Raw genomic sequence first — 243,793 nt, forward strand, 5'->3', positions numbered from 1 at the left:
CCGAAACCTGGGGACCCTCCGAGACCTCTCATCGCCTGTGTCTTTAATTATAGAGACAGAGATATTATACTGCAGACAGCAAGGTCCAGCCCGCATCCAAAGATTGATAACAACAAATTCACGTTCTTCCTGGATTTCACGGCCAAAGTTCAAGCCCAGTGACGCAGCTTCCAGGCAGAGAAAAAAGAGCTCTGCGAAGTAAAATACGCCATGCTCTTTCCGGCGAAGCTCAGAGTGGAGTCTGACGGCAGGACATGGTTCTTCGCCTCGCTGGAGGAAGCTTGAGATTGGCTGGAGGGGTGGCGCAGGGTGGGTGGCCAGGGAAGGGATCGCAATGGAGCACCCAGGCAGCAGAAAATGAACTCAGACAATCCATCTGTAGATGGCTCTGCTGCCATGAACGCGAAGGAGACGGAGCCCGGGTAGACCTTAGGAATGAGGAATGACCACCGTTCTACCAACGTGCAAGTATCCCAGAAGTGGTGAGACTGTTTTTAAGACTTATATACAAATGTGGTTGCATGGGGACTTGATTGTTGCATAATTAGTCTTAATCACACCCCACTGAGGGAGATACTCCCAGGTCACTTTACTAGTGCGAACAACAGATAGACTGCAACAGGCAAGATGTAACGTGCAACTAGCCTAGATGGGGGCGGACTAAGCCCGCACCTTTTCAGTATTTCGGGGGGAGAGGCACTCTGCCTAGTTGGGGAGTGGGTAGTTTTAAATCCACGGGCAGGGGGGCAGGGAGGAGGTGGCTGAAGGTAGAAGGGATGGGTATCACTCTTTCAATGTTTGGTTGACTTACAACATAACAATTGTATATTGATATGTACCGATGTCCTAACTGGTTTCAGCAGCGGGGTAAATAAGCAGAGTAGAGTTACACTGGTTCAGCTAGTATCGAACACAACTTGTTTATTATCATTGATCTACTGTATTGCAATTTTCGCCATTGGTACAAGATGGGGGATGAAAGAGATCAGTCCCTCTCTGTTCTATGCTGGAATGTGAACAGGATGGGGGATGAAATCAAAAGGGGATTTGTCCCACAGTACTTGAAGAGACAGTCTCCGTACCTCGTACTACTGCAAGAGACGCACTTGGGCATAAAAGCAAAGCGCTTACTAGGTGGGGGTACAAACTCCTAGTACATGCAGACTACACCACAGGCTCCAGGGGAACGGGAATTCTCGTTAAAAAAAGTACACCTCTTATTGTGCACCGCACGTGGGCAGACCGTGGGTGACGATTTGCTGTTTTAAAGGCCCAGTGGGAGGGGGGAGGCTCAACGTGATTTCACTGTACCTGCCGCCAGCATTGGGTAAGGAAGACCGGGTAGACATTGGTAACATACTGATCGATCTTCCCGTGGGCACCTTAGTCCTGGGAGGTGACTATAATATGATGATGGAAGACACAATTGATAGGCACCCACAGCGGCCGGGAGCGAGATCTGAAGGGCTCATGGCAGAATTTACCACAGCTATGGTTCTGACCGATGTGGGGCGAGCATTACAACTGACAGACACACAGTATACTTATTTCTCCAATGCACACAAGAGCTTATCTCGTATAGATTATTTTCTAACACATACAGCCTCACTAGGTAACTTTAGGCACCCCCAAGCCTTGCTGTGAGGCCTTTCAGATCACTACCCGGTCAGGATCGCATTCACGCACTGGGAACGACAGCCACGTACCACTATTGTCCCCAACCCGTGGCTGCTGAAAATTCCTGACATAAAAGAAGAACTATGCCCGCAAACTGGTAACTATTTCAAAGAAAATCTGGGCTCGGTTGATTCGGCGCAAACCATATGGGAGGCATATAAAGTGGTTTTGAAGGGGCAAGCCTTGTCCTTAAAAACTGGGTAGATTCAAAAGAAGCGCCTTTTATTAGTTCAGATGGAAGAAGAACTCCAACAACTGGAGTCAGACCACGCAAATAATCCATCGGAAGACACTCAACATCACTTTACACTTAAACAAGAAGAGTACATAATTAAAACTAGAGAACCTATGATGGCCAAACACTACGGTATCCAACACAGACTGTACAAATTGAGTGACAGGGCCGGTAAAACCCTGGCATGGTTGGAGAAGCAAGAACAGGGAAATAAATGGGTGCCCAGGCTAACACTGCTCAGTGGCGAGACACTTATCCACCCGAGGGACATAGCGGAGGCATTCGCAGATCACTTAGAGAAAATATACTCCCCCTCTACCACATACACAGCAGAAGACTCTTGTCAACTCCTCTCAGACAGTGACTTGCCAACACTCTCAGAATCAGATAGAGACACCCTTGATGATGACCTGATGGATGAAGAGATCCAAAGGGCCATCGGTCAAATACACTCTGGAAAAGCGATGGGGCCGAATGGCACTCCCATCGAGCTTCTAAACGGCCTCTCAAGTAGCCCCATACCTGTGAGCCATGTACAATGAAAGCTACGAGAGGGGACAGCTGCCTAAGAACCAGCGTCTGGCTGCCATAGTAGTTATTCGTAAGCCAGGGAAGCCTGGGGACAGTTGTGGCTCGTACAGGCCCATCTCGCTGATTTCCGTAGAGGCTAAAATCCTAGCGAAAGTCCTGGCCATATAACTAGTTGCAGTTATCTCCTCCCTAGTCAACCCTGATCAATCTGGCTTTATGCCAGGGAGAAATACAGCACTCAATATCCGTCGTCTCCATAACATGCTGGAGCGCAGAGAATTCCTGGAGGAAGTCGCAGTGGTGCTGTCGTTAGATGCCTCCATGGCATTAAATTCTATAGAATGGCCATACCTATTTGAAGTTCTAGGCAGGGTGGGATTCGGACCCAAGTTTCTGGGTTGGGTGAAATTGCTGTATACCGATATACAGGGGCAAGTGAGAGTCAACAACTACACATCCCGTGCATTCACGCTACAGAGAGGTACCCGACAGGGATGTCTTTTGTCTCCACTGATATTTTCTCTCATATTAGAACCCCTAGCTGCATGGATACGTCGTGACGTAATGGTAAGAGGGCTGAGATGGGCAGAGGAACAGGAAGACCGAATAGCCTTGTATGCCGACGACATACTATTGTAACTTGCCTCCCCCTATAAATCCATACACGCTGTTTTAAACATACTCACGAATTTCAGAAAGTATTGTGGATATGCAATCAATTGGAACAAGTCGGTATTGTTTGTGCTTCGGGGGCAGGTCCCTCGTCTTCCAGTGAATTGTATGATAGAAGTGGCTGGCGAGGGAGTGCGGTATTTGGGAATATTTCAGACCCGGCTCTTTTTCACAACCATACCTTAGCGCCCCCGCTAGCTAGGCTACGAACGGATATAAAGCACTGGCTGTCCATGCCCTTGTCCCTAGTAGGCCGCGCCACTCTCTTCTAGATGCTGGCCCTTCTGCGCATTCCATATATATTCTTCAGAACTGCCCAAACCGTGTCCCAGATGCATATTTCACAGCAGTGGAAATTCAGGTCCGAACACTGCTGTGGGATGGCAAGAAAAAACTCCTAAAGTCATTTTTTCTATGCTGTACGGCTACCTCTCCCGTAAACTAACACTGGGTTATCTTATTACACTTAAAAAGTATTACCTTCAGTTTGGTACCATATAGAGAAATGCTGTTTTCACCCAAATTAATTGTAATTTAAAATCCCCTTTAATGGTAAAGTTGGATTTCAAGGTACTATTCCGAAAATGCCATATTTAAAAGGTTGGATTTTTTCTGTCTAAATCAAATGTGCTTTTCTGTCAGTGTCCTGGGTCACATGACTGTGAGTAGCTCTCCTACCGTGGGTTGTGTAGTTTTTCCAGACACTGAAACAAATGTTGCATAGGTGTGGAGGGAGTGGCTGGAGATTAGCTGTGTCCTGCCTTGATTGCACTTCAAACACCCCTGCCTGCTGCACACAGAAACTTGACATAAGGTCTGCTCTTTTGTTTTTTCATCCTTGTCAGTATAGAGTAAATCCCAGGGAAAGAGGAAGAATTGTTCAGAACCAGTTTGTGGAGTAGCCTAGGGAATTTCCCCACACAAATGATGGCACCAAGTATAAAAGTGTCACCTTTAGAACCTCTCAAAAGAACACTCCAGGACATGTGGTAGTTTCAGAAGAAGGAATGCCCTGCTGTCTTTAGAAGGGAGATTGCCTTGACCCCAGGCTTCCTAGAACTGACTTCACGGGTCAGTTGGCTGAATTCCATTTTTAACTACAGGGACTCAACAAGCTTACTGTGGCATACCAGCAAATGCCCAGCTGACCAGCACCAAGTGGCTTCCCTGAATGCTTGGCTGGCCTCTGCTGGAGTGAGTCCTGATCGCCAGGAAGTGTACTCCTACTGAAGGAAGGTAAAGATACAGAGGTTTTGGGTTACTCATGATCGCAAAGTGACCTCTTCATGCTGAGAATTAACCGCCCCCGACGACAGCCAATGCGAAGCTCCAGCAGGATCTGCTCTTCATGCAGACAGTGACCATCTGTAGCGACCACCAACATGAAGTTCCAGCAAGATGTGATCTTCGCTCTGACAGCGACTGACCATGTCAACAGCCAGCACGCATCTCCTGCGATGACCAACTGTTCTCGCTAATACAGACACCATCCATGATGCCCAACCTGCTCCGTCTGCCAACAGTAACTTTCTCATGGCCCCCATCAATGTAAACAGCAGCTTGTCGCTCAGACTTGGGAAGGTAGTTCTTCAGCGGGATGAACCTGGTCACTGTATTCGACTGCCACTCCATTGTGGTCAGCCTGAACTTCTGACTTTCTTCTGCTACAGCACGATTAGGTAACTGTGAGTGGAGATTTGTGCTTTTTGGCACTATTTTTACCAAAAACTTAAAAACTCATATCTCTGAATCTACTAATTAGATTTTTGTCGTTGGGGTGTCATTTTTTTTACTTAAATGTACTCTATTTGTTTTTAATTGGTTTGGGATTTTCTTGTGTTGCGTTTTCACTTTACTACTGCTTGAGTGCTGCATACAAACTTTATGCATTGCCTTTAAATTAAGCCTGACTGCTTCTGTACCATGCTACCAGAGGGTTAAGCACAGATTAATTTAGTGAGTTTTACGATTCACCCTGATAAGATTTGTGTTTATTATTTGAGTGGGACTGCCACCTCTCAACTGATAACCCAATTTCTCACTTTACCAATTTTGAACTATTTACAGTGTGCCAATGTTATTAATTCTTCACAAATAGATCAGTACCAAACAAAAATTATGAGTGAAGATTGATGCCTTGGAGACAAATAACAGTGCCTTAAATATGAAAGTCAATAATATTTAAAATGCAAGCAAAAGCCATAGGGATGCAGGTCACATGGCCTAAGGTGACAATACAATTTACTACCTGAGACATTGAACTGATCGATGAAAGTCTTTGTCAATCACTGTCAAATGCAATTCATATCCAATGCATTGTCTACTGATTAAGCCAAAATAGCAAATGCACTTGGTTAGCTCATGGGATGTATTAGCTTACGAACTCTGGGGCATATTCTGAAGCCCCTATCGCCACGGGACTGTCACTTTTTTGACGTTCCTGTGGCGATAGGGCCAGCGCCGTATTCTTAAGGCAGCGTTAAACCACTTAACATCGCTTAAAGCCATGTTAAGTGGCTTAACGCTGCCTTGAGAATAGGGCCAGTTTCACGCTAAACTTAGCGTGAAAGGGGCGTGCAGTGGGTGTTGCGGTGGGCGTACCACCGCAACACCCATTGAATTCGACGCTGCCACCTATTATCAAGGGCGACAATAATAGGTGGCGGCGCCGAACTTAAGACCCGAAAAATACTGGTCTTAAGGTGGCGAAACAAGGAGAAATGCTTAATTTCTCCTCGTTTTCGCTATTTCCATGTGTGCTCACACATGGAAATAGCAAAATGCCATGGTTTATTTATGTACAGGAAGATGTCCCTTCCTGTACATACACAAACCTTTTTTTAAATGCCGTTTTGTAACTTACATGTGTCCTGCATGAAGCAGCACACATATAAGTTACTAAACAGCATTTTAGGTTTCTTTATGTGCAGGAAGGGACTCCTCTCTGTACATAAACAAACCTCCCTGCTTGCAGATACCCTTGCACTCTGGTGCAAGGGTGCATGCGTTGGCGTTAATTCGTGAGACTTAGTGACATCGCAGGGGGAAACGCCAGGCTGCACCACATTCTTTAGAATAGGGTGCAGCCTGGCGTTTCCGAAGTGACGCCTCTCACCGCCACTTCCACAAAAATATGCCCCTATGTCTTTAAGTGTTAGCTTATGAACTATGCCTTTAACTGCAAATGATCAATTCACCATATTTTCTTCTTTTCTTGCTTTCATCAACGAAATCCATTTGGCCTTTTGGGGATGCCTCATGGAACATGTGTCCTAAGAAGAACTCTTGGACCTAGATCAATGGAAACAAAGACTTGATATACATCACAAGGCTCAAACATCTAGCCATGACTTCAACTGGAATTACTATCCATTTGCAGTTGATTTTCAATGAGGACTGTGCTACTATGTTAAAGAAAATTTGCTTAATGTACTCTCCCTCATAAATGTGTACTCATGATCGATTTAGCCTTTCAAATCGAAAAGTGCATAAAAGAATGAAGATAAGAGTAAAAGACATACGAGTGAACAATACATTTGCATCTATTCATATGCCTTCTGGAGTCATGAACACAACCTTACAAATACACAGAACCTGAGCCCATGCAAATTGAAGGAAGTTCTTGGGGTCCATTATCTTGCGGAGAATATGAACTATGATTAACAGACGAAATATGTCGGTGTTGTGCAAGGCATAATCATATTATGCGTACCTATTCAACCAGTTTCAAGTTGGGGAATATGAAAATTTAACCCTAAAAGCAGTACCTAGGTCAAACGTGTCTCCTTTACACTGGAGAATGGAACAAAATAAGTAGCTAAGGTGGGAGCGGATAATGTAAGTGTAGTGAATGGTTAACCACTCCTCCCAGGTAGATGTCTTGTTCTAGTCATTAATAAACCATCGCCTTTGACAACATTCAAGTACCAGAATATGGTATTATATAGGGTATTCTACTCTATTGACAAAATCCTGTCAATGATTGGCAAAACATATTGATACTGTTGAGGATTTGTGTGTGTTCATATTTTTGTGCATCATTAAAATGTGCAGGATGTATTTTCAGACATGATTACACATGTACACACTCATATAGTACTGTTGTCTTTGAGAACAATTGTCTATAATATGTAGAAGTTCATGTTTCTGACCCTTGCTAACTAGGCCTCAACTTTGGCCCAATGCTCATCTTTGTCAGATGGATCTCACCTTTGGTACTCTTCTCTTCCCCTTGCGCATCCCATTGCCTGTCGTTTCCACACCACAGAGTCAAGTAAACTATAATTTATTTATATCCATTGTCATTGTTCATGCTGTTTCGAATACATTTCCCCGGCTCAGTCACAAACTGCAACTATGTCTTGATGGTCTTTCTGCCCTATGCATTCATTTAACCTACTGTTGTTTGTGTATCTAGCTTGTTCTAGTAACGCTGGATGACATTAGCATAGGGTGAGTGTAGGAAGCTGGCTCTCTAAATAGTGTACTAAAACGAAGTACACTGTGTGAGAGACCAGTGGGTCCCCATTTGGTTTACAGAGACTAAAGTAGATAGTACTAATGATCTTTTTTGTGGTAGTGTGGGTGAGCTGTGCAATTACGCACTATACAGTTCTATTGGAAGAAAAAACAGGTAGGTAAAGTACACAGTAAAGGCAGTTGTAGGGGTTCACCTCAAGGGTTTAGAGTAGCAGGGTTCCAAGGTTCAATGTTTTACCAACATATCGTTAGGTACATCCCGAATTTCGCTGGGATTAGGGAATTTAAAGCTGGAGAAGGGGGGGGCTCTAAAGGCAGGCTGCACAAGGGGACTTGTGTGCAATTGAGGACTGGGGTCGAAAGGGCCTTAGGGACAAGGGAGGAGGCCAGTTCGTCGTTACACAGGCTGGGCGGCCGAGGAGCAGAGTAGGTAGGCTGGCCGGCCACAGTGTGTAAAGGTGCTTCCCGCGGTCAGGGGCCAACAGCTGGCAAGGGAAATTCAGGACTGGTGGGTGCCTCTCGAAATGGGTCTCAGGAATCTTGATGGCCCTCTGCGGCTGCTGAGCTCTGGTACAGTGGGAGTCCTGATTGGACTCTTCGATGCCGGTCTTGGGTGCAGGGAGTCCGGTACCCCAGGGTTTGGTACTGCACATCTCCGGCCCGAACTTCTGCCTCCACAGTGGGAAGGGTATGCCCAGATGTGGGTCCTTTGCCCGCTACACCACAAGATTCAAGCTAGCCTGGCTAATGAGGGATGAAACCCCAAAACCCGTCTTAGGATGCTTGTTTCTGGTCCAGAGAGGACCTGGCCTGGCAATTCGGGATTGACTGTTCCCATGAGGAACAGGGTCAACAGGGTCAAGACTGATTTGCATTTGGCTGGGTCTAAACTTGAACGGCGTGCAAAACAAAGATGGATCAAACCCAGATCTGTGATTGGGGGTGAATATTTGATTGGTTCAGCATCCAGTCCATCATCTGTTCTTTTTGCAAAGCACTACACAGGCACTCAGTTCACGAGTTCAGCAGCAGGTCTTCTTTGTGCTCATTTTCTTTAGGCCAGTCGAATCCAAAGTTCAGGGTTGAGGGGTGCCACCTAAATACTCAATTTAGGGGCATTAAGGGGAGTGCCGGGTAGTTATTTTTAGGGCCACTACACCCTCAATATGACCACTTCCTGTGGGAATTGGCCATATCCCTGGCCCTAATAGGCTAAATCTATTCAACACAAGATAGAGGATTCTAAAAAGTAGGGTCCACATCAGCTACCCCACTTTATGGGTGGTGCTAGAGTGTGTGACATTGATCCACATTCAGTCCATCACTTGTTGTTTTTGCAATTGCCGCCCTAAGTGCGCTGGGGATGCCCAGACGTGGGTCCCAGGCACTCCACACCACTTGGAGTCAAGCTAGCCGGGCTGAAGAGAGGTGTTACCTCGAAACCGGCCCGGTCCTCGGATGCTTGATTCCGTTCTGGGAAGGACATGGCTTTTGTAGTTCGGACTGGACTGTTCCCATGGGGCAACAGGGTCAGTGCTGATTTGCATATCGCCATTGTCTAACCCAGGGTGGTGTGGAGTGCAAAAAAATGATGGATTTGGGCCCAGATCTTTTGACTGGGGGAGTGTGTGACATTGATCCACATTCAGTCCATCACTTGTTGTTTTTGCAATTGCCGCCCTAAGTGCGCTGGGGATGCCCAGACGTGGGTCCCAGGCACTCCACACCACTTGGAGTCAAGCTAGCCGGGCTGAAGAGAGGTGTTACCTCGAAACCGGCCCGGTCCTCGGATGCTTGATTCCGTTCTGGGAAGGACATGGCTTTTGTAGTTCGGACTGGACTGTTCCCATGGGGCAACAGGGTCAGTGCTGATTTGCATATCGCCATTGTCTAACCCAGGGTGGTGTGGAGTGCAAAAAAATGATGGATTTGGGCCCAGATCTTTTGACTGGGGGAGTGTGTGACATTGATCCACATTCAGTCCATCACTTGTTGTTTTTGCAATTGCCGCCCTAAGTGCGCTGGGGATGCCCAGACGTGGGTCCCAGGCACTCCACACCACTTGGAGTCAAGCTAGCCGGGCTGAAGAGAGGTGTTACCTCGAAACCGGCCCGGTCCTCGGATGCTTGATTCCGTTCTGGGAAGGACATGGCTTTTGTAGTTCGGACTGGACTGTTCCCATGGGGCAACAGGGTCAGTGCTGATTTGCATATCGCCATTGTCTAACCCAGGGTGGTGTGGAGTGCAAAAAAATGATGGATTTGGGCCCAGATCTTTTGACTGGGGGAGTGTGTGACATTGATCCACATTCAGTCCATCACTTGTTGTTTTTGCAATTGCCGCCCTAGGTGCGCTGGGGATGCCCAGACGTGGGTCCCAGGCACTCCACACCACTTGGAGTCAAGCTAGCCGGGCTGAAGAGAGGTGTTACCTCGAAACCGGCCCGGTCCTCGGATGCTTGATTCCGTTCTGGGAAGGACATGGCTTTTGTAGTTCGGACTGGACTGTTCCCATGGGGCAACAGGGTCAGTGCTGATTTGCATATCGCCATTGTCTAACCCAGGGTGGTGTGGAGTGCAAAAAAATGATGGATTTGGGCCCAGATCTTTTGACTGGGGGAGTGTGTGACATTGATCCACATTCAGTCCATCACTTGTTGTTTTTGCAATTGCCGCCCTAAGTGCGCTGGGGATGCCCAGACGTGGGTCCCAGGCACTCCACACCACTTGGAGTCAAGCTAGCCGGGCTGAAGAGAGGTGTTACCTCGAAACCGGCCCGGTCCTCGGATGCTTGATTCCGTTCTGGGAAGGACATGGCTTTTGTAGTTCGGACTGGACTGTTCCCATGGGGCAACAGGGTCAGTGCTGATTTGCATATCGCCATTGTCTAACCCAGGGTGGTGTGGAGTGCAAAAAAATGATGGATTTGGGCCCAGATCTTTTGACTGGGGGAGTGTGTGACATTGATCCACATTCAGTCCATCACTTGTTGTTTTTGCAATTGCCGCCCTAAGTGCGCTGGGGATGCCCAGACGTGGGTCCCAGGCACTCCACACCACTTGGAGTCAAGCTAGCCGGGCTGAAGAGAGGTGTTACCTCGAAACCGGCCCGGTCCTCGGATGCTTGATTCCGTTCTGGGAAGGACATGGCTTTTGTAGTTCGGACTGGACTGTTCCCATGGGGCAACAGGGTCAGTGCTGATTTGCATATCGCCATTGTCTAACCCAGGGTGGTGTGGAGTGCAAAAAAAATAAATAAAAAATGATGGATTTGGGCCCAGATCTTTTGACTGGGGGAGTGTGTGACATTGATCCACATTCAGTCCATCACTTGTTGTTTTTGCAATTGCCGCCCTAAGTGCGCTGGGGATGCCCAGACGTGGGTCCCAGGCACTCCACACCACTTGGAGTCAAGCTAGCCGGGCTGAAGAGAGGTGTTACCTCGAAACCGGCCCGGTCCTCGGATGCTTGATTCCGTTCTGGGAAGGACATGGCTTTTGTAGTTCGGACTGGACTGTTCCCATGGGGCAACAGGGTCAGTGCTGATTTGCATATCGCCATTGTCTAACCCAGGGTGGTGTGGAGTGCAAAAAAATGATGGATTTGGGCCCAGATCTTTTGACTGGGGGAGTGTGTGACATTGATCCACATTCAGTCCATCACTTGTTGTTTTTGCAATTGCCGCCCTAAGTGCGCTGGGGATGCCCAGACGTGGGTCCCAGGCACTCCACACCACTTGGAGTCAAGCTAGCCGGGCTGAAGAGAGGTGTTACCTCGAAACCGGCCCGGTCCTCGGATGCTTGATTCCGTTCTGGGAAGGACATGGCTTTTGTAGTTCGGGCTGGACTGTTCCCATGGGGCAACAGGGTCAGTGCTGATTTGCATATCGCCATTGTCTAACCCAGGGTGGTGTGGAGTGCAAAAAAATGATGGATTTGGGCCCAGATCTTTTGACTGGGGGAGTGTGTGACATTGATCCACATTCAGTCCATCACTTGTTGTTTTTGCAATTGCCGCCCTAAGTGCGCTGGGGATGCCCAGACGTGGGTCCCAGGCACTCCACACCACTTGGAGTCAAGCTAGCCGGGCTGAAGACAGGTGTTACCTCGAAACCGGCCCGGTCCTCGGATGCTTGATTCCGTTCTGGGAAGGACATGGCTTTTGTAGTTCGGACTGGACTGTTCCCATGGGGCAACAGGGTCAGTGCTGATTTGCATATCGCCATTGTCTAACCCAGGGTGGTGTGGAGTGCAAAAAAATGATGGATTTGGGCCCAGATCTTTTGACTGGGGGAGTGTGTGACATTGTTCCACATTCAGTCCATCACTTGTTGTTTTTGCAATTGCCGCCCTAAGTGCGCTGGGGATGCCCAGACGTGGGTCCCAGGCACTCCACACCACTTGGAGTCAAGCTAGCCGGGCTGAAGAGAGGTGTTACCTCGAAACCGGCCCGGTCCTCGGATGCTTGATTCCGTTCTGGGAAGGACATGGCTTTTGTAGTTCAGACTGGACTGTTCCCATGGGGCAACAGGGTCAGTGCTGATTTGCATATCGCCATTGTCTAACCCAGGGTGGTGTGGAGTGCAAAAAAATGATGGATTTGGGCCCAGATCTTTTGACTGGGGGAGTGTGTGACATTGATCCACATTCAGTCCATCACTTGTTGTTTTTGCAATTGCCGCCCTAAGTGCGCTGGGGATGCCCAGACGTGGGTCCCAGGCACTCCACACCACTTGGAGTCAAGCTAGCCGGGCTGAAGAGAGGTGTTACCTCGAAACCGGCCCGGTCCTCGGATGCTTGATTCCGTTCTGGGAAGGACATGGCTTTTGTAGTTCGGACTGGACTGTTCCCATGGGGCAACAGGGTCAGTGCTGATTTGCATATCGCCATTGTCTAACCCAGGGTGGTGTGGAGTGCAAAAACATGATGGATTTGGGCCCAGATCTTTTGACTGGGGGAGTGTGTGACATTGATCCACATTCAGTCCATCACTTGTTGTTTTTGCAATTGCCGCCCTAAGTGCGCTGGGGATGCCCAGACGTGGGTCCCAGGCACTCCACACCACTTGGAGTCAAGCTAGCCGGGCTGAAGAGAGGTGTTACCTCGAAACCGGCCCGGTCCTCGGATGCTTGATTCCGTCTGGGAAGGACATGGCTTTTGTAGTTCGGACTGGACTGTTCCCATGGGGCAACAGGGTCAGTGCTGATTTGCATATCGCCATTGTCTAACCCAGGGTGGTGTGGAGTGCAAAAAAATGATGGATTTGGGCCCAGATCTTTTGACTGGGGGAGTGTGTGACATTGATCCACATTCAGTCCATCACTTGTTGTTTTTGCAATCGCCGCCCTAAGTGCGCTGGGGATGCCCAGACGTGGGTCCCAGGCACTCCACACCACTTGGAGTCAAGCTAGCCGGGCTGAAGAGAGGTGTTACCTCGAAACCGGCCCGGTCCTCGGATGCTTGATTCCGTTCTGGGAAGGACATGGCTTTTGTAGTTCGGACTGGACTGTTCCCATGGGGCAACAGGGTCAGTGCTGATTTGCATATCGCCATTGTCTAACCCAGGGTGGTGTGGAGTGCAAAAAAATGATGGATTTGGGCCCAGATCTTTTGACTGGGGGAGTGTGTGACATTGATCCACATTCAGTCCATCACTTGTTGTTTTTGCTGGTGCTAGCTGGAGGCAGGACCATCTCTTAATGTAACTAGTTTTCCCACCAGTCCTCCCACCAAAAAGTGGGGACAGGGGGGTTTGCATCTTACACTTGCTGGAGAGGCCTGTGTTGCATTCAAAGGTGGCATGGCCTTTGAATCTTCCTGCCCTGGAAGTCAGTTCCTGCTTGGACGAGGTATGAACACCTCTGCCAAGAGCTGGCTTTGTTCCTTGTCTATGAGAGCAAAGGCTATCACCCCTGCAGGCCAGAAACATGTCTAGTGGTGGCATGCTGGTCGAGATCAGTGAGTCAACACACTAGTAGTCAGTAGGTTTTCAGGGGGCACCTCTAAGGTGCCCTATGTAAGTATTTATTAATAAATCATGCAGTGGCATGAGTGTGAATTTATTGTGATCAGGTGTTAGGGTACAGTCGAGCCATCATTTAGCTGGGGAACTCGTAATGACTAGGGTCCATCCCTTGTACTCGTTATGGTTTCCCTGTGCACTGGTAAAATCTACGGGTGAACTTAGATATCACCGAGGCATATCCAGACTCGCAGCTATGCCCTAACAGGATCATAGTGCACCCTGTCTTCGAGCTGAAAGGCCTGTCATAGGGGTGTCTTACCAATGGCACATATAGTGCTGGAAGGCATGGCACACAGGGATGTGTAAGGAGAAAGCAAAAGGAGCAATTGATGGACATAATGCTGAACAATGCAAACGTGGTCAGTCACCATTGTTCTTTTGCTCGCCACGCCACACCAGTTTGGACCCAGTCATATGCAAATCAGTCTTGGCCCTTTTCCTCATGGAAACAGTGCCTGGACTGCCAGGCCAGTTCCTCCCTGGACCGGAAACAAGCATCCTGGAACCAGTTTCAGGGTATTACGCCTCATCAGCCAGGCTACCTTGAAAGCAGTGGCACAGCAAGCAAGGGACCCACGTTGGGGCATACCCTTGGCAACTTAGGGCGAATACAGCAAACACAACAGAAGATGACCGGAGTGCTGAAACTTTTCAACCACTCACCCCAGTCACAGATCAAGATTGATATGCATATGCCTCTGGTCCAAACTGGGGTGGTCTAGTGAGCAAAAGAACAATGGATTAAACCAGACTGGGTGTGAGTGGTTGAAAAGTTTCAGCACTCCGTCCATCATTTTGTTGTATTTGCACAAGAAAGTGTGCCATGTTGACTCTTCAATATTCTGTGCTTGAACCAGTGCCTGTAGTAGATCAAGGGGTACCAAGCTTATTAACAGAAGGCGGTATCTGTACAAATGTTGGTCCCATTAGTGTCATAGAAAAGGGGGGCAACTTGGTGGAGGAACTATTAACGGCAATGAGGGAAGAGATCAAAAACGGATTTGACGAATCTAAGCTGAATCAAACCGAGATCAGGGCGGCGTGTGAGACTCTAGAAAAAAAAAGTGGACGCCCTCTTTGAGAGAACTGAGTGCTTGGAAGGGTCAGTGGAGGTGTTAAAAGCTAGGTTGGAGTCCGTAGAAATTAAAATCCAAGGCCTTAGGAGAGAAGGGGACGCGATGAAGGAAAGGGTTGAGTCCTTGGAAAATTATTCACGAAGGAACAACCTTAGGCTCTTAAAGATCCCAGAACGGAAAGAAGGGGGAGATATCAAGGCATATGTGGTTTCTCAGCTGAAGAACATCCTTAACCTGGAAGAAGAATCAGAGGAGTTGGAAAAGGACATTCAGAGGATTCACAGAGACCCCTTCCGCCTTAACCTGGGTAGAGTGAAGCCGGGGAAGATCCTAGTGAACTTTCTCACCTATACCACAAAAGAAAAGATTTTGAACCTGGCTTTAAAAGCAAAGTCGCTAAAGGCCCCTGATTTCACATTTGAAGTCCGCTCAGATCTGTCAAAAACTACACTAGATAAACAGTGGGAGCTGGGTCACAAAATGGAAAATTTTAGGGCCTTAGGGGCAACAGTGCAAATGAGATTTGCCGCCTTCTTAAGGGTGATGTACAACAACAAAATGCATAACATCCGTTCCCCTTTAGAGGCTGACGAGTTACTAACATCCATTAGCGATCACTCAAGGGGGGGTCACTAAGGTCATAATGGTCATTAAGGTCCGTTTCTACCCTAGTTCAAATTTCTATATAAAGGGCTTGGAATTGTCATATCTAGTGTTATGCTTAAAAGGAAAAAACACATTTTTTTAAGAGTAGTGCATTTAGGTTAAAAAAAAAAGCAGGAATACTTTAAAATACCATTAAAAAAAAGAAATAAAAAAATATATACAAAGAAAGAGGAAAATAATAAATATATTTAACTAATTTAACGACTTGATAGTCCCTACATGTCGGTTACACAAGGTTTTGAATATTGTCAAAAATGTCACAAGTAAGGATGGGTGGTGGGATACCCCACCTCGATAAACCAAACGCCTGCTTAACAACCGCCCAGTAAATGAATGCCGGTGTCTAGCCGTATCTTAATTAGACATAGGGTTGGCGGGAAGGAGGAGAGGGTCTGTCTACAGGCGCAAAGCTGGCTATCAGTCTGGTGTGATGCGGGTCGGCCCCGGACCCCTCCCGGGCCGCCCGTTTTTGGACACACCCCCTTCCCGGACAACAAGCCTGAGGCGTCCGTGGACATCCCTATGACAACCCGCACCCCTCCCCTCTTTTCCTTGCAGGTCCAATCAGGAACAGACGCGGACCGGAACCACACCCCCATGACCCCGGAAGTCCCGCCCACACGACCGAGCCGGAACACGGAAAAGACAGAAGCCGGGACAGAGACGCCGTCGGAGCAGCGAACTCGTGGCAGGAGGCTCGGACCGGAGAAGGCGCAGACCAGACGAAGTCAGAGGAAGAAGATTGGAGCGAGGACTGGTGGAATCCAGAGGAGGAGGCTGAAGAGCGGCCGCAACTCACCAGGGAGTTGCGGCGGAGCGTGTGAGTACCAACAATCCACCTCTGTAAGCACACTAGGTGCCTTGTAAATATCGATCTCTCTTTAGTCACACCTGGCCTGGCCATCACTGTTGCATACTTGTATAGCACGTCACCACTTGTACAGCACGTAGAGTATAGGACACCCCTCACATCCCCACACCGAGCACTCTTTTCTCTAACCCTTTCCTCCCGAGTCCAACCCGCCCCCTTTCCTCACTGTCGTTTTCCGTCGAATCCCTCCACAAACCCCTTGGTGCTGGTTAAGGATCAAACCATAGTAAGAGCAGCTGGACTAACCGCTCCTTTGCTTTGTCCCTTTACCTCCGAGGATCTCCCCAGCATCAGACCTCCCCGTGGGATCATCCGACTCTGAAGACACCGGAGAAGACGATCGAGGCATCCTCTAGAAGACCTTCGCCTTTGTTCAGAGACTTTCCAGCGTTGTACTAACTCTGCTCTGCTGCATAATAAAAGACACGTAATTGCACACTACATCCGCCCTCCGTGCCTGATATGTCGGCCCGCCATCGTCCCACGATCACATCTGGTCAGCGTAAGTAGGGGTGGGTTTTCCGAGGGGGGGGGTGGGAAAAAGCTAAAAAGTCCTTATATGCCGGTCCTCATTTCTAACATCTTGATTTGTAAGTTTATTAAGTGCCCCATCAATAGGGCAAGCCAGGATAATACTCGGCACATGGATGATTTAAGTAATGATGTTTCTACAGGTGGGTGGGAAAAACTGAGAGGAAAAAGGAAATGATGGGGTTGCAGTTCCTATCCTGGAATGTTAATGGCATGCGTGTCAGGAGTAGAATCTTACAGTACCTAAGAGACTCTCCCGCACACGTCATCATTATCCAGGAGACACATCTACTCAAAGATGAAGTCAACGAGATGTTGAAGAAGTTGAAGTGGGTGGACAAATATTTATGTACGGATCACAACGCAAACATACGGGGGATCCTAATTATTTTTAAAAAACAGGCAAAAGTTCAAATCATAGATTATAAGGAGGACCACACTGGCAGATGGCTTCTTTCAAGTATTAGATTAGATGGCTGTCCTCTCACACTAATAGGGTACTATGGCCCACACCTCGACGACCCCTCATATTTGAATAACATCGAGAATCATTTGATCTCTTCCTTAGACCCAATAATATGGGTGGGAGACTTTAATATTGTTTTAAATCCAAAATTGGATAAGACACCTAACTCCCGTGCGACGAAGCACTCAAAATTTAGGCAAACCTTACTAGCAACAATGTCAACTCTAGGTCTAGCGGATATTTGGAGGGAGAGAGCGGGGAACACTTTAGGAGTCTCCTTCCACAACTATAAATATAAACATAAATCAAGAATTGATTATGCCCTCCTCAGTTACTGTCTTAAAGACGTATTGAAGGAGTTAGTTTACCTTCCCTCGCATTTGTCGGACCATTCTGCCATCCTTTTTACCTTAAATCTTCTTCAGCAATCAAAATACCCTTCCTGGTCTTTTGACCGATCAATCTTGCTGGAAGAAGAAGAGACACATTTTCTCAAGGCTGAGTCAGCTTCTTTTTTGGAAATTAATGTGAACTCGGCTAAGATTGTGACTGTATGGGAAACTTTTAAAGCCTATTTAAGAGGTTGCATAACAAACTGCGCCTCTTACAGAGCAAAGGTCTATAGAGAAGCAATCTCAAGTATAGAAAGGGAACTAGCTCTTTTGGATCGGGGGAGCGATATCGTCACAGGAGTTTTAGTCGACCAAGAGAGACGAGTGGAATTAAAACTAAAATTGGAAAATTTACTTCAGGAAAGGGGGGCTAAGAAGTGGGAGGCAAGCAAACTCTCACATTTCGAGTATGGGGAAGCAGCAGGTAAGGTTCTGGCATGGAAAATCAAATCAGATCAGGCCAGAAAATATATTAGAGAAATAAAAGTGGAAGGGGAAAATACATCTAGAACCTCAAACCCAGAAATTGGCAGTCCCTTTCATGAATTCTTCCGGAATATCTATAAGGAGGAGATCGTAGAGAATCAAATGGCTAGGGACCTGTAGTTAGACACAGTTAGTTTACCCACCCTCTCACTAGAGCAGAGTAACAGTTTGGAGGAGGCAATAACTGAAGCTGAAGTCAACACAGTTATCAGTAAATTGAAGCGGGGGAAGGCTGCGGGACCAGATGGCCTCCCTGGGGAGCTTTATCGAGTAATTGGTCCAGTTGTCATCCCAGCTTTGACTGCCCTTTTTAATGACATCTTTGTAAACGGAGGGGCAATTTCTGAGACATGGAACGAGGCAACTATCGTTCTGATCCCAAAATCTGGTAAGGATCCGACTGATTGCAGATCCTATCGGCCTATCTCTCTCCTAAACGTCGACTATAGGATCTTCGCTGCCATTTTGTTGGCACGGCTTGGGAGAGAGATAGGCTCAATAATCCATCAAGACCAAAAGGGATTTATTAAGGGGCGCCAGATGGCAGAACTCACACATGACCTGATAGGTGCAATAGATATCGCCTCAGCGTTTGGTCTCCCTCTGGCTACCCTGACCTTGGATGCTACAAAAGCATTTGATAGGGTCAATTGGCCCTATCTGGCTGCGGTGATGAGGAAATTTGGAAGTAGGGTTTGCCGAACCATAAAACTTTTATATCCGGACCCTAGAGCCAGAATGTTGGTCAATGGTGAACTTACTGAGTCTTTTCAAATTATATGGGGTATGAGGCAGGGCTGCCCTCTTTCCCCGCTATTATTCAACCTATATATTGAACCCTTCATGCAAATATTGAGAGAGGAACATACCATCCCCCCATTTAAATTCGGAGGTTAGGAAAAACGGGTAGGACTATATGCGGAATATATCCTGGTGTATACAATCGACCCAGTTCAAGCTTTTCCTGTAGTAGTAAAAAGGGCGGAGGAGTTCGGGCGTATCTCGGGGTACGAAATCAATGTGGGAAAAACCGGGATTATGGCCTGGAACATTGATAATCCCCAGTTTGTAGTGACTCCATCCATGCGCTACTTGGGAATAAGGATCACTCAGGACATCAATACTCTGGCACAGACCAATTTGGATAAGGTCTTTAGAGAATGCAGGGCGTTGCTAAAATCTTGGTCCTTCCTCCCTTTGACTGTTCTCAGGAGAATAAGCTTGGTGAAAATGTCTATTCTTCCCAAGTTTACGTTTCTCTTTAACTCCATTCCATTAGCCTTCGACTCAAAACAACTATACAAATGTCAGCAGGAAATAAACTCCTTTATTTGGAGCTATAAGGCATCCAGGCTGGCATGGAAGAAATTAAGGAGGAGAAGGGAAAAGGGAGGACTTGCCCTGCCAGACCTTGAATACTATGCTTGGGCATTCCTGCTGTCCCACTCAAGGATGTTGTTAAAAACTCCATCAGCCTCAGCAAAAGGAGTTATGCTTAAGGCTATGTTAACTGGGGCGCATTTAATGCTAGATGGATTCCTATTTAAATTTGGAGATCAGAAGTACTTCAAGAAGGTGAGGCTGAAGACTCTGCAATCCTTGGCAAAGGCATGGGCACAAATTAAAAGTAAAGTAGGTTTAGCCTATTATTCAGCCCTTGCACCAATCTGGGATTTCCCAGGGCTTCCTTTGTGCTTAAGGGATAGGCTTGCGGTCCCCATAAACGAGGCATGAATTCTAACATGGGGGGAGTTACTAGTAGAAGGCATACTGGTCAAGTGGGAGGACTTATATGGGAAGATTGGTCCTGCCTTATCCGAATTCAAATATAAACAACTTGTTAGTTGGTCCCGGGAGTTGATCAGGAAAAAGGCCCCAGTTGGGAGGAGTAGCCCCTTAGCACAACAATTGGTAGAGAGGCAAGTGCGGGGTAAAGCGGTAGCCTTCTGGTACTGGACTATTTTGGATGAGGTAGATGGGGATTCACTCTCCCGAAAGAACTATGGGGAGAAGCACTGGGTGTCCAGTGCGAAGATTTATGGATAAGATCATTTACTCTCTTGTTTAAAACAGTTAAGCCTGCGTGGTTGAGGTGTAACCATTTGTTTACGTTACATCGCGCGTACCTCTCCCCACTTAGGCTATCCAAGTTTCAATCCGGGAAGTGTTGTAACAAGTGTCTCCTTCCCGCGGCCTCTGACATCCACATGTTCTTGGATTGTCCGCCTATCAAAGTTTTTGGGGAAGAAGTAAAGGGCACTCTGGACTTGATCCTTAAAACATCAATGCATATTACCCTGTCCCTTATAATATTTGGTTTGGATGAAAATATCACCGGGACTGCAAGGACCTTCTTGTTTTATGCAATTCTCCTCGCGAGACGACAAATCTGCAAATTTTGGGTTGAATCAAATGCACCATCACATGCATGCTGGTTAACATCTCTTTATGAAACATCAAGGGTGGATCTGGCCAGGTCCTGTAGCAAGCGTAACCTCACCTTCTGGAACCTGCTGGTCCAGCGGAGTTAGACTAATCGTTGGGCTCAGCGGGGTTTTTTTTTTGGGGGGGGGGTGTCCCCCGGGTCCAATGATTAAACTGACATACTGCTCAATCCTGCTAATGGCTTCGCTCAGCAAAGTGGGTCCAATAGGCTGTAAGATGCCTTGACAGAGCAAAGATTCCTGAAAGCTTCTCCCGCCACTCTGATACTGTCAATTTGGCCAGCAATTATGGTTTCTACATTGTGCCAAATGTTACTCAAGGTGGTTGGCGCTTTCTATGGAACGAGAGTTCGGCAAATGAGGACACAACAAAAATATATATATTCTGTGCACTAAGACATGCAGGCTGCAATAAACGTTTGCATGATCTTGGTGAGGGATCTCTGTGCCTTATGTACCAGGGGTACCATTTACTAAGGATTTACATTAAGGCTGAAGTTGTGCCACTTGTGGAACTATCCTAGAGTTTAGGGAAAGAACACTGGTGATGGGGGCCTGTTTAGCAGGAACCCAGCATACTCTCTGTTAAAACTGCACCAGATACCAGGCAAAAAGTGAGGGGTAACCATGTCAAAAAGGGCACTTTCATACTAGGAGGAGAATAATTATTCATGTAGAGGGATAAAGCTTAGGTGGTAACATAATATGACGCTTTATAAGACTGAGCTCTCATTTGCAGATAAAATGATATATTTGCAAGAGTTTGGGGTCCCAGCGGCCACGATACCTTATGTTCTGAATATTGTGACCAAAATGGTGTTGTACACACTGAAATAGAAAAAGCATCCACCCCCATTAACATCACAACTTCTACATAAAGTAAGTATGTTAACTATCACAGTAATCATAATTTCCAGAATATACGGACATGAGGAATGATTTTGAAAAAATTTAGCTGAAGTTCTACAACACAATGATCCTTACAGTAGCTCCATAGATCTTATTTGGGGAGCTATCATTCCACATGGTAATGCTCGTGCTCTCTCAAGTCCAGATAAGGATGTCCTAAAGTTTTACATAGAAAGCAGCTTACAGTAGGGTGTGATATCTGTGTCACAGTCACCTGCAATGCCTCTTTTATACCTTATCAAGAATTAATAGGTAGATCTATGTCAATGTACATATTTCCAGTAATTTGATGAGATTATGATCAAGTACCGATACCCATTGGCTTTAGTTTTCACGTTATTGAACCAGTTACATTGAGCCAAGTGGTATATGAAGGTAAATCGTAGGGAGGCCTACAGGTAGAAACTAGCACAGAATGAAATACTTAACATTCTGATTCCATTTAATTTAAATATATACAAGATACAAACACAATACATCCCCTTTCTTACAAATATTAATTAAATTAAAAATCCAATTAATATATCCATTAACAAAGTCTAACATTCTAAAATGTAACATTCTATTATATCATATTTCACCCTAACACAAAAATATCAAACATGTAATCCTAACACCTACCTCCCCAAATAAAATTAACAAAAAATAAAGATAAACACAATATGTTATCCTACTACAAAATCTTTTAACCACATTGGTAAAACAAAAAATCTTCCACAACCTCTCTCTAAACTATTCCCTCTCGACACAACCTCATCCTCATTAAGTTCATTATCCACATTGCAATTACAGCTAGGTAATGGTTCCTGAAGGAATTAATATCTTCAGACCAAAGGGGATCAATAAGAACATCATGCTTGATTCTTTCTCTTGAATTTTCCTTACATAACACCACTTTTTTCAAATTCCAAACTTTACCACTCTCTACACGAATTGCATTGTTTAGAATTTCAATAACCTTTATAGGCTGATAAAATTTACTCAACCCTTTTGTAACTTTTTGGGTTTTCTAATTCTCACCCAATTCCCTAAATTGATTTTGGGATTAGAAACATTTTTGCGTAAATTATAAAATTCTTTTGTTTTGTTCTTCTCCACAGAAATTCTTTCGTTAACCTTCTGTGGTGACCACTCTGAAACCAAACAGTCTTTTAGCCAAGAAGGAGTAAACTTACATCGAGGAGATCTTCCCCGCATCATTAAAAAGGGTGACAATTTTGCCATTTTTAGTAATTCTGTATGCCCATACAGCCTTCTTAACAGCAATTTTCCAGTCAATATTATTATTAAAAGCACCTTGAATGACACCTTTAAGTACTTTATTGAACCTTTCTACGGTTCCGTTTCCGCTACGATTGTACAGAGCAGTAGTTTTATGTTTTACGCCTACTCTGTCAAAATATTCTCTAGCAGCAAGAGAAGTAAATTGTACGCCGTTATCTCTTAGAAGTGTAATAGGTATACCTTCTGCGATAATAGCGTCATCTAAAAATTCTAACACAGTGTTAGTATCAGCCTTGTTTACAATCTCAATAACAGGTCACTTGGTAAACAAATCCATCAAAACAAGAATATATTCTTGAAATTCACCAATTGGTCTCATTATGTCGATGGCAATATTATCCCAAGGTTGATTAGGAATACTCACATTTGGCATAGGAGGATTGAGAGTCCGTACTGTTTTATCAGCAGTAGAACAAAATGCAGTCATTTACGAATTTTTCAATTTGTTTGTCAATACATGGCCACCAAAATGATTCCTTCACTACATTTTTGTCCTTACCACACCAAAATGACTCTCATGACATAGAATTAAAATAGTATTTCTCATACCAATGGTAGGAATGATTTTGCAACCACTTAAAATAATGTAATTCTCAATAGACAGTTCAGATCTCAAATCCGGGAAGGCTCTGCGTTCTTTAGATAATGACTCCTTTCTTAGCCACCCCTCAGACAAATGTTTCATAACATTCAGAAGGTCATTGTCTTTGGATTGTTCTACTACCCAATCCTCATGCTTAATGACAGATAATCCAGAATCATGTACTAAAGCAACTTTAAGGTCTCATCATGGGTCATCTTCACATGTTTTTAAAGGGTTAGGTAAACGAGACAAGAAATCTGCAATCAAATTGTCTTTTCCTGGCACATATACCATTTTATATGTGTAATCTTTCATTCTCATTGAAAGACGTGCCAGACTTGCAGAGGCAGAGGAAATTCCTTCAGTGGAGAGCAATTTAACTAATGGTTTATGGTCAGTTCGCAAAACAATTGGTATGCCCCAAATGAAAGCTCTAAAATGATCAAGAGCCCAAGCACAGGCAAGTGCTTCACGTTCAATTATAGGGTATTTTTCTTCTGAAGGTGAAATTAACCTTGATGCAAATAATATGAGCCTTTCCTTACCATCACCATTTGCTTGGGTAAGCACTACTCCTATGCCCACATGCATCAAGCTTTTTTGCATTCGCAAACGGTGCGAATCGCAAAATTCGGCCGTTTGCGAATGCAAAAACCTTTTTTGGGATGCATCATTTTTTTTCATGTTTCGCAATTTAAGAAATCGCAATTTTTTGTGATTTATTAAATTGCTATAGCATTTAAGAAATCGCAAATTTTGCGATTTCGTAAATGCTATGCATGATTTTTTTAAAATTTCGAATTCGCAATTAGGAAGGGGAAAATTACCATGAAGTAAACCTTCGTGGTAATTTGCGAAAAGTTTTAAAAATGCACAAAAGTGCATTTTTGAAACTTATATTTTACACACACACATGCCCTTGGGACATGTGTGTGAGTAAAATATACCTACGTGACATTTCAGGGGTGCAGGGGGGGTCCAAAGGGTCCTTTGGACCCCCCTGCACCCTTGAAATTGCATTCTCATTTTGCGATTCCTTAATTGCGAATTAGCAAAATAAGAATGCCTTCCCATTGCTTCCTATGGGCATCTAGGCCCATAGGAATCAATGTAATGCGATTCCTTAATTGCGATTCGCAATGAAGGAATCGCAAATAAAGAAAATTAAGGAAACGCAAAAACATTTGCAATTTCTTGATGCATAGGATTTTGCAATTCCTAAATTGCGATTCCTTAATTTTCGCAATTTAGGAATCGCAAATTCCTACAATGATGCATGTGGGTGCTAGTCCTTTATTACTTGCATCCACTGTAATAAATGTATCAGAACATGGCTTAAAACTCGAAAGATGTGGTACTATATCTAAGTACTCCTTAATATATTGAAACTCCTCTTCGCTTAAAGAATCCCAATTGAACTTCACATGTTTCTTTAAAAGTTGTCTGATGTTGAACACTTTCCCTGCAAAGTTTGGTACAAACTTTGCACAATACTCTGCCATCCCCAGAAAAGACCTTAGCTCATCCTTGTTTCTTGGGGATGGAACATGCATTATAGCATTAATTAGTTCTGGTTTAGGTTCAACACCATCGGCAGAGAATATATGACCTAAATATGAAACATTTCTTTCGGCAAACTTACACTTACTCAACTCAATAGTTAGTCCTTTACGCTCTAAAATTCTCAAAACTTTTCCAAGTACTTCGTCATGTTGGTTCTTATGATCACCATGATCTAAAATATCATCTTGAAATAATTATACTCCGTTTTCCTTTCCAAGCAAATTTTACATTAGTCTGTGGAAAACGTCAGCTGCTGATGCCAGTCTGAATGGCATGCGCTTGTACTGAAAACACCCAAAAGTTGTAATAAAAGCTGTTATCTTCCTCGATTTCTCTGATTACAACATTTGATGATATGCCTTTGAAAGATCAATAGTTGAAAACCATGATGATCCATTAAGGTATGACACCATCTCTGTAATTTTTGGCAGTGGAAATCTGTCAATAATAATATTATTATTTACGTGGCAGGAGTCCATACACAAACACATTTTTCCATTACTGCGACATGCCACCACAATCGGAGAAATCCAGTCTGAGGATTCTACAGGTTCAATTACATCTAACTCAACCAGTTTTTTTAGTTCTTTTTCCACCTCATCTCGTAATACGATGGGTACCATTCTCATTTTGTGGATTTTCGAAACAGCATCATCCCTAAGAATAATCTCATGTTCAAACCCTTTGAGAGTGCCTAACGTTTCTTTAAAAACACCTGGGAATTTTACTTGCATTTCTTTCCCAATTGATGTCACTTCATCGATCATCAAAACTTTTTCTACACTATTTGGATCAAGTATGATATGCAGGTTCCCTTGATCCTTCCAACCAAGTACTGGTGGGCCATTCTTAGCCACATAAAGCTGCCCACGAGCACTCCTGCTTTTAAATTCGAATGACAACCATCTGTATCCAATTATGTCGATACTTTCACCAGGAAAACTTTCAGGGTTAATATCAAGTGGGGACTCACCAATTTTACCCTTAAACTTACTATTCCAAACATCTTGGTTTACTATAGTAAAAGGTGAGCCTGAATCAGCATACATTCTAATGTTGACTCCACCAATACACATGTCGCACTCTGGTTTGCCTTCTGTGTTTTTATCATCGATATTCAACACTAATCTCCTTTCCTGAAGATTCAAAACTGAAAATGTATCATTCTCCTCATTATCATCATTCTCACTGCTGCTAGTACTGGCTTCATGTACACATTTTATTTTCATTTTTTCCTGCGACAACTTTTCACAAAGTGCCCAATTATCCCACAGTTCATACACCTTTGCTTAAGTGCAGAACATAATTTGCTATGTGCCAGGTGTTCTTTGCTACCACAACAATAGCATTTCGATTCAGAGTTGTTTGGTCTCCATTCTGAGTTATTTGGTTTCCACACTGGATCATACTTTTTGTTTTTGTCACTCTTTTTATGGTTGACTTTACAAACTTCAGCTCTTTCTTTGTTGAGTTGTTCTATTTCATTTGCGCACCTCCTTGACATTTCTGCTTTGCGCACTAAATTCACAACATCTACTAAAGGATTATCTCCATTAATCCATAACCGGTCTTGTATTGAGCCATTATTGCTGTGCATTACTACCTGGTCTCTTATAAAGTCATCGTGATTATCGCCAAATTTACAGTCAATGGCTAGCTTTTTAAGTTCTGCTACAAAATCATCAACAGATTCTCCCTTAAGTTGTTTACGTTGAAAGAATTTGTATCTTGTAACTCCAATGCAGACCTTTGTAGTAAAATATTTGTCTAAATCACTCATCGCAGCTAGATACACATTTACATCACGACTGACTGTACCTTTTGCCATTCTAATATAAGTTTTCAATCCTTTTGGACCAGGAAACAGTAATAATATTCTTTTCTTTTGCTCTGCTGACATCTTTTTATTCTCATCAATTACAGCAATATAACTATCAAAGTACTCATTCCACTCTGTCCATACCATTGCCGGTTCACTTCCTGAAACCCAAAAGCTGTGAGGCGAATTGATTATAAAGTTTTGTTAAGCCATTTTGTTTTGATTTCTTCACTGTACTCTAAATAGAATCTACTTTTATAATGGTAACATTTCAAAAGTATATGTTTCCTTTTCTTCCTTTTATTTTTAAAACAACTCGAAATGAACAATTAGTTACTAAAAATCGGATTCCCACCTGTTTCCTGTGTTTCATGGTGATCGATTACAAGGCTGTAATCATGCGATGCTCAACTCATCCTCTTGACGATAGAATTAACCAAAGACAAAAATAAAATCCATAATGGCCTCCAAGTCGGGTCATGTTGCGTTACTGACTATTTCCTCTTCCTGCGCGTTGACGTATGACAATTTATCGCGCTCCCTTTGAATAACGCCGGTGACCTAGCGGTGAGTGTTCCAAGCTCGCTCGATCTTGAAAAATGCTGAAGACTTAACGATGCATACAGTAGTAGCGGACCGATTGTCCCACACTAAACTGTTGTAGCAACTTGATTTATACTGCATCCGATCATCCCAAGGCAAAATGATGCGCACATTAAAGGATTAAAACTCTTTTGCTTAAGTTAATTATGCTCTTATTTTCTCCAGGCTATCTTTAAAAAAATGCCAAAAGAACATAATTTCACAGCACCTTGATATCTAATGTCTTACGCTTAATCTCTTCTTCCGTTCTTTATCCTTGTTTCCATTCCTCGAATTTCCATTTCACAAATCATAACAAAATACATCCAGGATAATAGTAGGTAATTTATCCTCCAACCCGTCGCCAATAAATTGTTGTATTAATCATCCAAGAAACAGAAATAGTAAATTATGAAGTTTAATCCATAACACAGAAAACAGGTCCGTCCTCATCAGCAGCAGTAGAAGTACTGACTAAGGTAGAACCTAGTGCAGAATGGAATACTTAACATTCTGATTCCATTTACTTTAAATATATACAAGATACAAACACAACACCTACCTAGCACTGTGTGTCAAACTAGAAAGACAGTATTCCATAACCTAGCATTTTGAAAAGCAAATGATGTCTTTTAGGCTTTTTAATGCCAATGTTTCTTTAATGAACTTTTATAAGTTGTAGATCAGACAAAAATGTGGTATATTTGGACATAATAGTTCTCAGTCTCCTTTTCTGTTCAAACACCAGTATCCCGTCTCACATGTTCGTCTTGTAATAAGGGAGAACCACCTCTTCCTAAGATGGAAATACGTTATTTCTATTAGCAGTAGATTGAATGCATAATGTGTGTACTCAGCTGAAAAGGAACCGTCATGTCAGGACAAAATGTACAGGCAATAGTAATATGTTCTTCTCCTAAAAATATGAAAGAACTGCAAAAATTTTTAGGGTTTGTGAATTTTATTGTAATATATATTCAAAGATTCTCATATAGATGGAAACCTCTGACTCAAGTGATAAGAAAAGAAGACCGTTGTGAATGGATGGTCAGAAGTAACAAGGTTTTCACGCACGGCCCTGTTCCTTTTGTGTGTACATGAACATGGATAATATTTACACAGTCAAAGTCATTTATAACATTCTGGGAAATTAACTCTCAGTATGTTCCACTTTCATTATAACCAATGATTTATTAGGTAAAAAGACCTAAGAGATACCTATAGACCTGTCCAACCTAAGACATTTCTATGCCAAAAAAGTGGTGTCTACTGTTACCTAATTTCTTAACATTCAATTATAAAAAGATGAACAAATTCAAAAGCTCAGGAAGCTTTATCCCAAGCAATTTGTATTGGTACAAGGATTTATGTGGCAATTGTGAATTTTTTGTAATGCCCATTGGTAATCTAAAAGAACACAATACAGTGGCATAGGGGGGGCGGGTGGCAGATGAGTTTTGAGGGCAGTGCCCACCCTCTTACCTGTGGCTGCGGTAGGGCGGCAAAGGCAGGGGCCACCACGGGCGGCCAAAGGTCTGGCTACGTGACTGACACTATAATGCTATTGTTGGGAGTTTTAGCCAACACAAAAATATTTCTTTGGCTAAGAGACATTTTTGCTGATCAAATCTGGAAGGTAGTCATGACTTTGTTGACAGGTGTGACACTTGCCATGTCCAAGAATGCCAAAAAGAGCAATTTTCTTTCTTTTAAATATATTGATTGAGATTTTAATAACCAACCAAATAAATTGCAGTCAATACAGAAATAGCAATACAGACACACGGAATATAGAAACACCTTGAGCAGGGCCAAAACTATTTAACAACGGCAGAATAAGGAAATATCGCTGAAATAAATGGTGAGCAGCTGCGCTTAGTGTCAGAACGATGGGGGAGAAGTGCTCCTAAAGGGTGAGTGAGAGGGGGAGATCCCTGAGGTACACCATAGATATCATCAGAATGGAGCCCAGATATCAGAAGTGTGGGAGGGCAGAAGAGCTAATTTGGATTATTGGTCAATCATGTCCTGGTAGGATGCTGCATCTTGGAGCCAGCGCAAGACTGACAGAGTTATTTTTAACATCCAAACTATAGCGACACAGGGCCTCATTTATGAGGTCCCTTGCGCCACCAAAACGTCACTTTTTGTGACGTTCTGAGGTGCAGGACCCTTCTCCATATTTACGAGGCAGAACTAAGCCAATTCTTTTGGCTCAATGCTGCCTCGTAAATATAGTTCCCTTTAATGCAGTTTTCTGCAATAAAGGGGCACGCACTGGGTGTTGCTGGGAGCATTCTTCACAACATCCATTTTTTTTGTCTCTCTCCCAGATTTACGATAAATCGTAACTCTGAAGCAGCGCCAAAAACTTAGGAGGATAAATATCTTCATTTCTTATCGTTTTTCCTTTTTCTATGTGTGCTGGAAAGAGCCTCTTGTGATTGTATTTTGTGCAGGAATGTTTCCCTTCCTGCAAATAAATAATCATTCCTCCCTTGCACCATGTTTCAAAGATGCCTGCACTGGCACACGGCAGCCCATTGTGCACGGGCGCAGGGGAAAAGGACAGGAATGCGCCATATCTGATAGATGTACAAGGAGATGATGAACAGAGCACTGAAACTTTTCAGACACTCACCCCAGTCACAGATCTGGGTTGAATCCATCATTGTTCTTTAGCTCACTTCGCCACCTCAGTTTAGACCCAGCTAAATAGAAATCAGTCTTGACGCTGTGCCTCTGGGAACAGTCCAGCCCGAAATGCCAAGCCAGGTCTTCCCCAAATCGGAAACAAGCATCCTGGGCCTGGTTTCAGATCTCAGTACAGGGGTGAATGTATGACATTGTTCTGCATTCTGTCCATCAATTGTTTTTGCATTTATCACCCTAAGTGGGACGGGTATGCCCAGACGTGGGTCTGTGTTCTCCATGCCACTATAGTCAAGCTATCCTGGCTGATGAGGGGTGAAACCCCAAAACTAGTCCTAGGAAGCTTGTTTCCAGTCCAGGGAGGACCTGGCCTGGCAGTTTGGGCAGGACTGTTCCCTTTGGGAGCAGGGCGAATACTGATTTGCATATGGCTGGGTTCAAACTGGAATGGCATGGGGAGCAAAATAAATATGGATTTAGGCCCAGATCTCAGTACAGGGGTGAATGTATGACATTGTTCTGCATTCTGTCCATCAATTGTTTTTGCATTTATCACCCTAAGTGGGACGGGTATTGTTCTTTTTGTATCTGATAGATGCGGTCCATTCCTGCCCTTTACTTTTGCCTTAGGACAGCTCCGCAGGAAGTCTCGCAGCGCTACCCTATGATAAAACCTCATAAAAGAGGCCTATCGTGTTTAGCAAACAAGAGGTGAGGAGCCAGCAAGAGAGCAGGAGCCCAACAGAGCTACCTGGGGGGATAGTGAAAGTTGAGTGTCTATGAAAGCAGACAGGGCCTGAAATACATTGCGCCAAAAAGAAACTATGCCCGGGCAATGCCGAGACATATGTTTAAATTCCGCCTTAATGAGGCCACATCTACGGCATACACTGTCATTATGCCCAGCAAAATGGGAGATTTTAGCAGGTCAGTAATAGTATTGGTGCAGGTACTTGAACTGTATTACCTGATGTTTATAATTGAAAGGGGTGATTTTACCTCGTGAACAGCAATATGCTCATGTCTTATCAGTGTGTTGGTAACCAAAGGAGGACTACCATTTATGCTGTGCTCAGACAGCATGTCCAACATGGAGATTAGATAACTGATGTATAGATATCAGATGGAGATGGAGTGTCCCATGCCTGTCCGTCTAATGGAAGCAGTGAGAACTGGGGCTTCTAGTGGAGCGACAGCAAATGAGGATACAGCTGCCTGGAATGCAGACTTCAGCCAAAGGTAGCCATTCAGCGCCAGGGAAGTCGCACCTTGATGAGAGCAAAAGGCTTGCTGTGTGAATTAAGGGCAAGGAAATTTACATTGCATTGTGCAATTAGTAGTGCTAAGCAGAGCTTCCCAAGCAGCAAGTGAGTTCAGGCTATTGCCCATTCCACCCTGGTGTGCACAGGTGCAGTTGGAATTGAGATCTAGTATTTTAAATAGAGGACCTGTTCTGCAAGGTAATCCGTGTGGAAATCATGCTGTGCTAAAATGCCAGATTGCAGGGGTTGTATGAGAATTTCATAGCATATTCTAGGTTTGCCACTCCTCCAATTTAATCAAGATAAAGTTCTCTTCAGCTAATCGAAAAAATAGGGCAGGAGGTGTACTTGCATATTAGGAAATAGGTGTAAAAATTTAAGAAACACAATCATCTTTATTAAGGAGATTCTCCCCAGAAGGGACAGAGGAAGATGCACCCTCCACTCCACCCTGGCATTTAACGTTTCGAGGGCAGTGCCAAAGTTAGCATGGATCAGATTATCATGGTTCACAGGAAACCCATGTTCAAAGGTAATGTACACCATCAGGACTCCATGTTAGAGGATAATCCAAGGTCAGCCATGGAAGTCATCTGTGAATGAACAAAATCTCCGACTTAGCTCATTTGAAGGAAAGGCCGAAGAATTCCCCGAAGTGGATGAACTCGCGAATAACAGGTTCAAGGTTAGTATCTGGGTGTTGAATATATAGTATGATGTAGTCCGCATACAAGGAAAAGATTAAGGACTGACTGCCAAGGGACAACCCCCTGTGTGAGTGACATTCCCGTATGTAGAAAGCCAGAGGTACTATAGTTAAAGTGAAGATCAATGGGGACAGAGGAGAACCTTGACACGTGTCTTGACCAACATCAAATATGGCTGAGTTTATTCACCTGAAATCTAGCCTTGGGAGCTGTTTACAGTAAGGGAATACAAAAGTTTTCGACTCATTTTGTTTCAAATCTACCTCCGTCTTTGATCGGGAAAGTAATATCGTGAATACCAAAATAAGAAATGGCACAAGCTAAGCAAATTCAATGCAATGCAAAAATGCATAATAATTAAATATATGAGTATAATATTAAATGAAACTGAAAATTTCTAAAAGGTGGCCAAATTAGGTTTAGGATAGGGCACCCAAGAGTTCTTCCATAAGATCAATGTTTAGTGAATCCAGAACAGATTCAGTCTGCAGAAGATGATTCCCGAAGAGTCTAATTCAAAAGCTCCAAAGAACAGACATGATCCTCATCATCAGCCGATGCTGAGAAAGTAGTCTGCAGAAGCACCTGTCTCCCCAGTTGGGAGCAGCTCATGCCATGCATCATGAAGCAGCTGCAAGTTCATGGGACAACTCCGAAAATTGGTTGGTGTCAGATGCATCAATAGGCTCAGGTCATTAGGAACAGGCTACTGCAGAGCACGTCAGACATCAGTGCCCACTTGAAGGCACACCATAGGCAATAAAACATGGGTTGTACACAGGTATGTGAGCCAGGCAGGTCGGAATGATAATGCCTAGTCAGCGTTCAGTTCCTGGAACAGTTGGACTCCAAAGGGTCGTATCATGCGCTTGTCACACAGCTGGGCCGATGGTAGTTCCATTGCCAGTGAGCTTTGAAATGGAATATCCATTGCAGAGTAGCAAAAATAGAACCAAAATGCTGCAAAGGAGGAATAGCACCATGGGTACACCCCCCAAAACACTGGAAAACAGGAAATGTATAAAGGTGGGTATTACTTCAAAGACTGTCAGAAAGGTACTAATGAAACCACCTCCAGTTATATTTTTTTAAAGTACACAATACTGGCAGTGTTGGAACATTAAAGATGAGATGTAAAAGTTCACTAAAATGCTGTGGGAGATTTGAGCTTAAAATTGACTGTATTTCACTTGATGTCCTTGAAACCTGAAGTTCAAAAGTTTCTCAGGCAGATTTCAATCCCACATCTTTTGAAACAATAAGGCTTGGAGTCAGCTTAGCTTAATAATGTTTGCCTTCAAAGTTGGAATTGAAGGCCACAACGAACTATCAGAAACCATATGCATAGGTGGAAAAAGGAAATGATTGCATCAGGTCATTATCTGGGAAACAGACAGGACATATGGGATTCTGACCCTCATTCCACAACAGTCTTGATCACTTAACATTAAATAACTTTCATTGGAAGGGACAGTTCTGAGGGGAAAAATTAAAGGGACTGGTATTCCTTTTAGAAAACAGGCCAAACTCGCTACCAAAGTTTCCCATGCCCCATGGACTGTAAAATGCTTACGAACAAGTGAGCAGACAACAAATGAGTCTCATCCCTTTCCAGTAAGGAATACTATCCTGTCCACCCATTCACATTGGTAGTCAAAAGGGAGTGACCACAATTTGTGACTAAAGCTTCATCCCAGGTTTTCGTATCTACCTACCGGCAAACATTTCATGCAAGATGTGAATTAGAATGTGGAATTCAGCAAAGCTATTACGCAGTGAATTCACCATAAAGGGGATGGAGTTGCAGCTACAGTAAGGGGCAACTGTTCTAACTTTTCAATGTGTAACATTGTGTATGTGGCATTTTTTTTGGCCCTGAGTCGCTGTTTACATGTCAGGTTGAAAGGCAAGAATAGCTGCGTTGAAGTAAGGTAATACCATGGCACATGACCATTTTTGAGGACAAGAAGTCTCCAACTAAACTGCAAAATGATCTAAGCTTACTTTGCCTATGGTATAATAAAGGCATGTCATTTTGTATTATATCAATAACGGATGACACAATGTTATTCCGACTGTAAATGAAAGTAGACAACATATCAATGCTATTATCAACAACAACAAGTACTTTGTCCAAATGGTCTCACTCAATTTGCCTTAAACGGGCAGCTTCTTCCATTTGTGACAATTTCCAAATGTCATTGTAAGTTGTATAAACAAATCTTTTAAAACATGGAGACTTAGGTACCAAGAAGAAATCTTGTAGGTCCATGTCTTCGGAGAGGAGGGAAAGATGTTGTTTTACTGCAGAAAGAGTGGAATGTTCCAACCATTGTTGGGACAATTTCCCTACCGAATAGGTGGTGACTATCCCTGAGTGCTGTGAATGGGAATAACGAGAATATAGTCCGCTTGACTGAAACTGCAGTGTGGAATTAAAAAAAACAAGCAATACAAATTATCTGTATCTTTTGGCCACAATAACCACCAGTTTGGATCTGAAAGTGTGTAGTTAAATGTACCATTCTGCATCTTATTATTGAGCTGTTCTTCAGTAGAATTTGTTAAATGTTGCCAATGATCAAATCGGGCTATAAGAAGGAATGTTGGGAGAATTCATGTCTTTAATTTTAGCAAATCCTAGATAAGTAGTCTGTTGAACTTATTTATTTGGAAAAATCCTTTATGTTGGAATTAAGCAGGCTCTAAATAAAGTGTCTGTTCCTTGAGCTTGCAAATGTGTAGTACCCAAAACTGATTTCAAGTCTTTGGCAAACTTCCAATGCTTAAATCCTTCTATGGATAACTGTTTGACAAACAATTCTGTACATATTAGCTTGGTTTGTGTAAGCATGAGTTTCTTTGCGAGTGTAAGGATACGTTTAAAATAAAAGGATTTTGGGTTAACTGCCTCATGTCCAGAATATATGTCCGTATATATTTTTAGCTCCCCTGTGCGGGAGTTAGAGAGTGATTTCATTGTGTGTAATTAAAAATCATGCCTTGAACACTAGCTCAGTGTAAGTAATGATGTCCATTATGATGATAACAGACTCCTTCGCCATACTTAGACAAATTTAGATACAGGTCCTCACTTTCAAAAACAGTGAAGGCGTGGAATTTACAGTATCAACATCCCAAACCTATAGAGACCTTAAAAACGTAAGAAATCGATACGATTTCTGTAGGGCCGAAGATATCATAAGTGACCTTATTCTAAATAATTCTATCAGTTACTGGGACAGATGAAATGTTCACAAGAGACAGGTCTCTTTTCTGGTTCTCTGGAAGATGAGTGAGGCATCACCACCTCATCTACCAGTTGTGTGGCAGAGTGTTCTGGAAGGAAATGGCCAAAGATTAGCAAGAAGTAAACAGTCACAGATCAAATCTAAAGAAATAGAAAAACTAAGGAAAGTGATAGCCAAACAAATATCCAAGGAGAGACCAGATAACTGTGTTTCAGCCGCAAAATGAAAACACAGGCCCATGTAGGCAGAGAGTAGATGGAACTGTCAAAGGAGACAGATGAAACAGAAAATACCCAGAAGCAGTTTGTTAAAAAACAGGAGTGTCAGGTGAAGTAAGAAAACTGGCAGAGCCCACTAGTGGTGGATCAGTATAAACAACACCATCTGCAGGACTCATATTCGTCGTATAGCTGGCATTTGTAGCAGTATTAAGAGGTAACCGAAGTTCATTCTCCGCCCCCAGCTGGGGCGTAACAGCTTTGATGTTGCTCACAAGCTGTAAGGAAAGTTCCTGTATGGTAGCAAGAGGAGTTGGAAACTACAAAGGACTCCCCCGTGGCTTACTGTTAAGAACTGGGCACATACTGTAACTTGATGTGATTAGAGCCAGCTAACATTAGCAATATTACAGTTCATGTACCTTGAATGAGAATGACTAGCTTGATTGAGCAAATTCCCAAATTCCTTCATTACCACAACCTCTTCTTGAACGAGATCCACAATTCGTGGAATACAGCCGGAAGGTACTGGTTGCTCCTTGATTCCCAGTAGAGTCAGACATCTTCAAGTGCTTGTTGGATTAGACAGTGCAGAAGTTTTATAAATCCTGTAAGACAGAACAATGATCATTTAGGTCGAAGGGTTAGGCTACCACCACATTGTCTAGACTGGCAAGGTCTGGAACATACATTTTGATGCCAAAAAGGACCTTGCATGGCGTTTTGCCACTCAGAGATCATTAAGGGAGAATATGAAGTGCCCTTTGCAGCCCATACAGTTGATGGATCCAACTACTCCCTGTACCTAATACTGTAGCTGTTAATGATTGCTTTAAGTCACATTTCATCCTTTCCAACACCTAATTTCCCTTGGGATCGTATGGAGAAGAGTAACTCACCTCTACACCCAGGGAAGCAATAATATCCCTAAACGCTTTCAAGGTAAAAGCAGTGCTCTGGCCCTAGTGGAATGTAATGCATGCATGTGCTCCAATAAAGGCTTGCAAGTCTTTAAATAACAGTGTGAGCATCAGCGAACATTGTGGCTTGATTCAGAGGAATCTTGAGTAGGAATCAACTGCACGTGGGATACATTTAGACACTCGATCCGAATTAAGAGGACCACAGTAGTCTAAACACATGCAGCCAGAAGGTTTGTTGGATATTAACAGGTGTGTCTGTGGTGGGGCTGCCACGGCAGAACTTTTAATTTGTTGGTGTTTGTATAAGCCATGCCCCCAAAAACGTTGCTATAGCAACTAAATGGTTTCCGCCACACTGGCATGAGCAGAAGCAACACCTTCATGTGCTGTTATGATTAAGACTATCCTACGGTCTTGGTTGGGAACCAAACAATCACCAACTTCTGGAATAGTAACAAAAGGAACCTTTTTTATTCACTTAAATTGTATGCATATACAACTTGAAAGCTTTTGGCAGAGGGGTACCATCATGTGTAGCAACTATGGCAGCTAATGTATTATCGCTAACCTCGGATGAGAACCAGTAATCACAAAAACTATTGTAGTCGCAACTGCAGATTTGGCTTCTTCATTAGCCAAGGAAGTCCATACAACGTGTGGTCCCACGCGCTGATGACTCAATGTATTAATCACATGAGCTTGTGGCAACCTCTCTTTCAGGTCTGCCACTTTCAACAAAAGCATTTTATGCTTTGTAGTGTTGTCTTAAGCATACTTGAATCTATTTTGCACCAATAATGTAAATTGTCTTTAAAAGACTGGACACAGTAATACGAAATAACCACTATAAGAGTGGGGAATTCAGGATCCATATGTAAGTAAAGCTTTTAGTTCAGCCAACTGTGCATTGCGGTCCCCTAAAGAACGCATGCATGTTTTTTATGGCTGGAGTTTTCCATTCAACATCACATTAGGAACGGTGGCACAGGCCGTCCAATATTGGTGTTTGGTCCCTACAGCAGGTTGAGCTGAACCCTCAGTATAAATGATATATTTATACTGCTCAAGAGGCAGAACATTGCTGCGCACGGGATAAAAACACGCATATTGAAGAAATTCTTGTGTCTGCAAAGACGGGTCAAAGACGAAGTCTACATAAACACCTGTCAAGGATATTAACCACTCTATCCATATAGGATGAAGAGCTTTAGCATTAGGAAAGCTTGTTTTTGTGACAGACTCTGAGGCTGGAATGAGAGTAACAACCATGATGTGCTTCCCTTGTGCAAGTGCAAAAACAACAGTTGATGGACAGAATGCAGAACAATGTCATATATTCACCCCAGTACAGAGATCTAGGCCTAAATCCATCGTTTTTTTGCTCACCAAGCCACCCCAGTTCAGACATGGCCATATGCAAATCAGCCTTGACCCTGTGCCTCATGGGAACAGTCCAGCCCGAACTGCCAAGCCATGTCTTCCCTGGAATGGAATCAAGCATCCTAGGACCGGTTTCTGGCTATCAGTCATTATCAGCCAGGATAGCTTGACTCCAGTGGCGTGGAGAGCACAGGACTCACGTCTGAGCATACCCGTCCCACTCAGGATGACAAATGCAAAAACAATAGTTGATGAAAAGAATGCGGAACAATGTCATACATTCACCCCAATACAGAGATCTGGGCCTAAATCCATCGTTTTTTTGCTCACCAAGCCACCCCAGTTCAGACATGGCCATATGCAAATCAGCCTTGACCCTGTGCCTCATGGGAACAGTCCAACCCGAACTGCCAAGCCATGTCTTCTCTGGACCGGATTCAAGCATCCTAGGACCGCTTTCTGGCTATCAGCCATCATCAGCCAGGATAGCCTGACTCCAGTGGCGTGGAGGACACGGGACTCACGTCTGAGCATACCCGTCCCACTCGAGGTGACAAGTGCAAAAACAACAGTTGATGGACAGAATGCAGAACAATGTCATACATTCACCCAAGTACAGAGATCTGGGCCTAAATCCATCGTTGTTTTGCTCACCAAGACATCCCAGTTCAGACATGGCCATATGCAAATCAGCCTTGACCCTGTGCCTCATAGGAACAGTCCAGCCCGAACTGCCAAGCCATGTCTTCCCTGGACAGGAATTAAGCATCCTAGGACCTGTTTCTGGCTATCAGCCGTCATCAGCTAGGATAGCTTGACTCCAGTGGCGTGTAGAGCATGGGACTCACGTCTGAACATACCCGTCCCACTCGGGGTGACAAATGCAAAAACAACAGTTGATGGACAGAATGCAGAACAATGTCATACATTCACCCCAGTACATAGATCTGGGCCTAAATCCATCGTTTTTATGCTCACCAAGCCACCCCAGTTCAGACATGGCCATATGCAAATCAGCCTTGAACTTGTGCCTCATGGGAACAGTCCAGCCCGAACTGCCAAGCCATGTCTTCCCTGGACCGGAATCAAGCATCCTAGGACCGTTTTCTGGCTCTCAGCCGTATGAAAAATGTTAACATATTATCTTGGAATGTAAATGGGCTAAGACTCCCAGGTAGAAGGCAAAGAATTTTGGAACATCTGAGGGTGGCAGACTGCGAGATCATAATTCTACAAGAAACACACTTGTTAAAGATGGAATGGGAAGATATCATGAAAAAATTGAATTGGGTGGATTGCTATGCATGCACAGATCAGGAATGTGTGGTAAAGGGAATAGCGATACTCTTTAAGAAATCCATAAAAGTAAAAATTGAAAAAACTGAACTTGATAAAAAGGGTAGATGGGCTATCACTAGGGTAAGAATTCACAATACACCATACACTATAGCGGGTTATTATGGACCTAACTCCAATGACCCCTCTCCCCTACAGAGCTTGTATACCCATCTCTTATCGTGTGCATCCCCCTGTGATCTTAGGGGGGGGATTTTAATCTGATTCCAGACCATAAGGTGGACCGCCTGCCTGGGGAGCAAATTAGCGCACTGTTATATATACATTTGCAATGTTGACTGTAAAACCATTGAAATGATTTGATTTTATTGGTTTTTCTGATTCTCCTCCTATCTAAAATGTGTCTACAAAACTGTACCAGGAATGTCATATAACTTTGGATAAGCGACATAGGGTATGCCTCTAATGAATAAGTAGAAATGTAAACCTCGGTAAATTATGGTTATTGGGGCCGCTATGTGCACATTGTGACTGTAGCTGGTGATATGCCGATACACGGCTATATAATATGTCACACCAGCTTGAGCGGCCGATTTGCCGATAAACGGCAAGATTGTTCGGAATCGATTATTTACATCGGAGTTATGTTCAATATTGAACACTAAAAGATGGCCGCCACACTCACTAGTGCGCCCATGCGATCTCAAAACCATTGTCACTGTTGCTGGCACGCCATGAAGACGTATCTAAACGTAGTTAAAAGTAGCCAACTCACGATGTGTAGAGTAAACACTGACGAAGGACTTGCGTCCGAAACACGTTTGTTTGAACTGCTAACGGCGGAATAAAGAAAACCCTGCCCTTACCCCCGGAGTGCTGTACTTTGTTTACGAAAAAACGGAGTTTGAGCCTGGATATTAACGCGAGTACCATCGCGTATTAAGCACCCGCCTATGAGTGACCCGAGAATTGTGGTTCTAGAGTTGGGTCCCACCTTCTGTCCAACTACAGGATATGATTTCACCAGCGTCCGCATAGACCTCTTCAAATTCATTCGCAAATTGAAATTTCAAAAGATCTTTCTTACCAACCCGAGAGTTGAAACATCTATACCCAGTTCCGCTTATGTTAATGAAGAAATATCGGAGATACCATTAACAGTAAACACTTTTCGAACAATGTCAACCTTGCAAGCATTGGAGAGCTTAGGTGCTGGTGAACCTACAGCACCCAATACACAGGAACATCTGGAACTTGCAGGTATCAAACAAGTAAGCGGGAACAGTGAATATAAAAGGAAGTCTAGAAAGATCCCACATACATCCTTTGATGCCATAGACGTTTTTAACGAAGCTGTCATCACTGACTTGAAAAATCTTGCCAAAAAATGCCACAAAGGAATTGAACAGTACACTATTCCACGGAAATATTGGGAAGCATTGCAATCTTTGAAAAGTGATAAGTCTATAGAGATAAAACCTTCAGACAAAGGTGGAAATATGGTGATTTTCAATAAAAAACATTACCAGAGAGAAGCAATGAGGCAATTGGAAAATACTGACTGTTATACGAAAATCAATCGGGCCATCTATGTGGAGAGTATCACTAGATACCATCAACTGCTGGGACTTTGGAAAGAGGAAGGCATGCTGAATAATGATGAGTATCTCTTCCTGCTCTGTGAAAAACCCACTTTACCCACATTCTACCACTTGCCAAAAATTCATAAACATCTAAAAAATCCACCAGGAAGACCTATTGTGGCCTCCAATAATAGTCTTTTGGAGAACACTGCAATATATGTGGACTCTTTCCTATCTCCCTTTGTAAAGAACCTGGCATCATACATACAGGACACTCAGGACTTTCTGAGACATATAGAAGGGATTAGATGGGAAGAGAATTTGTTGCTTATAACTCTAGACATCACAAGTCTATACACCTGTATTTGTCACTCGGATGGATTGAATGCAATAAGATGGTTCCTAGGCAAGAAGCACCCTAAATTTACCCAACATAATGATATGCTGATCCAAATGGTAACATATTGTCTACAAAATAACATCTTTGTATTTGATGGGCAACTGTACCTACAAAATCGAGGTACAGCGATGGGTACGTGCTTCGCCCCCAGCTACGCGAACCTTTTCGTCGGCTGGTGGGAGAAGCACGTAGCCTGGGGGGACTCCAACGAACAATGGCTGGATAGGATTGTGCACTGGTCGCGATATATCGACGATTTGTTTATTATTTGGAGAGGCGATCGCTCCTCTGCTGAGGGGTATATCGCATCTCTAAATGATAATGATTTTAATCTCATATTTACTGGAAATATCAGTGATCAAACTGTCGATTATCTAGACCTACAGGTCTATATAGAAAATAATGTCTTAGCAACCCGTCTTTTTAGAAAACCCACTGCGGGCAATGCAGTTCTGCATGCGGGCAGTTACCATCCAACTAGCCTTATTAAAAGCATACCCTACGGGGAACTCTTGCGCTTGAAGCGCAACTGTTCCACTGAGGCAAGCTATACAAGTGCCAAAAATTACGCTTTGATACGCTTTACAGACAGAGGTTACAAGAAAGGACATTTAAAAACTGCTGAGTCTAAGGTGCAGAAGATTGAGAGGAAAGTGTTACTTTCTTCGAATAATACAAAATCCATACAATCTAAGACCGAAAAAAATGTGGTACGAATGATAACCACATATAATGAGCAATCTGCACAAATCGTCCAAATTTTCAAGAAGAACTGGCACATCCTCCAAACAGATCATGTTCTTAAAACTAACATTCCAGAACGCCCGCCCATCACTTACAAAAGGTGTCCGTCATTAGGAGACCATCTCATACATAGTCACTTTACTAAATTTAACACCGTGCAGAAAAAATTGGGGATCAATGGTTTTTTCCCATGTAGAAAATGTAAAGCCTGCAAATTTAGTAAGAAAGTGACCACTTTTGAAGGTGGACCAGGAGGTCCGAAGTCAATTAGGACCATCAAGAATTTCTATAATTGTAATTCTGAGTATACCATTTATTGTTTAGTCTGTCCGTGCAACAAAAGATACATAGGCAGCACCAAGAACCCCACCAAAAAACGAATTTTAGAACATATGAGGGCAATTACCAACAAGGACCCAGCATACCCCGTCGCTAGACATTTTGAAATTTACCATCAAAGCAACAGGGATCTGCTGCAATACTATTGCATCGACGGGGTAGAGAAGCATGAAAGGGGTGGTGACAGACTAAAAAAACTCAGAGCCAAGGAATCCCGGTATATTATAGAACTTCAAAGTATGAGTCCGGCTGGACTCAACAATGATGAGGAACTTTGGACACACCTTGAATAAAGAGTGGCAGTATGATGACATATATAAGAGACAGCTACATTGTTGGGTAATTGGTTTAATATGTGTAACAGAACTGTAAGAATACTGAAAATTAATGTCATGCTTGAGAAGACACATTTATTCCATGAATATCGCGCATTCCTTATTTTCCACATGGGAACTGTATTTGGTAGGAATACCCTATAGCAGTAACTTTTGCTAGACATGTCTAAATGAGATGCAGCCCATACAGGGCACAATTATGCTAACGCAGTAGGTTTAGTAACATGGGAATTAGATCTAATGTTTACTTAATAGGTGGATATTATATGATCTCCCTTTTCACCTACTGTGATCAAGATTCGAGACAAGCGAAGTATAATGCAGATATTGTAATTGTTCTGCTTACAAAAATATAATTGTCTCATGATATATCTTGTTTTTAATCAAAATATTTTGGTTTATTCATTTTGTTACACTTTGTAACACTTGCACTTTATAAAATGAAATTGTTAATGCATTTTTTAACCTCCTACAAGATGGCTCCCATACAAGATGTTATTGCTGGTTTTGGGTTTAGAGTCCATCTTCTGTTTTCATGGCTATGATAACGTTTTTGGAGGGTTCAAAATGGTTGATTCACTAAAGGATAATCGACATTGAGAAAGCCGCGAGGCGAAACGCGTCTGTCGAAGGGGATTCGGGGGAGAGGACCTATGCACCAAATAAAGCATTTTTAGCTTTACAACGAGCTCCGTGTGTGCTTTTCAATTGCAGCAAACTTTTAACTGTTTTTGCTTTGTGAAGCGAATATATATATATATATATATATATAACCTACTGGTGGTCGCCAGTAGGTAGTTATAGTTAGGACCTACTTTCCATAGGAAATCCCCAACATTCTATTTGGAATAACTTTGGCGTCGGTGGACGAATCTTTGTGAATTGCTCCAAGAAAATGGCCTGCTTGGTTCCGCTCCTTCCCTAAAAGTTTGAGGTTGATTCGTCAAGTGGGGGCCGAGAAAAAACGGGGTCCCAAAATGTGTTTTCCCCATGCAATTTTCCATAGGGACCTTTAGCCAGGGCTACAGCCCGAACGGCTGAACGGAATTACACCAAATTTGGCAGAGAGGTAGAGTTCGGTTCGCAGATTGTGCTTTTTGTTAAATGGTGTAAATCCGTTCAGTAGTTTCTGAGAAAATTACAAGTAAAATCATAGCGATATCTAGAGACAGAGTTCTACACGCGGACGGAGATCCGTTCAATTACGAGCGCGAGCTGCATGCTGGTTGGCTGTGAACTGTCTGTCTATACTGGAAACCAGGAAGTGTTGGCGGCCATGTTGTGCCTCGGTAGAACCGAGTCACAAGAAAACAGTAAAACAAAGTTGATAAATAAGGGAAGGGGGCAGGCTAGAAACATTCTGACCCTTTACGCTTGCTCAGGGGGTCGTACATGGATGTTTAGGCTCTTTTTTAATTTATTTTCAAAAAAAAGAAAATCTTGGCGTACGCATACTGAAATACGTACAATTACGAGCAGAAGCTGCATGCTGATTGGTTGTCAATACTCCAAAACAGGAAATGTTGGCAGCCATCTTGTTTGTCGCGAGAGCCGAGTCACAAGAAAACAGTAAAACAAAGTTGAGAAATAAGGAAAGGGGGCAGGGTAGAAACATTCTGACCCTATAGTCTTGGTCAGGGGGGTGGTACATGGATCTTTAGACTCAATTTTTATTTTATGTTTTAAATAAAAAATGGCGGGGTACTCATGCAGTACTTGTACACGGTGGAAAAGGTGAAAAAAAAACTAGAAGTCCGTTTTATTCATTAGGTGCCGGGGGTGCAAATTACGGGGGCAATTTTTAGAGCTATATTTCTATGACAGTATGTAAAACTTTCCTTTTTTTCTGCATCAGTTGTACTCTCTACGCATGCGCAGCCTTGTTTGCAAAGGCACTTTTTTTTCTTTTTCTTCAAGTTCGCCAAGCAAACCTCACCTGATTTTAGGTATTAAATTTGCCGCTTTTTTTTCCCGGGTGGTGTGTGTCATCCGGTGCTATACTTTTGTAATATATTAATAAACATATTGTATATTACGAGCACGAGCTGCATGCTGATTGGATGTCAACTGTCTGTGAACACTGCAAACCAGGAAGTGTTGGCAGCCATTTTGTTCGTCGCTAGAAGCGAGTCACAAGAAAAGTATAAAACAAAGTTGAGAAATAAGGAAAGGGGGCAGGGTAGAAATATCCTGACTCTCTAGGCATTTTTAGGGTCCATTTTGTTTTTTTAAATAAAAAATGACGGTGTACGCGTATGGTACTCGTACGCGGTGGAAAAGGGAAAAGAAACTAGAAGTCCGTTTTATTCATTAGGTCTCGGGGGGCAAATTCCGGGGGCAATTCTTAGAGCTATATTTCCATGACAGTATGTAAAACTTTCCGTTTTTTCCCTGCATCGGTTGTACTCTCTACGCATGTGCAGCCTTGTTTGCAAGTGCACTTTTTTTTTTCTTTTTCTTCAAGTTCACCAAGCAAACCTCTCCTGATTTTAGGTATTAAATTTGCCGCTTTCTTTTCCCGGGTCATGTGTGTCATCCGGTGGTATACTTTTGTAATATATTAATAAACATATTGTATGTATATTTATTTGAAATGTAGTGTCGAGGCGCCAAACGTTGATTACATAATCCGTCCAACCACCATTTTAGTAGTTTTCCTCCGTTATTTTTATTATACCTGTTACTTTCATTTTACCCTGCGCATATTTTCTCTGTGATCGATAAGATTTCGTGCCACAGAAACCACGGTGTTTGTCCTTGGCCTCCGATCTTATCAGACTTGGTCACACGTATACCTAGAAATTAATTTGAAGGACGTAAGGCACAGCCATTACAACACGTGTTGGTCAACAAAAAAACATTATTAAGATTATGCGTTTATCATGTGTGGTAAATGCATACTAGTTGTAAAAGCATGTGTGGAAAAGCGATATGCGTGCTAATGGTTTTGTGGTGACGATCACGCGTCCTTATGAACCGGGTCTGGGCGTAGTGGAGTCTAGGGTACCAGGCAGAGGGGCACGCAGCTGCACTCATACAATATAGAAGTAATATAGGATTTTTAAACCTTAAAAAAAAATATTCCATAATTATCCTAGATTAAGTCTTCTATTATGTTCATTAAATACATGAATATATGTTTTTAAACAATTAAAAACATTTGCATCTTTTTTGTACAGGCGCCGTACATGACGTCACACAGAAGCTTTGATGCGACGTGTAACGTCAAAGGGTATTCTTAGCGTATGCTGAGAATGATTAGCAGTACAAACTATAGTGCGATCACTCTCTCACTGTCAAATCAGAGCACAGGGCGCGCTATGAGAATGGTTAGAAGTGGTCACTCATTGGAGATCCAATTCAGGTGTGTGGCTTATCCACAGTATCATAACATTATTTTTTATCCTGTTTAAGGTTTGCATGAAATACTATGCTATAGGCAGATATGGATGTTTAGGGAGCGCTCATCTGCATGAAGCTTGGTTATTACCATTTACATATAGGTGTCTGAGGGAGGGAAAAGAAGTCTATGTGAATGGCGAGGATTGCACAATAGTACCAGATCACTCCTTAAATTGTAGACACATACAATTGCATGGCTCTTGTATACAAGATGCGCCTAATTTGGACTGAGTTTTGAAAGGTAGTCCGACACCTGCTATCATAACAACGTTCAGTTTACTGGAAACGGGAGTTATTTACTTTGAAATAATGGAGGTTGTTGTGCAATGTTAGCAGGCATCGCTTACATGATTACGGTAACTGAGCGTGTGTTTTGATTAAAAAAAAGTTGTGTTAACTCCTCTGCATTGGAAGCTGGATGTTTCCATCTGGCTGTCGATTTCGACCTTGAAAGCAGAGCCAACCAAATGAGTCGTATAAGAGCGCTATTGTCTTAAAAAGAGGTCGCTCTTATATCTGGTACAGAAACATTTGTCCTTCATGTAGCAAACACCCGCACAGAAGTGCATGATTTATTAAATACAGACGTGCTCTTGAATTTTGGGGAGTTAATTTAGAGTATCTTTAATGTGTCCTTGACTACGGGGTTACCTTACTTTTTTAAAGTTAGAAGCAGTGGCCTTGTAACTGCTGTAGAAAGTATATTTGTGTCTTTTTGGGATTTTTTCATTCGTTTTTTTCCAGCATCTTTGGTGGATTGCGCTTAATGCTCGGATTAGGTGCCGGTGTGCTTTTATTAATTTGTTTACATAAATATGGATGCACATCTTGCAGCAGACGACAATATGTCCCGGCTGTTGATGGTTCGCAACCAAATGATTAGTTATTATGGAGCGCTGCCTTTGGCTACATTGAGTGCAGCTTATGGATTATCGTTTCGATTTTCCTTTTTCACATGCGTTCAACCTGTATTCCATTGCCTGAGCTGCGATATCTACTGGGCCCTGGATTTGTGTCTCTGCAGTACGGTGTCTCCCAACGCGGATTATGACCAGCTGATAAGCCCCTTAGTGGTTCATGACGTGCTCTGTTCTGGCGGCGGTATTATGGCCTTAGCAGCGACACATGGAATAATGGGACGTTGGAATGTTTTTGCAGCGGCGCTTGAGTTCTTGGCACGCAGTTACATTGAAGATGACCCGAGTTTTCCTCCGATGGTGATAGAGTTTCCAGTCGTTGAGGAACATGTATGTTCATTCCCACTATTGAATTGGATGGCTGGAATGTTTTCAGATGAGAACAATAACTTCCTGTTGGAGGCTGTTGCTACATACTGTGCTTACACGCTGTTGGATTAGGACTCTTTGATTTTTCTACGTATTCTTTAGCTCTGCCACTCTTTCACAAGGATGATGTCATCAGTGATGTCATCAGTGATGTAATTTGAGATATCATCAGTGATGTCATCAGTGATGTCACTGACCATGTGATGACTGATGTAATATGATGTAATATGTGACGTCATCAGCAGTGCATTGCGAACTAACTATAATGGGGGAATTTCAATGGTTTTGTATGAGAGAAATGTCCAGCTAAATATAACATGGGTGAAACCTATGGTTTTTTCAGTGAATTTCTAAGGTTTTTTAAATGCTAATTCCTAACTATAACGTGGCTGAAACCTATGGTTTTTTCAGTGAATATATGTATATATCGAGTGAGAAAGCGGCTGTGTACTGCGAAACGCGTCTTGGCATCGGGAAAATAAAATCATCTTAAGCACTTACTCTGGGTCTGTGTCCAGTGTTGCGGTGAGTGGCGCTCGATACAGCGCGAGCCAGCGATTTGGATTTGTTGTTATATATTTATATATATATATATATATATGTTTCCCAATGTGCCTGAAGCTATTTCGGGAGGCACAGGACAGTCCTCCTCCCCTCCGGGCTTCACGTGCAGTGCGCCTCCCCACCTGGCATTTCTGTAGCCCAACGCGTTTCTGGGAATTTCACCCGTCGTCAGGGGCTTTACAACCAAGAAGCACTCGTATTTACACCATATTTACGGATGAACCAATTAATACAGGTCCCTTGGTGGGCGTGTGTAGTCCAACTTTGTACCAAGATTCTTGGGACTTGTAGTCCGTTTTAGTGCAATATCCAATTAAGTCGAGTGTCTTTAGGAATTGGATGTATCCTTCAACTGCCTATAGTAGGCTGCGGGTGGTTTGGCACACTGAAAATCATCACGGGAGTCCTGTGCTCACGTTTCCAACTTGTTTGGAAACGCTGCCTCGGCCGCAGTAAGGCTGCTGATCACTGCGGTGGATGGTGCTCTCCCACGACCGGGCGGCCGCCAGTAATATGTTTCCCAATGTGCCTGAAGCTATTTCGGGAGGCACACGACAGTCCTCCCCTCCGGGCTTCACGTGCAGTGCGCCTCCCCACCTGGCATTTCTGTAGCCCAACGCGTTTCTGGGAATTTCACCTGTCGTCAGGGGCTTTACAACCAAGAAGCACTCGTATTTACACCATATTTACGGATGAACCAATTAATACAGGTCCTTGGTGGGCGTGTGTAGTCCAACTTTGTACCAAGATTCTTGGGACTTGTAGTCCGTTTTAGTGCAATATCCAATTAAGTCGAGTGTCTTTAGGAATTGGATGTATCCTTCAACTGCCTATAGTAGGCTGCGGGTGGTGTGGCACACTGAAAATCATCACGGGAGTCCTGTCCAGCCTACTATAGGCATGAACAATGGCATTAATTCTCAAGGTATCCCCAATGTGACTCTCATGCACCTAACGGACTACATATCCCAGAAAACTTGGTATGACGATGCACTTAGCATACGCCTACCATGGGTGTGGTTGTAAATAAATGTCTGGCGAATAATGATGCGTGAACAGTATTCCTTGATGTCAGGCCCTGATGAAGGGAAAAGGTTCCCAGAAATGCGTCGGGCACATTTTAAATCGTGGAGCGGGGAAGTGTGCTGAGCGAGAAGCCCGGAGGGCGGAGAAATGTCGTGTGCCTTCCCGAAAGCTCAGGCAAATTGGACAAATATATATATATATATATATATATATATATATATATATATATATATATATATATATATATATATATATATATATATATATATATATATATCAATCACAAATTGCCCTAAGCATTCGCCAAAGCACTCGACAATGCTCTGGACCATCCGGCCTTCCTTCAATGCATGCCTTCCTGCTTCACTGTGTTAAAATGCCTGACGCGTTTCAGGGTCGAGGACCCCTCTTCAGAGGCTGCTAAAAATACACCACAGAGTCGCTTCACTTCATTTCCGGCTGTATTTAATTGACAAGCCCCCCAGTGGGCGTTAATTCATTGCATCATTAACTGGAGTTGCTGGGACTTGTAGTCCGTGAGGCGAAAGTCATTGTTGCCTTTAGTAGGTCTGCGTGTAAATTTTGAAATCATGCTTTTCATTAAATTACCTTGGTAGGTCGTGTCACATTTCAGCATGCTGCGTTGTATGCAGAACATTGTGCCCATGAGTCAAAAAGGTAAATGACTCGAGCCTCTTCCTGCTGGATGTCGCTTTTCTGCCAACAGGCGATGGTGCAGTGGCCACGGACGGGCCGCCGTGCAAAGTTACCAATCACAAATTGCCCTAAGCATTCGCCAAAGCACTCGACAATGCTCTGGACCATCTGGCCTTCCTTCAATGCATGCCTTCCTGCTTCACTGTGTTAAAATTCCTGACGCGTTTCAGGGTCGAGGACCCCTCTTCAGAGGCTGCTAAAAATACACCACAGAGTCGCTTCACTTCATTTCTGGCTGTATTTAATTGACAAGCCCCCCAGTGGGCGTTAATTCATTGCATCATTAACTGGAGTTGCTGGGACTTGTAGTCCGTGAGGCGAAAGTCATTGTTGCCTTTAGTAGGTCTGCGTGTAAATTTTGAAATCATGCTTTTCATTAAATTACCTTGGTAGGTCGTGTCACATTTCAGCATGCTGCGTTGTATGCAGAACATTGTGCCCATGAGTCAAAAAGGTAAATGACTCGAGCCTCTTCCTGCTGGATGTCGCTTTTCTGCCAACAGGCGATGGTGCAGTGGCCACGGACGGGCCGCCGTGCAAAGTTACCAATCACAAATTGCCCTAAGCATTCGCCAAAGCACTCGACAATGCTCTGGACCATCCGGCCTTCCTTCAATGCATGCCTTCCTGCTTCACTGTGTTAAAATGCCTGACGCGTTTCAGGGTCGAGGACCCCTCTTCAGAGGCTGCTAAAAATACACCACAGAGTTGCTTCACTTCATTTCCGGCTGTATTTAATTGACAAGCCCCCCAGTGGGCGTTAATTCATTGCATCATTAACTGGAGTTGCTGGGACTTGTAGTCCGTGAGGCGAAAGTCATTGTTGCCTTTAGTAGGTCTGCGTGTACATTTTGAAATCATGCTTTTCATTAAATTACCTTGGTAGGTCGTGTCACATTTCAGCATGCTGCGTTGTATGCAGAACATTGTGCCCATGAGTCAAAAAGGTAAATGACTCGAGCCTCTTCCTGCTGGATGTCGCTTTTCTGCCAACAGGCGATGGTGCAGTGGCCACGGACGGGCCGCCGTGCAAAGTTACCAATCATAAATTGCCCTAAGCATTCGCCAAAGCACTCGACAATGCTCTGGACCATCCGGCCTTCCTTCAATGCATGCCTTCCTGCTTCACTGTGTTAAAATGCCTGACGCGTTTCAGGGTCGAGGACCCCTCTTCAGAGGCTGCTAAAAATACACCACAGAGTCGCTTCACTTCATTTCCGGCTGTATTTAATTGACAAGCCCCCCAGTGGGCGTTAATTCATTGCATCATTAACTGGAGTTGCTAGGACTTGTAGTCCGTGAGGCGAAAGTCATTGTTGCCTTTAGTAGGTCTGCGTGTAAATTTTGAAATCATGCTTTTCATTAAATTACCTTGGTAGGTCGTGTCACATTTCAGCATGCTGCGTTGTATGCAGAACATTGTGCCCATGAGTCAAAAAGGTAAATGACTCGAGCCTCTTCCTGCTGGATGTCGCTTTTCTGCCAACAGGCGATGGTGCAGTGGCCACGGACGGGCCGCCGTTTAAAGTTACCAATCACAAATTGCCCTAAGCATTCGCCAAAGCACTCGACAATGCTCTGGACCATCCTGCCTTCCTTCAATGCATGCCTTCCTGCTTCACTGTGTTAAAATGCCTGACGCGTTTCAGGGTCGAGGACCCCTCTTCAGAGGCTGCTAAAAATACACCACAGAGTTGCTTCACTTCATTTCCGGCTGTATTTAATTGACAAGCCCCCCAGTGGGCGTTAATTCATTGCATCATTAACTGGAGTTGCTGAGACTTGTAGTCCGTGAGGCGAAAGTCATTGTTGCCTTTAGTAGGTCTGCGTGTAAATTTTGAAATCATGCTTTTCATTAAATTACCTTGGTAGGTCGTGTCACATTTCAGCATGCTGCGTTGTATGCAGAACATTGTGCCCATGAGTCAAAAAGGTAAATGACTCGAGCCTCTTCCTGCTGGATGTCGCTTTTCTGCCAACAGGCGATGGTGCAGTGGCCACGGACGGGCCGCCGTGCAAAGTTACCAATCACAAATTGCCCTAAGCATTCGCCAAAGCACTCGACAATGCTCTGGACCATCCGGCCTTCCTTCAATGCATGCCTTCCTGCTTCACTGTGTTAAAATGCCTGACGCGTTTCAGGGTCGAGGACCCCTCTTCAGAGGCTGCTAAAAATACACCACAGAGTCGCTTCACTTCATTTCCGGCTGTATTTAATTGACAAGCCCCCCAGTGGGCGTTAATTCATTGCATCATTAACTGGAGTTGCTGGGACTTGTAGTCCGTGAGGCGAAAGTCATTGTTGCCTTTAGTAGGTCTGCGTGTAAATTTTGAAATCATGCTTTTCATTAAATTACCTTGGTAGGTCGTGTCACATTTCAGCATGCTGCGTTGTATGCAGAACATTGTGCCCATGAGTCAAAAAGGTAAATGACTCGAGCCTCTTCCTGCTGGATGTCGCTTTTCTGCCAACAGGCGATGGTGCAGTGGCCACGGACGGGCCGCCGTGCAAAGTTACCAATCACAAATTGCCCTAAGCATTCGCCAAAGCACTCGACAATGCTCTGGACCATCCGGCCTTCCTTCAATGCATGCCTTCCTGCTTCACTGTGTTAAAATGCCTGACTCGTTTCAGGGTCGAGGACCCCTCTTCAGAGGCTGCTAAAAATACACCACAGAGTCGCTTCACTTCATTTCCGGCTGTATTTAATTGACAAGCCCCCCAGTGGGCGTTAATTCATTGCATCATTAACTGGAGTTGCTAGGACTTGTAGTCCGTGAGGCGAAAGTCATTGTTGCCTTTAGTAGGTCTGCGTGTAAATTTTGAAATCATGCTTTTCATTAAATTACCTTGGTAGGTCGTGTCACATTTCAGCATGCTGCGTTGTATGCAGAACATTGTGCCCATGAGTCAAAAAGGTAAATGACTCGAGCCTCTTCCTGCTGGATGTCGCTTTTCTGCCAACAGGCGATGGTGCAGTGGCCACGGACGGGCCGCCGTTTAAAGTTACCAATCACAAATTGCCCTAAGCATTCGCCAAAGCACTCGACAATGCTCTGGACCATCCGGCCTTCCTTCAATGCATGCCTTCCTGCTTCACTGTGTTAAAATGCCTGACGCGTTTCAGGGTCGAGGACCCCTCTTCAGAGGCTGCTAAAAATACACCACAGAGTCGCTTCACTTCATTTCCGGCTGTATTTAATTGACAAGCCCCCCAGTGGGCGTTAATTCATTGCATCATTAACTGGAGTTGCTGGGACTTGTAGTCCGTGAGGCGAAAGTCATTGTTGCCTTTATTAGGTCTGCGTGTAAATTTTGAAATCCTGCTTTTCAATTAAATTACCTTGGTAGGTCGTGTCACATTTCAGCATGCTGCGTTGTATGCAGAACATTGTGCCCATGAGTCAAAAAGGTAAATGACTCGAGCCTCTTCCTGCTGGATGTCGCTTTTCTGCCAACAGGCGATGGTGCAGTGGCCACGGACGGGCCGCCGTGCAAAGTTACCAATCACAAATTGCCCTAATTTTCTGTTGGCAGAAAAGCGACATCCAGCAGGAAGAGGCTCGAGTCATTTACCTTTTTGACTCATGGGCACAATGTTCTGCATACAACGCAGCATGCTGAAATGTGACACGACCTACCAAGGTAATTTAATGAAAAGCATGATTTCAAAATTTACACGCAGACCTACTAAAGGCAACAATGACTTTCGCCTCACGGACTACAAGTCCCAGCAACTCCAGTTAATGATGCAATGAATTAACGCCCACTGGGGGGCTTGTCAATTAAATACAGCCGGAAATGAAGTGAAGCGACTCTGTGGTGTATTTTTAGCAGCCTCTGAAGAGGGGTCCTCGACCCTGAAACGCGTCAGGCATTTTAACACAGTGACGCAGGAAGGCATGCATTGAAGGAAGGCCGGATGGTCCAGAGCATTGTCGAGTGCTTTGGCGAATGCTTAGGGCAATTTGTGATTGGTAACTTTGCACGGCGGCCCGTCCGTGGCCACTGCGCCATCGCCTGTTGGCAGAAAAGCGACATCCAGCAGGAAGAGGCTCGAGTCATTTACCTTTTTGACTCATGGGCACAATGTTCTGCATACAACGCAGCATGCTGAAATGTGACACGACCTACCAAGGTAATTTAATGAAAAGCATGATTTCAAAATTTACCCGCAGACCTACTAAAGGCAACAATGACTTTCGCCTCACGGACTACAAGTCCCAGCAACTCCAGTTAATGATGCAATGAATTAACGCCCACTGGGGGGCTTGTCAATTAAATACAGCCGGAAATGAAGTGAAGCAACTCTGTGGTGTATTTTTAGCAGCCTCTGAAGAGGGGTCCTCGACCCTGAAACGCGTCAGGCATTTTAACACAGTGAAGCAGGAAGGCATGCATTGAAGGAAGGCCGGATGGTCCAGAGCATTGTCGAGTGCTTTGGCGAATGCTTAGGGCAATTTGTGATTGGTAACTTTGCACGGCGGCCCGTCCGTGGCCACTGCACCATCGCCTGTTGGCAGAAAAGCGACATCCAGCAGGAAGAGGCTCGAGTCATTTACCTTTTTGACTCATGGGCACAATGTTCTGCATACAACGCAGCATGCTGAAATGTGACACGACCTACCAAGGTAATTTAATGAAAAGCATGATTTCAAAATTTACACGCAGACCTACTAAAGGCAACAATGACTTTCGCCTCACGGACTACAAGTCCCAGCAACTCCAGTTAATGATGCAATGAATTAACGCCCACTGGGGGGCTTGTCAATTAAATACAGCCGGAAATGAAGTGAAGCGACTCTGTGGTGTATTTTTAGCAGCCTCTGAAGAGGGGTCCTCGACCCTGAAACGCGTCAGGAATTTTAACACAGTGAAGCAGGAAGGCATGCATTGAAGGAAGGCCGGATGGTCCAGAGCATTGTCGAGTGCTTTGGCGAATGCTTAGGGCAATTTGTGATTGGTAACTTTGCACGGCGGCCCGTCCGTGGCCACTACACCATCGCCTGTTGGCAGAAAAGCGACATCCAGCAGGAAGAGGCTCGAGTCATTTACCTTTTTGACTCATGGGCACAATGTTCTGCATACAACGCAGCATGCTGAAATGTGACACGACCTACCAAGGTAATTTAATGAAAAGCATGATTTCAAAATTTACACGCAGACCTACTAAAGGCAACAATGACTTTCGCCTCACGGACTACAAGTCCCAGCAACTCCAGTTAATGATGCAATGAATTAACGCCCACTGGGGGGCTTGTCAATTAAATACAGCCGGAAATGAAGTGAAGCGACTCTGTGGTGTATTTTTAGCAGCCTCTGAAGAGGGGTCCTCGACCCTGAAACGCGTCAGGCATTTTAACACAGTGAAGCAGGAAGGCATGCATTGAAGGAAGGCCGGATGGTCCAGAGCATTGTCGAGTGCTTTGGCGAATGCTTAGGGCAATTTGTGATTGATATATATATATATATATATATATATATATATATATATATATATATATATATATATATATATATATATATATATATATATATTCAAACCAGTGCAACCTCCCAGGCTCCAACCGTAGCGACCAGGAAAATCACGCAGTTCCAAACAGCTTTGTAGTAGGCACTAGTTTATTCACGAGCTGAACCAAACAATCTGACGCGTTTCGGGCATCCGCCCTTGCTCACAGACAGTCAGTGTTGGGAATGGCCACATTTAAATATACTTAGCCCCACAGTGAAAGTGCATTTTTTTCTCTATTCAGTACCACGTGATAACTGACATAGAGGACAAACTATCAATACTGCTTTGTGTGGTCTGTTTTCCAAACATTTTGCAAATTATTCAACCTAATTTAAAGGTAAAATACAGGGATAAAATCCATACAAATTGTGACTTTAAAAAAGATATATACATATATAAATATATACATATATACAATTCAAAGGAATGATGGAAAAAAATGTAAAGCCTAAAATGCATACATTCCATCATAACCAATACTAGCAGATAATGCCCTAGCAAATATCAATGTGCAAACTACGCAATAGAAAACTTGATGCATAATTTAAAATATCCATATAAAGACAATACAATAACAGATATATGTGCAACAATATGCATGTGCAAAATACGCAATTTTTGTAAACATTACTCATAGCATTCCGTCATAGTATGTGCAAATAATGCAATATGTAAACATATGACTCATAGCAGCATAATGATAGGGCAAGGACTGCATGGTATAGAAAGTCACAATTCATGATCATTGCAAATTTAGAATATATTGTGGATAAACCAAACAGCCTATTGTCTAAGTCCTCAAAAATAGAAAGTGCTAATCCCAAAGACAAATAAAAATGCAAAAAATAATACAATTATATAATGATCAATCACCATGAAACACACTAAAAAATGAAAAAAGATTTAAGTGCAGAACCCAACTAAGGAGATTTAACATACTGTGTGGGGGTGGGCGGCAGCCCAATGCAGCTCCAATGTAAAATACGTATACGGACAGAAAAAAATACAGAATTAAATTACAGAAACACATGTAGATCGTCTGTATTATTCAGTCCATTGGGGGATCTGCTATCTAACTCCAGAATATATTGGGATTCCAACCTCCTCAACATCTTATCCCTATCTCCGCCCCTTCTTGGTTTCGCTATTGCAGAGATAACAAAGTAGAACAGGCACTCCAAATTGTTGTTATGAACGGCCTTGAAGTGCCTGGCCACCGGGTAGGCTGGGTCATTATTTACGATCGCTCGTAAATGCTGGAGGATTCTCACATGTACAGGTTGCCGAGTACTCCCGACATATCTCAATGAGCATGTACAAGTGAGAACATAGATAGCAAATTCTGTTTTACAATTGTATTGACCCTTGATCTGAATTGGGTCAGGACTGAAAGGCGTGTAATACTGCCGTGTACTTTTGCCAAATTTGCAAGCCCTGCAGGAGGTACAACGTGTAAAGCCTGATCTTAATTTCATCCATTCCTGTTTTTTCCTAAGTTCAGGAAATTCATGGCAAATATGGGACTTCAGTGAAGGGCCCTTCCTGAAGGTCACCAAAGGGACATCTGCAAGTTGAGGTTTGAGAACAGGATCAGTTTTGAGGACTGGCCATCTCTTGGTTACAATAGATCTAATCTGTCTGGCCTGCCTACTGTATGAGGTTATGAACCTGGGCGTAGTGGCATTGTCGTCCAATATTTCTGAAAGTTTCCCAGTGTTGGTTGTCTCCAATAAAGAGACACGGGATCTACATTTGGTCTTATCCACTGCTGCTTTTAACACAGATTCACGATAACCCCTGTCTCGAAACCTATGTAGTGCTTCATCAGTGCAGACTTTGAAATCAGAATCTGTACTGCAGATTCTCTTAATTCTTAAAAGCTCACCCAAAGGAATGTTGTCAACTACATGTCGAGGATGTGCACTGCTGGCATGTAGAATACTGTTCCCAGCAGTGCTTTTCCGATGTAGTTTAGTAGCTAGCTGGCCATTATTAATGAAGACTTTAACATCTAAGAAGTCTGCCTCGCTATTGCTAATAGAACTCGTGAACTTAAGATTTTCCTTGTTGATGTTGATCAAATTAATGAACATTTCTGCACTGTCACGATCACCCTGCCATAACACAAAAACGTCATCAATATAACGCAACCAAAGCAAAACATGATCAGAAAAAACTCCAGCGTGTTGTCCCCTGAGGACCTGCTCCTCCCACCAGCCCACGTGTAAACACGCGTAGCTGGGAGAGAAGCAGGCCCCCATAGCAACTCCACGCTTCTGCAAATATAGATCACTGCCAAATAAAAAGAAATTGTTATTTAAACACCAAGATGTCAGTTCAATGAGGACTTTGTTGTGTTGATAACAGTTCATGGGCCTTTTGCCGAGGAAAAACTCCAGTGCCTTCAGCCCAGAGCTGTGCTCTATGCTCGTGTAGAGCGACTCAATGTCAAGTGTAATCATGAGCATATCATTATTCCATGTGGTATCTTGTATTTTAGCAAGAAAATCGCCTGTGTCTCTCACATATGTTGGCAGGTCCTGGACTAAGGCTTGCAGGAAATAGTCTATGTATTCAGTGACGTGTTCAGCCACCCCTGCGATAGCCGAAATAATTGGTCGACCCGGGACCGGTCTTGTCAACTTGTGAATTTTAGGAAGTAAATACAGTTTAGGTAACACAGGAAATTCAACATGGAGGAATTCGAATTCCTGTAATGAAATCATGCCCTCCCTTTTGTACTTGAACAGCAATTTTTTCAAAACATCTTTGGAGGTTTCAAAATGTTTGGCATTGGCAATGGAGTAGCAGGTATTATCACTCAATTGTCTCTTTGCTTCCTTAATATAAGCCTCCTGGGGCCAAATGACCACATTGCCACCTTTGTCGGCAGTGGTTACAATAATGTTGTGGTCAGTCCCCAGTTTTTTGACCAATGAGTAGTAATTGATTTCTTGTTTGCTTTTGTGCCGTTTTTTATTTTCAGTCTGATGATGTAAAAGCTTCAAATCTTCCACCACCACGTCCTGGAAGACGTCAATAGAGTCTCTGGTCATGGTGGGATTAAATTTTGACTTAGGTTTAAAGGGGCTGATCTTGGCCCCTATCTGGGAAATGGATGCTGCTCTTAGTTCCTCTTGTGTGGATGCACAGTCACTGGTTGCTACATCATCAGATGCCAGATTATGTAATGTTAATAACATTCTCGTGTCTCTTGCCGGAAGTGTGGGGGCATTTGGAATAGCGCTGATTGCGCTATCCACTACTTGTATTGGTTTGCTACTCAGACCCTCCTTGATCTCCAAAAACTTTTTTAGTTTCAGTTTTCTAATATACATATATACATCCACGCGTGTCTTGGTATAGTTAAAGTCAGTAGTTGGACAGAATGAAAGTCCAAGACTTAACAGTTGTTTCTCAGCCACGGTTAAATCAATAGTGGACAGGTTGATTATGGTGTTATCACTTACTTGTTTTTGCGCCAGTATTGCCGCTTTGGTTTTTTGGGCGACTTTATGTTTTTGCCGGCGCTGCCCACGCCTTTTGTTGTTTCTGATGCGTTTGGCTGCTGCTGTTGTCCCTTTGTTTGTTGCTTGTTCCGAGGCCTTAGTGTTTTTATCCGCTCCAGGGATAAAAAATCGACCTCCTCCCCAAGATCCAAAATCACTGACCTGGTTTCACAAGCACTACTGACATCGTCATCAGAGGTGGGTCCGCTGGTAAGTGATTCATTGTCACTAATTTCATAATTGATGTTTCCAATTGTGGATGTATGTGCCAAGCCTGAAGTTGATGCTTGGCTGGCAGGTTTGCCTTGTTTGGCCTGCTGAGCTTGTTGGGCAAATTTAGAACGCTTGGCACTATCAAACTTGCGCGCAAAGGTAAATATTCTGCCCTGGGCATAATCCTCTTTATCACGCGCAAATTTATACACCTTCCGTGCCTTTATCTTTTCTTCTTGTTTTAATAAGCGTTCGTCGATTTCTTTCCGAGTTTTCAAAATGAGGTCATGTGGTTCGAATTTTGATAACTCTGCATTGATGTCAGCAATCTCTTCCATCAACAGCTCACGGTCAATAACCGCATATTTTACCAAAATCTGTATCAGCTTCACAAGACCATGCAAACAAGCATTTGTAATGCAATATGTCTCGCACTTGAGTTTAAGCTATTGGTAGTGTAAATGACAATTACTTTTATTTATCTGTTTTGATAATTAACACATAAATGAAAGGCTTTGTCATTTACAATGCCAATAGCTCAAACTCTTGGAAATGCAGGCCTATTTCATTTCAAAGAAGCAGCCGCCATTGTCCCGGGCCGCTTGGAAAGTGAAAGCGTGCAGGGCGCACTGAATATTGTAGGAATCATGTTGTGCTTGCAGTAGGAGAAACCCATTCAAGAAAATGGTGCTTACAGACTAAATAAGACATACAGTGTAACAACAGAACTAAAAGGGCCAGTCCTAATGGGAGGTTACAAATGAACACAAAGAGGTACTAAGGAGCGACTAAAAAGTTTATTAAGGAATCAGAAACCAGCATTTACAAAGGACAATGACACAAGCCAATGAAAAATATGGGCGGGGAGTGGCCGGAGCTTAAAGTCCATACTCGAATACAGCATGCCTTGCAGAGCAGCACATGCGCTGGCCACGCACAACCTTAACAAACATTTGCAATGCAATAGGTCTCACATTTACGAGAGTTTTAGCTATTGGCATTGTGAATGACAATGCCTTTTATTTATATGTTGTTTTTAAAACAGTTAAATGAAAGGCATTGTCATTTACAATGCTAATTGCTTAAACTCTCGCAAATGCAAGACCTATTGCATTGCAAATGTGTTCGGCGCTCGTGCTATAACATTTTTTTTTAAGTGTTAGGAGAGAGCGTGCCATGTCTGCACAACAGGCAGGACATAGCGTTTTGGGAAAATAGGCTCAGAGGCTGTAATTAAAGCCTGCTGAGTAACAACACAGGTGACGGGGTGTCAGTCATGGGAGGTTACAAATGAGACAAGGCAGTACTGAGGAGGGACTACTAAACCTATTGCCCAATGCACAGCCGCTGATTCGTCGGTTCTTCCCGGAGAATGACCTAAAAACCTTGGTCCAATCGCTAGTTCTCTCTAGATTGGACTATTGTAATTCTCTTCTGACTGGCCTTCCCAAATCTCACCTCTCTCCCCTCAAATCCGTCCTCCATTCAGCAGCTCGCTTTATTTCAGGGTCCAAACGGAGTGACCACATCACTCCTATCCTGTCTTCTCTCCAATGGCTTCCCATCTAAGCTAGAGCTATCTACAAAACGGCGTGCATCACCCACAAAGCTTTGCACTGTTCCTCCCCTCGCTACCTGGCAAATAAATTGAAATTGTCTGGAGGCTCAAGACCGTCTCAAAATACGGAAAAGTTCCTTCTTGAGCCCACCTCCTTCAAAAGGGAAAAATGTATGGCACAATCGTTCTCAGGTAATGCAGTGAGAATCTGGAACTCGCCTCCTCCTTCGCTCTGGGCCATCACCTCCATCCAGATCTTCAAAGCAGACCTCAAATCTCTTTTATTCCAAAGACACTTTCAGAACTAATTCCCCCCTTCTCAGACCCCGCCAGGAAGTTCTTTAGTAATGTGTCACATATATTAATATTTTTGTTTGTATATCCTGTGCTTCCTGCGTTTGATTTTGTGTTCTGATTGCCTGCGTTGTTTTGATTCTATGGCCTGCCATTTTTCGCCAGGAAGTTCTTTAGTCGCTGTAAAATTTGTCATTTATATTCATATTTTTGCTTGCACAGTCTGTGCTTGCTGTCCTTGAGATTGTGCGCCTTTTGCCTGCGTCGCTTTGATTCTATGGCATGCTATTTTTGTTTGTTCCATTCCTGTAACAGTTCGCTCATGTAACGTAACTGGTTCTATTGTACAGTGCTCTGACACCTTCGGGTAGAGTCCGCGCTTTATAAAAATGCATTAAATAAATAAATAAATAAACAGTGGGTTAAAAATTTGCAAACATACGTGACAAGAATTTTCAATTCTATTAAGGACACGGAGGCGAGGTTTATGCTTTCTCATTTCTTTACTAGAAATGCTCAGCAGCCAATCACAAAACAGTAAAGAAAAACACAACTACAATACCCATGAATACTCTGGGTATCACCTAGTAAACCATAGAGTAACCACACTATGTGTGGTCCCATAGAGAACACCATATCCTCTTTCTTTGTCCATAGTAAAACAGTTCAATTGAAGAAGTCGCAGTCCAAAACGAAACCAAGGATGAAGGAAAAACACCACGAAGCAACAGTCCACTGGAAAGGAAGACTCGATGCTTGCAGCAATGGAAGAAATACTGGAACTTGAGACAGCCATCAGTCAGATGAAAAGATCGTACAGGAATAACCTCATTTAGGATCAGAACCTGAAAAGAAATATAGAGTTGTAATACATCATTCCATCATAGTAGAAAAGCGTAAGAACCAGAAGGGGGGGAAAATAACAAGGAGTATAAGTAAATAATACACAATACACATTTGCATGAAAAAAGACAACAATATCATCACATTTGAAAATGCAATCAGACAAATTGGGTGGGATAATCCTCGCCTCCATGTCCTTAATAGAATTGAAAATTCTTGTCACGTATGTTTGCAAATTTTTTATTCTATGGCAGGACCGGAGTCTCCGATTATGCTTGTTTAAAGCTGCGCCCCCACTACAGATGCAATATCAACGATAGGTTTAAAATAGAAAGATTTAAACATAGAGTCAGATGACCAATCAGCGGCCTTCATTATGTCAAGCAAACTCACTCCCATAGAAAAAGCTTTAGAAGCCATAGCCCCTCGTGCGAAATGTGCACCGAATGTGGACACATCAGTGCCTGCTTCATGCATGAGCCATCGTACCCATCTCGCTAAAGTAGCTGGAGTCACAAGCCGAAATGGCTTCTGCAGAGAAATTAACAATTGACCATGCTGATCCTGTCGAAAAGGAGCAGTACTCACCTCATAATCCTTAATACACTGAACCACACAAAGCTGCAGATTATTTGGAAAAGAAGGATATGTAACGGAAGACGTATTACATTTGGTGCGTCTGGAGATAGTAAAAGTAACACCTTCAGGTGAAAAGGTACGACCAGCAAGATCCAGAGCCCGAACATCAGAAACATGTTTGCACGAAACCAAACACAGGAGTGATCAGAATGAGCTCCGACTGGAAATGCTTCGTGCGAGCCAAGACCCTGGGAATCACCACAAATGGGGGAAATGCATAAAACAGGAGAGGAGGCCAGACCAGGAGAAAAGCATCTGTGGCCAGGGATTCCGGATCCGGATGCCAACTGAAAAACCGGGGAAGCTGAGTATTGAGGCGAGATGCAAACAGATCTATCTGACACCGACCCCAAACCCGGGACAGAGACCGGAATACACGAGGATGAAGTCTAGAATCGCTGAAATCCCTCAGATAACGAGAGTTCCAATCGGCTATCAGATTGTCGCGACCCGGGAGGTATTCTGCAATAACAGTGATCTGCCGCTGAAGACAAAGGTGCCAAAAATCCTTCGCAATCTCTGCCAGAATCTTGGACCTCGTCCCCCCTAATTTGTTGACATACCGAACCGCTGAAACATTGTCCATGCGGAGGAGTATGCAACAATTCGTCATTTGCGGGACCAGACAACGAATCGCAAAAGACCCTGCCAGAAGCTCCAAGCAATTTATATGGAGAGACAATTCCTTCTGGGACCACCGGCCTCCCGTCGAGATCTGACCGCAACGGGCTCCCCAACCCCACTGACTGGCATCGGATTCCATCACCACATCTGGGGATGTCCCGAACAGGGCTCGCCCGTTCCAAGATTCCATGTGCTCCAACCACCATAACATCTCCCACCTCGTGTCCTCCGACAGAGGAATCTGATCCGAATAGCGTAGGCCTTTCTGGAGATGCCTGATCTTTAGATGCTGAAGCGCCCGGTAATACAAAGGACCCGGGAAAATCGCCTGAATCGAAGAAGCCAGCAGACCGACAATCCGAGCTACTGATCTCAATGACACACTCTGTTTGGACAAAACCAACCTCAACTCCCTCTTGATGGATCTGATCTTCTGATTGGGCAAGAGGAGTTGACAAGAGCCCGAATTGACCAGAAAACCCAGGAATTCTATCGACTGAGATGGACTGAAAACAGACTTCTGAGGATTCACCAGAAACCCTAGTGATTGTAACAGATCTGTTGACCAATTCAAATGAGTCTGCAACAGGAGAGGACACTGTGCCAAAATGAGAATATCGTCGAGATATATGATTAGGCGAACACCGCGGGCTCACAAAGACTCCACAACGGGCCTCAGAAGCTTTGTGAAGCACCACGGTGCCGACGAGAGGCCGAAAGGGAGAACTTTGTATTCGAACCAAATCCCGAGCCACTGGAATTGGAGGAATCGCCGATGAGTAAATTGGAATCGACAAGTAAGCATCCTTCAGCTCGAGGCGGACCATCCAGTCCCCTTCCCGAAGAGGATCCCTCAGAAGATGGATACCCTCCATCTTGAAGTGGCGGTAAACAACCCCTTCGTTGAAGTCCTTGAGATTGAGAACCAATCTGGAACCGCCCCCTTTTTTCTGGACCAGAAAGACATTGCTGACGAAACCCTGAGGATGACGGGAAGTCCGAACTATGGCCCCCTTGGCTAAAAGAGACTCGATTTCCACGGAAATTACCTCTTGATCTGGTTGGGAAAAAACTAGGGGCGAAGGAGGATGGGGTTGATGCGGACAACTGTAGAACTCTATTTTGTAACCCTGTACTGTTTCCAACACCCAAGCATCGCTCGAGATCAATTGCCAATTTGGAAGAAAAAATTGTATCCTGCCCCCAATACAACCTCTGAGGCTAGGATCAAACTCACCTGAATTGGAGGAGTCGTGACGTCCTCCCTGGTTACCACCGTAGTGACCTTTTTTGAATTGCCCTCTCCCCTTGCGGGAGGGATAGAAGGAGGACTTAGTATTGGTGGAAGAGGAATCCTGACCACCTCCTCTCTGGGACTGATAAGCACGCTGGTTATATTGGTTGGATCCCCGGCCGAACGAACGTCCCCTACGTCCGGCCCTTCCAACAACCGGGTGAAACGCCCGTCGAAGAGAGGATTGAGCCTTGTCGAGCCCACTAAAAAGTCACAACAAACTTGGTTAATTCCTTGAGGAATGGCTGCCCAAACAACAAGCCCTGAGCTAAAAAGCCTGATTCAGACAAAGCTAATTCAGCCAGTTTAGGATCCAGTTTCAACAAAATGGAGCGACGACGCTCACAGGATATCGCACAGTTAGCATTCCCTAACTGACAAATGGCCCTCCTGGACCAACCAATTAACTCGTCAGGATCAACGACCGTGGCAGACTCCTTGGCCAGAAAGCCTAAGTCTAGAATCTTCGTCAGGGGACCCAGAAGATCTAACATTTTATCCTGACATGAACGCCATGCCCTGTCTATGCCCTTTTTCGGATCATTAGCATACTTCTTGAGGTACGTCACCATCATCGGATTCACTTCTGGGGTATCCGCCAGTTTGTCTGCAAAATCAGGGCGCGGGCACTCCGACCTAAGGCGGGTCCGCACGTCCCTTTCGAATGGCTGGCGAATATGGGCCTGTACACACTCTGCCACCTCCGGAGACGGAAGCCAAGAAGTGGAGTTTGGATGCACAATGTCTGCAGGATCGAACATAAGCAGTTGGGGATGAGAGGGCACATCCACAAAAGGCTCCTTACGAGCCTTTTTAGATGGAGGAGGAACATCCTGATCAGAGGACGAAGAAGAAGAAGTAGTATCGCCATCATCGGTCTCGAGAGTTGGAAACGTTCGAGCATCCTTGGACGACTTCCCAGAAGCCTGTTCAGAAGATAGCGCCTTGGCTAGTTTAGCAAAATCTGAACGGTGTGGATTATTGGGAGATTTAGAAGTGCGCCCTGAAGAAGGCAACCAGCCTTGCTGCTGTGCATAAGTGGAAAGATGACGCTTCAAGGGTGCGATGGCGCGGATCAGCGCCTTATTAACAGAGTGCTGGACACCCTGATCCAGGGCCTCCACCAAATCCTGTTCCATAGAACCAAAGGCCTCCTCATCATAATAATAACCCTCTTCCTCGTAATAATCTCCCAGAATTACACAAAGTGTAACAATACACGCCCACTAGAGGAAGGAGAAAAACAAAATGCAGAAGGCAAAATATCAGGGGGAGTGGTAACCCCAAAGCAAGCCAAAGTAAGGCAGGCAACCACCTGACTGAATTAAATTTTGAGTGCGGAGGGAGGGCTTGCTGTCAAGCAGGCCACTCTAGGCAATGCCTATGAAAATTATGCAGCCCTAAATCAATAAAATACAATTAGGGACAAGAAGTGCAGGCTGTGGGCATGAGCAGTCAAAACGCTACTCCGGCGTGTAATCCTCCGTGACAACACGGAGATAAACAAAGGAAATGGCCGCCGTGCATGCGCGGTAACGGCCGCCTGCTCAGACACTATCGGGAGGACCGCCCGAGCAGCCTCCCAGTCCCCTTGTCTCCAGCTCCACAAGGAAGAGATGCAGCGCCAGGCCCCAGAACTGGGGAGGCGAACACAGGCTCCCTGCAACGGCGGTCGCACAAAAACGACCGCACAGCACAGCGCGATGCGCAGAAACGCTGCCGCAAAGCCGGACACCACAGCGGCAAACCCCGAAACACAGCGCAAGGATAGGCAGCAAACAAGTAAGCAAAATCACCAATACAAAGAAGCAGTATGAAATTATTGAATATATAAAGGAGATAATGCACTTAACTGGCTGCGAAGCAGCAAAGAAATAGGATATGGTATTCTCTATGGGACCTTATATAGTGTGGTTACTCTATGGTTTACCAGGTGATACCCAGAGTATTCATGGGTATTGTAGTTGTGTTTTTCTTTACTGTTTTGTGATTATCTGCTGAGCATCTTTAGTAAAAAAATGGGAAAGCATAATCGGAGCCTCCGGTCCTGGAATAGAATTCAAATCCCTACCAGAATACAATACAGCCTGCCTAGCAGAGCAGGGCATGCCTACCCAGGCTCCTCCTAACAAGCATTTGCAATGCAATAGGTCTCGCAGCATTAAAGTTTGAGTTATTGGCATTGTATATGACAATGTGTTGCATTACATTTTTAGCAAAGTCTGTATTGGTGTATAAAGATGATTTGCAAGATGATAGCTGTTGCAAAATATTAAGCAATGTTGGCAATAATATTATAATAATATTGTAAGTTACTGTTGTACTTATAAGCATTTTGGTAGCGCATAGTGATGTTGTGGTGGCCCTGAGTGATGCTGTGGTGGTGCAGAGTGATGCTGTGGTGATAGGATAGATAGTGAGGGCGATAGATAGATAGAGGGAGGGCGAAAGATAGATAGAGGGAGGGCGAAAGATAGATAGAGGGAGGCACGAAAGATAGACAGAGGGAGGGCGAGGGAGAGATAGAGGGAGGGCGAGAGAGAGATAGAGGGAGGGCGAGAGAGAGATAGAGGGTGTGCGAGGGATGGAGTGTGGGCGATGGAAGGAGTGTGGGGCAAGGGATGGAGTGTGGGGCGAGGGATGGTGTGTGGGGCGAGGGATGGAGTATGGGGCGAGGGATGGAGTGTGGGGCGAGACTGTCCCATTCTTCGGGTGCTCGAGGCGAGTTTGGGGATAGGGAGCAAGATTCTGCCCTGCCAGAGAAGACGGCACCTGACTCCGACCGAGGTTGTCCCGGCCTCGGACTGAGATCGACGGGTGTACTGAGGCCCCCCTGTTGACAGCCTCTCCACACTGTGCTTTCAGATAGCAGGGTGGCCAGACAGCATCTGGAGCCTGAGTTCTACTGCCTAGTGCCGCCTGCAGACCACCCGGCGCTGCACAGGGTCTGCAGCTGGATTCCTCTTGCTAAGCGACCTGGATAACAGGCGGAGTGGCGCCTGTGACGATCACCTTACTCAGCTCACTGAGCAGTCTTTGGTTGTAAAAGTCTCTGCCTCGGATTGCACAGGCGGATCTCTGCAGCAGGAGCACGAACCCCCAGAGCATTGTTATATTGCAGGATTCCGGATCTATGTAGCGGGCATATTGTTCATTGAGCTGTCTCACTGGGAATCTCACGCTCTGCAGAAGCTGCACTAACACACTGAGCTATCCCACTTGCATTGCACCTAGTGGCTAGGTCTCTGGGGAGGGAGCGTAGACCAGTTGAGCTGCCTTCCTGGGACTGGAACCTGTACACTGCACGCTCTGCAGCAGGTGCACGACTCATCTGAGCTGTCTCACTAGATTAGGGACCCGAGCACTGACTGTCGCATCTACATCTCTGCACACAGGTCTTTAAAATATTGAGCTGTGTGACTGGGGTGGGAACTGGCGCCCTGCTTCATGCACACAAGCTCCGCTGAAGCATTTACCCACCAAGCTATCTTACCTGGACTCCCTGCTGCACGTGCACACAAACCTTAGAGGGTGCATCCGAGCTGTTTTCATTGGTTTGCAACCTTTCATGGTAGTTGCACTGAGATCTGTGCAAGGGGTGCATTAACCCCTCGAGCTGCATGCCAGCAAAAGTTAATAGCTGAATTGTAACGAAGAAAATAGAATAATAGAACGTTGCAAAGTGTTCCAGGGCAGCGCGTGACTGACAGTCCTCAAATGAATAACTTTCATTAACTGCAGTTCTCTTTGCCGGGTGCCGGCTGAAATCACACCCAGCCTTCACTGTATGTACCCTGTCTTGAAAAACAAAATAAAAGGGTTTGAAATACCTCTTCTCCCATTGAAAGGCGGCAGCTGCCTTCCCAGCGTTGAGGCGACCAGCATAAGAACCAAAAACATGCGTTGGGGTGTGTGAGGCCAGAACACCGCGGGAGCACGACGTAACAGTAACACACACACACACAGAAACACAGACGCACAGACACACAAACACCCACACACAGACACAGAGGCACACACAGAAGCACACACAGGTATACACACAGAGACACACCCAACACAGACACACACACACACACACAGAGCGCCAACACAGACAGCCAGACTGTAACTCTGTACCCAGGAACAGCATTTCATGGGAAGTTCATCGCCTGTTACTAGAACCCTATGTATACCAATACAACTAAATACATATTAAAAAGAACATTCGAATGAAAACAGGAGCTAAAGAAAACACAGGCACATGTTACACCTATGTCACACCTTCTGGTAAAACTCCCTGTGATGAAATGCAGTGACAGGAAGCAGGTGCTCGCAGCCTCTGCTCATCACTCATCTCAATTAGGGCCTGGCAGAGACGCAGTCCCCGGGTCCAATTCTAGAGAGGCTGGAAAGAAACAGAGGCCCGGTGCCGTCAGCCCCTTTGAGACAGTAAATTGCATTTGTGACCCAGATAATGATTCTTGCAGGGAGTGAGACGGCACGGCCCGGGCGCCGGGAGACCTCGAGTTCTCTCTTAGGAAAGGAGAGCTCTGGTGAAAGGCGGAGCACCCTCGAACCTGCCGCAGTCTGTGAGATCATGGGGAGAGCTGTGATGTCATACACATGGCTCAGTGAGCAAAGAGTCGGCGGTGACGTCTGGTATCTTCAAAAGATCCCAACTGGAAACATGCGAGGCGGACTCAGACTTCCATCCTCCCCAGGTCGGTAAATTGACTGCGGTAATTGTAACACCTGTTCATAAAAACACTTAGAAAGGCACAAGAAGGTATTAAATGCTAAAAAAAAAACATGTTTTTAATATTAAAAGGGGGTTCTTATTAAAAATAGCAAATTTGTGATCTAGACGAGAAATGGCACCGATGCCTTCTAGTCTAAAATGTGCTGCTAGCGGGAAATAATAAAACAGAAGAGTTAGTGGAGTTGCACACTGCAATATAGGGAAAGTGTGATTCTGGTTACCATCACAAAAAACTTTAAACTGCTTATGTCCCTCTAAAGCAGCAGAGTTCTCAATGCAAATTAAACTATGTTATAGGTTGAGCTTGATTCTGAAATTACACCCACATTTTCAGGGTATCTGTTGGGAACTCGGGCAGTAGTAGGGAGGACTGTTGTCAGAGCATTATCGAAGATTTAATCTGTTTCAATGCATCTACGCTTCAAGGTTTCGGACTGTTGTATCAGGCACAATGTGAGAACAGTGGCAATAAAAAGTAGTGGGTTAATTAAGCACATGCAACGAACAGAGAAACTGCCGGTAACATGCTCTAAACCCAATGAGATGGCTTAGTTGGGTGTCTGCAACAGCAATCTGTGTGTATACTCAATATCACAGATTCCATTCTAACGCCAGTAAAATAGGGGAAACACCCATTACAACGACGGTGTTTTCACGCGCTGCCATCGCAACGCGACTTTCACATCGCATGAGGCTTTACATTGCATGCTTTTGGAACGCATGCTACTAATGCGCATTGACACTAACATCGCTTTGACAATAACAACGCACACGAACCGGAAGATGACAGCACGATAAGCAACTGAAATAAATTACATAACTTTGACAATAACAACGGACACCAACACGGAAGATGATAGCACAATATGCAACTGAAATAAAAGCAGAATATGTCATGAGGGCCAACTAATTGTTAACTGCAGATAACATGCACTTGCTCACAATAAAAACATTTTTGATATCGAGGCTGAAAGATGACCGCACGGCTGAAAGATGACAGCTCACAAAAACCTTTTTGCTATTGAGGCTGAAAGATGACAGCACGAGATTACAGCATGATATGCAACTGAAATGAAAACGAATTAGGATTATGACATGATCGCCTTGACAATAACCACGGACACGAACATGGAAAATAACAGCACGATATGCAACTGAAATAAAAGCGGATTATTACGTATTAGGACATGATGCATATGCAATACAAAAGGCAAAACACGGAAAATGACAGCACGGGGCTCGTAATAAAAGCGAAAAGAAAAAGAAAAGAAAAGCGCCACGGCTACTACAGATAACATGCACTTGCTCACAATAAAAACGTTTTTGGTATCGAGGCTGAAAGATGATAGCTCACAGCACTGGTACAAACTTAAAACTACAGGATTATAATAGAACATGCCCCATATACTGAATAAACACAGTGAGAACAAGGCAACTGACAACAAGTGTAGTGAGGAAACCGAAACCTTCCGTGGGGCGGGACTTCCATCTTCGGAAGCCCACGCACGCGCCCACGGAGTGCCTGAGAGCGGGGCTCCCATGCCCGAGGGAGAGCCCCGCGGAGGCTGCAGAAGTCCAGAATGGCGGTAAGTGGGGCTTAGTTGTAGGGGGGAGGGGGTGCGCTTGTGTGTGTGTGTGTGTATATGTGCGGCGGCGGCGGGGGGGCAGGGGTCTCTGTATGTGTGTGTGCGTGCGTGTGTGTAGGTGCGCTGGTGTGTGTGTGTGTGCGGCGGGGGGGCTGTGTGTGTGTGAGTGCGTGCGTGTAGGTGCACTGGTGTGTGTGTGTGAGCGGCGGGGGGTTGGGGCTCTGTATGTCTGTGTACCTGTCTGTTTAAACAGCCTGCCGGAATCGGAGCGCGTGTTGATGCGCGCGACCTGATCCGATTCCGGCAGGCTGCGTTCGTGCGCGTTCCAGTCTGTTGTCCCAAACCTCGTTAGTCCTTGAAAGCAAAACTGACTACAATAGGACTCCACTGCGACAATCGCTTTCGCGATTGCGTCGCAGTGCGAGCCCTAAAAACGGGACAGGCCAGCAATAGAAGTAAGGCTAAAAGGCTTAAGTCCTACTTTTATGTCGTACCCTTGTCCCAGTTTTTGCTTCTATAAATCTGGTCATCCTAAACCAGCGTTACTATCAACATAGCTTTTCAATAGGGTTTGTATATCAGTCACTATTGAAACAGAACGCGGAAAATCCGGATGTTTGAGAAACAATGTTCAACTTGTTCGAGGATACGTACACAAAACATTTTTTAGATCTATAAAAACATCAAGTCGTCCTTCTTCTGTTTCTTCAAAGAGCAACATCCTCGTCCAAATTCGAGAAAAATGCCGGCCATCTTGGAATATCACACTTTAGCGGAGTATGTGTAAGGTGCGTTTGGCAAAGAGGAAGTTTTAACGTCGATAAAAGGCTAACTTTTTCTTTATTTAAAAATCCAGGTAAGGTTCTTAATTTATACGGAATTATAAGAACGTACTGAAATATTGGATTTACACACGCAATTACAAACATGTGGAGTTTTCTGAATAGATTCATCAGAAACATTACAAAAGATTTATAAATCATAGGTTTTATTTATTTAGTATTGATAATACAAAATACAGTAAAGCGGTTTCGTTTTGAAGATGACGGCTCCTGTTATGAGCCGCTTCAGTCCTTCCTCTATGCAGATGGCGTTACTGTGCCAAGTCGAGTTTGAAAGGTTCTGCAGGGGCGGAGGAGATAGTGCAGACGCGGGAGTCTGGAGATTCTGCAGCTGACATGGCTTCTTTCGTTACCGAGGTGTTAGCACACTCTGGAAAGCTAGAAAAGGAGGACTTAAGTACCAAGCTCAGTAAGCTGTGCACGAGGGTGGAGAAGATCAAGGTAAAGGGGCTGTCATTTCATTGTAGGCTAGAAAAGAGACAGGGGGCAATCGGGGCTTTAAATGGGATGAAAAACTATAGGGTCTCTAAAGGGGCGTGGGCGATGCAATTAAGGACATGGCTTAAAAACACGTAAGCTTAAATCTGTGCTTAACATAATGTGCCGCACGACTGGTATTCTACTGTTTCAGTCATTGTATCTAGATATTTAATGCAACAAGTAACATACCTACAAGCCAGAACTATTGGCTTTGTCAATGGTTATTAGTTGCAGAAGTAAAATAAAAAAAGAACAACTATGGCTTCATTGTAGATGATATTGAAAATGTTTACGTTCTGATATGATGAGACTGTGAAAGAACTATACCGAGTCTCTTTGAAGTTACTTTAAAGGCAGTAAAGAGTGGTGCTGCTGCTGAACTTAAAACAAAATCTACCCTGAGGGTGAGGGCAAGAATGGAGAGCCCGACAGGAACCTGCCTCAGCAGCTGCTTTTTCGAATTACCTGCGGCCCACTTCAAGCCCTCAGGAAAGTGATTGAAACTAACAGCTGTACAGAAGTGTGGTGGAGGGCAAGTTAGGAATGAAAGTTTGGGATTGAGGAGAGGGACGATCGCCAAGATCATAAGTTGTGTTGGACTGCGTTAGCTGTCTAATGAGTGTGACAGCTTTTTTGGTGGTAGGGCGGGCGGATGTCCCAAGACCATTAACTGCAAAGCATAACGTCACAGTAAAGGGGGTGAAAACCCAGGATGGAGATGTGCACACAGACTAGTAATTGGTTATGGTGCTGTGAGACGGGTGGGGTTCTAATGGTAAAGGAGATAAATAAGACAGGTATCAAGATTGCCAGCCCTGCAGTGGGAGGGGATCGGCGGGGGGGGGGGGGGGGGGGGGGGGGGAGGGTGGCGGGGGGGTAGAGTTAAGGTAAGCAGAATGGGAGATTATGGGTGGAGGAGGGGTATACATGTTAGATCATCACCTTGCAGGTTGTTGGAAGAAAGCAAGATAAGGTGTTACGTCTTGATTATAGAGAACAGGGAACAGACACCTAGGTCAGCAATTGTGCAGGGATGAGGAGGAGGAGTGACCTAGGATGGATGAGTGTAGGTAGGAAGTAAGACAAGCGTTTTTGCAAGGCAACCGGTCTCACATTTGTTAAAAGTTAGAGCTGTTGGCGTTGAAAATAACCTTTTTTACTTTAATTGTTTTATTAGCAGTGGAGTTAGTATATTTGCATAGCACTATTGCCAATAGTATAAAAAAAATCAAAGGTAAGAAACATTGTCATTTTCAACGCCAACAGCTCTAACTTCAACAAATGCGAGACCTACTGCATTGGAAATGCAGTCGGTCTCGTATTTGTTGGAGTTATTTGATTTTTACCTAGTAATGTTGCAGGGTACATTACCATATGTGGCCAAAAGAGGTCTCATGGAACCTCTTGGTTACATATGGTACGGCACACTGCAGTAAATAAGGTAAATCCTCCCTACCCATAATGCATTATATGCAAGACAGTACCTCGAATACATTCAAATAGCGAAGTCCATATATACAGTTATAGCTTTGAAATGTGACAAAATAATTATATTAATTCCGGATTAGGTTTTACTCTGTGTGGAGCTGATGAAGGGAAATTTATAGAAGGTCTTGTAAGATTGTGAGATGTGCTAGTGAGTGAAATAACCACTGCCAGCCTAGCTTGGGCCCAAACATGTGTCCTGCCTGGAGCCCTGTAAGAAAATAGTGCTCTGATGCTTTAATTAAAACAAGGGGATCTCAAACACATTTAAAGGGGTGTCCTAATGGGAGGTTGCATGAAGAGACAAGGGGGTACTAAGCGGGGGCTACTAAGCCTATAGACCTATGAAAAGCCACCATTTACAAAGGACAGGGACAGCAGCCAATTAAAAAGATGGGCAGAAGAATACAGCATGTCTCGAAGAGACCGCGCAAGCGCTGCCTAGGTGAGACCTACAAAACCGCTCCATAGGAGGGTGAAGCAGTTTAGGGTATTGTCTGAGATCTTCGTGGTAGAGTAGAGGGGACTGCCCCAGAGATGAATAGCTGTGTAGGACTATTACTTTTTGCTGATACAATACAGAGAGCAGGAGTTGCATTTACTTTGTTTGAGGTGGGACTCTGTAGTATTTAATCACTCTGAAAGCTGTAGTACACTGCTCCCACTGGTTAAAAAAGTAGGGAGTATTGTATACAAAAAAACTTGAATGCTTCCTCCCACAGTACACTAGTAAAATGTTCTGATCAACGATATCAGCTATAACTTGATACAAGAAGCTACTTTAATTTTACTCTCTCTGAAGAGAGGTGTTAAAGTAAAAATAGTGCTTGTCATGTAGGAAAATTTCCAACTACCAATACTTTATCCTGCATCCCAGTCAAAGCTCTATCTTGCACCCCCATAGTTAAAAACACCTGAAAAATCTCTGATCTTAACCGTGACAAAAGAAGATTCCATCTTGAAGGATTCAAAATAAATCTATCAGGCTATACTTGCCAATAGCCCATATACCAATAGAACGTTATAATAATTCAGTCGGCAATGGAGAAGGTTCAATCGTTTATTCTTCAAATGCAAGCCCTGACAGGGGAGCCTCAGTCTACACGACCCTCGGAGGTGCGCAGAGGAGACTGATTACATGTTCAAAATACAAAGCATATATACGTTTCATGTGTTCAAGATGACACCCTACAAGGAAAAATACAACTTGTCAGTGAGCCAAGAGGAATACCCATATAAGGCACAATTGATTTGCTAGAAGCCTAGGCCTAAGCTATTCCGGGGGCGGGTCAGTAAGGTGCATCCCTGTCTATCTGGAGCCCGGGAAGTACAGGAACGGACTCTGCTAGAATGTGCGCATCCCACAAGAAGGGCAGGTGTGACCTTGAGCTACCAGCTAACAACTATCGTAGGCAGTTTGGCTGCCACAGTGGTTTCGAGCAGAAGGCATAATCACGTGACTTCTGGGCAACAGCATTTGCACATAGAGAAACTAAACAAAATGGCTCCGGTTATACCAATAGGAGCAAACAAATAAAAAGTGAATCGTCGGTCGATAAGCGACCATAATGACCTCTAAATACCTGATTCTATAACTACAAGTTTATATTGAATATATTAGGCCAATAATACATGTTATCAAAATTCGATCCCAACAGACGGCCCTTTTGGCCTACTATAGCCAATATAACTAGATTTATTCTACGAAAACTCCTTCATCGATCTGCATGAGATCTGACACCTCCTTTTGGATCATCTGCTTTTCGGCCTTTGCTTGACGAGAAAAATTCAGAGCAGATGTTATCCTTGCTGCACAGAATGAGCAGCAGGCCGGGCCACATTGAAGACACAGGCAACAGGTAAATATTACTCCAAAAGCTCCAGCAAGCACCATAAATATCTTCCAACCCCAAGTAGCTAAAAGACCCCAAAACCAACCGCTAAGGGTCCAGGTGCCGTTATCTACGTGTGCTTCGCTGGCTCGTCTATGTAGTTTTTGTATAGCAAGGTGAATGGTAGGGGCTGAATCAGGAATATACACGCAGCAAGATCTGCCGTTCACACGACAGGCTCCTCCTCTATCTGCGAGGATGACGTCAAGAACCATCCGGTTCTGAAGCGAAACAAGCCTAGTCGCCTGAAGCTCTATGGTAATGTTAGTTAAGATCCCAGTGGTGGTCTGGACCACGTTCTCAACTATACGGGACAAGCGTCGTATACTGTGGCTATTGAACATAGGTCCCCAAAAGGGGGTGAGACCTTTGGCAAAATCCTCGAATTGCTGCAGGGAAGTGTCTGTCTCATCAGTACTATCAGTGTCAAAGCTCCTAATATTTCGGCTAACCACTACCCCTTTTTCAACTAACTGGTGAGTGCAATGATAATCAGGTGGAGCAATATAAACAGGAGGGTACAGAAACGAGAGATAACAGCTTCCTGCCCATCCTCGTGGGAGCCATGTATATGCATTCTCACCACAGACGAAATATACATCTGGTGGAGTAATCATAGGTGGGGTACTATATACCTGTAAAGTGTAGGTATAATAACGTCTGCTCTTTCCTACCTTAACATGGCCTCGTCCCTGTATGCAGAAGGGAGAGATAGTATTGATAATGGGGATTGGCAATGCTTTGTCATTCGTAACGTTCCGTTCTTTAAAATACTGAAAATACATAGTGTCATTGAAAATTTCAAAATCCTGCATTTCCTCCATTAACCACGTAATATTTTTATAATCAGTGTATACATTCATGCAAGCATTGGGGTCCAAAGAGCCCTCTCCACCATTTCCTTCTGCGTCAAATCCTTGATGGTGTTCTATATACTTCAGAATGGCCTCATAATCCTTCTCAGTATACATTTTTGGTTCGGCTACATAATGTGAATACATCAGAGTCAATAATTGGAACCAGGCTTCACAGCTAGCTAAATAAGACATTGGCAAGAAAATGAATAGTTCATGCTGATGCATGACTGAGAGAAGTAACCCACATACCCAACAATTTGTTTTGTTTGTGGTGCTGTGAGTCTGATGCAACATTTCAATAAAAACATTTTTCATATACGTTTCCCTATGTCTTGCCTTGTGAGGGGGTAAAGAATAGAAGATATGTTCTTCCGGGGCAACAGTAGTTCCTAACAGCTTCTGTAAAGGATGCTGAAACTCTAAGTATACAAATACACTCATCATAATTATTGTAATGATAACGATAAATGCAACGAATGCCACCTTCACTCTGGTGGACCATCCGGAAAATAAATGCATATTATCCACATATCGCCGAGGGGCTAGTGGCCTTTCATCCTCCATTGCAAATCAAGCAAAAGGAAACATGCTCTCTATAAGTCCAGATCTAACTCGGTCCCTCTCTATAAGTCCCAAAAAACTATCTTTGTATCCACAAAGCACGCACGCCACCAGAGGGGTTCTTCTTCCCTGTGTCCGTTTAGAGCCTCACAGGCAGACTCTTGTCATCCATCAAAGAGCAAACAACTTCCTTCGTCCCGTAGAACAACCGCAGCCCCCAACTCAGTCTTTCTTTCTGAACAGAGCTATTTAGCACAGCGTTCCAAGCTCTCAACGAGTTCAGTCCAGTGTCTCGCTCAGTACCCCAGTGCGTCTATCCGATGCTTCTCAACTCAAGTCTTTCCCTGACTCCTACCATGAGAATCTGGGGTACCGCGCTGTTTTCGGTGCCGCAGGTCGTAGTTACAGCGACCAGGTCGCTCTTGATCAGAAAATAACTCAGTTGCACAGGCATCAGATGCATTCGAACCCTGTGATGTACCAGAAACACTGGCCTCTGCTGATTGAGCCGATGCCCTGTCAACTGGGGGCACCGCTTCACTTGTCTGCCCCTCTTCTCGGGCTTCTGAAAAAGGCACAAGGCTCTGAAGCGACTCTCCTTCTTGGCTTGGGATTCCTTCGCGGTTTTGCAAATCAAAGGGAACGGGAGGCGCTTCAGATGGCTCGCATGGATCCAATGTTTGCGCCCATGCACCTTCACGGCCGACCTTGTGACTAGTATGATCTGGTAGGGTTCAGACCACTTCGGTTCCAAACTCGATTTCCGTTGATAGTTCTTCACCAGAACCCACCTGCCTGGTTCCAACCGATGTCCCGGACCCTCTGGTAGCGGCCGCAATGTCTCGGATACCTGTTGATGAATAGAACGCAGATCTTTAGTCAAGGCATACATTGAAAATTACCTCATAAGGCGATAACCCCGTTCTTGTGTGTGTGGTGTCGTTCCTAGAGACAATAATGCTAAAGGGAGGGCATCGGGCCATTTTAATCCAGTACTAGCACAAATCTTGGCCATCTTTAGTTTTAATATACCATTATATATTTCAACTAGACCAGCTGACTGGGGATGCCTGGCTGCATGAAATTTCTGCCTAATTTGTAAACCATCACAAACACTCTGAACCAGTGAGGTATTAAAATGCGTCCCGTTATCAGACCAGATAATCCGGGGCACGCAATATCTAGGGAAATATTCTTTCACCAGGGCTTTGGCAGTTGCAACTGCAGTGGCTTCCTTGGGGTAGGCGTCAACCCATTTACTGAAAGCACAAACCACCACCAAGACATATTTCAAGTTGTTCACTCTCTCCATTTGTATGTAATCTATTTGTATAACTTCAAATGGCAAAGATGGTGGTGCAAAATTTCCACTCAGGACAGATTCTCTACCCCCTGAGTTATAACGCAAACACACAGGACAATACTTAACCACATGTACTGCAGTTTTGGGAATATTTGGGTTATTCCAGACTGGGTCTAACACTGCACAAATACCCTTTGCTCCTATGTGTGCTGGACCATGAACCATAGTCACTACAGCATATACCAATGCATTAGGAAGTAACCAACGCTGCTTCTCAGTTCTATCTATCCAACATTCATTTTTATCCAATTGCTTCATCTATGGTAGCTTCTTTCTGTAACTCACTTTCAATGGTATTGTCAAACACAGATGTTTCCGCCACCCACCGAGCTGAAGCACTAGGAAACATGGGAGTCATCTTAGTTTGCGCTGTTTCCTTGGCTACTGAGTCAGCATACGCATTTCCCTTTCCTGTGGAATCAATGACTTTCTTGTGAGCACTGCATTTAATGATGGCAACTTTATCTGGTAGTGTCAGGGCAAGTAACAATCGATCAATTAAAGGACCATGTTGAATTTTGTGGCCATTTGTGGTAAAGAAACCCCTTTCCCTCCACAGCCTCCCAAAACTATGGGCAACGCCGAAGGCGTACTGGCTGTCTGTATAAATATTTACTCTCAGGCCTTTACTGATTTCACATGCTCGTAACAAAGCTATTAGTTCAGCTGCCTGGGCTGAGTGATGTGAAATCCTAGTGGTTTTCACCACCGTTGTCAGGGTCGTAATAGCATACGCAGCTGTTGCAGTACCATCTGGTAATTTAAAACAAGAACCATCAACATACAACTCTCCTTGGGGTTCTGGTAAAGGGGTGTCGGTAAGATCTACACGCCCTTTTGTTTCCTCTTCAGTTCTAAATATACAATCATGGATATCGTCCTTTTTATCATTGGATGGGAGAGGCAATAAAGTTGCTGGATTCAATGTAGCACATCTTTTAATTGTAATGTGGGGTGCAAACAATGTCAGTTCGTATCCTGTTAAACGAGCACTCGTAAGGTGCTAGGTCTTAGTTCTATTTAACAGAATATCCACAGCATGCGGTACGATGACTGTGAGATCTGTATTCAAAACTATACCTTCTGATTGTCGGATGACCACCGCTACCACCGCAGTGGCCCTCAGACAACTGGGAAGGGCTTGTGCGACCATGTCTAGTACTGATGAAAAGAAGGCACAGGGTCTCTGTTTTCCCCCAAAACCCTGTGTTAACACTGAAAGGGAACAACCGTCCACCTCGTGCACATAAAGTGAAAAAGGCTTCCGGTAATCCGGGGTACCCAAGACAGGTGCAGAACACAAAGCAGATTTCAAAGAATCAAAGGCTTCTTGACAATCATCCGTCCAGGGTAGGGGTTCATGCACATCTTTGGTAGTCAAATACAACAAGGGTTTAGAGAGGAGTGAATAGTTAGGAATCCATTGGCGACAGTAAGAGGTTATGCCAAGAAAAGCACGGACATCACGTTGAGTACGAGGTACAGACATGTTAGTAATTACAGATATTCGTTCCGGTGTTAGTCGTCTCCCCGCTTTCGACAGTAAGTGGCCAAGATAGGTCACTTCCTGTCGACAATATTGAAATTTGGAGAGGGAGACTTTATTTCCTTAAATTGGCCAAATGATGTAACAATTTCACAGTCTCTTCCTTGCAGCCTTCCTCTGTATCGGAGGCCACCAAAATATCATCCACATATTGAATGATCGCATTACCGGCAGGCAAAATTAATTCATCCAGGACTGCTTTGAAAGCCTGGCTATATATGCTGGGACTTTCTGTATAGCCTTGAGGAGCACGCGTAAATCTAAAGCTTCGGCCTCCTAATGAGAATCCGAAGATATGTCTGCTATCAGGGTGAATTGGGATGCTAAAGAAAGCGTTTTTTAAATCTATTACAGAAAAATATTGTGCGGTAGGGGGAATCATTGTAAAATTGCTGTAATATCTGGTACCACCGGGTATTGAGGGACTACTATTTTATTGACCGCTCGAACGTCAATCACAAAACGATATGCGGACTTATAATCAGGGGCACCATCAATTGGAGTCTTTTTCAGAATCGGCAAAATTGGACTATTGCAAACATTCGCAGCTGTTTCTCCCACTACTCCCTTGTCAATGAGGTCACGAATGATATGCAACAAGGCTTGTTCACCTTCTGGTGAAATCTTATACTCTGTTTCACTGTTATTGACTCAGGGGCTATTCTTAACAGACCAACATCGGTGTCCCCTGTTGCCCATAATGTCTGAGGAATGGTAGAGAATTCCGGAGGCAAAGTCTCATTCTTAGCAAAGTATTGGGTCATTTCCACAGGCGGCTTCTGCATTGTCAGAAAAACACCATCAGGGGAACAATAAATACGTGCATGCAATCTTTTCAAGATATCCAACCCTAAAAGGTTTTCACCACAATTAGAAGTGAGAAGAAAGGGCGTGTGCATGGAGATGGGACCGATCATAAAAGGCAGAGGTTTTGAAACGGGGCTCACTACCGGTATTCCAGAGAATCCTACTGATACATTATTTTGGCCAGACAGAGCTGCCCCTGGGACCAGTGTATGGGCGACTGAACTACTCATTGCCCAGTATCCACTAAAAACTTTCCCGATGTACACAACAGTTCTCCTTTTACAGTTGACCTCTTGGTCAACTGGTACTGTAATATGGCCCCTGCTCTGTCCTTGGCTGTCTCATGCATAATCTCGTTCATCATACCTGTCATCCTTATAAGTCTCGTTGTAGTATTGTCTATTCTGAGGATCATCAAAATGATTTTTACGAGAACCCTCATGCTGTGACTCCTTCCTTCTCATACTATTTCGATCTATGTTCCCTCGACCTCTTCCTCGTCCTCTACTAGGTCCGTTCCTTGCCAACAACAGAGGGCAATCCACCCTCCAATGTCCTTCCTCCTTGCAGTAGGAACATTGGTTTATCCCCACATTCGGAGGGCCTCCTCTGCCTCTTCCTGTCGCCTGGCCTCTTTGGAACGAGCCTTGCACTCCTCGTCCTGAATTTTGCCCTCTACTGACTTGCTGCAATAGTACTCTAGTTTTTAGATCCTTAGTCTTTTTCTCTGATCTTTCCTTACTCTCATTCTCACGATGTTCATAATATTGGGCCATACTAAGGATAACAGATGGTGCAGCCGTGGTCCATGTGCTCTCAGCCGATTGGAGATGGGACATAACCTCCGGGAGCAAATTTGTGACAAACCTATTTACAAATAATCTAATTCCTCCCTCTGTAGAGAGGTTCTGGCCACTAAAATCAATGAAAACGTTCTCAAACCGAGTGAAGAAATCGGACACACTTTCGTCCTTTTTCTGTTTACACGCTGTTAATTTATGAATGAATGAATGAATAAGGTATTTATTGAGCGTACGGTGGCCAAGCGGCTTCCTGGCGCTGAGAGCTCTACTGGACAGAACAGAACAGGGCCGAGGAGGTTAACAGGAGTATGCCTGGGCAAACAAGAAGGTCTTGAGCGCTTTACGGAAGTGTGAGAAAATAGGAATTGAGCGCATAGATAGGGGGAGGGAGTTCCAGAACCGGGGGGCAAGAACAGAGAATCTGGTACCACCAGTGCGGGTTTTGCGGAAGCGGGGAACAGTGAGGAGGGCAGAAGTAGAAGAACGGAGGGTACGGGCAGGGGTGTGAGTGGAGATCAGGGTATTGATGAACGCCGGAGCAGAGCGATCAACAGCCCGGAAGACTAGGCACCCTAGTTTAAATAGGGATCTCTGAAAAACAGGTAGCCAGTGAAGTGATTTAAGGACAGGAGTGATGTGGTGAGTTTTGGGAAGATGAAAAATAAGACGGGCAGCCTGATTTTGGATTACTTGGAGACGGCGAGTTTCGTAGGCAGGGATGCCCACGAACAAGCTGTTTCCATAATCAAGGCGGGAGGTGATAAGGGCCGAAATGATGATTTTGAGGGAATCCAGGGTAAAAAAACGGGAATTTTTCGAATCAGACGGAGGGAGAGAAAGCAAGAGGACACTACAGAGCTGACCTGGCCGTGCATTGACAGGTCCTGGCTGACCTTGATGCCCAGCGTTTTAACAGAGGAAACCGGGGTAAGAGGGGGACAAAAGATAGGGGGCCAGAAAGCAGAGGACCAAGGACTGGATGAGCCACCAGTCAAGACAAGCTCAGTCTTGTCTGGATTGAGCTTGAGATGATTGGCGCTCATCCATCCAGAAATAAAAACCAGAGTGGAGCGAAAAAATGATAAGGAGTGAGAAGAAGAGGAAAGATCAAAGACAAGCTGGAGGTCATCTGCGTAATTATACACAGAGACCCCCAGATCAAGAAGACAAACAATAAGGGGACGAATATAAAGATTGAAAAGAAGAGGAGAGAGGGAGGAGCCTTATCCCAATCTACTTTCCTCGGAGGGAGAAGGGTCTTCGTGTAAGTAACAATTTTATCCGGTACTGCTAATATTTCATCCCGGGGTTTTTCACCTGGCTTTCGTTCCTTATCCCAATTCTTTAATTGGTCCCATGTTCCTCCTAATTCAGGGGCATGGTCCGTATCATGTATCTGTCCCCAGATATCCACCGGAATCAGGAGACCAAAAAATAGCTCGATATCAGCTATAGTCATAATGGCAGAATTGGCGGCTTCGGTCAATTCTTTGTAATAAGCTGTGGGATTTTTACGGGGGTCTGGGAGCTGGGCTTTTAGCGTAAGGACCTCGCTTCGTTTCCAAGGGGTGTAAACCCATTGTTCCTGAAGCCTAGCGTCCACACGTGCTCTGGTGATATTTCCCCCATTGTCCTTTATCTCGGGCACTTCCGGGAAAAAGAGAGGATGCACCTCTCTCATGGGGTGCTGAGCTCCCCATTCGGCACTCTTTCGGTGCATCCGTTCCCGATAATTCGAAAGCGATGTCACATTCTGATAGACTTCCTCAATCTGGAGATGGAATTTATGAGCGTGATCCCTTATATCAGGCAATATTTGAGGCGAAAGTCCTTCCTCAAAATGCTGTTCCCATAAGGAAATCAATCGAATCGCCATGCTTTCTAAAGCCAGCTGTTGTGCAACGGGTTCAAAATCCTTCATAGTGCTCCAAATATCCTCCAAAGTATAAATAGGATTCCGCATCCACTGGGATGCCTGAATTATAATAGCTCTCCTCTCCTCCTGTCCCAACAGCGACCGAGTGAAAGCTCGTTGATCACTCAAGTCAGACAACGGTCGTTTGGCCGTGGCCCCCGGACTAAGTGTATTCCGGAGATCTGAGGTAGTCTGAGTCGGAGGGGAGAGAAACACAGGGTGCAAGGGAGAAGGGACAGCCGCGTCCGGCCGAAGCGATATTAGGGGTGAGGTAGTTAATCGAAGAGAAGGAGGGGAAAACTGGGCATCCTGTCCCGATCCGCCAGCGGGGGCCGTGGCGACCACCCCTATCTGTGGCTTGGCCTTGGCGGCCGGAACGGCTCTCGCTTGGTCAGCTCGTAACACAGGCACGGCTGGATACAAGCCTTGTGGGGCGTAAGGGGGAGGTGGACGGGCCTCCAGTAATTCCTCTAATTCATCTCCTGTCTCTGGTCGAGCCACATAGCTTTTATTCGTCTCTAATCGAAACTGTCTATCCATTCTTTCAATATTCTCTTCCATCTTTCCCTTATCGTATGCCACTGCTTTCTGAGTAATCGTCTGCCCACTCTTCAGCCTTCCCAACTTCTCTTCTCTGATCCGTCGTCTCTTCGCCTCCTTCAACATTAGGTTCAAGGAATCAAACATTGACTGATGGCTTTTCTTCATAAATAATTTATTCTGTATATAATTAATCTTTTTCTCATCAAAAGACCCCGTAAGAGGCCATTGCAATTCCAAATTATCCTTCGTGTATTTGTTCCAAAGGGTATTAAACAAAATCGGTTGTAGACCATGTTTAACATGCATATCAAAACTGGGACTGCCCTCCGGAGGGGCCGGCTGTCTTTCTTCAAGCAGTGTACCTCGTCGACAGCAGCACCCAAAACATATTTTACTAAAACAAGACATTATGCTTATTTTACTCGTTCTCTCGATACAAAATCACAAAACACACACCCATTCGGACGCGTCCCTTCTCACCAGTCACTCATACATTCTTCATTCAATTGTCACAGTAAAGGGCTGTAAAACAGTGCAAGGCAAATACTTCTCAGAACCTATTCAATGCAAATGACGTCTTCAAATACGAACAGAGCCCGTTGACTCCTGTTCGGGTAATCGATTCAAAAGAATTCCAGACCAACAAAAAGTTTCCCACAAAGGAACAGTCGTCAAACTGTTCTGAGAACACCTGATAGGCGAACCACGAACTCTCTCACAGGCCATCCCACAGTCCTGTTCTGGTTGGGCCGAGTATCTGGGCACGTCTCCAGAACCCTAGCTTACCCAGTTGCTCCCAGGGCTTTCCCGGAGAGAATTCGGCCGAGCGAGCAACGCCGTACTCTGCTAGGGCATCAGATGTAGTCTCAATTATTCACCAAACAAGTTCGTGGGGTCTCTACCCGTGCAGCCCCTTCGCCGCAACGGCAGATCCCCAGATTCCCTTGTGGTCTGGCTTCTCCGGCCACCTTCCAACAAAGACAGTTAACTGCTCTTCAAAAAGGAAACACTCCCTCTGAGTGATCCTTATCCAATTTAATCACAAATATCACTCACCTGGTGCACTCAGGTCGATTGCGAGTTCTCCACTGCCGACACCTAGACAGACAGGCACAGTCTGTTCTTCTCTCGGGTTAAGCCCGTAGGACTCCGGCGTAGGGTCTTCAGTAGCTGGGAGGGATACTGGGCTCGAGAGTGGAACGACTTGTTTTCATACCACAAACGGTTGTCTCAAATCAGGATCCTCTTTCTGTCCACCCACTCGGCCAGAACGCCTCCTTGTCCCGTTACCCCTGTTTACAGGAGGGGACGACCCTATCGCGGAGTCCCGGTTGAGTTGCCAACTGAAGGATTCAAAATAAATCTATCAGGCTAAACTTACCAATAGCTCATATACCAATAGAACGTTATGATAATTCAGTCTGCAATGGAGAAGGTTCAATCGTTTATTCTTCAAATGCAAGCCCTGACAGGGGAGCCTCAGTCTACACGACCCTCGGAGGTGCGCAGAGGAGACTGATTACATGTTCAAAATACAAAGCATATATACGTTTCATGTGTTCAAGATGACACCCTACAAGGAAAAATACAACTTGTCAGTGAGCCAAGAGGAATACCCATATAAGGCACTATTGATTTGCTAGTAGCCTAGGCCTAAGCTATTCCGGGGGCAGGTCAGTAAGGTGCATCCCTGTCTATCTGGATCCCGGGGAGTACAGGAACGGGCTCTGCTAGAATGTGCGCATCCCACAAGAAGGGCAGGTGTGACCTTGAGCTACCAGCTAACAACTATCGTAGGCAGTTTGGCTGCCACAGTGGTTTCGAGCAGAAGGCATAATCACGTGATTTCTGGGCAACAGCATTTGTACATAGAGAAACGAAACAAAATGGCTCCGGTTATACCAATAGGAGCAAACAAATAAAAAGTGAATCGTTGGTCGATAAGCGGCCATAATGAACTCTAAATACCTGATTCTATAACTACGAGTTTATATTGAATATATTAGGCCAATAATACATGTTATCAAAATTCGATCCCAACAATCTGCTGACCACCATCGAGACTTGGTTTACTACTTCCTCAATGATGGACTCAACAAATCTTCTCCCCCTAATTATATAATTCTATTTAAAAATAGAGAAGGAGTGGTGGGGTCACCATGCAGTATTTTTATGAGTCTTTTGAATATCTCTTTTCCAGGCAAATAACTAGTCCAACCTCCTCTTTGTTTGTGCTGTGATTTACAATCTTTCCAAGAAATTCCACCCTTCCTTCCACACAATCTATTTGATCTTGCTCTTCACATTCTAACAATCACTTCCCTGATCTCATCTTCAATGAGCAGAAGATCTGGGTGGAAGGCTCACTAGACGTTTTATTGAGGTCATGGATTCCCTAGACTTTACCCTGTTGGTTAATGAATCCACTGATCTACCTATTACGTCACCAGTTCCATTGCACTTATAATCTTCAGAAAAAACAAAGTGCACACTTAACTATAGAAATGTTACTATCGTTCTTTCTTCTGTATTTAACAAAGCTGGTCAGTTTTCCTAAGTCTGTATAGGAAAAACACACTGTTTTGCTAAAATAACCCTCACCCACCAAAAGGACCCTTGGTGCCATGCTTCACCATCTGGTTCTTCCGGCCCCGCTGACGGGATGGGGCGTGCTACGACCGACGATGATGTTGGAGCACTTATTAGTCAAGTGATATTATGTGTGATGTGAGAGTGGAAAGGTCTGAGTGAACATAGTGGGATTAAAAAATACCTGGCTGTGTGGAAACTAAATTTTAATACTCCCTATAGCTGGTATTATTATAAATGGGGAGTAGGGGTTTGTATACTATGATGGGTTACTACCTCTCTAGTCTACATGTTTTGAAGCCATCCCCCTGGCCAAAATGTGATCCCTGTACCACTCTATGTTAGAAAAGAACCTTATGGTTTGCCTGCTCAATTTAGCAGATTTTAGTGCATATAGAAAAACATCCAGTGATACAATACCCAATTGGTATGATCATATGAGTTTTAGTTACTAATGTTACCAAACTATAGCCCCATGAGCTTTTGCACGGGAGAGGAGGAGCGCTTGTAGTGACGCCGTTATCAAAGCTGCTCTCTCACCTTAGCAATGCCTCTCCGTGGCTCCGATGAACTTCTAATCTTCCTTCAACCATCCTCTTCCTAGTTGGTTCTGTATTAAGAATGAGCTAGAGTGGTAATCCAAATCTGCTCCCCATTTTGGCCAGCCTACTCGGTCAAGAATTCATAGCAAAATTTTGTTCATAATTTTCACAACCCCCTTCCGTGAAACTCCTGGCCCTCACCTGGAATCCCTTGCTGGTATCTTAGATTATCTGGAAAGCAAACCAACAAAGGCTGTATACTCTTGCTTTCTTGTCCTCCTGCAAACTATACCATATAAAGGCTAGTAACCTGTACTCTGACCACCTTGCCAACTGAAACAACACAGCAGAATCCTTGAGAGATGCTGAAATATTTCTAAATCTCCTTCGGAGCCCATGGCCTTCCTTGCAAAGACCAAAGGCTAAAATCTTCTTATTTCAGAGCAAGAAAGGAATACTTTCAATGACACATTAATGACTCTGCTAACTCAACCAAAGAATTGTTGCTCAAATATAAGTTGTCTCCCGGTTCAGTGTCTAGCTTGTCAGTCACTTCCGTTTTAGTGTATGTACATGCGTCTTTCTTCACTGACCGAATTGGCACCCTGGTGGCGCCCATTACACCTATCCCAACTCCAATTTTTCCAGCTCTACAATCTGCAACAGCGTAACCCCTTTCAGTGACTTAATGCCAGTCTCTCAGTCCGTCATGAGCTTTATCCTGCCCTCCTTCAAGAAATTTGCACCCTGCTGTGACATTTGTATTTCTAGATAAATCAACCTCCGCCTCCCAACTACTAATACCTATCTATCATCATTAGCTAGTCAACTCCTCCCTCACTACTGGAGTCCTCTTGCAGGCCATTAAACTTGAAGTAAGCAATTATTATCAGGTCCTAAAAAAAGATTTGCTGATCCAGACATTTTCAACAGTTACAGACATATCTCAAGCCTACTGTGCATCATGAGGAACTCAAAATAATTGTATCACGCCAGTTGTCACCACACATGGAGGCGTCTGCTTCCCAAGTGATTTGGATCAGGTTTTAGACCTTGCCAGGGTTAAGAGATCAAATCTCTTAATATTATAAAAGCGATTCTTCATGCACATGCCCAAGACCTTGGCTGCATTTCTCCACCACAGTCCTTGTAACTGACACAGCACTGTCATGCTTTGAGTTCTTATTGCTAACAATTTCCACCAAATATAATTATGACCATTCCTCTCCAGGACCACAAATACCCACCGTGCCATCACACAAGCTTCTGCCTTGTCACCATTTGTATTTTGTATTTGTAGAGTGCATCATTTGTCCCAAGGGACATCATGGCGCTAGGACGGAAATAGAGTATACTGAAAGGAGCAGGTTGGGATCCGTGTCTAGGAAACAGGATGGTTTTCAGTTTTTTCCTGAACAGAAGATAGTCGCTAGTTAGTCGGAGGTCGAGTGACAAGCCATTCCAGAGGACCGCGGCTGATTTGGAAAACGACCGGTCGCCCATTCTGACCTTGTTTGTGCGTTTGACAGAGGCAAGGGCTTGGTGACCAGATCTCAGGTTTCGCTAGGGGATATAGAAAAGTAGTTTATCTTGAAGGATATGTGGGCCTGTTTTGTATAGGGTTCTGTGTGCAAAACAGAGGAGCTTGAATTTTGCTCTCTGATGGACCGGTAGCCAATGTAATTCCTTCAGGCAGTATGATGCTGAACTGTATGTTCTTTTGTTGCATATTAGTTTGGCCGCGACACTCTGGACTACCTGAAGTCTAGAAAATAGTCAGCCATGCCAAAGTAAAGGGCATTGCCGTAATCCAGCCTGCTCATAAGCAGAGCCTGTGTGACCGTTTGTCTGCAATTCTGTGGAATCCAGGGGAAGAGTCGTCTAAAAGGTTTTTGTGTGGAATAGGCTTTTCCGCACATTGGGCGTATTTGGTCCTGCATAGATAGGCTGTCATCGAAGATAATGCCTAAGTTCTTCGCCAATTGTTTGGGTTCTGGGGTGGTGCCCAGTGCCTGGGGCCACCAACTATTGTCCCAAATACCATGGGCACCCCTGAAAACTAGGACTTCCGATTTCCTGGCGTTCAGTTTTAGACAGTGTTGGGACATCCAGCCTGCAAGTTCAGTGAGGCAGTTAATTAGGTGGTCCTAATTGAGTGTCATCAGCCTATGAGCATACATCAAATCCCCATTTTCTGCTGATATCGGCCAGAGACGAAACTTATGCATTAAACAGCGTAGGGCTTAGTGAAGCTCCCTGCGGGACTCCGTATTTGATACTCTTTGATGTGGAAGTGCAGGTTCCCATGTGAATTGTTTGGGTCCGATCCGTTCAAAAAGAGGCGCACCATGCCAAGGCTTTGTAACTGATCCCTTTTTGATGTAGGATTTGTAGAAGTTTAGTGTGGGATACAGTGTTGAAGGCCCCCCATTAACATCTTGAGTGCCTTTAGGTTAGGCTTATACATGTATGCAGACAATATAGGCCCCCATTACCATCTTGAGTGCCTTTAAGATAGGTTTTTACATGTATGCAGACAATATACAGTTCCACCTCAAGCCGGAGGACGAACTGATGAAACTTATTAATTTTCTTTAGTGCTTCACCCATTTCCAGTTGTGGATGGAAAGCAACTGGTTATTCCTTAACAGAGAAAAAACAATAATTTCCCCTTTTGAGGCTAGTCAACCCCTTCCCCTTCTCTCTACCCTTGCCTTCCGAAAAGGATCCTTCTCCATTGCCGGAGGAAAAACCTTGTAACTAAGCAGTATTCTTTGACACTGACTGCTAATACATCCCCAAAAAGAAGACTCCAAAACCACTTTCCACCAGCTTTGCTTTTTAAAGTGGGGTTTGCCTCTGCTACATTGATCCCCAAAAATCTGTTAATCTTCACAGTGGTGATGCCCTGTTTAGACAATTTTATTAGTCTGTACGCTAAATTTCTACAACAACCATACCGACGCGTCAAACTGTTATTAACTATGCCGCCCCCTGTTATTTGGTCTGAGTAGTTAAGACCACATACCCTGAAATTTCTCTACTGGCCAGCAGTAAAGAGGAGGTCGACCTTTGATACTTCCTGGCAGATGATGATGTCAAGTTCTGAAAATACATTTAAGACCCACCTGTTTGTTACAGAATTGTTTTAATGATTAATCTCCTTCTCTGAAACATGTATAACTGTTTGCTAGTTGCCTAAGACTGCAGGGCCCATCTTGGCTATAACCTAGAACATGTGCCTTCAAGGACTTTGCTATCATATTTCTTCCACTTGAATACCGCCTACAGTGCACTGCCAAAGTTTATGTAAATGTGTTCTGGCCACCTGCCACACTTCAGTGCTCTGAGAATACTAGTGCTGTGAGGCCAGTGTTGGCAGTGCTGTATATTAAAACCTAAATAATGGTGCAGCAAAGACATTGGCAAAATAACTCCAGCATCAAAATGAAATTGATAAGGAGAGGAAAGTTGTTGGAGATGGAAGAGGCAGAACCACATTGACGTAGGATGTGGACTGTTGAGACCACCAGTCACTGGTACAGTGAAATGTATACTGTGGACGAGGAGTAAGGCAAAAAGGGCGACCTTGGGGCTAGAAGGGACCTCAAGCAAGTGATGAATCAGATGAAAGGGGAGCTCAAAAGATGGAACCAACCATACCTTCAACAGTGAGCAAGGCTAGTTCTTATGACTTTTGAAAGGATGCGAGAGGAAAGGACCTCCTCAAGATGTCTTGCACAGCAGTTAATATAAATCTGGGGATATAGAGGAGGCCAGAGAGTGTTTCAAAAGTGTGCAAGAGTGGTGAAGTAAAGCCTGAAAAATGACATGGGGAACAATAGGACATGCAGTTTGTGAAAGGAGGTAAAGTTTAGGACTAGTAGAACCAAAAGGTTAGTATAGGGAGCGGATAAGGACCATGAACTTTGAGTTAGGTAATCAGAGTTTGGCAACTTCGTCATTTTTGAGATGGGATTGGCAACGTCCTCAATTGGGATTGAAGATTATGGGAGGCATAGAGTGGCAGCTGTATGTAAATTATATTACACCCTCTTTGAAATAAACCTAACGGGACATTTTTCCTTTGTTTTTATCAGGGAGAAGTATCCGAATTTATCACTAACAAATACGATGAGTTTCTACCCAGCATGCAAAGCACCGAGGATTTGGTCTTTCAAGTTGATGGCTTGTCCACTGATGTAGACCAGCTAAAATCACGAATTGAGAACGAGGTATGATATTGCGCATTGCGGGATGTAGTGTCTCCTTGATTTTGGTAGACAAGGTTCATGTAAAATGCATATTACGTCTCGGACTAAATAGTTGTGGTATTCTGGTGACCTGTATGGATGAAGCATGAGTTGCGTGATTATGATTCGAGTCAAGTGAATGACAGTGAGTGGAATGATTGCTTCTGCAATGTGCAGTGATTTGCATGAGATGTTTGAAACTCCCTAGGATCAGCCATATTTCTGAGGCCAGCATATTGCATACATTTGAAACACCTGTTGTTTACAACAATTAGAAGTTACAGAAGTGAAATATAAAACACTATATATAAGCAAGTTATTACCATCTTCCTGTGTTTGTCTAGTTCGAATGTAGCTGCGGAGCACGTTTGGAGTTCGAAGGGTTGTCTGCTTAGCAGTGGGAGATCTATGCTATGTTTGGGTTTCTTTTTATGTTGTAATATAACATATGAATGCAATGAAGTTCCTTTATAGTTTAGAATGAGGGCCGTAGAATGATCTGATGTGGTCAGTTGCTGTTGGGAGGGTTGAATTTGCTTTCAACCTCTGTTTCTGACCGATGGAGCACTCGTCATTGTGTATGAACCTTATGGAAAATGCTAGTATGATCGACGATTCCAGATAAAAAGTAAAGTCAAGATATTGAAAAACAGTTATTTAAAATTGCTTCCTTGGCATCTTTTAATCCAGTCCAAGCATAATTTAGTTATTGCGTTTCCTGCCATTGTCAGTGGTTTCATTTTGAAAGAGAAGAACGTTCCACTGCATGCAGCATCAGCATCATCCACCCCCCCCCCCCCAAGCTGTGAAGATACTGGAACAATCTGATGCAGCAGATAGATCACATCTTCTTGACTGGAAGGCAAGTACGCTTAATAGTGATGATGGACTCCCTGGGTTCGCACTATGCAGCATGAACCAATGCAGGGAGGCCATCTTCAGTGTACAGGGAGATAAGTGTTCGCTCATGGGGGTTATTATTCCTGTCACGAAGAGGACCATAGGAAAAAAATATCTCCAAGGAAATACTGCTATGATTTAGGGGTTTCACCACCTGCTATTCAAGTCAAGCTGCAACGTACAGGTACTGTGGAAAAAAGGCCTATTTGAATTACCACAGGATCCTACTTTGCTTAATAGATTGACACTACCTAAGTAAATAAACACTTAATTATTTGAATTGCTTTTCATAACGTATATTACGTTATTGTTTCGCATTGTTTTATTAATCAAGTATTTCAGTTCATTATTTTACCATGACATGCATAAGTAAATGGATGGAAGGAGTTGGGATTATAATTTTCAAGTGGAATAGTTAGCCGGAATGAAGAATAGTGCAGTGCAGTTGATTGACTATCAATGTCATCCTTTGAGAGAAATGCAGGAAGTATCAGTTTTGTAGTTAAAAAAGAATCTGTTAGAGAAGACTGAATGATGTGAGGCATTGGTTCTCAAATGTTTGACTTCTGTGGACCCCCGCCCCTATAATTACTGCAAAATACAGATCCCACTAAATCATTATTGGAATCTTGGAACCCCATTGACTCATTGCTGGAGGCTGGGGGCACCAATCTAAGCACTTTCAATTATTTGAACTGCAAAACAATAAACAATAAACACAAATACAGAAACAGGCCTCCATCAAGCAAATACGCAAATTATTAAATATAATATTTAATTAAAAACAAATATAAACAAAATCAACATTTTAATTTAAATGGGAAGTGTGTATTCCTAACTGACATTTAGCTTAGCCGTTGTCCATACTATAGTGTCTTTTATGCTCCTGTAGATCAATCTGAGGGCACCAACTTAATTATTAACCTTTAATTTCAAATTCATTCGCATTTACAGAGAGAGTTTTAACATTTTCAACTTGCATTTTGCTTTTTTATTTCACACAGTTTATTAATCACTTAATACAATTTAATTTTGTGAGCTGTCGCAAATTCTCGGAGTAGACATTGCAGACCCCAAAGGTCCCTGGCCCATGGTGTAAGAACCGCTGTCTGGCATTGAAGGAGTACGGCGTTTTAGATTTAATCAATCAGTATATAGTCCAGGGTTATCCTGCACTGGGATCTTTACGAGATGAAGTGAAAGCCTTTTAGGTAGTGCAGGATTCATTTAGTATATTTGAAGGATGTATTTTCAGGGGACAATGTTGAGAGTCTTTGGATCAAATTGACGAATTTAGCACAAGGGACATTTGAGTGACAAAAAGACTAAAGTCAGAAAGTTGTACAGATAGCTGTAAGAAATTGGATTATAATGTGGGGTGGGTGACTGCACACCTTATGAAGTAATACAACTTCTTTTCATGGTGAACGCCAAAAGTTGCTATGTTCACCTGAGCTCAATTCCCTGGTACCTGTGGCACAGGGCAGTCAGGTTTAATCTAGGACAAAGTGTAAATTATTTATGAAGTACCAAAACAGTAATAGTCAAAACACCAGACAATACAAATTCCAAACCAAGTTAGTTAATTATAGTAAATTAAATAAGCAAAATACCACCAAATCAGCACAAAAATAAGGGGACCGGAGGGATGAATGTTTAAAAAAGTTTATGTTGAAATAGCATCAATAAGGATAAAATGGCAATTATAGTCTACAGATATGGTAGACTGGGACCTAGGTATGATTTGAGACCAAGATGGCGCTCTGGTCAGATACCATACGTGGACTGGCCCCAAAGCAGAATTGGAATAAGTTGTTTTATTGGAGGTGCTGAAAGCCTAGACTGGGACAAACCTGAAATTCAATCCTATGTTGTGGAACTGCCGGTTGGATATTTTTCATCACCCTGAAGCTCTAGAGGAAAAGTTTTCAAACTTTCTTTCGGTGCCCAAACAACCATAATAGTACATTTCAAAGAGCCCAAGGACATCAGGGAAGGCACTTGGACTCTCTAGGAGCCAGGCAGAGGCCAACAGCAAAGTCTTGTCCAGGTTCAGTAGCACTTGGTTAACTAGGGAATTAAAACATAAACAGGCCTGTGCATCTTGTTGTGTGCCTGTAGCCACACAAGAGGTCTGCCACCTCACCTCACTTGGAGTTCACGTCTTTGTCCTAGATACAAGGAGGAGCATGTCGATCCATCTGGGCTTCTCTCTGGTCACATCCATCTGGGCTTCTCTCTGGTCACAGACTGGAGGACTTTCTGATCTTCTGCTGTTCCAGAAGGTGTTCTAGGGATGGTGCCTTGAGATGCCACGTTTATGCCTGACAACAGCTAGTGGATGGGGTTGGGTGACTCCTGAGCACCCCCTAACCAATGGAGTAAACATTCCTAGGGGCATCCCTACCCACCTTTTCAGCAGTTCATGTATTCCTGACTGCAGAATATATCACTGTAACCTTCACTCTCAAAACAAAGATGTGGAAACCCTTCCCTACTTAATGCGGAGCCTGTGTGCCTACCCAGAGGTGTGGCCATGGTAATGAGCAGTCCCATCCTATGTGGTCACTGAAAACTGGTCTTGAGATCGCTTTCTATCCATGGGGTTTGGTACTAGCCTGCTTATGGGGAAAAAGTCTGGGCCTTTTCAAGTTTTCTCCTAATTTTTGCCTGTGACAGGACCGGCCTCTTTGAAGAAAAGTAAGTTCCTATGCCCACTGCAGCTGGTCTTACTACCAGTTGAAGAAAAAAGCTCCCCACTTTTGCCTGTGCAGTTGCTGGAATCTAAATCATATCAGCTTCCAGCAGGTTTCTAAAAGTTAAATTTCCCAAACATTTAATAAAAATCCAACTTTACTGTCCGATTTGGAATTTTATTAAATATAAAAATAAGTCTTTGAATGGCATCTGTAGCTGGTATAGGTCAAAATCTATAGATTAAAGAATATAATCTGTAGTTTAACTTTTCCTATGTACCAGTGACCATGTCATTTTGGGCCTTGTCATTGGGGGAACATGCCATTTCTAATGTTACACATGTTCCACTTCTAAATATTATGTACCTTAGCTTATGGACAGCGCGGTGTGCTGAGGGGTGACTTATTTAATGAGGGTTTCTTTTATCTGTCATGAGGGTCATTTTGACAGGTCTGAGCAGCAGAGTACACATTGCTGCTGTCAGGCTACAGTGATATCCCTGAAGCCTTGATTGCACTGCCATTTTAGTGGATGGCACAATAGTTGCTGCAGTCCACAGATGACATTTACCTCTCCACACTGCATATTAAGGCCTTATAGGAAAGTTACTAGCCCCAATCAAGTTTAGGTACATTTCGACATGATTAACGGGGTAACAAAGGCACTTTACTTCTAGTTAGCTGGGATAAAGCATACAGAGTCCCAATGGCAGCAAAATATGGTTATTTCCTATTGTGGCCAAGAATGGACAGCATGAAGGAGAGTGTAGTTAAGGATTGCTTACATTGTGCTTGCTGTGATAAACGTAAAACAGTGAGAAATGCTCCTTTAGAGCCAGTTGAGAAAACAAGGGACCCTTGGCAGAAGATTGGGCTGGATATTGTCTGGCTTTTAAATCATTTGCCACGCTTTGAGCAAAATGGGGTTCAGACAGTTGTTTGAGTGAAATTAGCACACATATGGCTACAGAATGTTTAATAGACGGCTTCTGTGGAGAAAGTATTTCAAAAGTAATTGTTTGGACAACAGAGTGCAGTTTTGATTGGAGGAGATGCTCTGGTTCCTCAGAGATGTGAGTGGTAGATTATTGCATAGCTTTATATCGGCCTCTAGCAAACGGTCTAGTACAGATCATGAGCAGGTTGATAAGAGAGTGTGCTCAAAGGGCAATACAATTATGGGAAAACCTCCAATAGATTTTGAAAGAGCCACAGTGGGTCCATAGGATAACACCTGTCATAGTAACTGGCATTTCACCATTTAAGGGCTTTAAGGGATACACGGCTGAGATTGAACTGTGTCCAGTTGGTTGAGAACAAATTATTCTGAGAACAGGGAGCATTATAGCAACTTTGTGAAATAACAAGAAAGGTACAAAAAGAGGGTAAAGAAGCAAGTATTGAGTGTCTGCCAGATGGTTCTTGTGAAAAAGCCCAAGTTGCACACTAAGAAGTAATACAAAAGGGTATGGCTTCTATTAGTTTAGATGTCTAGGCAGATTATATAACTCAACAGAAATGACATCTGTCAAACTCAGTTTTTGGGTCCCCTGAAACTTCAGAATAAATGTTGCTATAAAAAACTTTATGTACATTCTTATTCATCATAATATTGCATCATAATTCATTATATTCCAGATACATCATACATATAAAACATTGTAGACAAACCTACCAAGCATATCAAGCAAAATCGTCTATATTAAAAACTTAGGCGAGGGAGTTTCTTGAATTATAACATCCATATCACATTGAACATCTATTTGTCTTCACTCTCTTCTACCCTTCTCTTTTCTCTTATAGACTATGAATCTATAATTTCGGCTTTGACACTTTCAGCCTTCATCAGGATAGTGGGCGATTCTGTTATGTTTTCGTTACATCATCGTACATAGAGCTATCTGCAACATATAAACATATTTATCTTTTTTTATGAAAAATATTATCAATTCGGCAACATTTAATGATCCAATTTGGGGCCCTCCAACATTCTAAGTACAATATCAATGTTAATATACCACTCATTTGTGCATTGCACTATGTGCAATAGATCAATTGGTGTATATAGTGGGATTTTTCCATATTAGTACACACGTATTTTCTACTCTCTTGTAACTTAAAACTACTTGGGACAATTATTCTACATATTTCTACCACAGTACTCTGGTATTTATTTTTTTATCCAAATGTGACAAAAAGTGTTGGTCATTGTTCATAATTCAAACCCCTACAATCAGCAACGTTTGTGTTTGGCTCACTTATCTTCGATACTGTTACTCAGTTCAGAACCTTTTCTAAGATTTATTTATTTTCTGCATTTGCTCATCTAATTTCATTATAGTGCTGTCTTTGATAGTAACCATTGGTGTTTTAAATTCAATGCCGATTTATTTCACTAACCATTTATGACAAGTTATTTATGTCATATGGATTTATTATTCAAACTCTTTCAATAAGTAGTAATCATCATGTTGGGCTCACATATTTTTTATACCATTACCCAGTTTAGAATCTATTTCAAATTTTCAATTTCCTTTCTGCATTTTTATTCACCTTCTTCGTATTTAATTCTGGAACCATCTGTGATGTTACCAGGTGGCATTTTAATTCAATGCCTAATATCATAATCGCAGGGTTTCTTATGCTTTCTTGTCTCTGAGGGTTAAAAATAGGGGACATCTTTAGCTTTTTTCAAAAGTTTGGAGACCTCGTGTTTGTGCCCATGTTTCCCATCTTTTTATTAAACTACTCGAGGGTTGCTCCAGATTTTTAATTCTATCAAACTCTTCAATGGAAATATGTGTTTCAGGGTCATGATGACGTTTGTTTTTGTTATTTAATGAATACCTAACGTAAGAAAAATTATTAGTATAACACATCTATCTTGAGATTGTTATTCTCACAATTCTCTGCATGTGTGTGTCTCACACCTTTTTAGCTACTCACAGTACACTTCCATTTGTAATTCTATTGATTCTTGCAGTGGCTCAATTGGTCCCTTGGTCACGAGATAGTCTGACCCTGTTCCTCATGGGAACAGTCCAGCCCCAACTGCCAAGCCATGCCTTCCCTGGGCCGGATTAAAGCTTCCTAGGCAGGCAGGCAGGGTATGCTCAGACATGAGTCCCTTGCTCACTTTGCCACTGGATTCAAGCAAGCCTGGCTGAAGACGGCTGTAATGCCAGAAACCGGTCCTAGGAAGCTTGAATCCGGTCCAGGGAAGGCATCGCTTGGCAGTTCGGTACTGGACTGTTCCCATGAGGCACAGGGTCAGACTGATTTGCGTATGGCCATGTCTGAACTGGGGTGGCAGAGTGGGCTAAAGAACGGTGATGGATTAAACCCAGATCTGTTGACTGGGTGTGAGTGTTTGATTGGTTCAAATGCTCCGTCTATTACCACCCCCTTTTGTAACCGTATAGTATGATCTGGCCATGGATGTTGTATGTTTAATTCATATTTCATTATTTTCTAATTGTATGGATTATTAATGTTCTAATTATATGGTGATTTCATGCACATGTTTATGATGATGTGATTACGTATGGCTGATGATTTTCCTTTTTCTATCACGGCTACCCCTGACGAAGGGCTCTCAGCCCAAATTCATTGGGTGAATCGTTGCAAGGTTAACCTAGAGTAAAAGTGAACTTTAACCCTTTCCGTGCTCAGGACAGCCGGGAGCCGTCCTGAGACACAGGGGGCGTGTGTGCAGGATGAATCCTGGCCGTCCTCGCAGATGCCTATTAAAATCCCTCTAGTGCGGGCACCAGAGGGAGTTCTCACCCCTTCCCCAACAGCCTTGGAAGCTGGGAAAGAGCTTCCCTAGCTCCTGAGGCTGTTTTTTGGTTTCCCTGAAAAGACGACCAGCGGGCACGACAAGCTGACGTCCTTTCAGTGAAACCGAAACTGAAATGAACGTGATGGGCTCAATTCAGTTTCGCTTTCTACATGCCCTAGTGGATCCCTGCTCGGGGATCGCCCCAAGAGGGTGATCCCCAAGCAGAGATCCAGGCACTAGGGAGGGGGGAGCGGCCCCTTGGGCATGGGCCTTTGCCCCCCTCAAATGTAATTGGGTAAATTCAGTTCTTTCTGTCCCCCCTGGGGGGCAGATGGGGAAGTAGCCCAGTATTGGATGTAGGGGTGGGCATGCCAATGCTTCACCCCCCCCCCTCCCAACCCCCCCCCCCCCCCAAAAAAAAACTTGCCAGAGCCTTTCTGCGGGAAGCGGAGGAGGGCATTAGGGGGGGCGCGGGGGCGCAGAGAGCCCACGAATGAACTAGGGATTTTGTTCTTTTAATTATACCTAGGGAGGGTGGGGGCTGCAGAGAATGGGCATGCTAATGCCACCACTGCCTAAAAAAGCATGCCCCCCCCCCCCCCGGAAGGCAGATCGGGGCAATATTCCCTTATCTGCTCCACGTGGGGGGCGCAGAAAGCCTAGGCCCAGGGATGTGTTTATGGGCATGCCAGAGAAAAGCCCCATAGGCAAGGGGGGGGGGTAGGGGGGGTGGGGTGTGTGTGTGTGTGTGTGTGTGTGTGTGTGTGTGTTTGTGTGTGTGTGCGTGCGCGTACTAGAGTTTGGCTGATTGTCTGCATGTACTTACCTTTGGCATTTTGCTGGTGGTGTGTGTTGACCTGCACTTGGCTAGATGTGGGTGGACTTGCGCTTGATCACGGTGTATATAGATTGCCGGGTGGTGTATGTATAGCGGCGCTTGGCATTTCCCCGGTGGTGTGGGAACTGTTTTCTGCCTGTGAGGGATGGTTTTGTCAATGGGGGACGGTTTTGCAGTAGTGCTGCAATAACGGGCCCCAGTAACAAAAGTGGGAGAAATGCTTTTAAGTACAATCCACCCCCCCGGCGGTCAAACAGCAATCTGCCAGACCTGGGTGCTGTTCCAAGTCAGGCCCTGCTTGGATGGAGGTGTGCGGGGATGGTGCCTGGCTGGCAAAGTGCGTGGGTGGTGCTTGCCTGGCGGTGTATGGATGGCACTTGGCTGGTGGCTTGTGCGGGGATGGTGCTTCGCAGGTGGTGTGCGTGGCGGATGCTTGGCTGGTGGTGTGTGTGAATGGTTGTGTGCGTGTACTGACTCTTGGCTGGTGCTGTTGCTTGCATGCATCCCCCAGCGTTTTCTTATCCGGGATCCCCCTCATACCTCAAATTTACTTACAAAGGCCAATTTTCCTCACATTTCTATCTGAGTAAGGTGTAGGATCACCGTGCAGGCACAAATTTCCTACTACCCAGCATTCTTCTTGGTCTCCTGAGAAAAAGGATACCTCACTTGGGTGGATGCCCAAAGTAGCGTCAGCCTAAAAACGTATAAACAAACTGCCCTTTCAGACCAGCTTTGGATTCTTCTCAATTTCTCCATGTTTTGGCACTTCAATGTCATAGGCACTTGGCTCATCCACACAAGTAAGGTATCATTTGTATAGGGAGACTTAGGGGAATGATGGGTAGTAGGAAATTTGTGCTGTGGGTTGATCCCACAACTTTCCCACAGATATTAATAGAAAAGGTGACTTTTTAGCTAAATTTGAGGTTTGCAGCAAATTTTTGGATTAGAAATGTTGGGGGATAAACACAAGCCACACCTCCTTGGACACCCATGGGTGTCTAGTTTTCAGAAATGTCTGGGTTTTTTAGATTTCCATAGATGTCTGCAAACCCGGGACCAAAAACACATGTGCCCACCTACCTGTCACAAAACGACCTGGTTTCGCAAAGGGTGGAGGTCACCTGGGTTTTTGGCCCGGGCTCAGTGGCCATCTAGGGAAACCTTCCAAACTCACACTTTTCTGAAAACTAGACATGCAGGGAAGTCCAACGACATGGACATTTGTGCCAGCACAGTGATCTCACACAAAAATATTTGGAAAATGTTTTTTGTTTCAGCAAAGTTTGAGATTTCCAGGGGATTCTGGGGAGGAAAACGTAGGGGAATCCACGCAAGCCATACCTCTCTGGACTCCACCGGGTGTCTAGTGTTAAAAAATGTGTGGGTTAGGTAGGTTTCCCAAGATGGACGCTGAGCCCGGGGCCAAAAACCCAGGTGGCCCACTTGCAAACCAGGTTGTTTTGTGATGGGTAATTTTGAAGTCTCCTCAATACGTTTTGGGACCTTGCCTGTTGCGGTTACTTGGATCCGATCACCCACATAAGTGAGGTACCATTTTTATTGGGAGACCAGTGGGTGGTAGGAAATTTGTGTCAGCCCAGTGATCCCACAACTTTACCACACAGAAATGTGAGAAGAAAGTGACTTTTTTATAGCTAAATTTGAGGTTTGCAAGGGATTCTGGGTAGGAAAACCTTGGAGGTCCATGCAAGCCATATCTCCCTGGACTCCTCCTGGTGTCTTGTTTTCGAGAATGTTGGTGTTGTAGGTTTCCCAAGATGGCCGCCTAGCCTGAGATCAAAAACCCAGGTGACCCCCTTGTGATAGGTCATTTTGATGTCCCCTCAATAAGTTTTAGGCCCTTCCCTGCTGTGGGCACTTGGCCCACCCACACGAGTGAGGTACCATTTTTATCAGGAGACTTTGAGGAATGCGCGGTGGGTGGAATTTTGTGGACCCACGTAGATTCTAGAACTTTCCATCACAGAAATGTGAGGAAAATGTGTTTTTTAAGGCAAAGTTTGAGGATTGCAAGGGATTCTGGGTAACAGAACCTGGTGAGAGCCTGACTAGTCACCCATCCTGGATTCCCCTGGGTGTCTAGTTTTCAAAAATGTATACGTTTGCTAGGTTTCCCTAGGTGCAGGCAGAGCTAGGGTTCAAAATCTACAGCTAGGCACTTTGCAAAAAAAGGGTCTCAGTTTTCAGTGTGAAAATGTGGTGTGTCCAGGTTGATTTTTGGGCCGGTTCCTGTCGTGGGCACTAGGCCTACCCACACAAGTGAGGTACCATTTTTATCGCGAGACTTAGGGGAACACTGAATTGTAGAGCAACTGTTATTACCTATTGACTTTCGAAGCATTTCTGCCTTCCAACTGTAAGACAATGTGTAAAAAAAAAAAGTCACTTTGAAAAATGTCCTCTAATTCACATGCTTGTATGGGTACCCACAATTTCAGAGATGTGCAAATAGCTACTGTTTCAATCTCTATATCTTGTTCCCATTTCAGAAATACAAAGGGGTCTTTCATACCGATTTTTCACTGTTTATATTTTCCTAAATGAATTGCTTTATACCCTGTACACAATAAAAAATCATTGCAAGATGCTGCTCAGTTAATGGCTCTGGGTTCGTCGGGTACTTGGTAAACCTAAAAGTCCTATATATCCCCACAACCAGAAGGGTCCAATGGATGTAACTGTATATTTCTTTAAAAAATCTGTCATACTTAGAAGAAGTTACAGGTGAAAACTTTGGCACAAATGGCTGTTTTTTTCAACTCATTTTCAATTTTCCTATTTTCAACTGTTAGTTTCTATAAAAATACCTTGAAAAACCTTGAAGGATCTACACAAACGACCCCTTGCTGAATTGAGAATTGTCTACTTTTCTGAAATGTATAGCTTTCCAGGATCCGTTATTGCTTTCATACCCATTTCTACCACTAACTGGAAGTAGGTTGAAAGCACAAAAAATAGCAAAAATAGTCTATGTCCCGGTAAAGTGCCAAACTGTATAAAACAATGTTGGTTTTCCAACAAAAGTCTCAATCCCTGAAAGCTGGGAAGATGGTGATTTCAGCACCACAATCCCTTTGTTGATAGCATGTGCAGGGAATAAAACAGATGCTTTTTAATCAGCAGCACTTTTTACCCATTTCCCCCCCAAAAAACACAATTTAGGTGTATTTTGACTAATTTCTGAGTCCCCTCCAGGGGAATCAACAAACCCTGGGTACCTTTAAAATCCCCATGATGTTGGAAGAAAAGACCAAAATATGGCGTGGTTACCTTATGTGGTCAAAAAGTTACAGGGGCCTAAGCATGAACTACCCCAAATAGCCCCAAAAAAGTCTTAGCACAGGGGCGGAAAAGGCCCTAGCAGCGAAGAGGTTAACGTGTTTAAAAAAAAAACATAACTGGAATGGCATTTCTTCAATTTTAAAGTTTGAAATCACTTCGCCTCTGTTAAAATTGGTTTAACTTGGATTACTGTATGCTTATTGGATTTATTGTTTGATATCACCGGCTTTTGCCCAAACCGGCAGTGCAGCTCGAACCTGGGGCTCGGCTGCGCACCAGCATATTACAGTGGGCCAGTAATTGCCATTTGCTACTGCATGTAATAACATCTCTCAATAAATCATTGTCCAGTCTGTGCTTTAAAAAAATAAATAATTGAAAATACCTTTATTACACACAGACTTACCACTAAATACTATGCACCAATTTACAAACATATACATAGTGGTAGGTAAAAATACCTTTAGGGACAATCTGGAATCGCATTTAACCCCTAGTGGGTCACAACCTCTAATATCAGAACACCCCCCTCCCATACCAGATAGAACATCCCAATATAAGGGATGTCACTTTCAATACAATAGGCCTATTGCCTTTGTCAGGGGGGCCAGCTCATCAAAATATCAGGCACACCTATTGGCTGTGCCAAACGGTCATCGCATCAATATATAAGGTGAGCCTAATTGTCTTGTCAGAGGGTCACCATATCAATTTGTAAAGCAAGCCTATTTTCTTTTCCAGGGGTCACCACATCAAAAGAACAATAACCACATATTAAAAATAACCATCTTCTCACTGGAATCTATATACACATTTAAATGGTATCATTATCATCAATACATGCACTGTAATGTTTTATTTAAAAGTATTTTCAACAGCATACAATGCAATTGAAACCAACATAACATGTGACTGCATCTTTCTTGTATCTCTTTAAACCACATAAAATGCAGCCATCAGAGTGTCCTTTAGAGGTCCTTGTACTCCCAAGCTGTATATCAAAAGCCCTACCCCATTGTGCTCGAAAACTGTTCAAAGTCACCCTAGGTCATGCTTTCTGGGACCTGGAAGATGTAGGGTTCATCCATAAAACCAACTCGGGGCGCTGCTCCTGCAACCCACAACAACCTTAGGTGCATTGACCGCGCCCCTGCAATTTTGGCATGAGCAGCAGCACACATGGGAAATACCCTATGTGGGGCGCGTACGCCCCATGTGTACGCGCAGCGGACGCCTAGACCCAGTGGCAGTGGGTTCGAGGCAGCTGTTGCTCGCGCTGGGGATTACGGCCAAACTAGAAATTTTTTAAAACATTTTAATCTTGTTGTATGGTTTCTGAAGATTGCATTTAGATAACCACTTTTCGTTTTTTGCCTAAACTTTGTTTTCTCTTACCTGTTCCTCAGCCTCCACCTCACTCGCCTCACTTGCCCCCCCCGCTCCCCTAGCCCCGGTCCGGCACGGCTTGTGCCGATTGTCCCGGAGGGCTGACGGGGTAGCGGGCGCCATCTTAGGTGAGGCGACAGGGCTGATTGCTTGGTCGGCCGGCGCTCTAGCCACCGCGCCCAAGGCCCATAAAACACCGCCCCATGCGTACGCGCAGCGGACGCCTAGACCCAGTGGCAGTGGGTTCGAGGCAGCTGTTGCTCGCGCTGGGGATTATGGCCAAACTAGAAATTTTTTAAAACATTTTAATCTTGTTGTATGGTTTCTGAACATTGCATTTAGATAACCATTTAGATAACCACTTTTCGTTTTTTGCCTAAAATTTGTTTTCTCTTACCTGTTCCTCAGCCTCCACCTCACTCGCCTCACTTGCCCCCCCCGCTCCCCTAGCCCCGGTCCGGCACGGCTTGTGCCGATTGTCCCGGAGGGCTGACGGGGTAGCGGGCGCCATCTTAGGTGAGGCGACAGGGCTGATTGCTTGGTCGGCCGGCGCTCTAGCCACCGCGCCCAAGGCCCATAAAACACCGCCCCATGCGAACGCGCAGCGTACGCGCCGAAGGCGCGCCTAAGGCAAGCCCGTCTGCGCCCGTCCGCGGCCGACCGGGGCTAGGGGCACCACACTCTGCCCTTTTCCTCTCATATACTCCTGGCCAACTTCGAGCGTTACAGGTCCGGTGTCTCCCTACACCTGCCACACGTGTACGTATCAGCAAATTAGGCATTGCCCGTCCGCATCCCTCTGTACCGTCTCCCACTCACATCCCTTCCCTTCCATTCCCCCCGGCAGCTCCTGTTGACTCTTCTCCCTTTTCCCCTCAGTCCCTGGCAACCCCCCAATTTTCTGCCTTTCTACTCAATACCAGATCGGCCGTCAAACACCATCTGGAATTATTTGACTTTTTAGACTCTGTCAAACCAGATCTTCTTTTTCTAACTGAGACGTGGTTCTGCTCTGACTCTCTTCCAAGTGTGCTCTCCGCCCTTCCCTCCCCTTATGTCATCTTTAGGGCTGACCGACCTGACGGTCGATCTGGTGGCGGAGTTGCCCTGGTTGCCCGTGCAGACTTCCACTTTCAGCCCCTTCCTTCTCCCTCCCTACCCATGGCAGACTGCCTGGTTATCCGTTCCATCTTCTCTCCGACTCCACTGACATGTGTCCTTGTTTATCGCCCCCCGCAACCCTCTCCCCGCTTCCTCCCAGCCATTTCCGATCTATTGGGAACCTTAGCTATTAACAACTCCTCGGTTCTGCTCCTTGGAGATTTCAATTTCTGGCCCAATGCCCCTACTGAAGATGTAGTTTCCCGCAACTTTACCGAACTCCTTACTAGTTTGAATTTTATTTCCCGGGTCCTCTCCCCTACACATATCCATGGCCATACGTTGGATCAAATTTGGTCCCTTAACATCTCGATCCCGGCCCTTTCCGTCTATCCCTGCCCCTGGTCGGACCACTTTTTCATTTCTTTTTTGCTTGACCTCAGTTCATCTTTTTATCACTCCTCTTCCCAAGCGCATCTGGGCTAGAAATTGGAGCAGAGTGGATATTCCTGCCCTTTGTTCCTCTCTTTCCGCTTCAGATCCTACCTTGGCAGATCTTACACCGTCCAGGCAGCTGGATGCCCTTGGTAGCTGGCTCTTGAAAGCCTGTGACCAGGCGGCTCCCTTGAAACTTGTAACAGTCAAACGCGCCCATGACGCAAACAAATGGTTTTCTCCCGCACTCAAGTTAAAAAAACTTGAGACGCGTCAAGCGGAGAGAGCATGGAGACGTGCCTACTGCCCTCTCCTAAAAACTCGCTACTTGCTTATTTTAAAAGAATACAAAAAGGACATTCTCCAGGCCAAGACAGTGTATTTTTCTGGAAGAGTTCTTGATGCCGAAAGCCACTCCAGGGAGATATTCTCTATTGTTCGAGAGCTGTCCTCTTCCGATAGGGCCTCCCCGAAGGTTCTCCCTTCCCAGCAGCTATGTAACTCTCTCAACGATTTCTTCGTTGAGAAGGTTGCTCTTATCAAGGCTGGGATTCCCTCCCCTTCCTCTACCTTCTGTGATCCCCAGCCCCCCCCCTTCTGTTTCCCGACTGACCCACCTACCCTTTCTTACCAGAGACTCCTTTCTTTCCCTTTTGACTCGTGTTAAATCTGGTTCACCGGCTGACGTTGCCCCTGCCCACATTCTTCGCAGTCTCTTCTCGAGCTGTTATCTTCCCCCCCTTACCTTTCTTAATAACTCCTTGGACCAGGGGATTGTCCCAGTTCTTCACAAAACGGCAGTTGTTATCCCTTTGTTAAAAAAACCTGGGGCTGACCTCACTTCCCCTTCTAACTATCGCCCTATCTCCCTTCTTCCCTTCCTGGCTAAGGTCCTGGAGGCCCATGTCACTCAGGCCCTAGGTGCCTTCATTGAGGAAGCCGGAGGACTTGCCTCTCGACAGGCCGGCTTCCGCCCTCGCCATTCCACCGAGAAGGTGGTTATTTCGGTGATGGACGATCTCAGGGAGGGGCTGGACACCAACTCTCCCCAGGCCCTGGTCCTTCTGGACCTCTCCGCCGCTTTTGACACGGTTGAGCACTCCATTCTTCTCACCCGTGTCAGGGCGGCGGGCATCGAGGGCCCAGCCTTGGCCTGGATCGCCTCCTTCCTGAGAGACCGCTCCCAGGCCGTCCACCTGGCCGATTTCACTTCCCCAACTCACCAAGTTCGGTGTGGTGTTCCCCAGGGTTCCTCCCTTTCCCCGTTATTATTTAATCTGTATATTTACCCTCTCATCTCTGCACTCCAAAATATGGAGGTCACCGTATATACCTATGCGGATGACCTCCAGCTTATTTTCCAGCTTTCACATTCCCCTACCAGTATACTCACCTTCCAGTCGGTCATGCTGTTCATCAGCGATTGGATGAACGGTAATCATCTGAAATTAAATCCGGACAAGACGGAACTTGTTGTTACTGGTTGCACTCCCAGTCCCTGGTCTACCAGCTTTTGGCCCCCCTCCTTGGGTGCTCCCCCTACCCCTTCGCTTACTGTAAAAACTCTGGGGATTTCACTTAACCGCCACCTTACCCCTCACACCCAGATAAATGCTGTTGTTTCCTCCTGTTTTTTTGCCCTTCGCACTATACGAAAAATTTCCCGTTTTTTTTCTGTTCCAGCCCTCAAACTCATTCTGATGGCCATGGTTCTGTCCCGGCTGGATTATGGGAACATTGTTTACAACGGAGCTCCCGCTTACGCACTCCACCGCCTCCAGCTGGTTCAGAACCAGGCTGCCCGTCTGATTCATGGTTTACCCAGATTTCATCATGTTACTCCTCTTCTCCAATCCCTTCACTGGCTCCCTATCAAAGAGCGGGCCCTTTTTGAACTGGGGTGCACAACTTTTCAGGCCTTGGCGGGGACTGCTCCTGACTTTATATCCTCCGCCATCAGTGCCTACCGCCCCAGCAGAGAACTTCGTTCTTCCACCAAATTTTTGCTCTCTGTTCCCCGCTTTAAGAAAAAGAAAGCTGGGGGCATGAAATTTAGGGTCCTTGCACCCACCCTTTGGAACTCTCTCCCTTTGCACATTAGATCTATCTCTACGTATTCTGAGTTCCGTAGAGCACTTAAGACTATTCTTTTTTCCCGTGCTTTCCCACCTTTCCCTGCCCCCTCCTTTACACTCACCCCCTGGTCTAAGCGTCCTCTCAGCGCCATGAAGCCGTACGGTATAAGTGCGCTATACAAATCCCTGTAAATTCAAAAATGTAAATTCAAAATTCAAATTATGTGTCAGTCCGTCCCTTGGCATCGCGCCACATGTCTTCTTTATTCTCGGAGAGGGGTGCCCCAGCTCTACCTGCAACACCCGTGCACCACTTCACATTGGGGCAGTGCGGGTAGATCAGTCCTGCCCTACTGTTCCCTGCCTGGCTGACAAGGAGATGTGTGGTCCTGGAGCAGGTATCCGTTCTCCCGCCTGCGGTCCATGAGGGGGGGAAGATAACAGCAGGTGGCAGCTATCTGGTCTCTGGTATGGGGTCCCGTGACCCTTCCTTTGTCTTCGTGGCCAGGGTTCAGAGCCCTATTCATGAACATTTGGCCCAGGGGATGGGGTCTCCGGACCGAGTAGTACTCAGAGGGGGGGGGGGGGGCAGTATACATCCCATCAATAGACCTGCGCTATTTATGAATCTGCACCGGACATTCGCCCACCCTGGAGGTTTTTTGGAACTTGTGCCAGAGTCCCTCTATTGCTGGAGCAAGGGTCAAATCCTTTCCCTGTGAATATCTCAGGTCCTGTTGGGCTGATTTGGTGATCTTAGGCTCAGAAAGTGCACACTTTGTGGGAAGCTGATTTCACCAGCTCCTTCCACCAGCTTTTCTCCTTTGCCTGGCTGATGTTGCTCCTCTCCTCCCTCTACTGCACAGAAGCCCTCTGGGTGTAAGGCCCTGGAGCGATCCATTAGTCTTGCGGGTCAGCTGCAGACCTTAGTCTATCAGAGGGCTTGTCCTTTCAGCTGCCCATGGAGTTGATGGTCTTGCTTTTCCTCTCTCACTTGTGCAGGAGATTTTAAGTGTGGGTGGAAAGTTTAAAAAAATAAAATTCATTATTTATAGTTTTGGCGTTCATGTACATTACTACATAGGGTTTATTAAACAATGCAATTTCACACTTGGCATTTCGTGTATTGACAACACCTTATACAACTTGAATTCAGAGACAAGGGGCATCCATTTTGATCATGTATCTAAGGGGGGGTCTTGTTGGTTACTGGTCGGTTCCTATTGGCGCATGTAACTGAGAAAGGGTTCCCAAATGTCACGGGATCGAGATCTCAGAGGCTTTAAGTCCCAGTAGTTGGATAACTGTTCGTGACAGTAAGAAATGTCTTTTATCCAGTCTCTTGTTTTTGGGTGCCGGGTGCCGCCCCAGCACATTGCGACCCTGCGTTTGGCGAGGAGTAATAGCAAAGCGGTGAGTTTGCAAGAGCTTTTGGATATCTCTGCCACGTGCCCCAAGTCTAATTAGGGGAGAGGGAGACAGCTGTAATTGTATGACTTCCCCTTCCACCCGGAAGATCTCCACCCAATACGCTGCAACTGCTGGGCATTGCCAGGTAAGATGAATTAAATCTGCTGCATGGCATTGTGTGCATTGAGAGTCTAGTTATATGCCCATTTTGTGCAATAATACTGGGGTGCGATAGGTGCGGTGTAAAAAGTTAAAATGAATGAGACGGAGCCTGTAGTTCGGGGACAGTAATTGGAGCAGGCCGCAACAAAACGACCATTGTGCGTCTGTTAGTGGAAGAGCGAGGTCTTCCCCCCCCCCCACCCCCCCCAGGCCTCTCGACCTGGTGGTTTGTGTTACAGGTGAGGAACGTTGCCTACTATGTTACAGTGATGTGATAAGTTTCCGCGATGAGGTGGCGGTACAGGTGTATTCTAATGCGGGAAGGGTTGCCGGGGGCGCAGGGAATGTTGGCACGTCGCTCGCAAAATTGGTAGTATAGAAATGTGTCCAGCGGTGCATGAGGTGCTGTCGGTAGGCCGCAAAAAAGAATCCCTGGAAAGAGATCAGCAAAGGTGTGCATGTTGAGCCTGTCCGCTCGGCTGCATGCATCATCATCCTGTAGAGGGGGTATTGAGGGGTGTTTCCTTATCAGGACTGAAGGGGCATAAAGGAGAGGAACACCGCCGCGCCAGCCCAATCCATACCCATCTCATGCACTGTGGGGTGTCTATTTCAGAAACGGGCCTTCTGTATGGGGCAAATAGGGCTGTGGCGAGAGGCCAGGGTGACACTGTGTCTATTTCCACTGCGGCGTGTGGCTGAAATGTCGTGGGATGTGTCCAGTAATGTGGGAAGTGTTCCTGGGCGCAGAGCGCATACAGCTGCAAATCTGGTGCGCCCAGCCCTCCCTGAAGCTGTGGCAGGGTCAGCAGTTCATACTTAACCCGGGGCTGTTTTCCTGCCCACACCAGTGCGATGAGGTTTGACCTAAGTCATTTGAAAAAGGCCTGTGTGATTGAGGTGGGAATGTTTATGAATAGATAGACATTTTGGCAGAACCACCATCTTTGCAATAGCAATTTGGCCTGCCAGAGATAAAGGTAGCTTCGCCCATATGGGGATGCGCACCTCAAACCAAGTCATCGCTTTGCCGAAATTTGCCTGCCACAGCTCGGTCAAGTCTGGGCTGGCGTGTATTCCTAAATATTTAACTGGTCATGTTGCCCAGTGAAGAGGGTACTCTACCGGAAATGGGATTGTGGCTTCCGTTAGTGAAAAGAGTATTGATTTACTCCAGTTAATCTGGACTCCAGATAAGCCACCGAAGCGAATGAGTTCACGGATTAGAGGGGATAAGTTGTGTTCTGGTTGAATTACGTAAAGTGTAATGTCATCCGCATATAGAGACACAGTGAGACTTCATGTTGTGAATCCCACCCCATGGTTCGCGTGATGTTGTTGAATGTGTGCAGCAAGAGGCTCCATTGCAATGGCGAAAAGTAGGGGTGAGCGGGGGCACCCCTGTTGTGTGCCCCTGCTCACCGGAAAAGGTTCTGATATCTGCCCATTTAGCCCTATTCGGGCGATGGGCAGTGTATATAGGAGATGCATTTGTGCAAGGAAGATGGAACTGAGGCACATTCTAGCCAGGAGGGGGAACAGGAATCCCCATTCCAATGTATCAAACGCTTTAGTTGCGCCCAGTAAGGCTGTCAGCACTGTTGTGTAGGGGTGCAGGTAATGCATTACCGCGAACATGGTCCGAAGGTTGTTTGCTGTAGAGCGGCCGGTATAAACCCGGACTGGTCTGTCCTGATCATTACCGGCAGTAGCGGCTGAAATCTGTTTGCTTGTACCTTCGCAAATATTGTATTATCGATGTTGATAAGCGCTAGGGCCCGGTAAGAATTGCACTGATCAGCAGGCTTGTCGGTCTTGAGGAGCATGACAATTGCAGCCTCCTGCATGGAAGGTGGTAGCGAGCCTACTTCTAGCGCATCACAGTATACCTCCAGCAACTGGCGAACTAAAATGTCATAGTATTCTTTGTAGAAGGATGCAGGCAGTCCGTCCATGCTAGGGGCCTTGTCCGGGGAGAGGCCGGCAATGGCCTGCTGCACCTCCTCAGTGGTGATAAGGGAGTCCAGAAATTCTCTGTGGGAGTTGGATACCCACACTAGTTCGATGGCATCAAAGTATGTTTGTAAATCCGAGGGGGGAGCTTCCCGGGAAGCAGAGTATAATTGAGTAAAGATTTCCACCATGATGTGCATGAGATCAGGGGTGTGGGCGTGGCGTTGGCCTTCTGAGTCTACCAGGCCTGTAATGTAAGAAGACACCAGTGGTTTCTGGAGCAACCTGGCGAGTGTCCTGCCCGGGCAGTTGCCCTCACCAGATCTGTGCGCTTGTGTTTCTTTACCTAGGTATTTACCTAGGTATTCGACTTCCCTAGCTGTTTCCTCCTGATATTCCGCCAATTTTCTACGGATGTCAGCTAATGTCTTATTGTTGTTAGATTGATGAAATTGGGTCTCGAGTGTGGAAATTTCAGATTCAAGAGTTGAGTGTTCCTCAGATGGCTCTGAGCACCCGTGTTGCTTGGCTATGCACACACAGCGGATAACCACCTATAAGGCATCCCAAAGTGTTCCGGGGGAACTTACGGATCCAGTGTTTTGCGATCCACTTGATCTTTAAGCGCATTCGGGGGTAATCGCCAGGAGAATGCACTTGTTGGTGCGTGTGGAGGGTAGAGAGTCAGTAGGACTGGTGCGTGATCTGAAAAGGTGTGAAGTCTATGCGATATTGTGGGGTTCCAGGCGAGTATAGTTTTGGACGTTGGCCAATAATCGATTCTTGACCATGCTTTGTGTTGTAGGCGCAAATAGGTACTCTTTGCGCATATCTGGGTGCCCGTTGCCCCAAATATCCAAGAGGTGGTTGTCTGTGATAATTGTTGCGAGTGTGGATGCAGCTTGTGGGGAAGGCCGCCTGGAGCTCCATGCCCGATCCATATCATCTATCAGTGGGACATTAAAGTCCCCGCACCAGAGTACCGTTTGCGGGGTGGTGTTGGCGAACCACTGCCAGACATTAATGAAAAATGCCGGATCATCTGTGTTTGGACAGTAAACAGTGGAAAAAGTGACGGGATGGTTATGGAGTTTGCCTGTTAGGATAATGTAGCGCCCTTCGGTTTCACATATGTATTGGTCCAATGACCAGGCCAGGTCTTTGCGCACTCCCCTTGCGTAGATAGAATAAGAGGAGACGTATGTGGGACCCCATCCATGTGTGAGTAGGGTCTGTAGTGTATTGCTTAAGTGTGGGTTTCTTGGAGTGGGCAAATGTCTATGGGGTGTCTATCTAGATATGCGTGCACAAGACTTGTCTTTCTTGTATCGTTAAACCCCCTTATATTCCAGGATTTTAATTTGACCATGGCCCTCTTATCCATTCGCATTTGAAGGAGTTATGGTGTTGCGGTTGTATTTCTGATGTGTCAGTCTGCTCTTGCCAGGTCTATGTAAGACTATGTGAAAATGTGTGATGTGCCAACAGTTTTAGTACTAACAATAATCTTGAAGTAACAACCCCTCAACAATCCCCCCCTCCCTATATCTCCGCCCAATTAGGTTGAGACGGTCCCTCCCATGAACACAACTTCTTCGAGTCATCCCGGGGGTGGCAGAGTCACCGCAGGTTCTACCCGCCTTGATGCTGGATGGCTGAGCATAAATGTGGGGTGGAACCCTACCCATCCCGTACGCTGTTATGTCACAGTGTGGTCATGGTTCACTTAGCTGAGTTGACGGCTTCCTGAAGACTCAGTGGTGTTGGTTGTAGCGGCGACTTTCTGTTCCTGGTTTCCTATCGATCACACCAGAGATATAGGTTTGTGGCAATTAGTCATTACCACTGAGTCACTCTTCTGCTGTGGAGGAGCTTGTGTGATCTTCTCGGGAACGTACTTTTTGAGCCTGCTGCTTGGCGAACTTAAGAGCCAGTTTCAGTTCTGTGAAATGAGTTGCCTTGCCCTTTAGAGTGATTTTGAGCTTAGCGGGATAAAGCATGGCATATTTAATATTATTTTTTTGCAGAAGTTGTTTTACCGGTAGGAACTAACGGCGGGCGGACTGCTCCGCTATGGTGAACTCCGGGAAGAAAGATACGGCATCTCCCTTGTAATGAATGCAGCCCCGCTCTCTGGCCTGTTCCTGGATAGTATTGCAGTCTTTATAATTTAGTAGGCGCTACGATGGGTCGTGGGGGGAGCCTGGTGGAGGTCGCGGCCCCATCGATCTGTGGGCTCTTTGACAATGAAGACTGGCGACAGGTGTGAGCAGAAGAGGTCTCGCAGCATTGTTTCGACAAAGTCTTCCATTCCGGGGATGGCCGTGGACTCTGGAATGCCAGTTAATGCGGAGATTGTTGCGTCTTGAGTGAGCTTCAAGGTCTTTGTTTTTTTGTTTTATTAACTCCAGTACTTTGTCCATTTGCAGCATACGTTCAGTGGTGGCTGTTTGTTTGTCTCCAGTTTCAGAGACTCTGGCTTCCACGTAGTTGAGCCAGGTATTGTGTTCTTCCACCTTGTTTTTGACTCAGTCCAGACGAGTACGGAGCATGTCAAATTTAGCATCAATGTTTCTCAAACTAGATTTAACGTCCAGTCGTATGGCTGTCGGGTCTTGTTCTTGGTCCTCTGGTGCGGTTTCCTCTGGGTGGTGTGGTGCAGCATTTTATTCCGCTTTGGTTTCAGTTTGCTTAGCGCTGCATGTTATTTCAAAGCTGAGCTTAGACTGCCTGCCCTCTTTTTTCCCCAATGCTCGCTGGTTTGCAGGTCTGCTGTTCGCTGGTTTGCAGGAGCTTGAAAGGGGTATTTCCTGCTCTTCTGTCTCATCCCCGCGTCCAGAGGTCACCAGGCACCCCGATCTACTCCAGCACCTCTTTTATCCACAATGTGTACAGCTAGCGGCTTTTAAAACCGAGTCGGGACCGCAGGTTTTACAGTAGCTGCGGATCTGGTGTCCCTGGTGTTTCTGGGCCCTGGGCCTGCCTGCTCAACTGTCTGGGGCAGCTGTGCAGAGCACTGGGTTTAAGTCTGCAGCGGTTATGAGCAAATGGTGCATTGCGGGTGTCTAAGTGGGCCCCAAGAGATCTATGGCGTGCGGCGCCGACATCCCTGGATGTGTGCTAAGGTAGGGGGAGTAGGGTGCACCTGGTTGCGATTATGAGCAAAAATTCCCCTCTCCCTTATTTCTCTTTTTAAAAAAAACTAAAAAAAACTGATGTCTTTGTTGTGTTTTTTTTTTTTTTTTTTTTAATTAGTTATTGGCAGCTGAACTTTCCACGGTCTTGGCGCTCGGGCCTACTGTGCCCGCACAGGCCCAAACCAGGCACGCAGACCACGTAGCAGCTGCTGAGACACGGCCCGCCGCGCAGCTCGATGCCGTTGAGTCACTGCCCCTCTCGGGCCCGGGTCTTCTTCTTTGCGGCGTACCGTGAGTCCCGCCGGTTTGCCAAGCGTCCAGGTGCTTGCTGTGCGGAGCATCCCCACGGGAGTCCAGGAGGCAGAGGGTCCTGCCCATGACACCATTCAGGCTCCCTCGTGCCTCCACTCACCGCCTTCAGTAGTCCAGCTCCTCCTCAAGCAGCACCGGCAGGCCCTGTCCCGCCGTGCTCCCCACAGCGATCAAGCCCGAGCGGCACCACGGGTCTCTGTCCCTCGGCCCGATGTCAGGGCAGTCTGATGTAGCCACATGAGGGAGGCAGGTAGAGTCTGATCCACGCGTGCGATGCAGTCAAGCCCCCATTGTCACAGCGTCTCTGGCATGGTGTTTGTTCTCTGAGCACGCCCCGCTTGCACAGGACTCAGCCCACTCCCGGCCGTGCACAGCTTGCAGTCGCGCTGGATAATGGTGGGTAGCGGGATTAGTGCCGTTTAGCCGATGTCGCCGGTGTTCACAGGGCGTCGTGAATCAGTGTCTGGGATTGATGGCCTCTGTTTCAGCTTAATTGTGACAGATAATTAGCTCAGCCAGCAGAGTTCGCTTAGACTGCAGCCATCTTGCACCGCGGCGAAGCCACCCCCAGTGGGTGGAAAGGTTTAGATGCCATGCACCCCGGGTCAATCCTAGGATGCCAAATCACCCAACCAGTGCTTAGGGAAGTGTGGATGGTGAACCACTCAGCTGATGCTTTGTCCCACCTCTGCTTTTTAGGCAAGCGTTCTACCAGATCTCCAAATTAACAAAGGCTTTGCAACAACTTAAAAATGGGTTGTGTAATAAGCACCCCTTTTACACCATGCAATCCAGACTAATGTCTGATTTATACTTTGGCGGGCAGTGTACTCCATCGCAAACGCATGCCCTGACCGCCATCTTTCTTTTGTTAGAGCCTCCTTTGGCTCAGTGGATGAAAGTCGTTGTCTGCTTTTTGTTTTTACCTGTGTGGGAGTTTGTTTTCAAAAATAAAAGTTTATTAAAGATTGGTGGCCAGGTGTCAAAATTGATGGCAGCCACGCACCAAACTTTGTGTACCTTGACAAGAATCGCCATGACGGTAGTTTCCTTCAAGTTACAGAGATCACTGCTAGGGCACTGGTGATCTCTCAACTTGGCAGACACCATGTTCTCTGCCAACCTGACGGACGGAATGCTATCTGCTTAAACTATATATTAGCTCCTAAGATAGCTGCTGGAATTGGCTGTATGTAAAATATAGAAACGTAATGTTAACAATGCAGCTGTGGAAAGGTTTTGATAAAAATATTATTTACACTATTTCAAATAAAAAATACACAAATGTAATGTTAAAGTCAAAATGTGCCCTACATGCCCCTAGAACCAAGTTTAACCCTCACCTTAACTTCGAAATTAGCTCCAATTCCCAACTATTACTCTGACCCCAACCTTTACCTGAAACCTCACCCTGGCCTGAACTTATCCACTACCCTTACTCCTATTAATTAATCTAATTATTAAAACAAATTAAAAAATCAAATGCTTTTTTATTTTATTTCTAATATTCAAAAACAGATATTAAAAAACAGTAAGTGACCAATGACATTAACTACATCTGTTTCTCCAGACACTGGTCACAGACCTTCTAAGTGATGTCTCGTCACTGGGCTTGGGACTTGGCTATCGGGGGCACAAGTTATGGTCCCCTGAGAACCCTCTACCTGCCTGTGGGATTTTTCCTTTACTGATCGTCAAGAAGTCCAAGAACACAGACCTCATACTTAGTCTTTTTACTATACTAATTTTCCATAAAGGGATTGTGTTTGTTTTCATTAGGCATTTGCAACAGCATTATAACAGACTGGCCGCTTTGTGTGTCTGTTCTTGCTCGAGCTAGACTCCCGTTATTGTAAGACGATGATAGGCAGGAAGGGGAGTGCTACGAGACATCTCCTTCCTGACATCCAAAACAGTAACACACCTTGAGCATATCAATCATTTTGTGAGTGACACCATAAAACAAGCATATGTAATGCATCGGATTCGTCTATAAAGTGCTGTTTTCATCAGTCGTCGTCCGGAAGAAGGAAAGACCTCCCTGACAGATAACACGTGTTAGAAAGGCGTCCCCCGAAGGTCAGGATTTGCTCTCCGGACCGCTCAGTGACCCACCCCTCCTCAGGATACAGCCGAGTCTAGGATCGTACACACTGAACGCACACCACACTTATGAACGGACACCACACCGTGGATCTCAATAAGCAAGTTCTTTATCAACAGTAAAGATTCAGGCACAGGGCACACGTATTTACAAGCGATCGAGGGATCGTAAAGTCTCAGTGGTAAGGAATAGGGAAGCGGGACAGTCTCAGTGTAGGCCAGTACGAAGCGTACCCTGCGCACAGCTCTCAATCCTCGAGCCGGGGGATACGGAAGGTGGAGGTCGTACTGGCTGTCCTACTCACTGCTCCTCGGGCCAGGTCGTGTGGGTAGCGTCGATGGTCCAGCCGGACCAGGGTTCTCCTCAAGCCGCGACGAGGTCAGCAGGGCTCAATCCGGAGTGAACAGAGTGTCTGTCAGTTCTTGAGGAGCCGCGACAGCGTCAGCAGGGCTCGGGGTGTTCAGTGAACGTCCTTATCGATCAAGGATGAGCCGCGACGAGGTCAGCAGGGCTCCGAGGTTCCAGTTCTTCCTCCACGAGGATGAGCCGCGACAGTGTCAGCAGGGCTCGGGATGTTCGACGAGTGTTTCTTCGAGTCAAGGATGAGCCGCGACAGCGTCAGCAGGGCTCCGAGGTTCCAGTTCCTTCTTCACGAGGATGAGCCGCGATCAGATCAGCAGGGCTCTCTTGTCCAGGATACAACTGTCCTCTAGTTCTTGGGCGGGCCTTGATATAGTCCAGTGGCCCTTTGATGTCCGGACCCTCGTAGGCGGAGATCTCATGCCTCGGGGCTGGTTGTCGGAGTGTTCCGTCGGCTGGCCCTTTGATCCTTTTCAGATGCGTCCAGGGATTCCCAGACGCCCAGCAGGGTCTGGAGCCAGCTCTCTGGGAGGTCAGAGGTGCGATCGAAACCAGCCCACAGGGGAAGGCCAGAGGTGTGAGAGAAACCAGTCTCCCCGGGGAGGCCGGGGGTGCAATCGAAACTCCTTAGTCTTATCTCACTCAGGGAGCCCTCTACCCCCCAGCCGGGCATGGCGCGTCTGAAGCCTAAGTTTCGCTGGGGCCGGGGTCAGGCGAGGCCTAGGGAGGCAGGGACCTCGGGAAGGGCAATGGCGGCCGGGGGCCCTGCAGGGTTGATGCAGGTTCTGGGCGCCCGGTGCCGGGAAGGGGGAAGGCAGAATGTGGGGGTGGTCGTCCGTTGGCAGGGTCGTGCAGGGAGCTGGGATGACTGGGGACGGGACGACCAGGGGTTTCGGGGTGCAAGGCTATGCTAACGGGGTGCTGAGGAACGGGGGGAACCACGCCACGAGGCCAGGTTTAACACGCGTCCCCCCCAGCTGAAAGGCGGAGAGAACTACCCCTCCCCTTGGGGGTTCTCTTCACTGAAGCGGAAGAACCGGGACAGGCCGTCCGCGTTGGCGTGGTCAGCACCAAGCCGGTGCTCGACAGTAAAGTCCATCCCCTGGAGGGAGATGGACCAGCGTAACAGTTTGGGGTTCTCCCCTCTCATTTGCATTAGCCACCAGAGGGGCCGGTGGTTGGTTTGGACCCGGAAGTGAGTACCGAACAGGTAGGGCCTCAGCTTCTTCAGGGCCCAAACCACCGCGAAGGCCTCCCGCTCGATGGTGCTCCACCTTTGTTCTCGAGGGAGTAACTTCCGGCTAATGAATGCCACTGGCTGGTCTAGGCCTTTTTCATTCAGTTGGGACAGGACTGCTCCGATGCCGTGCTCGGACGCGTCCGTTTAGACCACAAACTCTCGGGAGTAATCGGGGGCCTGTAGTACGGGGGCCGTGCACATGGCGACTTTCAATGCTTCAAACGCCTTCTGGCAGGCGGGGGTCCAGCTAACTCTCTTCGGCTGATTTTTGGAGGTCAATTCCTTAAGGGATACTACGATGCTGCGTACCCCTTTATGAATCTTCGGTAGTACCCTGTGAGCCCCAGGAAAGCTCGTACCTCCGTCTGGGTCGTGGGGGCCTCCCAGGCAACGATCGCATCGATCTTGGGTTGTAGGGGGGCTACCAGGCCGCTTCCGACCTGGTGCCCCAGATAGACCACGGACCCTTGTCCGATTTGGCATTTACTTGCTTTAATGGTGAGACCTGCTTGGCGTAGGGCCATCAGCACCTCCCAGAGGTGTTGGAGGTGCTCGGTCCAATGGGAGCTGAATACCGCGATATCGTCCAGATAGGCGGCGCTGAATCCCTCCAACCCAGCCAGTACCTGGTTAACCAGCCTCTGGAAGGTGGCGGGGGCATTTTCATTCCAAAGGGCATCACCGGAAGTGGTAGTGGCCATCTGGGGTGGAAAAAGCGGATCTCTCTCTAGCCCCTTCTGTGAGGCCGATCTGCCAGTAGCCGCAGGTCAAGTCGAAGGTGCTGAGATAGCGAGCAGACCCTAGGCGGTCAATGAGCTCGTCTGCTCAGGGAATGGGATGTGCGTCTGTTCTGGTGACCGCGTTGAGCCAACGGTAGTCCACACAGAACCTCAGCTCGGGGACAGCGCCGGGGGCGGCCGCCTTCGGAACCAGTACCACGGGGATGGCCCATGGACTGTCAGAGGCCTCGACCACTCCCAGGGCTAGCATCTTGCAGACTTCGGCCTTGATGCAGGCACGGACTCGGTCAGGGACTCGGTAGGCTCTGTGCCGTACCGGGGGACTGCACCCGGTATCCACATCGTGGACGCACCAACTGGTGACGCCGGGGACGAGAGAGAAAAGGTCAGAGAACTGTCCCAGTAACTGGCGACAGTCCTCGCATTGCTCGGGGGTGAGGGAGGAGCAGAGACTCGCTCCCTCTACGGAGCCATATTTTTCCTTCGCACACAGGAGATCGGGCAGAGGCTCCGTGTCCTCTTCCGCTCCGTCATCGGTAGCGAGGAGCAAACTCAACTCGGACCGCACAAAGTGGGGCTTGAGGTGATTCACTTGGAGGACCCGCAAGGGGTTCCTGGGGGACTGCACATCTACGAGATAGGTCACTTGGCTCTTGCGTTCCACCACCTTGAAGGGTCCGGTCCACTTGTCCTGAAGGGCACAAGGTTCCACCGGGGCCATCACCCAAACCTGCTGGCCGGGCTGAAACTCGACCAGAGTGGCATTCTGGTCATACCAACGTTTCATTTCCTCTTGGCTCGCCTCGAGGTTTGCCTCGGCAAGCTCTCGGAACTTCAGAGTCTGGTTCCGGAGGGTCAGAATGTAACACATCTGGGGGTGGAACCTGGGGTGCCGCTTCCCAACCTTCCTTGACCAGGCTGAGGGGTCCCCAGACGGGGTGCCCGTAGAGCAGCTCGAATGGGCTGAACCCCAGGGATTTCTGGGGGACCTCCCGGTAGGCGAACAGGAGGCAGGGTAGGAGGAGGTCCTACTTGCGCCACAGAGGCTCCTCGAGGCCCATGATCATTCCCTTGAGGGTCCGGTTGAATCTCTCAACCAGGCCGTTACCTTGGGGGTGGTATGGGGTGGTGAACTTGTACGTCACCCCACACTGTTGCCACAGAGACTTCATGTACTTGGAGATGAAGTTCGTTCCTCGGTCGCTCACCACTTATCGTGGGAATCCCACCCGGGAGAAGATCCCCATGAGGGCTCGCCCCACTACGGGGGCCGTCACCGTTCGAAGGGGAATGGCTTTGGGGTACCTGGTGGCATGATCCACCAGGACGAGGATGAACTGGTGGCCTAAGGAGGTCCGGGGTCTAGAGGCCCCACGATGTCGATTCCCACCCGCTCAAAGGGGGTACTGACAACGGGGAAGGGATGGAGGGGATCCTTGCGCTTTCCTCCGCTCTTCCCGCTGGCCTGGCACGTGGGGCAGGACTTGCAGTGGGTCGCCACATCGGCGCGCATATAGGGCCAATAGAAATGAGTGACGAGACGTTGATAAGTTTTGTCTTGTCCCAGGGGCACATCATGGGCCAGGTTCAGGAGGAAGCCGCGGAAACGTAGGGGTACCACCAGCATCTGGGCTGACCCTAGTTCGGCGGACTTATGCTCACTATATAAGAGGCCGTTTTCCCAATAGACCAAGTGGGAGCCAGACTGGTCACCGGCAGCCTGAGCGACGGCCTGCTGCTGTGGCCCGACTAGAGAAGGGCAGGAGGTCTGTTCCAGGCAGAATTCCTCTCGGGAAGGTCCCACTTCCTGGCGCCACTGGGCTAACTCAGGGAGGTCATCCAAGTCTGGGGTCTGCTCGAATGGAGGGCCTAGGGGACCTGCGTCGGGGTCAATTTCATTGCCGGGGGGGTAGTTCGAGGACCTCGGGTCGCTCGCTGCTCTCTGGGTCGTCTGAGATGGGGCTAGGGGTCCCTGTTTCCATTCCACCAGGGGTGGACATTCGGGCGGTCATGGCTCGTGTGCTTACGCAGGCCCATTCGGGCAGGCCCACCATCTCAAGGTGAGTCCTACACCCCACTTGCTTCCAGGGAGAGCTCTCCCGATCGTTGCCCTGGAGGCAGTCCACGGGCATGTCGGTGCGGACTGCCACCCGCAAGTCACCGGAGACTATGCCCCCCCCCTCTAAAAAGGGACCTGAGCTATTCGGCAGGTGCGGATGGAATTGTTGGCTGAGATCACCCTGCAGGTGGCGTGGGGGATAATTTGGTCCTCGGTGACCAGGTGGCAGCGCACTGCGGTGATGCTGGCTCCTGTGTCTCGGAGGGCCCCTATGCGGTGCCCGTTGATGGTCACCTGCTGTCGGTATTTCTCAGTGTTGTCGGGCAGGGGGGCTCCCGGGACCATTTCCCTATCCCCAAGGGAGACTAGTGACATGGCTGCTGGCTCCCAACCCTCTGGGTCCCTATCTCTTCCTCTCCTAGGGCTACTGTGGCTATCTGGCGCGCGGGGGCATTCGCAGCAGCGGGTTTCTGGTTCATGGGGCAATGGGGGTCACTGGCATAATGCCCTGGTTGCTTACTTCTGTAGCAGGCTGTACTTATTCGGGGTCCATGTCTACCTGAGGAGGGCCCTGTCCTAGTCACAGGAGGGAGATTCCCGGACTTGTTTCAGGGGGGGGGGGGACTATGCTGGGGCGCGGGCTGGGACCCCCGCTGCCTCCCTTGACCCCCCCCCCCCTCTCTGACGGAAGGATCCTTGTTCGGCTCAGCCATATTCTCCCACGGGCCCCCGAGGGACTCGGGTGGCCACCCAACGATCCGCCTCGACAGCAAGCTTCCGGGGGTCGGCCAATTTGCTGTCCAGAAGGTGCTGCCTTTGTGGAGAGGTGTTCATAGGCAATGAGGTCGATTATTCCTTCAAAGGTGGTCACCTTGCTGCCCTTGATCCACCCTTCCAGGGCCCAGCTGTAGAAATTCACATATTCGACCCAGGTGGTGCCGGGGAACTTTTTGCAGTCTCGGAACCGCTGCCGATACATCTCCGGAGTGAGCCCATATCGGGATAGCAGAGCGTCCTTCAGATGGGTGTAAGAATTCATGACGGAGGAGGGCAGGTCCAGCATGGTGTGTCTCCCTTCGCTGAGGAAGCGCCCCCACAATCCGGCGCCCCAATCTTTCTCGGGTACCCGGTGGGAGGTCATGGCGACCTCGTACGCTTTGAACCACTGCTGGATGTTGTCCTCCTTGTAGTATTCCCTCACCACATCCTTGGGGATGTGTACCTTGGCCTCTACCGGGGAAGGGGTTTCTCGGTTCTCCGGGGGTCTGTTCTCTTCACTTCTTGCTTTTAGTTCAAGTTCTTTTAAGCTGCGCTCGTGCTCGAGCTGGAGTTTCTTTCCTTCATGCTCCCTCTGGAGCTTCTTTTCTTCTATTTCCCCTTGCACCCGTAATTGTTCGACGGCCAACTTCTTCTCGGCCAGCTTGAGCTCTCCTTCTATTTTGAGGCGCGCTAGCTCTAGCTCGTGGATTCGGATTCGCTCCCGGTCTGTCATCTCCTCTGGTGACAGACCCCTTTCCATGCTGGGACTCCGTGCCAGGGAGTTGGTTCTTTCACCATCCTGAGCGCTGGTTTCGGTCTGCGGCCCGTCTTCTCCGCCGTCTCCTTCTGGTGGGGGGAGGGGGGCCCTGGAGTCTACCCAGGCTGTCAGGGCTTTCTGGAAATCTTCCTTGGTGCTCAGCCCCGTGGTAGCGATGTGCAGCTCTTTGCAGAATTGTTTCAGTTCTTTGTGGGTATAATCTTCCAAAAGTTCCTTTTGGAAGGTGGTCTTCTCGATAGTTCCGGTGGTACTCATTATGGCTCTTTCGTTCTTCGTTCAGGTAGTGTGTTAATCGTTAGCTGTACGATCTCTAGGCGTAGACTCTTATCCCGTCGCTTGCCACCAATGTTAGAAAGGTGTCCCCCGAAGGTCAGAATTTGCTCTCCGGACCGCTTAGTGACCCACCCCTCCTCAGAATATAGCCGAGTCTAGGATCATACAGACTGAACGCACAGCACACTTATGAACGGACACTACACCGTGTATCTCAATAAGCAAGTTCTTTATCAACAGTAAAGATTTAGGCACAGGGCACACGTATTTACAAGCGATCGAGGGATCGTAAAGTCTCAGTGGTAAGGAATAGGGAAGCGGGACAGTCTCCGTGTAGGCCAGTATGAAGCGTACCCTGCGCACAGCTCTCAATCCTCGAGCCGGGGGATACGGAAGGTGGAGGTCGTACTGGCTGTCCTACTCACTGCTCCTCGGGCAAGGTCGTGTGGGTAGCGTCGATGGTCCAGCCGGGCCAGGGTTCTCCTCGAGCCGCGTCGAGGTCAGCAGGGCTAGATCCGGAGTGAACAGAGTGTCTCAGTTCTTGAGGAGCCGCGACAGCAGGGCTCGGGGTGTTTATCGAATGTCCTTATCGATCAAGGATGAGCCGCGACGAGGTCAGCAGGGCTCGGGATGTTCGACGAGTGTTTCTTAGAGTCAAGGATGAGCTGCGACAGCGTCAGCAGGGCTCCGAGGTTCCAGTTCCTTCTTCACGAGGATGAGCCGCGATCAGATCAGCAGGGCTCTCTTGTCCAGGATACAACTGCCCGCTAGTTCTTGGGCGGGCCTTGATATAGTCCAGTGGCCCTTGATGTCCGGACCCTCGTAGGCGGAGATCTCATGCCTCGGGGCTGGTTGTCGGAGTGTTCCGTCGGCTGGCCCTTTCATCCTTTTCAGGTGCGTCCAGGGATTCCCAGACGCCCAGCAAGGTCTGGAGCCAGCTCTCGGGGAGGCCAGAGGTGCGATCGAAACCAGCCCACAGGGGAAGGCCAGAGGTGTGAGAGAAACCAGTCTCCCTGGGGAGGCCGGGGGTGCAATCGAAACTCCTTAGTCTTATCTCACTCAGGGAGCCCTCTCCCCCCCCCAGCCAGGCATGGCACGTCTGAAGCCTAAGTTTCGCTGGGGCCGGGGTCAGGCAAGGCCTAGGGAGTCAGGGACCTCGGGAAGGGCAATGGCGGCCGGGGGCCCTGTGGGGTGATGCAGGTTCTGGGCACCCGGTGCCGGGAAGGGGGATGGCAGAATGCGGGGGTGGTCGTCCGTTGGCAGGGTCGTTCAGGGAGCGGGGCGGACTGGGGACGGGACGACCAGGGGTTTCGGGGTGCAAGGCTATGCTAACGGAGTGCTGAGGAACGGGGGGGAACCACGCCACGAGGCCAGGTCCAACAACACGGGAGTGGAGAGGATGTGGCGCTGATGTATAACACGTGAGGGGAGAGGATGCGATGCGGTAGCCAGAGCTGCTGACTTGAGGGATCCCGGCTCGAATCTAGGCGGCACCTCACAATAGCGTGTGATTCTATGCAAATCACTTAATCTCGCTGGGTAATGAATTGTTATATGAATATGCTACAATAGTAAAAGGTAAAACTTTATGAAAATATAGTTCCACCAAAGTGGATGGTAACAGTATGTCGGCTGTGGGAAACTAGTAAAAGAAGGAACAAGCATTGGTAGATGCAGGAAAATATGCTACAGCCAGTAGAAATGGAGGAAAGGTAAGTGACACGCACAGGAACCAATGAGAAGCCAGGAAAGAGAGGAGGCGGGATGCAAGTCCCTTTTAAGTTTATATTAAAAACAATAGTGCAAGCGCTGTGCAAGCAAAACCTAACAAGAGGAAGCCCTAGCACTGGGCTATCTTGGGCTTTTACAGAGATCACTCTCTCTCTCTCTCTGCTGTCCCCTAATGCGTTATTGTTCTAAAAGGACAAAAAAGCAGGACAAAATTAGAGTCTATACATTCATTTCCAAAGAGCAAACTGTCTCTGTCCCTCCCGCATCAAGGCAACTGGAATGTAAGGAATACACTAGGCTTTTCTGGTACGTTGTCTTCACCTCCATTTTGTACCACATGTCCGTATTGAAAATCCAAGATCGATTCTGTTGTGGCAATGTTACACAAACCCATACATTAATGGCTCACACCACCTACACCGATATTAAATGTGCATGCTACATATATGTTGAATGTAGCAAAGGATCCAGATAATGAGGCTAGACAGAACTTTACCATGGCGAGACTAGCGAGTCTGCTCGTCAACAGGTTCAGGAAAAAGACCTGTCGTCCTGTTGCTGATTAAATGGTGTCATTGCTGCAGGGTTCAAGTAGTCCAGCGAGCTGACGGTAATCACATTCGCCAAAGAGGGTACACTTGGTATATCCTTTCAGATCACCAAGTGCTGCTCTTGGTATGAAAGTCACTGACTAAAAAAGGGTCCTTAATGTACATCCATGTTTGTCATGTAAGTGAACATCGGAAAAGGTCAAAAACAGATTGGCAATCATGTAGGGGGCCTTCCCATCTGACCATGTTCCATCAAACTATTTATTCCTGCAAAGTCTGTCTGTTGGGTACCCTTTTGAAATAACTGACATGGGAACCGTATAAGAATTTATAAGTAGATTGAGCGTGTTTGCAGAAGTTCACACTTATGCAGGTTGGCCTGATGGATTTTTGGATTAAGACTGATTTCACTGGGAGAAGCAAGATATCTCTTGAAGAGTTTTCGACTGAGTATTCACAGTGGCAAGTTTAAGATGTTCTATTATTGTAACCTAATTTTATTTAGTTAAGGAAATTCTATTTAGTCACTCTTGGGCCATTCACCTTTGATGTAAAATAAGATTTGTGATGCAGATGATTAATTTCACATGAGCGCGCCCTGTTCTCTTTCTTCAGGGGATGTGCTCTTTCTTTGGGTAGGCCATCCGATTATAATTCAAGAATTGCATAAAGCAAAGTATATTGTTGGACAATTCCCTTAAATCGTTGATAAATAGTATATATTAAGAAATATTGTTAACAATTGTGTAAAAGAAAGATAAGATGACACAATATAAAGGGATACAGTGCACCGTGTTTGGTACCAAAATCATTGTGGACTAAATACGTGGACGCAGGCTGTAAGATTTTGGTACATATTAGGATTCCTGCTCGTATACATTTAGCAGCCTTATTTGTATGGTGTTAACTTGCCACCCAGCACTTCTTTAGAATGCTGAGATACATAGACAAGGTAAATAAACCCAGAGAACACCCCACAGCAAAGGACAATCCCCCCCCAAAAATCAACCTATAGCAATACTCCTGCAACATTGCTGGTGCAGTGGCCGTGAACTAATTACTTTCACTGGTTATCATTATGTGCATCCATTCTTCGCAAAGTCATAGAAAGTGGTGGTTAAAAGGAGCGCGTCTAACCTTCCCTTTACACCAATGTTAGTGGTATCTGCCTGCCCTTATTTAACTTCCATATTTACCTGGCTGTATGTCAACTCCACCAGACTATGGGAATATCATATTTTTGTAGATCTATTTCAAACCACGCCTGGATTTCGGTCTGAAAATGTGTACACAACATCACTTCTTCAACTCGCTTGCAACATCACAACACTGTGTTGTGTGCTTTGGTTCTAGGTCAGCCGGGATCTTCACGTGGCCATTACAGAGTATGCAGATTTGAAGGAACAGCTGGAGAAAAATACAGTCATTCTCAGTGTGCTCAAGCAGCTCCAAAAGGTGAGCAAACTAAGTTAAAATATATTTATGGGTCTTGGCTTTTTAGTTATGCCTGTCTGAATTTCTAGAAATCGCTTTCTTCACATTCATTCTCCTGTCCTTTGTTAAAGTGCCATTAGCCTGTGTAATGGTAATTGAAATATACAGTAACATAAACAAATACTGCAGTGTACAGTGGAATTAACTCCGCATAATCAACACCACATATTCGAGGCACAATCCTAGAAAACATTTGTTTTTGTATGTTCTTTGAAAAGCGCAATTGTTAATTGAGGCTCTAGTTAGGTTTTGAAATAAATAAGATCTAACGTTTTAAAACCGAAAGAATACTGAAATTCTCCATATGATTTAGTTAACAAAAAATAACTTGCACCCGTCAAGCACTGCTTATGAACCCACTTATTGCATACATTGCATACATTCCTTGTGACATGTTAAATAACATAATTGATGACATTTCAAGCGCCCATCCTTCCCGTTATGTGGCCTTCATTTTTCGGGTCCTGTAATGGTTGCTACAACATATTCTCAGTGTTGTGGCCAGGACGTTTCCCCACCCATTTTGAATACCAGTCAGAGCATATGTGGACAGCAACAGTTGAGATTTCTTCAGCTTTTTACTAGGGTTTACCCCTTCATGCCTAACCGAGCACGTTTCTAAACGCAAACTTCTCAAAAACTACTGAACAGATGTACACCAAATAACAAAGCAAAGTTCTAACTCTTTAGCTAGATTTGATTGATGGAATTCCTTTCAGCCAACTTTTTTGTATCGGACAGCAAACTTTCCAGCTCTAATTAACATTGTAAATCACACCTTTGGGTAAGTGGACCCCCTCTCCCTTTTCTTGACTTCCGCTTAATTCGGAGAATGAGAGGAGTTCGTACAGTTTAGAAAAAACTTAAAACCCATCCTTTTCCCAGGGTGTAGTGTTACATCACCTGCAGTAGGCTAACTCTGCCTTTGTATTGGAACTCCTACCTTTAAGCGCCAGGATACCCGTGGGGTGATAGAGTGCTTTATAAATATTGGATACATTACATTACTTCCCCTTGTCTCCAAATTTGCCCCTCAATTTCCTTTAACCTGTGCCTCTGCTTTGACTTTCTCCTTTGAGTGGAAACTACGAACCTCTTTGTCTACTGTTTTTTTTTTATTTCTTCCTGCCTCGTCCCACTCTCCATTCTTGCAGAGGCCGCCCCCGAAGGGGGCCTCGAGGGCCTCGAGGGCCAGGGCTATAACGGATGCCACAGCCCCGTAGAGGTCTAGTTCCAGTCGCCTGGAAGTGCCCCGAAGCAGAAGGGGAGCTTCCTGCGTGGTAAACTTGCGGCAGAGAGGGGCCTAGTCACCTGGCCCAATGGGGAGCCAGGTGATGTTTCTACACCTGCTCATCTCAGCGGGAACATCATTGTGGGGGATATAAGGCACCACTCCCCACACTACAGCTCACTACAACATTGTGGAGCTGGGGAGCGGGCGGCAACCACAGCAGCCCAGCACGGGATGCCTGAGGCAGGGATCAAGGCCATCAGCAGGTGACGGTCCAAGGCATACAGGAGCTATATGAGACCCCAGCTGATGTAGACAAACCCAGCAACACAAAAACACGGGGAGGGAGCACGCGGGGGCACGACCACTGCAGTGCATGGTCGCCTGGCATTGTGATTATTGCCCCAGCAGGACAGCACCCCCGGCTTGTATGGGTGGTGGATCACTCATTTGTTTCCCAGATGACTTTGTATTGGCAGCGGGAAGGCCACAAGCAGAGAGGCGGGCTGGTCAACACATGCGTAAGCTGGTGGGGTCGCCCGGAATCAAATGGGACCAACTTCCAGCGGTGCTCGAGGAGCTAAAGACAGATACAGCCTGGCACCCAGACATATTGATAATTCACCTGGGTGGGAACAACTTCGCCTGGCTTGGAGGAAAAGAGCTACTCCTCGCCATCCAGGCGGACCTAACAGGAGCACCACCGTCATATGGTCTGAGCTGATCAGGCTGGTGTGGCGAGGGACAGAGCCCCATAAGGCAGTTGAGAACTCAAAAAGGAAACTGAGTACTGCTGTAAGCAAATTTTGCAAGACCAATGGCCTAGAGAGCGTTGGGCATGGCCTCATCAACCCAGGCCGCTCAGAACTCTATGGGCAGGACAGAGTTCACCTGTCAGGAAGGGATGTGTGTGTTTTGCGACAACCTGTATGGTGCGATAGTTCTAGCAGGCTGCACAAGAGATGAAGAAGTAAGCAAACTGACAGCACAGGGGGGAGCCGCAGGAAGACGTGAGCCTCCTTGGCGGGTAAGAGGGGTACATTGGTTGGTTATGGAGGCACACCGACAAGGCATTGTGTAGAAGGAGGGCTGCTCACTTTGGGGTGCCTTGGCCTGACAAAAGGGGGTAGCAAATGGAGACGGCCCTCACAGCCCAGATCCCGTCAGGCGGCAGGGCACATAAAGAGACTAGCAAGGTAGCAAGTTGGGGCCTAACACCTGGGTGAGACTACCCCCCCACACGCAAAGGTGCATGGAAACCAACAGAACAATATTTGACCCCAAAAATGGCGAGAAAGGAGATACGCCTGCAAAACAGCGGAATAACGAACTGTCAGGGTGATTTACAGGAGTTCTGACAAACAAGTGACTTATGACCAACAAATGATTTATGACAAGCGATTTATGACAGTAATGCAGATGATTAATGTCACCAAAATGACACAAGTGATTTACAACACCCGAATGATTTATGGCCTGTGATTTATGATGTGTAGCATCTAATGATTTATGACACCCGATTTTATGATGATTCATGATAATGAGTAAAACTGCGGCCAACAACTACCGCCAAACTACACGAGAGTTGGCAGTCTTTTTGTAATACATGTTGAAGAAGATTTGCATGCTTATCTAGAGTGAGCACAGTGCGGGTGTTATTGCAGAGGCCTTCTCCGTCAGGGGTCTCGAGGACCGGCGCCATAACGACGCCAGAGGCCCTTAGGGATCTGGTTCCTGCCGCCCGGAAGCTCCCCAAAGCAGAAGGGGCGCTTCCTGTGCAGCAAACTTACACCAGAGAGGCGCCTAGTCACCTGGCCCATGGAGGGGGCCAGGTGATGTTTCGAACCCCCTAATCACTACACCTGCCCGTCTCTGCGGGGAAATAGTGAGAGGGGTATAAGGCGCTGCTCCCCAATCTGCAGCTCACTACTACATCGTGGAGCTGGGGAGCGGCGCCGTAGGATTTTCGAGACCCACACCTACGCAGCAGCAGTGTCGCAGTGCTGGCGGATCGAGGGGTACATTGGTTGGTGATGGAGGCACACGGACAAGGCGGTTTGTAGAAGAAGGGCTGCTCACTTTGGGATGCCTTGCGGCAGGGTGAGTAGGCCTCACAAAATGGGGTAGCTAACAGAGACATCGCTCGCAGCCCAATCTCCGCCAGACAGCAGGGAACAAAAAAACACTAGCAAGGTAGTGAGTTGAGGCCTAACTCTGGGGAGAGACTACCCCCCACACGCAAAGGGGCGTAGAAACCAACAGAACAATGTTTGCCCCCAAAATTGGCGCAAAAGGAAATACGCCTGCAAAATAGCGGAATAACGAACTGTCAGGGTGATTTACGAGTCCATGATATCCAATGAGTTATGACAAACAAGTGATTTATGACCAACAAATGATTCATGACAAATGATTTATGACCAGTGATGCATATGATTAATGACACCAAGGTATGATGGTTCATGACACAAATGATTTACGACACCTGACTGATTTAGGGCACGTGATTTATGATGTCCAGCACCTAATGATTCATGACACCCGATTTTATGGTGGTTCATGATAATAAATACATTTGTGGCCAACATTGACCACAAAACTGCACAAGAGTTGGCTCTTATTTTGTAATACATATGTAATGAGGTGTGCATTCTATTTTGGAGTGGGCACTGTGTGGGTGTTATTGACATATTAACTCCCCAGCCCCTTTCCATGCTTCCCCTCAATTAAGTTGTCCTCTGTCAGGTTTTCTTCCCTTAATCTTCTTAATATTTAAGTCTCTGTAGACATAGGGAGGACATAAGAATCACTTTAACATCTTTTCTGACATTCAAACTCTGTACAGATAACAAGACTTAGTCTAATGCTAATACAAATCTGCCTGCCCTGTGATACACTCAGCTGAGAACTGCAACACACAGCAGTCTGTCTGCTCAGTTTTCAGCCGCAATTTTTAGTGGCGCTATACTTGTTTTCGGTCGGGCCCGGTGAGCGCCACTGTCTGTGGTGCAACTTTAACTGATGAACTCAGCACGCAGAACATGTCTATGTCAGCAGAGCCTGTACTGTACAGGATTGTGACAGGCTGCTGCTCGTGTTCTCTCTGGTGCCGCTAGTGGGGCTAGGTAGTGGGCATCTCGCCAGAATGGGGTGGGCGGCTCTAATGATTTTTATCGGGTTGACCCCGAGCTACTTTCTTTTCAAATTTTTACAGCCTGGCTGTGACTGCAAAGTGTGCCTCAGCCTCACTCTCCTAAGGCTTGCCCAATTCCTTGCTGCCTGCAATGGGCTGGCTATCAAGTTCTCAAGTTAGCTAACTGTTGCCCTTACATTTCTTGTACATTGCAGCAGTTTTAAGATGTTTGTAGCGTTTCTTTTTGCTCAAATGGGCATCATTTCTGATATTTATGTTTCTCCGTCTTTATAGCTTGAGAAAGTGTTACTCATAGTCGTTGAAATGTCACTCATTATTACCCTAAAATTATGAAAATGTCACACATAGCAATCTGAAACCTTGGCAGCTGTGGTCTTAGCCCTGAAGACCTACATGGATGAATCAAAAAAACTAGCGGGATTTATTCTTTACCAGCATGGATAAATAGCATGACAAACTAGGTGGCTGAAGAGCACTGTTATAGTATAGATTACTATTTATTATACTATATAATGTTTACTGATTAGGTATTAAAGAAAAATGCAATTTACGTATCTTTTAACATTCTTTAGAATGACAGCATCTCCATGTCGCTCGACAATGAATAACCTGTCTTCTTGGCTGTGTTACAGTTTGATAGTGCAATCGAGGAATACAATTGTGCATTTATGGGGAAAAACTACATTGCAGCTGCTCGACATCTGGAAGAGGTATGTTTCTGCTTGGAAGTAAAAATGTAAGCTTTTTAAATCCCATACTAATGTATGATTCTTTGAAGAATAAGATAAACATCTTGGATTTCAATTGGGTGGCAGTCCCTGCCACCTCTTGCTTGCTCAGAGATACCCTTAGAATGCAAAAGTAATCTCTGGTCTGAGGGGTCTTTAAGGCAGCAGCAAAATACCATTTCACTTTCTGTTGATATCTCTCTTTTTCTTCCCCATCCCCCTTCTGCAACAACTAGGATGCACTTAAGTGGTGAAGAGTGGGCCAAAGCCTCATCCCAGGATGTCATCAGGGGCGGAGGATGGATGTGCAGTGTGAATCAAAGCATATTAAACTCAATCACTTTGCAATATAATATTAATAAAAATAGTGCCAATGAATTATGTGAAAGTGTTATTAGAAAGAGGCACAAGGCATCTCATTTTGCGGGGTGCACTATATAAATAGTCTGCACTACTTATGCAGTTTTTCTAATGACATTTCGGGTCATCTCTGCTGTCCTTGAAAAGGAGGTAAGTAGGTAGTTGTCTTGGCCTCAAATAATTTGGGTCATACACAGTAGACTTCCTAAGCCCTGAAAGAAAACTGCAACATGTTTGGAGGAAATGAAAATTGAAATTCTTCTCTCGCCCTTCTCCAAAAAGTTATATTGGTATAGTGAAGACTTTTATTAGCCAATATAGCACCAGGGATCTCTTATTTGCAGGTGAAATGACAAAGACACGCTCCAATTCCCTAAATCAGTAGACATACAGCACACACCCAAACACACACTGGTAAATATTAAGAACAGCTCAGCAAGTAATATACACGTTAGGGCAAAGGTTACATCTAGCCTGATCATATTTCACCATCTATCTCTAAATATTTGGTATATTTCCTACCTAAATTGTAACGAGATGTTTAATAGCATAATTGTATTCGTTTAATCCTATATACCAACCCGTGGTAAGTTTTCCCAGCCCTATTAGGCCTTGAGGCCTGAAGTTGGAAGTCTGCATGCAACATTCCTCTAGCACTTCGCATATGGCATGTGTCTAATCCCAACACTGGTATCTTGTATACCTCTCTTACATGGTGGCATGTGGAGTTAGGGGGGGATCAGCTTGCATTGCACTTCTTTTTGACTATACAGGACAGTAAGCAGCACTCTTCAAATGATCTATAGTTCCAGAAAGCCTACTGCTACAATATCTCTTACCTTCCTTCAGGATGAAATTTGCAAAGTCAGTTTTTATTGTAGTCCCATGCCAGCTGTCGTGTTTATGATGGAGCGTCAGAGTGTGGAAGTTTTCTCTTTTCTGGCCAGTTACTATGAGCCTCATAAAACACGAGAAAAGGATAGAACACATTTGATTAGTTTTACACACAATATGAATGGCCCTTGTTATAAAATAAGCAGAAAGTGTAGTGTGAGTCTCATGTTTTCAGTAGCACACTGGGATGCATTCACTGCAGTGGTATTTGCCTAATTAACAAAGGGCTGTGGAGGCTGCTTTTATCTACAGACCTCAGTCTCTGCTTTCAGGGAATTAATGGGGACATGAGAACCCTGGAGGCAGAACGTAAGGAAAGATGCAGTGCAAGTCTAATATCTTTAAAGTAAGTTGCAAAGCGTTCTTTTTACCTGTTAGATTATGTATCCTGAAATGAGTAAAGCCGACTGATGCAGCTGTTTGTAGGAGGTCATCACATAAAACCCGGTAGCCTCGCAAATCCTCTGTCCTCAGTACGAACAGCTTAAGCTTTCTCATTTATTTCCTAAATATAATTTCTTCTCTCCCCAGACCCTTGTCAGGTGGAAAACACTTCACAAATGGTGGAATAAGGAAGCATATTTACTCAATGTGCTTGCTTCAGATCAAATCATTGTCTTTTTTGAGTGCTTTGTTATTACCCACATCTCAGCCCCTCAGTTGTACTCTGGTGGCAGAGGAAAATGTGGTGTTTGCTTTCTGCAAGATGAAACCCCTGGTTGCTTTGTTTGAGGGGATATCTGGCCACCATGTTTTCAAAACTGCCATTCACTTGGCTAACACCATAAAGTAGCAACTTCACAGCTATGACAAGGGATGTAAACCTTTAACATTCGCTTTCAAAATGTCTTTTTTTTTTTTGCAATTGGAGTTGTAAATTAATGAGATTAGATTCAAAGCCTTGTAAACGCCGCATCTGAGCTCTAGAGATTACAGTTCACAAGTTGAATATAACATTTGCAGCTGTTGTTCATTAGTTTGTGAATTAGGAAGGACTGTTAATGTAGGAAATGTTACCATGCTATTTATTGTTTGGGCCAGAACAGTTTAACTATAGGACAAGGAAACACTGCACAGGAGACAGAGTTAAATCTAAATACTTACCCTATTGAATCTGAATTAACCATGGGAACTCTCGAACTTGAGTTGTAACACTTTCGAATTCATAGGTAGATTGAAAGTGGTGAATTTGTTAGAAGGAAATCAGTCCATGATGGCAGGTCAGGTACCCTCCTTTGTAGAACTGAGTTTTTGTATGATCAAGGTGCCATGCTAACCATTGCCCGTTATCCTTCCAGGCACAGGCTTGCCTGCAACAGCTGAAGGCGAGGAAAGGCTGCGAACTGAAACTGCTGGACGCCCTCCGCATTCAGCTGATTGTTCAGACGAATAAACTAATCTGCCACCTCGGGGAGGAGTGGCAGCAGTTGGTTACCTGGAAGGTCCCTCCAGGCAAAGGTACCTAGCTTATTGCTTAGGTTAGTTCTTGATTTGGAAGGGCAAAATACTAGGGCTTTGGTAGCCACTCGCAAGAGTCCCTCGAACCCAACCGTCCAGATATGCAAATATTTTTGAACCTTCATTTCTCAAAAACTACTGAACGGATTTACACCAAAGCACAGTCGGCGAACAAAGATCTAGTTCCTGGCAAATTTGGTGTCTTTACGTTCTGCAGTTTTTGCGAGAGCACTGCCTAAAGAAGTCTTCGCACAATGCAGGGGGAAATTTGCTTTTTTGACCCTCCTTTTTTCTTGGGTCCCACTTGACGGATCACCCCGAAATTTCCAGGAGAGAGCTGGGGTACATTTGCGTTTTTTTGGATTTGTTTGACGAATCCTCACAACACTTTCAAAACTAAAATGAAACTCCCCTCAGCTACTGTCTTTAAAGCTTTGTGGTGATCAGTCAAGCGGTGGCCAAGAAAAATGGGAGTCCCAAAACACTTTTCCCCCATGTTAATTCCAATTGAGAATTTAGATATGACTACAGCCCATACCGCTGAATTACACCAAATTTGACAGAAAGGTAGCTGTTGGTCCAGAAAGTGATCTTTTTGTGAATTGGTGTAAATCTGTTAAGTAGTTTTGAAAATATTGAAGAAATCCAAATTTGTATATATAGAGACCCATATCCTCCGAGGATCCGACAGTCTCCGTGCTGAAATGTGATTGGCTGCTAACACTTTAACCAGGAAGCGTTGGCAGCCTTCGTAAGACTCTGTCAAATCCCACAAAAAAAGTAAAAAAATAAAAAGAGAGTACAGAATCCCAAAGATTCTTGGAGGGAGTCCCAAAGGGCACAAGATTGGCGGGAAGAAAACAAAAACCAGCGCTGGCTTCTGCTTTTCCATAATGTTTAGCCCCCAGGGGCATGAGGAATTATAGAGGAGGGGGTGCACGAGGCTTATGAAACCCCAAGGGAGTGCCACCTCCTCGGGGCCCTTAGTATATATTGTACATAAAATATGTATGTGGGCAGGCCCGCTGAGCCCTCCAGGGCCTTCCAACTCCCCAGGGCAAACCAAGTTACATTAAAGTGTGATGGGCCACGCATGCCCCCAACCCCACAGCACCAGGGACTTCTTCCTCCCAGGGGGCTTAAAAATATATATGTGTGTGGGCTCACTGGGCCTGCCAACACCCTGGGAACTGCAACCTCCCTGGGGCAAAACATAAAATGAATGCCAGGGCCTGCATGCCCCCATCAGCCCGCAACTTTGGGGACCACCACCTCCCTGGTGCTGAAACAAATTAATGTAGGGGGGTACATCGCGGACCGTGTACCCAGGGACCACCACCTCCCAGTTGCAAAGTTTTACAATGGAGGATGGCCATTTATGGCCTTCTGGACCGTCACCCCGAGAGCAGGCTCCTGCTACCTCCAGAGGTGCCCACCAAGCAAAAGCAAACATAACATCGCGTTTTCAAGCTGGAGCTGTTTAAGCCGGCTTCAGAGAGCTGAGTTTTAATCTGTTTGCCTGCACGCAAATATGCATGCAGGGAAATGGATGAAAACATCGCTCTTGCAAGAAGGAAGGTGCTATTTCAAGCAGCTCCCTCCTTGAGTGAGCAGTGATGGCTCCCTCAGGAGTCAGGAGCCGGCTGGGCCAGCGGGTACCATGAGGTTCCCCTCATGATCCCATAGCACATTGTGGGGCCTGGGGGCACCCAGGAGACATGGCTAGGCCCCAGGGAATGGGGCCTCCGGGGCTGTAATCGGCCCGGGAATGGTAGCCGCATAGCCCCCCTCCCCATTGAATTAAGTCTTGGCCCATCTGGATTTGGTCCCTGGGGCCTAAATCGGCCTGAGGAGGGGGGCTGCATGCCCCCCTCCCCATTTATTTAAAGCAGGGCCCTGAGGCGGCCAACCCCTGCCATGCATGGCCAAAGGCCGTGTGTGCTGCAGGATTGGGTGGTTATAGGTCGTTGTCCGATTGCTGCTAACTCCCACTGCGCACGGCTAAAGGCTGTGCACAGCGGAGATTTTATTAACATAGTGAAATATAAATTACTTGCGTTAAAATTACCATAGAAATTCACTGAAAAACCCAAAGGTTACAGGGACATTATCGTTGGGAAATAGAATTTAAAAAAAAACTTAGGAATTCACTTAAAAACAGAAGGTTATAGGGACGTTATAGTTGGGCTCACCTTTTAAACGTACAAAACCATAGAAATTCACTCGTTAGAGTTATATCAAATAACTATATCTCGTTCCCTAAGGTAACTATAACTCATGCCGCCGCCAATCACTGCTAATTACCCCAGATATTACAACACTCATGACATCTTTGATAACATCATTGATATTATCACTATAACATTTGCAGTAACTTTATTGAGGTGAAAACTGTGCATGGTGGGGGGTGAGGGTTATAGTTACCTTAGAGCAAGAGTTACAGTCACTTGATATAACTCTATCTATAAGAGGTGAATTTCTATGGTTTTGTATGTTTAAATGTGATCTATATATAGATTTGTGTGTGTAGATACATAGATATATGTAGATTGATATATTCCTTGATGTTAAAATTAAACTTACCGGCAAAGTCATAATGTAAATGACTGTAATGTAAAGGTACCCCCATTGTACTGACTGCGGTGTAATGACTCCCGGTGCAACTATATGTGAAGCAGTGACTGACATTTGTGTGATATATTTGTATGCCACGAGGAGAGTTCTTTTTGCTCTGGAGTTGTGATGTCAGCCTGCCCAGTCTGCTTCTTACTGAGTTGTGATATCATTCAGTTTATTTGAAAAGCCTGACTCTCTCCATCGTTGCATAATGTAAGATTTTTACAACAGTTTTAATGGAACTCGATTTCATAACCAGTAATTGTCTACTGTTTAAATGACCTAGGTCAGAAATACAACTAAACAATTGATGTTGATTGTCATCTGTTGGCCTCCCAGGATCACAAGAGGTTTTTCTGTATGTGAAAGATTTCCAGCAGTTCAGGACTGAAGCCGGGAAGGGTTCCTCAAAGTCTAATTTGTCATTGTCAAGCTCCTGCTTTAGGTGTTGGTGTTAAAAAGAAAGAGAGGAACAAAGCTGTCATTTGTAGCACTGGAGGTCGCTGCGCTGCAAGGATAGATTACCATCTTGTCCTGTTCCAAGGTTTTACCTTTAGACTTAGACCTTCATTCAGTGGCGGTCCCTGTGTTTGCCGTCTCGCGACAGCCGCTGGTAAGAGCGCGGGGGTTCGTGGCGATCCTTGCGTTTGCTGCCCCTCGACTGCTGCAATTTAGATTGGGAGGGCTGCCCCCTTGCTACGCCACTGCCTTCATGATCCTTTATTATATTAAGTTCTATTCAGTATCTGGGAGATTTAGTGAGCTAAGTAGCCATAAAGACTAAAGGAATGTATTCCCTGAAAACAATTTGAATTGTAGAGCCTCAACTTGGCGATCTTTTTTTTAACTCCCTAGGGTGTCAATCTGCAAGAGATGCAGACCTGGCAGATTAGAAAGCATGCCTAGGCACTTAAAGGAATATCTAATTTTCGTGTTTGTGTTTTAGAAAATGAAAACTGATTATTTTACACCTGCATTTGTGTCTAAAAATTGAAAACTGAGAACCATAACAGTAATTAACATAGGCAACCTCTTAACCAGAGTGAGTACTGTTACATACATATTCTTCTATAGGGTGCACCCACTGTTCTCAGAATGGCCAAGTGATTCTACATTGAGGAGATTTATACCGAAGGAACAATTTACCCACGACCGTGGTCTCCTTTTCTTGGCTTTAGGGAAGATAAATTGGTTACAATTGGAGTTTTAGTTATTGAACCTTTAATTATGCGCCTTGGTCGCATGTGGGGTATTAGCACAATCATTTTCACAACTCCTTATTAATCTATTGTAGAGTGCAGTATCCATGAAATTAACATATGCTTTGTATCAAGATCAAAATGTCATTCATCCTAGCTCCTTGACATAATGGACACATTGTTTTCTGTATGTCCATTGATTTGGCATTTGTTCTTATTCAGAGGTTTGTAAGAGATCTTGCCCACATTGTCCAGTATAACCATACCTATTTAGCCAGCTACCGAGTTAGTGCAGTGCAGAATAACACTCACAATCCATCAAAGATGTAAGGTGTAAACAGGTTCCCTTTGCGGCTGACCACGGCCTTCATTGGACATTAGGGACCTGGTCAGTGCCCTACGTTGTTTGTGTCATTTGTTCCCTTTTTGCCCCTCTCAGAGCTCATCACCCTGGAGTCTCTTGTGAAGACCGAGCTGCATCTGTCTGCACTGATGTCAGAGACAGAGGAGGAGGAGGATGGCAAGGGGCTGCACTTGGGTTCTGTCCTCCAGGCTTTTGCTATCCTCGGGGAGCTCAATACCAAACTGAAATCCTTTAGTAAGTATTTTATACCAGAACAGTGTTACGCTGTTGTATTTGCAAGTACCTGGATGTGAACAATTCAAAGTTTAAGGTGCAGCAGTTCTGTTACGTTACAGTCCCAGTGGGAAGCCAGTAAGGTTTTATTCATCTTTTGTTAATATCGAATATCCAATGTTTATGAATGATTACAAAAGTTATAGCTGGGCAGAACTTAATGAACATTAATGGTGCTGTGAATTGAGGTAAGTGTGCAGACTCTAGGGCATATCACCCACTTGCCCCTTCTGTTTACCTTGCACATTTCTTCTACAGAACACATGACAGATTATCCTGAACTAGGTTAATGTCATCCTTGTGGGAGTCCTCTTTTATATCTAAGTGCTTCTGGCAATGGTGTATACCAACATAATGGCGCTGGATGGTGCTGAAGAATACAGTTACAAAGAAATACATTGAAATAAGTTTTAACTGGCGGTTCAATCAAAATCTTTCTTCTTTGAAATGCCTATTGGACTATTGACGAATCAAACCAGATGTGAGACCTGTAAATAGGATGTACAACACTTAGCACGCCCTATGTCAGGCCATGCCCCAGTACTGCTAGAACTCACTGTCAGAGCCTCTCCAGCTTAGAGGGCTATGGTGCTTAAATGCAGGAACTTTTAACAGACAGTATATTCCATGAAGAATTGCAAAATGGAATCCAAAACTACCTTTAAGGACAATCTGGGTACAATAGATTAATTGAGCACTGTGCGGGAAGCCTTCGAGGCAGCAATAATAGCGGTCTGTATATCTAAGCAACATGAAGTTCACAAGGCATTACACACTAAGGTGTCTAAACTAGAACAGGATATCCGACAGCTTGAGTGCTGTCTGACCGCGGGTTTTAAGGGCCCGATGCTGGAACAAATCAGATCTAAATTAGCAGACTATGCAGACCTGGTTGAAGGTGAAAGGAAGTATAGGGATACATTCTGCTGGCTGTTAGCTGAGGGTGAAAGGCCGGGAAAATCTCAGGTGTCTAACAAAGCATCCATGGCGCCAACTACATACAGGAATAGAGTATACAGAGGTGCATTGATCAATTGGACTGAACGCATCATAATGGCCTTTTCAAATTACTTTTCCTACTCCTCCAAAATGACTTGCTCACTTGCCCTAATAAACAAATTCCTAGATGATGCCGCCATTGTGCAGCTGAGATATATTCAAACAGTATTTCTGGTATAGTCCTTTGAGTTGGATGAGATAAAAAACCGTCATAGCTGTGCTTCAAATGGGTAAAGTGCCAGGGCTGGATGGCCTGCCCACTGAATTTTATAAAGGATACGCTACCATCTTAGCACCACATCTACTTGCGGTGTTTAATAAGCCAGAGCCAAACACTATCTCTTTGCCTTTATACTTGAGGCATTACGTGTTATGCTATTGAAGCCAGAAAAGCCATCCATAAATGAGTCCTATCAGCCCCTATCACGGATTAGGTGTGACGGGAAATACCTTGCTAAAGTCACTGCTAACTGGTTGTCACTCCTAATGCCTGTCTTTGTTAGGCCAGATCAGTATGGGTTCGTATCGAGTTGCTCCACAAAGCTCAATTTACACAAAATCTTTGAGCTGCTGTTTGATCTGGATCCTGGCTTGGATGCAGTGGTTGACTTTTTGACACCACCAAAGCATTTGACTCTCTTGAATGGGAGTATTTGTTTGACATACTTGCCAAGATAGGGAATGCCCAAAGAGTTCTTAGATTGAATCTGTCTGCTATATACAAATCCGACTGCCAAACTTCACATCAATAATATTATCGCATTGCCCATACCCATTTCTCGGGATACCCAGACAGAGTTGACCCCAGTCTCCCATCCTGTTTGCTTTGGCTCTAGAGTTTCTGACATCTTAGCTGAAACAACACCAGACTGAGTATGTGTTAATGCTATACAAGTTGGCATATACACTTTTTCCTTTATGCCAATGACATGACTCTTTATCTGAGCTGCTTGACCAAGTGTCTTGCTTAAACCCAGTAATGAGGGTATATATATATATATATATATATATATATATATATATATATATATATATATATATATATATATATATATATATATATATATATATATATATATATATATATATATATATATATATATATATATATATATATACTGTTCAGTGCTATATCTGGCATAACCATAAACTGGCAGGAATCCCAAATCTTTCCTGTAATGATCAGCGTGAAGGATTTTACCCTAGGCTTCCCCCTGGAGCAGTTTAAGGTCTCTCTTAATTATCTAGGAGTATGGGTGCACAGAGACCTGCAATAGGGTTACAGGAAAACTATGAGGTGACACTGTCGAAGATCACAGAGCAGATTACCTGGTGGCTCGTCCTCCCACTCTCCTTATCAAGGCGTATATGGCTCACAGAAAATGGTAATCCTTCCAAACTATTATACCTTTCATAAATATTCCTATAACTTTAAACGAAGCTTTCTTTTACGCACTAAAAAACACAGCTGAGTTACTTGGCCTGGAAGGGAAAGCAGGCTAGGATTAATTGGGACACACTCAAACTCCCATTCAAAATGGGATCTGTTTCAGGCCCCTGTCTTTTAATTCTATTACTTATTCACACAGATGCACTTCACACACTTTTGCTGTTATCCAACTTATATGCCACAGTAAATGATAGAGAAAAGTGAAGTGGATCCTGTTCTGCTTTGGTTATTGATTGGTGCACCAGCCTCCCAAATCAACTGCACTCTAAAATCCCGGGAGTGCCTGGGCAGGTAGACTCACCGAGAGACTATTTACTCTTCACGGTTGACATTACACTATCGCCCACTGCTGCCTGGAACATGCAAACCTAATGCATGGAAACTACTCCAAAAATGTGATAGCTTTAAAAGGGGGGGGATGGGGGGGAGGGGGGCAAGATGGCTGCGTGGTAGGACGCGCTTTCCTCAGCTCCTGCCCGCCGCCTCCCAGATCAGCGTAGCCTGGCCCTTACAAGGCACAAAACAGCTTGAGGCAACTCCGGGACCCAGCCCGGACCGCACGGACCCGAGCCGAGCTCAACAATCCGGCAGAGGGAGCAAAAACAGGCACCCCATCGAGCCAGCGGAGAGACGGTTCCAGCCTCCCTGGGGCGGGGAGGCTTCAACAACGCGGTGGTCCACGTTTTGGGCCATCGAGGCCAGCTATCCCTCTCCTGGCTGCCCCAAAACCAGTAATTCACCCGGCAATCGCCCCCAGCACCGGGACAGTCGTCTGCAGCGTGGCGACAGGAAGGCTGCATTCGGGGCCGTAGGCGAGGCACGCACCGCCCCCTGAACTGGGGAGGGGGTGAAATCTGCCTTGGGGACTCCAGAATGCCCCATAACACCTCACCGGGAGAGCAGCGCCCCAGCCAAAAACCCCAATCTGCTGGCGAGTGCCCTGCCCCTGCCCTCCACACTGGGGGCTAGCAGCTTACTCAGGCAATACCTGAGAGCACGTGGGCGGTAGCGCCACCAAGAATTGCGAGCAGGCCCCACTACCTATTTGAGATATCTACACTGCTACAGGCAGGAGGGCCCCAGCAAACTCATACCAGGACCCCTTCGGCCCCTCTGGGCGACCGGCGCCTCTTTTCAAACGGCTCACGTCCTTCGGGGTGGTCCACTGACACCCCCCCCCCCCCCCCCCCCCGACGCCACCCCGGAGTGCGCATGAGAGGGGCGGAGGAGCATGTCCAAATCCAGGAACACCAAGGCGAAACCCCTGAAAGACATCTTCGGCCGCTCACAATCCATCCCCAACATGGCTACCGCAGCTCCTGAAGCTGAAGCCTCGAAACGCCCTACGACTGCTAGAGACGAACCCACCAAGAAGGGCTTCTTGGAGTCGCTGTTCCTCACTCTTAGGGAAGATATCCAATCGGTGAAAAGGAATTTGCCGCGGAGATCATAGAAATTCGCCTGGATGTAGATGGCGTATGGGAGCAGGTGGCCGCCCTCGAAGAGAAAAGCGACACCACGGTAACTGAATTGACAGTGGTCCAGCAGGAGGTAATCCGACTGCAGGACCAGAATGTGGACATTCAGACGTACCTGGAAGATCTTGAAAACCGATCCCGAAGGCACAACATCCGGATCCGTGGTGTAAAGACCTCAGACGACACTCGGGACCTGTTCACCTTCACAAAAGGTCTCTTCCGGCACCTACTGGGGGACTCCCACGAGGATAACATCATCCTGGACAGAGCACACAGAGTGGGACCGCCCCGAGGCCCCAACGCTCCATTGGCAGAAATCCTGGTGTGCGTCCAGGACTTTAAAACCAAAGAGATCATCCTCTCAAAGGCAAGAGCTCTCCACCCCATCTCTTTTCAGGGACATTCCCCAATACTGTACCAAGACCTAGCCCTGATCACGCTACACCGGTGCCTGCAGTTTCGCCCCGTGACTGAACATCTTCGGCAACAGGGGATCTTGTACACCTGGGGGCATCCATTTCGCATGATCTTTCGTTATGATGGCAAACTCCATTCTTTAGTAGACTCTTGCCGCCTACTGGGCCTAGCGCTGCCAAGCGAATAAGATGATGACAGCAGTGCCGCCTCCGGGCCCGAGATCCCCCATCGGTATGGCAACAACAGGGCAAAAGACGACGTCCTCGGAGACCCCCCAAAATCAGAAATCGCTAGAAGCCAACAGGCAGCACTGACCGCAGCCACGGAGGCTCTTGCTGGAGAGAGCTTCACTGCCAAGTGAGAGACGCAGAGTTTTTCCTGTACTGGACCCTCTTAATGCATCCCTGCTGATTCCGGGTGGCCTCACTATGGACCCTAACTGGTTGATTGACCAGTCGTCCTGGGACGACGGACTGTCTTTACTGATTGTATTTGTTCGAACTGTTTTTGGGTTAGGGAGGGTTGGGGATGTTCCTTTATTAGATTTATTTGGGTTGTTTTGGAGCTGGTACCCCTCGTCCTCCTTTCCAGACAGTTGACCATACCAGCAGCGAGCTGCGATCCTTTTTCCCCAGCTATGTACACCGGAGAGGCTTCTGTTGGGTATGGTCTAGCCAGTTCTCCTTTCACGCTCTAGATGCCACATAAACCACTTAAGATCCTAACACTCAATGTTCGAGGCCTCAATAACCCCATCAAACGCAGGGTGGTTCTCCATTACCTGGAACAGTCAGCCACAGATAGAATGAAGTCCCGTGCTTTTCCCAGGCAAATGTTCTCCTCTAACGCTACTAATTCCGCGGGGGTTGCCATCCTAGTCTCCCGCTCCTTTCAGGGCAGAGTACTCCAAAAGGAAGCCGAGATTAAGGGCCGCTTGCTTACATACCAGTTTCTAGTAGCAGGGGTTTCCCTTATAGTGGGGTCCGTTTACGCCCCGAATGATTGACAAGACAAATTCTTCCACACAGCACTCACTGAGGCGACGGCTAACACTGAACGACGCCTGCTGCTGGGGGGCGGACCTGAACCTAGTGTTTGACAATCTTACCGACCGTTCTTGTCCGCGCACAACCCAGGTTGGGGCTCTTTCTCAGGCTGGGCTGGCCCGTAACCGGGCTTTGGGACTCACTGATCTGTGGCGCCACTTTCACCCTCAGTCGGGCCAACACTTACTATTCAGGGGCTCATAAAACGTATGCCAGAAAAGACTACTTCCTTAGCTCCACCCCGCTGCAGGCGCTTGCGACTGACACCGAGATCCTCACCGCATCCTTATCAGACCACTCTCCAGTCATGGTGTCCTTTCAGTTCCCGCTCGTCCAGCAACCACTACGTTTAAGTTAAGTTTAAGTTTAAGTTTAAAAATTTGTATAGCGCACTACTCACCCAGAGGGTCTCAAGGCGCTTGAGGGAGGGGGGACTTTACTTATCGAATATCCAAGTTTTTAGTTGTTTTCTGAAGGAGAGGTGGTTCTGTGTAAGGTGGAGGTGGGTAGGGAGAGAATTCCAGGTCTTGGCCGCTAAGTAGGAGAAGGATCTTCCCCCCATGGTGGATCTTTGGATGCGTGGAATTGTGGCGAGGGCTTGATTGGCCGATCGTAGTTGGCGGGTGGGGGTGTAAAAGGACAGGCGCGTGTTGAGGAATTCTGGTCCTTGGTTGTAGAGGGCTTTGTGTGCGTGGGTGAGGAGGCGGAACGTTATTCTCTTGTTGACGGGGAGCCAGTGGAGGTCTTTCAGGTGACCGGAAATGTGAGCTTGGCGGGGGATGTCTAGGATGAGTCTGGCCGAGGCGTTTTGGATGCGTTGGAGTTTTTTCTGTAGTTTGGCTGTGGATCCGGCGTAGAGGGTGTTTCCATAGTCCAGTCGGCTTGTGACCAGTTCATGGGTGACAGTCTTTCTTGTTTCGATGGGGATCCAACGGAAGATTTTTTTGAGCATACGTAGGATGTTGAAGCAAGATGATGAGACGGCGTTGACTTGTCTGGTCATTGAGAGGGAGGAGTCCAGGATGAAGCCCAGGTTACGTGCGTGGTCTGTCGGTATGGGTGCGGTTCCCAGGGCTGGTGGCCACCATGAGTCGTCCCAGGCGGAGGGGGATGATCCTAAGATGAGGACTTCCGTTTTGTCCAAGTTCAGTTTTAAACGGCTGTTCTTCATCCATTCGGCTACTTCTTTCATCCCTTCGTGTAGGTTGGTTTTGGCGGTGTTTGGGTCTTTGGTGAGGGAGAGGATCAACTGGGTGTCGTCTGCGTAGGAGATGATGTTGAGGTTGTGTTGGCGCGCGATGGATGCGAGGGGACTCATGTATACGTTGAAGAGGGTGGGACTCCGTGAAGATCCTTGTGGTACACCGCAGGTGACTTCGGTGGCCTCTGATCTAAAAGGGGGGAGGCGGACTCTCTGCGTTCTTCCGGCGAGGAACGAGATGATGCAGTCCAGTGCTTTTCCTTGTATTCCGACGTTGCTGAGGCGTTGTATAAGGGTGCTATGACAGACTGTGTCGAAGGCTGCGGAGAGGTCAAGTAGGACGAGGGCAGCTGTTTCTCCGTTTTCCAGTAGAGTTCGAATGTCGTCAGTTGCTGCGATGAGGGCGGTCTCGGTGCTGTGTTTGGCTCTGAAGCCGGACTGAGAAGGGTCGAGGGCTTTGTTGGATTCGAGGAAGGCGGCGAGCTGATTGTTGACGGCTTTTTCGATGACTTTTGCAGGGGATGGGAAGAGCGAAATGGGGCGGTAGTTCTTAAGTTCAGTGGGGTCTGCTGTGGGTTTCTTCATTAGGGCGCTGAGTTCAGCATGTTTCCAGCTTTCCGGGAAGGTAGCGGAGTTAAGTGAGCAGTTGATGACGTCTCGGAGATGGGGTGCGATAATGGAGTCTGATTTGTTGAAAATGTGGTGGGGGCATGGGTCGGTTGGCGAACCTGAGTGGATGGTGTTCATTAGGATGATGGTGTCTTCAGTGGTGATTTGGTTCCAGGCACAAAGGTTGTTGGAGGAGGATTTTAGTTCGGAGGTGGGTGGGGAGGACTGGTCTTCAAAGCGGTTATGTATGTCAGCGATTTTGTTGTGGAAGAACGAGGCTAGAGAGTCGCAGAGGTCTTGGGAGGGAGTGATGTCGTTGGTGCCGGCGGTGGGGTTGGTAAACTCTTTGACGATGTTGAATAGTTCTTTGCTGTTGTGGGCGTTGTTGAGTCGATCCTTGAATGCTGATTTCTTGGTGGATCGGATCAGTTGGTGGTGTTTTCGGGTGGCGTTCTTGAGGGTGGCTAGGTTGTCTGTGGTTGGGTTTTTTCGCCAGGCTTTCTCGAGGGTGCGACAGATCTTCTTGGATTTCTTAAGGTCATCATTGAACCAGGGGGCTTTTTTGCTACCTTGTTTGGTTTGATTGTTTTTCAAGGGTGCTAATTCGTCAGCGCTGTGGGATATCCATTGTGTGAGGTTGGTGGCTGCTTGGTTTGGGTCCGATGAATTGGCAGGAGGGTTTTGGTGGAGCGATGTGAAGAGCTGGTCGGTGGTGATTTTGTTCCAGTTTCTGCGGGGAATTGGTTGTGGGTGGTTGTAGGTCGTAGTCTTTTTGTAGTTGAAGTGAACGCAGCTGTGGTCCGTCCAATGGAGAGCTGTGGTGTGATTGAAGGAGATGTGCTTGCTGGAGGTGAAGATTGGGTCGAGCGTGTGCCCGGCATAGTGGGTGGGGGTGTCAACAAGTTGTTTGAGTCCGAGATTGGTGAGGTTGTCCAGAAGGGTGGTGGTGTTGCTGTCGTTGTTCTTTTCCAGGTGGAAGTTGAGGTCTCCCAGTAGAATGTAGTCCTCGGAGGGGAGGGCGTGTGGGCTGATGAAGTCAGTGATGTCTTCGCTGAAATGTGTGCGGGGTCCTGGTGGTCTGTAGATGAGGGTGCCTCTGAGTGTGGTCTTGGGGTCGGTGTGGATCTGGAAGTGAAGGTGTTCGGCGGCTGCAAGGTTATCGTCGGAACTGGTCGTGATGCGGATGGTGTTCTTGTGGACGATGGCGATGCCTCCTCCTGTTTGGTTGGGGCGGTCTTTTCGGATGATCTTGAAGCCGTCCGGGATGGCTATGGCGATGTCGGGCGCTGATGAGGCGTTCATCCAGGTTTCTGTAAGAAAGGCGACGTCCGGCGATGTGGTGTCGAGTAGGTTCCAAAGTTCAATGGCGTGTCTGTGGACCGAGCGGGTGTTGAGCAGGATGCACTTCAGGTGGTTGTTGTCGGAGTTCTGTTTGGAGTTTGTGGATTTGGTGTGGGTCCTGATGCAGTCGAACTTGCAGGAGTGGCAGGTGAAGGGTCCATGGGTAAGTCCTGGAGCGGCTTGGTAGCAGTTAGGGCGTCGGCCGGGGTTGAGTGCTGAGAGGGTGGCGGCGTCGTACGTTATGTGGGTGGAGTGGGTTTTGCGGGGGCCAGGGGATCTGGCGTGGGCGCGGTCCAGGCGCGGACGGGCTTACCTTTGGCGCGCCTTCGGCGCGCATAGGGCACGTCCGCTGCGCGTGGACGCTGCGCGTAAATTGCTTTGACATAAGTAGATAGTGGAGGGGGGCGGGGCGAGGGAGGAGCAGCTGGGAGGCGGGAGCGGGGTGGAGAGACGGGCTACGAGGCACAACAACAACAAAATCGCAGCAAAAGTAAAACCGAAACAGATTGGAGCACAAAGTTGAATATCGCTATGGGCAGTGGCACCGGCACAATCAGGCAGCAACTATCTATTTAAATTAGGCAATGCAAGCGTCACGATACTAATCATGGCATAGATGAAAATGCGAGCAATGCATAAACTGGCACAAATAAAAATGCAAGCAAAGTACAGATCAATACTTGGCAGCAGTGAGCAATAGCAGGCATCAATTCCTTCAAAGCAATGCAGGCAAAGCACTACGATACCCAGGCCAGGGAGCGTGGGGAGCGACCGCTTCTGCGAGAGTCAGGACGGTCACCGACACTGGCGCTTGCGTGACACACTATTACACCAGACCTCCACAGTTAACCAAATCAAAACTGCCATTTCAAAATATCTAACCCTCAACTCTAACCCAGACACGTCTCTAGCGACGCAATAGTCTGCTCTTAAAGCCATCTTGCGGGGAGAAGTCATTGCCATCTCATCAGGCAGTAACATAGAACGCATTCGAAAACGAGCTGAGCTCACTAAAAGGGTTGCAGAGCTGGGGCAGATGCACCAACGCACTGGAGCGGCCAGAGCTTGGCGCCAACTCTGTGTGGAAAGGAAGCAACTCTCAGCACGAGACCAAGATAAGGCTGAGTACGCGGCTCTCTGCCTCTGTCATTCCTACTACACCGGGGGCGATAGGTGCGGCTGTCTTCTAGCCCACAAATTGTGGGAAGCACGGCAGCGTCAAGGGGTGCAGACCATACGACATCCGGGGGTGAGCTTACTTCGGAGGACGCAGCCATCGCGGAAGTCTTTCAAGACTTCTACGCAGAACTTTACTCGAGTGACCCCCTGGAAGCACTTCACAGCTCTGACTATCTAGAGGCTGCACAGATACCCGCTCTTAACCAATCGCAAGTAGACCATCTCGATAGGGACATAGGGACAGAAGAAGTTATTGAGGCGACCTCCCGCCTCCGGCTCAGTAAATCGCCTGGGCCAGATGGCTACTCGGCAGCCTTTTATAAAACTTTCTGTGCTCGGGTGGCCCCCTTATTACGGGATTTATTTAACACTTTTGCACAAACAGGAGCCATCCCTGAAGAAATGTTGGAAGCGTCGATTGTAGTCATCCCAAACCCCCAGAAAGATAAAACACTCTGCCATAGACCAATTTCCCTCCTAAATGTAGATCTCAAGCTCTACACGAGCATACTCGCGACTCGTCTAGCGCCCTACATGCCTCAACTGGTGGAACCAGACCAGGCGGGTTTCATACCGCAAAGACACACAAGTGAAATACAAAAACGGTCCGACACCTCATTGAAAAAGCATCTCGCACACAGGGGTAATATATGTTATTGACCATCGACGTAGAGAAGGCCTTCGATAGGGTACACTGGCCCTATTTAGAGCAGGCCCTTCTGAGATTTGGTTTCGGTGACAAACTGCGCGTGCGAATACTGAACTGCTACCGCTCGCCCAAAGCCACAGTTCGAGTAAACGGTCCGACATCTTCCCGGTTCCCCATAGGTAGAGGCACGAGGCACGAGGCAGGGGTGCCCTCTCTCTCTCTCCCCTTCCTCTTTGCGCTTTATATGGAACCGTTTGCGCTGTTGATCAGACACCACCTCCTCATAACAGGGATCAAATTCGGCGGGGATGTTCATACCATCAGCCTATATGCAGACGACATCCTGCTCCCCCTTTCTAGCCCGGTCCAGGCGCTGAGGGCACTCTTCATCGAATTACACGGTTTCGCGTAGGCCTCGGGGTTCAAAATTAACACGGACAAATCGACCGCTCTCAACATTTCTCTCACTCCACATACGTCGGCTCATATACGAGAAGAACATCCTATACAGTGGTCTGCCTCCACGATCCCGTACTTGGGGGTGCAATTAGGCTCTACTAGTCAAACTACTGTCACTGCTAACTACGATAGGCTTCGCGCCCACATCCGCAAAGAATTAGGCCAGTGGAAACATCACACCCTCTCCTGGGTGGACAGGATAGCGGCCACTAATATGACTATACTACCCCAGATTCTATATCTCTTCCATACACTCCCTCTTCGCCTGCCCGCTGGCTGGATTGAGCAAACTCAGTCGAACTTAGCACACTTCATATGGCAGGGCCGCAAACCTAGGTTTAAGCATGCAATAGCGGTTTTGCCACCAGAATGGGGTGGAGTGGGGATCCCTGACTTACAGCTTTATTTTTACGCCTCGCAGGTTCGCTACTTACTAGAGAGGAGCCGCCTCGAATCCGAAAAACATTTGTTGTTCCAAAACCAGGCAGTTACAGCTACACCCCTGCAGGGTATCCCATTCCTCCACAAGGCACATAGGCCACCTAACCTCTACGCATCCTACATCACAAGCACGACTTTGGAGGCCTGGGACTGCACTGCCACTACTCACGAGCTGACTTCATTTACCTCCCCCCCTAACTCCATTATTTAATAATCCAGAATTCCAACCCCCGGCATGGACACTAAGGCCTTTGCAAGCTGGCACCCCACTCCTTGCCGCTCCCTGGGTCACCTGTTTGACCTGGAGGGAATTATTCAATTCCCGCAACTCCGGACAGACTATGGTATCCTGGAAAGGGAGAGACTGCCCTATTTACAGCTCAGACACTGGGCTCTGCAGCCACAAGTTGAACCTGGTGCCCAACGATCCCTGACCACATACGAGAAATGGCTTATTACCCGAACCTCTCACAAGAAACTCATTTCTGACCTCTACAAACATTTATTAGCCACCGCTACACTCACAACGCGGGCTGGCGCGATGCGAACGGGAGTTAGGTCGATCTCTCACCCACAAGGAATGGGACAATATCTATTATAGGGCTCGACATTCAGCATACAACACATGCCTTACTACTACATTGACTAATGTGGTTACCTACTGGTACTACACACCGGAGCGCCTCCATCACTTCGATCCCCGTCAGCGCGCTCTGTGTTGGAGAGGCTGTGGGGAGGTGGGTACCCTTGAGCACCTTTTGTGGAGCTGTGACCGCATTCAACCATATTGGTCCCAAATCCTCGACGAAATAGATTCTGTTCTTGGCACACAACTCCCACGCTTCCCAGCCTACATCCTCTTGGGCTTACCCAACCCGTTAATGTATTCACTAAAATCCCAAAGGGGCCGACTGATCACTATCGCCCTGGGGGCGGCCACTCAGAATATACTGGAGCACTGGAATGGAGAAACTAACTCTCACTCTGGCGGACAGGGGGTCTGAGTTCCCGGAGCTATGGCGCCCCTTCCTAATATTGCTCATAACTGAATTCAGGGAACTAATTTGCCTCAGACTTCTACGCTTGGCTGATACACAAATCCCACAGGAGGGCTCTTCATGCAAAGTTAACAGACCACAATAACTTTCAGCATGTTCCACGATTCCTTCTTCCCTTTTCCCATTTTATTCTGTGTGGTGGACGAGGGGAGGGGGAGGGGGGTGGAGGAGGATATTGTTGGGTTTCTTTTGTTGTCATGTCATTAATCGCGACATTTGGTGTCTGTAATACATTGTCCCTGGAAACAGGGGGTATTGTTCCTTCTCTCTTTACCTGTTCTGAAAATCAATAAAAGATTTAAACCATAAAAGGGGGGGAGGGGGTGATCCATATAAAAATGGTCCTTTTGTCACACTGACTTACTTTATGGGCATTACCCAGGGTACCCCTCTTAGACCTATTCCTGTATTATAGCCTCTGAGTGGAATGCAGGTGGACAATCCCTGCGTTTCCAAGAAATTGAGTGCTACGTCCACTAGGCCAGTGATTTTTAACCTGTGGTCCGAGGGCCCCTGGGGGTCCGGCAGGCCTGCTTTGAAGGTCCGGAACTGTTTTACAAAATGTAATAATATTAAAATGAATAAAGCATATACTAATAAAGAAGCTAAACTTTGCATTTGAAAACATTTTCTATATTTGATTGTGAATTACACATACTATTTCATTATTTGAGCATTTGCTTAGTGTATACTGTTTTTTTAAATAATATTAATTGAAATAATAGAAATTGCTTAGGCCAGGGGTCCCTAGAGCCTATGAATGATTCAGTGGGGGGTCCACAAAAGTCAAAAGGTTAAGAACCACTGCACTAGTCAATTCATTTCCGCACCTTGGTGTACAGCCCAGTCAGAGACCCTTGAGAGGGAACATTCTACTAGAATGAAATGGGAGGAAGAGCTAGGTTTAAAGGAACAGTAGAATATTTGGAAATTTTGCTACATTTGGACAAACAGTATCTCCTCGACCAGCAGATTGTGTATGACTCAGTTCAAATTCGTACATTGTGCATACTATATCCCTATGCAGCCCTAGCATTATGGTCTCCAAAAAATTGCGAACTACCGGAGATGCAGAGCACCCTATTCTGATTTTTCACACTTTTGTTTTTATAAAAGCAACAAAGGCCCCTATAACCAAGAGTCACACTTTCTGCCTATGGGGGAAACAAAGAAATGGTTTTAAAATCACTTTTTTATTAAGTTTATTAATAAGAGTATGTTTTTGTAGTACGTGATCTATTCTTTTTCTAATTGAAGATTGTAATGATTTTTACTAATCAAGCAAAAAAAATTGACCTTGAGTCACACTTTCAGTAATTCGATAGATTTAAACATGACACAATACCGTCCTAAGCAAATAAAACCGGATTTATTAACGATTGTGTAGAGTAGTGGGTTATGTCAAAGACAACAATAAAAAGATTTTTCACACTTGGCATGGTCATGTGCTAGAGTGATGGACTACTGGCAGAAAGTTGGTACTGATGTTGCTGATGCTAAAATATGAAGTGCCAATACATTCCAGAGTTGCGCTTCTCGGCTGGATAGCAGCGATTCCTATTACTCACAAGAAGCTGCTGGCCCTGACACTACTCTTATTGAAGAGACTCAGGGCTTGTTGCTGGCATAGGAGCCACATTCTGAAGGGTAACGACTGGCTTGATTCGTTAATTTACTGTAATGAGCTATTGGACCTATATGTGAAACCTTTGCCTCCTTCCTCCGGAACCCAAGAAATCTAGGATACATTGAAAGGTTATTTGTTGCAGTCAGAAATGTAAAATCTTATTCATCTCTCTTTGGTCAGAAAGGAATACGGACTGGGTATTGCTCTGTGCTTAGACTAGGTTGCTAGACTTGAGAGCAGTAAAATGGGATTCCAACAAGTTGAGGTAACCCTGTTATGATGCTAAGCTGATGCTGCGATAAAGGGTGGGTACAATCGATCTTGAGGTTGCACTGATTGATCTTTGAGATCTACTGTTGTTGCATGTACATTAATTCTGCTGCGCTTGCAAAACTGTCTCTAATTTCTGCTTCCTATTTATGGTATGGATGTGGTGACCTACAATGACGTTTGAAATTGTATGAACCTTCGTTTTGTTTTATTGTATTAAGAAATTAAAATAACTAAAACCAAAAAACAGACCTTAGTAAATGGTACTATATGTTCCCAGGGCCTGTAAATTTAATGCTGCTAGTGGGCCTCCAGCACTTTGTGCCACCATCTTGTGTAGAACTGTAAAACATGTCTCAGGCTTGCCACTGCCGACTGTAGTGCAGTCTTAAATTGCAATTCTGATCTGGCAAAATAAAACGTTTGCCAGGCTCAAACCTTCCTTTTTAATACTTATAAGCCACCATTAAGGTAGGCCCAAAAGGCTCATAGTGCAGAGTTCATTGCATTTAAAAAGTGAGTACATTTAAGTTATACACGTCCTGGCAGCAAAAAACTCCTAAAGTCATTTTTCACCGTAGCAAGGCTGCCTCTCCCATAGATTGACACTGGGTTACCTTATTTACCTTAATAAGTGATAACTTCAGTTTGGAAGCAGATAAGGGAAACACTTTTTTCCACTCATTTGGATTCTAATTCTAAACCCTCTTTAATGGTAAAGTCTGATTTAAAGATACTATTTTGAAAAGCCACTGTTATATTTAAAAGAAAGGAGGTCCAAACTTAGAGGTGATCATCCAGTAGTTTATTCTCAGTTAGGATCTCATCCAGCCAGTACAGAATATCAACTGACCAAGTCACATTCCTACAGTCTGACCTACTCGAAGATCTAGAACTAAGAACTAACACATCTCATAACTATAGAGAATACCTTAAGACCTCTGTAGAAAGTAAACAATGATCATAGAGAACTTGTGAAGGAAGATATCACACATCTTCCCCCTTTAATAAATTAAGCCACATCGATTAAGCTCCCAATCAGCTACTTAATACAATAGGAGTTGTTGGTTCAACTCTTTTTTTTTTTTTTAAACAAAATACGCATGTGAGCATGTGCCGAAAGTTGCTTAAACTCTTAAAATAAACGAAAAGCCACAACAAGATTATGTATCATTAAGTTCAAAACTGAAATAAAGTCAAATGTCTCTCACCAATGGATGAAAATGTCTATAGCATTCTGTTGTTGAGATCCCTGAAGAAGCTGCCGGCTACGCCAGTGTTATATTTAAAAGAAAGGAGGTCCAAACTTAAAGGTGATCGTCCAGTAGTTTCTTCTCAGTTAGGATCTCATCCAGCAGTACAGAAAATCAACTGACCAAGTCACAATCCTACAGTCTGACCTACTCGAAGATCTAGAACTAAGAACTAACACATCTCATAACTATAGAGAATACCTTAAGGCCTCTGTAGAAATCATAGAGATCATAGAGAACTTGTGAAGAAAGATATCACAGCCACCTTTAGAAAGTTGGGCACTTGCCTGCCTAAGCCAACTGTGCCTTTCTGCCAGTATCCATGGTCACATGAATGTAATGGCTCTCCTGTAGTGTGATCTGTATTCCTCTCAGACGGGGGACAGAAAGACCTTGGGTGTGGGGAAGCGTATCTCTCTCCAGAGAATGATGGTCTGGGGAGCTGTACTCAGCCCTTCATGAACTTCAAAGGGTAACATGAGTGCTGTACCCATCCCTTACTGACTTGAGAAGCTGCCTGCCCTGTTACTGGCAAGTGCAGCTCACGGCTGGGCCTGCCTACCCTCGTAGCCCAAGACAGTTAGGAAAGGAGAAGGATAGACAAAGGGGGTATCCCCCACACCTGAACTGGCACTTGGTCTAAAAGTGGCACCCTCACAGGGCAGAAGAAGTCTGCCATGTTGACTGAAGAAGGAAGACTGAACCTGCTTGTCTTGAACCAAGGACCCCAGAAATGACTGCAACAGTCAGTTGGCTGATCTGCTATATGTGACAAACCTGGTCCTTTTAGCTAACACATGTTCCCTTGCGGTAGACCTGAACATCTAACTTTAACCTTGTCCACCACGACTACATAACTGCAATTGGCACTTCTTGGTGCTATTTTTACTTTAAAAATTAATAACTCATGTTCTACTTATTGAGGTTTTGTTTGTTGTCATTTAATTTATTAAAATGTACACATTTTTCCTAAATTGGTTTGGGATTTTTAGTGTGTTGTTTTCACTTTATTATTGTTTGAAGTGCTGCATAAATGCTTTACGTATTGCCAAGTTAAGCCTTACTGCTTTTGTGCCAAGATACCAGAGGGTCAAGCACAAGTTTATTTAATGGCTTTTGTGGTTCTCTCTGAAAGAGATTGTGGTTATTAATTGAGTGCAGCTCTTAACCCAGTTGTTACGCACTACTACTACGATATTTTATTTGTTTGAAAATGCATATTGCTGAACATTCAACAAATACAAACCTACGTGTTTCTGTTTAGGGTATGTTATCAACCCCTTGCATGCTCATGAAGGCCCCCGGCCGTCATGCGTCACGGTTGGCGTGTGCAGAGAACGTCCAGGGGCCATCCGAATCCCGCCCATTTTGAAAAACGCCCGCACCGCGTGAAAATTCGCGCACATGCAAGGGGTTAAACATTGGAATGGAGTAAATAACATTGATTAAAAAAATTTGATCTTTGCTCATATATGCATTAAAAATGTATAGAGGATCTACACTTTTGTTAGACACAAAATACATAATAACACCGGTAGGAGATGGATTTGTGTTAATTGAAATTGTTGTTCCCATTATATTATTTCACTTTTCAGGTTTCTTCAGATTTGGAACAAATCTTAACCTGTGATTTTGGGAGTAAAGGGAGGGTGGAGAAATCTTCTAACACTCCGCATATACTGGGTGGCTGACTTTAGATATCACTCTAGAACACCCTGGATAGAAGTGCAGACAACCTCCTGCATACTTTATTGTGATAAAAAAACAATTTGAAATGGATTCAAAAGTTATCCACCATTATCCAGTTTCAGTTGTTTAGCAGTTGATGTGGTCATTACTATTCAGTAGAGGAGGAGGATGATGAATGCAGCATTGTTCTGAATTGTATGTCGTTTGCTGTAGGTTTGGACTGTCATATAATTTGGTTACAGAGTTTCAGTGATCACGTGCCTGCTTTAGATTTTGGTGGATGGGTTACTCTGTCACAAACGTGATGGATATCCTGTTCCCTGTATTACAAGTGCATTATATCCAGTGGCACTTATAATATGTCGGACAGGATATCTGTCACGTTTGTGACGGAGTAACCTGTCCGCCAAACTCTAAATCAGGCCCCAGTGCTAGAAGTGGTTACATTGTAAACACCCCACACAAAGTGCTGGAAGTTGTCCTTATCAAAAGCACTGATGTGTCCCTATCTCTCTTTTTAGGTCATTTGTTGATGGAACACTTCTTGAAGCCTCTGGTCAGGTACCCTTCACTTCATGTCCAAACAGTGGTGCAGTCTAAAGAAACTGTCCTACAATTAAGTTGTACAGAAACTGAGGTTGAGCATGCAGCACCACAAGACGTTTTCATCAAACTTCTGATGGTTCTGGAGCTGCTGCACAAACACTTGCTTGGTAGGCCACTTTGGGATGGAGCCATCTATCTTGTCTTTGTTAAATTATGAATGCATATCATTGTTTTCCTTTCTTGTTGCACAAATGGTTATTCTTCACACCATGCATTTAATTGTGTTGTACCGAAAATATGGTGAATGTCACTGCTTCTGGTGCATGCATTGTCAGAGGTCATGGGTAACTCTTGGGAATCAAATTGAAGGATACGTTTGAGCAGGGCAGCACTGTCACACAGGATGGTCCACAACATGCTTCATGTTGGTGTCCCAGGTGTAAGCTACTTTAAGTAAGGGAAACCATATCATCTTACATCATGAAGGTGAAAGCTGTAGGCTCAGGAAGCAAAACATAGCACAATTACCCACATCACTTAAATACTCACTCTTTATTTAAAAGTGAGAATAAAACTCAGCACACATTTTTCTAACCTGCAAGTTACAGGTTTGAATCCAGGTGGGATTCCCCTCCCACATTATTAAGGATGCTAAAATTGGTGACATTGAGTTGGGTATGAATTTTGTTTTTCCATATGTGAGAACATAAAGTCCATACTATTTAGGGGACCTTAAGGAGTGCATGCAAGTGTGAAAATCTTGCGTTTGTTTATTTGACTTAGATTATATCCCCATTTTTTTGCGGATGCAGATGTTCCTTTGGAGGAGCCGACGAAGACCGTACAAGAGAAAGTTGTTCTGTCACAAGTGCTGGGCAACATGATCTGGGAGGATTTGTCGGAGTGCATCATCAAAGACTGCTTGGTCTACTCTATTCCAACTGATAGCAGTAAGCTGGAGGAGTATGAGGAAGTAAGGAAAGTCTCTGCATTAGACTGTGCTGAAAAGGCTTCGGGTGAAGGAGTGACAGACATCTACCCAAGAATTGCAGCATGAAGCTGTTAACAAGGCATGCTGTCCTCCAGTGTGTTGGTTTTTTATTGGGAGCACTTAGGCTTGGGAGAGTAAATGCAATTCAAAATATTTCAGTAGCTCATGCTCAGTGGTGTTGAGTTACTTGCGATGGATCTGTTGAAGAATCTTTTTGTGAAGCTGTTGGCTTATCGGCGCTGTACATTGTCTCATAGTTGTGTGTGCTATTACTATAACTGTATCCTTTCAGTTGAAATACTACTGCTTTGTGTAGAAGAATGTCGTTTGTTGATTTGGGACTGCATTGAGCCCAATGAAGAATAGACAGAAAAACTATTCTTGTTGGCTTTAAAGTGTGTATAGTTGCTTGCCACTTGTGCCATTATGCCACATGTGGCCTGGATTTATTTATTTCACGTATTTATGTCCTCAATTACTCCCTTCCTTCACTTTTAGATAAATTAAACATATTTTGTTGTTTCTGTGTACTCACCACTTCTTTCCTGTCATACCTGGGAAGGAGCCTATATGAAGCAACATTGCAACGATCATGGCCTGTGAGCCGGTATAAGTGCTCAGTGGGCTGAAGCATCCACAGCAGCGGGCTGTATGTAACCAGGGGCTCTCATCTTTCAACAGTGGTTGATCAACTATCAACCTTTTTTGATCGAAAAAATGAATACCCTTGAGTTGGGTAATAACATCACCTGTCAACAGCACCTATATATATTCATGCAAATGTAAATATTGGTTTCATTGAGGAAACAAAGTATGGGGGATGTCTCTCTTCATTGCAATATATTTTTAGGTCTCTCCTCAGATAAGGCATGTGCTTCTGTTGCGAGACATAGTATCTGAAAGAAACACTTTAGTTATAGATTCCTTACCTTAGAATTACCCCCAGGCGTCCGACTGGATCCAGAAAGTTTTTTTTGTCAGTAGTACCTCTGCGCGTCGGAAAGTGGCGTCAGACGGCACTGCGTCCGTCGTCGGCATCGTGGTCGCCGGGTGACGTTGTGGCAGCTACCTAGACGCCGCCCTCGCGCGCCGACGTCAGTACTTTATTTTTCTGCGCCAGCCAGCGCAGATCCGGGAAGAGCGGTACCTCAGTCACCCGCGGCTCAGCGCACGGATCCCAATGGGTCGACTCAGAGCTTTCCTCCCTTTCCCGGACCCGGAGCAACCCGCCCAGCTTCGTATGTTCTACGAGGCGATGAATGCCATCTTTTGGAGGACTGACCCAGCCGGCGTGCCTTCGGGCCCCGGGGACTCGGTTGGTGGACCTAGGTCTTTGCCGCCGCCGGCTCCGGCGCCGCAGCCCACCTTGGATCCAGACCTGGATCCAGATTGGCACCGGTAGACCTTATTACACCTCTGCCGGCGCCGCTTCCTCTGGCACCACTACCGCATTCGGCTTCCCGGCCGGCGTCGACCCCGGCCTCCATCCCAATGTGGACAAGGAGCCGGACTGGCGGCTGGGCCCAAGTCATTCTTGTGGCTCCGGATTGAGTACTAGGAGTCTGGTATCCCGAGCTGCTCAACATGGCCATCGATCCTCCGATCAGGCTGCCTCTTTGCGAGGATCTTCTGTCGCAGCAGAGGGGAACGGTCCTCCTCCGAACCTGTCCAGTCTCCACCTCCTTGCGTAGAGATTGAGCGGCGGCAGTTGACGTCTTTCGACCTGCCTCCCGAAGTCTGTGACGTATTCTTGGCAGCCAGGTGTCCCTTCACAAAGACAGTATACGCCTGCAGGTGGAACACGTTTGTGGCATGGTGCACAGCAAAGGCTGTGGATCCCCTTTCTGCCCCTCTTTCTGATGTACTTTTGTTCCTTCTTTCTTTAGCCCAGTAGGGCTCTGCTCTGCCTTCCTTCTGCTGCCAGATCAGCCTTCTCTTTTCAAGTCCTCGATAGTTAACCGCTTCTTAAAAGGCTTAACGCATCTTTTTCCTCTAATCCCTTTCGTTATGCCTCAGTGGGACTTGAATCTTGTGCTAATTTATTTAATGTGCGCTCCCTTTGAGCCGCTTCACAACTGTCCTTTATGTCTCTTGACACTTAAGACTGCTTTCCTGGTAGCCATCACTTCTGCTAGAAGGGTGTGTGAGCTACAGGCTCTTTCTTCAAAACCTCCTTTCTTGTCTGTTCTTCCGGACAAAGTGGTTCTCAGGACACATCCATCCTTTCTTCCTAAGGTAGTCACTACCTTCCAAATCGGGCAGTCCATTACTTGACCCACCTTCTTTCCGGAGGAGGAGAGGCTCCACCGGCTGAACCCAAAACATGCGCCCTCAATTCAATTCAATTCAAAGATGCTTTATTCGGTATGTAAAAATACAACCATATAGCAACAAACAGAGAAAAAAATAACTAAATACAACATACATGTATATCAATTTGGATTCCAAAATACCTAGGTTGCTTAAATACATTATACATTAGACGACACATATCCGACAGTCTTTAAAATGCTTTTAGGTACGTTTGTCTACAAATGTATGTACAAAATTTGGCAGTATCGAAGTGCAAAATCTATTATATCATCCTCACAGATGCATAATTTATGTGAAGACAAATTTCTACCTATTCCAAGTACATTTGGTTACTCATAACTGTGCAAATTTAGCAATATTAAAGTGCAAAAATAATTGTCATCCTTACAGATGCATTGAATCTATGAAGCATACTTCCACTAAAATATGTGCAACATGGCAGAATAAAGTGCAAAACAACTATACCGTTTTTTTTTCTAAGTGCAATGTACAATAGCAGCATTTATCCGTCTTTAGTAGATGTGCAAATTAGCATAATAAAGTGCGTAGTGTCAAAAACCATCCTTCCTTAAGTGCAATGTGCATTTAGCAACACAAATACAGATACTATGGGAATCTGTCTCACTATGTTCTGCTAGCTATGGTAGTATAAATTATAAAATATTCAGTTTCAACATAATAAAATATACAGAGAATGCATCATTAATTGAATTCATACAATAATTGATTTTCGAACAGAAATGCATTTTAAAATATAAGTGGCCACATGGAAACATACGTCAGGGGTCTCTAAATTAAACATCAGTTGCATCGCTGTTTGTATACCACGCGTATTGTATTTTAAAAAGATGGGTTTCAGATAAAATTTCCTAAAAGAAGTATAAAAATTACATGATAACATAAAGTGACTAGTGCTCTGTTTGGATTTATCGTCACAGGGACAGAGACAGGTACCAGGTTTCTTAGCCACGGGGAATGCTACTAAGTGATGCATGATTCCCAACCGGAGACGGGTCAATACAAAGTGGTGGGAGTTAATACTAACAACAGTAAGATAAGTTTGGAAGCCTACATTAATGTTGTATTCCAGATAGAGATTAAACGTACTTTGTTTTACATATCTTTCCATCCTAATCCCAGCCGTATATTTAAGGAATGAGACTTTAAACTCCCGCTTCGACAGCGTAGGCCCTTTATTGGGTCTTTAAAAATATTTAGACCATACAGGGTTTTATACCAGTGTTGTATGTGGCTTAACCAGGGGATATTTGATCGGCGTTCGAGCTTAATACAATCAGTAATTACATCCTGAGTAAACTTTGTCTCTTCCTTTGCCCAAATTGAGCGCCATAGGGACAAAGGACGTAAAATGATTAAATCATTGGCATAATTTAAGTCAAGTTCCCTGTGTATTATCTCGGTTGAGGCCATAGCCGGGGCGCAATTTAATTGTTTTAAAAACACATTCTCCTCGCGTTGGATCAGGTTCGCACTCTGGGCATCATACCCCCATGCCCCGGCCCCGTATAAGGCTGATGTTATACATCTTACTTTAAATATGGACAACATTTCATGAATTCTGCGACCCCCTAATTTAGCAGCAAATCTAAAAATACAACTGTGAGAAGTTGGCCTGGTATATGATGCTCACTAGTTCTAGTGATCACCTTGTACCATGCCAAGCAACCCTTATGGTGCAGGTTGTAAAGTCAACCTTATAGACAAGCTATCCTAGGGGTAGCATGGACTAAGCAGTCTTAGGCTAAACTCTGTAAAGGCATGTGAAGCAAGCTGTTTTACCATACACAATCCCCTTGAATACCAAATGAAAGGACACCACACAGATATGTATTGAAAATATATAGAGATTTATTTCTACATATAACCCTGATACTCTTTATGAGCACAGAAGCAAATGCGTTAAAACAAAACACAGTTTAAATATACAAAAGTTGCACAATTATGGATGAGCCCTAGGGGCCACCTAAACCATATACTAAAATAGTGGTATAAGAACCACTATGGGGAAAGTGAAGAGGCCTAGGGCCTGGGGAATCGCTGGAGCTGTTCGGGACTAGCAGTGAAGAAGTCGGGAAAGGCCCGCGGGACTCGGGTGCAGTGCGGAAAGTGCACGCATTACCAATGCAATGTCAATGGTGCGTAAAAGTTATAAAGTTAGTTATTAAGGAACCTTCCGAGTGACCTAGAAGGATGAAACTTTAGACACAGACACTAGAGGTGTATACCAGTGTGGGAACACCGGCGTTGCTGAGTTACCTCACCCACAGGAAGCGGGTGCACAGGGTCGAAGTAGTGTCGGGTTTCGTCACGCAGGTCGATGGTGCTTGGAGCTGAAGATGCTGCAGGCGGCTCGATGTGAAGAGTTCCGGTGGATCCAAGGGTGGATCTGAAGAGGTGAAGACCTGAAAGCAGAGGGGACAATGTTCAAAGTCACTAGCCAGTGACTACCGTGGAACCAGGAAGGAACCAGGTGATGTCGGGTGCAAACAGGTGATGTCGTGAAGATTGTCTCTGCAGCCACGTGGACACGAAGAGGTCAAGGACGTCCAGGAGTCGGTCATGAGCTGTCCCACGTAGGCTCTCGCTGATGGCGGTGTCGGCAACTTGATTGGAGCAAACAGGCCTTGGCTAAAGCAAGCCACGCAGGAAGTGATTCAAGCTTCTCACTCAGACCAGCAAGGTCAGAGCGGGTGCTCCTTTTCAGGGGAGCAAGAGCCAGTCTGGAGCAACCAGACCAGCGGTGTAGTTTGTCGTTTTCGTCGCCAAGATGGCCGCTAGCCACGTGGCAAGTGGCCGGGATGGCGCGTCGAGTGGCACGGTGCAAGAGGGCCCCACGCAGATCGTGGAGATGCTGGGGGGCTGATCTTCGGTGCAAGGGCTGCTCGAGGTTGGGGTTTCTCAAACCCCAAAGCACAGCATCGAGGGTGCCTCGGATACTGCGCAGTCAGCTTCTCGGGGGTCTTTCAAGAGGTCCGGTCCCACGTCTCTCGGTGCCTCCACGGGTCCCTTCTTTGCAGGGACTGTGGATCGGGCTGTGAGAAGTCTGGGAGTCTGGGTCTTGTCAGGCTCTGGGCTCGGGCTCCGGCGGCGGCAAAGCAGACGTCGAGTTGCTGGATGGTGCCTGTGTTCACAGGGTGGCCACTCCTAGGCCACAAGGGAGATGCTCTTCAGTCTTTTGTGCAGCAGAATGTCGAAGTCCAGTCGTCTTCTTAGTTTCAAGTTGATTCAGGATGATCTGAAGTCTCAGGACACAGCTCCCACTCTTATTCGAATCTGGGGGGCCGGATCACCTACTAGGTCCCTCCTCTGGGTGGAACCAGGAAGGGGGGTGGTTACACCCCCTTTCCTTTGTCCAGTTTAGCGCCAGGACTGGGGCTGGAAGGCCCCAGCACCGGTTTGAACTGGCCTATGCACAGGGACACCTTGTGTGCCCCAGGCATGTCTGATTCTATTCAGCCCTGTCCTACCCAATACACAAAATCCTGTCTGGGGTGGTGCTAGCACCTCCCAAGGCAGGAAACCCTTTGTCCAAGCTGCCCTCGCTGGAAGGACTCCCAGCAACAGGAGGTCAGACTTGTGTCTGTGGTGGCAGCAACCATTTTGTGATGCTGAGGCTCTGTTTAACTTTAACCGGGGTTCAGGTTAGGTACATGTCGTGTCCCTCTAGAAGGGTGGAATGCTACCCCCGTCGCCAGAACTGGCGAGGGGGTAGTATTCCAATTCGTATGACACCTTACTCGACATGTTTTGATAAAGCCAAACCCAAGATAGCATTTAACCGCGAGGATTATAATGCACTTAAGAGTATATGGTATGGCAGTATCATGAAACAGCTAAAGGACATGGTTCCGAAAGCTGCAGACAGGCTCAACTCATGCCAGAGCACTATCTCACATATTTCCAAGCACTCTGCCTCCAGGATTGATGAGGCCTTCCATAGGAGTGGCTGATAGGAACATATGTGTCCATTTTAGGTTAGGTATAGGCATACTACACCTAAGTAAGGGGTGGTTACACCGACTTACCCCAGCTGAGTGATCAGCCAGTTGTGTCAAATATGGAGGCCAGGCCAGGGGTGGCACAATACGTGCTGCAGCCCCTGGTAGGCCTTGGAAGCACCTATGCCCTGGGTACCTGGGTACACTGTTACAGGGACCAATAAGGTGAACCAGTTCCAATTTCGTTATGCACCTAAGGTGCATGGGTAACAATTTAGAGAGAGAACAGCAGACTGTGGGTCTGATTAGCAGGCCCACAGCCACATTAAGTCATAAACCAGTGAAGCAAAAAGCAAAAATTTGGGGTGACCATAGGATAGCAGACCCTACTCTCCTACAACAACTTGTATTCCTAACCATTTTAAAAAGGACACTTTTTTGTTCACTGGCCCATCTTCCGTCTCCTGAAAAAGTAATGCCTAAGTAACAAAAACTCCTGACAGATTATAATCTCTCCCCGTCTAGGAAAAAAAGACTTACATTTTCTTGGTTTCTTACCACATATCATTGTAACCGTCTTTCCTATGTTAATTTTCAGCTTCCTACTTTCAGTGAATACGTGGAACTGGTTAATTAAATGCTGCAGTCCATTATGAGTTCTAGAAAGAAGGACCGTGTCATCCGCGTATAAGAGGATTGGGATTGGGTTACTATTAATGATAGGTGCATCTGCATTGGTCTGTCTTAGGCTATGGTCAACTTGATTTATAAAAAGGGAGAACAGGAGAAGGGCCAGTACACATCCTTGACGGATGCCTCTCCTTGTTTTAAAAAAGGGGGTACACTCTCCATCTGCTCCGAATCTAACTTTACTGGACAATTTATTGTACAGCCTGGCAAGCAGATGGATGATTTCAGTAGGGGCTCCCATCTCCAGCAGGGTAGGCCAGAGCAGTGCGTGTTCCACCAGATCGAATGCTGAACTAAAGTCGGCAAAGCACAAGAAAAGATTACCATCTTTAGCTGTAGTGTACTTGCCGACTATGAGTTCCAGGTTCACGCACTGCTCCATTGTGCCCATCCCCCTGCGAAACCCATACTGCACTGGGGATAAGATGTCATTTTCCTCAACCCAGGCTTCCAATCTCACTAATAGGACTCGACTGAGGATTTTGACTGTCGAGTTCAGAAGTGAGATGGGGCGATAGTTTCGAGCTTCGGACCTGGATCCTTTTTTGAAAAGGGGCACAATGATTGACTGTCCCCATGTCAGTGGTAGGCTGTCCTCCACGGCCGCATTAAAATAGCGTGTCAAAATGGGTGCCCATAGAGTCATTTTGTGTTTATAAAAGTCCATGGGTACCCCATCGGGCCCAGGTGCTTTACCACACTTACTATTTTTAATCGCCTCTGTAACTTCATCCAAAGTTAAAAGCAACTGCATTTTCTGCCATTTAGGGCATGGTGTTATGTCAGTATTTAAAATAGACCCATCTAGATTAAAATCAGAGTTAAAAATTTCTGAAAAATGAACAATCCATGCGTGGCAGCTAACATGAGAACTGACTTCAGGAATATTGTCATTCTTTAAAAAGGGACCATTTATAGTTTCCCAGAGTAATTTGTGGTCTTTTGTTTCGGCAGCCATATCTAATTTATACCATGCATCGTTTTGCAACTCTTTTTTCTGGATGCTAAGGCAATTTTATAATTAAATCGCTCTTCTCTAATTCTATCTTTATCTCTTGGTTTATCATCAAGTGCTGTTTTTAACTTTTTTAGTGTCTGAGCACAGTGCTTGTCAAACCACACAGTTTTCTTCCTTTTAGGCTTGTTATTTCTTACAGCCAGAGATTTCTCAACAGTATTCGTTATTTTCAAAAAATTAGAAAGTAAGGTGGATGGAATCACATTAGGCGCTAGGCAATAGTCAACCTCTCTACTGCATTTGCTGATAGTATCCATCATCAGTTTATTAGGGTCTATTTTGGTCCATTTGATCCTCATGCCGTTTGGTCTCTCGGCCGTGATCCCTTGGACGGGTCTACCATACATATTTGTTTTTGGGCCCCAACTCATTAATTCCACTGATATATTATTGTGGTCACTCACTGGTTGCTCTATTACCCAGACATTGGAGTAGACTGAACCATTGGACACCAAAATATGATCAATGTTTGAGTGGGCATCTCTCCCTCTAAATGTTGGGCGTTTTTCTTTTTTTTTGGTTTTTGTACACTCTAGTAGCTCCAGATTTAATTTAGCTACCAGGTTGTTCAGTGCACTACCGTAATTACTGTGGGGCAAGTGATTAAAGATAGTGCTGTCACCACCCGAATGCTCTTCTCGATGTCCACAAATCCCCTTCTGGGCGTGACTACATGCTTGGATATTAAAGTCTCCTACCCAGAGTATTACAGGGGTTTTATTTGAACGTGCGATTGTTTCTTCTATTGGACACTCAATATCTGGGACAATCTTACCCCGATTTGGCCCCACAATGTTATTATAAAAATTCACAATAACTAGATCCCTACCTTTACTATGTGTTAGTTTGAATACTGACGCGTGCTCACCCACCTCCACATATCCCCCAGCATTAAATTCTGTTAGTTTGCTGGAAACCAAAGTCAGTAGGCCGCCCTTTGCTCTGCCAGCCTTTGATGCCACTGCAGCCACGCTATAAGAGGTGTAACCATCAACTTGTATCGGATCTCTGTGCCACGTCTTTTGCAGGCATATTATATCATAGCCCTGTATAATGAAATTTTCCCAAAAACGGGTAGAAAGTTTAGCGGCAATTCCCGCTATATTCCAAGTGGTGACCATAAGAGGATCGGCAGGGTTGTCTTGTGTATCCGCAGGATGATTGATCAATAGTGATGTTCCTAGACTCTCAATCATATTAGTATCTATAGGTATATTTACATTTGTCACAATTGCATCGTTGTCTATACATTGATCAATACCAGTCAAGTTTAAATTTAACTCAGTTACATCATCTACCCCACTTTGGCCCCCTTGCTCTTGTTCTTGTTCGATTGTAGCTATGTCACCAAATACAATAATTTCAGGAAATGTGACCATGGATGATACATTCAGTCAATCATTCTCCTCTAATGAGTTGAACACCTGAAATCTGTTACAAATCGGAACCGTAAAGTTGTCATATATATTGTATAATGGAGGTGGAATGGGGGGAACATTGGGGTAGTTGATGTGTATAGCTCTGGGATGCTGGAAAGACTGCGTTGTAGTTTGTCTTCCTAATTGGTTCCTATAGAAATAATCAAGTGGGAACAGCGTGGTGTTATATTCATGGTTAGATGGTATAGGCGCATTTAGAATCGAATCTCTCGCCCATTCAGTGGTCCTGTAGTTTATAACTATGCAATCCCCATTTATCTCTTTTTTACTTGGTCCCACCCATCCTACCCTCTGAGTGGAAATAATCTGGCTAGCCCCTCGCGTTGGGAAACCGCATTTTTTCACAAGCCAGTGCAAGGTTTTATTTTTCAGGGTTTCCTGATTTTCAAATTGGGTGACCGCCTGGACCTGCTCCTGAACGGTCGCTCCCTCCCTCCCTCCCTCCCTCGCTGGTCTCACGCACTGTGGGCGCCCCAGCTCGAATTTGGGTGACTAGCGCTGTACTTTGTGCAGACGCTGTGTTTAATCTGTGCTTTGTGCTTTGCGCTGTGCAGACGCTGTGTTTACTTTGTGCTTTGTGCTTTGCGCTGTGCCTGTCTGCTTATACTGTATTATTAGCCCTTAAGCGCCCGATTTTAAATAGCGCTGTACCTGTATGCTTACGCTGCACTCGGTTGCCCTTTAACTTCCAATACTGACGCTGTGTTTGTTTTCCGACCTGCTGGTCCATTTGCTGCCCCTGCCTCACTTACACTTTCACCCTCCATTTTGTTGGTTGCAGTTTCCTGACCCGCCCCTCCTCCCCGCTACCGCCTCCCAGCTGCTGCCCCTCCCACCCACGAACACAGGGATCGCCTCGTCCCCTGACCCACTGTGACCGCCTGGACCTGCTCCTGAACGGTCGCTCCCTCCCTCCCTCCCTCGCTGGTCTCACGCACTGTGGGCGCCGCAGCTCGAATTTGGGTGACTAGCGCTGTACTTTGTGCAGACGCTGTGTTTAATCTGTGCTTTGTGCTTTGCGCTGTGCAGACGCTGTGTTTACTTTGTGCTTTGTGCTTTGCGCTGTGCCTGTGTGCTTATACTGTATTATTAGCCCTTAAGCGCCCGATTTTAAATAGCGCTGTACCTGTATGCTTACGCTGCACTCGGTTGCCCTTTAACTTCCAATACTGACGCTGTGTTTGTTTTCCGACCTGCTGGTCCATTTGCTGCCCCTGCCTCACTTACACTTTCACCCTCCATTTTGTTGGTTGCAGTTTCCTGACCCGCCCCTCCTCCCCGCTACCGCCTCCCAGCTGCTGCCCCTCCCACCCACGAACACAGGGATCGCCTCGTCCCCTGACCCACTGTGACCGCCTGGACCTGCTCCTGAACGGTCGCTCCCTCCCTCCCTCCCTCCCTCGCTGGTCTCACGCACTGTGGGCGCCGCAGCTCGAATTTGGGTGACTAGCGCTGTACTTTGTGCAGACGCTGTGTTTAATCTGTGCTTTGTGCTTTGCGCTGTGCAGACGCTGTGTTTACTTTGTGCTTTGTGCTTTGCGCGGTGCCTGTGTGCTTATACTGTATTATTAGCCCTTAAGCGCCCGATTTTAAATAGCGCTGTACCTGTATGCTTACGCTGCACTCGGTTGCCCTTTAACTTCCAATACTGACGCTGTGTTTGTTTTCCGACCTGCTGGTCCATTTGCTGCCCCTGCCTCACTTACACTTTCACCCTCCATTTTGTTGGTTGCAGTTTCCTGACCCGCCCCTCCTCCCCGCTACCGCCTCCCAGCTGCTGCCCCTCCCACCCACGAACACAGGGATCGCCTCGTCCCCTGACCCACTGTGACCGCCTGGACCTGCTCCTGAACGGTCGCTCCCTCCCTCCCTCCCTCCCTCGCTGGTCTCACGCACTGTGGGCGCCGCAGCTCGAATTTGGGTGACTAGCGCTGTACTTTGTGCAGACGCTGTGTTTAATCTGTGCTTTGTGCTTTGCGCTGTGCAGACGCTGTGTTTACTTTGTGCTTTGTGCTTTGCGCTGTGCCTGTGTGCTTATACTGTATTATTAGCCCTTAAGCGCCCGATTTTAAATAGCGCTGTACCTGTATGCTTACGCTGCACTCGGTTGCCCTTTAACTTCCAATACTGACGCTGTGTTTGTTTTCCGACCTGCTGGTCCATTTGCTGCCCCTGCCTCACTTACACTTTCACCCTCCATTTTGTTGGTTGCAGTTTCCTGACCCGCCCCTCCTCCCCGCTACCGCCTCCCAGCTGCTGCCCCTCCCACCCACGAACACAGGGATCGCCTCGTCCCCTGACCCACTGTGACCGCCTGGACCTGCTCCTGAACGGTCGCTCCCTCCCTCCCTCGCTGGTCTCACGCACTGTGGGCGCCGCAGCTCGAATTTGGGTGACTAGCGCTGTACTTTGTGCAGACGCTGTGTTTAATCTGTGCTTTGTGCTTTGCGCTGTGCAGACGCTGTGTTTACTTTGTGCTTTGTGCTTTGCGCTGTGCCTGTGTGCTTATACTGTATTATTAGCCCTTAAGCGCCCGATTTTAAATAGCGCTGTACCTGTATGCTTACGCTGCACTCGGTTGCCCTTTAACTTCCAATACTGACGCTGTGTTTGTTTTCCGACCTGCTGGTCCATTTGCTGCCCCTGCCTCACTTACACTTTCACCCTCCATTTTGTTGGTTGCAGTTTCCTGACCCGCCCCTCCTCCCCGCTACCGCCTCCCAGCTGCTGCCCCTCCCACGCTCCGCCCCCTCCAACATCCATTTATGGCCAATGTCCCCACGTGCAGCGTCCACGCGCTACGGCCACGCCGAAGGTTCGCCAAAGGTAAGCCCGTCTACGCCCGTCCGCGCCTGGACCGCGCCCAGTGCCAGACCCCCTGTCCCTCGCGCTGCCCAGCCCTCCCGCATTACCTACGATGCCGCCACCCTCCTAGCCCTTGACCCCGGTCGCGCCCCCAACTGCGTCCAAGCCGCTCCTGGACACACCCATGGACCTTTCTCTTGCTACTCCTGCAAATTCATCGGCACCGTCAACATCTCCGCTACGACCACACCACAGATCCCCGACCCCAATCACCTACAATGCATCCTTCTCAACACCCGATCAGTCCACAGACACGCCATTGACCTATGGAATCTACTAGACACCATTTCTCCGGACATCGCCTTCCTTACGGAAACATGGATGAATGCTTCCTCCGCACCAGACATCACCATTGCCATCCCTGAAGACTATAAGATCACCGGCAAAGACCGCACCAGCCACACAGGAGGAGGAATCGCTATCGTCCATAAGAAATCTATCCGCATCTCAACCAGCTCCGACGCCAACCTCGCCAACTCCGAACACCTTCACTTCCAGATCCACATCGACCCCAAAACCACACTCAGAGGCACTCTCCTCTACAGACCACCAGGACCCCGCGCAAAATTCAGTGAAGACATCACGGACTTCATCACTCCACACGCGCTCCCCTCCAAAGACTACATCCTTCTGGGAGACCTCAACTTTCACCTTGAAAAGAACAACGACCGCAACACCACCACCCTCTTGGACAACCTCGCCAACCTCGGACTTAAACAACTAGTCACTTCCCCTACCCACATCGCAGGTCACACACTCGACCCCATCTTCACATCCAGCAATCATGTCTCCTTCAGCCACACTACGGATCTCCTCTGGACTGACCACAGCTGCGTTCACTTCACCTACAACAAGCCGAAACCCATCAACCACTCCCAACCTACCCTGCAAAGAAACTGGAACAAAATCACCACGGACCAAATCTCCGCATCGCTCCTTCGAAACTCCCCAGCCCTCTCTTCTAACGCCAACGAAGCCGCCGCCAACCTCACCCTATGGTTATCCAACACCGCTGACACCCTAGCTCCACTGAAAAAACGTCAAAGCAAACCTGGCAGCAAGAAAGCCTCATGGTTCAGCGATGATCTCAAGAAGTCCAAGAAACTCTGCCGCTCCCTTGAAAAGGCCTGGAAAAAAGACCCAACCACCAGCACCAAGGACGCCTTCAAAAACGCCACCCGCACTCACCACCAACTGATCCGAAAAGCCAAGAAAACAGCATTCAAGGATCGACTTGACAACAACGCCCACAACAGCAAGGAACTTTTCAACATCGTCAAGGAATTTTCCAATCCCTCGGCCAACTCCAACGACATCACCCCCTCTCAAACCCTCTGCAACTCCCTAGCCTCTTTCTTCCACAACAAGATTGCAGACATCCACAACAGCTTTGACAACCAACCCGGAAACCAACCCACCCTACCATCTGCTGACCATCTTCCCCCCGTGAACACCCTTAACGCCTGGAACCCAATCTCCACTGAGGACACCATCCGCCTGATGAATTCCATCCACTCAGGATCCCCCACAGACCCATGCCCTCACCACATCTTCAACAAAGCAGACTCCGTCATAGCACCGCACCTCCGAGACGTCATCAACTGCTCCTTCAACTCCGCCACCTTCCCAGAAGACTGGAAACACGCTGAACTCACCGCCCTTCTGAAAAAACCAACAGCGGACCCCACCGAACTCAAAAATTACCGCCCCATCTCGCTTCTTCCATTCCCGGCCAAAGTCATCGAGAAAGCCGTCAACAACCAGCTCGCCGCCTTCCTCGAAGCCAACAAATCCCTCGACCCCTCACAATCTGGCTTCCGAGCAAAACACAGCACTGAGACCGCCCTCATCGCAGCAACAGACGACATTCGAACTCTACTGGACAATGGAGACACAGTCGCCCTCATCCTCCTCGACCTCTCTGCAGCATTCGACACAGTCTGCCACAACACCCTTCTACAACGCCTCAATAACATCGGTATCCAAGGAAAAGCACTTGAATGGATCACCTCGTTCCTCACCGGAAGAACCCAGAGAGTCCGCCTTCCTCCATTCAAGTCCGAGGCCTCTGAAGTCATCTGCGGCGTAACTCAAGGATCATCACTCAGTCCCACCCTCTTCAACGTATACATGAGCCCCCTCCGGCCATCGCACGCCAACACAACCTCAACATCATCTCTTACGCGGACGACACTCAACTGATCCTTTCTCTCACCAATGACCCCAGCACCGCCAAAACTAACCTACACGAAGGAATGAAAGAAGTTGCTGAATGGATGAAACACAGCCGTCTGAAACTGAACTCAGATAAAACAGAAGTCCTCATCCTAGGTACCTCCCCCTCCGCATGGGACGACTCTTGGTGGCCGGAAGCCCTCGGAAAAGCACCCATCCCGAAAGACCACGCACGGGACCTGGGCATCATCCTGTATTCTTCACTCTCAATGAACAGACAAGTCAGCGCCGTATCCTCTTCCTGCTTCAACATTCTTCGCATGCTCAGAAAAACATTTCGCTGGATCCCCTCCGAAACAAGGAAAACAGTCACCCACGCTCTGGTCACGAGCCGACTGGACTACGGAAACACCCTCTACGCGGGCACTACCGCAAAACTCCAGAAGAAACTCCAACGAATCCAAAACGCCTCAGCCAGGCTCATATTAGACATCCCACGCAACGAACACATCTCTGGTCACCTTAAAGACCTCCACTGGCTACCCGTCAATAAGAGGATCACTTTCCGACTGCTTACCCACGCACACAAATCACTCTACGACATCGGACCAGATTGCCTCAACTCACGATTGTCCTTCTACACCCCCTCCCGCCAACTACGTTCTTCCAACCAAGCCCTCGCCACTGTACCTCGCATCAACAAGACCACCATGGGAGGCAGATCCTTTTCATACCTGGCTGCTAAAACATGGAACTCACTCCCCGTTTACCTTCGCCTCACCCAGAACCACCTAGCGTTCAGAAAGCAGCTTAAAACGTGGATATTTGACAAGTAATCCTCCTCCCCTTCCTAAGCGCCTTGAAACCCATTCTGGGTATGTAGTGCGCTATACAAATTTTATGACTTGACTATGACTTGACTAGGCTGCAATTTGGGTACATTTGCAAGGATAGCTACATATGGTCTGCATTCCGGTGGTAAGTTAATTGTGGCAGGGATAATATTGTTGGTGTGGCGCCTGGGGACAGACAAGTTCTTGTTGTTATGAGTGCGATCACCTGTCTCCCTTTGACCTCCAGCAACTTTCTGGGCAGTTGTTATATTTGGGGCAACAGTTGTTAACGTATTTGTTCCACTTGTGGCTGCTACCAAGTTCACTACCGTGGTGGGTACACTAGGAAGTCTGGTTGCCATACTTGGCGTATTTTTGTTCAGTCTCCCTGTCGGTGCATTAACTGTGGGGGACTTAACTTGTGTGCCCAGATGTTCTAGAATATCTAAACTAGCTACGCCCAGTTTTTCCAGGTTCTCTATTTTATTGCTTAGAGATTCTAAGGTTTCGGATACTGGTGCAATATAGGGTTTTATCATTTTCTCTAAATATTGCACCAGTCCCTCAAAACTGGTTGGGGTTGGTTTTTCCTTTAAATGTATTTTTCCACTATTTTGGTGTACTTCACCCTCCCTCTCATGGTCTATTACAGTTTGGGCTACTCTCCTCCTTTTACGTCTGTATCTCTTGCCCTGCTTAGTGACCACCAACACTTTTCTGCTGTGAGTAGATTTCCTTTTGAACCGGGCATGCCCGTGGTCAATTGTACTATTTGGTAAACCAGTGTTGGTTGAATCTGCAATAGGGATAACACCATTAATATCGCTGTTAATATCGCTGCCATCCAACTCCCCTATATCATTAGACACATCATTCAATGTTATGGGTAGCGGTATGGCACTTGTTGTCAAGTTGGGCGTAAGTGATAATCTACTCTCCCTAGCAGAGAACACAGTAGGTTCTAAAGGTTGAGATACAACAATCCGATTTTGGTCATTCCCTGGCAGGCCTGCAAAAGATTGTAATAAAAGGGAGTCATGTGAGAACGTTGTTTCGTTTGTAATATTTGCAGGTGTATTAGCTACTTGTGGCGATTGGGTTATTAAACACATGCTAGGTGGTAATGATAGTCTTCTTTCAGTATTTTCAATCGCATTAACAACAACCCCAATTGTTTGCTGCAGCATTCTATCGATGGCGGTTAAAGTGGGTAGTGGAGTTGGCGCCGATGTAAGTTTTCTAGTAGCAGAACGTGTATGCATAGGTGTCTTTTTAACCACAGCTCTACTTTTACTTTTACCCTCCATCAGGAAGTACAAGCCACTACACTTTATAATACAACGTGAGAGGGTACTACCTTTGCTGGAATACTACTGAAGTCCAAGGGGGGTGGCCCAGTCCAGTCTCTTTCGGTCTCTGAGGGCCTCAGAGGGCCCGCCCTTTGCCCGGGCTTAGCCCGGCGCGTCCCGCGCGCGTCCTCGCGGGACGAGGAAGTGGGCGTAGCTTTATGCGCCTCCTGGCGCTGAAAGGTTCATGATGGGGGAGGCGTCCTGGCCTGAAGGCTGCTGGGGGCTGTAGTTCGCTTGATCTCCCGACCGGCGGAGCCAAGCCCGGCCAGTCGGAAGTACAGGGAGATGTACCGCGGCGGAGGAGAGCCCGGCCGCCCCACAGCCACGAAGGACAGACAGCACACCGCAGCGGGACCTCAGCGGGGCAAGAGGTAGGCTCCTGGCGTGATAACCCTCCCAGAGACTGCCACCACATGCGCCCTCTTTCAATCTGGATCGCACAAAGCAGTTCCGTGTGGATGATCAGCTTGTTGTTGGTTACGTGGGTGCAAAGAAGGGCCGGGCCGTACACAAGCGCACCATTTCTCGATGGGTCGTGTTGTGTATTAAGGCTTGTTACTCTCTAGCTAAAAAAAAGAGCCTCCAGTCAGGCTACGCACTCATTTCACCAGGGCGACGGCAGCCACTAATGCCTAGGGAAGGGGAGTGCCTCTGAATGACACCGCTTTTGGCCGCCATAAGTGTGGCAGGGTATGCTCAGACGTGAGTCCCTTGCTCACTTTGCCACTGGATTCAAGCAAGCCGGGCCGAAGAAGGCTGTAATGCCAGAAACCGATCTTCGGAAGCTTGTTTCCGGTCCAGGGAAGGCATGGCTTGGCAGTTCGGGCTGGACTGTTCCCATGAGGCACAGGGTCAGACTGATTTGCATATAGCCATGTCTGAACTGGGGTGGCAGAGTTGGCTAAAGAACGGTGATGGATTAAACCCAGATCTTTTGACTGGGTGTGAGTGTTTGATTGGTTCAGATGCTCCGTCCATCACCACCCCCTTTTGTACCGCTTTTGGCCGCCATAAGTGTGGCAGGGTATGCTCAGACGTGAGTCCCTTGCTCACTTTGCCACTGGATTCAAGCAAGCCGGGCTAAAGAAGTCTGTAATGCCAGAAACCGGTCCTTGGAAGCTTGTTTCCGGTCCAGGGAAGGCATGGCTTGGCAGTTCGTGCTGGACTGTTACCATGAGGCACAGGGTCAGACAGTGTTTGAATGGTTCAGATGCTCCGTCCATCACCACCCCCTTTTGTACCGCTCTGAATGACATCTGTCAGGCGGCCATGTTGGCATCACTGCACGCGTTCACCTAACACTACTGCCCGGACAGCCAAGTCCGGAGAGACGAATTCTTTGGCCGTTCTGTTGTCCAGGATTTTCTGGTGTGATCTTGGTTCGCAGACCCACCATCAGGGTTGGTATTGCTGGGTATCTGTTCTAAGGTAAGGAATCTATAACTAATGTGTTTCTTTCAGTGCACAAGTTCCTTATCTTCGGTAACGATATATCTGTAAAAAAACATTAGTTAGTTATAGATTCCTTACCGCCCCACCCATCCTCCCCGTTCTACGAACTGATTGCTAGGGTTAAGGTCATCCTTTCAGGACCCTAGTTTGTGCACCAATGGTCAGTGTCTTGCATGGCCCTGTATTTCTGGCTAGGAAAGTCGTGTACAGAACTGATGTCAGCGGGCGAGGGCAACGTCTAAGTAGCTGCCGCGACGTCATCCCAGCGAACACGATGACGTACGCGGAGCCGACTGACGCCACCTTCCGACGTGCAGAGGTACTGCTGACGAAAAAACTTTCCGGATCCAGTCTGACGCCTTGGGGTAATTCTAAGGTAAGGAATCTATAACTAAATAATGTTTCTTACAGATATGTTGTTACTTGTGCGTTAACCCGACAGTTTGCTTAGAGCCCACCTATTACTAACCATTGTTAGCTTCATTGTCGCGGCAATTTGCTTGCTTCAGTTTCTGTCAGTCTTCCTTCCTCTTCTAGTGTTTGTCTCCCCTGTGGAGCATGGACCTTTTATTTGTGTCCTTCCACTGCTCATTTCAGTGCCACTTTTTTACTTTTTTTTTTTAGTACTAAGAATGTGTAGGTTTTCCTGCAGTCTACCTTACTTAGGTCTTCTCCTCCACCGTATTGGTTGCCTATGTGCTCCCCACTTCCCATTTGTGCTTATCCCACTGCTTGCCCAATGAGGTGCTGGAGATGTAGGACTATAGCCGGATCGACTGTCAGCCAAATGCCCCTTGTCAGCAGGACACCATGTTTACAATCCAAGCCTTTTGTTTTAGAGATCTTTGTTTTCAACTGTGTTTAAACAAAGTGGTCTACTGAGGCATATCAAAATACAACTCCCAGAATGCACCTACTGGTTAAACCACCATAGCTGCCAATGTTTCAGATTGCTGTGTGTGACTTTTTCATAATTTCTTTGCAATAGGGTCAACCGCCGCCGGCGTTTGCACCAGTTTTAAGATCTTCTTAGTTTCTCTTTGCTCAAATGGGGCTATTTTTTTATATTGGTATGTTTCCCTTGTCTTCAGTGCTTGATTTCTTCTCGGAAAGAAGTGTCACTCATACTCGTTGAAATGTCGCTTATAATTACACTGTAATTATGAAAATGTCAGACCTGCCAATCTGAAACCTTGGCAGCTATGTGCATTGACTTTTGACCATTGTGCTTCACCGTCACACACCTCCGCAGTGCGCTCTTTCATTCGTTTTCCCCTGTGTTCCTTCACTCACCCTGCTGTTGCTTCCCCTCCCCCTCATCCCCTCTTTTGCTGTCGCTCTTTCTGCTTCTACCTGTCCCCCCTTCATGATGCGCTTGATCTTGTGTGCTTCTTCCACCCTCACCCCCAACTCCATGCTGCTCTCTCTCGTGCCTTTTTACCTTTTCAAGGAGTCAGAATCCATTGGACCATTTGTTTTATTCCCAATATTCGCTCCTGTGACTTAGAACCGGGCCACTTCTCCGCATACAGAACAGGCTCTGCATGGGTAAACCGGTCTGCAGCAAGAATGCAGACTATTACTGCGCTCACCCACTGCCCCTGATGGGAAGCAGGGCTTTATCTTCCCTCAGACCTCTGGGTTGTGGATTGTGGCGATGCCTTGTGGGCATTGCATCCTGTGACGCATACATCCAGATGTACACAGTAGCATGATATTTAAGGGAGAGTGAAAGCTGGCATCCACTGCTTTTTCTATTATGCATATTGACGACCGAAGAGGAGATACAATAAGTAAAATACATTAGTGAATGAATGACTAAATAAGTTAATAATGCGAAAATAGTATTTTCAGTCTTAACATTTCTTTATGTATTTTAATATAGTGATGGCCAGCAAAACCCAGCACAAGCATGAGCCAGGTATAAAAAAGAAATTGCTGGAAATAGCACACACTGTCAGTCAAGTCACTGTTAGATATTCACACACTTTTGCCAGTTTAGGTAATCGATGTACAGTTTTATTAGATGATCGGTCCAAGAACGTAAAATTAGCTCAGGAGAAGGATCTAGGGTTCAAAGCAAGAAATGCTGGTTGCAAGATATCCATTAAAGAGCACATCTCTCTGGCTATCACGTGTCCTAAAATCAATTGCACTTTTTGGGATGCAGTATATATATATATATATATATATATATAGCCCGGAGCATGTGTCCCGCTGATTTCTTGTTGAGGTCAGCTTTGGTGGTTTATGTGTAGCCGGCTTTTTGCTGATAAAGGCAAGGGGCACGCCCTCTCCGTCTGGAGCTCCGCGAGATCCGCAAAATTGGTGGAGTACGAGGAGTACATTGCGGCGCCCCCCCCAAGCAGAGGTATTAACCATTTGGTGTGTATCTGCGCGAGGGGAGAGAGGAGGCGGCGGCATCAAGCTGCCTGATAAGGGCTCTCATGAAGGTTTTGGCCGGACCAGTAATACCCAGGACCCCTGAGGTGGAATGCAGGAAGCGCCAAGAAATTGGGGGCATTAATTTGAGTCTGTGTCCCATACACCTGTATGCGGGACCTCGTGAACTGCAACATCCACAATGCAGTGCTCCTGGGCGGTGCAGCTCAATTAAGACACTCACCTGTGGGAGGAGGAGCCGAGAGACTGCTGTAAAGGGAGTGGTCTCTGGAGCCCACGAATTTTCACTTGCCTGTGGGACCGGCACTGATGACGGCCATTCCGGCCAGAAACGCGTCTGCCACAGCGTTTCACAGACTACAGGAGTGCGTGTACATTAAGCCAAATAAATCCTTCATTTGAGCCCGGAGCATGTGTCCCGCTGATTTCTTGTTGAGGTCAGCTTTGGTGGTTTATGTGTAGCCGGCTTTTTGCTGATACCGGCAAGGGGCACGCCCTCTCGGTCTAGAGCTCCGCGAGATCAGCAAAATTGGTGGAGTACGAGGAGTACATCGCGGCGCCCCCCCAAGCAGAGGTATTAACCATTTGGTGTGTATCTGCGCGAGGGGAGAGAGGAGGCGGCATCAAGCTGCCTGATAAGGGCTCTCATGAAGGTTTTGGCCGGACCAGTAATACCCAGGACCCCTGAGGTGGAATGCAGGAAGCGCCAAGAAATTGGGGGCATTAATTTGAGTCTGTGTCCCATACACCTGTATGCGGGACCTCGTGAACTGCAACATCCACAATGCAGTGTTCCTGGGCGGTGCAGCGCAATTAAGACACTCACCTGTGGGAGGAGGAGCCGAGAGACTGCTGTAAAGGGAGTGGTCTCTGGAGCCCACGAATTTTCACTTGCCTGTGGGACCGGCACTGATGACGGCCATTCCGGCCAGAAACGCGTCTGCCACAGCGTTTCACAGACTACAGGAGTGCGTGTACATTAAGCCGAATAAATCCTTCATTTGAGCCCGGAGCATGTGTCCCGCTGATTTCTTGTTGAGGTCAGCTTTGGTGGTATATATATATATATATATATATATATATATCTATCTATCTATCTATCTATCTATCTATCTATCTATCTATCTATCTATCTATCTATCTATCTATCTATCTATCTATCTATCTATCTATCTATCTATCTATCTATCTATCTATCTCTGGGTAGTTCCCAAGTTTAGATAGGATTCAGCTCCTGTATAGAGCACCCTCAACACCAGCGACACTCTAAATTTGCTCACCTCAAATGTCTGCTTTTCTATTAAAGTTTAAACTACCCAGAGTTCTCTGCTATCACGTGTCCTAAAATCAATTGCACTTTTTGGGATGCAGTATATATATATATATTCACTGAAAAAACCATAGGTTATAGACCATATATAGTTAGGAATTAGCATTTACAAAACCTTGAAAATTCACTGAAAAAACCATAGGTTATAGACCATATATAGTTAGGAATTAGCATTTAAAAAACCTTATTTTACTCACACAAAACCATTGAAATTCCATATATAGTTAGTTGCACTAACTATATATCGCGCACCCGCAATCCACTGCTGATGATGTCACATATTACATCATTCATGACATGGTCAGTGACATCACTGATGACATCACTGATGACATCTCAAATGACATCACTGATGACATCACTGATGACATCTCAAATGACATCACTGATGACATCATGACACACCAATACCAGTTACTACATACGCACTCACTGATTCCTACGTCTACACACACATTCACTCATTCACCCATACAATGACTCATACATACAGTCACTTATTATTACAACACTATCATATGCACTCATACACCTATGCAGACAGTCACACACTGCCACTCATCCATGGAGTTACTCACACACCAAGTCAGTCCTGTAAAGAATCAATCACACTTCCATTTCTTCATCTATACAGTTAAACACAGAACACCATACTTCAGTGACATCACTGATGACATCACTAATGACATCTGAAATGACATCACTGATGACATCTCAAATGACATCACTGATGACATCATGACACACCAATACCAGTTACTACATACGCACTCACTGATTCGTACGTCTACACACACATTCACTCATTCACCCATACAATTACTCATACATACAGTCAGTTATTATTAGAACACTATCATATGCACTCATACACCTAGTCAGTCCTGTGAAGAATCAATCACACTTCGATTTCCTCATCTATAGTTAAACACAGAACACCATACTTTTCACACATATACTAACACATACTTACTCTCTTATACAATCACTGATACAAGTACACATTGATATGCACAGAGTCACACACCTCCCAGCCAGCCACACACACACTCAGTCTTCCATACATCCAGTCATTCTTCAATATGTAAAACGTATTTAAACTTTACAAAAACACACAGACACTAGATGATGTCATCAGTGATGTCATTTGAGATGTCATCAGTGATGTCATCAGTGATGTCACTGACCATGTCATGAATGATGTAATATGTGACATCATCAGCAGTGGATTGCGGGTGCGCGATATATAGTTAGTGCAACTAACTATATATGGAATTTCAATGGTTTTGTGTGAGTAAAATAAGGTTTTTTAAATGCTAATTCCTAACTATATATGGTCTATAACCTATGGTTTTTTCAGTGAATTTTCAAGGTTTTGTAAATGCTAATTCCTAACTATATATGGTCTATAACCTATGGTTTTTTCAGTGAATTTCAATGGTTTTTTAATAGCAAATATCATAAGCTGTCGAATGTCAAGTACGTGGTAAGTGAAAACATTTTCGTGTTTATGCACACTGATCTGCTTTGAATGGTGCCCCCCCCCCCTCATTTCTATTAGGAGTACTCTCTCTTTGCAGATAGTGAAAGGTAGTTAACGCAGGTCTTTGCCCCCATTGTAATCCGTCGTGCCTGCTTCTCTCTCCATTTGATTGATTGTTATCCAAGTATTTACTGTTTTAGAATTAGTTCTCTTTGGTTCATTCTCTATTTACAAACAAACACAGAGTCGCAATACTCTGTTTAGTCTTTGCAGATAACGAAAAATCGTGTAAAAAAAAAAGAAAAGGAATCGAGCAAAATCAGTAGGCCACTAATGGGATCTCTTTTTGACCTCGCTAAAATAGAAACATTAGGAACAACCCCTCATGACAAATACAAAACTAGTGAGATGAACTGAACTCCACACAATGATGGCTGCAAAACAGCTCGGCTCCGCCACCCACCCCGCCCAAAATAACGATAAAGAACGGCTGCCATGATTGGTTGCGGAATGACCACGACGGAGCTACGAAATGGTGCTGCTCTCATGCTAACCCCAGCTTCAGTCTGAAACATCCAGAAACACTGTAGACTACCAATTCGATCAGTTCCGGTAGCGCCCCAATGTAACCCGGTAGAGAAGAACTAGCTCTCCCCTCTTTGACTGATGGTTCTTGTTGCCTGTCCCTTCTGTTGTCATTTAACAGAACTATAGCCTGCTGAAAGGGGTTGTGTTCCGACCGCTGGTTGGTGGAGACATTTTGACTATATTCTGTACCTGCGTTGTCGCGTAATGCGTCATATGACGCGCCGCGTTAGCGCATCCGGAAGTCATCCGGGGCGCGCAGCGCGTAACGTAAGCATAACAAGTCATGTGACTTGTTAATAAAACTTTTCATTGGTTCATTTTACTTTTCTTATTGTAATGATGAAAGGCTTGGTCATATGACCTAAAAATTACGCTTTTCATTACTTCCGAACATTATTTTTTCTTAAATATATGTTATAATGTTCCAGGCTAATGTACTTTCCCGGAAATTTTACAACTGTCCTGCAAGTAAAATATATTCTTTTTTCGAGAAAAAGAGCGTTTCTTCGTCCCATGACGGAGCCGTTGAGCAAAAGAGGGTCGACCTGCTGTCTTAGTCGCCGATACGCCTGAATATGAGATTCTTATCGATCACTTTATGTTGCAGGAATAGAAAACACAACAGCCCTTGACCATTTATCTTTACTGCGTTCCTTCGTATTATACCTTTTATCCTTCATGTAATTGGTCTGCTTTATTTCACTTGCCTTTTAATGATTCTAAAACAGTCACTATTATTAAAAACTTTACCAATGTATATACTACTACCATGTTTTCTTTTAAAAACCTTTATTGTGAAAATTTCATTATACAAATACGAGCCTATAACCACGTGGGCCTGCCACAGAGCAAACTGTAATCGTATATGATGAATAGACATTTACACTGTAGAGGAACGTAACGGGCGGGCCATTAGGTTGCAAGAACTAAGGTGTCTAACAGTTACGGAATCGGTGGACGTACATTTTATAATTAAAATACGACAGGGCCAGTTACAATAAAATTATCTAGATATACATTTGCGGGCAAGTACCATGGGTGACGTTAATTCGAACTTTCAACAGTACAGTAATCAATAACACATCAGAACTTAATATCAATAGGGATGTCGAAATATTCAATCAATTCTCGTCCCCGCCCGCCATGTGCTTCAAAACTGCATACGTATCTCGTGATTTCAAGGTTCTGCAACCAGTACACAACAAGGAGTTACGAGTCCCATTTATTCCGGCGCCATTTTGGGCGAGGACGGGCAGGTCCAGGATATAGTCAAAATGTCTCTACCAACCATCGACTATGATGATGTTCATATGCTGTATTTATTAGAGTAACACTCATCTGTCCACATGAAATTAATTTGCCACAATCTAAACATGTCATTTTAATCTTTCCAAAGTTCTTCTAAATATTTGGGACCGTTTCCCTTGCCTCTGAAGCTCTCAGTGCCACTTCTTTGATGAATGTACTAGCAGGTCAGGGGTTCTCCTCCAAATCTCTCTTTTATGCAGCACTATAATTAATTGGTGCCACCTCTCCATATGACGATGCATGGTATAGTTACCACAACTATATTTTTTTTCGGTTCCTCTGGAGAGTTCATCGTGGCAGATGAAGCGTGTAACGTACCGGGCATTTACCTTTTTTTGCATGTACAGGAAAGGAAAAAAAAATCGAGCGTCCGAGTTCTAAGGTGTCCCAGGGCCATTTTGGTGGACCAGGCCCAAATCCAAAGAACAGCCATCTCACAGGCTAATGGGGCGACCCACGCCGAGTTTCAGCATTGTAGGATGACCACACAAGTACAGCAACTTGCTAGACATCACCTCGGTGCCATCCGGATCTCGGCGCCCCACTGCAGATGAAGTGCCTCTCAACTATGAAACCACCACGGTGACATCCGGATCTTGGCGCGTTGTGCTGCCTTCGGCCTATTCGCACATCGGTCCGCTACTGACGCCATCTCACAGGCTAATGGGGCGACCCACGCCGAGTTTCAGCATTGTAGGATGACCACACCAGTACAGCAACTTGCTAGACATCACCTCGGTGCCATCCGGATCTCGGCGCCCCACTGCAGATGAAGTGCCTCTCAACTATGAAACCACCACGGTGACATCCGGATCTTGGCGCGTTGTGCTGCCTTCGGCCTATTCGCACATCGGTCCGCTACTGACGCCATCTCACAGGCTAATGGGGCGACCCACGGCGAGTTTCAGCATTGTAGGATGACCACACCAACTTGCTAGACATCACCTCAGTGCCATCCGAATCTTGGCATCTCAACGCCTAGTGGTATCTTCCATACAAAAAATATTGTTACGCTGCCTTTGGCCCCATTCGCACATCAGTCCGCAACTTAGACATCACCTCGGTGCCATCCGGATCTTGGCATCTCAGCGCCTTGTGGTGTCAGTCAGAAAATATTGTTGCGCTGCCTTTGGCCCCATTCGCACATCGGTCCGCTACTGACGCCATCTCACAGGCCAACGGGGCGCCCCACGCCGACTTTCAACATTGTAGGATGGCCACAGAAGTGCGACAACTTACTAGACACCACCTCGGTGCCATCCGGATCTTGGCGCGTTGTGCTGCCTTCGGCCTATTCGCACATCGGTCCGCTACTGACGCAAACTCACAGGCCAACGGGGCGCCCCACGCCGACTTTCAGCATTGTAGGATGGCCACACCAGTGCTGCAACTTGCTGGACACCACCTCGGTGCCATCCGGATCTTGGCGCGTTGTATTGCCTTCGGCCTATTCGCACATCGGTCCGCTACTGACGCCGCCTCACGTGCCAACGTATTTTCTCCGCATTTTATACCCTATGCCGCATAACAGGTCATGTGACTTGTTTATAAAACTTTTCATTGGTTCATTTTACTTTTGGTTTCCGAATGATGGAAAGCTTGATCATATGACCTAAAAACAACACTTTTCATTGGATGAAAACTTTTTTTTTCCCCCAAACGATGAAAGCCCCACCTTGTTTCTGGATGTTTCAGACTAAACTGGCGTCAGCATGAGAGCACCACCATCTCGTAGCTCCGTCGTGGTCATTCCGCGAGCAATCATGGCAGCCGCTCCCCACCAGAAGCCTGCAGGAGTCGGGGCCCCCAAAACTTTTGATGAATTCTCAAGGCGGAGGGGACGCTTTCGAGAATGGGGTCCAAGACCTAGCAGACAAGCGTCCGATTTCCAAGGTGTCCCAGGGCCATTTCAGTGGACCACGCCCAAAAAGGAAAGAGCCTGCCGCCATTTTGAGAGTCCTGTGGCAGCCGCCTATCACTGCACCGCAAGAGTGGGCGCAACTCAGCTGAATGGCGGATTTTGACACAGTGGACCAAAAGCGGACGGAATGGCAACTGAAACGGTAAAGGGGCGCCCCACTAAAACAGATGAGACTCCACCTGGAGAGGCCCGTTCACGCCGCCTCCCCCGGGGCGCTCCACGCCGTTATTCGGAGCAGCATTGTAGGATACCAAAACCAGTGCGGCAACTTACTGGACATCACCTTGGTGCCATCGTTCTGCTGCCTTGGAACTATTCGCACAACAGTTTGCTACTGATGACCCACCCCCCGCGACGCCCCACGCCGTTATTTGCTGGGTGGCAACTTACTAGACATCACTTTCGTGTCATCTAGATTTCGGCGCGTTCTGCTGCCTTGGAACTATTCGCACAACAGTTTGCTACTGATGACCCACCCCCCGCGACGCCCCACGCCGGAAATCTGGACGTTGTGCTGCGTTGGGACTATTCGCACAGCCGACCGCTACTTCGTTGTTTTTCCCTAAAAATGTTTATATGTTATTACTATTTTTGTTTTCTTGTATATATTTATAAATTATTAAAGTTTTATAATCTTACTACTTTGTCGGAGTGCTATATATTTTTAATGTGACACATAATTGTAAAAACTTTGATGTACAAAGAGTCATCCCTGGAATCTTCCGCTTCACGCTCGGTCCCCTCCCCAATCACAATACAGGATGGTTTTCAGATAATAGCAACGCTTCTGCTGTGACGGATCTCATCGAGTGTGGGCCTTGATCTACTATAACTCCTTTGAAGAGGGGTGATTCTTTACAGCTGTGGCCATAAACTACATCTGCAGGGCTAGCTGATAGCCTAGGACCGGCCTGGACAATCGGACACAGAGGAAAAGGAGTGTCAGAGGGTGCGGTAGTGAATAGGGCGAAAGGGAGGTGTCGGGCGGGCACAGGGTGTGATTCTCAGGGAAGAGCAGCGCAGATGGGGGGAGGTTTATTACCCATGCATAAGACAGAGAGCGGGGGTGACCACTGCCTGGGTGAGATGCTTGCGATGGTGGGGAGCCATGCTAAGGATCGACGGCGTGCACAGAGTGGGTCTGGTCAAGGCATCTAAAATGGCTGCCGTGCACGACAAAAGTGTGGCATTTGAAAAAAGACAAGATGGCGCACACAATGTTTTTCAACAATTCCTGATTTCCTTCGAATCGAATGTTAACAGACGTTGGGGCATATTACCAAAGTTAAGCGATATTTATCCCTAACGATGCATTGCAAAGATTTTTTTACCGTCAGAAATTATCGCAGATAAACCTTGCTATTATCAAGGTTTATCGCAAATACGATAAAAAACGAGCGCAATGCATTAATATCGCTGAAAACTCCGCGATATTCATGCATTACCGAGCTAATGCTCTTAGCCATGTTATCCACCTCCCATTGGATAACATGGCTAAGAACTGCTCAGGGCAGCTGTTACTTTTTGGAGATATTCGCGCTTATCTCGAATATTTCCAAAAGTTGATAATAGGAGATAGCGATGTGAGCGACTGTTTCCAGTCGCTAACATCTTGGCATGCCCACTTTGCATGTCATTAGTGATAAATATCACTCACATGCAAAGTGGGACCCAAGATGGTCGCTATCTCCTACTAGCCGTCGCTAACTGGTGTTAGCAACAGCTAGGTAATACAGATATAATTTTATCTCCGCGAAGCGGAGCGCTGTTACAGATATATATCTTGTTTTTGAACGTTAATTTCTCAAAATGCACTGAAGCACATATATTGAGACATAGCAAAGGCACATCGGGCTACCAGTCCCTAATATTTTACCAAGTTTCGTGCAAATCCATTCAGCCGTTCGATTATTATTATTATTTTTTTTTTTTGCCCCGCGGGGCCCTTTTAAAACCTCCACATCAAACCTAGGGGGTCAGCGAGGATCTACTATGCCCCCTTATGGTCATTTGCCCCTTCGCTTTGGCCTCCTCTTGTCTCTCGATCCTACCGAGAGACAAGATGGCGGCCGCTACGGACTGTTTGGAATGTTTACAGACACCGGAGAGCCAATCAGCTTCGCTTCGCAAAGCTCCGTAACGCGAAAAGTACGCGAAGCGGTGCGCTGTTACAGATATATATCTTTTTTTGAACGTTAATTTCTCAAAATCCACTGAAGCACATATATTGAGACCTAGCAAAGGCACATCGGGCTACCAGTCCCTACAATTTTGCCAAGTTTCGTGCAAATCCATTCAGCCGTTCGATTATTATTATTATTATTTTTTTTTGCCCCGCGGGGCCCTTTTAAAACCTCCACATCAAACCTAGGGGGTCAGCGAGGATCTACTATGCCCCCTTATAGTTATTTCCCCCTTTGTTTTGACCTCCTCTTGTCTCTCGATCCTACCGAGAGACAAGATGGCGGCCGCTACGGACTGTTTGGAATGTTGACAGACGCCGGAGAACCAATCAGCTTCGCTTCACAAAGCTCCGTTGCGCGAAAAGTCCGCGAACCAGAGCGCTGCCCGGTCCGCTGTTACAGATATATATCTTTTTTTAAACGTTAATTTCTCAAAATCCACTGGAGCACATATATTGAGACCTACAAAAGGCACATCGGGCTACCAGTCCCTACAATTTTGCCAAGTTTCGTGCAAATCCATTCAGCCGTTCGGGCTAAAAGTGAGGCCAACCGCCCTATGGAAAACTCAATGTTAAAAACACGTTTTGGGACCCCCCTTTTTTCTCGGCCCCCACTGGACGAACCCCCCCCAAATTTTCAAGGGCTGCTCAGAAACAAAATGTGCCATTTTCCTGAAAATTTCAGCCAATTCCGTCCACAAACGCCAAAGTTATTAGACATAGAATTTTCAAAAAACCCATAGAGAAAAAATCCTAACTATATATACCTACTGGCGACCGCCAGTAGGTAATATATATATATATATATATATATATATATATATATATATACAAAATTAAGCAGAGAACTCTGGGTAGTTCCCAAGTTTAGGTAGGATTCAGCTCCTGTATAGAGCACCCTTAACACCAGCGACACTCTAAATTTGCTCACCTCAAATGTCTGCTTTTCTATTAAAGTTTAAACTACCCAGAGTTCTCTGCTTTTTTTTTGTGCATAATTTATGCATCGGTTAATGCCTGCAAGGGTATTGTTTTGATATTACCTACTGGCGGTCGCCAGTAGTTAGTTATAGTTAGGACCTATTTTCCATAGGAAATTTGCAACATTCTATTCCCAATAACTTTGGCACCGGATGACGAATCATCGCAAAGTTTTCAAAACTCGTGGGGCGGTCCGGTCCACTCATATCCTGAAAGTTTCGGGGTGATTCGGCAAGCGGGGGCCGAGAAAAAACGGTGGTCCCAAACCGTGTTTTCCCCATGCAATATTCCATAGGAAACTTTGGACACGGCTAAAGCCCGAACTGCTGAACGGAATTACACCAAATTTGGCAAAAAGGTAGCCCTTGGTTCAGAAAGATCCCTGTTTGTTAAATGGTGTAAATCTGTTCAGTGGTTGCTGAGAAAATGATAATTAAACAAGTTATGATAACGCTAGCTAAAGAAGGGTAAATATGAGCTGGAGGTCATCGGCATAATTGAATACCGTGTCCTCCATCTTATGTAAAGCAAAAATGGGGGGAAAAATATATAAGTTGAACAGGAGGGGGGAAAGGGAGGAACCTTGAGGAACGCCACACTGCACCTTGCATGAGGGAGCAGAAAAATCGGCCAGATGGACGGCCTGTGTGCGATCCCTCAGAGAGGTGTTCAGAAGCCACACCCCTTTCCACACCTCTGTGCTGTGCAACGCAGCTCTGTGGCGCTTACTGGAGGTACCTAATGGGCTAGTTTGACCCTAGGGACGTTCAGGATTCAAGGGGACCTACTCTCCCAACTTAAAACGGCCACAGGGCGCGTTTACACAGTTTCGAAGGGAGGGGACGGGGTCTGAGCTGACGTGTGTAAACACGCCCTGTGGCGTGTTTTAAGTTGGGGAAATAATTCCCCTTCAATCCTGAGGGCAGAGAGGTGGTCCGAGGCCACGACCCTTTTTACACCTCTCTGCAACACAGCTCTGTGGCATTACCTGGTGGGCTAGTTAGACCAAAGGGACACTCAGGATTCAAGGGGACTTTATCCCCCAAATTAACACGGCCACAGGGTGTGTTTGCACACGTCACCTCAGGCCCCCCCTCCCTTCACTAGTGCGCAAATGCACCCTGTGGCACGTTAAGAGGTAGTTTTAATCCCCCTGCCCTATTATGTACTAGGGGCTTACAGACGAGGCCATGGCAATCACAGGGGTACCCCGAAGAATAGTGTTCCCTAGTGTATGTAGGTGTTTTAACTGTATTCTAAGTGTCTTTTAGCAAAGCACTGGCTCTAGGACTGGGTAGTCAAGAGTTTGTTACCCCCAGTACCCATCTGAAAAAGTTGAGGGTACAGGATGATTTTGCAACAAGACCTCTTTCTGCTCTTCTGTTTATTCTTTCTGCACGTCTTCCTTCTTCCTGCACTTTTCTTTGTCTTTGAAGACTTCTATTGCTTCTTTCTGCAATTCTTTTGCTTCTTTCTGTGTGTTTGTTCTTCTTTCTTCACATGTCGTACCTCTGTAGGCATTGGTACAAATTAACATTTAAAAAATCTGTACATTTCTATGGTTTTTTAAATGCTAATTCCTAACTATAACGCGCCTGAAACCTATATTTTTTTCTGTGAATATATATATATATATATATATATATATATATATATATATATATATATATATATATATATATAATTGGTTTTGTCTTTTAATTGCTAGCAGGAGGGGAAAAGATAGTGCCTTGATGGTGTCTTGGCCCTCTTTTGCTCCAGGGAGAAGGGTTGGACCATGTATTCAGCCAGAGCCAGGCTCGAGCGCTTTGCACTCTGCCAGTTTGGAGAGAGCTGGACTATGTGGGAGCAATACTTTGCTGTCAGTTATGACTTGGTACTGTGTTGTTCATGTATGTGTGCTTAAAAGGCTAACATGTTTTGTTTTCTGAGCGAAGTATGGTTATCTTAAGGGACTATAATGTTTCATTGTTCTTCATTGGTTTTTTCAACTGGGAGCCTTGTACAGGATTCCATCTTGCTTAGCAGTGTTAGCAGAGAGTAGAAATTAATGGGAAGATAAGAAAACTAGGTTCTAGCACAACTGTGTGTCTCAGAAGTCAGCCCTTAAGTATGGAAAATGTGGATACTGGGTAAAATGCAGAAGGGACTATTTTATATTTTGTGCTCCGACATCTTGTGGTTCCATCCATAGCACTACACGTGGGAATTTTATAAAACTCTGGTTTCCTTACGTATGACAATTGAAAACAGATGGTTTGCACAGTTCCTCCTTAAGACCTTAGAAGACAAACCTATTTGGTCTTGGAACAGGGTTAGGTTCCAGTAGAGTTAAAGGTCTTCGAGATCTGATAAACAAATCCGTTGATCAAAATAAGTATATTACATAGAGATAAGGACTGCATTCATTTGATTCTGTAGGGTCTAAATCTGTGGTTTATAACTTTTTGACTTCAGTGGACCCCCACTGAATCATTTCTGCCGTCAAGGACTAAGCAATTTTTATGTTTTGAACTTCGAAACACTACACAAGGCTACAAAAACATGTATACACCATAACAAATGCTCACATAGCTAAACATTTTGTTTAATTCAAAATCCAATATAGAAAAGCAGTTCACATTTCTCATTTTTGCTCCTTGATATGTATATATATATATATATATATATATATATATATATATATATATATATATATATATATATATACTTTATTCATTGTAATACTATTTAAGCTCGTAAAACAGTTGGCGACCTCCTGAGAAGGTTTTGCGGACCCCCAGGGGTCCTCGGACGACAAGTTAAGAACCAATAGTCCAAGTTATTATTTCTACCTTCTTCGGTCACCACAGGGGAATTTAAGTGTATGGCTTTGTATGTTAAATAAAGCGTTTTATAAGTGGGTCAAGATTTAAATGTTTACCACTTCAGGACGTTTAGAAGTGGAGCCATTCTACTGAATTCCCTTGTGTGGATGTTCATTCTGGCTACGCAGGGAAAGATAATTTTGAAAAGGTTAAGGCAGAACTTGTCCAGTTATCAGAGTGTTGCTGTATTTTATACAAGACCTTACTAATGCCCCTAAAGTCTGGACACCGGCTTTGAAGTCGTGTTTGGGAATGAAGGCTCTGATGTTATAAAGTAGATCCAGTGAAAAATGCGCCGATTTCTTTGATATGAAGTCTAGATTTGAGGAGATCTACTCATTCCAGAGTCAAAGGATTTGGCTGGTTGATGTTTAGTGCCTTTAGTTTAGCTGTCCAATCAGGAGTGAGGCTGTTGAGCTGCTATGCAATAGTAGGACAGGAATTCAGTCTTTTGAGGGCTACATTTAAGATTTATAAAGGACTTCCATGAGTATACTTCAGATTGTCATTGGGCCAGAGTTTCAATATTACCTATGCTATCAGTCCTAAAAACACATCTGTGGTTTCTCAGGTAATGATCGAAGTATATGACTTCTTTTGAGAGTATCTTGATCATAGTCAATATACAGGTTGAATAACGGAGCTAAGATACATTTTTGTGTGACTCCAAAAGGAATTGGAGCGGATACAGAATTCGCTTTTTTAATACCTTATGTTTTTTTAGGCAGGTATGGTTTGAACCTAATGCGCCCATCCTAACACATCATTCTTTTTAGTAGAATATCGTGGTCAGTGGTATCGAAAGCTTAATAGGTCGAGAAGTAGCAGCCGCCTGCTGTGTTTTGTTCTCATTTAACAGTGTGGAGTCATCTGTGATCTTAAGTATGGAGGCTTTTGTGCTGTATCGGATTTAAACACAGACTTGTGTCGGTCCAGTAACAGGCTTTACGGTGTTTGTTTAGCCAGTTCCATGAATTTAGCCAGAAAGGGAGAGCCCGAAACACGTGGTCCAGAATGAGGCAGAGGTTAAAGTAGTGGTTGCTGGTGAGGATTTCTGTTTTCACAACTCTGAGCTAGAACAATATTTTTAGACAAGTCTTGGATACGATTGGTGAGTTGGTAAGTTGGGATTTTGTTTTTCTTTTTTCTAAACTTCAAATGACTTTGCTTAAGTTGCAAGTTATTGTTCTCATTTGTCATTCTAACTTCTGTAGTTTATATCGGAGTGAAGCTACATAATGGGAGGGGGTGTTCGGGTGTGCGGAGAAAAGGGCCGCATAACAGGGAATGGTTGTTCCCCAAAGAGGCGTTTCTTCCTTTCTGTGCCTTTAAAACATTTGGCAGTAAAATTGCTTTAGTGTTAGAACAATGTAAGTTGTGATTGGTGGAGAATTCCTTATTGGTCCATGTGCGATCCCTTGTAGCATGTGCTCAGAGGTGACATACAGAGATAAACCAGTCTTTCTGTTTTTAGGTCATTAAAACAACGGAGATGTTTGAAAAAGCTTTGAAGGACATGAGGTTCCTGAAAGGGGATTCCACCAACCTGCTGAAGTATGCCCAGAACGTCAATGTCCTCTTTGCTAGCAAGAAATGTCAAGATGTCATTGTAGCGGCCAGAAACTTGATGACATCTGAAATACACACCACTGTAAAGGTAGCTACACGGATTTCGATTTTCAGCTGTTGATGTTTGCTGACTAAATACATTCTTGACAATGTAGAAGTACCTGGAACATTCGTGCATGGCTAGACTGGCAAGTGAGATCCCAAGATATTCCCAGAGGCGGACAGTGCGATGTGTGCTACAAACCAACAAGCCCATATCCTGTGTGCTCTGCCACTACCTTGTGTGGTTACTTCAAATATTCTTCCGGATAGGGTTGTGGCCCACCTGCTGGAGCAGTCAACCTCAAAGCTGGGGAACAGGGTTCGAGTCTGGCGGGAGGATCAACATCCTGTGAATGTGATAGAGACTACTAGCCTCAGATTCCTGCACATAGAATTATCCCCAGGCGTGAGACTGGATCTGGAAAACTTATGCCACCGCATCCCTGTGAGCCGGGGGCGGGGCGACACCAAGCGACTCCGCCCAGGCGTCGTCTGTGTACATGATGTCAGCGAGGTCACGTGATGTCAGCGAGGTCACGTAAGACCCACCCCGGCGCTCCTACATCAGTTTTTTTTCCTTTTCCGCGTGTACCGCGGATCCGGTCCTTGCTACGGGTCTGTTCAGGGCCCCTTTTTCCTTCCATTTCTTTTTGGTGGAATAGTGTACGAATGCCTTCGGGCTTCAAAACTTGCACTTTTTGTGGGCGTCTCATTTCGGCAACGGACCCGCACCTCATTTGTATGTGGTCTTTGGAGAAGGGTCACAACACAACTGATTGTGTGGTGTGCCAACAGTTGAAGCCGAAGTCGCGGCGGGAGCGCCGGAAGAAACTTCTCTCGGCGTGTCTCTCCAAGTCAACGTACTCCCCTCGGTCTGCTTCGGCAGACGGCATCAGATACGGCTGTAGTCGTTGTCCTCGCCCTTCTCCGATGTCACGTGAGTGTCGCACCCCAGTGGGTAAGTGTTGCAGTTTGTCCCCGGGGCTGGTTTCCGGCCTGCCAGGGGCGTGGACTCTCTGCGGGTGATGCGGACCCACGTGTCGTCCTATCCACCGTTTCCTGGTGTTGGGGTGTCGAGAGTTCAAATGGAAACATACGCGGCGGCTTTGCAGGCCTCTCTGGTGTCTCCTCCTACTTCCCCTCCTGGGGCTTCAGCGGATCCCTCGCCCTGCACAGGGCCCTCTAGGGCGCCGCTGGTGGCTCCGGCGCCGACTGGTTCGGATCCAGGCTTGGAGTATGTGGTGCTGGTGGGGTGCTGCTCCTCCGGGGTACCTCTTTCAGGCCACGGCGTCTCTGCCTCACCACAAACTCCTGCGGGAGTCCCTGTGGTGTCGCGGGAGGTCACCGGGGCTCGGGTCACATCCCCTAGCACCTCTCTGTCCTTTGACAAGGTGGTCCTGTCTAAGGCCGAGTTGATGCCGCTACGGCACCTTCAATCTCTGTCCTCCCCTCCCTTCCCTTCCTGTTGCTGCTGAGGGTCCTGGTCCCTCTGCTTACCTCCCAATAGGGGTCATCTGGCTAGGCTTTGCCCTTATTCCTTGGGGTGTGGTTGCTCTCTATGCTGGGGTGGCTTGGAGGTTTGTGTTTCTGTCTGTCTTGGGACTGGCTCGCCTTCCTTATTTCTGGATGGGGGTGGTGGGCCTGTTATGTGTATCATGGCTTTTTACGCATTTTCCTTGTTTCAGGGGAAAGGCTGTCTATATGATGGCAGGGTGGCTGCTCAGGGCTCTGCGCTGTTCTTTCTTCTGCCCCTGCCTTTGGACACTGCAGTGTTTCACTGTTCCTTATGGTGTCGTTTGTCTCTCCATTTTCTACTCTTTCGCACACTGTTCCCATGCTCCCACAGTTTTTTGTATGGTGGCTCCACGTTGTGGTTCGAAAAAGTTCTACGAAGAAAACTAACGTAGGCGCGCCGGGGTGGGTCTTATGTGACCTCGCTCACATCACGTACGCGGACGACGCCTTGGCAGAGTCGCATTGTCGCCCTGCCCCCGGTGCGCAGGGATGCTGTGGCAAAAGTTTTCCGGATCCAGTCTCATGTCTGGGGATAATTCTACGTGAAGGAATCTGCGGCTAGAATCGTCTCTACCAGATACATCGTTACCGACGGTAAGTAACTCATACTTCTGAGCAAATCACTTGATCTCCATGGATGTGTACTTGTGAAATATATCTGGTGCTCTTGTAAAGCTCTCCGATACCTTCCGTTCGATTTCACATTATATAAATCCCCCAACCCCCCAAAAAAAAGTGCTTCAACCCTGCGCCAAAATCCCTGCTGTGCGTGGCAGTAAATCTTCTCTGCGAGGCCAGAAGCCCGTTCATATTCCTGGTTTTGTACATTTGGCTCAGAATTACCCAGCTGCAGGTGCTGCATCGATGCAGCGCCACACTAGTGAGGGAGAGGGAAGGTCGATGCAGGTAATGTGGTGGCAGTGACGCTTCTCTTATGGGGCACTTTGGCTTTCAGGATGGCAATGATGCTACACATGCTTAAGGCCATGTGGAAATGAGCAGGGCAATGTGGAAGCAAGTCGGGCACATGCTACCAATGTGGATGATCTAATGGTAACCGTGCTTTGCATAATAGGGGCAACATGTAGAAAGGTGCGGTAAGTGTAATTTACGTATGGAGGCAAATGCGTTACCGCTGCATAAACAGATTCTCACTGGAAACATTGGTTATAATGGAGCCTTGCATATTGTGGAAGCTAATATGACAGTGGTGTTTTTCATTCTGGGCCATAGGAGAATGGAGCTATATCCTTCGGAAAAGTGGGGGTTCTGCAGGACATTAGTCCACTCCCACACTTACATGGAAATGATGCTGCACATTGTGGCGGAATATGCATACTTTCATAGCTTTGGTGGTCTACACACTGACAGAAGTGTGTAGACTGGCATGGCAGTTAACTGGACAGTACTGCGGACAACGTGTACTCTGCCATTTCATTAAGCGATTCGGTCACTGGATAAGGGCTTTGTAGACAATGGCTTCATAGCTGTATCTGATGGGTAATCACTGAGGTCTGATCCTGTGACATCCATAACCAGAGCTTGGTAGCTATCACACTTGCCACAGGGCCTTATTTCTACATCTGTGATCAGAGGATCCAACAATATTTAGTGGGATAATAAAAACACTGCAGTTGGCCCCACACTGGCATATTTGAGCAGCTCATATATGAACAAAAATACTGTAGCGTACAGTGCCAATATCATGCCATATAAATTCACTAGTTCGCATGGTATTTTATTTTCAGCCTCATAAATGTTCATATGCTTTCAACTGCTAGATTTACCGTGATGAGAACTCTGTAACAATATTTGAAAGTGGTATAATTTCCCTTGGACATTTTTGTGAATGGCACCCGCTCTAACAGTATTTCTCCTGTTTTGTTCATGGCACACTGTCTCAGACGAAGCCTCTCCTACTGCACAGCTATTTTCCTCCTGTAAATCCACGGTTATATATGATACATGAAATCTTCTTAAATGCTCCTTTGGGAGTATAACGTGTCAGACCATGACGTTTTGGAATATTTCTTTAGAAGGAATGGCCTATAAATCATTGACTTCTTTTCCATAGTATTTGAAAAGTTGTCCTGCAATGTGCACCGTTTGGTCCTATTTTGATTTAATAATTCTCATGAGTTGGAAGGTGGAACTAACCCAAATTAGTTGCTTGCTTGCTTTTGTTTGGTGCAGTATGGGCTGGTTTAGGAAACTCGTTCAAACTGCTCTATATCCCTCTTTTGGCTCTCCGTTTCTTCTTTGCATGTTGAATATTCTTTACTTTAAAAAGTCACTTTGAAAAATGTTAAATGCTAATCATGCTTGCTGAGCTTTTCAGCTTTGGCTTTCTTGTTCTAAAGGGTGACTACAACAAATGTATTGCATGTTGATTGGTTTAGTAAGTGGTCTGCACTATATGGCATCTTCATGGGATGGAACACTGCAGAAGGCATGTGATAACGGAGAGTAATGTTAGTTTTTTATCATTCAGTGTCCTTTATTATACTTTGTCCTGCAGATTCACACTTCTCCTAATCCAAGGGTATGTATTTCCCTGAAATGAGGAGGAGGCATTTTCAACACTTAATGGTGTCGATACTTTGAAAGGGTGCCGTTTGAAATGATTGAGCAGAGAGTTCCTGCAAGTAGAATCATTAGGTCAATCTTTTCAGGCATTGTATGAAAGACCACTGCTGACCATGACTCATTATGCACCCAGCTACCTAGCTGTACTCTTCCATGGCTTGTTGCTTTCTTGAGTTTGAATGGGAAGGCTCTTCCTCCTTGGATTTGTATGATTTACTCTTTACAGTTTTTGAATGTTTTTGTTGGGTTAGCGGTCTAAATTTTCCTGTTTTGTGTTCGTTGCTTCTGTGTTTAGATCGCCCCGGAGTCGAAGGTTAGCGTACAGAAATTGCCCAACCCTGGATCTGGCGACCGACGCAAGACGCAGCAAGTGTCCAGAGCCATCCAGGAGTCTGTGAATTTGGAGACTCAAAACAAACTGGGGCAGCATACTTTCTCCTTGCCGGCGTGCCGAATTAGTGAATCAGTGCAGAAGTTGGTTAATTTGGCATATTCAACAATGACCGAGGCTACGTCTAGTGGCAATCAGTGGTGAGACTTGGAAGGGGAGGTGACAGTCTACTTTGAATGTTGGTGTTCAGAAAGGAGCTCTTGCTGAAATCTGTGAACTTTTAAGTCCCAGTGGCAGAGAGTGTTACTGCGGCCCAATCAGACGTTTGTAAGGCAAAGCACTCCAACAATATCAACCGTTGGCTATTCCGATCATTGTTGACTGTTGTTTTGGAGTTAGTCACATGTATATTCCAGTTAGCTCACTACTGCCTGCTTTTTTGCAATACATGCAAGAAAACTGAAATTCCCGCATATGCCAGGGATAAATAAAATGAGTGCAGATTAGTCTTTAAACTGTCTTTTGCTGAATGTATGAATGGGTTCTTATAAATGTTCACCGTACGATCGCATGTTGGCCATCGAATGAGGGGTTTAAGAAGCCCAGGTGGGTATTCAATGCTTTCCTGAATGAAGAACGACACGTAGGGTGATTTTTCCACAGCCTTGTACCAAGCTGTGAGTGAGACCTGCCTCCTATTATAGAATTCCTAATTCGTATAATTTTTAATAATATATGGGTATTAGATCGTAACTGCTTTGCCTGTTTGTAATGATTAAAGTGAAGGGCCAAAGATTTTTTCAGCTGGTAATACACTTTGAAACGAGGCATAGGGTTTTAGAAATCATTCCTTGTTCAACAGGCAGCCAGTGCAATGTTCTCTGGGCTTTTGAGACATGGTCAATCAAAGGAATCAAACGCACATTTAAAAAGGCCAGCTTTTACTATGATACTAGTAACGTGCCCACTGACCTCTGATCGGATCTATTGTGTGAATTGAGTGGTACAGGCCAGGGCTATATGGTGAGCAGCTTTGTTGTACTGCATGATAAAAGCAGACGTTCTGTGGGACGTCGCTGCCCTGCATTAAACGGTGAGAGCAGGGGCAAAGTGGCTTTTGATTTAACATTTGTTGCGAACATTCTTTACTTTGTCCCATTCTTAAATAGTTTTTCTTTTCTTTTACAGTGCCATTCAACTTTTTTACACTGTAAGGCATATCTTTCATTTATTTCATGATGTTGTACCAACGTACCACAAGTAAGTGGATTTTTTTCATTCAAAATCTTTTTTTTTTTTTTACACTTGAGCATTATTGTCTAATCTCAACGTATAGTTTTTCAGCTCAAGTAGGACACTTCAGTTACAATAGTTCATTAGCTGACTAAATGTACTAAGTACATTTTCAATACAACAAGAACAGTCACAGTGATTATTCAAACACTCCTGGCTCCACAGTTCTTGTGTCTGATTCATCACTGGACCTGTGCTAGGATAACAGTGGGGCCTTGCCATCACCCATAAACCATGCCTGCACTTTAAACCGCCGGCCATCCCATACCTGCATAAATAAGTAGACGCTCACTCCAAATCATGTGCATCGATGCTCCTCAATAAGATCACAGTTCTACAACTCGGACTGTTTCTTCTGTTTTTTTCTTGGTAACAGTCAACCGCATTATACATATGGGCTTGTACGTGTTAAGATGTTAGTGAAAGTGTAGGTTCTTAAAAAAAAAAAAATTCTGTTAAAATGAATGTCACTTCCAAACTTTTCAGTAGGTAAATCAAAATACTGTTACATCACCTTGGCTTAGTTCTGGCAAGATTTGTATTCTTCCATTCATGGCTCAGCATTGATCTTTGCTTGTCATATTATACATTGTTTTGCTGTTGTGTTTTATCTTTTGAAGCATCTTACCCTTAGTTTTACTGTTTGCATCCAACAGAGAGAACCTTCAAAAATTGCCGCAACTGACGGCCATCCATCATAATAACTGCATGTACATTGCCCACCACTTGTTGACGCTTGGACACCAGTTCCGGTATCACTTGCCATCTCCTCTGTGTGAAGGAGCTGCCACGTTTGTAGACTTAGTTCCTGGATTAAGAAGACTTGGTAAGTTTTTTAAGTTTTCTTTATAGACCTTCACTTCATTGCTGTCACAAACACTTGTTGTCAAGTAGAACTTGTACTCAAAAGAATATTCACTCTGATCCATTGTGTTCTCCTTTTTTTGTCCGCTTCCCTTTGTAATGCTTTTTTGATAGAGGTTCACTGGTTTAATTATTACCATAAGGGTTACTCCAAACTATAGCCTGCAGTGGGTATCAATTTATGCACAGTTATGCCCAACTACTTGTAGATGATCTTAGTTTCAAAATATAATTCATATCCTTTCAAATCCACCCCCTATTGTGTTTTGGAGGGTTATGGACATTTGCTAGGTTAACACACTTTTCGAATACTGAATACAAACTTCAGTAATGATGAGTTCTTTACCAAAAGATGCTATTCTGTTTGAACACTTAATCCATATATTGGTTTACTGTTTATTTACTTGTATATTCTATATGATGTGTTTCACAGTCTTTTGGCAAATAAATATTGGGCAAACTTTTGTTGGGACTTTTGTCCCCAATGCAATGTGAAAACAGCATGAAGAATAAATCCTTTCAAAGTTTGAATCTTCAGTTCAATATTTTGCATATTTATCAATAACTTTGAATATATCATTTTTCCATTTAATTTCCAAAGTTGTTCACAAATCTCCTTTATGTTGGTTAAATACTAAAAAATCTTCTAACCAAAATCTTTTTTTTTTTTTTATCAGAAGGCAATTAATTTGATCATGTTGCCGAAGTAAACCAATAAGTGTATGCTTCTCTGAAATATCTAATTCTTGGAAAAAGTCGATAACTGTACCATATTAATAAATTTGCTTCTATGAAAGTCCTCTCATTTTCTTGTGTTAAAAGTGTTCTGTATCCTATCGCCATTGGAGTACTGCTTTATTCACCAGAGTTTGACTTCTAGAAATATTCAAATGAAAAACCCTACTAATAGCACTCTCCATGTACACAGATGACATTCATAATTGGGACTGTGTGGACGAAAATACTAGAAAAGACATTCTTGAATTTAAAAAAAAAGCCTGATTACAGAATGCTTTAAAAAAAAATATTTATATATATATATATTTATATATATTTTTCAAGGTATTTCCAATCTTAAACAAAAACAATTCTATATAGATAGCAGCAGTGACGTCACTGTTTGAAACCGTTTTATAACTTTTTTGCTTTTTGTTTTAGTCAAGCTTGGTTAATTAGATAGTGATTACACAACAAGTCTAGGTGACAAAAAGGTGACAAATTATTTGCTAGAACAAGAACAAAAACCCTGCCGTCTTAATAAGACATGGTCCCGCTAAAGGATCCTATTTATTTTCAAACAGCAACACTAGGTATGGCCAAAGTCACGCGAAGCATTTATCTTCTGACTACATCAATATTTAACATTTTGATCATTTTTATTTTCATAGTTATTATTTTTTTCACAGATTCTTATATAAAAAAGATTTAATACATACTGAAATCCACAAGAAAATTGAAAACATGTGGAGCTAATTATTTGCTGTTATATCTGAGCTTCCATTGAAGACCATTGGTAAAACATCTACCATACTTGGAGTTTCTGAGAGTAAAAATATTGCTTTACAGTCTGGTGACTTGGAGTTTCAAACAAATGAAGCTGTGCAACTGATTCATAAAACAGGGTACTTGAAGGATTTATTATCAAAAGCATTAAAAAAGTTAAAAATACCTCCGAAGGTGCTTGGCTGAAACAGAAAGCACCTGTAAAAAAGATTAAGTTGGTGTTTACATCAAAATGTTTGATGTGGAGCTATTGGGTAAGAAACTTTCTTGCATGCAAGTGTAAACTAATAACATTTTTCAAAGAGATTTTTAAATCAGATCATAGTTTTGCATGCAGAAGAAGGGAAAACACAAATTATTCATTGGTCAAAGGTGAAAGAATACAACATAAGTAGAAACAAAAGCAATAGACAGCAGAAGCAAATTCACATTTCCGTATTTGAGCTGTGCACACTATTGTAATGGGTTAAAGGGTAACATATTCTGTTGGCCACATATTGCAGAGAAATTATTTATTGAGTAATGAATGACATAGGGTATTGAATCTGTAATTATTGTCCATACAGACTCTGGTCCATAGGAAACAAAGACAAGAAAAGATAACTCTGATGGACAAAACATACAATTCATAGCTGGCGAAGAAATGACTCTTCAACAATAGCAGTACATTTTATGAAAAACTATCCTAACGTTATTCAGGCTTAATTTCAACTAATAAAAAGCAACATAAAATAATAGAAAGGCAACATCTTTGCACAACTGCAGAGTTTTTGAATAAAGAGACTTACTGTCAGGATAAGGAAGAGAGGACATCCTAAAATCCTTCAAAGACCACTTGAAAGATAGTTGGGAAATTGGGAGTCAGGAAGGAAGGTAAGACTAGACATCCAAAGAACATTGGCACATGGGAAAAGGAGAGGGGCTTAAGGGTGTCTGTAAGTGGGGGTAAACCAGCTTGTAGAACCATTAACCTCGGTGCACACTTGCTTTTGGGTTAGAACCACCAGTTCTGAGACTTGTTAGGCAGTGAATACTTAAGACCTAAGTTAGTGTGCAAAAGATGCCTCACAATTTGTTGAGCAGTTGTATGGCTTCATGTTTCAATATTGTATTGCCATATTCGATCCTTGCACTTTTGTTGCCTTGTCCCTATCTGGCTCCCTAATTTGGTCAAGCTAGGCAAGACCTCTACCTTTTTATCTTGTTACTACCTGCTTTGATATTCTGGATTCAGTGGCATCAAAGTGCTTTCACGTGTATCCTGGTCTGGTCTTATCATAGCTTCTCCCCACGCAGAGTTCACTAACCGATATTAAGAATAACAATAATGAAATTTCTACAGTGCACACCTACCTCAAGAGAGGTGTCCCAGTACTCTATACCGAATCCCACCCGTCAGTACAGTTCTGAAGCCCCCTACATCCTGAACTGAAAACCCATGTTTTACGTTTTTTTTTTAACATTTCCACTGACTGGGCCTGCCGATCTGATTAGGGTAGAGAATTCCACATCTTAGGTGCTAGGAAGCTGAGTGACTGTCCGCCAACGTGTGCTTTCCTTACTCTGGGCACTATTGCCAAGAGGTTCCTTGCTGATCTAAGATTCCTCTGGGGTACGTAAGGTCTCACCAGCGGTTGCAGATACTGTGGCCCTTTATTGTTCATGGCTTTGTAACAGAAACATAAGGCTTTAAAGGCTGCTCTTTGTCTCACATGGAGCCAGTGAAGCTTCCTAAGCTCTTCTTTCATAGGCGGATTCGAAATGAGACTAGCTGCTGCATTGCTGCACTCTTTGCAGTCTGTTGAGTCTACTTTGTGTCATTCCAAGGTATAACACATTACAGTAGTCCAGCATTGACACTATCATGGCCTGAACCACTGTCTTCCTTGATTCTGCTAGTAAGGAAGTACATTATGTCTCTCAGCATTTTCAGAAGTCCAAAACACTTTCCCGCCACTGCAGAGATTTGGCTGTCAAAGAATAATTTATCATCCCAGATTCTGAGATTCTTGACCTTCGGTTTGGTTTCTGGGACAGGAGCCAGCTCCATTGGCCACCAGGCCAATGACCAAATAGTCGCCTGGTTACCCAAATTCAAAACCTCTGTTTTTCCTGCATTGAGCTTCAGACAAATTAGGTCCATCCACTTTGCAACTTCTGCTAGGCAGAGACTGAGAGACACAGCCATCTGAGTAGCATTGTTTGACAGTGATAATAAGCTGAGTGTCATCAGCATATGACACAATCGAGAACCCATTGTTCTGTTACCTCTTCTAGCAGGTGCACACAAACGTTAAACAGAGTTGGCAATTCAACAGGAGCACCCTTGACTGATGGGGCTTCTGTGCCACGTGAAAGGTGCGTCAGTTACAGAAAGGACTCAACCCATCGCAGGGTTATGTGTCCTATCCAAAAATGTCAGAGTAACCCTATAAAAATTATCTGACCCACAGTATCAAACACGGTGCTAAGATCCAACATCATTAGGGCTGCCGAATTGCCAGCAGCCAAAATTTGTCGCACAGACTGTTGCCAGCAATAGGGCCGACTCAGTACTGTATGTGGGACGGAACCCAGATTGAGTTTTATGAGTCATGTTGTGGCACTCCATAAAAGCAGAGATCTCTTTATTGATGGCTTTCTCTGTAATTTTGAAGATAAGTGGAATGAGAAAAACTGAATTATAATTTTCCGGCTTGCTTGAGTCCGGCAGTGGCTGTTTTAAAAGGAAAACCACCACTGCATGCTTTCACCTCCTGGGTACCTGGCCACAATTTAAGGAGTTGTTGATCAATTTGCTTGGAACTGGGTGAATCACCTCCAAGCCTCGTACCAAGATAAATGGAGAAGCAGGAGCTAGAAGCAAGCCTGATTTTACTGACTCGTATATATACGGTAGTTAACTCTTCTGCATCAATAGGTCTGAAACTATTTGACCTAGAAGTGTCCACTGACCTTTCAAACCAAATGTTCAAGCAGAGAGTGTCTCTAGCGTTAACCGGAAACAAGTCCGGAATATTGGCTGCTTTAACCAGAACAAAATGCGCCAACAAGTTGCAGCCTTCATCTGTTGGAGTGGTAGTTGCTGAGACAGTGCAAAGTGAAGAAAGAGACTTCACCACACTGAAGAGCTCATAGGGGGAATTTTTTAGCCTGTTGGATTTTGAGTGGAAAATTCAGTTAACCTTTTTCCTACCCCCATGATAGTGTTTTTTTATTGCTGCCTTCTAGCCACTTTTATGAACAGGATCATACTCTCTGCTCCAAAGGCGCTCCAACCATTAACAGTTTTTTCTGTAACGCTCGTCGCTGTTTTAAACCACTCATCCGAGGGTTTTGTTCTGTCACAGGCTCACCTTCCACATGGAGCAATCTGATTCAAAGCTTCATTGATCCAGTTTTCTACTCGAGAATCCGCTGTCTCGATACAGTTACCCAGACTTGGCTGGTAAGTTGACAAAGCACCGCAGAATGCAGAGATATTTTATCCCAGCGCCCGGTTCACGCTACTGAGGCCGCCTGAACCACTTTGGGCAGTTAACTCCTCCCAAAGTGGGAATGGAATGTTTCTCGTATGGAAACATTCCATTCTGAGTTCTGCATCATTTGTATCAAAGTGCCCTAGTGCCATGGCTTTAAGTGGGTCTTGCCGGTACTGAGCAACGGTTTTCTGAAAAGTAGGTGCCGAAACTGGTCCCTTTCGGACTCTCTTTTATTGACCTCACCCTCCCAGTGTAAAAAAAAAAAAATCTTAATTTCACAGCAGTACTTCCCTTCACTACCTTTCATGTATCTTTAACACCTTCGCTGCGGCAGCTATTCCGCCGCAGCGCTAACGGTCACGGGGGGCGTGCGGCTCACCTGCGCTGGTGACAGAACCATTCAGTCACGGCTCGCGGGTGAGCTGTGCGTGTGACGGAACGGTTCCGTCACGGCCCCGCCCGCTTAATGAAACGCACCGCGCAGGCGCGGCGGCCGGCCGTTCCGTCATGAGCACAGCTCACCCGAGGGGCATGACGTCGACAGCGTCGAAGGTGTTAAAGAGACTCGTTACCGTTCTTTCACAGTCTCATCATTTTGGAACTGAAGCATTTTAACTAGTTTATACAAATATGCCATGTTTTGTTGCTTATTTATCACATGCAACTAACAACCATTGCCAAAGCCAATAGTGCTGGATTGCTGTAGGTGTAATGTAGCTTGTTATATTTATTATATATCTAGGTGCAAAGCCAGAAAGAAGCATCAAAATATCAGTCAGGCGGCACATAATGCTATTCAGAGAGTTCTTAGTGTTTTAAGCCACGCCCTTAATTATATCGTCCACACCCCTTTTAGAGCGCCCCTCCCCAGTGCGTGAAATGGAAAAATAGAAGTGCAGGTACTCTGTACCAGAGTACCTGCTTGTTGCTGAGAAGTGCCGGTACTCTCCAATTAAAAGTATAGCATTTCACTTGAGAAGTGCCGGTACTCTCCCTCCCAAAATAAAAAAGTGCCGGTACTCCGTACCGGACAGTCCCGGCCCATTTAAAGCACTGCCCCTCCCCCAGTTTTTTCATCCCAATGAAAGCCCTTCTAGTGCCTTGTTATTCACATATTTGAATGTAAGCCACAAGCCTCATCACCCGGGTTGTCCCTGCAACCTACTACCTGAAGTGCTGAAGTAGCAAATACCACCTCTCTCTCTTTCCTCTCTCATCACCCCCTTTTCCGCACTGGGTCATCTTGATCTGGGAATCCTCGTACTGTACGTCACAGAGAGAGCGGGAGGAATGGGCTTCTTATCGGAACCACACTCAACTGCAAAGTTTGCTATTTAGTACTCTGCTATGAATGATAATATTTACGATGATTTGCAATGGGTAAAAACTACTGTGGCGATAATAACAATCTACGGTACGGTAATGTGACTAAATGCAACGCTAAACATACATGAAGAACGACTGTGCTCTGTTGATGAGAGGATGCCAACACACTATACATGAATGAAAGAAAAATTGGAGGTTCTTGGTGCATTCATTTGTACTTCAGTTTACTAATAATGTTTTAGAGTTACAACATCTTGTTTGATAACGGGATCAAATTAAATGCCTTCTGACGAGAATGGATGCTCAAAAGGCATTAAGAACATAATTGAATCTGGTTGTATATACTTCCAATATGAATGACATTTTAGGGAGCAAGAATAATGAACAATGTTGACCACTCAAGTATTTAACAGAACATAACAAAGGGGAGTGATTTGAGTAGGGTTGGAATTTCTCAAAAGGCTTTTAACTAGCTCTTATCAACATATTTAGTTGAAAATTGTCTTTCTTAAAAGCACATTTTAAACGTACTTCCAGGTTTACCTGTCTTTCATCTTTGTCTTTATTTTCTCCAAAAGGCACCGAGAGCTTCCTGGCACAAATGCGTTTGCAAAAGGAAGAGCTTCTTGGGCGACTGTCGAGTGCAAAGAATTTTGCCAACATTGATGTTGAAGAAAACGACATTGCTGCAAACAAAGCCCTTCGGCAGGTTAGTATGGTGGAGAGATTTGACTGTTATCACTCATGCAGTACCCTGCCTCTGCAGACTGGGAATATTGGAGTGACAGTGAATTGGGGTTCTGTATAAAAAATCTAATAAACGTAGTCCTAGTTCAGCACTCATGGGTCGATCAAAAGTGACCAACTACCTCAGTTTCTGCATTGCAATATGGTTTAGCCACAAGACCATTCTGTATTCAACTACAGTATTGCTAGGAAACAAATTGTTAAACCAGTCTTTCTTAAAAGCAACAAAGTCACATGCCTTCTAGGTAAGAATCCTTACTTTTATCAACGGTTAAAACATTTCAAATCTGTAAAGACTCATTGGATATGTTGCACATGCAAACCTCTATTTTCAGTAAACCCTGAACACACTCTTTAAGTCTATCAACTGAATGGATTCATAGCCATTTGGTCCCTCTTCCCCTCTGTCTCTCCTCCCTCTTCCATTTTATTCATCTTCATTTACCATTCACTCTGAAGCTAGTTTGCCAGCATATGCACAACAGATGCCAGAAAATCAGTATTAAGAGTACCAGACTGTTGCCATGCCTCACTGCACTTCCAAGTCCAAGGAACATAGCTGTGGTATTCCACTTGGGTCTACAGTATCCCCATTCCGTTTCAAGGTAAATACAAGCCCCCTAACAAACTGTCTTCACTCTGTAGAGGCTAAATTATACATGCATGTCCATAACTCCCAGCTGATCTGTGCACTGGTGAAAAGTAATAGTGTTGCGGGAGGCTTGCAGGACCATATCATTCTAGTCAAATGTTTTATACTGAGCTAGTGGGTGAATGCCAATACATTTTTCACCTCCGAGACCCCGCCATCATTCATAAAGTGAAAGTTGTCCCACATGGACAGCTTTCACTTTGCCTTTGTGAATAGGTTACCACCCGATGTTGGGGGTGTTGGTAACCTGTCAGTAGTTTGCATTGTCAGTGCTGTCACCAAACACTGGTATATATTACAACTTGCAATGCGGAGGAGGAAGCCCTTTTCATGACCTTTCCTCTTTCCAATTCTGAGTGAGTCGTAAAAGGCACTTCGTGAGTCAGAAAATTCTTTCTGACTCACAAAGTACATTTAGTATATTGTGTCTTGTGCGACCGCAAAGCCACCTCATACATCAGGCCAGCATGTTGACTTGCCGTCTGTGTTGAGTTGGAAGTTGAAGTGATCCATGATAGAGGTGGTGCTATTGGTGGTGGCTGTTGAGTGGAGGGATTCTTTGTGTATGAAGGCCATTCCTCCTCCGTGTTTGTTAATGCCATCCCAGTGAATTATCCTGAATCGGTTCGGTGTAGCAGTGGCGATGCCAGTGCTGATGTTGGGTTGAGCGAAGTCACGGTGAGTAAGACGACACCAGGGGTGAGGACGGTGATGATGTCCGAGATCTTGATGGAGTGTTTGTGGAGAGATGGGGTGTTGATCAGCTGGAGTTGTTCCATCTCGATGGAGGTGAGTGGGGACTCGTGAACCGGGGTTTTGAAGTCACAGGAGAAGGGACAGTGCCGGCAGGAGGAGAGTCCTGCTGTGGATCGTTGAGGTGCATGGTTACAGTCGTCATTGTGGTAGTAGGTTGAGGGCCATTTGCTTGGCGTTCCTGTAGCTGGGTGGAGGTCTAGGGGTCCTGGCACTGGGTACATTCCAGGCCCGGACGAGATTGCCTTTGATGTGCCTTTGGTGCGGCCGCCCCCTCCATAAGTCAGTTTCCCGGAAGGGAGAGAGGCACTGGTCAGGGGTCTAGGAGAGGCAGGAAGCGGGTGGAGAACGGCACAGAAGACAGGAAATGCGAACAGGAAGGAAAAGCAGTTTTTTGTAGAAAAAATAGGGTTAAAGTAAAAAATGAGGAAAAACGAGGTTGAATGAGGAGAAAAGAGGTTAAGGAGAAAAATCAGGGTTTAACAGAGAACGATGTTGAAGGAGAAAAAAAGCTAGATTAAAGGAGAAAACCCGAGGTTAAAGGAGGAAGTACAGTTAAGGGAATTAACGAGGTTACAGGAGGAAAAAGGAACAAGCATTTGCAATGCAATAGGTCTCGCATTATAAAAGTTTGAGCTATTGGCATTGCTAATAATAATGCAACACCAATAGCTCAAACATTTAGTAATGTCAGACCTATTTCATTGCAAATGCTTGGTTTGTCTTAAAATGGAAGATGGATTTAATGAATTTGCGAGATTTGTAAAACTGAATTTGTAGCATATGTAGGGTTTATGGAATGTATGCCATTCTTATGTGATAAATGTCTATCTTAAAATCAATAAAGAAATTTAAACACAAATAAACAAAGCACAATCCAAGGCAGCACACAATGTTCTAACTGCAAAGGATTTCCAGGAATATGAGTAATGAGAGACACCACTTTATCCCTCTCTTCTCTAAACAAAAAGGAAGGATTCTTCTGCTATTTCCTCATAGCAAACAATTCAAAGAAATAATATATTCCCTCTCTAGAGTACATCCTTCTTTGAATGCTCCTTTCTCTTCATCTTCTCGGCTCCATGCTACCCGTCATGTCAGTGGTCAGCTTTGCAGTGCACGCCCCCCACCATGCACTGATAAATTAAGTCCAATTGTAGATAACCATTGACAATGCAGAATGTTAGCTCGTGTTCAACTTTGTGCAAATGAATATCTGAATAACTAAGACTGTGTGACTATTTAGAATTGGAAATGTTTCAATGGTGGAAATATGGGACGGTAGATTAAGCATTACTACCGTCTGTGTAGAAGGGGTAGTGGTTCTTCTTGGTTTTCCAGTCACTCCTGTTATCCCCTTTAGGGCACTTTCTCCTAGAGTCTTGCACTCTGTTAGTCACCTATGCCCATCCCCATCCCCATCTACATGTATCTCCTTTCAACTCGTCCACTTACATTTCCACACACAACCCTCCCACGAAACTGTAAACACAGCATTTTCTTTTCCTTTGTCACTGGCCTTATTTGAACAGTTGAGTACCCCCTTCACATATTTTCCTACAGTTACAAAAGGCACACAAGTGACCATTATAGTTTGCTCAGCAGAGAGGGCAATGACTGGATGAGCATATAGGCTGTACGCCTTTATGACTCCTAGAGAGGCACTGCGGGAAACTCACACTTCTCTCTGCCTCAACTTCAAAGCATTAAAGTGTGTCCTTCATAAACACCCATCCCACCCTAATCTCAACTAGACACGACTCACTTCACAGTATGCTCTATACAAGAGTCACACCTTGCATCAAAAAATGCGAGACCTATTGCATTGCAAATGCTTGTTACTAAGAAAGCTGGTCTCCACCAATGCGTCATGGTACTCTCCCTTGCACAAATGACCTGCTCTGCTCTTCACTTCCGGTGTTGAATGTAAAGTCCAGTGTCCTGGCTGGACTCTCTCTTTTGCAGAGCACCAGTGTCCCTAAACCATGGCACACTGTACTTGGCATCAATGTATGAGAATTCTTTCTTAAATCAGTCCCAAATCCAGGGTTTACCCATGCCTAGGGTGCAGTGTGCCCTCAGATCAAAAGATCTACGAACTAAGCACTACATAAACAGTCAATATTTGCAATGTCGTGGTATAAATAACAGGCAAATGGAAGTGTAGAATGGGTATATTAATACCATGGTCTCTGTTGACAACTAAATGGGCTGTTGAAGTGGACACAGCACACGATTTCTGGTTTGTTTGTGGAAATGAAGGTCAGGAAAATGACCAGAAAATACTAAGGTTAGGATCTTTTAAATCACATAAAGAGGAAATGCTCTGGCACAGGTGGAGGTACATTGCACAAGAGCCATTGGTCTAATGCTTGGTGATCTTTTTCTGAGCGAAAGCAGTTCAAATGATTCTCCTGTGTACGAAAAGGGATTCGAAAACAGAGATGTTAACGTATTCTACAGAGCGAAAAGAACGGCACAGGTACCTGAACAGAAACAACTTCCCGGCCCCGTGTTTTGCAATATCACACAAAAGAAGCCCGGTAAAAATTGTCAAATAAATAATTCCACACGCCCGTCCTTAAATGAGCATGGCGCTCTTCATCATTAGTAACTAAAAAGAACTAGCAACAGCCGAAGGAAACGAGTGGTGCGTGTGAGCAGCCCACCTCTCTTTCCTTCTTTCATTTAGTTGCTTCCCTGTGAAATGGATTGAAAAAAGAAGGCGGCTGCGAGTGGTGCACGCGCGTCACTGCGAGCCATGTGGTTTCAATTATCACGCCCGTGTCTGGGCACTACAATTGAAACCACATGATTGGTCGGTGCGCGTAATAGACAACAATAGGCCATGGGCGGAGCAATGCGCCCGCCTTTGGCCAATTGCGTGCAGTCTTTCATAAAAAGACTCACGCAAAGGCCAATAGCCTGGCCCAAAAGGAATCCCACACGCTCATGCCTATGTCCATTTCCAAACCCCCTACAAAAAGTCTCGGGCTGCGCGACAGTGCTGCGCACTGCCCCGCTAGACGCGAGACATAAAAACAGAGTTGAGTGAGGACATAAGAGCGGTTAAAACGAGATGAGGAGGCAAAACATAGGTGTGACAGACAGTGCAGTACGGTGGATCAGCTGATCGGGCTGTTCGATCAGCTGGTGGTCAAGCTCAGTGTTCGAGCTGGCAGCAGCAGTGGGGGCTGGCCCAGGGACTTGCTCAATGGGATGACATTGCGGCCTCTATTAAGTAGGTTCCTGGGAGGGGCACTGGGTAGGGTCAGTGGGAGGCGGGAAGCAGGTGGAGAGCTTCGCAGAAGGCAGGAAATGCCAATAAGGGGAAGAAAGCAGTTTTAGACAGAAAAAACGGGGTTCAGGGAGAAAATTAAGAAAAACAAGGTTGAAAGAGGAGAAATGAGCTTAAAGAAAAAAATGAGGTATAATCCGGGTTTAACTAAAGGAATAACCAGATTGAAGGAGAAAAAAAGCGAAGTTAAAGGAGGAAGCGCAGTTAATGTAAGAAACAAGGCTACAGGAGGAAAAAAGAAAAAACAGGGTTAAATGAGGATAAAAGTGAGGTTGAGATGAGAAGGCAAACCAATGGTGTCACAGACAGTGTGGTAGGGTGGATCAGCTGATCAAGGCTGTTCGATCTGCTGGTATCCGATCACCGTGTTTGAGCTGACAGCAGCAGTGGGGCTGGCCCACGGGCCTGCTCTTGTAGTGGACGTGAGAATTGCAGGTACTTAGCTGATAAAAAAAAAAGAACATGACTGCACACAGCCCATGCACACCTATTCATAAAATGGTTTTGTGGGATATTTCATATTGCCACAGCACACTCGTGTCAGTCCTTTTCCACTGACTGGTTACAGCTATAAATTGTAGGTGCGGCCCCCAAGATAAGGGCTTACAAATACCTTGTACATTTTGCCTTGTTTAGCACATCTGGCTTTGGATCCCTCGTCCCGAATGGGATTTCTTATTTCAGGACTTTAAATATTCGCAAGGGTTAGTAAAATGCCCAAACAGTACATGCAAGGCGAGAGTGACACAACTTCATATGCAAGAATTTTGCTCAGGATCGGACTGCCTATGTCGCCTTTCTCTATGCCGGCCACAGTTTGTCATTTATACATGAGGATACTTGATCTACTGAAAAACTGCAACAACTTGGTGCAATCAGTACTCCAAGTACTGCATCCATGAAAGGCTGCATGACTGACCGAAACATGTTGACTGTTCTTTTCAAAACCTATCGACTTTTAAAATTCTTTTGGAATGTGACTTCTCAGCCTACTCTTGTAGTTAATTCCAAATAATGATTTGCGCACCCATCAACAAAACATCCATTGTGATCATTAATGGGAAGCACTGCCTTTTATGGAGAGGTAAGCAAAGTTTTCTTCCCAAATTCCAATTAATTTTCATAAATACTACAAATAGTCATAGTTTACAGTTTTCAGCATGTAAGCATTCACTTTAAACTCAGGACTTTCCTACCTTTTAAGTTGTTCAGAGGCCACCATCCACCCAGTTTCAGCATTGCAAGTATAACCGTGTTAACGTTGACTCATGGCAGGCCTACATACCCATTTCAGTATTTGCGAGGGAATAGTGACCGTTTGCGGGGAAAGCTATGCACATGCTTACACATAGGTATTGTGGCAAACTCCACAAACTACAAGTAGGCCAACAATGCGAAACTAACTAATATTTAACACTCCTCTAATTTTCAACGCATGTCAATGACATAAATGCTGTTGAAAATAGTTTGTTTTCTTCTATGACTGAGTTTTGCTAAACAGTTGTCTTTGCTCTTGTATGACTCTGCCCAGTAGCTTTAGAACGGGGCATCCAGTGAATGTCCAAAAGGTCAAGATCCAATAAGGAATATTTATTCCATGTTTATTTACATATGAATAATTGAAATGGAACATATTTACAAAGACAGTGGTTGTCCTGATTACTGGTACTAGACCAGTCCCTCAAAGAGCCGTATCACCCAGTTATGCGCGTCACCCAGTTGTGCACCTGTTCAGAGTTTTGCTTTAAAACATGTAGAAGCAAGAGTTCCCTGCAGGACATGCGCTGACAAATACAGGTAAGTGACATGGACTTACATTGGATAACACGTTTTCAGGAGTGTACGAAAGCATTACATACATTCAGCTTAATGACCAGTAGCAGTTGTTATAATTTTCAGATAATACACCATTTGAAGCGGCTGGGAAGTGTGTGGCAAGACGTCCTTCCTGTTCACATTTACTGCAAGGCAATGGGCACCTTACTGAACTCCGTCATTACCGAGATGATCAGCAAAATCACTGCCTTGGAGGTATGTTACTTTTGTGGATGCATTTGTGTTTGGTTTGTCATGGTTTCACTTTAGATAGTTGCGTTTAGCTTTCCTCGTGCCTTTAAAAATATATATATTTTTTAACTCTTACTGCTCCATCTCTTCTACCTTGTATAGGAAGTCCGCGCTAAGCTTTACTACTGGCCGCATTAGCTGCCTGTACCATCAAGGATGGTGTGAAACTCCACCTATGACTGACTGCTACCACTTTGTCCGCTGATGGACAGGTGCGCAACCAAAGAGCTTAGGGTGCAGGTGCCTGAAGCTGTGGTGTAAGTGAATGGAACTAGGGTAGTAGTGACTGGAGCTAGGGATGAAAGTGACTTGGAGTTAGGCACCAAAGTGACTCAACCGAGGTATGTAACTGACTTGATCAAGGCATATAAGAGCCTCGACCTAGGAGTGTGACTCAAACGAGGCCTATAATTGACTCAGTCTAGGGGTTGTGTGGGTTTTACACCTGGAAGCGTAAGTTACTCAAGTTTGCGATGTATGGTGTGTGAGTGACTCAAGCTAGTGATGTAAATGACTCCAGCTGGCAAAATAAGTGAATGAAGCTAGTGCTGTAAGCAGATTCGGCTGCTGTGGTTAGTAACAGAGTAGGGGGTGTAAGAGCTCAGACTAGGGATATGAGACACTCAAGCAAAGGTTTTAAGTGACTCAAAAAAGATGTAATGACTTAAGCTAAGGGTGTAAGTGACTCGAGGTGAAAGTGTAAGTGACTCAAGCTAAGGATGACATTGACTGTAGCTAGTGGTGTTGGAGACTCGGAGCTAGGGGTATAAGTGACTCAGACCTAGTGATGCAAGTGATGTGGAGCTAGGTGTAAAAGATGCCCAACCTAGGCATGTAAGTGACTGCGGCTATAGTTCAGAACAGTAGAGGTATGACTTAAGGCAGAACAGTAGAGGTATGACTTAAGGTATGGATCTGAGTGGCTCACACTGGAATTTTAAGGGCTGTAGGTGAGTGAAGTTAGGCATGCATGTGACTCAGAACTAGGAGTTTGAGTGGCTCGGAGAGTGGTTTCTTGGTGACTAAAGCTAGGGATTGACAGTTTGCTCTGATTTGCAAGTGCTAAATGTGTTCAAGGCTGTACAAGTACTCAGTGCTGTTTAAAGACTGACCGGGTGCTCTGTGCTGTACAAGCTCCTTGAGTGCTTAGTGCCGTACCAGTGCCAAGTTTGCTCACTGTTCTGCTATCGCAACGTGTTGGCAGTGATGCACAAGGGCTGAATGTACTCAATGCTGTTTAAGGACATGGTGTGCTCTGTGATGTACAATTGTTAACTGTGCTCAGTGCTGTACAAGGTATTCGAGTGCTCTGCTGAAGAAGTGCAAAGAGTGCTCCGAGCAGTACAAGTGCTATGTGTGCTCAGTGCAGTGCAAGTGCCAGATATATTCAGTGCTGTGTCAGGTTTCCAGTGCACTCAGAGCTGTGTAAATGCTACGTTTGCTCAGTGCTGTGCAAAGGCTGACTGCCATCAGTTGTACAAGCACCAAGTGTATTCTGCTGTACAAGTACAGAGTGTGTTCAGTGCCACAAAAGGGCTGCCAGTGTGCTTTGTGCTGTACTGTACATTTGCATGCTTACTCCTGCACTGGGGCTGGCGTTGTGATATCTGCTGCTCAAGTGCTAAGTTTGCTAATTAATGTGCATGGAATGACGGTGGTCTTGGTGCTGTACTAGTTCTGTGCGGGCTCAATATTGTACACAGTTTTACAGTATGCTCTGTGCTGGTAGAGTGGGAAGTGGGCTAAGTGTTGTATAAGTGTTTGGGTACCTGCACTGTACAAATGCGAAGTACACTCCGTGCTCTCAAAGGATGGCAGAGTTTACAGCTTTTGTTCAGAGTGCTGTACAATGTTTTCCTGTGCTTTGGAAGTGCTATGTATACTTGGTGTTGTACTAGAGCTGGCAGTGTGCTCCTTTCTGTACAAGTGCACAGATTGTTTAGTGCATTACACACTTAAAATGTACTCAGTACTGTACACGGGATGGCAGAACTTGAGTTTAATATGACCCTAAGTGGCTGTGTGAATTGCTCTAACTAGCAGTGTAAGTGACTCAAGCGAAGGGTGTGACTCCAGCCGAGCCATGTATATAGGTCAGGCCAGGGTTGTAAGTATTGGACTTGGCCCTATCTGCAAGGTCAATCCCAGACGTTTTGCCTCCATCCCATCTTTTTTTGAATTCATGTTTGTTGGCTGTTCACATGCTTGTGCACTCTACTTAAAACATGATACTAGTGGTCTATTCTTAATTTTCTTATTTAATGTACTGTAAGTTCCTAGTAAATTGTACAGCATGTACCCAGGGCCTGTAAATTAAATGCTGCTCGTGGACCTGCAGCACTTATTGTGCCACTCACTAAAGTATCATTTTAAAACGTTTCTCAGGTCTGCCAGTTAAGCCTGTAGTGCAGTTTTACACTGCCATTTCGACCTGGCCAAATGAACTTTTCTCCTAGACCGAACCCTTCATTTTTGATGGATATGTCACTCCTAAGGTATGCACTAAAGGCTCATAGGGCAGATTTCATTGCATTTAAAAAGTGAGTGAGTTTAATTTTCACATCTCCTGGTAGTGAAGAATTCCTAAAGTTGTTTTTCGCTGTTGCAAGGCCTATCTCTACCAAGGGATTACATTTGGTTACCTTATTACACTTATTAAGTGATAATTTAAGTTTAGGAGAAGATAGCAAAATGATTGTTGCACTCAAATGAATTGTAATTTAAAATCCTCTTAAATGGTAAAATCTGATTTTAAGCCCCAATTCTGAAAATACCACTTAAAAAAAATTGGCATTTCCTTGTTGTAAACATTTGGTGCCTGTGTCCTGGGTCACGGGACTGTGAATAGTTTGGCAGTTATCCTTTGTGTAGTCCTCTGAGACAGTGAGACAAAAGGGGACTAGATTTTGGTTGTATGGGTCATCCTGCCAGGATGGTTGGGGTAGAGGGGAGCTGTCCCTACAGCACTTAGAATTTAAAGTGCTGCCTCCGGCACACACACAAATATACCTGACATCAGTCTTTTGTAACTTAATACTACTTGGAGCCTTGGCAAGGGGAAGGAAAGAACTTTCCAGAACCAGATGTGGCTGTCCTACAGGGAGTGGCCCCCACTTCGAAGGCTGGCACGAGATATAAATATTGGAACTCCTGAGCCAATGAGTACAATCCTGGACGGTGGACATAACAGAAGGACTGCTTTGTTCCCTAGAGGACTGCTCCGCTGCTTGAGACCTATCTTACTCCATAGAGTACTGCCCTGCTGCTACCAGAGGATTTCCCTGCTGCTTGAGGACTATATTGATCCCCAGAGGACTGCTCTGCTCTCTGAGAAAGAAGACTGTACCTGCTCCCTTCATCCCAGGCTACTGGAGTTTCTCCAAGGTTCAGTTGGCTGACCTCCTGTCTGAACTAGAGAGACAGAACACGTTTCAGAGGCCTCTTTGCAACTGCCCAGCTGACCTGCTGAACTGGACCATCCAGAGCCCGGTTAGCCTCTGTTGAGTGAGACCCTGATCCTAAGAGGTACCTCTCTAGGTCCTGGACCCTTGGTTGGCATCAGAGTGAACTCCTCAACTAACTGAAAGGGACAGCCCTTACGCACTTGCATCAAGCCATGTTGGCTACTTAGGACTGACCATGTGGAGAGGTACACCTTGTTGATAGTATTTACACTGCTATTGCTAAATGGGTTGTGTATGGAACCATGCATGTTTATATCTGCACTCAAGTCCACCGAAGTCCCCACAAATTATCGTGCATACTGTTACTGTAAACTGTTTGAGAAGTCGAGCATTGTTTTTCTCAGATAAAGATCTAGACCATCTAATATATTTTGCTTCTTTCGTTTCTCTTTTATTATAAGGCCATAACTAGACATGTATGATTGTTGCTGACTGTGGTGCTCTTTTTGCATTCAGAAAATGATAAAACTTCACGCAAAAACACAACTAACTGAAAGTTTAATCCAATCCTGCATGTAGCAAAGCAAAGCTCTGCTTGAGATTTTTCTTGTTTTGTTGTCACTTTATTGCTGTTTGTGTGCTGCATAAACACGTTACACTTTGCCTCTTAGTTAAGCCTGCCTGCTTTTGTGCCAAGCTACCAGAGGGTTATGCACAAGTTACTTAACTGACTATTGTGGTTCATCCTGAAAAGTATTGTTGTTGTTGCTTTTCATCCTACTCAATTAATAACCCAGTGTCTTACAGTGAGTGATTAAATCTGGGGGAAGGAGAATAAGTAGCTCGGCCTAGTGGTATATGTGTTTCAAAGCTACGCGTGAAGGTAATTCAAAATTAAGGGAGCAAGTAACTGAACTAGGGGGTGTGACTCTGATCTAGGAGCCCAAGTGACTACACTCTTAGGGTAAAAGTGACTCCGACGTGTAAGGTGTAAGTGAATTATACTGAGAGTGTAATTGACTACACAAAGAGCTGTAAGTGACTCAAAACAGGGATTTAATTGATTCTAGCTGCAAGTGTAAATGACTGTTTTTATCTGAATCTAGAGGAGTAGTTGACTCATATAAGGCATTTATAGGTACTGGTGTAAGAGTTATGGGTGTGAGCAACTCAATCTAGGAACCTATTTTATTTGAGTTAGAGGTATGACACGATTTACGACTGTCTGGCTAGAAGTGTAAATGGCTCAAGCTAAGGGTGTACATGACTCTGCTTTGGGTGACAGAGATTCAGAACTAGGAGTGAAAGAGACTCTGCACTAGAGATCCAAGTGAACCAGAGCAAGTTGTGTAAGTGACACCTACTAGGAGTGTAATTAACTCAAACTAGGGTTGTAAGTGACCCGGAACAAGGTGTGTAAGTGACACCTACTAGCTGGGGGTGTTAGTGCCTCAAGTTAGCCCTGAGCATCAGGGAAGGAGTTATAGGTATTCAGGGTAGAGTTAAAGTGTCTCAGAGATAGAGGTGTAAGTTACTGAGCTAGGAGTATAAGTGATCCATTTAGGGGTGTAAGGAGTGTAGCTTACCCAAGGTAGGCAGTAAGTAACTGAAGCAAGTGTTATAAGATACTCAAGCATGGAGTGTAAGCGACTCCAGCAAAGAATTTGTGTGTGTTTAGTGCTGCACAAGTGCTACGTTTTCTTAGTACTGTACAGGTCCGAGGTGTCGGACAGTGTATTTTTTTTTAATTGTTTTTATTAAAACAATTTCATAGCATCAAACTTTCATATCAATGTTATGCACCATTTATGGCGCAATAGATTGTCAATATCTCACAACAATTCAACATTGAAACAACTGATCAGTGCTTAAGGTGAGTCCACATGGATCAATTTACATTTCCCGCAGTAAAAAAAAAAACAGATCTTGTAAATCATTCACGTCTGAGAGTGTATTTAAGTAAAAGCCAAGTATGCTTAGTGCTCTACAACTAATACGTATTCTTAGTGCTGCATAGGTGCTAACTGCACTTATTGCTGTACACATCCTGTCTCTGCATTGTGCAGTACAGTGGCTGCCTTTTGTGATCCCTTCTGTACCACAAATGATCATGTGCCCATTGCTGTAAAAGAGCTGTATTGTATGCTCATGGCTCTACAAGTGTTGTGTTTTCTGCTGTCTAGGGCTGACAGTGTGTTCTGTGCTGTACACATGCTATGTGTGTTTAGTTATCTACAGATGAGTGTAGATATAAATGTATGTAGACTGCTTTTTTGTTTAGCGTGACTCTAGCCACAAGGCAGTAGATTTTTGTACAGGGTCTGAGGTAAGGATATAGTCTTCAAGTGATTGAAGGGGAAGCTGAGTTCTGTAAGTGGAAAGTGACACTCATTTTATTGTGTTTTCTGTGCTGTACAAGAGATGACTATATGTTTTGTGCTTTGCAAGTGCTAAGAACACTTCATACTGTACAAATGCTAACTGCGTATTCCTGTACAAGAGCTATATGTCTTGTTCGGCGCATAGGCTGGCTGTGATCTTTGTGCTAATCAAGGTCTTTGAACGCTCAGTTATGTCCAAGTTTTATCTGTGGTCAGTTCTGTACAAGGCCTGAAAGTATAGTGTGAAGTGATATTACTGCTGTGCAAGTGCTCAGTGATGCTCAAGTGGGAAGCTTATAAAGTTCTGTTGCTGATAGATAATTCCAACTGTAGTTCCATCAACTTTAGAATTTCCTCAGACGTCTGACCGAATGCAAGGAATTTAAGCAGTTTTGCTCCTGCATGTTCGTAGGGAGCACAGGCTGGCCATGTTTACTTCCTTTTACCTGGAACCTGACGATGGAATGACATGAACGTGCCATGTTACTTTGTTCTTTCTGTGACTTTGTACGCAGCTCCGGAGCTCTTTGAACTCTTTTTGTTGTTGGTTGATGAGTTTTTTTTCTCAAAATGTTCCCCCTCCTAAGTTACAGGGTCTAAACCTTGCAAGGACTGTTGCAAACAAATGTCTGCGACAGTCCCTCACTAGGTATGCCTATGATGTTTGTGTTTGGGGCATGACTCCAAGTCCTACAAGAAGTGTGCCCTTATGAAATCGAAGGCGATCCATGAACGTGAAGCAAAGTACACAGGAAGAAGTCACAAAAGTCCCACTAACCATCGAATCCAAGGGCACGGTCTCATTCCCATGACCATTACCAAGTCTTCAAGTAGGTCGACGAGGAAGCAAAAGAAGGCCAAGCAAGATTCCTCCCTGTCCCATCACACTCAGGACGTCAGAATGTCGCTCAGTCTTGGTTTCGGTCCCCTGCAGAAGAGCCATTTCCGCTACTGATCCCGATGCACCCCAGGTTTACGACTTTAGTGGCTACATTGCAATAGGTTGAGACATTTAAAAAGGCCATGTTGTAAACCTTTGGCACTCTTCTGGCTCGCTGTGTTGCGCCTTCAGAAGCCAGGGATCTACCACTTCCAGTTGGAGTAACACCCGTAAGTCTGCCCTTCCGTGTAGCTCCAATCTGATTTTGTCTAGACCCTGAACAAGGTAACGTCTCAAAGGCATACTAATGCTCCCAGTTCAACCTGACTCGGACGGAACTATGCCTTTACTTTAAAACCACATTCCCATGCTACAACTATTTGGTTCAGACTGATCAGAGTCGAGCAGCTTCTGGAAAAGACATGGGAGATGATGGCAATGATTTCCCCCCAAGCTATGATGACGAAAATAGCATGTGGATTTTCAGGAGGCCAGTTAGTTGGACACTTTCCTGGACACTGGGTTGTGTTCTGTCCCCGAACCATCAACTGGCGTGCTTCATTCCCTGTGGTCATAAGATGTACAGTAGAGGTATTGGATTTAGAGCTGCCATCCATCGAAGTCCAAAGCCAATGTGTTAACGGATGTTTTGCAACTAGGACAAGTTTCCTCTGAACCCTTATGTCCATTTAATGAAGCCATTGTAACGAAATGGGTTTTGCCTATGTAATCTGTCCGTAATGTTCGCCTTTTGATCACCTGTTTTTTTACATTTTACTGTGGGTGAGCCTCGCAATTGCGTAATCACCCACAGTAAACACACAGCAAATTGACTGTGCGTGCTACCGCCAGTGTCTACCTTTTAAGATAAGGCTGCTGCAATGTAAAAAGGGTAAGGGACCCTTGGATGGTTGCATGTGCACACGTGTACAGATATGTCAGGGTTGCACAGTGAGATAACCGTTGTGAGCAGACTGATATCTACGCACAAGTAGCCTGGCAAAGGGGGGCTGCAGATTTGGATAATAGCCTGGGGTAGGCCCTATAATGTTGGTGTAGACTCCTAAAGATAGTCAGCGTAATTTACTGTCTTGTCTGCAATGTAACTTTATTATACACATAGTAGGAGACGTACCTTATAGTGGTTTTGCTTCTTTTTGGCCTACAAAGTCCATTAACATATCAACATAGGGTGGAACAAGTGCATCAAAATGTAATCTGCAAGTTCCAGGAAGGTATCTGTAGAATTTATGGGTCATTCAGAATTCTCATATTTCTCCGACTCAGCTCAGGATCTGAGCCCAGGCCTCTTGTCAGCCTGCTGGGCCAAGTTAATTAAGTTTTCTCTCCAGCAGCAGGAACAAAGGCCTCTCCAAACTAAGGGAGTAATTAACATTGCTTCACTCAGCTCCTGAGGAGAAACGTTGTGGGGCGAAAGGATTTGCATCAGTCAACTATCCCATTGTACCGGGAACGGGCCAGCCCAAGTCCACTGAACAAAGAAGGGAGCCTAAACCTCAGGAGCGAGCACAAAAGGCTTTGATGTTTTGGTAGGAAAGTCTCTGGTAGTGATGCCAGTGACAGGTGGTGCTGAGGCCCCCAAGAACATGTGACCAGTGATTCCTGGATGATACCATCTTCAATTGTCCCAGCATGCTGTTCAGTAGTGTTGGGACAAGGGGGGAGAGGTGACCCTAGGGTTTGCTGGGGTGCCTGGCTTCTAGGTGCCCCCACTTAATAAGTATGCACAATGGGAGGAGAGTGCTCTTTGTGTGCTTTTTGTTGGCAAAGGACATTGAGACCGAACGGCAGCAGCCATCGATAACTGAAAGGAGCAACCCCTGATGCCCACCTGGAGTAAAGGACTTTGACCATAGTGGACCTGAAAATCCGTGGGTATTTCCCCAGGACCATGGAATCTGGTCCCCGACATTCCCTATGGATCAGTTGAGTGAAGACCTGGACTTCTACATCATGAGGAGAAAAGTGCAAAAGGAAAGCAAGGAGAATGGCTGGTGCAGGGATGCAGTGTAATCGGTTCCCTGCAAAGTGTATCACCTTAGAGGCCAGTGGGCTTAGAGAAAATGATCCAGATGTCTAGGGCTCACCACAGGAGCAACATGAGCCCTCCCTAGGGAGGTCACGGAGTGTGAGGAGCTCCACTACCAAGTTGATAAACACTCCCTAGGTGGGTCAGGGCCCAGGGGTTGATTCAAGGACTGCCCTCATGTTTTAACCCTGGGAGGGATGTGCATGGTGCCCCCTCCCCAGCTCCCCAGAGTACTGGAGGCCAGGGGATACCAAAGCTGGGCCTCCCACCACCAAAAGAACTGAGGGGAGCGCAGTCACCCACAAAAAGCCAAGAAAAGTGCCTCGGATCCCCAGTCTAGGCCCCTGACAACACCAAAGGCAGGGGGAGCGCTGTGACGCTCTCCTGACAAGAGGAGGGGCCCAGGATCCCAACACCAGGCCCTGCAGATGAAGGGGAGAAGGGGCAGTGTCACTGCGCAGCCCCCCATATCAGTGGTGTGTATGCCCTGCTCCCCCTGTCTGAGGGGAGGTTGTGGCAACACTGCAGCAAGCGCCAGTGGAGAAGAGTGATGCTGGCTCCCTGTCAGAAGAGGAGAGGCTGCACGCGTGTGGAAGCCAGCTGGGGCAGCCAGGGGAGGACTCGCTTGGCTGCTCCCAACAGAAACAGGCATGTGCGGACCACAGGTGGGACAGGGCATCTCAAGAAAAATAAAACACAGAAGCCATTGGAGTTACTAATCAGACATTTACATTCCACAAGGAAACGCCACATAATGCCCTGCAAGCTAGAATTTGACAAAGCCTTTTTCCACAGTGGGTGGTGGCCCCTAGACAGCAGGGGCCCCACCAGAGACCGAAATAGAAGGCTGGGGAGCTGCAGAAGGGCCGCAGCTCCCTATACAAGAGAGCCTAATGGATTACCAAAAGTATTGAGCCTGCGCTTGGAGTGTCTAGAAAAGTGACTATAATATTCACTGCCCACTGCTAATCTCGTCCCATAATGCTTTGCTGGGCCTTTGATTGGGATTGTATTTTTGCCCATAACTGTGCTTGGGGTAGTCCTCAGAGGATGGGACCACCACTGAATCGTTCAGCAAGATGTGCTCTTTGTTTTCAAGGCATCTGCTTGGTTCTCTCCCTAGGTTAGAGATGATCCCAAAATCATCACCTCTCTCACTGCTTGCTAAATTTTCATTTTCACTTTTGTGAAATGACTATACGCATTTTAGCATGTAAAGACAGAGATACTTGGTTTTTTACCAAAAGTATATGAGGTCTCTGTTTTATTAATTGGGAGTCAGACCGGAATTCACAGAGTTGTTGTTCAACTTTGTGGAATTCCGCGTAGTAGTACTCCGCCAACTACACCCACCCTTAGTATTGAGTAGTGTGTGTAATAAATGTACTTTTCCCTTTTCTAAAGAACAAGCACATACTGGACAATTATTTATTGAGTGTTGCTATTGTGTCCCAGCGAATGGTGATTACTAACCCAACTCACCTCCCTTGTGAGTGGGCCTTGAACTGCTCTGCTTTGCCACCCAGAGAGAGTCAAGAACTAGAATGGGGTGTTTGGTTCCCATTGTAGGGCAAATATGGATACATTACTTGTGCCGGCCTCACAACTAATGACCAGTTTCTTCAGAATACTTAATGGGCACCTAGTCTAGTCTTTGTTCGTGCCCACTGGTAAACAAGCAGGGAGCCAGGTGCCGCAAGTCTGTACCAGATAATCCTTACTCCTTGATGCAGCAGTCTATGCCAGAAGGTCTGGTGGTTCAAGCTTCCACCTGTAGGGTAAACTCCAGTTCATTCCCACCAAGCCTCAGTTGTAGAGTCGAAGAGAATTTAGGCATTTAGGCATTTGGAAAACTAATGTTTTCATCAGTCAGCCTGGCACTCCAGTCAGTCAATGCCATCTGTTTCCTCAGGATGTATTTCCACAATTTATGGGACATGGTTAGCAATATCTTGGGGTGAGTGTCTGAAAAGTTTCAGCGCTCCGACCATCATCTCCTTGTGTTTGCCTAGCAATATCTTGTGGTAGTCCCTGAGGAATTTCTGACAGTCTGGCTCAAACCATCCAGGATGTTCCGGATGCCGTCAAATACATTATTTGTTCAGGACTGAGCAGTACTAGCTGTTTGGGCTTGGCAGATGGCAATAGCGTGGTGCTTCGGCATCACCCATGGATAAGTTCCATGGGCTTCTCTGGGGATGTGCATGCCTCCCTGATGGATATGCCATTCGATAGATCTCACCTGTTTGATGAGAAAGTGGATTCTAGATTGGAGCGTTTCAAAGAAACCCAGACCATGCCCTGTTCCATTTTGTATTTGCCCTGCTCCCTTCAGGTGTTCACAAAAGTGATAGCGGTGGTCACAGCACACCTTCATAGGTTGGGGATTCCAGTTTTCCTCTAACTCGATGACTGGCTGTTGAAGGCATGCTTGCCACAGTCAAGCATAGACCACCTCCAGATGATAGCAAACCTAACATTGTTTGGGTCCACTATAAAAAATGCCAAAATCACACCGGACTCCTTCGCAGAAGCTCCGTTTCATCTGAGCCAACCTGGATATGTTGCAGTTTCAGGCCTTCTCTGTCACAGTGAGTCTAGGACATTTGGGCTATGAGCCTTATGTTTCAACCTCTGTCCTGGATCCTGGTGAGAGTGGCTGTGAGACTTCTTAATATTTTGGCCACCTTTATCCTGTGTGTCCACTGTGCCAGGTGGCATATGCAGTTGAACCTAAAGTCTCAGTAGGCCCAGCACTTGGGGAGCGTGTCAGATTCCATCCAGGTGTCTGAGGCAACTGCAAGAGGCCTGCAGTGGTGACTGCTAGACCGCAACTTGACCAGGGCCACACCTCTCTCCTTTGCCCTACCCATGGTTGACGGTGGTGATGGATGCACTATTGCTATGATGGTGAGGTCACCTGGGAGATGAGGAGATCAGAAGGACTCTAATCTCTGGCGGGGCTCCGTCTCCTCATCATACTGTTGAAGTAGTGAGCCATTCAGCTGGCACTCAAGGTCTTCTACTGTTCATCAGGAGGAGGCTGGTTCATGTTCTCACAGATAACACTATGTAGTACTGCAACAAAAATGATGGTGTGTGGTCCTGTGTCCTGTGCCAATAGCCACTGAATCTCTGGAGCTGGCTTAGTTTCTGTGCATTTCCCTGGTCATGAACCACCTTATGGGATCTTGGCTCGCCAGGGTGGACGACCTCCCCCGATGTTGCCTTGCAGATATTGAATGGCAGATACATCCTGAGGTGGCACAAGGCGTCTTTCATCAATGGAGAGTACCCTTGCTATGTATTTTTAACACCGTTGAGAACATGCAGTGTGAAAACGTGTATGTGCTGGAGTTTTGAAGGTGCCTTTCTCTCAAAGACGTGTTCCTGATAGATCACAGGACTCCTGTATGAGCTGCCTCTCCTGCCCTTAGTTCAGCAAAGAATCTTGTGAGCTAAACTGGGGAATGTCACTTTTGGGACCTCCCCTAATTTCAAGCACCAGTTTAACGGATCTGCACAAAAAGTGCATTGAAGAACCTAAAGTGGATGTGCTTTTTTTCAATGTTATTTTGTAAAGGTTCATGCAGATTCATTTAACAGTACTAAAATTAAGGAAATAAAAAAAATATTTTTATTGGAAATGTGTTTGTGTGTCCAGTTGAAAGCAAACGCCGAAACTCGTAGACTGTCCCTTGTATGCACTGGTGAAATAAATAAATATATAAGAAAGAATCTCTGTAGTGCCTCTCTTGCTTCTTTGTCCAAATCTGCAGTGGAAATGTGCTGTGGATTAGATAGGAGGAAGCTTTGTTGTAATATATATGTTTGTTTTTATTATACATTTTAAAGTGCGTCTGGATGGTAAATGTGTAAGTTGCTCACATTGCTAAGGGATATTTGCAATACCTTTCCACAATGAAAAACAAAGAGAGGACCGTGTGAGATATGTGGAACATAGTAAACATACAGCGAATGTAAATTTAAACTATTAACGTATTAAGTGCTTACCCAGAAAATGACATGGATTCGGCCCTCCTTTTCTTGTTTTGTTTTTTGGGCTTCACTAAATCGGCGTAAATATGTTGCTGAACTCTGAAGGGTGTTACTTTTGCGTTGTGGATTTATTTTCAAGGGGGGACTTAGTGTTTTTCAGGCTGTAGCCTGCTGCCGTGTGACAGCCTCCATGCTTAGCAGTTGATTGCATCATTATCCTTCGTCTCTGAAAAAACAAGGAAGTCACGGCTTCGAGGATTAGGATGTGGTGCCGTGCCCTCATCAGGACCACCCGCCCTGCTCGTCAGCAAGTGAGCTTTGGCGCTGTGCAGTGGCAGGTTTTTAAGGTTTTAATTAATTTGTCTCGTTGATCAGCTGCTCTATGTTTTGGTGGAGTGCAAAAGCACTGAAAGACGCAAGGCTGTCATTGTCCTGAAATGTTACTCCTCGGCGATATTTAATGGAAAGGTATTATCTGGAATTTATCCGTGCTTTAATCACTTTGATTACAGTAAAGAGGGTCCAAGCTGATCATTTGCAACTGATCTTTAAAGCAATTTAATTGCACTTGATCCCTCTTGATGACTTTCCGGGATAAGCTGCAGATCAGGAGTTTTTTTTCTCCATTTTAGCCGACCATTAAAAGCCACATTCAGTTTGTAAAATGATTAAGTGCTAACCTACATGTTTGATGAGTGGGCATAATAACTAATTTTGGATAGCCCATCTTCTTGCCTTGTGTGGTCTATAGTGTTTAGATACTTAGATGCTTTGGGAGGCAGTGCTGTACCCCATATTACTTTTCTTGAATTCCTTGAGGAAATTGTGTAAAGTAGCACATGCAGCAAAATCATTTATTGCATAGTTGGTTCAATTTAATGTCCACGCTGATGCCCAGTATGCTGCTATGCCGCTATGGCAGCTAGAAACTGTCAATCCTCTGGAAAACAGATGGACTGTCGGATTCCCAGTGTTATCCTGTGGGCGCAAAACAGGTACTGCATTTGGGCACTTCACAGCAACTTACAGGATCAATGTCCTGGGCTTAAGGTGAGTATGGGGTAAGGTCCGAGGCAGCACCAACGGGTCACCATGAGGCCGCATGAGGCGGCCAGGTGCAGAGGTGCTTTTCATCATTGGGGGTCCTATGTTATCCAAAGGGGATCTTTCCAGTCGGAAAGAGGCTGCAGGCATGGACTGGGAAACCAGTCGGGCTAAACCAGCAAGTGGGCTCAGCTCTCACTATGCTAGGGGACATGGGGACACCTTTGGTCCTCTTTTCCATGAGCCAGTGGCGACGGGTGCAGAGGGGTCTTTGGGTGACAGATTTTTGTCACCTGGAGAGGGGGCCTGCAAACAGGGGAAGTCCACAGTGGGCAATTCCAAGGTGGGCTTTGTCTTTGGAGGGTTGGGGGACCAAGCAAGCACAGTTGACCCACTTCCACTCAGGCTTGGAGCGACGGGTGCAGTGGTGCTTGCTGGAGTCGGGTTTTCATGGTCTTGGATTTCTTTTAGGTCTCTTTGGGAGCCTGCAGGAAGCAGGGAAGTTGTTCCGCTGATCAACTGGAGTTCTTGAGACTTCATTGAAGGCAGGCAGTCCTCCCGTGCTTTGGAGGCCCTGCAGCTGCAGGATGACACGTCTATGGTGCAGTTTCGATAGGGGACACCAGACAGGACTGTGGGACTGGTGCCAAGTCAGTCGCTCTTCTGCGACTTTTCAGTGTCCCTCTTCTTCTTAGTAGATACGTATAAAGTGGTCAGAGTCTATTGATTAACAAAAACATCAAATGTCTCACATGAATATTGCCATTTGTAAATTATCAACATTCCATCCATGTAGTGCAAAAACTTTTATTAAAGCACCTTGTTGCCTGGAGACTATGTATTATTCAATAAGTACCAGGATTTGTAGAATAGAAATTAAACATATAAGAAAACATTTTTTCAATTACTTCATTGAATCCAACAGATAATTAAGGACACAAGTCTCAATTTGGTACATAGAAGGACTTCATATATAAAAGAGAATCGCACATATTATGTAGATTATAACATTTCGACGCGCTCAAAGTGATGAGGAAAAGAGGTAGTTAGATGGGATAGGTGTGATGGAGTAAAGGTGGGGACTGGGTAAAGGTTGTTGTGACCATATAACAATCACAGTGATATTCAGTGTGGCCTTTACAGTCTGATTAAGATCAGTAGTTCCAAGTAACTCTTTGGCATAGGATCTGTACTACTCCATTAGTTTCTCCTATGGTTAGAGGGTAGGTATAGTCTGGTCTACGTTTCGACCCCCGATTTAAGGGTTGGTTGAAGCCTCATGTTGGGGTCTTCTTCAGGACATAGAAATAACAGGAGCGCCTATAAATAATACAATTAAATTGAATGTATCAGTCCTTTAGTAGAGATCATGGTTGCACTAAGACTGGGTAAAGGAATCAAAATTCTTACTTTGTGTGAGGTCGTTCAGTGGCCATTAGAATTGGACCGTCATCAGTTCCTATGTGGACGAATATAACCTGCAATTGTTTTAAAAAAGGGGTCAGTGTTACTGCCAGGTAACAAAGGAACCCTATCTGCATTTGGATTGGCGGGAAATAACGTGAGGGCACTTACTGGGACATCGTAGCTTTCCAATCAGTATATTTGGTATTTCTGCTTCGTCATGTGTCCAACGGAGACCTTATTAGGGTGCGTGAATAATCTCGCAGACCTCCGGGTTCTGGAGGACAAAAACAGTAGAGAATGTGGTGAGAAATAAGTCAAAATGTTGCTTAAAACTCGTACGTCATGTTGTCTTAAAATAACGCTCTGGAAAGAGCGGGTCAATGATTCAAAAGTTAAGGACACGGTATGCTAGCAATTTAAAAATTAAACACATCTAGCACCCGGACGTAGTCAAGGGTTAGGGGGCATTATTCTCCTGTGGAGGGCCAGATGCCAAAGTAGGCATGGTACAAACGTTCGAAAAATTTACTCATGCACCGGGGTCTTATTCGTTATCAGAAGAACATTCACGATAAATAAATATAATCTACTAAGGTGATTGCCGGTTACAGGGCATTGTTCACCTGCTAAATTGTACAGGCGGAAGGCACTACAGATCTCAGGGCATTTCTCACCGTGAAATCCGCTAGGGACCGTATGTATCCATCTTCGCTGCCGAGCAGTGAGTGATCTGCCTCGAGGTGCAGTCGCTCGATACTCCCTGTGGGCTCGTCCCTGCTTAGCCAATCCAGGGGAAGCACTGCTTAGAGGGAGTGTCTGCACCCCGTTATAACTCACCCCTCTTCTTCTTAGGTCATCTGGATCTGGTGCCCCGGGTGCCCCTAAATATTTAATTAAAGGGTGTTAGGGGAGTCTTCTTCGTTTCCTGTGAGAGAAACCAGATTCACATACCAAAGGCGTTATGTGCTTTGAAACCCCCCCTGCCTTGGAATGTTAATCTGCAGGTCATCTTGTGGGCAGGGGCGCAAAGCACCCTTGGCCTGCGCAACCTTGGTGTATGGCCCCCGTAGAGCAAAGGCCCTCACCTTTGGGGTCAGGCGCTCGTTTCTAATCGTGGGCTGACGAAAGCCAGTCAGTCAGCACCAGAAGCTGGTAGGTTTTCAGGAGGCACCTCTAAGGTGCCACTCGGTGTGCCTGTATTACTAAATCTGACACTGGTATCAGTCTGAGTTTATAAACACGAGATGTTTGATACCAAACATCCCTCATTTCAGTGAACCGATCATGTAGCTGGGGAGCTCTTTTTCACCAGTGTCTTGCATGTCTTAAAAAGGCTTCCCTGTTCTCTTGTACTGGCACCCCTTGGAACTGACCAGCACACTGGCATATCTGCTCACGCAGCTGTGCACTCACATGTAATATAAGACACCCTGCCTGAGGGCTGTAAGGCCCGCACCGCAGTAGGGGTGACTTACAAATATTACATGCAGAGTAAGCGGAGGTGGCACACAGGGATTATTGTCATGTTTTGTTTTCAGTTTTGGGACTGCACCAAAACACGCAGCCTGCAATGGGAGCTATGCATGAGTTTTGTGAGGGATACCTTAGGGTGGTACAATTTGTGCTGTCGCTCTTAGGAACCCTCTCTACTACCTGAGGCCTTAGGTACCAAAGTTACTGTAGTAACCACAGAGGCAGTGGTTAATGATTAAAAGCCTTTATTCATGAGAATACATCTTCACATGTGTACAGCGACCTCCAGCTTCTTCAACTGACTGTCTTCACAGAATCTCTGTGATGTCATTCTATGGCATCACTGAGTTCTACAATGAAGGAAATGAAATCTCCACACATCTACCCCCCCCCCCCCTTACAAGGAATTACAATAAAACATCAATTACTATACATGTTAAAATTCATAACAGGAAATAGAACATTCATATGTTATAATAAATAACAACAAAATAATCACTCAACGGAATTCGGAACATCAATTTTGCATGAGTTACACATGCTCCACTTTTTTCCATCATCAAGAGTTACCACTGAGCTCGTTACTTTTATTACTCTTTGTGGTCTGGAAAATGTACTTTCTCCTTTTCTTACAAATCCCATTTTTTTTAGTAACCACCCAGTCACCAATAGTAATCTTAACATCTTTCACCCCTTTTTTCTGTCATAATCATTCTTATTCCTTTCTTGAGACTCCTTAACTCTTTCTGCAATTGGCTCTCGATCTTCCCAGACCCGATCTTTCTTTTGCAGCCACTCAGGGGATTCTTTGGTTGCCGGTTCTCTTCCTTTTAAAGCCACAAAAGGTGACACACCTGTGACGGAGCGGGGAGTCACCATGTGAGCCCACATCATTTTGTCTAATTCCTCTTTCCACCTTAAACCATTACTCAACGACAATTGAATATTGTCCATTACGTTGCGATTAACTCGCTCAACCAATCCATTTGCTTGTGGTCTGAATAGCAACACCCTTTCATGCTTAATACCCAATCCTGTAAGAAACCTTGCCATCACAGTGGAAACAAGTTGAACTCCATTGTCCGTAACTAAGCATTTAGGTATTTCTTCTTCCAAAAATGCATTCCTTAGAAATTGAATTACAACTTCTGACGTAATATGTTCTACAGATTTCACTACAAGCCATTTACTGTGGTAGTCAACTAAAACAATTAAAAATCTACTCCTTATACCTAATCTATCAATTGGACCCAAAAAATCCATTACTAACTTCTCCCAGGGTCGATCAGGAACACCTACACACCCCAGTGGAGGTTGGCGGATCACTCTACATTTGTAGCTATTACTACATTCTTGGCAGTCTTTTACAATCTCTTCTACCTCCCTATCCATTTCAGGCCACCAAAAATTCTGCCTCAATCTTCTTTTATACATGCTTCTCCCTAAGTGTCCTTCGTGTACAAATTTGACTAATTTCCCTCTCAACATCCTAGATGGAACTATACGGTTGCATCTCAAAACTTTATTCATTTGAATACTCAACTGATGTTTGACCTTTAAATATTTCTTTAATTCTTCATTCAAAGTCATCACACTTTTCCAACCATCACGTATGACATCCTTAAGCTCCCTCTACTCCCTATCACTATTCAAGGCTTCATCCCACTCTTCCTGCCTTAAGGCCAAATCTAAATCATTAACAATGCATGAAGATTCCACTTCAGATACTAAGGAAGAATCCTCTTCTTCTCCCTCAACCGGCATGCGCAACAAGCAATCAGCTATGACATTCTTGTTACCCCAGACAAAATCAATTGAAAAATTGTAATCCATTACTGATAACCGCCATCTAGAAATTCGTGGAGTCACATTTCCTTCAAGACCTTTCCCACCTTTGAAAATGTGTGCCAAGGGCTTGTGATCTGTCTTGAGAACGAAAGCCAATCCCCATAAATACAATTTAAAATGATTTATCGCCCAACAGCAACCCAAAGCCTCCTTCTCAATAGCAGAGTAAGATCTCTCTGCTCCCTGCAAGCGTCGTGACGCAAAGCCAATCACGCTTTCTCCATCTGCTGTTCTTTGGGTCATAACAGCACCTAACCCTACATTACTAGCATCAGTCGTTAATATAGTTTTTCTTGACACATTGAAATGAGCCAAGGTGGGTGCAGTAACCAATGACATTTTGATTTTTTCAAATGCTGCCTCACATGAAGCATTCCGTTCAAATGACACTCCTTTTTTTTCATAACATTCTCATAGGTTCCACAGTATCCGAGAAGTTCGATACAAACTTTGAACAGTACTCAGCTAGGCCTAGAAATGATTTTAACAAATCCTTATCTGATGGTTGCGGAGCATCTATAATTGCTTTTACTATGCTTTTCTTTGGTCTAATACCATTGGCAGATATCTCATGACCTAAGTGGTTTACTTGTTCTTTTCTCAGTTGGCATTTTTCTTTCTGTATAGTCAACCCATGGTCAGCAATTCTTTTCAAAACTTCACTGATTAATTCATCATGATCTTTAAAAGATCTACCCACGACCATTATGTCCTCCTGAAGGCATAAAACTCCAGGCATTCCCTGAAATATGTTCTGCATAACTCTTTGAAACACCGCAGAGGCTGAAGCTAACCCAAACGGCATGCGGCGGTAACGGTAAACCCCTAACGGTGTGACAAAAGAAGTTAATGGCCCTGACTCTGGATGTAAATTTACTTGGTGATAAGCAGCGGACATCTCTAAAACGCTAAAAATCTTTCCACCACCCATCACACTCAACATCTCCGTTATTTTTGGTAGTGGTTGCTGATCAACCCATATGTTTTGATTTAAGTCTATACATAGACGAATCTTATTTCCTTCCTTGGGTGCAACGACAATCCGGGGCAAGCCATTCTGAAGGTTCGATTGGCTCAATAATTTTAAATTCCATCAATTTGTGAAGCTCTTTTTGTAACGGTTCTCTCATTGATAAAGGTATGGGCCTAACCCTATGCACTACAGGACGAGCATTCTTTTTCAGGATAATGCGGTGAGTAAACTTTTTTTTAGCATACCCAATTTATCAGTGAATACATGGGGAAATGACATCATTAAACTCTTCCCCCAATCTGAATTATCTTCTAAAACAGGTGAACTGCATTCCTGTGCAGACTCTACTACCATCACAGGTTCCTCAGCATTTGGATCAAGAATGATACTCCGATCTTTTTGATGGCGCCATCCTAAAAGATTAGACCCATCTTCAGTCACATATACTCTACCATGAACACTATTACTTTTAAAAAACATGTCCATCCATTCCATCCCTACAATGTTTATCCTTTTTCCACCATATCCCACCGCACTTTTATCTGAATGTTGTAAGTCCTTCAAGTTTTTCTTCAATTCCTTCAGGTATACTTCCTTAGACATCAATGTAAATAAAGTACCTGAATCTACTAACACTTTAATTTCAATATTCCCAAAGATAATTCCACAGTTACCATTTACTAGGGACTTAGAGGGTACTAAAGGTATTGGCAATTGGGGAAAATAATTGCAGTTTTGGGAAAGAGATCTGTTGCTGCAAACCTGGATAGAAGGAACCCAGTGCACATTCAGTCAAAATCACATCAAATACCAGTCAAAAAAGTGGGATTGACCATGTCAAAAAGGGCACTTCCCTACAGTGTAGTAGAGGGTAGGCAGCATTGGTCACTTGGTGAATTGGGCTTAAGTTAGCTAAAACTTGCATATAGTTATTTCTGCAGCCCTCCGTGATGCAAGATGTAAGCGCTTTCCCCCCTCTGAAAGGGGTCCAATTTGTCTTAATTTTCTGCTTTATTATATGAAAAGCATCTGTTTAGGCCACTCAAATGAATTTTTGCTCAAGGGCAGATGCTCATGTGGGTGAGTCTGTTGATGACTGTTTTCAGGTTGATCTCTGATTACCATTTGGTTGCCTTCCCATCAAACTTCATCTACTCTAAAATCGGACTAAGTGCTAATTAGTAAGAGTCTCTTCGGTAGGTACTTTGTGCTTTATTCTCCCAAGCAAAACCCTATTTACCCTGTTATCTTTTCGGAAAGTATAATTGCTTCTCACAATCCCTCTCCACCGCTCTCTCTCTTAAAAGTGAAGGACATGGCAAGTCGGCCAGGATGTTGGCAGCACATGAAGGTGGTTTGCATACCTGTATTTTGCCCTTTTTGGGCATGGTGAGACTGAACTGATGTGTAACTGTTGCTCCAAGCATGTTGTGGGATGATTGCAACATTATATGTTTGTTGACTTTTCCCCCAGTTTTGACGTGCCAATAGGAATAATTCCATTTTGTAAGTAACTGTATTTATTTATTCTGCAATGCAAAATACCTAACACACATTTGGGAAAGGCGATGGTCAACGGCGAACTCCAGTGGGCGCACCTCTTAGCTGTGTTCCTGTTATACACATTTTTGTACCAAGCTATTCACATGTGGTGTGCACTGACTGCTTCTGCACCTGCCGTTGTAAGGTGCAAACAGCCAAGCAGATGATCAGAAATCAGGGAAAGAATGGAGCGGTGCACTACCCTAGTCTGCTGTTCCAAGTAACAACAAGTAGTCAAGTTCTTTTGGTGAGAAAATATACATCCTTTATTCAAATATTCCAAAATGGTGCAAAGAGTCTCAGCCAACGCGTTTCATTCATCAGGGTGAACTTCGTCAGGGCGTGTAAAATATCAGAAATTTCAAACTGGCACAAAACTATGTGTGGATGGTCTTCTTGTAGACACTGTGTCGCCGAAGATGCAGCAGTGTATGAAACGGCAAGTCAAATGAGACAGATAGCCTCCTTGATAAGGGCCCCATGTGTGGAACTGGAGCCGTGCAAAATCCTAGCTCCCTCCTCGAGTTGCCTCTGGATAAGTGTGGAATACCCAACACACATTTTAAAAAAAAGAAAAAATGCTGATATGGCTCATATGGCTTACTGACATTGGAAATGGGCGCTATGTATGCTTGTAGAATCCAGTAAGATTATTTAAGCGAATAAAGAGGTGACAGACCAACATTTTTATAAAATAATTCAGTACGCTTCATACAATTGAGATTTTAATAATGACTGCTTGAATCGTTTTGCAAAATTTCATGATTTTGAAGAGGCAGTGCTGACCTGGGCCGCAAGTTCTCTCATAACTCGGAAGTTCTATTTTGTTGCAATTTAATATGGTTTATCACTTTATTAATTTTAATTGTGAGCTCTTAGTCTCGCATCAATGTCACCCTTTGCCAAAAACCCACTAAAGAGTTGCACACCCAATTCCTAGACTTATCAAGTTCCTTTGAGCTCACAATAGCATGTTTGTGGAGAAGTCCTTTTCTGAAAGGCAGTAAGGAGTGTTCTTAGCAACCTTATCTTTACCTCTACAGTCTGTGGTTGCTTCAGTCATGATCATGAAAATCTGAATTGAAAGCTTCTGCAAGGAGATACACCCTACCTCAGAATCAAGTTATTTGCAGTACTGGAAAGTGATAGCAAGTCATATGTTGAATTAATGTACTTTCTTTTGTCTGATTTTAGGATATCTCTGCTGAGAGCGGTGACAAGTTGCACACATTGTGCAAAACAATGGTGGAGGAAGGACCTCTCATCTTTACTCCGTTGGCGGAGGATAATCAGAATAAGAGATATCAAGAAGAGGTGCCAGTCTTTGTGCCAAAATGGATGAAATTCAAGGAGCTATTGATCGTCCTCCAGGCTAGCTTACAAGAAATAGTGGACCGGTAGGGATTTTGCTGTCACTTAATATGTGCACAAGATGGTCACATATGTTGCTTGTTTATTGTATTTGTATATATCAGCAGCATGCTAAGTGTCTGTTTTTAAGTGGTGTTAAATGTATAGATTGGAGGACTGGCTGATACTTGATGTATACTTTGATGGCAGACAATCTGGGACACAATTACTACTGCTTTTGAAGTTGAGATAGTTAGGAAAGCATTGGCAAAACCAAAAGCACTTGCTTTAATGTGGTATATCAATATCAATAAAAGACTTTATTCGGTTACACATATATAACCATAAAAGCACACAATAAAAATACATTGTTAAAATATACAGGGCAGATATCAGTATTTACACCAATTAACACCATTCTTCATACACAGCATTCATTTCATTGTCGTAATTTTCACATCACAATCGTTTTCCTACATCTAAAAACATTTTTTTTAAAGCGGAAACAGAAGCTACAACAGATACTGTTTCTAATTGTTGGAGAGCCACAAAAGCTGGGCGACACGACCTCATACCTAGTGTTTTTAAGACTGGAACAATCCACCTTTTTCTCTGTACAGAGCAAAATGTACAGAAAAATAGGACATGTATAGTGGACTGATCAGAAATGTTGTCACATGGGCATTTACATAGCTGTTTTGACCAGTCATTAACAGTTGGGAAACTTAAGGATCTATACAGAGTCCCGATGCGAAAGCGCATCAATAATAATTTATCGTAGTCGTTAGTTATAAGGCATAGGTATGGCTGCATTTTAAAAGTTGTTAATGTAAGGTTGTGTGCTTGTACTGTAACCTTACTCAATTCGACATTTAGTCTCTGTTCACTCAGATAGGGCAAGCATTCGTTCATAAGATCTTTCCTAGAGTACCTTACCAAAGTGGGCGGATCATCATAAAATTCTCAATGACCTAAATTGTATAGAAACATTTTAACATAAGACAGCCATCTAATGTTCGCCACTCCATCTAGGCCCGCACAATATGATAGGATCCCACGATTGAACTTTGTTTCCTCTGTTGTCCATATCCTATGCCACAACAGTACCGGCTGAATTTTTAGGATGTCTTCCAAATATGGCAAACCTAGTTCTGTGTGGCATATGAAAGAAGAGGTACCATTAGGGACCATTAATACAAATCTCAAAAACGTATTTTCAGCTACCTGAAGGGAGCTTACATCCGCATACCCCCAAATACCCGCTCCATATGAAGCTACAGTAACACTTTTTGCCTTATAAATATTCATTAGTTCCACCGTGGGGCGTCTGCCTAGTTTCCTACTAAAATATACAAGTGTAGATAGAGTTTTTATGTACAGTAATCTCCTTGTTTTTACAGCCTGCACCCATGACCCCGTACGATCAAATGAAATTCCTAAATAAGAGAATATCATGGTACCTCGCTGGTGCTGTCGTCGGCCAATGGCCGACGCGGCCCCGCCCGTTTTGCGGAAGGGCTGCGCAGCCAACGGGTTAATACATCCAGCTCCACAATTCATAATAAATGTTTTGGTTGAATTAATTGTAAGACCCCGTTCTGTCATAAACTTTGCAAAGCTGGATACCACTCCTTGGAGTCCTAGTGGTGTGCGGGCCATTAGGACCGCATCGTCAGCCTAATACAATGCAGGAATAGTGCTTTTACCAACCACAGGCAGGTCATTACATTCTTTCACCAAAACCTTTTCAAGGTCGTTTATATATGAGGTAAAGAGGAACGGGGCGAGGACGCAACCTTGCCGCACACCACTTCTTACATTAAGAGGACCTGTGCATTCCCCGCCCCGTAGTATATCATGTATATTATTCAGAACAACAACGGTCCCATGCATACACGTTTATGCAAAACAATAAATATAGACAGAATCAAATCTATATTTGGAGCGACGTGTCCAGCCGGACAGAGGTCTTCAATTTTACTCAATGAAGAATTGATTCAAACAGAAGGAATACCTTCAACAATTCGCCAGTGTGGGGCACAAGCCTGTACCCAGACACTATCAGATCCAATACAGAACAAAGAAAAGGGTTTTTTAAGGCAAAAGAAACGATTTCTGTGTAAGGATTCGAATGTACAGAAATATCAATTCGCACCATTTACATATACATCACATATAAATCAGGTTTTGTATTAGGTGCAGGACAGGTCGACGGCGTTTCGGTCCCACTACTAAATCATGGGGACCATCATCAGGACATTAATTAATGCCTTAACGTTTTTAAGCCTCTAATTGCCTAAGGAAAGAAAAGGCATATATACATTTAGAATCATAGTCATAAAATTACATGATTTTACCGGTGACTTCTAGGTGAACAGTGAACCTAATTGTATACATACGAAGATACTAAGACCCGCTAAGCTCTGTGTCATGGATCATTTGTCGTTATCAACCAGTATATCAGGAACAGTGTGGTGAATAGTTCCTCAGTTGTGCCGATAGATTATAGTGGGGGGCGGAGCGGGGAATCGGCGAAGACGGTTGTATATCGAATTGTGCACATAGTGGAGTTCATAGTAACCGTGCGGAAGGAGGTAGACGGTAGTATTTGGGATTGTGCACGTGGTGAAGTTCATAGTAACCGTGCATATAGGTGGAATTGCAGCGAGTGCGGTAGACTATTGCCGTGAAATAAAGGAGTGTGCCCTTATGCGATACAGCGGCGAGTGCGGGAGGGCATGTTGCCGAGGGCTATCGGGCTTACCTAGGTAGTTAACCAGTTCGATACAGGCAAAGGGAAAAGGGCCTATTGAAGGCGGAGAAGCCCTGTAATTAAAAAACGTGGTTGATTAAAGGATCGCAAAGCGAACCAAGTGCATGGTTTGGGTGTGCGCGAGACGGTTCTTACCACAATCGGGCATGATGACTAAAACCGCGTTACAATGGTGTAATCGAGCGGTACCAGGATTCTACCTGCAGATACAAACGGGGAGTTAGGAGATTGTTGCGGGAAGAGGATCGAAGGAGTTTGTATCCCTAGGGCTGTTATGACTTACCGGATCAGTCGGTAGTTCGGTCTGTTTCCTGGCTTCCTCGTGGGGAAGGAGGCGGTGAAGATAAAGGGGGCGGGAAGGTTCTGGTTGGTTAGTGGAAATAGGGAAGTGCACGGTCATAGAAATGGATGATGGACACAGGGTTAGCGGCCATATTGGTGGTAAAGAGGTGTGTTACCTAAGGAAAACGTGCACAGTGAGGGTGACTTAATACAAGGATTATTGCATTTCGATTGACAATCTAAAAACAGAAATTAACTTGGCAAGGATGAATAGTCACAGGGTGACAATCTAAAAACACAGAAATTGACTTGGCAAGGGTGAATAGTCACAGGGTGACATTGTCTGACCTGAGACAACCAGATCTACACGTTTCAGTTCAATTCAGTTGTGAGTCAGACTCAAATGAGGGAAGTCCAATCCTCTTGAAGATTTAATCCAGAGTTAAAGCTGTCCGTTTTCAATATCCATTTAAGCTCTTCCTTGTTGAGCATTCGAGTCAGGTCACCACCTCTTGGTGGGATGATAACTTGGGTGATTACAGTCCAACGAATTTCATTCTCTGTGTGCCCTTTGTTGGAAAAATGTTCGACTAGAGGAGCATTAGGTGTACCACACCGGATCCTGCTCCGATGTTGGGATATTCGTAGCTTGATTTTCTGCTTGGTCTGACCCACATAAATTAAGTCACATGGACAAAAGAGCTGCCCTGACCAACTGATCTTTAAGATTTTTGCTTTTTTTAAAAGCAAAAAGGGGGGTTTCCCATTTCAATGGTCCTGAATTCAGTATGTGCCAGTTCCTTTTTATACTCTGTTTGACACGATTGGAAATGGTAGAGAAGGTGGTGACACATACCATTTTGTCTGTTTGTTTGGGTTTGGGCTCCAGAAGGGTCTCACGGGGACAGTACCAAGCCCTTTTCATTGAGTTTTTTATTAGGCGTCGTGTATAGCCTCTAGACCTTAGTTTCGTTGAGAGTATGTTTGTCTCAAAAAAATAATCTTCCTTCTTGAAGCAATTCCTCCTTAGTCTGAGGAATTGGGAGTATGGCAAGCTGTCTCTCAGAGCCCTGGGATGGCAGCTGCCGTAACTGAGCAGTGTGTTCCTTTCAGTCGGCTTGCGGAAAAGGGACGTGTAAAGTACCCCATCCTGATTTTGTATAGTGAGATCCAGAAATGCAATGTGACTTTTGCTATGAGTCAGAGTAAATGTGAGCCCATTGCAGTTGTTATTAAGCCAATGCAAAAGTCCCGGGAGATCATCTAGTGACCCACCCCAAATGAGGAAAATATCGTCAATATAACGTTTCCAAGTGAGCAACCCCAGGTGGAACGGGTTGCTGTGGGTAAGAATAGTATTACATTCAAGCCAGTCCATGTACAGGATCGCCAGAGTTGGTGCAAAAATAGCACCCATACTGGTGCCACGCACCTGTTGGTAATATTGTGTGTCAAACATAAAAAAGTTTTGGGTGAGGCAGATCTCAAGAAGTTGTACTATGAATAGAGTGGGTACTCTGTGTGGGCGTGATCTTGTGTTCAATATGCTTTCCATAACTAGGAGCGAATCTCTCTGAGGGATGTTTGTATAGAGAGACTCAACGTCCATTGTGCATAGAGTCTCGCTATCGTGATTGAAAGGATGATTCTCAATGAGATTGATCATATGCATGCTGTCTCTGATGTAGCATTTGGTTTCCAACACAAAATCTTTCAAGATAAAATTGACATAATGTCCCAGAGGTTCTAAGACAGAACCGCACCCGGACACGATCGGTCTCCCGGGAGGGTTGTCTAATCTTTTGTGAATCTTAGGGAGCGTGTAAATGACAGGGGTTCTAGGGTTGGTGATATTTAGAAAATTGTATTCGTTTTTACTCAGATAGCCATTCTCAACGGCTTCCGTGGTGAGTTGTTTAATGAGTTTCTGTATCTCTCTGGTAGGATTACATGGCAATTTGCAATAGTTGTCAGTGTTGGAGACTTGACGAAGTAGTTCGTCTTTGTAGTTTTCAATATTTTGCAGCACTATTCCGCCCCCCTTATCAGCTGGTTTAATAATCAGGTTAGTGTTATTTTTTAAGGTAGTGATGGCAGATTTTTCTTCCAGTGAGATATTGTATGGTACAAACACGTGTGATTTGGCCAGATCTGAAGTTTCCTTTAAAATAACTTTTTCAAAGGTAATGATCTCTTTGGGGATCATATTTGAGGTAGGTGAAAAGGTGGATGGGGGTCTAAATGGCGTGATAGCCAATTTAGGCTCAGAGGGATTAAGTTAAAAAAATGCTCGAAGTCTAATCTTACGGAAAAAGACCATTAGCTCATGGTATATCATGTAAACACAAGCATTCACATCTGCTGTTTGCACACTAAATACAGCTATTTTGTTTTTGCCATTGCTGGGGCTAAAATGTAGGAAACGTGATTGCCTTCTATAGAGAATGCATATAAAAGAAAAATAATTGGATATGACAAACAGTGCAATTGAGTGTAATTTTCTAGTGTAAAATAATCCTTCGTACATTCTGATGGACGCACTGCCTAAACTGTAGTATGGTATGCCAAGTAGCCCATAGCATCACTTTAGAGAGAGTTACTAATCTGATTGGACCCAATGCCCTATTATTGGTATATTTTTTAGGACTCTGTTAAAATAAGTTTGGCAGACAGCTGAGGTGTCGAGTCAGACCTAAATAAATATCATGCTTATCAAGCAATCAAAATGTCGGTGCCATGGCCTTTTTAGCGGAGGCAATTGGAAAAAGGTATCTTGGTTGACAGGTGACTGAGTTACCGTGCAGACTTCTTTCGTGGCAAAAAGGGACATTTAACTTCATATTTAACTTTGGGAAAATCAGCTTGGTGTATGGTGGGTTTCGGAATGGGTGAGTTTCTATTCATGTTGTGAACAGTAGGACGTTGAGTGTATTTCAGATGTCTAGGTTGTGGATTTTCGTGAGGTGACGGCCATTAGTACCCCTTTATTTGTTTGTAGGACATCATTAGAGGTTTGATTTCTAAGAGTATTGTGAGAGGAAGGGCTGGTAGTGTTGGATGTTTACCTCAGGAAAATGGGTGTACAGCCTTCTAATCAATTTGTGTGTGAGACACAGAATCTTGAAGGATGTCCTGGATTCCATGGATGGGGGCGGGGCTAGTGAAGCCATTAAATCTGGACAGCAATGTCACATTTCAGGGGCAAGCTAATGTCAAAGCTAACCTGTGGTGTTTTCCAAAACTAGAAGAACTAATTGCAGAACTGCTTCTACTTGGTGTGTTGATGCTGGTGTCTGTTCCATTTAATCCCTAAATTGCTGTACATTGACTTTGATGGGAAATGTTTCTCCAAATAATCTGGTGAAAGAAGGCTTCACCAGTATATTTGGAGAAAAAGTCCTCATCAAAGTCAAGATGTGGAAATAAATGAGAATGTAGGCAAGCATGTCCCATTTCCGTGAGTAATGAGATTTGATTGAGGTCTTGTATGTCAGTTTTGGACACATTTAGTTTAATGTTACTTTGGCTATTCCAAGAACTATAGTTTTCTTACCATTGACTACAGCCAAGAATTTGACTTTGTCTCCGGTTACATGCATGCTAATTTATTTGGATATCACAAATGTACAAGTGGTTTTGTGATCTGAGGTGGTGCATGAGGGGAATGACCTAAATGTTGTAGGGGGGGGTTAACCTTGAGGACTTCGCACATGACCACCTACACAAACCTGTATTCTGGCTCCTGTGTGCACGGAAGGAATTGAATAATTTGAGTATGTTTACTGCTGAGTGGTCAGCAAAAGAGGATGTTGTAGTGCATCATATTAAAGGAAGTTGAGAAATCATTTAGTAGAGACCAAGACTTCTTTCTGAAGCATTCCATCCCAAACAGTGGGAAGTGATGTTTCAGCACTATCTGGGAGGAGGGTAGAGTGGGATGGTTGAGGGTGAGATGGGGGAAAAGTGGAATTCAAATTGCTTTATGTCAAGGAGATCTGTGTCTGGTTAGAGGTGTTGAATGAGTACATTTCCTACGATTTTAGCGTTCCAGAGAAGTCATGCTGTGAGGCAGAAGTGGGTTGGGGCAGCTGGATGACGTATGGCTCCGTTATATTGAGGGAGGTTGTTGTGGAATTTGTGAGCTTTCTTACTACCCTGATTTTCTGCACTTTTTTCATGCTGAGGGCTGTACAGCCAATATACATAAATCCCTCTTCATTTTTACTATGACTCATGTTTAAGTCATGGCTAGTGGAAGAAGCGAGAAGTAACTGATCAATCTGTTTTACATTCTACTGGTGAAATCAAATCTATGGGTTAAATTTGCTAATTAACTGGGCTCGAACTGGTTTTGTGTGCTTTTTTGAGTTTTAATTTAAATGTAGTTGTTTACTTTCTGCTAAATAATATACATGTATCTTGTAGGTGGACCGATGGCCACGGACCACTTGCCGTTGAGTTTTCCCCCGTCGAGATCAAGAGTTTGATACGAGCGCTGTTCCAGAACACTGGGAGGAGAGCAGCAGCCCTTTCCAAAATTATATAATTACCTTGTTCAATATCCAATATATGTACAGCACACTTTCTGTGAAAAGGAGAGCGTCAATCTGATTAAAATGACCTTTTTTGGACATAGACCGCACTTTAAGGCTTTTATACTATTCCATAGGCTGGGATTTGATGCAACATTATATCCACTCTTGCATTTAATTTAAGGTTGCATTTTCTGGAATTGTACTCCAGCATGTCATAGTGAAGCAAACACATTTTCCATATTGTCTCCATCGGTTATTAGCTTTGAAGCTCTAAATGAGTTTTGAATTAACATAATAAAATGCTGTTTTGAAAAGAGAACTTTCCACACCAAAATGATTTCTTGGTGCTGGTAATGGATGTGTATTGAAGGTCAAAGCAGGTGTGCTCATGTTGATCTTGAAAGGAAGAAACAACGACTAGACCTGAAGTGATTCGAACTGGTGACCACATGGTGAAATACTGGCTCCTGGAATTGGTGCACTACATTACCAGACAGCATTATGGTCTTGTTTTATTGCTGTACCAATGTTATGTTTTCTCCCCTTTGCCATTGTGGAACATTGACATTCAGAAGATTAACCTTTTGGCTCCTAAATAATATAATTGTGATATTTATACAGAGATCTAGTTTCCCAGGTCCGTACATGAGTAGCTTATCCAGTCCAGCATGTTCTATGCATTCTGAGACTTACAATTCTTTTTTAAAGGGGCAAACGGGACTGGAAGTTCCAGAACGTATGAAGAAACTTGGACTGGATGAGCTACTTATGTATGGACTTGGAAACCCTGATAGGTCTATTCTCATATACTTTAAAAACAGCTTTGGCTGTGTTACTCAGGAGCATCCATTTGTACCTATAGTGGCCAGAAGGAATTGCAGTCCAGAATTTATGGATAATTGTTGTTGCTTGACCAGCCCACCATCATGGGAATTGTCAACCCCAGGTGCAAATATAGAGTCATCTTTACAGCCTACTTGCCAGTTTGCCCGGGGTCTCACGTCACAGTTCTTTATAATGGCATGAGTCACAAAACCTCCCAAAAACATAGTTGAAACTGTACCAACAAAGGCTTAGGTCTACATTTGGACTATATGTCCTACTTTTCGAGATTTCGCAAAATATAAGGAAACAGCCCTAGAATTCTGCGTATGCTGCAGATTTCCTACAATGATCATATACATAATCAATTTCACACATAGATATACAACAATAGTAAATTTCTGCTGGAACAAATGTGACGAGATTGCGTGTGCACTTGAAACATTTTTATTTTCTTTTTTCTCCACTCGGAAATATATCCTCATAAGAGAAACTCTTTATTCTACACCCTCATCAACATTTGTCGGAGGATTTCAGTTCATTTTAGAGATCCTTGTAAATTGATTTTCTTTTGGTCTTAGCTGAAGTAAATCAACAAGCGTGTTTCTGGT

At 45.2% G+C, this 243,793-nt stretch overlaps 1 protein-coding gene across 3 annotated transcripts; it reads left to right on the top strand.

Moving 5' to 3' along the window:
* The first annotated feature begins 70,098 nt into the window (after positions 1-70,098).
* Positions 70,099-242,676, top strand: ZW10 (zw10 kinetochore protein). 3 transcript variants are annotated; one of them, XM_078682353.1, is made up of 16 exons: positions 70,099-70,190; positions 90,516-90,650; positions 126,112-126,213; positions 131,270-131,347; positions 133,918-134,077; positions 138,332-138,490; positions 156,217-156,408; positions 157,054-157,214; positions 191,866-192,048; positions 196,399-196,634; positions 197,623-197,694; positions 198,384-198,553; positions 205,481-205,611; positions 212,252-212,383; positions 234,615-234,817; positions 242,251-242,676. In XM_078682353.1, exons 1-16 carry the CDS (start codon positions 70,185-70,187, stop codon positions 242,369-242,371), a joined length of 2,241 nt encoding a protein of 746 aa, XP_078538479.1. In that variant the 5' UTR covers positions 70,099-70,184; the 3' UTR covers positions 242,372-242,676. The 3 variants fall into 3 exon arrangements, with proteins under 3 accessions (XP_078538479.1, XP_078538478.1, XP_078538480.1); XM_078682352.1 differs by lacking the exon at positions 70,099-70,190 and adding an exon at positions 71,282-71,473; XM_078682354.1 differs by lacking the exons at positions 70,099-70,190; positions 138,332-138,490 and adding an exon at positions 71,288-71,473.
* Positions 242,677-243,793: the final 1,117 nt, after the last annotated feature.

Source organism: Lissotriton helveticus, chromosome 3_1 (genome assembly GCF_964261635.1).
Source record: "Lissotriton helveticus chromosome 3_1, aLisHel1.1, whole genome shotgun sequence".
Classification (NCBI taxonomy): Eukaryota; Metazoa; Chordata; class Amphibia; order Caudata; family Salamandridae; genus Lissotriton; species Lissotriton helveticus.

What these genes read in the sequence shown, in the direction of transcription:
- ZW10 (XM_078682352.1), top strand. Translation starts at nt 71,369, where the DNA reads ATGGCTTCTTTCGTTACCGAGGTGTTAGCACACTCTGGAAAGCTAGAA. An exon ending in GTTGTACCAACGTACCACAA is followed by an intron (nt 197,695 to 198,383) that starts GTAAGTGGATTT and finishes TGCATCCAACAG; the next exon opens with AGAGAACCTTCAAAAATTGC. An exon ending in TCCTGGATTAAGAAGACTTG is followed by an intron (nt 198,554 to 205,480) that starts GTAAGTTTTTTA and finishes TTTCTCCAAAAG; the next exon opens with GCACCGAGAGCTTCCTGGCA.